Consider the following 243,793-nt stretch of genomic DNA (forward strand, 5'->3'; position numbering starts at 1 on the left):
AGGGAGACTAAAGCTTTGTCTACTTAGATGCTCAGTTTGTCTGATGTGAATGTTTTCCAGCCATCCAGTGTCTCACTGTTCACAAAAAAAAGAAAAGATTATGTCCCATTACTCTGGCATCTTTAGATGTTTTAGAGAGGAAAAAGCTTTGTTGCTATAGGACGAATCGCCTTGTTGTTTACAACTACTTCCGGGTAGAAAACCAGCATTCGAACAATAGTGACGGACGAGAGTTTCACTACGGTATATATCTACCTTTTCATGTCACTATATCGCCGTTTAGACTAATCTGATGTTTGTAAAGTCTGTAAAACCAATGATTGGACAAACATTACTATTTACGTGTGCACATTTTTGTAATTAGTCATGGTTATCAGAGATTAGCTGGGCTAACGGTTAGCTACCTGTTTAACTTTAATAACTCAGTGACTCAAACGGTCCATGATAAAATATTTTCTCCAGCGGATATATTAGTTACAACATGATTGAGCTAACTGGAGTAGTTTCATGTCGTCGTGTCCGACAACGGGAGGGTTTTAACAGCTGACGTACTGGTGTTAGCTTTTAACAGCTGACGTACTGGTGTTAGCTTAGCTACCGCCGTTAGCTTAGCTACCGTCAGCTGTCCCTGTCAGCTGCAGCCACTGATGCTTTCTAGACACCGTGATTCCCCCAAACTGAATAAATACAACACATAGCAACACAAAACACACACAGAGAAATAGTAATGTTTCTTCAATCATTTCAGATTTGTCTAAACGGTGATATGGCATGAAAAATATGATATATATAGCTAAACTCTCGTTCGTTACTATTGATCTCATTCAAATTACGTGCTGGTTTTCTACCCGGAAGTAGAATGTAAACAACAAGGCGATTCAGTCTATTAACTTCTGCGTGTCTGTGTCCCTGGGTCAGATCTGTGTCGATGGACTGGAGTCTGATTTTTAAGATTCTTTACATGTTGGTTTTTACTGCTGTCAGGCATAGTGTATTAAAATGAAAACATCGGCAAAGTAATCAAATCTTTCCATTTTTAAGTTTAAATGTTCCTAAATCTAAGCGACCAGCCGACTTTGTGATACAAAATTGGGAAAGTATGATGTCAGCGACTATTACAGGGTTCTTACGGATCCTTAAAAAGTTGGTAAAATTGGTAAAATTCCGACGTAGAGAAGTTAGTGGCGGCCGTCACCGCTAAATTTCTCACCGCCACCAGCTCCCGTGTCAGTTTTTTTTTTCTGGACTTTTTATGCATTTATTTTGAAAGGACAGCTGCGGAAAACTCGCGCGAGTTTGTAGTTTTCACTAAAGTCCGTACTTTTAATGGAAACACACAGAACTCAAATTTCTTTTAATGCGCATTTCCCAGTTATTTGAATCACTTTGGATGGAAACAAACAGTAGGCTACTGACGAGCAAACGTTTCCTTTTTAGTTTATCATCTCCTCTCCACAACTATACAGCTGTTAAATGATGTCACTCACTCACAGCCCCCCCTCCCCCGAATCATTCATGTAGCAGTCACTTTACCTTGGACCACATAGAAAAGTGGGTAAAATTGTCCCTAACCCTATGTAATATATGTGGTGACGTTTTTTTTTTTTTTTTTTTTTTGCATTTGTGCTTATTGTGAAGTCTGTCTTAAATGTCATTTCAAGTGGCATTAAAAACGTCTTAAAAAGTCTTAAATTTAACTTGTCTTAAGCTGTAGGAACCCTGTATTAGTGACTTGTGACAAATGGACCATCTCTCTTTATGTTTAAACCAATTAACAGTTAAACTTTCAGAAATTTGCTTTAAAGGGACAACGAGGAGTTTGTATTTGGTTATAAAAAAGTCTCACATTAATGTGGATGAATCTACGCTACCCACACTTGTTAATGGCTCCATTTTCGATCAATATATAATTTTGTCTCTATTGTTATTTTGTTATTTTAATTAATGGCGGAAATGCTGGGCGAGCCGACCAGCGTTTCCTTACTTTCGGTTTCGCGGACGCTGCCTGGCGGGTCATGGGAATAACGCCTCCGAATCGTTGTTTATGGTCGGAACTACGACGGTATCTGATCGTCTTCGAACCTCTGACTTTCATTCTTGATGAATGAAAACATTCTTGGCAAGACGTCCGTCTTGCGCCGGTTCAAGAATTTCACCGTGCGCGCGGAGGCTCATGGGAAATGTAGTATGAGAACACTTTGCTTTCCAAAACTCCTCGTTGTCCCTTTAAATTCCACATTCCAATCTGAATATTCTTTCAGATACAGTACAGCCTAAAGCCTACACAAAAACTCATGAGAGAAATACACTATCAATGATGATAGGAAAAAAAGCGCAATGATTAAAGAGAAAAAAGTTTTGCATATCCTGCGTAACCATTTCTGTGATCAGCAAAGTGATAGGGGTATGCACTTACAAGCTGAATAGCTTCAGCCTGCACCTTTTCGATCTTTGCAATATTAATGAATTAAGTTGAAAATAATGGATGTATTATTGAATGTTGATGGATTGTTGATTGATGCCTGACTGTAACAATTTGTGCACAAGATTGAATAAACTAAAACTAATTTAAACTTAATAAAGGTTAAAATCTCAGTTACAGATTGCAATGTCCGTTAAATGGAACAGTCACACCCCTGGTGAATATCTCATTAAAGAATCAGTAAACAAATCAATTATATCATCTCACATTCCCATGCCATGCATTTGGCTGTTCTTTGTTTGAATGACACACTTTGGGTTCTTATTGAAAAAGTTTTCATGTGCACACAAGTGCAGAAAAACAGATGCTACTCTGCATAGCGCTCTCACTCACATCCCCTGGCTCAGTGTCCCTGAGTGAGTAAATCACCACAAAAAGCAACTTGCCGGTTATGGCCGCACTTCCTTCGTGCCATGGCAACAAGAAAGATGCAGCAGGATGGACGCAGCCTGAATGTACAGCCCAGCCCAGTCGTAATTTTCTATCCAAGGACACTGGCAATTTAGTAGTGCCTGTCCCTGACACTGAGCCAAGCCATGCTCCTCTTTGTTGTCCTATTTTTCATAATACCACTTTCTTCCAGGGCTAAACAATAACAGAAGGGTGGGACTTTAATAAGCCGCCATCTCAGCCCTGTGCAGCTCAGGGGCTTGTGGCAACAGTAACTGTGTGTATTTATTATTGATGGCTAGCACCTTGGCCCTGTGTTTGCAGTGGAGGAAGGAACAGGAGAGAAACCAGGTCATATACTGCACAATGGAGAAAGTGCCGCAGGCCCAGCTGACTCACCCAACCAGCATTATTGCATTATTATTGCATTTCTTTCATTACTGCTATCGCCTTCCTTTTCAATACCTCTGGCTTGGAGTCACAGTTCCCATAGAGTTTACCTTATGGGCTTATAGAGAGCCACCTCTCACCACTACATCTACTCGATTACACACACATACACTTACACATACACACTCAATCCATGCCATACTGTTTCTCTCCTCTCAATCTTAATAACCCCTCCTTCCCTTCTGTCTTTTTTTCTTTTCTCACTTCTCCAGAGTTATTTTCACTCTCTTTGAAGAACAGCGATAACGATTTGCCTTGGAAACACACTACTTCTATTCACTTCTGTTAAGTAGCTTCAAGGTATAATTTGCTGTATCAAAAAAGGATGTTTTGCTACAAACGTTTACTCAGTGTTTTACTCCGGGGTAATATTGTTGCCTAGTGGATGATTATTTTCTGTTAAGCAGCCTGATTTTCCACATGGGTCTTTGCTGTGGGTGCAATTAGAATGGACAGAACGCTGTTGCTGAAAATGTTGTTTTGAGGTCAAATACACAGTAAACACCTCAGATAGAGCACTTTTGACCCCCTGTGTGTTTATTTATGATTTAGAGGTAAACATTAACTTGTGTTGCTGAAATTATAAAGCGTTCTGTGTTAACACCCACACATTTAAGGTGGAACAATTATAATTTGCGGGTTGAGGAGAATGGTCACGGAGTTTGTAAACATTGAGGCAGAACATTTTTATCCCAGTCATATTGCTCTTTCTGTCTCACAGAAAGCAGTCGTGGGTGTTTGATTTCATTAATGTGCCGATTAAGTGTTCATTGTCTCGTATTTCTCAACTAGAAAAGATTTTACTCTTTTTATGTGCCTGTGAAATGTAAATGTAATGAGACCAAATTATACTATCACGTCCAGCGATAGCCATTGCTGTTTCAGGGTTATTGTGTTTCCCAGAATTAGCAGTAGGTCAAACATAGTGATCATGGAGATGAATTATGCACTGAAAGGTTTCCTTTTCAAATGTATAAAATAGACTCTTGAAACTGTGTAATTTCTGCACTAAAGCGTCCATCTATGTTTCCATTCATTGTCAATTTGATTTCATTTGTCTGAACACGAACCCTATAGACCTTGAGTATACAGTGGAGAAAATAAGTATTTGATCCCCCTCAAAGAAATGGATGGTCTGGGGCGGTGCGTGGCACAGTGGTTAAGGCGGCCGCCCCATGTAGAGGCTACAGTCCTCAGCGCAGGCGTCCCCGGTTCGAATCCCGCGTCAGGCAGACATTTCCTGCATGTCATTCCCCCTCTCTCTGGTTACAGTTTTTTATGGTAAATTTATTTTCACAGAAAGAGACAGAATATCAACAAAACATCCAGAAATAAAACCATCATATAAAGGTTATTTACATTTGATCAAGTGAAATAAGGACAAAAATCAGCAGGGGATCAAATACTTATTTTCCCCACTGTATAGTACATAGCTCATGTTGGTGGTACTATTACAGTAGATTGTACTTAATGCAGAGGGTTGTGTTAGTGACTACAGAAGTCTTGCAGAGACCTACGGCACAGGTTTTGATTTATAATACAGCATTGGACCACCTCCATTGGATTCCAACACCAAATGGATGTATTGTGCTTTATTTGGTGGTGTTGTAGTTTAATTATATTCCCTGCTGTTAGTGTTTTCAGTCTCTCATTCACTTTGCGTTACGGACGATATAAAACGTTTTCCTCATCTTTCCACTGAAAAGGAGACTATTGCTGTGTGATCAATAACAGAAATAATCATGTTGATGCTCCGTCACTCACTGCGAGGGAGTGGGAACATCGATCAGAGGCTTGGGAATGAGAATAGCTTTGCCAGATGTTTCTTAATGGAAAGGAGAAGATTACTGAGACTTTCTCTAACTGTCTTGTCTTCACTCTCGACAGTATCAATCAGACCCAGAAAACATTGTAACATACAGTCACAGTCTCCAAAGGGTTTATTATAGTATTTCCATACTTGCCATAGCTCTATGTGTTTTGAGGCGGTTCAATCACAGTAAAGTCTGTTCAGCTTCAGACATAGTGTACTGAGCTACACCACAAACTCTGACGCCCAACTGTTGGCTCACCTTAATTGTTCCATAGTTTATTAGTTTGTTCTGACCAGACAAAATTGGTCAATTTTCTTGTAAGCATATGAATGTTTTACTTTGAATCACGTCTAGATCATGCCATCACACAAGTTTAAAAAAAAAAAATAAAGGCAGTTGAAATATTCTATTCCTTATCTCACTTAAATAGACTCAATCATAAAATCTTATTTTCCTAACTATGAAAATCAAATGAAATGAAATGACAATGAAAATAATTGTCAATATATACAAGGCTATTGTACACTAGCCCGTCTGTCCGTGCTCGTGCTGTGGTGACCCTTTCGTTTATTTATTTTGTACTGTATGTGACTGTGTGTCTATGCTCTATGCACATACACTTTTCCAACCTGGCTTTATTTAATGATTGGGGCAGGACCACCAGAGGTCACTCAGGACCAGAGGTGACCAGCGACCACACGCTCCTTGGTTCAGTCTTAATTAGCCAGTGTGCAGCCTAGGGCCTCCATAAAAATGACATGGGTCATCTCAGTCTCTGGTCGTCTTGGTCACGCTTTTTTTTTTTTTTTTTTTTCCCTGCGCTGGTTTTAAATGTGTTCAGCGACCCCCAGCAAAGTGCTTCCATAAAACACCATGCAGTGTCCCTGGGCAGTCAGAGTCAGTCATGTTGTGTTTTTTCCTCTATGAATATTTCCAAAACTACTGATGCATGAAGCTGCATGGAGGCGTTGACATAATGTTGTGTCTGCACTGCTCTCCTTTAAATCTCATGGACTCTTTCTCAGTGTGGACCATCAATGCACAGTCATGTCCCCCTCATTGCACAAGTATAATGTGTTTCATCATTATTCGTAACCCACATACCTAACCAGTAATGATTGTGTCAAAGTAGGCTTCTATCAGCGGAATAGCAAATGAGGGTTATACAACCAAAACACTCTCTGACACCTTTTATGGTTCATGAGTTTAACTTTGATCCATTGGTTAAGTGGTGGGGAGAGATGTCTTGTTGTGCATTTGTGATCATTAAGGCTATAATAAGCTCTACACAAAAGCTAGGGCGGAGTATCCTTTAATTGCAATATAGCTCTAATTTACAGCCGTCAAACTGGAGGATTATGGGCTCGGCACAATAAACTGGCCAGACAAATAGCGGCAAAGAGGAATATACGGGGAGTAATTATGAGTTTTCCATATGAAAAAAAGAGGTCAAAATAAATCTCAGTGTCAGTGGATCAGGACTGCATTATGGCGAGCTATTTAACCTTCTGTTAACACCCTCAGAAAACATTAACAGTGACAAATATGGTCGTCATTTTGAAAAGCATACATATTTGACAGAGCCACAGTTGATTTTGTCCCCAAGAACATCCTCTTCAAATATTCAGCTTCTCTTTTGTCTACTAACTTGGTCCCCGCATGTCGCTTTGAACTTGTCTTGCTAAGCTCATCATTTATCTTCAGACTCCCATAATATTCAGACAGTGATGTCTTTTATGGCTATTATTAGAATTGGTGTCTGTCTTCAGAAGCTGGCACAAAAGTGTGAGTGGTCCCTTGGGCACAGTTTTATATCAAGGTTAACTTGTAGTGATTAGGATAAGGAGGCAAGTAGTTGCCATGGGGATGAAGGAAACGGCAGTAGAGCGGACGATAAGCCTGGAGTGACAGAAGTCTGATGATTGTGTTGCACTATATACAACAAAGCTGCTCTAAATACACTTATGTATTATTCCTGTCAGAAGGTTCCTCGCAGCATTAGTCATCATATGATGCCATAAGCAAATGCATCTCTCTTACGCAATGTTTAGTAAGAGTTTAACATGTACACTGATGCTTACAGTAATGCATTAATGTTGATGAATGTGCATTGTCCCAACTCAATAAATACATAAATGAAATTAATAACTGTAAAATAAAAGTGTTTTGAAATGCTTAAATACATTTTTTTCAGTAGTAATTCACTCATTCTTAGAAATACTGTGATAATTTCCATTATTCAAAATTTAACAGCACCCTGACAGATTGTTCTGAACCAATCAAGCCTCTTAATATTTTCCATTCACTGATGAGTTTTGGTCGGCCAACTGATCTATTGCTTTGGGAATTTTGCCATCTGTCATTGAAAAATATGTCGTCTGGACTACGGGACAATAGATTTGGGACAACATTAATGACATTTAAACACTACATTTAACAAATGTAACAACCCTGCGATATGTCTTGAAGAGTACCGAATGCACTGTGCTGTAAACATAGAAAGGACCAATAATCCAGAGCTTGTGTTGGATGAAAACTCTGAGAAGTGTGATTCTTTGGCTCATTTTAGGGACTATTATAAAGCCTTTCCAGTAAATCCCCTTTGAGTCATAATCCCAAATTATGTAAAGAGCCTAATCTCAATCTCTTACTCTCAATTGGGTTATCTTCATTCATTAGACAAATGTGTATTTAGCCAATAGATAGCCTGAAATGACAATGTGTATAGTTTCACGGCAGATATTAAACTCAGTTTTCATTTTGACCACTTTTGTGATTTGAATTCTATAGGTTGAGTAGACTCTTTCATGGCACCTACTCCTTCTATGGCGCCGATCCAAAATCCTCTTCAGCGTACTTTTCCCTTGGCAGTGCCTTGAACACTGCATGGATAATCCTTGGAGGAGAGGGCTAATGCCCCCAGATCTCCCCCATGAGGGGCACTATCCGTGCAGCCCAACTGCCGAGCGCTCTCCTCTCCCTGGTGCCATCCCCGGCAACACAATAATTAATGAGCTCAACCAGCCTATCACTGCAGAAACCTCCCTCCCCATTCTCCATTATCCACATCATGCAATGATAATTTTACTTACGTAGGTGCTAATTTCTTATAAGTTAAAAGGCAATTAGGAAAATGTGTCTTTTTGACGGGCAGAAGGATTAAGGCTAAGCTGTGATGCCACCAGTCTTCAGAGGGTGCAGGCTTATACTGGGTATGAAGGCCCGTGGTTGGTAACAACCATTATCGGTCATCACATTAATAACCTCATATTTCACATCTTCATTTGATGTGCTACATTTAATTAAAGTGCGAGGTTGTGTGACGAATTAATGCCTAATTGGAAAGCACCTTTTGAACATTCCCTTTGCCCTCCACCAGATGTAGTTAGTTACGAGGCAAGGGAAGTTTTAGTCTTATTATTTTTTCTTGAGCCAAAATTCAACCTTGTATTGTTAATGTTCCCATGCTGCCTAAACGGACACATTGAATATGTAGTAAACACTTCCTCCAGCTGGTGCATGCACTACAGTATGTACTGTATAGTATACATATTCCTCTTGATTTCTCTCCCAGTTCAGAAACAAAGGATGCCCTAATTAATATTGCGCTTTGATATAGCACTGTGTTTGTGCTAAGTTTAGAGTGCATGTTGCATAGGAGAATACCAAATACACCTTGTTTACTGGGAGTAAAGTTAGAAGCCCTGTCTGCATTGATATTACACATTATTTAAAATGTGGACAACTGGCCTCAATCTCCTGTTTTGAATCTTAGACATCTGCTATTCCAGATTAGTTTAAAGCTCATAAAAATGTAAATCTGCCATACAGGGGTGGAGTGTGTGTAGAAAATGATTTATAAATACCTTTAGACAAACTGTGTGTATTTCTCATGCATTTATTTCTCCCTTTGAAGGCTGGTGGCTGAGAACTGGAGCTAATCTGACATTTCATACATCTCAGACTATTTTAGGAGATATTTGATGATAGAGGTGTTATTTCCACTTCCTACCTCAGCATTCCCAAAGCGGTGGGAGGATGATTATTATGGATCTGCAGAGAAGTGGTGTTAACGAGTTTACTCAGACTGTTAAGAGGCTAAAAAGCAATTTTAACCTTAGCAATAACCATGCAGGATATTGAAATATGATGTATGCTTAGTAGTAGTGTTCCTCAATGTCTCTCTATTCCTTTTCCACTATTGTTTCACCTGCTGTTCTGTTTAGATCCAGCCTCTCCTGCCCGGACTGTTTGTCTTGTGTGTGTTCTGCTCTGAGGGAGACATAACAGATTAAATTTGTTTAAGAGTGGCAGGCAAATGAAGTCCCCATACAAACAAGTTAGTCCCATTTACTCTCTTACCTTGTGCCAAATTAAAGCTTTGATTCAAAGTTACACATAGAGTTAGCGTTATTTTATCCTGTTGCACGACAGCCAGGTTTTTTCCCGGCAGTGCTTCCCAGCCCACATCATGCTCTCACGTCCGCATTTTTTCATCATTTGTACCTCACACTGTGTAGTAATGACTCCCTGGAACTTGATTAATGCAACTATCGATTTCATTGTTAAATGTGAGATTAGATGCATGGACTCTTGTGCTATCCATCAAAATGCACTGGCATATAACTAAATTGTCTGTTTATATTTTATGACTGTACGCATTTATTAAATATTAAACTCCTGTTAGTATTATTTCACCCATGGGACAGTAATATAAGGTATATGTCTGTGGTGGTAGAGCTTAATCCAGAAAAACAACATTAGCACAAACTGTCATTTTAGATGCCCGATACTACAGGCTGAATTTATTGCATGTGAGGGTCTAAATGGCAAAATATCTTTTTATTATTCAGATGCACAAAGTGTCAACAGCTGCAACATTTTAGCATTTTATTGTAGAGGACTGAATGGCAACATACAGTATATAACAGTTAATTCTCACCAATTTGATTGTACGAGAGGCATTTCATGAGTGCTGATATACAGTAGCCTGGCACTGGGACTTTTAACTACGGTAGGCTACATGTGTTAGTCTGAATGATACATGAATATGCAGAAATAATGTCTGAATGAGATGATGTCTGAGGAAGATGAAGGGAGGGAAAGAAGCCAGGATACTTCAGTGCACACCTGACGAAACATGTAGACAAAGTAGCAATCTAGTGTGAGGGTCTGAAAATGTTTAAGTGTTGCTTAGCAACAGTCCAGTGCCAGACCAGCTGCAGAACTATTTGTCTTGGCCTAGCCAAACAGATGACGAAATAAACAAACAAATCATAACCTGATGTTGCTTATTAGGCTACTGTTAACTGATGCAACATCACAGTGGAGGTTGTGATGACTCCATTGTTTTCTATTGTATTTGGTGGGTGTATTGTTTCTATTTTATTTTATCTGAGCGTTGCTATATTATCCATATCACACAGATATACCTATATTCATGGGTTTTAAACTTTATTAAATTCTTGTGTATGTTCTGGGTCATGTGACCAGAAGGTAGTCTATATGAACACACCCTGCAACGCCAGAGGCGAACCTGACGACGCAACAAGCGAAACGTGTTGTTCACAATAAATTGTATCAGCACAGAGTCTCATCAGTGTGCGGTGGTCGTTCTTCACAATAACTTAAATGTTTTGAAGAAACTCGGAGGTCACTAAGTGTTCAACTGAAGTCTAATGTGATATTTTGCTTTTGTCTTTTGAACGAATATGGTACTTTAAGGACATCATTTCTAAGAACATTATAAAAGAATCCCAGTTGAATTATACAGCAAATGCTAATTACAGGAACTGCCTTGTTTTAAGAGTGTGCCATCTTTTTAACTATGAGTGAGTCACCTGATCCGCTTTCTCATTCCTGATAACATCATCCACTCTTGGTACTTTCGCCCTTGCCCGTCATCCCTGCTATAGCTATAAAAAACCTTGCACACATCCCCCCCCCCCACTTACCTACCCACCCCATTTCTGGGTACTGGGATTATGGACCGTGTCCCAGTGCATCTATATTTCAGAGTTGTATCTCTTGTGTCACTCTACATCTTGTCTGCGGAAGCAACATGGAGGATCCAGCTCGTGTTTAAGCATGTTTATGTTGCTGACCCAGTTACTGGATTCTCACAGTGTTGGATACATGGCCGGGGAGGGGCAGCAGCCTAGACGTCATTTATTTCAATTTAGCTTTGCATTGCAATGTGTGCATACACGTATAATGCTATATGTGACTACACATACATAACATATGTGTAATCACAAGCTGACACGCATTCCTCTACTCAACTGTACATGTGACACTTTACAACTTGACCAAGCCTTCATTTGTGTGTGGATTTAGCCTTATATTAAGCATTACTTAATACTACACACCAGGTAAACACACCTATGGCTTCTGTAGATGCTGTAGAGTAGCTACAGGATTATAATACCAGTAAGCTCATGACTGATGGATAATTGAAGACCTTAACTGTGCGGAGGAAGCCTTTGGATAGCCAGGGGAAGATAGAACCATGAGGAATGCTTTAGTGTTTCACTTAAAATCCAAGGTATTCAATAATGTAGAGAGCCCTTTGAAAGCTCAGTCAAGTATTCAAGCTCAGAGGTTGTCAACAATGTTGGGAAACTTAAAGGCACAGCTTGTTCCAAGCACTGTTTGTGGTGGGTTTGGAAGCCTGTGCGGTGCATATCTGTGTGTGTGTGAGAGAGAGAGGAAGATGCAGACACAGAGATGTGTGCGTAAGATAGTAAACTAATGTTATTGTGGGATAGTGAAATCACATAAAAACAACAGCATCGGGCGTCTCCTTATGTTTAAGATATCTGCATTTCTGCCAGCCATGAGGGTTTTATGCTAAAAAGACATAACACATTAACTTAAACATACCAACTATTGCAACAATGAAGGCAAACAACAAACATTCCTGTGATTTTATGTTTCCCAGTCAGAACTGCTGCTCCATCCACAAACATGTAGCCTTCAGTGATTTGAACTATCAAATGATGGAGTCACACAGCTGATTCAGTCACCGTCAGCGTTCAGGATGTTGTTTCACTACAGTCTACGCACTACATGTTTTGAAACCATTGTCTATATAACAAATACATTTCCTCTAGTCCTTGCTGTTGTGTTTCTAAGGTATTGTTACCTTTGTTTGAAGATAGATACGTGCAAGAAGTGTCCCTGTTGACATTGTGGTTAAATAAAAGCTCAATCAGACGTTTGTTCAGCTCTTCGTCATTAAACTGACACTTTTGTGCTAATGTTCTTGCTCCGGTCACAACATCTTCAATACTCTCATCTGATTCTTGTCTGTATTGCATTAAATGCAGTCTATGGATTCTGAAGTTCACGTTTAGCTTTAACTCACCTTCAAAATAATTCCATAGGTTGCCAGGTACTTTCTTCTCATCCTCACTGAGACCACTGACGTTTGGACTTTTCAGCCCTTCATCTCCGATGCGACGCCATATTTTCCATGCTTGTTTAGCTGCATCTGTTATTTCTTCATCCTCTGTATAGAGGGACATCTTTTGTTTAAACAATGAAATTGCCTCACTCGGATCCTGGTCGGACCAGTTCATCATTGGTAGATGCGATGCCATGGCGTCTTTGGTTCCTCTCCACACAATGGCGGCTGCCGTCGGTTAGCTTACGTTAGCCCTGTTAGCGCAGCTGCGGCTTGCATCTACTCGTGTGATTATCCTCGGACAATCTTCTTCGTCTCTCGTCGCGTTTGTTGGCTGTCCATTATCACTGCCAGCATGAAGTATTGGTCAGTAAGGCACAAGAATAACACCGTAGCTCAGAGGGTAACCGTTGTTTACTGGAGATCTCGTTCAAGCCTACACAGGTACAGCGTGTCACATTAATACCCATCTGGGTTGCTCACTGCGCTATTTATCAGTTCCCACTCATACTACTGCATATCACAACAATAGTCTTAAATATTAGGCTACCCAAGTGTCCATGCTGTTGTTTGTATTATTTGTTGTATTAATGCACAAAATCATCCCGATGTACCATTATTGCCTGCACAAGTAAGAAACCTAATTGTTTCTGACTGCAGCAGTGTTTAATAGACAAGAGAAGAGCCATGTCACTATTAACAGGAGGAACACTGGTGGTTGACAATAGAACAATTTGATATTTACCCACCCTTGCATTGAAAAACAGATTGGTGAGTGCTAATGACTTGGCAGGACGATTATCTGTGGAAACTGGTGGATCGGGGACTGATCAGACATCGATTGTATGAAGTCAACCTCTACAGACTGCTGAAGAAGAAAATCATTGCTCACAAAATGGCACAAAACTGCAAGATTAAACTTTGCCAAAGAACATGAAAAGTGGCCTGTTGAATATTGGCAGCTGATTCTTTGGTTGGATGAAACCAAATTGAACGTGTTTGGATCAGATGGAAGCCAACATGTTTGGCGCAGACCTAGCTACAACCATGACAGTGTCAGCATTGCGCCAATCATGAATCATGGAGGTGGGGAAGTGATGACCTGGGGCTGCTTGAGTGTAGAGGAGATGGCATTTAAAGATGGCACTATGAATGCAAATTCTGAGTGAAAAGATGAAAAAAAGTTTTGGCAGGAGAGGAATTTTCCAATATGACAATGATCCCAAATACAGTTTGTAGAGAAGAAAAGCATGAAAACTATCACTGCATAGTTTTCTTGACATGAACAGAACACCATTGGCGTATTTGAAACGGTAAGGAAAACCAACGAAGCCCTTAGAAATTAAGACAGGAAAAAGATAAGAATATAAAAAAAATGGAATCTCTTTAATGACGGTTTGTTGCAGTTGGTTCTTGAAGGGACCTTCATAAGTATAATTATTAATTGTATGTTTCTATTTTTTGACTGATGACTAAATAATGAGAATTTCTACTCAGAGTAATTATCCATACTTATGTAAAATGCTGGTTAGCAAGACGTCACATAGCTGCCCACCATTAGCCACTCTCCTTGTGTTCATGCCTGGATGAGCAAGGTGAAAGTATGACACCTAGAAAAACTCTGGTTTGGCAGTATTTTGCTCTCAATTGTGAAAATAAGGTTGTTTTGTTCATTTCTACAAACCAATATGACACTGTTCACCCAGAGACACTGTGATCCCAATTAAATAAGGCTGACTTTTTACTGTGTTCTGATTATTTTCTTGCTCTTAGTCTAAAGTCAGTCTAAATTTAAATAAGACAAAAAAAAAACATTTGAATATATTTGTTATCATATTACAAAACACTTTTATCCAAATTAATAACTCCATGAAATAGTATTCAAAAGCTAATAAATTAACTTTTGGATTGGACCCAACTAATAAATTAGTTTTTGATGTTTGTGTGAGTGAAGTCTTGTGTCTGATGTAATGCATAACAGTTCAATTTGATTATTTTTTTCATCGTTTGCCCGTGTTCTTAGTGTCCTAGTGTAATCAGAGTTTCATAAGCTCCTATACTCCAAGCTGCAGTAGCTGGGTGAGTCGTGTCTCCAACCTTTTTTAATTTAACTGTGGCAGCTTTCTCATGTGAAGTGGCCCACTGAGTGTCTGGACCCATCATAGACTGCTGGACCCCCCCGCCCCCCCAATAATGAGCCGTGTCATCACATATGAAGAGGCTGTTGTCGTTTCCCTTTAGAGATGATCTGTTGCATTGAAACCTGCACACACACACACACACAGCTCATTTGCGACTGTTGATAATTGCTGTTTTTCTTGTGGGTCTTTACAGAGACATTTCTTTTCTATTCGTATCAACAACAGGTGTACTTGTCTCATGTGGAACCACTGTATCTTTTATAGTCTGTTTAGCAGCTTTAAGATGGGTTTTCAGCGTAATTGCATTCGTACAAGTCTTTGCAGGTAATTATTGAACGATACGAGCTGCATCGTTTATCCTTGATCTCACTGCCAACACGTCCATCTGTCAGTCCTCCTTCATAACTCCGCTGTCACTGAACGTCTGACACCGCCGGTCCTTGTTGCGAAGCTTGTTGCTCAGATAGTATTGTGAGATTGATGTATTCACAAACCTTTACTGATGTTTCCCCCCCATGTGTCCGTCCTGCTGTGGCGGAGGGCTCAATCTGTAGGAGTTACAAATATTTAGAATAGTACTGTCATCACTGGTGCCTGTGTTCAGGTTCCTGTGTTGGTCTCTGAGGTAATCGTCATGATGTTCTCACTCTAAAACTAAGCCAGACAGCTGACATCATTGACCGGCTCCCTTCTCTCTCCTCTGCTGTCAGGATGACACCATCCGTCCTCCCGCTCCCAGCTCAGCAGACAACAGGGAGAGTTAGCTGGTCTTGGTGGTGCTGGCTTGCGGAAGTAATTAGGATACACACTTCTTAGGTCCTTACATAGATATGCTAATCCACTTCATTAATCTTGTCCCCCTGCATGTAAACGTGGGAGCCAGATGCTGCACCAGTTGCTCCTCACAATCTAAACTCAAACGCTTTGCTGTTATGCTGGGAGAGAGCAATCTGCTGGAAAATAGTCAAGGCCGCCTGGCCAGGACATCGCTATGGCAACTCCCCATGACCCCCCACTGTGTGGGATCAGAGTTATCTGTAGATTAATTAGGCTGGCTGCTCTGAGTCCCCATCCCATAACCCTCCATCAGTGGGCTCCCCTCCGGCCCTTGGTTATACAGTGACCCATTGATTGTTTTCCTCCTTCTTCTGTAGCCACAGAACAATTCACAAATCAGTTGTTTCATTTGTGCAACACTCCAAAAATAAATGAGTCAAATTAGTCTGTCAAAAGACTGAAATTGAGTTTTCAAACCACATCTGGGGTCCGGATGGTTTCTGTGCTGTTCAGAGTGAGCACATGTGATCGTGTGAATAGGTTGGTAGCTTTTAAGAAACTGTGCTGGGGGTGGTGTTTAGCTCAGTTGGTAGAGCGCCCTCCCCATGTGTTGAGGCTATCAGTCCTCACTGCAGGCGACCCCGGTTCGAATCCCACGCCGAGCGGCCCTATCCTGCGTGTCATTCCTCCCCTTTCTGCCTCCTGTTTCCTGTCTCTCTCTTGACTTTCCTGTCACATAAAGGCAAAAAAGTCCAAAAATATTTAAAAAATAAAAAATAAATTGTCCTGAATTGACCCAATTGTCATTTGAACGTATAACAGAGCATCATTATCAAATTAGATCATGTTGCAGACTCAAACTTATGAAGCTCTGTCTTTGCAATTATTATCAGTGGAGAAATTAGAGGCTGAGCAGAAAAATCGTAAAAAGCTGCTAATCCGTCGGACAAATTACACCATTCCCCCCCTGTAGTTCATGTCGTCTCTTCATACATACAGTACAGTATGTTTGTACCTGCCATCATTACTTTATAGGCCTGTGATTTAAAAATGCTAAGACAATAATTAATTTGTCCCTCATAATTACATTGATAACCCTTTATATTCAGATTATTTTTAATACAATATTACTATAATTATATATTAGTTCACCCTAATTAAAAAAAGTACACCTCAATTAATTAAGATGTCCATCGTAATTAATTTATAGATGTCATGTCATGTGCTCAGACTTCTTCTAGCCTATTATGCACCTAATTGCATGTCTTTTATAAAAACCTTATTTATTGAGATAAGAAATTCTAAAAGTATTTGAGCCCGTACAGTTCTAAACAGCGAGTCACCTTATATTTATGACAGATGAAAATATTATATTCTTGTTCTCTAAATATGTTTTTTGAAGAAATAGTCTTTTCATTGACAAAGGCACAATATAATCAAAAATATAGCTGAATGAAAGTTGCTACTTCTGAAGCTAAATCATGGGAGTTAATGCATAGAAAACTCCACACCATACATCAGAGGGTTTACTCGGGTAATTAAAAACTGCTCAGCACACAGCACACATGGCCCAACTGTTTAACCACTGTGTAAATTCATGTCACCAGTTGTTGTATAATTTTTTTTGCCAGTAGTGTTCTGTGGACATGGACATACTCCAGTAGGTCCACATCCCCTCTCTGCAGGGCTGTAGCTACATACTCTGGACCACTGACCATCACTTGCAACTGATCAGCTGCTTTATCAGCTCTATCAGGTGTTGTGCTGTTTCACGGGGAGGGGGCTTGTTGGGGGCGGTTGGGGGTGACGGGGGGATGGGGGAGTTTGTTTTCTTTTTTCACTTCATGCTTTGGTACCCACGGCTTTGTTGACCAGGGTCTGTCTGCATGTGTGCTTTGGGCTTGACAGGAGGACGGTGCAGGATCAGTGGCGGAATCAGTGGTACAAAACTTGACAAGAGAACATGAAGGTTCCCATGGGAGGAGGTTATAGAGAAAAAGATGTTGTCAGGGGGAGATACATTTCATTCAGCATCCCTCAAAACTAAAAGTCACTATGATACAATAGATTTCAACCTCACCCCCTTGAATTTTGACACCGTTCTTAATATATGAGTTTTTTCTTTTGCCCCAGATCCAAAGCCTCAGGAAGAACAAGGGATGGCCGTGGACATCAGTATTTGGTACTTTGTTCTCTTAATATGTAAATGTGTTTTGTATGTAATATTGCACTTAAAGGGGAACTGTCACAGTCAATTCACCAGTCGCCTGTCACAGTGCTACACTGTAAATACAGTCTTTTATGTTATGTGAGGAGTGATGTTTTTTAGCACTATAAAAATGGATAGTGAGGTTGCAGTGCATTATGGAACAACAGCCAGAGATAGTACCATGCTGCTCTGGTTTTGTCCACTGAATTTTTAATCTCTCTCTTGTGAGTCCCACAAAAAGACTAAGTTGAGGGAACACTGCTTGAACTAATCACTTAAAAGGTTTTGGCCTAACTGAACTGATATCTGTCTTAGTTTTTTTTGGATGTGTCAAAAATATCAAGAATTGAGCAAGTAAAATCCTTTATGCATCAGTTTTGTTGTGGTTCAGTTCGTTTGGCCAAATAACAGCAGCGTGTTTTAGGAGAAGATGAAGAAGAACCATTTCACAACTCGGCAGCACTAAGCTTGCTTCAGTGGAGAGAGAGTGTGCAAAAGGACATAAACGACAGAGTGGGTTTGAAATTAGATCACAGACGGGTGGAGAGCAGAGAATTCATTTTTGCCATTAAAGGAACATGTTTGTTTTGACACTATGTCTTCAGCGGCTGGATCCCGTAAAGCTTTTCTATAGGATGCTGACTGAATATATAATTACTGTAGTGAAGCATCATCTCCTTTTTAGTCATCAGTGTTTTTCCAAGACACTAAAAGTTAATCTCTGAACATATGAAGAGATATTTCCTCTTAAGGCTTAAATAAATGAATAAACACAAGTGAATTGTTGATGTATTAATCTGGTTGGCACAATGTTGATACAAGTCTCGACACTGAGGAAACATTGCCTAATGCTGATAAAACTGGCCAGTCCTAGTTTGGGTGTATTTTCGCATTTTACTATAAATAGTAGCATGGCCAGTTTGTGCTTATTAAGGGGTTTTATAATATCTGGGTGGGACTACCTCTGTCTAGTAGAACAGGATTATTACTAGTTTCATATTCAAATGATGATTACCTTTTGAAAGTTTACCGACGTGCTCTGACTACAGAAACACTGTGAACATTGATGTGTGTGTAAACATAATCTGCTCTGCAAACCCAGATTTGTCACTTGGCTACGGGATCCTCTGCATGGCTGGCAGTGTCACTGTGTGAGATGGCTGCTGTTGTGATGGGTAGTTGATTATGGCTCATCTGCCTGCCAGCACCCTCAATCAACATCCACAACTAAAGGGATGAGAAAGAGGGATGTTTATTTGGGCCTGGATTCTGTAAATGTCAGTGTGGAGACATAAGCCCCGTGCCTTATTTCTAAGCTCAACTTTCCTCTGCTTTCTCTCTCTCTCTATCACGAACTCCCTCTCTTTCACGCTCCCTTCTCATTCTCTTGCTGTCAGCTTTCTACTCTGCTTCCCCCTTCCTCAGTCCCTCCGCTACAATCAGAGAGAAATGTTTATGAGCCAAGCTTGAAATCATGACCCAAGCCACCCTGCCCCACGTCTCCGTCACCTGATGTGTTTTTCTCCAACCTCCTGTCTCTGTGCCAGAGTCAAATTGGCCAACCCTTAACATTTCCTGCAGCCCCACCAGACCCCCCCCCCCCTCCCCCCGCCTGGCTCAACCCAGTCTGCCAGTCTGCTGTGCTGCTCTGTGCTCTACACGCTCCAGTGCGCTGTCGGCTGGTGACAGGCTATTTGGGATTTACCCACTGCTGCTGTGCCTGTCTCTTCATCTGCAGCCTTTCATGGCAGTAAAAAGCAGTCTCTCCTCCCCCTTATCATTTTCCTCCCTTCTATCCCCTCCACCCCTCACCCCTTAGCTCAACTCATTCCACCATCCTCCCACTGCCCCCTTCCCTCCCCTCCCGCCATTTCTACTCCTAATCCCATCCTCCTAAAGACTGTAATTGAGAAGCGCAGCGTGCTGGGATTAGGTCTGTTATTGGGGGTATTATCATTGCAGGAGAAATTTGGGTGAAAGTATAGGCAACTGGAATCTACTGACACTCCGATGCGACCAGATGGTTGGGTAATGTGTGGCGTAGCGAGAAAGGGAGGGGGGAGGCGACTGTTCAGCTGCGGTGTCGACCGAGGGAACTGCCGTCACTGGACCTCTGTTCTGACAAGGTCGATCTTCAGGTCACTGCTGATATCCAACAAACTGACAGAAAATCTATAAAACCATAACGCTTAAACAATAAAACATCGGCTCCTACAGCCCAGTATGACATCAGATCACTGAACAATGATGGACATATAGTATTCTCCATATAGTATCCAACATTTGGAATTACATCTCACCAGAACTATTGGGATCATTTGAGTGATTGATGGCTTTAATAGCAATCATTATGAATCCATGGCATGTGAGCTGATCTGTTATGTGCTGAGAGAAACTTATGTCCTGGCACGACGGGGCCCGAGGTGGAGATTTACTGGCTGGCGAGCAGCAATGCTGGTTGTTTAGATGTGTTTGCCAATTCCTATTGATCAGGCCTTTGGCCCTTGATCCTGTATCGCAGGGCAACCCTCTTTTTTTTCTTCCATCAGGAGATAAGATAAAAGAGACTACACGGAATGACTGATATGGAGTTGATTTTCCTCTCGCTCCCCCAGTTAATTGAGGGATTTGCCATGACCCAGATTAATATTGATTCCTAATGGAAACTAGACTTCAATTGGCACGTAGGTGAAGCAGGCCGCTGTCAATGGAAAAAAAAGAGAACATCTTTAGTAACTTATGTGAGGGGGAACTGTACATTTGTATTTAAGTGCGCAGGGTTTTTGATCGGCAAAGTTGTTATGTGGCCAGCATGAGGTGGGATGTGTATTTAAACTCTTTAGGATTTAAAAAGTCTTGCAAACTGCTGTGGAATCATCAAGTTTATTTCCCTGTACTTTGTAAGCTGCTTAAGTCCTGTGCCAGCTTAGCATTGCCATATTAACATCACCCAGTGAGACAGCTCTGACAAGCTCCCTTCCTCCATAGTTGCCTCCTGCTCCGACTGCCTGACTGGCACAGTAGAAGGAAAAAAATAAAACGCCTTATGAACTGACACACACAGCCACAAGAATACACACAAACGCACACACACTTTAATACATATTAATCAGATGGGGTTTTACGCACTTTACATCAAGCGTCGCATTTTGATATCAAACAACACTTACACCAGCTCTGTCATTAGCCAAAAGGTTTTTTTTTCTTACCAAAATGACACAAAAATGTCGCTGAGGTACGTAAATGCGATGATTGACAAAGCTTAATGTCACGTTACCAGCTGATCAATGCCATTTGCTTTACCCTCCTGTTCCTGGCTGGATTTCCTGTTTTCCTGGTGCTGAGTTTGTAATTCTGTGCCAGGGATGTGCAGACTGAGGATTATAAAGTCACCGTTAAGCAAACATACCGGTATGAACACAACACAGTATAATGCATTAGGCGATTAATTAATGACATGCCGTGTAAGTGATCTGCATTACATCACCTTCTATCATGAAACCAGCTGCCCTATGACTGTGATGAAATATGCGTGTTAAGTTTGGTTAGCTGTTGGAAAGTCACTTTATTAGCTGGAGTCTGTGCCTGTGTGTCGTTTGGCGGCATGAGACGGTTTCACTTCTTAAATACTATCGTGCCTATTTCTTTTTACTGTCTACCAGAAGTGTTGTATCAATGGTGGTTGCCATTTACGTAAGAGAGTCAACTTGAGAGTCTGACACCTGAGACTACGGCGCGCAGCTCTCACCAGATCTGTCTGTCGCCTTCAGCAAAGTAAAACCGACACAATATGTCATGTACTCTGGAAGGTGTAAGACACTGTTACTTAGATGTTCAGGCTAAATTAAACTGTGAGTAAGCGAGTGCAATTATAGCGCTTGTCGAGCGTGTCAGGGTGTGGGGGATCATGCTGGAGACTTTTACAAAATGGTATCAGCTTTCGTTCAAATGAAGTAAAAAATTGCTGATGGCTTCGTTGTTTCAGTCGGCAGCACTTTGTCACATAGTTTGGATCTTATGCACATGCAATTTGACCAGTTTAAGGACGAAAGTTAAAGGAATAAAATGAATAAAGAACTATTTGTTCTTTCATATAAAGGCACAATTTCTCTCCTCATCTGAGTAATTCCTCTCTTCCGAGACATAATGTGAACGCGGGATGAGGCTCAGCTTATGACAGGTCCAGCCTTTTGTCTCGCATCCTGTCAGTGACTAAATTTAACATGCATAAGCCTCTTACCAACACAGAGGCAAACAAGACGGACTTTTATTGGTTCTTACAAAACAAAGGTATCATTATTATTGCTTGAAGGAATGCGCCTGCAAAATTATGTTTGCCTGTCAAACTGATTTCTGAGGCAGTGCAAAGCAATACATTTGGAAAGTGAAAATGTAATTCTATTCTTGACGTTCCATATTCCCTCAATATTGTAACATTTATATTATGTGCCAGGCTGGTTTTCCTCTGGAGGCTCTCTTGTCAAAGCTCATAGCTTTTTGTTTTCGTAATGAAGACCTTATAATGGTACAAAGAGTACTCTACATTCTCACATTGCCATTGTACCAACAATTTGCTACTTTTAAGTTATTCCTATTGCAACCATTTCAACATAAAAACCAAATATTTACTACAGACCCCATCTTTTCTCAACAAATGATGGTTGGGAGAATGGAGCCCAGGGCTCGTGTGTAATTTATAATATGCACTGTATGATTTGTCTGGGTAATGAGAACAGAGCTCTTTTCTAAGCTGTTCCACCCACCGTATGCCCTGATTGATTGGGGCTGGGTGAAACAAACTCAGTGGATTCATGCTTGCCTTAATGCTCTGGACTCCAAGCTGGAATATTAACCTAGATGTATTGCAATAAAATATTCACCTTCTTGGGCCTTATAAATCACAAAGTGGGCAGAGATTACGGTGAATGTGGCACTCGTGTGATCAGGGTCAGCCCATTTTCTCCTTTCTCCCTGCTTCTTTTCCATCTCTGTGGCTCCATATCTGCCACGACAGTGAGAGCATGTCAAAGACAGACCACAGGGTGGGGTAGGAGGACACATAACCAGCCATATGTCTTCACTCTGCAGCACAGTAGCCATGGGGGAGATGGAAATCCTGTCTAATGCATCACACAGATTGTGTACACATGGATGCAAGGATCTCGTTTATTCACCGTTGTTTCCAGAGTGGGTCGTTCATATGTCATTTCTGCCTTAATTAAGAGTTAATGATATTACTACTAATGGGATCATGGTTAGTAACTGTTTTTAAAAGTAAAGTTTCACTGTCCTTTGGTTATTTTTTTTTTTACAACAGAAACATTAAGATATGTAACATTAATGACATGTAACCCCAGACACATACATTAGCACTAATGTAGCACAATAGGTTTTGATCACCATATGCATTCCTTTTCTTCTATGGTACGTATATACCATCCATCCCATGTGGGCGCTATATCTGCCCTAAGGCAGTATTGTAGGTGAGTAATGGGGGTGCAAATGTAAACACTGTGTTTGGGAAGCAGTTCAATCATGGGCTCATGCTGAGACCTTTAATATTCAAATGGGAATTTCATTTTTGACAAGAGAGACGTATTAGCCACAAACAAACAAAAGGGGCTGAACAATGCCCAAACACACACACATCTCTCTCTCTCTCTCTCTCTCTCTCTCTCTCTCTCTCTCTCTCTCTCTCTCTCTCTCTCTCTCTCTCTCTCTCTCTCTCTCTCTCTCTCTCTCTCTCTCTCTCTCTCTCTCTCTCTCTCTCTCTCTCTCAATTCAGTTCAATTCAAATTTGCTTTATTGGCATGAACGTCGCGAGAACTATGTTGCCAAAGCATCAAGAATCAATGAAACAAAACAAATACAACTCACAGAATCAAATATACAAATAAAATAAAAATTAAAAAGTATACATTTATACTGTATACCCATATGCATGTGTGTGTGCTGATGAAGTGTTGTCTCTCTCTTATACACAGACTGAGTGTCATTAGGTAAGTTGTATAAATATATATACAGTTCATATTAAATGATGATGATGATAATAATAATAATAATAATACATAGAATAAAGAAATAACAACAACAACGATATTATATCACATCAATAATGGTTGTGATCAGCATCCTTGTGTTTCTCTAGTCTCATGGCAGAGTTTTACATATTTTACTTTACTCTCACTCTCTCTCTCTCACACACACGCACACAGACACACAGATAAATACACACCCACACAAGACAGGAAGACAAACAGTTTCCCCGATCAGTGTGCCACATTAATGCAATTTAGAGATGAGTAACAGCGAGAAACAGACAGCATATTATCAACTAATGGCTTTGGTTTTGCAATCCATCTTACAGCAAATGTGCATGCTGATATAAATAACATTACCAACTGTGTTTGGGGGGGGGGGCATGTATCCACTGCAAATAAATGATTGAACATGATGAACATTGAAAGGAAAGAACAGTTCTTTTGAGAAATAAATGAAAAAGTTTAGGTTCTGTTTTAATATCTGAATTGGTCGTAGACAAATTGTAGATGTGGACCATTGACAGCTTGTGTTTAAGCCATGGACGGTATATAAAAGCCCACCGTGGCTTTAAAGTATTCGCCAGGTGTGTGTGACGTGACATAGACAGCTGACATCAAAACAAGAGGTGGAGTAAGGTTGTTGTATATCTGAGTGTGTGTGTGTGTGTGTGTGTGTCTGTGTGTTGACAGCAGTCAAATTTATCAATCAACAATAAAGATCCCTTGAGTTTTCCTGAGTGACATGTTTTATTGGTTTCTTCCTTACTCCTTTTTTTTCCCAGGGATCCTCCTGTGCTCTGGTCTACCGGTGTCAAACAGGTTCGGGTCCGATGAGATCCGTGATTAGATGTGACAGGATGAAGGAAATTACAGCTTGCACATCATGTGCAGAATTTCAGTCTATGTCAAGTTCTATATATGTGTATTTAATCGCTGCTCCTCAAATCGCTTCAGGATTTTATGTTGGCAGACTAGAGTCAAATGCTTCTTGCTACCTTTGTTGAAATTGCTAGTACAGGAAAAGTTGGAAAGACGGCTTTAAGTTTCCCGAGGGCCGTATTGTAACATAAAAAAGTTGTTTGACTATAGGCAGGACTGTAGATTCCTGACAGCAATATGAAATTCTGCAATATGCATTCAGGTTTTCTCTCACTCAAGAATCCAGCAATCAGCAGTATCCGAAGTACTGTGCCAGACTACCATTAAATTGATAGAAATACTGAGTTGCATATTAACAAGGAGGAATGAAATGTAAGATTCACAGGCTGACTTTAAGCCTGCAGCGGTGAGCATACCTGAGAATGAGTGCTTGAGTGTCTCTGGGTTATTACTGTGCCCGTCCTCCCAGGATGGGAGCTGGTGGCAGGAGCTGCTCAGGGGTATGGGGAAACTAACAGGATTATCAACTCCATCCCCCACTCATCCACTTTGGCCCTCACATGTGCATATAAGAGGCCATTTCTATGGTAATGTGCTGTTTACATGAATGGAAAAAACTATTATTTGCCATTTTAGCCATAAAAACAATGACAAATTGTGTATTTTTCCATCTTTACCAGATTCCTATCAGCTATGTTCCTATTTTTAGTTTTCCAATGGAAAACAAATTGATGTCCATGCTCTTGATAAAACATACCCCCAGGATAGTAAATAACTGGAGTGCAATCTCACTCCCATCTCAGGAAGCTCTCCCCTCCATAGCGCTGGCTCATTTACAATATCTTTGTATTCATTCATATTTCCAAAATAAAACTTTCCCTGTCTTCCCCCGTGTATCCGTTGAGCGTTATTTTTGTAACTGGTTTTGAGGCATGTTTAGAACATGATACAGCTATACACATGTAATGCGCTGAAAACATAAAAAAAAAAACATTATACCCTGGTGAGATGGGGCATCACAAGGAAAACATACCAGCAGGGTGCAGACCCTGTGGTCTCTGGTGTGTAAACATATTTTTAGATTGTCACTGAGCCAGCTGTCTTGTGTTTTTGTTGTGCAGTTATGTCCAAAGCCTCGTCTATCAGAGAAGCATACAAGGTTTTATGAGTTAAACTGTTTTCACAGACATACGTATAATGCACATTGAAGGTCTTTTGTGACTTTTGGCAGAACCCGTCTCTGTGTGCCTGTGTGTGTGTGTGTGTGTGTGTGTGTGTGTGTGTGTGTGTGTGTGTGTGTGTGTGTGTGTGTGTGTGTGTGTGTGTGTGTGTGTGTGTGTGTGTGTGTGTGTGTGTGTGTGTGTGTGTGTGTGTGTGTGTGTGTGTGTGTGTGTGTGTGTGTGTGTGTGTGTGTGTGTGTGTGTGTGTGTGTGTGTGTGCATGTTTGCATGTGCTTGTGTGTGTGTTTGTTCAATAAAAAGGTGGGATGTGCAGGTTCAAATACAAAAAGAGATGATCAGATTGCACATGCTCCATGAGTCCAACCTCCTCTGTGTCGCTCCATCCACTTGAGTGCAAACAGGTTCCTTTCCTTGACGCATAACATTTCACAACAGGTGTTGGCACAAAACCATAACCTGTATTAAACACAGTTGGATAATGTTAACACCAGCTCTGCACCACTATATACCAGCATTAACCCCCCAGCCATTAAGCCCTGTTCTAAAATTAAATACATTTTTCTTTAGTGCCATAGAAAATACAACAGTTGTAATGGGCAGTTGATTTTAATATAAATCACAAAATATAAATAATAATATGCATATTTATAATTGTGCCCTCAGGCTTCAAGGGAATTATGATTGGTTGTCATCCAGCGTATCACAAAACAAAATAAAAATCTTTATCATTTTTGACTGAGTACGGTTTGCATTGATTACCAATTTAGATTTTTACTGTGAATGAGTGCCTCGGTTACTGTTTCGCCTTCCTGTTTGTGTGTGTTGGTTAAACAGCCCTGAGGGTTTAACTGGCTGGCATCGCTCCACATGGAGGAGAGACTTGTGACTTGGATGCTGTCATGTTTGCTAATAAAGACATTACATCCAATGGGCACGCATGCTCACGTCCTTGGTTGGCATGACAAATAATACCATTAACCCTACCTCCCGAAACAGCCATTTTGATTGATGGGTGAGCAAAAGTGAGCGTGTGTGTATGTATTTATGTGTGTGTGTGTATGAGTGTTTAAACCAACTGTGGTCTACATTGCTGTGACCTTTCTACTCTGCATTCAGCTGGATGGTTTTGCAGTAAAATGTAGAAATGTTTCTTGAAGCTTGGATCAGGTCTTTGTATGAGGCCTCCACAGATTTACAGCTCAGTTTCACTGCACGCACATGGGGTACCTGTGATATATCACCAGGTGGCAGTATTTATGTACAGAATAAGCAGGAGCCGCAGCGGATCTGAATTCCTGCACTCGGCCCTATAGACCCATAGATCTTGGCAAAGACACGGTATAGAATTTTGCACATTTCATCTTTGAAATTAAAAATCTAATTTCTGAGGACAAAATACCCCTGTGCCTCATAATTAAAAAATGGAAGACATTTAATGTGGATAAAAATTTAATGGCTCATTCATAATTTACAACAACAGATGGACATTCTGGCACATGGGATTGGATGCATGAGAAATGCTGTCACTTTTCAGAGGTTGTTGTGTGCTCTGTGTGATCATAAAGCAGTGCGGTCATTTTGTTTTGTTTACCCTGAAAGCGATCTACTGCCTCAGTTAAACAGAAGGTGATTGATTGTGGAAAGTCACATTTGCTGAAGGTCAGTCGTCAATTAAGAATTTCTGAAATAAATGGACAGTCACACATAATGGTTATATTAATACAGCAGTCGGGCTTTTCTTGCCGGGTACCAGCAAGCTGTCCAGCGAGCGCCCTCAGCTTCTTCTTGTGGATCTTTTCTTTCTCACTCATTAATTTGACGAGGAGAGCACTCGCCAATAGCATTAATGATTTAAAGAGTGAGTGCGCTGCCAGATAGTTTGATTCTTGTTGTTAGATCATGTGTAACTGCATCTCCAATTCCAAACTGACAGATGCTCACACACGTTTATTGTCTTTTTCACCAGTTGAACGAGGGCTGTGTGAGCTGTGTGCGTCACCATTAAAACTGTCATTACACATGTGCCAAATACACATTTCCTTCCATTTGCCCCTGTTGGTTCCAGCCCCCCCTCCCTTCAGATTGCCCTTCAGTCAGTAAGTGCTGTGCGACCCAGAGGCTTTGAACAGGACTCTGTATCTGACTGTTTTAATAAAGGAAATTGCAGTCAGAACACTCTGGACCCAAATCAGATTTGAGTGATGATGATTTGACTTACGGCAAGACACGCTGAGAAGTCTTTGTGTCCTGTGCAGCGGGTATGCGCGTGCGGTACGTGCTCACACACATACACACATACGTATGTGTGATTTGTGTGGCTGATTGCATTAGGTGCTAGGAGTTAGTCCCTGTGGAGGAGCCACATGCTCATTGTACCCCAGCTGTAGCTGAGATCTAATATTCCTCCACCAGCACCATTACGTCCTTGATGGGCCAAACCCAATCTTCTGCTTCTTTGTGTCTGCCTGGCAGGGTGGAGAACAGAACAAAACATTGTACGAGGAAGCACATCACATGCAATATTCATTTCTTACGAAGCAGACTTACAATACTGCCTGTAAGGCAACTTCACTTCAAGATATTTTCTATCTACTTTTTCCATCCGGCATGTGGGTTTCTTAGAGGGAAGCGAGGTCAAACACAAGTCTGAAGAGAGACACTTTAAAAGGTGACTGAACCACAATGTTCGTATTAATCATAGCCCTTTATAATGCACTCATACTTTTTTTTAGTTTCACCTTTTGTGTTGCATCTTGTCTAGCGAGGTAGGTGGCTAACCTCTCGGTCACCGCTTTGTTAATTTTCTCATTTCAGAGGTTAGGGTTGTATCCATCTCTGCTTGTAGTTCATGTGTGGTTGATGTTCTTGCCCGGGGCTTTTTGCAGAAGTAGTTGCAGAGGCAGGGTGTAGTGTGGGTGGGCCAGACACAGGGCACTATGGTTACTTCTCAGAAACTGGCCACAGTAAAAAGCCTCCATTAGTCAGCATTCAGGTTGCGCTCAGTATCTCCATCCAGCCAAACAGCGAACAGAGAAGACTCGCTCTGTGCACATCAGCTTCAGTCAGCCAATTCAGTCTTCATTTTAATATGCTCCACCATGCCAGATGGTCTAAGTGCAAGCTATATTCCCCATTTAGGATTAATTGTACAGCTGTTGCATTTGTTTAGCATATAATGAAAAGGTCCTGTCTATTTTAAGAGAGACAGTCCTTTCTGATGTCTCTGTATGCTGCTGTTATAGAGGAGAAATTGGCCTTTTCAGCATGTAATCTCACTCCATTGTCCCTGCTGATTCCCATTATTGTCATCAATTCAGAAGCAGTTAGGATGGTGCCATGTTAGACTGACAGAAGCAAGTTGAGAAGCAATTAACACCAACAGCTGGTTAGAGAAAGAGACAGAAACTGTGTCATCCATGAGGGACAAAAAAACAAACACTCTCAGTCTAAGTACCGCTCCATGTTGGGACAGCTAATACAAGCTGATAGAAGCATATTTTAGCACAGAATGTGTTTCAGTGTGTACAGAATTACGGAAAATTGTTGTATAGTTTAACATCTGCATTCCTTTATTCATACTGTCACTGAACCGACGGTGTGTCAGACGCAGATTAGGTTTTCAGCAGCTAGGTTTGCAACTTGCAGCTGGATATGTCAAAAGGATTTTGTCAGTTTTTATTCATTGTCCTGTGGAAGGAAGGGAAACGCTGTGTGTTTAGCAAGTAAACATAAATTATGTGTGTTCGGTGTTTCGGACAGAACCTGCAAACACCGCAGAGAAAGTGGGTTTTACTTATTAGACGCGAGTATAGTTGACTACAGCTTCATGGATGTCATGTTTCATGTGTTTTTGAAGGATTTACAACGTGTTTGCCAAAAAAATCATCACACTCGCCCAATTTTAAATGCATGATAGTACCATGTTTTTTTTTTTTTTTTTGCTTTGATTTTCTATTTCATTTTTTCTTTTCCTCATATATTTTTTAAATAGGCTTTTTCCTTTCCAAATGACACAGGCCATTATTCTCTCTGGAACAGTTATTGGCAGTATAGCGCAGGATAAAATATTTGGTTATTTGAATGATTGGAGAGTTCAACTGTTTCCCTAATACAAACTTTGTTGCTATGGTAACACTTCATTTACTTCATTTTGGCAGTACAGTGAAGGCTATTGAGGATGAATTGCCCATTTGCCACATGTTGGGTTTTGTTGCCATATGTGCTAATTTCTGACACCAGATTTATGTGCCCATTTGAGCAGAAGTTAAGATACAATTTCTTTATACTGAGGTGTAGGTTCATTTCATATATGACCTGCTTGTTTACCAACATCTGCTTAATTAACCCCCTGCCTTGGCTGTGGAAGAGCTGCCCTGACTGTCTAGCAAGTGCATTCCCCTGGCCCAGGACAGCTGCCAATGGGCCGGCAGGTGATCACAGAAACCACTGGACCCAGGACAAGATTGATAACTCCAGTAACACCTCAGGATTCAAATGTGTGAGATGATTGCTATAGTGATTGGATGCCCATAATAAACAGAAGGCTATGTTTGGGAGGGCATCTCCCACTGGGTCATTTAGAGTCCACTGGGTCCAACCACAGCCAGATGTTTGATAACTGACCCTCCTCCAGTGCCAGGTTTATGATCTTCAATAGCTTTGGAATTATTGTTTAAGTCCAGATATTAATGTTTTTTTTTATGGTATTTCTATTACTCGAAGGCTTTTTCAGACCTATAAAAATATACTGTATAATTCCACTCCACAGTGGCTGTGTATTTATTGTATATGTGATATTCTAAATGGATTTTGGACAACCTCAGTTTACTTGTGAGTTTTTGATTATCTGTTATGATATTACAGCAGCTTCTCAAAAAGGGAGTGTAGCTGGGAAAGGAACACAAGCGATCGAAGAAATGAAAAGGTTTGCAGAAAACCCTCATCTCTCTCAGTGCTCCGTATTTGTTTGGATGAGGAAAACATGAAGATACAGTCAATGCTCTAGTTTCATGTTGAACCTTCTGTTGATTTTGCTAACTTCCAATCTTCAACTTAAACCTCCTTCAGTTGTGTGTGGAAAGTCATGTCTCCAAAAGAATTCACTTCAGCAAGTAATTCATCTGAAGTGAAGTGAAGCTTTTCTTCTAACCTGTGGATTGACCATGACGACAGACAGTGATGAGATCTCAGCACTTTGGAAGGAATAAAGCATCTGACAATTTGATGTCACCGTCAGTGTTTTGAAATGTCAGGTTGAGCATTTCGTTATCTTTCTAATATGTTTATCAGTTCAATTTTACCCCAAGACCTTATTTGATTTGCATTGATTGGTTTGCTGGTTGATTGGAAGATTGAATTGCCTGTTGGTGATGACAAATCACAGCCAGAGATCCAGACATTGTCAAGTTCAGTGCTGTTTGCGTCTTTTGCTATTATCTGCTGTTTGTGTTGTCTCATTTGGCCTCATCAGGCAAGTTTTACCGTTTTAATGGAACATGGTTTTTAGATCACTGGTGGAGAGAGAAGTTGCTGCCACAAGGAATCAGGTTTGGCTGGATGAAAAGGAAGCAATAAACCTGATTTGTGATACTTTGAATTTGAGGCTGTTTTTCTGATGTTGATGATTATGCACCTTTTTGTTTCAGCACACGTGTTTCATTAATTTCTTTTTTTAGTCTTGCTATATTTCAACGCTAATGTCATAACTAGTCCCAGAGACCAGCCGTCTAGCCACGAAATAATAAGGCATTAGATGGTATGACAAATCTCTTATGGCTTCTAATCGTGAAATATTAAAAACAGGAAAGTGATTATTGAGATATTATACCATTCTCAATATTCACGTCATGTGCTGGAATTATATAAAAATCTTTTATTGAAGTAATTTAAGCCTCTCTCCATTTTTTCTAGCATGGCTTTAGGACATAGATGAACTTGTACTGATTGCGAGAGAAAAGGCAATAAGAACAAAGAAGTGGGGAGTAACCTTTGAAGATGATCTTCTTTGTCACCTCTCTTTGCCACCGGCAATGTTTCTAGTGAGGCAAAAGCTAATTTCATTAAGACATGGGGGATGGGTTGTGCTTGCCTCTGAGTTGAGCCTACATTATATCATTATAGACTTCTCCAGTGCTTCAGAGGGAGGAAATGGTTGATCAATACATAGTTCTGCAGGCGCTCATACCAAAACAGGGTACCTGGCTGAGTGAAATCAAATTGTGCGTGTACGATTCAACCGCTGAAATCACAGGGGGGTGGGAACCTCAGCAGTTCAAGGTGTTCATGTGGCCGGTAATGGGAATGAGAGCCTCTGCTTTCTTTAATCTACCTTCTGGCTCTCTGGCTTCTATCATTGTCCTCCCAGCATTCGGGTGAGCGGTGCAAGGTAGACTGGAAGGGTGAGGCACTCAGAACACGACTTTATCTCTTTTCACCAGCTGCTCTCTGCTCCCATCTATAGAGGGAGCACGGGAGGAGATTGAAATGCAGCGCTGCGGTGCTGGTGCAGGGCTAACGCTGGAAAAAAAAGGCCTTAAAAAACGAGTCATAGTGACAGTAAGTCCCGTAGCAATAGAAACCACGGGGGGAGGGAGGTGTTTACTACAAACCAATAATCATGGCTAACCTCTGCTGTACGCACCAATACGGCTGAGTGTGCAGCGGTGTAACCTCGGTGTCACAGCTTCTCTCCACTCCACTGGGTTTTTTTTTCCTCCTCTGCTCCTATACACCACGGTACATACTGTATACGTATAACGGTCACCATTGATAATTTCCTGTCATGAAAGTGTGGAGCTGCTGCATGGAGTTGGAAGTGTGATGTGTTATATTCGTATCTGCTCTGAGACAACTATTGCTCTTGAATGCCATCTGGTCTACTTTAAATTGAATTTAAAATCTGTGATTGAACTGATTTATTTTTATATATTAATTAAAACTTGACTACGTAACTGATGTGCATAATGTGTGTGTATGTGTGTGTGTGTGTGTGTGTGTGTGTGTGTGTGTGCCCAACCAGGGGGAGGGGAGTAATAGTGCCCTCTGCTATTCCTAGTCAACATGTTAATTAAAGAATTATTAGTGCTGTTCCACATGTAGTCAGACGCTGGTGATTAAAATGAAAAACTATGTTCAGCTTTTCTTTTCTTTTTTTTAATCTATGAAGTCGGGCCTCTGATATATAATTACAGCTGTGGTATCATTTAGATTAGAATTTGCTGACATTAAAACATCCACTTTAAACAGTGCCACTGTCAGATCCAAGTTAAGTTTAGTGAAAACTATCTTTGAGCTGACTTATTATTCTGCCAATCACTGTGCATGTAGACAGCTGATAACCTCTGACCTGAACATCTGAAACCTTATCTCCTATAACATTCACATCACACTGTGTAGATAAAGTGTCCAGCCCTGTGAAATAGAAAAAAAACAGATTCTTGTCATATTGTTTGACTTTTTGAAAAACCTTTCTTTTCAGATGATTTTAGGATTCTAAACAGGCAGAAACAAAAACTAACAAAAACAAAATTGAACCTCAGACACTGTATACATTAGGTGAGGTACTGTAGGTAGTTATTTTTACACTTAAAAGGCACAACAGCCAAATGACTTAAGTCAACTGGCTGTTGATCCAGACTTTTGGATCCTTTCTTTCTCAGCAGGGTGAGGGGGACATGGACTCAGCAGAAATAGGATCATTGAGTGTTATTAATGCTTTAAGACCACAGGATTTGCTACTTAGAGGAAATTCTGGATTAGTGCAGGGAAAATGCCAGTAGCTTGCTAAAAATTTCCAGGAATGCAAACATGTGTGGGTTTTCGTTGTGTGCCAGCTGATATGCAAGCGCATCCGTTTTGTAAATGTTTTTATGAATGTGTGTGTTTGTGTGCATGGATACATATGTGTATGAATGCATGTGGCCTTGTGCCTCCACTATGCGGAGTCAGGGGCAGCCTTGTCGCCTTGTTTGCCTGGCCATGGCCGAGCAACAGCCGCTGCTTGGCTCACACACCAGCTGCTGTCACATTTCAGGACACACTCTGACTCACTCAGTTTATACCCTTCACTGGCCATACACCCCCTCGGGCTTTTCACCTTTCCAAGGAGTTACCAAACTGACATCACTGAATATGAGAAGTATAAAAGCTTGCAGTATCAGGGTTTCATTTTTTCCACAGAAATGAAACCAAATTAGTCCCAAATTGCACTTTTCCAAAATACGTTTCTACAGTTGGATTGCTCTGTGGTGTATGACTTATTTAGGGGCAGCAGAGCAAACTGTAAACCTATAATGGCATTACCACCTTATTAAGTTGTGTTGCCCAAACAATTTGTCCATCTATCATCCAGCTGCCACTGTACAATATAAGGGCTTGTTTGGAGCTGTTTGTGGCAATACATTTGAGTCCAGTACATATTGGCTCATATTGGCTCGATTCCTGGCTCCTCCAGTCAAATGTCAAAGTGTCCTTGGGCAAGACACTGAACCTGCAAATGCCCTCCGATGTATCATCGGATGTATGAATGTGTGTGAATGATTAGCCCTCAAAAGCCTGCAAACAGAGCTGTATGAATGTGTGTGTGTGAAAGAGTGAATGTGACGAAACAGTGTAAAGCGCTTTGAGTGGATGGAGTGACTAGAAAAGTGCTATGTAGGTGCAAGTCCATTTACCATTTAATGCTTTGATTTTCCACAAACTGTTTTAGAAAAAACATATTTGCTATGATGTTTGTGTTCACCAGCTAGTCCCTAATGTTGTCCAGTTGTTTGTTGTGTTGAGTATAATGTATTGTTTGGTGTTGGGCAGGTAGTGCTGAGTTATCAGCTGTCCGGTGCTGCTGGCAACAGTGTTGTTAAGGGGAGAGTTCTGGGCTAGAAAACCAAAACAATCAGTAGACTAAAAGGTTCAGGCAGGTATATGAACCTAGTGTCACTCTCTCTCACATTACACTAACTCTATTCTTTTTCTCCATCACTGATATATTAATTAGCAAAGCTGTTGCTGTAGGTTTATGTCTCTGGCTAAAATTGTCTGGAGCAACGAAGGCTTTTCAAAATGCATTTTATCCTGTCAAATTTTTCAAAAAAACACACAAAGAAATGAACACATATTGTTATCAGACTGTGTCATGACGCTTCTTTTGAGCCTCGGTGATAATAAAGGGGGCATAGGTTAAGTCCATAATAATAATGCCTCAATTACACAAGATGCCCCTGGCAAGATATGAGGTTTCATCTCATGAAACCCCAGCTCAAAATACAATTTTGTTTTTTTGTGCTTATTGCTGTTAATGAAGCTGAGGGGATTTGGTGACAATAAGCAGGCTTTATTGGTATACTAGTCTGGGTCTGGAGAGCTAGAGGTTGTTTCAACAAACCCCCTAAAACCAAACATAGAGCGCTGCTTTGGTTTACCAGCATTAAAGCTCAGTTATTTAGAGCCACAGGCCTATAGGGAACAAGGTTCATCTATAGGGTGAATATTCATTTAGGACTGACACCTGAGACTCACAAGCTCCATACCAAGCACATCATCATTCTTCATTAGACATGAATTGGAGGCAGAGTATTGACGGCATTGTTTCTGCGAAATATCACAGATAACATATTCATTTCAGAGTTCGTTCCACATTTTTGTCTGAATAGCTGTGTTGAAATGTGCCTTGTCATTTAAAAAAAAAAGTTTGTAAAAGAGCGATGGTAGTGCAAAAATATCACAATGTGGTAGTTAGATATTTGAAAACAGTAATACTCACGAGGTCATGAGTAAAGGATTAAACACAAAAGTCTGTGTGTTTTAACAATGTGCTAAATTACAACATGTAGATGTGTAGTTTAATTTCCTGTGGTGTTAGTGGAGTGGGAAGTATAGTATTGTAGCACCCATGCCTTTACCCTCCCCAGGCTCTCCATTGTGTGGAATATAATAAAGGCATTGAGTGCTTTATGAAATCCATTTCCCTCTAGATCAATCTGCTCTAATGTCATCTGTCTCATTCACATCTAACTGCCTAGGACTGTATTAATAATTGCATCGGCTGTATTGATTTCTATTGACCGTCAGAGCGGCCTGTGTGAAACACTGTAGTCTTACAGCGGGCTGACCCTAAATCAAGTGACATCTCATTAGAAGAGACACTGGCTCTTAAACAGATCTTTTCCGGCTATAAAAATGGAAATGGGAAAATGGTCACTAACATAAAAGAGGATTGTTTCTTCATTCTTTGCTCATATGTCATTCCCTAAAAAAGTCAATATGTCCCCCTTGAGGATGACAAAAAGTGTCTTGTTCATCTTTTAGGTATCAATTGACCTGATGACAAAATATTTTTAATTTTACGCATTCCCTTGTTTGGGGGACAGCCACCCTCTTCTGCATTCAGACAAGCTTTAATTGTTCAAGAACTGGTTTTCAAAAACATGCATGCATTTATGATTTGTGACTGTCATTCTGTCTGTTCTGGAGAGTATGGATTTCGTCTATCATGTGCTGACTGGTTGAACCCTTGCAGATCTAAAGTAGCAATGACATAACTTACCCAGTGGCAGGCAGTGATGCATTAAGCTGTGTTTAGTCCACCAGAAAGAGGAAGAAGTAAACCACTTTTATGCCGCCTGTTCAATGGAGGTATGTTCTGCTGTGCGAACAAGGTATCTATTGTAAGTCATACTCAGGACAGTATTGTATAGAATCAATTTAGTTTAGTAAATATTCAAGATAATCTGAGGTTTTCTCAACAGCAGTGTAGCCAGGATGTTGATTCGCAACTGAAGATTCACTGGAGGCTTTGTTGTCATCGGTTTTTACCAGCAAATCGTCCAGAAAACACGAGAGCTTGTGATTTGGTTGAAAACAAAGAAATGTCCTCAAATGCTGTACACAAAAAAACCCAATAACAACAGCGCTGCTTCCATAATGTGGACATGGAGCAGAATAAAAGCCTGACAGTGAGCAGAAAATGATAATCTGCATCTTGGACGACAGCAGTCGCAGTGGTTTTGAGAGAAACATGTATTCCATGATGTATACTGTTACGGTCCATAATGTGTGTACTTGGCCGTACAAGGCAGCTCTACATGCAAACCACTGGAGTAAAATTAAATTGCTGTCATTTTCCTAGAGCTATGCACAGTCGTTAGTTTGAACACATCTCCTCTGGTGTTTCATATTGACATGTTGTTTGTTCCCACACTGTAGCCCCTGAACGCATATTTTCCTTGATTTATTGCACCATTCTCTGTGAAGCACAGATGGTGTAATGCATGGAAATCTTGAGAGGTTGTTTGAGATGTAGAGACGCCTACTGTAGATCTGGAAACAACAATCAGACTGTGTCACATAGATCACAGCTCGTCACCTTTCACCCCGATACTTTATTTACTGAGCGTTTTGTCTGAATACATCACACTGTGTATTGAATGGATTTCACGACTGGTATATTTAAACCAAATGTTGCCAATGTTGACATTTCAGGAAATGTGAAATCCAGTAAACATATCCTGGGGCAAATTGTGCAAGCTTCCTAAAGCTTTGCCAATATTCCTCAATGTTATCTAAATTATTTCAGATATTTGTCTCAGAAAGTACACACAGGAAGTACTCTCCTGGATTAGTAACCGTGCAGACATCTACTACTGACATGCGCTGAGTCTGACTGTATAAACTCGCTGCCTATTCATGACTGTTTCTTTGAATCTGTGAGTGTGTGGGTTGCTGTGTGTGCTGGAAATGTAGAAGCAACAAGATAATGTTACTGTCTCATAAATGTGCCTTTAACACCTCTATCATCTAGCTATCTGCTTGAATGTACTGGTCAATCACATTTAACCTAATAGCTAACCTTCATTTCTCTTTCTTTTGTTCTTTTGCCTCCGGATGACTTGTGTGCCGGACCTTATCCCAACCAGGTAAGTTCACAAATACATTTGTAACATCCTGCTCTGTTGATGTGACAAATATTAATAGGCATAATAAACTAAAGGAAACAATAGACTTCACTTTCAATTGATGAAATATCCCAGTGGGAAGAGGGCAAGACCTGTGGTTATGAGGACTGCTTTCTTTGTCAATTTAATGAGGTGCTGGAGAATGGCTACTACTATAGGTTAAAGCAGAAGTGAGTGATATATTTGTGTTAATATAAGTCTTAAATAGTTATATCTTCCGACAGCAATCACTTACATAGAGTGTTTGGACTGAAACACGGGTCTCTCAGTCCCTCTGCTCTGCTCTGAGCCGAAGAGAAAACATTTATCGTATCCTACAGTTTTTATCCAATGAGGAGAGAGAACGGCATGCAGGGCTGTGTGTGCAGCCAAGGAACGCCGTGAATGTGGTGACGTAGCGACGAGGACTGTTATGGTGCGTTCAAGGAAACTCGTATTTTTCCGACCGTGAAGTGGTACCAGTTCGATCTGGTACGAGTTCACCGGTCGGAAGTTACGAGTGGCCGTTATAGTGACTTTCACCGGTAAAACAGGTCGGAAAAACACGAGTGGGTTGCCTGAAACGCTACAAAGTCGTAAGTTGTGACTTGAAGCTGTAATTTACGATTTCAAAAGCCTGCCTGGAACGCAGCATTAGCGAAAACGACCGGACCACTCACTTCTGCTTTAATATCCTACTTTGGTCTTCTTTTCCTGTGCACTGTAAAAATGAATCCTAACACTTTTCAGTGTGACTGGTTCATTTATTTTTCCTACAAAGATTATACCCTCACATAGTCAGAATACATCCCTAACACTTTCAGTGACATAAATGACTCATCAACAATGCCCGAGTAAATTGTCAACTTTGGAATTTTAGGCTTGTTTATTTGAAAATAGTTGCACGTAAAGAAAATTGGTATTCTAATTAGGGTCTGGCCAGTTTATGAGATAATCAAAGAAATTTTGGAGTAATGAAGAATGTTTTTATAAATACATTTTGCTAATATATCCTTAGGTCAAGGTTTCCTGTTTTTTTGATACTTTTGGACACATTTTTATGCCTTAGCAGTTGGAACAAATGACCAATTCTTTTTTACAGTGACGTCCAGGCCAACATAGAGGAGTCGGTGCCTGGATGTGGTGCTAAATGAGCGCTTTATGATTCAGTGCTGCTCTCTCATGGCTGAGCTCGATTCAGTAATGAGTTAGTAATAAAATTTGGGTCGGTGGGTGCTGGCTAATGTGGCTAAGCAATGCGCCAGGGGTCCATGGTGTATGCTCACTTGGTTGTTGGAACCTAGACTCTGCTGAAACCCCCACAGGTTTTAATAATGGAGCAGAGGCTAGCATCGGGGGAGATTGTCTAACACGGCCTTATTGCCTCCTGATAAGAGAATATTGACAGAGGACGGATGATTTCCACATCTCAGCCAGGTTGCACATATAGAATGATTAATGATTAATGGGACAAATAATGTCTCCATAATAATTCTCTCTAATTTAACAATATGGCCATTTGGTCTCCTTGCTCTCTCCCTCCCTTTTACATTCCAGTCTTTCCATCAGACCGTTCTGCTGAAAGCAGCAAAATGGGATCACTCGTTTTCAAGTTTAATAGTCGTTAGACTTGTAACAGAGTGACAGCTTCATGAATCCAGAAAACTACTTTATTGTGTTAATATGCTCAACCTTGTAAATTCCTTTGTGACCCTTTGTAAATTTAAGACATCAGTGACAGTGTGTAGTGACGGTGTGTGATAAATCTGCGTGGTGAGAGCGGCGCTGTATGTTCAGACAGACAGTGTCGTTTCATCCTGAACCAGCCATGCATTTGAAAGAAAACATCGCCATGTTGTCAATATGTAAATTCATTTGTATTCGTCTCAGTCTTTTCATGATTGATTGACTATAAAATGTAAATGTTTACCCCCACACTGTTCATCCACAATTTAAAAGGCACATTTATACACAGAACAGTCTCAACCCTGACATTATAGCGCATACATGTGTGTACAAAAGAGTTTTGATACACCCGACGGCCCTTTGATGTCACATAAAATGAACGTGTTGCCTCGTTGCGGTTTCAATTTGTTGCAGTGTTGTGCGTTCTGATGCTTTTGCGGTTGTTTGTGTCAAAAATCCAGACAACGTTGCTCCCATTACCACCACAATCCTGCACTGAAATAGAAGACACTCTCCTGCACTGCCCTAGTCAAGCCCACCTAATCTGCCGCGGTCTGCCTTCTTCCCTACTCTGCTGCAGCAGTGGTGGTGGTGAGACTGGACATGTAGCACTCAGCCACATAAAGGCTCCCTCCACCTACGGGGAAGAGGAACCTCTGTAATGACTAGTTGAGAGAGCTGGATGAAAGGAGCAGAGCAGAGAATAGAGACCAGGGAGCGGAGCTTAACTGACCCAAGGATCATGCTCTGGTTTGGCCTCTTGGGGTTTAGATCACAACCAATTGTAGCAGTCCCACTGTGCTGCCCTCACACACACAGTTGTTCTGAGCAGGACTGTTCACAGCCATAGGCACCAAGATTGCAGGTCTTCAGGGATAAGGTATTATGGTAAAAGTAGATCCTAACTCTGTTTAGCATGCGGCAGGTGGTATTGGTATTAAAAAGTGCCCTTTCGATTTGTCACACCTTTAGAGCCCTACCATATTTTTTACTTTACTGTGTTTCAAAGGGAATTTCTTCTCCCTACCTTTGTTAATATCCAGTACACTGTCAAAGCACAAGCAACTCTAGCCCCCAACAGTGTTCTGTCAACCTCATTTAAATGGAAATTGTACAATTATAACCCCTGTGAGACTCCACAACTGTGATGAGAGAATTGAGACTTTTTAATGTCAAACATGCATTTTTGGTAATGCAATTACTGATGATGAGTTTCTTCTCTCTTTTTCCATTAGGAAGGGAGACTGCTTAAGGTGTGTTTTGCCTCTAAATGCACTACAGAAAAGATAATGGCAGCTATCAAGCTTCTTTTTCCCCCACAAGGCTCACACGCTGGGAACCCATGAGACACAGTTGCAGTAGTAATCTCCTTTCCTGCATGGCTCCCTACCTTTAACTGGGCTAGGCAAGGCCTGCTGCTGGCACAATAGCCTCACCACTTATCATAACCACCTGCCATTTACCCACAAACACAACCCCATTCTCTGACTAGGTAATTACTGTGTTTGCTTACATTGTTGCTTCTCCACCATGCTGATAGTGATGTCCGGAGATGACAGCTACTGCTGGTTCTCCAAAGGCTCTATCAACAACTATGTGTCGTATGTGGCTCTCCAATATTGTTTATCTTATTGTTGAACCCACTGCACCCTGATGAGACAAACATACAACATCTCATTCCATAGCCAGGCAAAGCCTTTACACCCTTCCCTTATGTTTTTATCTACCTCTTTATATATTTATTTATTTTGGAAATAGAATCACTGAAGTGTTCTTCAAATGTTCTTCCACTCCACTCTTCAGGTACAGTCAAAAGCATTACGATGGGCTTCTTGACCTGTCTTTTTCCCAGCATGGCTACAGCTGCAAAATGTTTACTTCAGGTCTTTCCATAAATACAAGGCTTCTCAACTGGCCGGGATTAGCACTGTGGGGAAGGGAGGTTCTACAGAAGGGGATGGGAGTGGAATGTGGTTTTTGGGGGTAAAAAAGCAGCTGTTTGAAGACTGTAAAAGCCTCCACGATGTAGGTCCTGTGTACTTGATAATGATGACCCTGGATCCCATTACTCCAGAATCAGGCAGTCAACATCCATGCCCTACAATTTAGAAGCAGGATTCCAGTCTGTAATGAGAGGCCCCTGGTCTGGACTGCATAGGCCAACCACATGATATAGGAAGTTACCCCGGCTCCAGGTTACACAACAAACACACTGACCTCAGCATGACGGCTACATACAGTAGCTACTGTCCGTCTGTGGTTGTAGAAAGTGACCTAGTTTTTGGTGATATATTACAAACCTTAATGCATTGCTCAGCGTGATATTTAGTGTATATGTCAATGGTCGTCACTATGTGTTGAACTGTTGTGGTGTAGAGAAGGTCATTCTGAATTACCAACTCTTCTTCTAGACCTGACAATGTATTTATAATACTGGATTGAACTAGAAACTAGTTGTACCTAGTTTCTAGACCAAAATAGTGGTTTTAACATTCCATGGTCATTACCGTAATGACAGTCATTTAGTTGAATTTCAACACAAACACGTCATATTTTGGTGCTACTGTATGTCTTCATATTTGTTAAATTGTAGCTACTCATCAAATAATTCAGAATTACCCACTGATGTAGGGGCATTTTATTGACTGCGTTTGTGTTGCATTATTAATGAATACATATTTTAAGACAATATTAAAATGAGTTTTAAAAAATGAAGAAATAAGTTTAAATGGGATTAGAATAAGACATTTACCTTATTTCATTATTTGTAGTCAGATAAATCAATTCAAGCATATCGTTTCATATTTGTATTTATTGAGCTATTCATTCATTTGTGGACTACTTTACATAAATCAGTGGATTATATAATTGTCATTACAATTTTAAACAGACAATCCATTGGAGAACCAAATCATTGTGCTTGATTTGTCAAGAGGACAGCCAGTATTACTTATCTCAGGGGTGTTGACGCAAATAAAATAATTTCAAAGAAGGACAATTAGTCTCCACTGAATTTTAAAACTCATTTACCGTCTTTTGCCAATTTTTGACAGATGGGGAAAGGGGCAATTCTCTTTAGCTCCCAGAAGACTAAACAAATGAAATACAGTGGGGTCGCTGACAAGCTCCTGTGAGTGAATTAACGTCACCCTTCGCGTAATTGTTCCAGAATATCTGCTGCAGGTTTCAGCTCCATACACCCCGCCATCTTGCACACATAGATTTAGCCAGACCCTGACTCCCCCACAGCTGTGATTCACATCAGGATTAGATTTCCCTTCATGCTTCCTCCATATTTTACCCATTTTATATGAAACTCCATCTAGGTTTGGGCAGCATCCTCACTCAGTTGATAATACAGTTTATTAAAACCCACCATAGTGGGTCTGGTGGAATGGAGGTCATATAGGACACTCTAACCTGTGTCATCTATAATTCATTGTCAGAATATGCTCTTCTTAGTGGGATTAAACTTTAATAACTTGACAGGCTCTGTAACTCCCCTTTGTGCAGCGCTAGTGTCTTGCCTTGTGAAGGGACAGGTGCAGAGGCTAGATCTTGTGCTGAGTAGGGGGCAGGGAGAGATGGGGGAGTGTCTGCTGGGGGGGTGGGGGTGGGGGGTGCAGTAAGTCCAGGTTAAGCCCTGAGAGCCCACCGTCAGCAGGCCAGTCTCCTGCACGAGGACAAGCCCCAGCTGAAATGTGTTTCCCTGCAGATAAGGTCCAGTCCAGAATGGGGGCATGGATGAGATGTGGCCCCTATCTGTTATGGTTCTTATTGTGTGGGCGAGCGATTAGGTTTGGGGAAATGTAATACCTCTGTGGAGGAGTTTTGCTATGTATGTACCCACTGTAGTAACCTGGGGTGAGGTTAGACTGGGTTGAGGACATACTGTATGTGTGTCTACAGGAGTCGCAGAGTTGTGGTTTTACAGTCTAATCATCGCTGTGATATATTAAACCAAACTGCATATTTACCTGGCGCGTGTCTTTGTAGCACGCCCGAAGATAAGTACATGCTTTTATATGTTTTATTGTAGCTGTTTTAGATTTTACAGTCTCAAAGGAGTCTGGCTCTGTGGAAAGATGCCTGACTGTCTTTGGCTGGGCCTGTCATCATTATTGGGTCTGTCTTGTTTATAGCTGTATTTAGCCAGTGAACTAGGTGGGGTCACTGAAAGGAAACAACCTCTATTTGGCCATCACTCAGTGATTGTTGAAAATTACAGCCATGCTGCAACACTGATCTGCAGTGTTCCTAGACCTAGAGTATGTACTGCTCTGGTATCGGGGTAACTGAGTTATCAGTAACTTATCTGTGATGTGATTGGACATCATAGCCGCACTACAGTGCAGTGACCTTTCGACTTTATCCTTTTCCAGTTAAGAAGACCATCTTTTTGATCAGACTTGTCGAAACTTGCCAGTGTGTGATTGCTAAGCGGCAGTGGTCTGACATTCCTAGAAATCAGTTGAAGTATGCCTTACAGCCCCAACTCGGTTTCAGCTTTCGTTGAATCTTTCTTTGGCACCAGACCAACCAATTAACCTCCCTAAATAGCAGTCTGGATTGTTTGAAATCCTTTTCGTCACATTTAGACCCCTTGTGGTTTCTATCAGGGAACAGCGGATAAGGGGTGATGCATGGTGTGGGGGTGTGCCAGTGCTTGCATAGGTGTGTATGTGTGTGTGCATGCAGGGTGCACTGTATAAGCAGAGAGTTTTAAGGTGTAGCCTCATAGCTATGGCCTTGTAATTTCATTTTCTCTTTAGTATAGCGCTTGAGCTCCCTTTAAAGCTTTGGACATGTAAATGTCTTTCTGCCATTTTCCCCCTCGGTGGCTCCTCTCTCTGAGGTTTATGGAGCACATTATGATCTAATTGCTTTGATTTGGATCCTGCTTGTAAAAACCAAACCTGTGGTGGTGCTCTTCAGACCATCTCCTCCTTAAAAGAAGAACCACCCATCCCTCCCAACCCCTTATTTACAGCATGTTGCTAGGTGAGCAGGGAGGAGTGCTTCTCGTCAGACCCATCTCAACTGATGTCGGCACTAGATTGCAATTATTCTTGATGGATGGGTCAGAAAAGCCTTCTTTTCTGTACCAAACTTAATTCACCTCTATCCTATTGTGAATTTATGTGTTCTCCTAAGCGCGCACGTGTGTGCCTGCCTGTGGTAGCCTTGTGATTTCACCACATAAAACAACTTGTATTCTGGGTCTCTTGGGAGCTGATCCTTTGACATAGAATAGATTAAACACTGGAAGAGATGGCTTTGCACACTGCATTGAGCAAGTGGGCAAATGGTACAACAGCCAGGTAATGCTAGTGTAATGCGTTCCCACCACGCCTCTGTTGCAGCTCTGACTACATGGCCAGCAGCTATTCCTCTGTGCTGAATGAGTGTTGCCTTGTAATTTGTTACAAGCGTTGTGTTACGGTTCAGTGTGGCTTCAAGTGTGGTAAATTCACACAGTCCAGAACAGAGCACTCAAGGAGAAGTGACACTCAAAATATCTAAACAAAGGTTTTAACCTTATTGGCTGTACAAAAACTATTTGTTAACTGTTTCTTCTAGAGTAGGTTTCCTCCACCCTGCAGAAACATACAGGTGTCCATTGCTCCAAAGTCTTTAGATTTAAAACAGATGCTACATATTTGATCTATATGGCCTTTTCTGTGAAATTATCATCAAATCTAATAACAGCTGTTTTCATCAGTTTTAACATTAGTAATTTTACTTGACACAAAACAATGTTAAACTCAAAGCAGCAATGTGTGTGTGTGTGTGTGTGTGTGTGTGTGTTTTAATTTTTTTTTAAATGAACTGTAATAGACTTGAAACATACAAAGTAAAATAAATACAGTGCATACAAGAAACATAAGTTGAAAATCCAGTGCATTCCCTGGGTCATTGATTTAGTCTGATTTATTGATGGGCTCTTTATTCTTGGCCTCTGTACACAGAGATGTTGGCCTTTCCTCTTGGCAGGATGCAAGTCTTCTCTTTGTTCTTGTGGCTGATCAAGTGGGATTGTTTTGTCAGAAATTATGGCTGGTCATTTATCTTCATTCATCTTCAGAGAACAATTGCAGTGCGACCAGGAGACGTCCTGTGTCTATTGTTTTCCTCAGTTGTGTTTTCTCACGAATGGCCACTGTCTTCTCATAGAACATATTTTGTGCAGTTGTACAAATCAAAAATGGCCTAACCCTGACTACCTTAGTATATGCTCACACAAAAAGAATTAACATAAAGGCAAGGTTGTATAGTCATCCGTGGTGTTAAGATGTAGTCCACTCTGCAACACCCTTTGTGAACATTTCTGTCACAATCCAGCAGAGGGCATATTTTGCAAGCTGGTTTTTGTCTTTCATATCACTTTGTCTCTCCTTACTCTGCTGGGACTGAGCCTATTATAAGAATGAGAAATTGAATTCACGTAGCAGACATGACTGGGCAAAATCATTGTAAAACATTCAAACCTTCCAACATTTCTTTTCTCATTCTGTACATCTGATTGATTTTTCAGCTGCATTTTTGTTGTTTTTTCAGTTTTTCTCTCTGAGATCAAAGCTATGATTTGAGCTGAAAGGAGCCAAAAGCACATTTGGCCATTTGGTGAGTGAGTTAAGAGAGGAGAAAGAATAAAGAAAAGTAAAAACTTGCTCTAACAGGTTGACTTACACCATGTTCTTAAACTTAGAGCTTTTCCTGAGATGACATTTTAATGGTCAGATTGTAAATCATTTATGGTGTACCTGTATTTATGTTAAAATATGAGAAGCATAGCGACAGCCTTGGCCACCTCTCTGTTGAACACACACCCAATTTATGACCACCATCATGGCACTCCAGGGAGAAAAGCTCAACATTGTGGCTACACGGAAAAGAGAAAATGCATAGCACTCCAAGTCACAAGGGCCTAAGAGTTGAATACTAAGAGAGATATTTTAAGCGCTGAACTTTAAAATCCCCCAGAATATATGTTTAATAATCGGAAATAAGCTTTAAGTAACATTTCTCTACTGCGCAAATCATGGCACTCCGAGTTCATGACACCCATTAGAGGTGATTTGCTAGCCTTTTAGAGACATATTTGTGTGGGCTGCAGCTTCCTAAAATTGCATCATCTTGCAAGGACAGGTGTATTAAATACCAGTCTGTGTTCGGTTTGTAAAATGAACATGTGATACTTAATATGCACATGAATATGTGCATTTATGGCAAATTAGGAATATCAAACCACAGACTGGGTCACTCAGAGCAGCACCCTATCTTGAGGGCTGACTGCTATTTTAGCTTTTGTAAAGGATAGTATTCTTTTTATAGAAAATTGTCAGTAAGTAAACCTCTGACACAATATTGCTTTCATTACCTGTATTACTGTGTGTCATGAACAAAATGATTTCCACTCTAAATGTTCCTGTTTATGGACATTTCAGTTAATAAATACCAAGAGCAGCTGCAGAAAGCATATCGTGCAGATTTCCTTTCTCGTTTTCTTAAAACAAAGAGAGATTTTCTTGATTTTTAAAAAATTAAATCAAGAAAGGAAAAAAAAAATACTTGCACAAGACATGCATTATGAAAAAAGAGAGTGCTTTTATGACTTGAATTTAGGTGGTGACATGACTGTGAAGCATTGAAGTGCCTGTGGTCTTGTCATAGCTCCCTAGAGCCTGTGACATGTAGCACATGCAAAACAACCTGCTGTTAGGAATAGATGGTGCAGCAGATACAAGTACACATCAATACAAAAAGCAATGGAAGTGTTGCCAAGAACAACAACTTGACTGGGATGGATTTTGTAACATGGAAGATGTCCAAAATTGATGTTTTTCTCTAAATGAAGAATATAGTCTGGATTTGAACCCAGTCGCTGTATTCTGAGTCTTGGAGGGAACAAATATTAGGTGTAGTCTGGCACGTGTTTGAGTTTGCTTTTCTCTTTTGATATGTCTAAACACTGGTGTCAACACTTTGTTCTCTTATACAGTAGAAGTGTGATGAGTCTCAACGGAACTGACTAATTTCAATTGTAGCATTTCAAGTGAGTCAAAAATACAAATGCAAATTCTCATGTCCCACTTTTCTTTTGTATAAGTTTACTGATGTTTGTCTCAAGACGACATTTTGAATTTGTTTATTTGAATTAGGTCACAGCCACAAACGTGCGCATGTGAATATCTGCATGAGAAGCTGTGTCCTAATTTCAAGCTCTTCCATATACAGTACAGTTAACTTAAACACTGGGCTTGTTCATACTGTGAAACCCACGTATGATGATGCGGGGCACTGATGAGGCAGTTTTTACCGGAGGAGTCTGGTTATACAGAAATGTTGGGTACGCTGTAGCCAAAAGAGGCGAGAATTCATCCAAGCCACAAATTTCTTTTATGCCTTCTGTGCTCATTTCTGAGGTGTCACAGTCAGTCTCTCAGGGATAACAACAGCAGAATTTACAGCCCTTCCAGGCCCTAAATGACTTCTATGTATCTATCATCTCCTCCATCCACTTAATTTCTATAATTTTCTCTGCTTTTCAGTGATAACAGGCTTATTTTTAGTCTTTAACAACCAAACAAAAGCTTCGGTCATTCTTACTGATTTATGTCTTTTAATTTCAGGAGGCATTTTTTTCATCCTTGTAATGGCTTGTAAGTGCTTCTTTGCAGGGGGTGCAGTCTACTTTTTCAAGTCTGAGCCTCCACTGCCTCTGTGTGACCTGCATCATGACCTGTTATCAGCGTCTCCAAAAAAACATGCATCACATCATAATAGTACACCCTCCCTGCTCACATTACAGCGGCAGTAATGCCACTTCTTAGTGCTTGATTATATCCTTAGGACAGATCAGACAGTGACCACCTTCCTTCTGCAAACTAATCAGCTCCAAAAAATTACTTATTGATCCCAGGCCAGAGGAGGGAGGGGGATATAGTGGTGGGGTCAGTGGGAGGGCCGTGGTGCCTGATTGCAAGCCAGCATTTCTGAATCAAGAAAAACGCACACTCACACTCGCTCATAAATACATACACATCACATTCATTCACATATTGTGTGGATTGATTTTATTTTTCTCCCAAAAATGAATCAATTACAGCCCAAACGTGTATTCATAATGTGATTTTATTTCACATAAAACCCATGATAGATTTGATGGTAACTGGATCTGGTTTCAAAGTGGAACTCTCCCCAGGCACAACATCTCTTCCCCTTAAAATACATGAATTGGAAATGGATTTTTTTTATATATATATATATGTACTGTGCATGACATTTAGCTCAGAAAAGTAATATGATGGGGCTGGGATTGAAAAATCATCTCCAGTAGGAATGCTCACTCTATGATCCTATTGAGTTTTGTAATAGCTCACTGTGGGGCGTCAGACACTCAGTGAAGCGCTGAATGGTTTTAAGACAGTTTTCTTGAAACATGCATCTCAGTGTTACAAATTATTGATGTCGCATAGTCAAGTAAATGTGTCGGTATTTGCAGCTGCAGCTCACCAACATTTATAGTTGTGTTTTTATCAACAATGTAATAATCAGTCCAGTTACAGGATTGCAGACAAATGTTTGACCAAAGCACGGTTTTTCCCGTTCTGTTCCCATGGCACAGCAGCGTTAATTTCAGACGGCATTGATCGGATCTTTTTAGAGATGAATGGATTAATTACAGGCAGTGAGAGGAGACGAAATACAGTCTGGCATGGGGACGGATGGAATTGAGGGCTGGGATTGAGAAAGCCATTAAGGCAAATTGAGGGCATTAATGACTGTAGCACTGCCAGGGGGCCCCAGTGGCCCACCCTTTTCCCTGGCACTGTGGCTGTGTAATGGCTTCCTCAGCTGCTCTTTTCAGATATTAGCTGAACAGTGGCTCTGTGGCAGTTAGGCCGACATGATGTTCTTTTTTCACACCTCTGAGACTTTACGAGGTCTCAAACAGCCTGCTGTCAGAAACCACAAGAACCACAGCACCACACCGCGTATAGACGTGATGGCAGAGATACAACGGGCTGTTAATACTCATTAGATACAGTATATTTGACCAGCGACACTGGGGTTGAGGAGTATACACATACAGTACACTGCACCATACTGTAGTTTATGAGAAGCACTGCTGTGTGGCTTATTTATTTCTTTTTAATAGAGAAAAGTGGGCAAAGAGGTGCGCCTAAAGAAATACAGCCAGCTCCACGAATCATTAAGCCCTCGCCTCGCAGCAGTGTGCTGACACACGAGAAAACAAGAGTTCAATAAATAATAGATTGCAAAAGCAAATATGGGCCTTGTGTTTATCTAATTAAACAACATCAAATATGAATGACAATCAATTATGGTTTACTTCTAGGCCTTAAACACCACCACTGCAACATGGACACATGTCTCTTTAAAGTCATATAATTTACAATTTGCAATTCACCCGCGCTCATATCACATTTTTAACTACCAGTTGCCACTCATTATGCCACAGTTAAATGTTATGCACATAGGCTCCAGGACTTTATCGATGTGACAATCAATATTAATAATAATGATAACAATAATTGTAGTAACCAGAGACTTTGTCCTGCTCTTTGTTCTTCCCTTGTAAGTTTGTTTTACGCCTTCTCAATGTCTAGGTTGTTTAAATCTAATCTAGCTGAACACATTACTTCGCTCACATGGCCCCCAGCTGAATGTAGCAACTCATAAAAGACCAATGTTTCAGCCATATTGATTCCTCTGGTAAAATTGGTTTGAGCAATGAATGCGCTGCAGCAGTATACACTGAAATGTTTTGCAGCCGTGGGGGAAAAGAGCGAGGGTGACCTTGAATGTTTTTCCCCTCTTACTTTCATATCAGTTTTTTTCTTTCTTTTTTCCATTCTGCCTTTGAGCACTGCTTCATGGTTTTTCCGAGTGCAGATCCTGAGTGACCTTTGGCCCTGTATTCACATTATCTTAACCTGAATTACGCTTTCTATTCATTGCCTCCTCAAAAGAGAAAAATATTTGGATTTGTTCCTAACTTTGATTGAGGAAATGACATGAACCAGATCTTGTTTGATCTCAGGTTCAGATCATTTGTTTGACGGTTTCTCTGCTTCCTTTCATCTTTTTCGCTCTTTCAGCAAGAGTTCACTCAGATGGAAAGTACGTTATGTGCTTGTATGTTAACCCTGACCAGGATTTCAATAGTGTGCTACCGCATTTCTCCCACAGCACAATGACTATACACTACGCTTTGGTGATAGGGAATGTAGCATGCCGAGACAGCTAAATATGAGCCTTATGTTGCGTTACATGTATGGAACAAACCCATATGTCGAAACCTCCATGCAACACTTAACAACTACATGTGCACAAATTCTATTTTAAATGATTAAAAATGTCAAATCCCGGATGTAATTTCCTCCCCTCTTTACTTACTACTGCAGCTGGTGTTATTTTTATTTTTTTTATTTTTTTCAGAAATCCATTCACAACTGTGGTTTACAGTGCAAATATGGTGACTAGGGATGAGCATAGTTTGGTTTATATATTATATACATAACAGCATCAATATCAATTTAAATCATTTAAGTAGATATTTATTCAGAAATTGGTAATGTATCAGATAATGAAAATAGGAAAGAGTTAGAAAAATATATGTCATGCAGAGTTATATTTCATATTGACCGCAGGGAGATCATCACACCACCACCAGAAACTTTTATCTCACCTGGTGCTGTTAGTAATAATAATGATAATGCCTTATTGTGCGTTCACACCAAAAGCGTTGAGAGCCTCACGGTGGCCGGAAGCCATTCATTTTCAATGGAGACTGGCGTCAACAGGCCGTTGTGAGCGCCGAGAGCGTCGAGAATGTCTGCTGATGCCACTGACGCTTTCGGCGTGAACGCACAGTTAGATAGTGCTTTTCTAGGCACTCAAAGCGCTTTACAGTAACCAGTATTCATTCATACCACATTCACACCAGTGGTGGTAAGCTACGACAATAACCACAGCTGCCCTGGAGCAGACTGATGGAAGCGTTGCTACCAATGTGCGCCAAACGGCCCCTCTGACCACCACCACACATTCATATGCATTCACACGAGGCAAGGAAACTACAACAGTAACTGGGATGGAGCTGGATTCGAACTGCCAACCAAGTAACAGAGGAGTGTCACCTTGAGTTGTCATTTTGTCATTTTTAATAGTATAGACACTTGCGATGAAGTCTCACTACACAAAGCAATGCGTCATCATTTGCAAACATATTAGGAAAAGTAACTGTGGGCGAACAGTAACGCAAACCAACTTTATCGCTCCGGCCAATTAGGATCGATTCTGATTGGTTGTGAGTACTCATCCTATATGTCATGCAGGGAATGTGCATCTCCAGGCATGCTTGTGGGGGGGACTTGTGTATGAGCGACATGTGCATATAGCTCCATCATTTCTGTGTCACATTCTCACCACAGTGAAGATGGCTGTGTCACTATCTCTGCATTTTTTTTTATCCAGTCAACCAGTCGGTGTGTTTCAGCTGCAGAGCTCCACTTGGTTTGACAGTGAGAGGCAGTGAGAGGAAATGACGAGCAGCACAGTGTTCCTCCAAGTTTGTTCTGGACACTGTAATGCTTGAATGTGAGTTTTTGTTTTTTGTTTTTTCCTAAGAAAATAGTCGTATTGGTGCGTTTTGCGCTGCAGTTGGGTCAGAGTTAGGGGTCTAATGCTGAACTACAATAAGGCAAACTCAGCTGAGGCTGAAAGAAAGAAGCAGGAAATTGTGTGTCGGGATCTACAGCAGCAGGTCCATTGTGGTGAAATCCTACAGTTCCAGAAAAAAGTTCCACCTGATGGAAATAAATTGGCTGGGGGAGGCGGTACTGTGCCAGAGTCTCTAAAGGCAGACCCAGCTTCTAAATGGCTCAATTTAGCTTTTGTAGGAGCCAGAAACCAGAGCAGGTGACTGCCCGACAACCTGCCACAGTGAAAATCAATAGGTAGTTTCGGAACAAGGGGCCTTATTAAAACAGGTCCTCTTCCTGTGAGGTGTGTGGATGACACTGCCTCACAGAAATCATTAAGCTCAGCTCAAACAGCTCACCGTGTTTAAATTGTTACAATCCCTTTTGACCCACACATCGTCTCCGTTTTTTTTTCCTAATATCCACTTTTTGATCCTGAAGATAACAGGACACAATCACGACACCAGAGACTGTATAGACATTAGTTTTCCAGTTTATCATTAGAACACAGGAGGTAGCACAAAACAATTTCTATGAGCTGTCCTACAAATACAGGTGGAAATAAATATCAACAAAAAGAAGAGGATAAAGCGATCACAATATCACAGATAATGCTCCTAAGAATGTTTTTAATGCTCTTTGCCTTGCACCTTGCACATCCATTTGTTTTTTTTAAAGGCGACACATATAGATGTTTTCCATCACCTCCTCTTTCACTCTTCTATCTTTGTCTCTCTTTCTGTTGTAAAGGTAACAACCTCATGCTTTTAGAGCAGAGATGACCTTTTCGATTTTATGTGTTAGACCTTAATGGCTCACAGTAAAGTCTCAAGGCCAGCAGCGCTGCACAGCAGGGCCGGCGTAATAAAATCCAAATAATGCTGTTGAGCCAAGGCCGCGTGCCCACACACTCATTCTGTTTGCATCGTAGAAAGCTGTAACAGCGACCGCAGCAACAGAGGCAACATCCTGAAACATGGGGAGTCACGAGTCTTCAAGCAGTTAATTTTCTTCCTGATCATTTCTGAAAGTGGGTTATTTGAATCACAGCCTCACTGCAGAATTTACTCGCTCCCTTATGACAGCATGGTAGTTTTGTTTGGTTGTGCTTCCATTCTGAATTTATAATCTGCTCCTGTAGGGAATGAATTTATAATTTATTGTTGTGTACTGTAACTGTGTTCCTCTGTTTTCTTTTGTGTCAACTGTAAATCAAAACAAGGGAGGAGATGCGCCAGACTGCCAAACTAGTGTAGTACTATAACTCACACAAATATATGCACTGACGGATATGGATATGAACAGATCCTATACACTTATATAGTACATCTACATTCATCTGTCTGATAAACCATCAACATGCTTCTCAGCAGTTGCCTAAACACATATTTCCATCCAAAATGTTCACCACCCCAAAAGTCAGTGAAATTAAATGCTAAATCTCACTATAAATACAAGTATTGCTAAATTACTGTTAATTTATACTTGTTTAACCCCCTAACCATGTTTAAACGATCATGTGACCGCCGCTCACAGCCCGTCATGTGACAGCATGGGTCCCTATTGGACAGCCGCTTGACTGCTCGGTGTCCGGAGCCACAGACACACGGACACACACAGATGGGATCGTTGTAAAGGCTGAAGTGTCCCGCTTTCATTAAAAAAAAAAATTAAAATCGCTCTCATTGTCCATTCCGGAAAATAGACCCGAAAGAGTATAGCTACAACAATACTGATCTCTTTCTGAGTTTTCTGACCGGAGGGTCAAGATTCTGAAAAATCTTTATGTGTGTGGTGAGCTGTGTTTGGAATATCGCAGGACACCACACACAATACGATCAAAACTGTTCAATCACAGATTTTTTATCTTCATGTGTGGGGTCTCTCACAGATAAAAAATCGGTTGAGATTTATAAAATCTTTATGTGTGTGGCAGGCTTTAAGCAAACCAAGGCTTTTCATAGCTTTCCCCATCAAAGATAGATTTTTAAACTGATTTCTATAGTCTGTCCACACTTTTTTAATCTGCCATTGTTTTCATCCTATATTTGTTGGGCTTCACAGTGGAGTGGAAAGCATGTTACAGTCGGTGGCAGAGTACAATAAGCAAAAGTAGGCCTCCCGCAGTATCACTGTTTGTTTGTAGAACCGTCTCTATCTCCCTTTGTCTTTATTCATACGCCAACCCTTCCATATCAGTGTCAAACCTTTTGATGTGTACCAACATGGTTGTCAGGATGTAACAGCCACCGTCATCTCAAACCTAAAACTAATAATTTGTTATGTAACTGTGATGGTGCAGGAATGTATGTATTACCTGTAATTGATACAGACTTGCTCAGTGTACAAATATACTCTCCTTCTGATGATACTGTAGGGCCATCTGGGGTTTCACAGATACACTTTTTGGCTTTATATTAAAGTTGTTTTTCTCTGTTAAGTTGTAAATGAAGTCTACCTGATCCACAAGTTCTGGAAGAAAAGTAAATCCACTGCTCTGTGGGAAACCGGACAGGAAATCTGAAAGGGGGGGGTGGTTCTAGGTGGCGAAAGAGAGGAGTCCCTTGAAGCTGCTGCTGCTAATCAGTTACCAGCCATTTAAATAAAGTCACATTGGAATCATTCAACATTCATGATGCATGTCTCTTCATGTCCAAAAATCATCAGGCAGCTCAGAACTGTTTGAAAATTAGCAGCCAAGACCAGCTATGGGTTAACACTATGAAGGGAAAGAGTTGTAACAGAGACATGATGCCAGAACCCAAATGGTGCTGAGTCGGGTTTATGTTGTAACAACAGAGAGTTCTCTGAAGGAATCAGCATCTAATTTTATTAGACCAGATGTGACCATCTTGTACTTCTGCGGTAACACCAGATGTCTGTTTTCCCCTCCTCCTCGTCGAGAAATGTCCTTTGCTTGCACAATCTAACCATCTACCCATTTCATTCGAGACCTACAAACCTAATTCATTAATTGATAATGGAAATCAAATTGCTATGCTGCTCTATCTTTGCTGAACACCATAATTTGACGTGTGAAAAATTAGCTCAGTTTTTGCACGTGAAGGAAATATGTCTGTGAAGGTTACTAGTAAAATGTTGATCCAGACAGCACAGTAGGTTGAACAAATATCTGTGAGAAAACAACTACTGTCTGCTGTAACATGGAGGAAGAGACAGTATGATACAGTGTGGGTTGAAAGTAAACCAGATTAGACAACAAAGGCAACTCGAAGCTGTAATTTAGTGCTGCATTAAAGCAGATTACGGAATGTGCAAAAATGTTTCTTGCACTTTGATGTGTAGCAGCTTCAGTTAATATACAAACATGTATCTGTGAAAAATAACATCTTTGATGGACGTCAGATTTAAGTAGAAATGCCGTCTCACTAAGCTTCTCTTTGTTTGACCTCATTCTATCACCTTTTTACTGTGCTGCTATTCTGCTACACAAATAAATTAGACGGAATTGCAGCATTCCCTTTCTCTGTGCCACTTAACTATGCAAATAAGTAGTTTGACTAATATGCTGTGTTTCCTTTTCTAATTAGGCATCCTGTTTGCCGCATAGAACGCCCACAGTTCTGTGATAGCAGTGAGCACACGTTGTATAACATGTTTAGTGTTGTTTACAACATTTAAAACAGACTAAAACACCATAATAAAATGTAATTATGATTAACATGCTATGTGACCGTAAAGCATTTTATGTACCGCTGCTGCATTTCCGTATTGATGACATCATGGATTTATTGGCTGCTATTTGAGCAGCCTTTGTGTATTCATAGCTTTCAGGTCTGTTTGCCTTAATGTCCCAGTGCTGCCGGCAGTATTTGTGGCACGGTGCAAAGTCTGACTTCTTCAGTGCTCAGACTAGGCCTGTAATGGCTCTGTTGGGACAGCATGAAAGTGCTTCTTCAGCGCTCATTAATGGAGCAAATTGAACAGGTCTCCCAGCCTAGCTCTATAATGAGGGCCTCCCTCTTCTCTGCCCCCCCACTTCCACCATCATCCTGCAGTCTATTGTTCACCTACAGTTAGGGTCAGAGCTGCCGAGCAGTAATTGTATCACTCTGACCCTCTTTTGGTTTTTATTTTGTCACAGAGACCTGCTCTTTATTGGGTGCAGGCCATCCCTCAGGTTGTAAAAGCCACGGTGCCCCTCCTCCCGTACCTAGGGACAGGGGTGCTGCCTGCCTGCCTGCCAGCGATCAATATGCCACTGTCGTTAACTGGATTTGTTGCCGTGGTGCTTGCTTATGGGGCAGCAATTAGAGTGTGAAGTGGCAAGGCCAGGGTACGAGGCTGCGGCCGTTTGAGACACGGCCCTGGGGGATGGAAATGTCAGGGGCACAAGCCCAGTTTCATTAGGGCCTGAAGAGACTATGACGATCCATACTGTCTGTGCAATTCGTTCAGCCGAAGGGGGTTAGAATTATTTGTGGGAGACAGTTAGCAGACACAGAAAGAGGTCGCAGGTTAGGAGTATCTGTGGACACTTGCTTGCTGTGAAATCCACTTACACCCTGTGGAATCCACTTACATGCCTTCAGTGTTTTATGACCAGATCTGTGTTGTGAGGGGACCTTAGCCTGGATGATGCAAGCTGAGCTGCTGCCTCTTGTCATGTACCCACTCACATGTCTTTTACAAAGGGGAATCACCATCCCATCATTCAGCAAGGTGCTTCAGCACGCGGTTCAATCTGAACGTTTTTGTAGGGTGGCTTTTGCTGGACCCCATCACCTGCTGCTTCTAGGCATTCATTGTGTTTCTGAGTTCATGCCTAAAAATGATTATAGGCCAGCATGGCCATGTCCAGTGTCGTCTGTGTCGGACCATCACTCAGCTCGGATTGGTGACATTGAGGCATTTATGGCACTATAGGGGTGCCCGGGGGCCCCTCGTGTCTGGATACCCCCCCCCCCCCCCCCCCTCCCCTTCCAAAAGGGGTCATAGTGTCTGTGGTTGAGCACGGGGAAGGGGTGCCCTAATGTGTCATTTGGGATTGACTTTGACCCAGGGCTCTAAATCACTTTCCATTGTGGGGGGACAATTACGTTTGAACCTCTGATATGCAAAGACCTCAATTGATTCTGTCGATAGCACTCAGCATACAGGGGCGTGGCTGTCTGTTTAAGTGGAATACCCCTCAATTTCAGAGCCAATGTGTTTTATGCAATCCACTGCCTTCGGACAATCGGAAGGTATTGATGAATGAGAGCCAACTGCAACAGAAACTGCTTTAGAGACGAGGCTTTTAATATCCTGATGTGCCATTTCATAGCAACATGTAGCTCAAAGCTGTTGCTCACGTCTAAATGTCCCAGGGATCTTGCTATTGTAATATCACTGTCGGTTCATTCACAACCTGGGTAGTGTCAAGTTGCTCCATGGAGCTGTACCTTAACATCACAGTCTATAGAGTGTAGCAAATATTTGTTTCTGGCATTAGGGGACAACAGATGTTCAAACCGTCCCGGGCCACGGAGCTACCAAATCCAAATATTGAGATTAATCTCTTCCCCTGCCATGCCTGATGGAAGATGAGCAGAAAGCAGAAGATTTAAAGGACGTGAGGGGGTAATACTGTTTTTATAGTCATGATTACAGCCAGTTTACAGTGTACAGAGGGGACAGGGCGATTGGAGAGGTCTGAGCAGAGACAAGAGAGAAGCGGTGAGACGTTTTAACTCTGGGCTGTGTTCCAAAAGTGAGTGCATAGAGAGAGTCTAATAGCATACATAGTGTATTTTCAATGAAATCTTGACAGTCTGCAAAAAAGAGACCGCCTGTTGGCAGAGCTGAGTTTAATGTGGAACTGTTTATACGCATTCATATTCCCTGAGAATGGGCTTTTGCTACACGAGGTACATTATAATGTTCAATATTAAAGTTTAGACTTCTGCACACTGCAGGGGTGGGTGCTTAAATAAATCAAACATAACACAAGAAAAGTATATTTGCAAGGCACATGCTGTATACACATACATGCAAACTATGAACACATTTGAAATAAAAGCGTAAAATATGATGTCAGAGTGCTGTGAGAAGTCAGAGCGTAACATGAGAGTAACTTAAGGAGGCATGATAAATGGAGTGACAGGAGGAGAATTGGAAAACTTTTGTGTGTCATATTTTTCCCAGATGAATACTTGAATAGTTTTAAGACTGCAACCCCAAATCTTCTCATCATCCCCACCCTCTATCACAGACGTCAGAGTCGTCAGCTGTCTAGTAAAACAGTTACAGAGGAATTTACTCGTCATGTGTGACCTTTCCACAACTGGATGAGCGGATGTTTTGTAAACCATAAGTTATTTTCCATTCCATTCTCGATCTGAAAGGGGCTAAACACAGCGAACACCTGTATGATATCATGCCACCCAAGATGTCATGCAGTCCAACAGGGCAAACACTTCCTTTAATAGACAGAGACTACCTTTTGCTAAACTTAGAGTATAATGTTATTTCCACTCTCCATTTGCTGCCTCTTAACACAGAAAATGAATTGCATGTCTTCCAACAATTGGATGTGTAGCAATCCTTACAGTAAATACAATTTATTGATCACATGACACCACTGGAAAGGAGGTTTAATTAAACTCTTAGTTCATGCTCTGCTTCCTCTAACAAAGAAGAAATATTTACAGTGCCTAATACGAGGAGCAGGAAAAGCTGGTACATGAACTAAAAATGAAACAATGTGGGAGTGGACAAATTCATATTTACACTATATGAAAGTGCTCAGGAACAATAATGCAAATGCAAATAGATGTATTAAGGTAACACAACCAATTACAGACATGACACAAAATGTTCACGGGGTATATGCTGCACATATGTGCTATGCCACCAGCTGAAAGATTAATCTTATTCTCCTTTTATTAAAAACACATTTATTTAGTGAATTTCCCACCAAAACAAACTCTATAACAGGGAGACAGCACAAATGTTATGTTTTATGAGGGTTAAATCATGGGAGAAAGTCAAATGGTATTTATGGTTACACAGTACATCTCCAATATTTAAATATGCGGTGCTTCCTGTCTTGTAAAGTTTATTCTCCCCAACGTGACTTGTAAATTCTCGCGCCCTGAATGATGCTGCCGATGCCAAGTCTCTGGGAAACTTGGCAATTCTTTGCAATAATGTTTTTAATGAGAGGGAAGGATGTGACAACAATTAAATGATGTTGATAGCTTAAATAAATGCATTTATTTGCATTTCTTGGGTGTTTATAAGACCAACTGCAACTTTTCCAGAATTTGCCGCAGGGGCGTAATGAAAAAGAAGAAAAAAAAAAAACTAATCTTAACAGAGACAGCTGCATATGAGGCTGACACAGTGGGTTTCCCTCCATGACAAACATAAAAACCAGTCTTATCAGTTTTTATAGTCTGGTCAGTTGGGCAGGGCCAAAGGATTTGCAAACCAGAGGAAACAGATCCGGCCCAGAGCCTGGCTAATGATGTCTGTAGCTGCTGGTCTGAGGAGGCAGACTGCAGAGAGGAAGGACAATGTCCTCACTGATAAGGAGGTTGGAGAGATACTTGAGAAACTCTTGTCCTCCCTTCCTCTCATTCCCTCCCTTCTGACTCGTCAGGGCTAAAGCATTCACTTCTCACTCATTAGCGGCTGCTGCCCATCGCTCACTGGACCAAACTGTTTACCCTGTCCTGTCATGACAGTGACTAGCACCCTGTTATCAAGGTCTGTCTTAGGTGGGGGATGACACTTGTGATGAGTTTCCTCAGAGGCAGATTAAGCAGCTATGTTCAAGGAAAAAAGTAGGCCAGCTAATTAGCAGCAGCTCTCAGGACCCTGAGTGTAGGCTGTTTTTCACCTAGACAGGGAAATTCCGTAAATGACAGGAATGTGGTTGGAGAAGAGGGCTAGGAATATCTAATACGAGTGGGAGGAAAAGAGAGGTTGACATAAAATAGAAAAAAAAAATAGGGGAAGGAGACAGATCATCTTATAAAGTTTATTTTGGATTCCCCTGCAACTGAACTTATCTCACAGTGCACTTTATCAACTCTCTTTTGACAGTTGTGAGTTTGTTTTAAGAGTGTTACCACCTGGACTAAATATAAAAGCTCATCCTCTACTGTATGAGTGTTTTGGTTCAGTCATTGCCGCTGCACTGATTTGCACATACATATATGCACATGTATATAAGCTATAAATATGATATGTCTATTTATTAATTTATTTTGAGTTTCCTTACTTTTCTCACTCATTTAGACTGGGCAGGACTTGGCTGGAAAAAGGTGATGTCATAATACGTCTGGGCACCAATAAGCATTGAGCAACATTTGAACAAAAGTGTGTTGAGCTGTGGGGTTGGTTGCTCATGTCGTCAGGCCACTGCCAACCAACCAACCATGTTGGAACCACACCCCACAGCGTCCCTATGAATAAGACAGGCTGAGGGTGTGTTTGTTTTGAACCTTGATTTTGATTGCTTCTCATTTAGCCATGAATATTTAATAGAAAAATACTGAGGATGTGAAACCCATGCTTCGAGGGGCTCTAAGGTTTCTCCTCCTGGACTTGCAAACTGCCTCACAGTTGCCGCATGTTCACATTGATATACCGGCAGCTGTAGTTTATTCTCTTATTCACTCGACATGAAAGCAAGGGAGAAGAACAGGAAACGACGGAGCTGAACTCGGTGTAAAAAGCAAGAATTCCTGCCCTGTAATCCCCTGTATGCAACATTCGATAGTGTACCCCTATCTCATTTCCTGTCCCTTTCAGTGAATGCAGAGGAAGACGGGCTGATGCATTACATACAGAGTTTATGTCCTGCTGATAGAAGCTTCTCTCCACACCAAGCTCAGGTGTCTTGTCCCCCCCCCCCCCCCATACTTTCTCCGTCTGTCCGGGGCCGACTCCTTTAAGTCCCTCCGAGGGAGTATCAGCGAGTACAAAATCTAACATGTGTCCCACTGACTTCCATTAAATGTTTTATTGCCCCGAATAAACCCAGATCTGCTGTTTTATGCCTGCAAAAACTTGGGTTCTTATAAATGTCTCCCTGTTCCATGTATCATGTTGAAGCCACAAGCCTAAATAGCAAAAGCAGTCCTAGCCGGTGTCACCCCGCCAACAGTGGGAGTGTATTCGTGTTCGTCCTGCCATGTTCTGGATAGAGATTTAACTGAATCTCCACGCAAGTAGCCAGTTCACCTTTTTTTTTTTTTTTGTAACCACATAGATCTTTTTCACCGCTGAGGAGACTGATGTGCATTGTTGGACGATGCATCACTGTGAGAGCTTTGTCACTTTTTCAGCATAATGTGATATTGGGTTGTGTGAATTAAAGAGTCAAAGGAGAGAGGGGAGAAACAGAGATATCCACTAGATCTATGGACTCTTTGTCATGTTGAAACGGAATCTGTAAAACTTGCTAAATAAGAAAGCAATATTTCAGCGAATGTTAATGTGCATGTGGGGATGTGTTTATGACTTATGAATGTACTGTGCTGTGGTGTGTGTGTGTGTGTGTGGATGTGTGTGCGCTCGTGTCTGTCACAGTATTGTATTGAAAGACGGCGTCAAGTGTGTGTGTGTGCCTATGTGGGTGTTATTGCCGAGGATAGTGTGGAGCAGAGCACAGCTTAATATCTATGTTTGACATAGAGGCCCATTAATAAGGCCCTGATCCCGGCCCAGTGACAGGACTGCTGACAGAGGAGGATCATGGGGAAGAATCATGTCCTGCTGAGGGAGCCTGGGCTGCAGGTAGGCCCATTCTGCCCTCCCCAGGTGTCATTACGGATGCCGGGGAGGAAGCAGAAGAGGGAGGGCCACCACTGACATCTACATTAATCACCCCTCCACACATCACTCCCCCCTCCCTCCACCTCCACGCACCGCCCTCCCCCCCACCTCCAGCTCCTAATCATCCCCACACAGAGACCCAAACCCAGTAAGGGGATACTCAGCCATGAAAGATATCCAGCTAAGAGCTCCCCAAATACCACTCTGATCTGATCATGAGTGATGTTGCTACGTGAACCTCTGACCTGGCACACAATTAAAAACACTTTCCTCTTTTCTGCCAGAGACACGCAGGAGATACAGCTTCCCCGAAAGTACACATTTTGTCACTGTCTGGGTGTGATTCATTGTTTGCATTTGAATTGCACCTTAGTTACCAGCAATTAAAATGCAGAAAATGTCTCTGCTGGAATGCGCGGTTTCCAATCCCCCATGGTTTATGCTCCTGTTGTACACACTCCTGATTGTCTTGTTGATATCACCCTATCCACTTGTGGACCCCCTATTGATCCACAGCTGTGCTTTTATCTGCGTAAAAAACAACAACACTTTATGTTCACGTTGCGTTTGAATCAAACCGTCAGATATAAGGGGATCCTGTAATTAAAGGACACAACAGTTCATACACAGTGATCACATGGACTGCTTAAAATTGTCTCTATCTTTTATTACCTGCTGTTTTGTTTCTTACTATAGTAAAAGAAGAAATAATTCAATGTAATTGTACCAAAAAAAAAAATCAATGGACTTTGAAAATCAACTTGACCGACTGAAGACGTGTCACTCGGGAAAGTGGAGGAGGATGGATGTGAGTCAACTCAAACAGCTTACCTAATGAAAGGCTCCACCCCAGGATCCATCAATGAGCAGATGTTCTGAGAACAATAACGGTCCGATTATCTGATTGATTATTAGTTCTGATTCAATTTAAGACACATAATTGCACAAAAATGTGACTGTAATTGTGGCATGATTAGTTTAGGTTAAAACAAATGATCCATTTCAGCATCTGGTGGCAAACTCAGATCAGTCTTTGCTGGGGATGCAGGGAAATAATATGAGACGGTCTTCTCCTTCATGTTTTTAATATCTGTGGTTTCATTTATGTTGTTGACGCAGCTGGTTCCAAACCACCACTCACGCGTTTGCTCTCCCCTCAGTGATGTCGCACTCATTTGTGTGTGGTTACACCTCATCTGCATGCTGTCTGTTTTTCTAATGAAAGAAATAATCAACCCAGAAAAGCCCCTGTTTGTCAGTAATATTATGACTGCCACACTAATAAAAGATCTTTGACGTTCTTCCAACAGTGGAATGAAGCATTAAGCTCATATAATGGTGTCCATGGCTCAGCCCCACCATCTCATTTATGTAACATGCCTTGCCCTGAGTAAACACAGCCTCCAGTTTAATTAAAATAAATCCACTTTCAGCTGATATTTAGAAACCCATTGAATATCACTGCCTCCGCTATAGATACAGTGATTGAAAGTGGGGAATAAAGGGCTTGGCTTGGAGGAGAATTACACACTACTTACTTTTCCATCAATGAAGCCATACACTCAGTTGTTTATGTTTGTAGTTGGCTTTTCTTCTTAGTAAATGACCTTTCTCCAATTCTCTTTTTTCCTCTCTTTTATTTCCCTCAAACCTTCAGCAACACTGATGACACAATAAATTTCTGTGTGTGTGTGTGTGTGTGTGTGTGTGTGTGTGTGGTTACACACATCTGGTAGAATCTAGGACACTATGGAGGCACTGGGAAGACGGCATTTGCATGCAGCTCACAAACATATTAGAATATGAAGACAAATCACTGTGTCTGGCCAGCTGACAGCGCTGCCTGCAATGGGAGCAGGCTAGCAAACTTGCAGCATGTTGCAGTTCCCAGTAAGGCCTTTATAGGGCAAGCTTGAACATGCAGCTTGACAAACAAGCCATGAGCAGTCAAAGCTATTATTAAAGGCAATAGAAGTGGTTCCCTTTGCCAGAGCTGTTCTGTCATGGCGTTAGCCTCCTATGTTTTATTGGGAGAGTATGGTTTTCACAGACACCTCCAGGGCATGCACTGTGTGTTTTGAGGGCTTTGTTCTCCTGGCTGACTTTGATGTAAATCATAAAATGGGAAATTTAAGCCTTTATGTTGTACTACTGCTGCTTTTGTATTTGTTCAGTCAACTTGTAGACTGTACTTTATGTCCTTTGTTATGTCGGTGTGGGCATATATCTCTATAAAAATATGAGTTCAATATTGCAAACAGCCACAGTATATGTATGATGTACTTTACCCTGAAAGCAATATTCACATTGTGTGAGGGAAAAGGAGTTGAGTATAGTTTTTGTCAGATTGCCAATCATAAACTGCTCGGAGTGATACGGTAAATAAGCCTTGTGTAGTTAATGCATATAATAGTGATTTAATTTTACTGTATATTACCATGTGTTGAAAGAGCTCCTGGTGTGGCATTCATCAGAGCTGCTTGATTCTGCTGCTGAAATTAACCCAGAGATTTATGCGATGGTGCAGTAATATGATATCAATCACGTTGCTTTGGGAAAATATTGCTGCCGGTGGCTGCATATGCTGGCTCCTCTTTTTTCTTTTTTCTTTTTCATTAATACCACTCCAGAGTGCTGTGTGAAAACGGCCTTGTTACAAGGATTGTAGAAGACACCAGTAGGGGGAGCTCACAGCTCATAGCTCGACCCCTAATAAACTGGTGAGACCATTTGAACAGAGTTGCTGGGCAGTGGTGCAGACCCCATGGACACCCCCCCCCCCCCCCCCCCCCCCCCCCTTATCTCTGCACATCTACATAGACGGGATCCGGACTGTTGTGTCCAATTATATTACTTGAAATCATCCATAATTAATTATTGAATTTCTGTGATTTTTTTTTCTGTGCTGACTGTGTTCTGCCTGTGTCACTCTTCACACTTAAACAGAAAAAAAAAAACATGTGCAAAAGTGTGATGCAGGGAAGCTCTCTCCTCACCTTGGTTCAGGGGCTCGGTCAATCAGTCATTGATTTCTGGCTGAGATCATATTTACAATTCAGCCCCAGTATCTATATACAGGAACATACTTGTTATGTCTCTGCATCTTTAATATGTCATACAAATTGTTAAGTGATGACACATTTTTCAGAAATAGTCACTCATTTGAATCACTCTATGCACTTCTTTTTAACTCGGTTCTTTTACATGCTTCTGCCTGTTGGCTGTCTTATTTTTCCCCCCAGTGGCCCATCTATGGCTGCACACATCTAATTATTGCACCCAGTCATATTGTTGTGAATAAGATGCTTAAACGATTTGGATATTTTCAGATTAAACTTGTTGACTAGTGTAGCTTCCCTGTGGTGAACAGTGATCTTTCTTTGCTGTTACTGTTATTTTTTATGAAAGGCTGTAAATGATGTGTGCTTAAGTTAAAATCCAAGTGCTTGTAAGAAAGACTTGATGTGTGTTTACCACCCTCTTCCCTTCAGTGGATTTCTCTTTTTTCCCCTTGTAGAAAACGCAGTAACATGGTTTTTAGCTTGGTTTGCTTTTATAACTTTAGTCAGATTTGGACTAAGATCCAAGCTCTCCCTCGACTTCCCCTTCCCCTCTTCCTCTCTCCCTCTCTCCACACACTGTCTGCTCCCCTGCTCTCCTCTCCTCTCCTCTTCTCTCCTCTCCTCCCGTTGCCGACCCGTGTTGTGTGCAAGTGTGTCAAGCTTCAGTGTGATGGGCTGCGGGCTGTGCCGGGTGCGCATAGACCGTGCGCTCCTAGCGGCAGCGCTGTTGAAACCTGAAGGCAGAAAGAAGAGTGGGGATGTTGAACTGACTTTGTAGTATGACTGTACATTTACAGCGCTATATTGCAGGCTAGGCAAAGCACATGGGTCTTTTTGGGAGCCGGTTCCCTTTGTAAAAAAAAAAAAAAGAAATAATAAAAAACAACTTTTGGGGAATGCGTTAGAGTTGACGGCCGTGCGTGCAGTTAGGAGTATCATCAGTCGAGCCATGTGTTGAACTGTGGAGACGTCGCTGAAGATTTGAAGAGGTGCCACAGACGCGTCTCAAGGAAACCGAGGACCTGCGGAGAAGTGCATAGCCTACATACGTTTGTTTTCCCCAGACTGTGGACTTCACTTCCTCCTCTGTCTGCCTCCGTGGGCTTCGTCCTCTACAGTAGTGTCGTGTTTGTGGAGAACAGCAGTGAATGCGGATGAACTCCGGGGGCAAGCGGGGATAATACCCGAGGAACCGGGAGTTCGGTCGGTCAGGTTTGCTGGATGTTTACACCCCGAGTAGCTCCGGGTGACCTGTAACTGTTAAATGGATCCTCTGTGTTTGTGGACATTGAAACTGGCTCTGGTCAGTGAGTAGGACCTCTCCGCAAACTCGCAGACACACGGAATAGACTTGGCTGTCATTTTGGACATATTTTGATTTTTTTTGCAGTGAATTCGAGGATTTGCGCGCCCGCCGTGGATGTTTAATATGCTAGTATGGGTCCGCTAGCGTTCATCCTTGTTGGTGGATTACTGTATTTTCAAGCTGATGGTAAGTTGCCGAACGGACTGATGAGTTAAACTTCTTAATGTATTTAAAACAAACAAACAAAAAATATCTCAGACTTTGCCACTGGTTTCCCTCCTCCTATGTTGGTTTGCAACCAGTTTCCTAAATGTTTGTTGTCAAAGAAATGATAAATTCACTGAGTTAAAAAAAAAAAATCTTTTAAATAGAATTATTTAAGTTGCAATGATTAAGTTGTTTTCAGGGGTTACTGTTAATAACTAGACCGATTTGATGAAAGTATGATTTACAATTGGGCATAAATGCACAATTTCGGGGGTTTTCTCGGAGTTTATTGAATGAAAAATTATAAGTAATGTATGGAAAAGCAATTGAATTCAACTCTTCCATCCACTGCAGCTTTCGCCTCTCAGGAGGTTAAAAATGGGGCAGAGATGAGTCGTTTTTTCTCTCTCTCTCTCTATGCAACAGATAGAAGCAGCGTCATACAGCTCCTGTGGTTATATTGGCCTACATATGTATGTATTATATCCATGAGTCATACGCATACCATGACATTGGAAGGACCAATATGAAAATATTTTTGCCCTCCGTTACTCTGTGACACTACAGTAAGTGCAAAGCCAAGATCTCTGGGTGTGATTCTCAGGTTCTGTTGCACTGGCTACAGGTCACCTCTCCCCCAGAGGAGGAGGATGGCGTCTTGTTACAGGGTTTTTGGATAAATGGCAAACAAATCCCAAACATTTTAGTGTTTTAAGGCGACATGGGTGAAAGACAAAGTAAGGTAGCACAAAAGAAAGTATAGCTCATACCTGTGGACAGGAGGTTCACTGGCTTGGGGGTGGTGTTTATCAGATGTGATACTACTGTGATACTCCCTGTCTCTGCACTGTATGGTGGATAGAACCACTGTGGTCATTTTGCTTTAGTGCTACAACTGGGCGTTGTGCTGTAAGCCGGCTTAAACCCAGGCCGGGGCAGTGCCCCAGTTTATTACTCCCATTTGTTTGATTAAACTTTAATAATGGTGATCTTGGTGATTGCAAATGAAAATGATTCTGTTTCATTCCTGCAGCCAAAAGCGTCAGCTCTTTATGTCCAGTCTGCCACTCGACTGCTAAATCAGCATTTTTTTTATGATTTTACAAGGCTTTGGCCTACAAGAGACGTGCTTTAATGGGGAATTAAAACAGCCTCAACTGCTGAGTTAATGTGATGACTTGCATCAATCACTAAAATAGGAGGGCTTAGGTGACAGAAATCGTGATTGGGATTGGTTCCAACCTGTGACTGCTGGAATGATGGGAGGGATAAAGATCTAGTACCTGTTTAAAATGCGTCTGATTTCATTTTTAGTGCTGCTTTTGATTTGGACACAACTTTTCATCGACACACAAGCCTGCACAGGGACTCATACTCCTGACCTGTCACACACTGGGACATTATATCAGCAGTTGCGAGGGATGATTCACATTTATGTTTGCTTTGTATTGTTTGTACAAGTTAGCAGTATGTAGTGCTGGGGTTTTGTTGCGACTGAATGCAAGAGCCTGCAAGGCCTCATTTTTTTCTTTTCTTTCACCTGTCAACTCTGGTTTTTGTTCTTCACAGCTGCAAGTTTTTGGTTCTGAGCCTTTCTAGTTCAAACCTCATGTCTTCTGTAGTTAGCAAATCAAGTCCCCTGTCTGTGGGATTTGAATATTTTTCTTTTCTCCTTTCTTTTACCTTTTTTTGTGTCTTTCACTCTGCTCAGCCAAACCCACTGGTTGCTAAGCAGTGGCTGAAGGCATTGCTAGCTGCCCAGAGGGAGAGGGTGCACATCTCCCCAGGAGCAGTGAATCTTCCCAATCATTTTGCCTGTCACCCTTTTTTCCTTGCTCCCCCCACCCCCTCCACCCATGGCAGAACTCACCCATCACCCAGCCCCTTTCAGAGGTAATCTGAGGGTCCTTAGAGAGGGAGGAGCTTACTCTAAGAGTCCACTTAGGCAGACAAAAAGGTCTGGAGTTGTATTCACTGGGCAGCATAGCCAACAAAGCCAAGCCTTTTGAATGGCGTCAGTCACTGTTTAGTGTGCTGTGATTAATACTGCTTGTGTGTAGGGCAAGGAGAGAAAAGGTGAGATGGAGACAAAATAGAGGAAGAGAAAGACTATGTGTTGGGTGTTGCCAGGGCTGGGAGAGAGTTTTTGGGATCTGAATTTAGGTTACCTAGACTTTTTTTTTTTTTTTTGACAATCAAGTTGATTGCAGCAGGAGATATTTCCAAGAACACAACGGTCAGCAGCTGTCTGGTTATCTCTGCAGCGCTGCTTTTGAAGCTGGATTAGAAGATGCTTTGCATAGTGGACGTGTACTCCTGACCCCGTGCTATTCTGAGATCTCCTGCATGCTTGTGTCTGATGTAGGAGCTGGTGACATCACGTCCATCCCGGGTGACACCCTGAGAGGTGCTGAAATATGGCCCAACTTAAATCCTTCTAAGAAGCTATGGAGAAGGCAAAGCCAGGTCTTTGATGCCCTCTACACTGCACACTTCTCCATCTGCCAGCAGGCCTGTGGTGTCACAGATGCTGAGTCAAGAGAAACTCAAACCTAGAGTGTGTCTGTGTATATATGTGTGTGTGGGTGTGTGTTGAAGGCAATGGAAGAGGGACAGGGAAGATGGAATGAATGTAATCAAAAATATAGAAATTGAACAACAAGTCTTTTAAGGGGAAATAGCGAGGACGAGGCTTTATTACCAAAGCACCCTGGAGACTAACAGCTCTGTTGATGGTCATGATTGAATGGGAGAGGTCTAGTATTGCCCTATAATGGGAAGTAAGCCCAGATTAAAATAGTCTAAGTGAATGATGACTCAGGCAGAAGTCATTGTGTAAGAGCCGTGGCGATGTCTCGTCCCAAATGTGATTGTTCTGCTTGAGTTGGCTGCGTTTAGGCGGTCTTATTGTAATTGCGGTTCATTTGCTGGAATGGGGCTGCTGTAATGATGAACCTTCATCTGAGATCTACAGGAAACTCTGCTCCACTGTCTCCCACGATCGCATCACTGTCACGGAAGCCGCTTCCCTCAACATCAAAGGGGCACTACTGTTTATTCTCTGATTAACATCAAAAATGAGTGGAGAGTAAAAAGACAAGAGGACTCGAGGGTGGTGATCGCGACTTAAGAGGAAGTGAATTACAAAAGAAACAAAGTAGTAGGGAGAATTGAGCACGTGTTCAATGGAAACCAGCTCATGCGGGCCGGCGTGTGTTTGTGTGTGTGCCTCTGCGTGTGCAAGCGTGATAAGTGTTACTTGACCAGTGACGTGGGCCTGTCAACTCCCATGATATTTTAACAGCCAAGTCCGGGCTACTCTGTGGATCGCGTTTCAGCGGCCATCACTCCACACGTTTAGGACAGAGCAGATTAGATTTTGAACTCTGCGTATTGCAAACTCTACTCCCCTCGAAGTCTGAAAATTCTGCTCTCTGATCACTCAGTAACAACCGGATTTCGCAACTGTTTCTATTCTCGGGTCATGCTGGTTAATTTTCCTTTACTTTTTTTCACAGTGCAGAAATGGGAGAGAAAATGTCAGAGTCAGACAATGCACATGGTTGGTTTTTGCTGTAAGGCCAGCAGAATGCAAGGGGGAGGTAATACCACTTCTCCCTGTTTTACCTCTGCTTTATTAAGCATCAGCCAAGCATACCGCTGACATTTACAGAGCAGAAAAAAGGGCCTAATGCCTTGATGCGTTTGCCTAGGGAGAAGAAGACAAAGGGGGATGAGAAATTAAAAGAATAGATGGAGGTTTTAATGCCAACAGGTAGCAACAGAGGATGTAACCTATATATTCCCTTATATGATTTATGTTTCCAAACTTCCTTGGTCTTATCCTACACACACATCTTTGCACACCTATCTGTCGTTGGCAGAGTCCATAAGGGTGGAATTCAAACACAGAGGGACGGTTGTACACCTGCTGTGGCAGTACAGTGGGATTGTGTGTGTGTGGAGGCCGGGATGCGGGGGTGGGGCGGGGGTGATGTGATGAATTGAACCGATGATTTCGAGGTAAAGCAAGCAGTCAGGGCCTTCACCTGTCAAACACACCTGTACTTACAGAATACACACCTGTGCTTACCCCTCTGGGCCCCAAGACAGATATAATCCTGGCTCTATTCTCTCGCTGCCCGTGTTTCCCAAACAGCCGATTAGGAGTTTGAGGCAGGACGACAGACAGAAAAAAAACATTGATCTCATACTCTTATATAATCCCTGATGATTAGATGATAGTGAATGAACCCTCATTGATCAATAGCAAATATCCAGCAAGTGGCTGTAACCCAAAGTGCCTCTGTGTAGGGCAGATTACTCGGTTTCAGTGCGGAATGCGACGAGCAATATCATCTCCGGCAGAACTTTGATTATTTTTTAAGAGCATGCCAAAATGCAGACAGGAAGTCAGGAGAGAGCACAACACAAGCCTGTGCTGGTTCACCTTATCAGTGTTTTCATGTTGCACGCTGTTCTGAAACGTTGTGTTTTGGGAAGCATCTAATTACTCTGCATCCCATTGCCCTCACTTTTTCCCCCTGGTTGGCTGTCTACCAGCAACCTCTAGGTGGAAGGGGGGGAAGTCAAGGTTGAATTACTCACAGACGTACATACAGCTACATAACTATACATGCTCATGGGCATAACCCACACACACACACACATTGAGAACACACGGAAAAACATAATAATACATACTGGCATGCATGCAAACATGTAGGAACTAGTACTTTTTTTCCAACAGGAACAAGTAGCCTACATAAAAGCACATGAGCTTCGGAAACATCTGGCACAGACATATGCTGTATGCATCCACATCCCTGTTTATAATTAGGATTACCTGTTTATAGCACACTAGCATTTCTAGTCAATTTCCAGCCACATTTCCTTCCTCCCTGTTTTCTCTCTCTCTCCCCGTGCTTTCAGTCAGTAACACACCTTCTTGATTCTTCACTGTCAAAGAGTTTGTGTGACAGTTGTACCTGAGCTGAGTGTCTCACCAGTGTCTGGAGAGATGAGGTCAGACCCGGTGATAAAAATGCATGAGCTGTCTCTCAGTGTGAGATGTGTGAAGATGGACAGCCAGAGCGCGACACTCAAGCACACATCCGTCACACGCAGCAGCAGTCCAACCGCTGCTGTATTGCCACTCAGAGCCGTAGAGCCACTGAATAAGTGTCTTGTTCCACCATCTCCATCCCCTGCGTGGTCTGTGGATCATCCAGCCATGACAGCTTGCTACCTTTATTTCTCTGTAACTTACCGGGAATGTGGGAGAATACAGACTCCCAAAGTTTGCACGCAAACACTCACTAAACCTGTTTGAGAGTGGAAACTATTAACCTGGTGGTCTTCAGGCTCTATCCTCCCCTTCCCCTTACAAACATCTGGCTGCCACCCTGGTCCAATATGAGCCATGCAATGCTGATATTGTTGAACCTTTTTATGAATTGGAAATATTACGTATAACAGCTGCTATTTTGCCAGAGTGTATACACATACCAAGAATAATGACAGCACATCACATTCATTATGTATATATATATATAATGAATGTGATGTGCTGTCATTATTCTTGGCATCTTCTAAGCAGTGATTCTATGTGCTAATATATTCTGCAGTATGCTAAATTATGGTTACTAACATTTCATTTGCTAAGAGTCAGTCCAGGCAGCCTGGTTTAATTGCATTCTCATCAAGACATTTTGAATGTAGTAGCACAAGAATTAGATCAGTAATAAGGCCTGTGCGTCAGAGCAGTGGGAATCTGCTCTTGTCGTCTTCCTGCTGTAAAAAAAAAAAACTGGCACCACACTGCTTTGTAAACCGAGCCACCGTGACCAGGGGTGAGTTGATTTACTGTATATAATAGCTCCTGGCTGCACGGTTGAAGTCTCAGTGTGGAACGTGGCGCAAGCCTAGTGTCACAACCATTGTGGTGGACAGAGAAAGAAAAAAAAAAAAGCCTTAATCGCATCCTTGAACCTTTGAACTCCCCAGTTCCACTGCCCGGATGGTGATGATTTTTTCTCAAGATCTGCTCACAGGCATTTGTCATTGAGAGGCCCAGTAACACCCAGGCAGTGGTAGAATTATGAAACGTATTGAGTGAGTGTGTGTGTGGATGTGTTTGTGAGCACTATTCATAACCATCACAGCCTATTGTTTTTTTTGCGTTAGCATGGGTATATGGGCCAGAGTAAATTGAACGAGTCCTTCATCCACTTATTGCTGGCACCTCTGACCCTGTAGCCCTAAGCCAGACCGGATGAAGTGTCCCGCAGAATCTAAATTTAATAAATCTCATCTTGACTCGCCATGCTTCACCTTTACAAAACACAAACAGAGAGCCATGAGGACCATTATATTACCTCGCACTGCTCTCCGAGTCCATCACTCAGCTCTTATTCCTCACATTCACATGCGGGGCTAACGGCTACCGGACCGGCCGGAGGTGGTGACTGTACCCTCATTGACATGCAGAGACACCGCAGTGTGTTCAGTACAGGTCATAAACCCACCGCACACCTCCAATTATCCACTCATCTCTCAACACAGTGCATCACAGACAACCTGAAGGGCTTCTCCCACACCCTCCCCTCCTCTTTTTGCCTTCATTTCCAAAGCAATAAAGGACTTATTTATTTCTCCCTCTTCAATCTGCAGGGGCAGCTCGGCAATGCAGGTAAAGAGATTACAATGCTTGAGGGAGAATCAATTGATGCCATTCATTTCATTGCTCTCCCCTCAGTCGGAACTGTTTAGAGTCGCCCACGGTTGAAAGTAGGGAATCGGTGAGGTGATGCTTGAGCCCGGTTGTGTCGACCTTCACACACACACACACACACACACGCATACATCAACACAAACACCACTGCTTGCTTGTCAGATTAGAAAGCACATTTACAGAGATTAAAATGGGTCCACCATCAGAGTTTTCCCGCTGATGACCACTGTGTGACGGGAGCAAGTGGACATTAAGGAAACTCAACGGCTCCTCTTGAGAGTGGGGAGAGTACAATACTAATCATTCAAGTCATCACTTTAATTTTCATCCGAAACGTTCACTTAACATGTACAAGCGCAACATCTTTAAAAAAAAATCAAGGCTGCAGCCACAGTGCAAAGCAGAGGCAGGAGAGCAAATGGCCGAGCACATCCTGATCAGAGGGATTCTGCCGGGAAAGAGAGAGAGGGATAAAGAAAGGTGCGGCGAGCTACATGCATGAGTGGCCGTGGCATCGGAAATCATTTCATCTGCATCACACAGTTTAGTGTCCCCACCAGTGGCCTGACAGTCTCACAGAGCTAGTGCGGTACTACTTATACTCTTCAGCTATTTATAGAGAGAACCCCCCCCCCCCCCCCCCCCCCCCCGCCTTATCAACACATAACACTTCATCATCAACAGGCCTAAACTGTTCTTATGTCCTCCCTCCTTTCCCCCCCTTTTGTCTTGTGTTTCAAGTCAGCAATTTGTGCTCTTCTGAGGCGGACCATCTGCTGAAAAAGAGATAACATCAGCCGCTCTGTTCATTGCAACTGATAGTAGCATGAAGAGTGAGAATGAGTTTAGTCTGCATAAAAAAAAAACAAGGTGGAAACAAGGCTGAAATGAAAGCTACGTGAATCAGCCCTTTTTCCAGCAAAATCAGATATTCTGTTTCCCACAGTTATCTATTTATATATTCCAAGTACATGGGGGGAGAGAGGGCAAATACACAGATGCAGAGTCAATACGACCCCATCACGGCAGTGCCTAAAATACACCCAGGGTGGAATTCTATCTGATATTTGTTGGAGGCAAGCATGGATGCAGGCAGCGAGAGGTTGAAAGCAGCTCCTAGAATTACCCTTGTGTTTGCTTTCAGAGTATAGATCTTAGCAAGAGAAGGGAGGGAGCGGAGGGGGACGGAGGGGTGGGGGGGCAGTATGCAGAGCACTGAAACGGAACAGAGCCTATCATGTGAGTCTGCTAGTTAGCTAGCTCAAACTCCCTCCCTCCCTCCCTCCCTCCCTCGCACCAGAAGATGAAGCGGAAGAATCTGCTCTGCACCTGTGAGCACCCTTCATTTCACTTTGCGCGTCTCCACCGTGAGGATTTTTTTTTTTTGCCGCGTATTCCAGGCCGTATCCAGTGGCTGGCTTTGTGAAGTGGGCTGGGATAGACTCCAGCAGAGTACAGCAGCAGGCTGTCTTTACTGACACCTCACCGAGATGAGCCATGCGTCTGGTATCGGGGGGTCTGCTGACAGCTCGCCGTAAAGAAGATGAATCTCGGGTGCAGAGCGGGGCTGCTTGCGAGTGTCATGGCAGGCCAGTGCAGAGGCGCGGACGACCAGTAACATCATTCCACCGCTACCCCCAGTTTCCCCCTGCTGCTCTCTCACATTTCCCCTCTGATGACATGATGGATATGACTCCGTCACCCTCGCAGCGAGGGTAGGATGTAACAGGACAGGGAGCAAGTGAAGTAGACAGAGAGATATCGGGAAGGAGAGGTAGAGATATATAGAAAGAAGGAGACAGAGTGGGAGGTTGATGAGAAGTGGGAGGCAGGGAGAGAATATATTTAAGAATGGACAACATAGATCTTATGCATAATTCATTCCCTCTGAAATTTCTTTGAAGTTTTCTTTTTTTTTTGTACAACTTTACATTCACTCAGCTTGGTGTGTTTCAGCACTTTCTGCTTGAAATGCCTCCACCATTACAGACTCCACATAACAGTGTTACTTGGCCTGAACCGCATTTTTTTTTCATGTTTGATGTTTTGCGGAGCCTCACTGGCTAGAACTTTTTTGCCTTCATCCGAGGTTGCCGTTGGTTACCTGCGTTCAGCGCACATGTCTGTTGGCCGAATAACTAATGTCTCTTTGGGGAGCCTTTCCTTTTATGCTGCTGTGAGGCTGTGCTGGGACTGGTGTGGTATTGATTCGGTTGGTGGGCTAGAATTTCTCTGGGGAGCTAATAAAAATAATTACAATAAGATCATCAAAGGCCTGACCTTCTGTTGCACACATGAATAAATATGTGACAAAGATAATAGAAAAGACCTCTTCTATGTGTGTGGTCAGTGTCAGTGGCGCATGAGGGAGAATGAATACCGACCGGATGGTGATTTTATCCTGGTTTTAACCAACATGTTTAAGTATGTTAAACAATTTATACACCTTCAGTTTCATTCCATTGGTAAATGTGAAATGAAATGTATTGTTCAGAATATGGGATAAAAACAAAAAAACAAAAGAGGGAGAAAGCATGCTCTAAACTGCACATTTCTTGGATTGCAAAATTGTATCCGATTGCAGTGAAGCTGACATAAGTAGCCTGGAAGAAAAGGCAGAAGAGATTCTGCTTCTGCTTCACTGATCCCTCTCTGATTTCATTCTCTGTCTGTGCGCTTGTTTGTTTGTTCTCTGGTTGCTGCTTTCCTCCAGGAGTGGATGACTGCACAGCAGTGGTGAAAAAGTAATGGTGGTGTTATTGCAGACGGGGGGGAAACACAGGATTTTTGATTGGAGCGTGTGCCCTGAGACCCAGTGAAGTGCACTCGCCTCAGCTCAGAGAGCACTTGATTGCACAGCACCAATGATCGCATTAAAAGGGCAACAGAAAGCCCATTTACCGTAAAGAGAGTGAGAAAGGGGGCCCAATAGGAAGCTGCAAATTGACTTTCACTTCTGTGAGAAGCTTAGTCTGATGGCCGGGTGGTGGACATGTACATGAAATTTTTTTTATTTGGTGGACACAACCACAGTTTGGGCTCCCGGGCTGAATGGGACCCACATAAAAAAGATACACACATGGAAGTTGAAACATTTCAGTTTTTGAAAGTGAAACAATTGGCTGTACATGCTGATATTATCCTGTCTCAAGATTGATGGACCTCTTTTAAAACCTATGGCATGGCATATAAGGATGTGTCTTTTAACCTTTGCTACCTTTACACCTGACTACCTTCACTCAGGAAGGACACTGACCAGTCACATCTGGCCCTCTGTGCACCCAGCTCGACTTTTCCTGGCAGTGAAAGGCCAATTGTAGAGGCATCTGCTGCGTTCATTTCCACAGGAAAGAGGAGAGCAGATGGAGACTCAAGGTTTAAGTGATTAGAAGGCAGTAGATTGGAATACAAATTGGATTTAAAGAAATTAGACTGATAAAAATCGAATGGAGTCACCGCAGTTCGGTTGTTGTGCATGCGCACTGGCCTTAGTGGAAATCCACTGCAGGGCCTGTGGATTATGGGGGGAAACAGATGCTCCAGGGAGATAAGAATAAATGTGCATTTGACACTCCATCCGAGGGAGATGGGGGTCTTCATGTCTGTCCTTTATCTTGCCCTCCATTTATCAATGTCACGGTGTTAATTACTGCTTCATTTATTAAGCCACTAACTGCCAGAATACAAACTTGTCTCTCTGCCCCTGCTCTGACAGGGAAAATGGCTCCCAGCTAGGTTACGGTTACCTACCAGTGGTGACAGAGATAGGGCGGAAACAAGCCAGTGGCAACCTGGCTTGTTGTTGCACCATCTTCAGTTTTCCACATAATGCCAATGAGGTTAGATCATGCGCTGTAGGAGCACGATATCTGCCCCCACCCCCCACTACAACCCACTCACTGTGGCCCCCACTAAGAGCAAGACACTAGTCCTGATGAGTAATCAATGAGAGGGAAATGGAGGGAATTAGCCCAAATTAGGAAGAAGAGAGAACAGACTACCTCCTGTTCAGGGGTCAATATGCCACTGTCTGATGTCTGATCCCTGTTAAGGCAAATAGTGGACTAGTGCACATTAACACAGTAAATGCATGTGTTTGCATGAAGCTGTGTGTGTGTGTGAGAGAGAGAGAGACCTTGTGGACACACATTCACTTCCCTCAGAGTCTTTGAAGTGTATTTTGTGCTGATCAGTGTTTTTCTACCTAGGCCTGTCCTTTTGCCCGCAGACTTTTGGACAGAAAAGATCGGGTGCAGCTTGTCCCAGTTCCCCCCTCGGGAGACTCAGATATGAGGACTGGTGGAACATGTGCAAACCCAGTCAAACAAAGAACTGGAACCACCACTATTTTGCCTTCACTCCATGTTGAAATTAGCCCTTACATAAGCACAAAAGGCCTACGTGGTACACTGCTCCTCTGTACACCAGACATCGTTGCTATTACCCCACCGCACTGCCCCGGGGAAGGGCACAGTCATCAACTCAGCTCAATCACATACACACCTGCAGCAGCTAATTTTAAGACAAAGAGCTCGACTTCATACAACACTGACTGGTTAACAACTGAATCAGAGTTATTGATGCATATTGAACATGGTTCAAATGAAAAAAGGAGTATAAAGAGACGGCTGTTGGAAAAGAAAAGTTTGCCGTATTTTCCATTCCCTTTATTGTGTCTTTGATTGGCAGATGCTGGATCAAACTCTTTGATTGCAGCATGGTTTCCCATGGCCTCTGTGATGTAAATGTGTGTGTGGCTTACAGCATCTTATCTGCATGGTTAAGACTTGGTCACAGACACACAGAGCAAGCACTCTGACTTGGGGAGCATTATCTTAGCTGCCAGACCCCCAGAGCTCACCCACTGCAAGCCCTAATGAAAAGAAGCGGGCCAGGGTTTTCAGCCACGGGGGGATTAGCATTTGACATGAGTCTGGACCCCGGCATTCATATTCACATCACACTACTACTGCTACAACAGTAGGCCCCGTAGTTTTTATGTGTTTGCACCCCAATGAAAGTCAAATATATGATTTGGGTGTGCGTGTGTATACTTCACATGTACACCGACTGTATGCCTCCATTCACTGTTCACCCATGGGTCCAATTACCCACAAGCCCTTGTATATAGGGTTGAGAGGAGCAGATGGCTGCTTTTTGACTAGCCTGATATGGTGATTAAAGGACTCAATATATGTCCTTTACATGCTTCTAACCCAAGACAACCATTAGTTTGAGTGTTCAATCCATCTTCCAACGGGTGCAGGTTGTGGAGACAGAGAAAAAAACCTAACTGTCTTTGTCCTCAGCACCTGTTTTTGAATGGACGTTAGTTGTAGTCTGCAGGTGAAAACTTTGAAGTTAATCAAATTTGATTCGGTTTGCTGGTTCTTTGTAGTGGTTTATTCCAGCTGTTTTGGTTGCTGCATTTTCCATTGCCTCATTTCCATAGGCACCGCTACTGTATTAATGCAGACCATTAAGATGATATTTTCTTCCTTCAAAGAACACAATGTTAGCTTTACCGACATACTCGTACACAAAGACGCTGCTCAGTGGTTTGTGGCTGTGTTTGTAAATCAGGTCAAATATGCACAGAGAGCAGATAATCAACATATATTTTGGACAGCAGTTTTCCTCGGAGGCATGCACATCGTTAGACAAGAGGAGACTTTGAAGTGAAGAAGTCGTAGTTAATTTTTCTCCTTGGCCTGTTTTTTTTTTTTTTTTTTAAACATTGAAGTCAAGTCAAATGTATTATATTTTTAAAGCTCAGTGTCACAAATTTGCCTGAAGGGGCTTAAGAATCTGCACAAATATGAGTCTATTCCTTACCAATGGTTACTATTTATTTCATTTTTTAATAAGTTATTCCATACTGAATTTTTATACAACTGTGTCTGGGCCAAATCCTGTAGCTCCCTCTGTGGGATCTTGATGTCCTTCCAAGCTAAGTGGTTTATTTAATCTGTGGCTATTAGTTGTGTTTATTTATTTAACCACTAGCTTCCAATTTTCCTGTTGGAAGTCGTGTTCATGGAAGAGGCTTTTGAAAGCATGTTTGATGAAAACATCCAAGAGAAACCAGCCCGCGAGTCTCAGTGCTGTTCTTCTACTGTATGATTAATTGCATCTCTTCTTTTTCCCTCCAGGATCCCGTCTGCGCCAGGAGGACTCCCCACCCCGGATTGTGGAGCACCCCTCTGACCTGATAGTATCCAAAGGGGAGCCTGGCACTCTCAACTGTAAAGCAGAGGGACGGCCAACCCCGACAGTGGAGTGGTACAAGGATGGAGAGCGGGTGGAAACCGACAAAGATGACCCACGTTCTCACCGCATGCTGCTGCCCACCGGCTCGCTTTTCTTCCTGCGCGTCGTTCATGGACGACGGAGCAAGCCAGATGAGGGAGCCTATGTCTGCGTTGCCCGGAACTACCTGGGAGAAGCTGTCAGCCGCAACGCATCTTTGGAAGTAGCATGTGAGTCAGGACTTTGTCCCCTCTTTCTTCTTCCTCATTTACCTCCAGATGTTAAAATATAGAGTCAATACAATCTGATCAATACAACAAAGTGGAGAAATGAAGAAGACTGGATTTACATTGATGTTTTATGTATGCAAAGACTATGTATAATCAATGTTTCCCTCAGTACATAATGGTAAATGTTGTGGAGGAAATAACACACACAAATCAACATTTGATTTGAGGTGGTGATGATAACACTATTCTTAGACTTTCAATTTACTCTCGGTGTGCTATGGACAGTGGACTGCCATCTTGATGTGTGTGTAAATTAAGGTTTTATTGTATTTGTCGCTACACCTCTGAGTTGGATGCGAAGCTACCATGAGACTGTATGAGAGGGGCATGATGGCGTGGCAGATGGGTCTCCCACAGGTGGGTGGGGGTGGGACGACAGGCACAGATCAAAGTCCTGATGGACATTTGACACAGGCCTCCTGGACAGTGTTGGTGAGCTATGACGGGCAGAACCTGAGCTGTGGGTCGAATTACCTTTGAAGATGAGACTTCCCCCGGGGGGGGGGCTCAGGCTGGTCTTCCCACAGAGCGGCTCCCAGACCTCAAACTGCCCATGAGGTGGAGTGGAAAGTCTTCATGTCCTTCTGTTGTTTTAACTGGCGCTACTTGTAGTTGTATAGCCATGTGTTTCAGACGAAGTATAACATGGTTTTTAGTGGTGTGCACTTAACTTTGGATGATCCACTTGGTCTGTGTGATTTGAGCACTGAAGACCAAAGTGTATGAATATAATGAATATGATGTGCTATTGTGTTGCTCAGATGACTACAGTGGTAGTAGGATGGGTCTTGTGATTGGGAAATGGGCCGTGTGTGTTGGTGGAGGAGGAGGAGGAGGAGGAGGAGGAGGAGGGGCTTGGTCTCTGCATCCGATCCAGTCCCCTGCCCTCCCGAGGGCCTTCCAGCTGCCCCCAGGTGCTAACTGCGTGACAGCAGCTTGATCTATCGATCGCTGTAAGAGGGCTCCCCCAGCCTAAATGAAAATTCATGAAAAATTGATGAAGTCTCACGATTATTTTATTTTTCCCCTCTCACACCGTTTCTTAGCCTTTCTTTTTTGTGTTTCTCTCTCTCGTGTAATTCAGGTTGCGCAGCAGAGGGGTTTGAATACAGAGGTATTGACTATAGAGTGGCTTAAAGGTAATAGGTGAGAGGTCAGGAGGCCGGGAGTCGAGGGGATAAGGAAGAGCCAGCAAGGTGAAGAAATAAGAACACACATATGATGGATATTACCAGTGATGCTGGGTTTGAGATAGAGGGAATAGAGTTTAAAGCCTTGGGCCACAAACAATAACACAAAGCTGTACATTTTTATCAGTTGAGCTGCAAAATAGGCCCACCCCACCCTCGGCTTCCACTTAGGCAAAAAGATTTGATTCAGGTTTAGTGATGATGACACATCACTATCACTGTACTGGCCAAGTAAATACACAAACACCCAAATCTTGCTGTGAGCAAATATCTTAAAATGTGTACCTTAGCATTTTTTCTCACTTGTAAGTTTTTTTTTCTTAAAGGAGAGGAAACGGCTTTTTGACATCTTGGCATTTAACTTCTTCTACACCAGCACAGAATAACACAGCCAACCACTCCCAACGTAACCCTTAACCAAGACCAGCTCCACATTTCCATTTAACTGTCCATCTAATGATGTCACATCATGCACTTCTATAGGTAAACCAGTATTGGCACCACACCATCTCACACAGTTTTTCTCATATTGACCTGACCTGACCTGAGCAAGGACACTTGATTGAGATGAAGTGTAGGCGTAGTGCCGGAGGATCAAGTGCAGTTCAGCAGAAACAGTTACTATGTCGCTTTAGTATGAAGTGCAATGGAGTTTCATTAAAGTGCCATCACTTTTGATATCCACTATTCTAGCATGAGCATATCGAAGCCGATAGAAGCGTTTTACAGTGAATGGAAAAAATGAGCAGAAGATGGAAACATGAATAAGATATGATGAAAGGCACCAAAAATGGACACAATCAGTGCAGCACTTGTGTAACTTAGCTCAGTTGTTTTGCCCTAGCGCTCCCTCTCTCTAACTGTCTTATATAAACAGTAGTATTAGACTTGTTAGTCTTGTAAATGTGCAGTGGTAACAGTTTAAAAAATCAAGCTTCCTTTATTTGTAAAATACAAAAACAGTGTGCTCTCTTTGTTTATTTTTGTTTTCATTGAAATTAGCCAATAACAGACCCCAAACAGCAGAGAGAGGGCAGCGCTCCATGCCTGGATTGTTGGGCCCTGGGTTTTCTCAGCTTTCTCTTTCAGCCAGGTCTTCAGGGGGGCTTTGGGGGCAGAAAGAGGTGGGGTGCTAAATCCTGCTGCATTGGCTTACCGTAGTGATTAGCTTTATCAGGGCCTGACATCCGTCTGGTGATTGTAATACCAAAGCTAATCGCACAAGAAGAAGAAGCATTTAAATCTATATCCCTGTTAGACTGGGTTTGTGTTTATGATATGTCTCAACCCCCCCCCCCCCCCCCCCCCCCCCCCCCCCACACACACACACACACACGCAGACTCGTCTTCTACCTCCCTCTCTCCCTCCCTCGTATTGAACACACCTTTGCCTCCTTCCGTTCACGAGTGGTTGAGCAGGACCCTGGTGGGATAATTGAATTGCGGCTCTGAAACAGATTGAACTCAGTGTCCACAGAGCAGAGTGGCGCTGCTGCATGCAGGACGTCCAGCTGGGCAGCTCTCACCACTGTCTCTGCGGGAGGAGGAAAGGTGGAGTGCAGAGGAAGAGGGGGAAGAGGCCTCTTTTAGAGGTGCCTCTGCATTATTAATGTGGGCCAGATTTTTTTTGGGGGGGGGACTTCTACAGACTGCCTCTGCTACGGTCAGTGCTCCAACCATGTCTCCTTTAAGTATTAGCTGCTGAACACGCATGTGGATGGACAAGAGCATGAACTGCCTTACATTGTTTAAGTCATGCCTGTGCAGAGTGTGAGGATAATGCCCCCGACTTCACTTTGCTGCATTTGGAAGATATTTAATCCGAGCTTTTGTTGTTCACTGTCCCTTTTTCTTCAGGAGACACAAAACTTGTAAACAAACTGCCTAGAGGGTATCTGAGCCGCCTTCCTTGTAATCTTATTCCTCCTCCCAGTGCACTCCAAAACTGACTGCGGGGCCAGTTATGGGATGGATGTGCTGCATATAAGAGGGGATGTGCCCCCTTTTCTCTTTTCAGAATAAACTAGGTCAATGAGCAGGTTCATAAATCATTGTGAAGCCTGTGTCAGAGAAGCTAGCTGCAGCCACCGCTGCCGAATAAATTGCTAGCACTGCGGATATCTATGTATATGTAAGTGTGACAAGGCACACCTGGGGCGATAGGCTCCTCAGGAAAATGTTAATTAGCCCATCTTTTCAGGTGGATGGGTAGCATGCGTACGCAGTGCTCCAGATACCAACGTGCGGGGTGGACAGTTGCACTTTAAATCGCGTGTCAAATGCGATGCAGGCCATCTGACATGTATGTGTGTTACATGTGTGCGCATGGCAGAGGAACGAAGACACCTGAAGAACCTTGAGGTTTATATCTGTATCCTTTACTCCTTCGTTTGTAACCTTTAAAAATGCAAATGACGGAGAAATTAAACAGATGTCTTGGGTTGGTACTAAATGCCACTTGGAATGGGATTGGATGACTGTTAAAAAGGTCCTTTGATATCATCTAATGTACCGCTTCTGCAATTAAGTGAATCGTTAGGTAGCATTTGGTGCTCGTACAACAAGGTAATTAGCAGGAAAATAGAGTTGGGAGAGGTGTGAGTGCTGAAGAGAGGAGGAGGGTACCAAGCTGTTCGTGTTGTGTCCAGCATGAGGGGAAGCTAATAAAGGGACTGGCCAGGAGGAGCAGGCCAGGTGGGGAGTCGGGCTGAGCTGTGCTGCCGAGCCTTTCACAAGCTCATCTGGACTCATTATTCCATTTCAGAGATGAGAAAATGGAGTGACGAGTGCACACAAACAACACACCGGCGGCGCACACGTAGGCTACACAAACACCTGCCCTCGCGCTCCTATAAACCCCGGTAGGCCGTGGTCTAATCTGCGCAGAAGTCCTTGAGAAATAATGAAGGGTAATGAAGGAAGCAGCAACAATGTAGCCATTACAGCGTATTAGTGATGCATGCTGCACTCCAAGGGAAAACACCAAAACTTAGCAGTCTCTAATTTGTATTTACCGTAAATATGTTTTACTGTCCCGGAACATCTTGATGTGTCTGTTTCTTTATGTGATGGGATGCATAGGACAAAGACCTGAGGAACAGTCTGAAACAACTACATTTTTTGTTGTTGTTTTGTAGCAATTGGGTAAAAAAAAAAAAATGTTCAAGACATTTGATTGGCTCATGGGGCGCACATATAAAATACATATAAATCTTTAAAGAAATTAATGACATTTTGATTGTTATTCTGCAGTTTAATTGATATTTCTCACTGGAGGTGAGCAAGAGCAGAAAAAAAGCAGTGATGTGACAGATGAAAAGCAAAAAGCACAGATGCAGAAAAGGCGGGAATGTTACTCTGTGATAAGAAAGACGGTGAGAGCAGGCAGGGGTGTGAGAAATATCTTCCCCCGATAAACTGTGAAAGTAAAAATCCCTGATTAAATGTGTCAGCTCTGTGTCTGTGGAGCTGGAGTTTGCTGACCTCTGTAAAGAGGTGTTGTTATCTATTGGGATTTACTCACACAGTGTTCCGCTCACACACACACACACGCGCGCACACACACAGAGGTCTCTCCAGCCTCATGCAGCACCATGCAGATTGCTTTTATATCATTTATCAGCCGCAGACGGTGACTGTAAATGAGAAGTTCCCACCACAACCTGACTCCTGGGCGATACATGAAAGAGACTGACCTGCAGAAATGAAACACGAATTTGGAAAATAAACTCTCCCAGGAAGATAAATCATAGGAACATGCAGTAGTCAACACCAGCACTCTGACCTTTCACTGTCACACACACACACACAGGCATGCAATTCGTCCTGAGACTGCACTTTTTACTACCCTCAGTGGGCCTTATGTCCCAGCTCTGACCTCCCCAACTCCACCATGGGAAATAGACTGTCTGCATTGCCTTCTTACCTTCAGGGGAAAGTGAGGGAAATGCTGAAGATGGGAAATATAGCGCACCTGGACTGTGTGCTGAAGAATGACAGCGGTAATGGGGTAGTGCAGCCGGCGCTGAGGACAGAGATGGAGAGTGTGGTGAGGAGGTACAGGGAGAGATGGGCCACTTAATGAGATCCACGTTTGTGAGGACGTTTGACCATCTCTCTCAGCCTCTGATATACACACACACACACACACACACACTCCTCACCTCTCTACTTCCACCACCGTGGCACCTTCGAGTGTATAAACTGGATTAAACAAGTGTGTGGCGCTCCGTCATGGATGCCACGGCCCCCGTCAGAAGAGGAGTGAGCCGTCAAGCAAAGAACGCTGAGGCAGCCGCTTCTCACGCCCATTAGTGCCCGGCAAGATTAAGCACCCGTCGCACTGGGTTTTGTTGTGTTTCTTTTATACACCCTACTGTCGCTCCTTCACACTCTCGCTCTTTCTCTCTTTATAGTGACACTGTTATTGATGGGCCTCTCCACTCTGACAATGCAGGTCTATTGCTTTGTCTCTCCTGCCTGCCTGTGTTTTTTCGCCACCTCTCTCCTCATTCTCCTTGCACCCCCCTGTACCCCAAGCGTCTCATCACACACCGCGTTCGAAACTGCTGGGTGCTCGTTCTGCACTGACTGAAGCAAACGCCTGTGAATCAGCATTGCGCTTGTAAATTGTACAAACTCGGCAGCAGCTTTTATACAGACTGAACACCTCCAGACAAGAAGCTGGTATAAAACAAATCGTGCCCTGCCTTGATGCTTCTTTTCCTCTCATCTGACACTTTGGAAGAGAGACTAAGTAGTAAATTATTGAAATCCGTCTGCAGGCTGATTATTGATCAGCTCTAAAACACAGACGGGGTTAGATGCTCCGGCTTTCATGGGTAGATCGTGCTTTGATTTCTGTTTTCATATTGACTCATGGTTGCAATTTATTCAGGCCCTGTGTAGTTTTCAGATGATCATCAAAATATAGTTTTTCAGCCTGTGTGAAGATAACCTTAACACATGGGGTGTACGACTCTAATCCTCTGTGAAACGGTTGCACAGGTGTGCCGTTAGCCAGCATTTAGATGACTGTGTCTGATACCACTCTATTTGCTGACAAGTGGGTGAAGGGGACAAGTGAGTGATAATAATATTAATGGAAAAATGTGACCCTGAGTGAAATCCCTGTAGACGGCTGCTTTCTGAGGGTGGCTTGCCATTGAGTCCAGCCGGGATTGGATCCTCTGACCCTTGGAGAACTCTTTGCCCTCTTCTATCCACCCTAGATCTCTGTCAAACCATAATTCCTTAACCCAGCACTCCCGTCCGATGAATGTGTCCCTGTTGTGACTGACCTCCCCCACCCACCCACCTTCCTCTCTCTCTCTCTCTCTCTCTCTCTCTCTCTGCCAGACTGCCAGAGATGGTAATCCATCATATGGAGGTGGGGAGGAGGTGACAGGGTGGAGGGCTGAAGTTCAGGCGCTAGTTGATATGGGTTAGAATCGAATGTCGCTGAAATTGATTCACCCTCTGGTGTGTGGAATGGTGTGTTATTTCTCTGCCGATGTTCAATGTTCCCGGGTTCCAATGCCCACTGTTTCCTTGGTGACGTTCTCACGCCCGTGAACACCACATTCATTCACACGCGTATGTGCCTTTTTGCGCAACACCAGGGTGCACATTGCTGCTTGTGGGGATTGATCTTATGAAAGGGTCATGTCTCAGCCAGGCCCACGATTCAGGCTGTTTATTTTGGGTTAGGACTGTCACACTGTACACCGGCACTCTGATGGATATGTCTTGTCGGAGGATGTCGAGCACACTTGCACACAAGTACGCGTCCGCGGTTACACAAGCACAAAAATGCACACAAATGCACACAAAAAAAATGTTTAAGGTAAATGGCTTTTCTGGCTGTTTTTCTAGTTGTGCAAACACAGAGGACGGTTCCTCCTGAAAGCAGGCCTGCGGGAGCAGAGGAGACATGGCATTTCAGCTTCATTAGATCAGGAACTGAGCTGTGCGAATAGAGTGCAGGAAACCGGGGGAAGAGGGGAATACATGGGACACATATTGCAAACTGACCTTAGGAAGTTGAGGCTTTGCTGCTCAACATTGTGGGTTTAGACGAAAAAGATTTTTTTTCTGTTCATTTATCTTTCTTTTTGCAGTTGCTAAAAACTCGTTACCAGGCTCCACAGAAGCTCTGAGCCACTGCAGAGTTATCATGGGTCCGGATGTGTTATGACTTGGTGATCTCTTGATGGCGTAGACAGATATTGTGTTTGGCTTGGATTACATTTGCTGTAAGGGACACCTATCAGCCACCAGAACCCTCAACAGCTGCAGACCCAGTGTTGAAACCTGATCGCCCAGTCTCTGCTGTCTCCTCTCTCTCTCTCTCCTTCCCTCTTCCTCTCTGTCTCTCTCTCTTGCTCTCTTTTCCTCTTTACCCTTTTCCACTCCCTCGCTCTCTCATTTCCTTTCCCGGGGTTTGAAAGTGATACTCAAAGCATTTGATCACTTTCAAAAGTGAAGGGAGACAAGATCAAATGTTTAGAAGAGTGGTTTCTGAGACAGCCGTGGTTCCATTTCGTTTTACAGCCTGACCTTTACATGACTGCACCGCTGCTGCATCCATTGGGCATATCAGCAGAGGAAGTTGGGCGGCTGCTGTGTCTGAGTTGAAGGTGACCTTGCATGTTGCAGAGTTAATGGCTTCCCATTTCGATGTGGAGTGTGTCCTAACTGCTTGCCTCTGCCTGTTAGACTGCTCTGGGATCAGTCCCAGGCTTGGCCGAGGTGAAGAAGGGGACAAGGAAATTTGATGTTCTTCATTTTTTTCTGCAGCCACCGGTTCACTGCGGGGAGCCGCTGCATCCGCTCTGCCCAAGAAGAATAAACGTCAAAGTCCCTCAGCTCCGGGACGGGGCAAAGGCGTGATCTCATAGAGAGAAGCTGGCTACCTCAGTTATGTGTAATGCGTTGCGACCAGGTGCAGTGAGATGACATCACATGGTGAATGAGACTGGGAGCTGTGGTATGTGTGGCCACCTGCTTCTACAGCTGGGAGGATGATTAGCAGCTAGCCAGGCTGATTATTAACCAGCCAGACACTCATCCAGCCAAAGGGACAGACAGACAGACTGGGATACTGACAGACATTGCACATTGCCAGATAGGAGCCTGCGCATTGGTTGGCACAGTAGAGACCAGACAGACTCACCCAGACCACTTAAGCACTAGCATGGCCAAAGGCCAACTGAATAGAAATCAGAGCACCCTATTCAAATGCTAAGCAGAATCTTATCTCAGTGCCTCTTGCTGCTGCCCCTCATGCTCTACACTGTCCAGGGCAAAGCTATTAACAAACATGGAGGTGCCTCTTGTGTTTGTCTATGTGTTACCATGAGTGTGTGCGCGTGCTTAGTTGAGTTTATATTCATTAGTTTGTATGTTTCTCTTTCCTTGCTGGGTTGAAAAGAAACTTAGAATGAGTAGTATTTTGGAAGATATTGAGCTAAATCCTAAGGAACACATTACATTGTTTGTGTGTTTCCACTGATTTCTCTTGATGCACCAGTTGAAACTCAATAATGTCATACACAACAGTCCCCGCCACCCAGTGAGACAGAAATGAAGGCAGTGAATCATCTTAAGCGTGGCTATAATTGCAGGGATTTGTCTTGGATCCACCGAGATCGTCTTATTCTGCAGGAAATGAAATCTAACGACACTGAGTGATCACCAAGGGGGTGTGTGGCTAACTGATGAGCGCGCTCATTTGACTCCACCGATCTTTAAAAGCCATTAACGCTCTCCTGTTTCATGCACAAATTAGGCTTCCCCACACAAAGGCACACAGGCACAGCGGCACATAGATGTTTGGAAGTCATACACAAGACTGGGTTTGTAAAGGCACATATGCATATGCACACCCATGCATGTACACACAGACACACACACTGTAACAGCCTCCAATATCCCTTTTTGTCATCCAATTGGCACAGTGAGCGTTTGCCCGTTTGAGGCCTAAATGGCACAGTAAGGAAAAAATGAACCCCAAGACACCACGTTGTAATGGAGCTGAAAAGAACAGCTTAATTGGGCAACATAAGCCATGCCCAGGCATTAACTGTGAAATTTACATGTTAGCTTTTTTCTTGTCTTTCTTTTAAAGGTCCCTGTGGTATTCATGTGGAACAGACGCATGAATTACAACTCTGACACTTCATGAATATCGATTTGGCTGCTGCTGCTGCGCAGGAGGTTATGGAAAATGATATTATTCAAAACATGTTGAGTGGGGAACATCTGCAATTAGTCGGTTGTTAGTTTATGCAACTAATGTGTTATTGGTTTAATTGCCTGTTTTTGGTAATTCACTTATCCTCTCTCACTCACAACCTTATTCTGAGAAAAACCTCCTCAACGTTCGAAATGAGGTATAATTCAGGAATATTGCAGAAATCTTAATTGGTTTCATGATCCCTAGACGACCATGTGACTCTGAAATGTTAAATTTGATATGGTAAATTGCTCCTCTTATCATATTCTGCAACCCCAAGCAGAAGGGAGTTGTCCGTATGATTTAGCTCCATTCACAACAGTTCAGAGGGCTGATGGGCTGGTTGTACCTCTGGGTCCAGATAGGCTGACCTTTGGCCGGCTCTGGATTTGACCTATGACTGACCATCGATTGACCATCATCTGACCCCTGAAAACAGAGCTGCATACGGGTCCATTTGGCAGTCTGGAGAGCATCTCCAGCATATACTGCTAATACAGTTATGCTAGTGTTATTGGGAGATGTATGAAAGGAGAAATACCCGGGGAAGGCAGGGTTATTCCTGTGTCAGAGGAAGAAGAGCACAGGTAATTCGATTACAGGCTAAAGGATATGAGCATCTGTCAGCTTATTCATTCTTATAGTGCTCAACTTCTGTTGTTAGTGCAATAACCTGAAAACGAGATTGCAGCCGGATTCAACTCGTTACCTGCTTCATGACAAATGGAGGCCAGATTGTTATTCTGACATACGCGAACCCTTTACCCTCCTTAATTCAGCACATAGTTTATCATTTTACGCTACAATAGGCTGTTTCTGCTTTGTAAGACGTTTTGTGAAACCAAACCTCGCACAAACCTCCTACATTTGCTGAGTGCTAGACCAGATTGTGTTATCTCCCCTCAGCATCTCCACCCCCCCACATCCCTCCTTCATTTCTCCCTCATCCCCTAAACTGCTGTTCCCTAACTGGCTGTAGATGATAACAGTTTCAGCCCAACAGCCAAAAACGCCCATCCCCAACCCCCATTCCCCGCTATGAAAAATCAAATAGCAACCCAGTGACTGACTGCTAATAAAATTAGGAGAATTTCTCATAAACCGCAATAAGTAACTTGACTCGATAACAGATGCTGATGAGGGCGGGAGACAGCAATGTGATTGGGAAGAAGAAAAAAGAGGGGGTATATCATTCATCTCAAAATCACTCAAACGGTGCCAACTGGGGTGTTGATTGTCATAAATATTCCTGGACCTTCAATTTTCACCCACACGCCCCACCCCCCACTTCACCCCCACAAGAGCATCTCACCTCTTCTAACTGCATCCATGTGCCAGCGACACCGCTCTCAGTCCTCTCTCCCTGTCTGTCTCTTTTCTCACACACAGCGAGGGGGATGGTTGGCCCAAGAACGTGGCATCATTAACTTTCTTGACTGGCAGACGTTAGACGTGCAGAGGGCTGTCCTGTCCCACCCCCTGCTGGGTGTCCCTCAACCCCCATCACTCCTCCCTGTCATCCTCCACCCCCCACGACCAAAAACGTCCATCCACAGATTTCATACACTTGATGCTCAGTCAAGGGTGAATGAGAGTATGCATGATAAAAAAAAAAAAACGCATCTCCAATTTGAGTGTCATGACTGTGCTATATGTGATTGCTGACATGACATGTGCGCATGTGTATTTGTAGTCCTGGGTTTTATCGGCCACATCAGTGTCAAACTGTATTGGAGTGTTTGCAGGCTTTTTAAAAGTGTGGACAGTCCACTACCTCGCAGTGTCAGGAGTTTTTTTGTTGTTACCACCAGTGTGACACGTGCTGCTGAGCTTCCTGTGGCGCAACGCCCTGTCTCATTAATCACAAGCCCCGTGCTGGAGCCCTGACAACCCACAACCTGGTGGCGTCCCACCGCCCCTCCCGTATACTGGGAAAGGCTTTGCACCGTTCGTTATCTGCTCGCAGGAAGAAGTCAACACAGCGATGACAGCTGCCAGTGGTCATTTGAAGCAACCCCCCTCCCCCCACCCCCCCCCTTTCCCCTTTTTTTCAATTGGAATTCCTCACTTCATCGTCCCCGTCCAAGCTTTTTGGCTTTCTCTCGTCTCGGGTTCACAAGTTTTGAACCTCCAGGGCAAAGGTCATAGGATTTGCCAGATCATCGTGGCAACTCTCCGACAACCTCAGATGTCAGTAGAGTTGGCCGAGCGTGACGAAGGCAGGCGAAGACTCTGCATGGCCGGCCCGCTTCCTTCTTGAGAGCAGAGGAAGCAGGACAGAAAAGGAGAGAGAAGTGTTTTCTATTGTGCGTGCTCTCTCCTCGGCTTCAGCCTGTGTCTGGGGGTTGTAGGGGTTGTGGTCGCGGGGCATTTAGATGTTCATGGGGGGAGTGTTAAGGGCTTGTTGGGGTCCAAGTCAGACTTGTACCGTGGGGTGCTGGGGCTCAGAGCGCTGCAGTGGTCTAGTTGTGTCATAAGCGTGTAGCTGAGCTGTCACTTGTCTCTAATTGGCTTAGATCAGCCCACGAGAGGCTCAAAGCTCACTGACCCACCCTCTCTCTCCCTGTCTCTTCCCCTACCCCTCTCTCATTAGCTTTTTTTTCTCCTCTCTGCCAAGCTGAGACAGTGGTCTCCACATGGCCCTTTCCATTGGCCTGTTTGATTCAAAATCCCTCTCCTATTCCAGTACGGCCTCTCACTTTCTCTGTCAGTATCTGTGTGGCTTTTTGGCTCAACCCCTTGCAAGGGGCAGGCAACTGGAATGATGAGCGAGGACGCAGACGGCGGCTTGATCTAATCCTGATTGGAGACCTGATTGATCTGGGCCCTGGGGTCGTCACAGGGTCAATACATGAACTGATGATAACATGGTTCATCTTTAGGGAATAAACCTATCACAGCACTCTTGCATGCCTTTACACCTCATATCAAACCAGACTACTCCTATCAGTTGCCGCCACCATTGCAGTTAGGGTTGAACCCTAGCACCTGATTTACTAATTTCTGTAATCAGCCAGCCCTTCTGAATCCTGCCAGAGTGGGTGTTCCTTCTCGGCCAGTGTAGGATTTATGATGTGCTACAAGGGTTCAGGGAATGACCCTCTAGTGTGCATCTCTGATGATGTTCTAATTGGATGGGGTGACCTTTCTTCACTGTAATTTTGAAGCGTCCTTGGTCAGTGGGGGTGGGGAGCAGATTAAAAAGCAGCAGGGTGGGCTGATTGATGTGTGCTGTGGTTGCTGTGGCTGTGGATGGACAGTGACAGGTAGAGGGACAGTAACATATGAGTCCACAGCTGTTGAATGGGAAGGGATATACAGACTGATATGTGGGAGGTTGCTACATCCAGGCTGACTGATTGCTACCTTCTGGTACATTATCCCTTGTAATGGCTACGTCTATGACTGAGTGGTGGGGGAGGTCTTTTGGTTTGTGTATGCATCGGGGAATGTGCCAAATAACACAACTCATGACAGTATCAATAATGTGATCAAATGTGTCACATCATAATAAACACTGACTGATACATTATTTACACTATGGTCACATACAGTAGCACCACAAACAGCAAAGTGAAGGTTTCTATTGTCGTTAGTGTCGTGATGAATCGGTTACCTCCAAAAAAGGGGAGCGCCTCCTGTTCTGTGGAGGACGTTTGACACACAGCACATAACAAAAGGCCACATATATGGTTGATAACAAAATTGATTTTGAGACGATGCGCATCAGGATCCGTCTCGTTGAACGCAATGGCTGATTGATCAAATTGCATGTTTTGCTTCAAATTGATCAGAGAACCATAATGCAATGTCGAAAGAAAAAACAAACTAGAGGTGAATGGGACACAATTTGCCACACACAGATGTATTATAATACAGTTTATATAAATATATTTCTAATAATTTCTCCCATATTAAAATAATGCCTTGCAATATCATTATTTTCATAGATAAATGCAGTGTAGATAAATATTAGTGGTATAAATATAGAATGTGTATACAAGTGTTTGTGAAAGCTGCTGTTTATCCCTGCTTTTGGCTGCTATTTTGCTTTGCATTCATGTATAGCACTGTCACCGTGCTCACAAAGCTCCTGGCATATATTTATTTATTGTGTCAATATGAAATTTGCTGTGCTTTTCTTTGTAGCCAGAATGAGTTGAAGTGTGGTGAATGGGCTTGTTTTGGTGCATTGACTGGTGGATCCTATTTTGACGGCGTATGAAGCTGGAACTAATTCCCGCATATTTATTTGGCTTGGTCTAAGCAAGCTAAGCACTAACCCTACTTAATATTCCAGTACATGCTGACAGGAAAACCCTATTGGTGATAGGAAAAAAGAGGCTGAAACAGCTTTTGGAAGATTGTGAGTGGAAAAACTCAAAAGCTTCAGAATGTCAAAACAATTTACTCCCTTGTAAATAAAAATGATGCATGCGTCAATCTAAGGTGCCTGAATTTCTTTTGTTATTTTATGTCATTTAGTCCCGAGCAAATATCTGAAAGCCGTGGTAAAGTGCTGAGAGGAAATAATCCACCCAATAACAGATTCTGCCAAAACCTCCTCATGGCTGTTAACTGGATTCATCAGCTTGTGCTCTTGCATTGCTTATTATAAATGGCTATTTGTACTCTAAAGAAGTTGTTGGATCTGACTGGCATAGGTTTAATATGCACAGTCTGTGCATGCACTTCTCGCGTGATCCTTCCTCTGTTGTGCTCAGATTGATCTCGTCACCCAAACACCAGCGTTCGTTTAAACCCTTCATCATTATTTTCCCCCTGCATCTCATTCGATGTGGACCGAAAAAGGGTAGAAAGATAAAAGACCACGAGGAGGAAAGAGAGGCTCATCCCTTTTCCCCAGCCATCTCCACCAGGCTTGAGACACTTTTTTTGTGTGTACTGCATGTGAAAAGATCAGCTTTAACAACCTAAGCAAATATCCATGAAAAGGCTTGTGAAAGGACAAGGCCTTGAACCTTCTGTAGAACAGGTGTGTTTTATAAAACTGCATTTCTCCTTTGGTCTTTAATGCTCTACAGTCCCACACATTTTGTGTAAGTGTGTATTTTCTTAGTGGCTGAAGCTCCACTGTAGCAGTCAGCCAGCCCCAGCAGGAGACCCACAGTCAAACCCTGTGCCATGTGAGAGCTGCGGGGAGCGGGCTAACGAGGTGTCCAGGCAGCTGACGGCTTTGTCCCGCCGCCTGTGAGTGGCGATGGCACAAAGAGTGTCCTGCAGAGAGTCCTGTCTGTTCTTTGTGTCTGCCTCTCTCCTCTGCCCAGCACTTTGGGCTACAAAAGGAAGCCGTGCGAGGCGGCATTATGGCATCAGGTGGATGAGGCCCTGCGCCCGTCCTCTCCCCATCCGTCTCCTCTCTAGACCACAAAAAGAGGATATACTTTAGCCTGGGATGGCTTTGAATGTGTGTCCTGTTCTATTTTCCCCGAAGCGCTGGCAAATAACGATCATAGCTTTCCCGTCCTCTTTTTGTTCCATCTTGCCTTTCTTTCCTGCCCTTTTCTGTCACACTGTGCTGAAGTGAGTGATGATCCAGAGGGTAGATGGTTTTCTGTCATGTGTTTGCTGCTTGTATTTGCTCAGTCTCCCATCTTCCTCTCTTTGCTCTCCTCTCTAATTTATGAACTGCTACACTTGAGTGGGCCTAGTGCCTATTAAAACCAGCACAGTGCCTGTGTTTGTCCTGGCCTTTCCTGCTCCGCGGGAAGCTCATCTAAAGCCCCCACTAGTTAATGCCACTGTAGGGGGTGAGCGAGAAACATGGACACTTTTGTGGATCCTCTGCCCACTGGAGGGAGAGGTTTGACGCTTCCTTTAAAAGGCCAAAGTCATTTGTCTTTGTTGTTTTCTGTCTCCCAGGAATTGTTTAGAGACAGAAAGACAGCGAGGGAGATAAAGAGTGAAAGGGAGTGAGAGCAAGCAAGAAAACATGCCCGTCTTTGTAGATGGTGTGAATGTTTCTCATCTGGGCCATTGTACAGAGTGCTGTGGTTTCCAAAACTTTGGGGGGGGGGTCTGATTAAAGTTGTGTGCATTAAATTAATCTTTAAAACATCAACATTCTTGAAAAACTAAGTACAAATATCCGAACGTATTCCGCAGTGACACATTTAATCTTTCCAGATCACATTTACCTTAGTGCGATGAATCAAACTTAGCCTGCGCCATATGTGTGTACAGCCGTATAAGTCTCATCAATATTTAATCATTTGGACAGCAGGTGTGAGTAATGGTTACAGGCTTTATGGTACCTCAGAGTCAAGACTCTGAGCTTTGATCCTTTAACCTGTGTTACAGTCTTCTCTAATGGTCAGAGGAGCTGTTACTGCTCCAGTGAGTCAACAGCATGAGCTGAATATCCATATGGAAGCCGGACATGGTCCAGTTATGAAGAAGCAGACACCGGCTCCAACAAAGAATCAACACCATCAGCATCAAACGGTGTAACCACGCTGACAGCACGGCATCACTGCAATGTTTTATATGTGGATACCACTTGCTGAGGCGAACCGCAGTGTTTCTATATTGTCAGTAATCGGATTTAAAACAGAGGAACACCGGGGCAGACAACCAAGAGAGAACCACAAAAATCACAGAAAGGTTAGGAAGGAATCCCAAAGGACTACAAATCCCCTCTCTGAAATCTTATTGTTTGGAAACCATGAAACCGGATTCCTGTAACAAGTCTCTGATCAGTGGAGCCTCGGCCCAAAGGACTCAATTAGACCAGAACGGCCCTTCCTGACCAGGCCTTTATTTTGCCTCCTTGCCTCTCCCAGCATGCTGCTACCACTGCAGTGGAGCTGGTTAATGCCCCAGATTGGGAGCACGGCTATACAGCACACTGAACAATCACATCACTCAGCCCTCTGCCCGTCTCATTACACACCAACGGCACAAGTCCACACCGGTGATGTGTGTCTGTGTGCAGGTGTGTGTTGCTAAACAGTAAACCTATGGCACTCCCCGTGACTTAGTGTTTTAATTGGTGGTAGTACCGTAAACATATATTAAAAGGACTGACAGAAAATAGCAGTTACTGAAACATCGCTGCAGTGGGAGGCAGTAATCCAGAATTAAATTTTTAGTCATTTTGCCCTCCTTCACTTATGATTAGAGTGAATTATGATAATTTCTTGATTATGGTTTGGCCTCTGCCTGTGCGCCTGAGGACACTCCTTGTCTGAGCTCAACAGAAGATGTTACTAGGGAGAATGTGCAACCTACTGGATTTCCAGTGCCAAACAACTTCCTTGGAAATGCCATAAGCACGAGCTCTTCTTGCTGTACAAGCTGCCCCTGCAGTTATTGTAGCACATCATAGCACCATGTGACTTGTTCCTATTTCTTTTTCATTCTGATCACAATTGTAGAAAATATTTAACCCTCCTTCATCTGTTGTTCAACATCATAAGTGTGTAGGTCACCTGTAGATATAATCTGCAAAGTGTGTGATGAAAGAGAGACGGCACAAACCGTGAAATAGTTTATTTGATGTTAAGGGTGCTTGAATTAATGTATGTATGATAATGAGGGAAGCATCAGCAGGCGGGCCAGTGAGCTCCGTAACTTGGCTGCCATTGTGTCGAAACCCAATACCACGCCACTGATTCACATTCAATCAGCGATTCAGTCAGTGATTCAGATAATACAAACTGGATCAGCCACATTGCTTTCTTCACACGAAAGTCAATTAGACCTTCATTTAAAAAGCAAAATTAGTTGTTATAGATTTAATAAGTGACCTGGGCTGCGGCGGACTGGGCAGAGCCTGGATGGAGGTCCATGGGGAAATGAGGGCCTCCTCCACCAAAGCCCACTCATAATGACTTCTGTTTAGTCTTGATAATGTCTCCTAATTAGTTAATCAAAGACAATGGCCCTCTACATATACCTCCCACCTTAGCAGCTTCTGTCTGCTTCATTGAACAACGGCTCAGAGTGTAAAGCCTTGAAATCCCCATTCAGTCTCATCACTGGCAGACACACCTGGTTGGGTTTGGTGTATGCCTGCAGCAAGATGTACAACACATTCATTTGCTGAATTAATGTGAATGAACAAAAAAAAAAAAAAAAGCAACGTTCTGTGTTATAAAACATGTAAGAGGATAATGAAATATTATAAAAGTAAAACACTTTGTCTCATGCGAGGTGTCCACGCTGGTCAGAGGGTCAATATAAAGACCCTCTGGGCTGGACGTGGTGGAAAAACAGAGCATTGACAAAGTGTCTCAGCACCCCTTGGAGCTGCCATCATTGGGTGAGTAATACTCTGTTTTCTCCATAATCAATTAGTAAGCCTTCATTAGCCAGGCCATTCATTATGTTGGCGTGTCAGGGACGGGACATGGTGCAGTGGTCGCCCCTGGAACGGGCACGTCAGTGGGTGCTGATACATGACGAGGCTCTCACGATCGCTCTTGCATCTAAAGAGGACGCCGTCATTACTTTGTTGCACAGTCAAGCAAGCATTACTCGACGTGGCCAAATCAACATCACTTTGTTGTTACACAGCCAGCCAAGTAAGCATTATTCATTTCACTCACACAGTTAAGTAAATACTACAGTACTTACCGCTCTTACACAACTAAATATTCATTAAGACTATATTGTTAAAACCATTTGAGTGAATTTGTTTTTCAACCAGGGAGCTGTGTCTTTTCTCAACACGGTCAACAGCGCGTATTGGAGGGGTTCTTGAGATGAGAAAGTGCAAGCAACGCTGCCTTTGGCTTCTAGCTTGAACTACAGTAAGACATCCTAAACATATCCCAATTACTCTGGTTTCTCGCAGCACTTGTGAATATTGCAGTAGCTTGTGAGCTGTGCTAAGAATCATTAATGTAAAACAGATGTTAGAAGCATTCCCCCGGTGCATCAGCTCTCATCGCTGGAGTCTGTACCACTGCGGCATCAACTGCTCCGCTTGTTTGGATGCATATTTAATAAACAGAATTGATTCCACTGTATGTATGTGTGTGTGTTGGTTTGTCAGCTTTTGTGTGTGGGCAGTGTTAAAGATGCCCACAGCAGAGTGTGAGTCCTCTCGCCGTGTGTAATGGCCTGTGCTATAGAATTATGATGAGGGGCAGGCAGAGATTAAAAGAGTAAGATATTGAATGACCCTATGATGGATGAGAGCTGTTTGGGGATCAATTAAACACTAAGAAATTAATTCTGCCAGCGACATGCTCATTAGGGACTTGGTGAAAGGCAAGGGGGAGAGAGAAATGTGTCACTGCTATGTTCTATAAATTTTATCCTTACAATTTCTGTATTATCTCTTAAATTTTAACCATGGCATTATTCTAATACATAAAAAAAAAAAAAACATTTCATAGTAGCTCTGAATGCAATCACTCACAATATGTCACTAAGTGTTTTCAAAGACATATGCTCTTTGCCACTCTCTCACTTTACCAGATTGCTGACCTTGTTAAAGGCCACAGCTATGAGCTTCTCAATGCCCCTCTGTGAAAAGAAGCTGCTCCTCAGCCTTGGACTCCGCAGCTCGCTCTTTGTGTTTGCTCGGTGCTGTTAGGTTTGGCCGAGCAGAGAAACGGAGAAAAAAGTCAACTAATTACGGGAGCAGCTCGTATCAAAGGGGCCGCTGAGCGCTGCAGATACGGGAGCCAACAGATGTGAGTAACAGCTGCCATGTTGAGTGTCAACCTTCTCGGTGCTGTCAGTCTCCATTTGCCCTGTGCACGGGTAAATAATGTGTTGTCTTAATTCATTTGCCTCCACTTGCAACAGCCGGAGTGTAATGGATTCTAATATTAAACATGATCCTGTTCCAGTGTGCAATTAGTGTGTAGCTCCACCTATTAACACTTACATATTAATGAAGGTCTCCCAGGGTTTGCCGAATGGTGGTTGTGGGCCTAGTTGTTGTAGGGAGTGGGACACACCAATTGGCAGGCGCCAGCGGTTGGGGACCTATCAGTCTGTCTGCCAGTGAAGGCACCATGGAACTTCTATGGTGCCATGGCAGAGCCAACGCATCCCCTCCTCCCCTCCCCCTCTATGGGGAAGGAGATCCTGATGCGCTGGCTCAGGGGTGAGCACACAGACGGACAGGCGGGGCCGCTTGCCAAACTGGGCCAGACCCACTCTGTGCACCGACTGTTTGTCCGTGTGTGTGCGCGCGCGCAAATGTCTGCTTGGGGGATTTCAATGTGGATGGACTGCTAAGTGGAAGTTGAGAGGATGCTGAAGGGGTGTGGCTGCTAAGTGAGGGTGCACTCTGCAGATGGAGGGGGGTGGAAGGTTTGCTTGCCGAGCAGATGTTTTAGGGGGTGTATGTTTTTCTTGGGGGGGTGTGACATGGTCAGTGAAGGGCAGTCAGGGGACTGTGGAGAGGACATTTGTTTTGTGTTGAGCCTGCTGTTCTTCTGAGGCCACTCATGCAAAAAAAAATGTGAAAGGTGAAGCTGGATGATTTGACATCTGGGAGTGAGCTCTGTCCCCTACCAGTGGTCTGATCAGCTGCCTCAATTATACTCGCCTTTGGACGCACACACAGACAGCTGCAGATAGCTGCAGACACCACAGATGCGTATAGCTCTGCTTCTTCCACTTCTTTCTAATCTGCTTGAAGCCTGTGCCCTAGTATCAGCTCAGCAACCCCACAACAAATTTGAGGGTACACAGACATCTGCACAGTCTCATAGGCATCCTATTCAGAAGGTATAACACTAGCTTCAGAGCTAAATCTTACCCTCTGTTCCTGATTTTAACAATGTGCCTAATTGAAGCAGTGTTCTGAAGATGTTGATGTAGCCTTTGGATCAACAGGCACTTTCTGTCTCTCTCTCTCTCTCTCTCTCTCTCTCTCTCTCTGTTTTTAATTTTTTTTTTTTTTTTTTACTTCTGCCGAGTAGTGAGATGCATTGATTATATATAATCATCATAGCACTCCTTTCATCCCCAGGCTGTCTGTTTGTCTGCTGCGTTGTGCTTCTCTCCGCTGCACAGCAAAAACAGATTGGAGTTTTCATTAAGGCAGAAAAACTGTCAGATTCGTGACAGCTTTTGATCTGGACATATGCTCTGATACAGCGGAAGCAAACCCAGAACAAGCCCAGAAAATCTCTCCCTCTCATCTCTATCACTCGTCTTCCATCACCCTGCTGCACTATAATTCTGTCTAGATTCATACTTCACCTGCAGCTGAGGAGAAGTGCTCTGGTGCCTTGCTTGGAGCTGTTTTTCATATTTGGTGGAGCTTTTTCATAATTGGTGGACAGAGACGGGTCTTTGAGTATGGATCATGGCTCTGTAATGAGTCTCTCAGTGTGTATGGGAGTGAGTGTAGGGTGTAGGGACTAGCGCTGAATGGGAATGAGATGAATGCTGGGTGGAAATGAATTTCTAAAGGCCATGGTGCTTCATCACAGGCCCAGCACTGCCCATCCCACTCCTGCCTGAATAACACCAGAATTATCACTCAGAGGGAGGAGAGAGAGAGCGATGAATACCTTCAGCTACTACACCCTGGGGACTGTGGTACCCCAAGCTCCCCCCCTCCCTCTGGTCACTTTGTCTGCGGCACACACACATGTGATTGTAGTGCACATTCACACAGGTAGAGATAGGGAGGGGGCAACATTATGTACTAATGGTGTGCTCCATTAATCATACAATGATGAAGGCCATTTCCTTTATTTAATTGGCTGCCAGTATCTCAGTGTCTTTGTTGCGTGCCATTTCAGACTCTCGTTGGCAGTGTGCTTGTGTGTGCTCCACTCTTTTAGCTAGCAGAGTTCTGCATGTGGGCATGGGTAAGAGCTCTTCACACACATCAAACAAGTGTTTTTTTGTGTCTGCGCATAGAATAACACTAATAGACTGGACATTTTGTTTAAAAAAAAAAAAAAAAAAAAACTTGGATTTTGATCATGCAACAGGATTCATTTGGTTTCAAGATGTTTAATTCATTTAAATATGTAGTGTACATTTAACACAGCCTCCAGATCTAGGAATCATGAAGTGGATACTGTCATTGAATGCTAACAAAATAATCATTGTTTAAATGTATTAAAGCAATGATGCTTTCAAACTTCACTTCTTGAAGTAGACAATTTATCCAGTCTGCCACTTGCTTTTTCCACTTTAGCATATCATATAAGCTGTGTGTTGTAGCAGTTGTTCATTCTTATTAATAAACAAAGGAAGGCTTATTAAAAAGAGAAAAGTACAGTTTGTTTCCACTCCTGAGCGTGCGTGACTGTTAGACTAAATATGTAAGTGCTATAAAGAAAGAGTTATGCTTAACTCCAAAAATCTGAATGGGATACTCAGGAAATAAAGAAGCTGCTGTTTTGCATGAATACAGATTGACTGTGCACTTTAGGCTTCATCCATAGGAAATAGAAACAGTTGTGCGCCACCAACCAGAATTTACTTGTTCTTAGGAGCCATTTGTTACCACTGGTGAGTGTCAACCCTCTCTATAGACAGTATCACTGTCAGAGCTGCATGTATATGAAAGTGGTCTTGCTGGGGGTATGACCAATGACAATGTGTCTTCATTTCAAAAGGCACATGTATCTGTGTTTCATGTATATTTGTGTGTAGTATTGTGTTTTCGTCTGCTTCACATGAACATTACTCACTGAGGACATGCAAGCTGATTACCCCACAGTAGTGTTGATCTGAACATGGATGCTTTTATTTTAAATATGAATAGCTAGTCAATTCTATAGTAATATGTGTCTTTAGTACACATCCAACACATTAGGAGGAAAAAAACACAACAAAAGCAGTTTTGAAGGATATTACTATAACTATTTAGTCACAATATTTCAATGCACAGAAAGCTTAGGATGACAATAACCAGAAATGGTACAGTAACCATCATGAATTATATCACATCAAAGGACAAGTTTGTTAATTGACCATAATGCGTAGTCGAAAAGTTCTTCAAAATAATATTTATTGTTTTTCTGTTTGTAATAATTTCTACAACATGTTTTCTGCACAGTCTTTTGTGCCGCCCCTAATTAGACAAGACAGTTCTCACATTGTGACAATAAGGGAAGCACAAAAAGAGGGTACGCAATTATGTACTACTTACAAAGGCCTTTTTGATTCACCAAACACTGGCTAGCAGATTTGGATGGGCTTGTCTATTATCGTAATGCATACTGCCTGTTCACAGTGTGGCAGGGAGAGCAAGACAGGCAGAATGCTGCGGTTGGCTTGTTCTGCTCTTTGAAGGCTGAAGGAGGGCATGGCAATATTTACTGAGAGAGTGCTCCCCCACTGCCCCCACTCACCCCCACTCCCGCCCCCCCTCGGTCCCACCCTACTAGGCTGGCGTTTGAGCTTCACAGCCGGGGGATGTGTTTTGCGCCAGTACATCTCTCCTCCCTCCCTCCCTCCCTCCCTCCCTCCCTCCCTCCCTCCCTCCCTCCCTACCACCTCCCCCCTCCCCTCCCTGCAAGCCCTCTATGGACACACTGCACAGGGACACCCACTTCCTCATTAAAAAACCAACAGCCATTAATGTTAGATGAGGGCAAGAGGAGCTGGAGGAGGGAGAGCGGTGGAGAAAGAGGGAGGTGTTTTCCCCTTGATCGACTCCTAAGGATGCATGATGAATCCTCACAGACACACAGGCCGACATGCTGAGAAAGGGGAGGAGATGAGAGGCTACAGACATTTTTTTTTTCCTCTCAAAGACAGACAGACTGACAGACATAATTGAGGTCTTATAAAATGGCCGCGGCATCTCGTAGAGACACACCATTTCACATACTGATAAATGGATCAGAGATTGAAACAGAATAATTGAGAAGTGCAGGGATTTGCATGACTGCAGGAAACATTGTTAATGATAGATTTGTTTAAAAAACACGTCTCCCTCCCGTTCTGCCTCTTGCACATTCACGCACACACACAATGAATATGGAAGTAGCTAGTAGCCTGTATAGATGGACTGTAAATACCCAATATGCCCCCACTGTGAAGTCTTAAATTGGTGGGCTCCCTGGAGTGGAAAGAAAAGTGACAGGGGGAGCAGGGGGTAACACTGAGGGGTCAGAGTGACTTGGCTTTGGGTTATTTATAATTAGATATAAACAAACATGCACAGACACACCCAAATACAAAAAAGAAAAAAGACTTCACAAATCCCGGCCATTGCCCCGCGTTGTTTCATTATAAATGTGCTGATGGCAGATTGGTCAATTCCCTCTGGTCACTGACCAATCTGCTGAGACCCTCCACTCGATTCCACTTCTACCTTTCCAATTGTGATAGACAGTTTGGTGCAGGGAATCAATCCTATCAATTTTAGGATTGACCCTAACTGCGCAGTCTGTAAACTCCTGAGCACACAGGCTCAGATCTTAAAATCCAGGGCTTATTTAGATATTTACACGCCAGTATTTGGAGCTTTTCCTTTTGCTGTAGGATCCCCATTGTGCGGCTCCATGTGTGTTGATGTGTGTGGGAGGAAATTGGGGTCATTGTTATTCTCCTGTTTTTTTTTTTTTTTTTACAGAGAACCTCCAGGAAGAAGCAAAGATTACAGCTCAAAGCAACGTGGGTGGATGTTTCGGAGGGCGTGTGTGTGTGTGTCTGTGTGGTTGTTTTGTATTTCCGTATCTGCTGCACATGTGTGAATGCTTGCTTGTGTGTATGTGTGTGCGTGCACGCTCATCTTTTCTTTTCACATATTCATCCAATATCATTTGGCTTGTATGGAGTTCCAGAGCCCTGATGAGGAGGGGGGGCTGTGGCTACAGAGCTGTAGCCCTATAGCAGTGGCTGGTCTGTGGGGAGCTTACTGTGTGTGCACGTGTCTGGAGGCTCTGTCTGTGTGCATAGAGCTGGGGGAGACAGAGGCGGAGAGAGCAGGCAACCAGAGCTAGCTTGCTGGGTAATGAATTTACTCCTGCAGCACTCTTTAAAGCATAATTACACTCATCAAAGCCAGGAAGGCCCGTCTCGCCCACTGACTCTTAGCTAAAACAAAGGCATAGCTAAAACACTACGACGTGATTCTCTTTCCATATTACCTTACCACAGTCACCACGACAAACCACAGTATCATTTTTATGTCTTTGTCTGTCTTTTGCCAGAACGCAGACTGTAAGTCAGATTTCTCCGTGTAGATTTGACCATAAATTGTTATGACCAATGGCCATAAGAGTTTGTGGTCAGAGAGCATAAATACTGTAGAGTTCAGTTTAACCACTTTGAACAGCACAGGAAAAAGTCATTTTGTCATTTCATCGTTTCATTTCATCCTTAGTCTTTATGTATCCGCCCGCTCAGCGTCACCATCAATCATCCCAGCTCTGTATAGGACACCTGGTTACCTGTTTGATTCTGAAATTCAACTCCACATCCCCCCTTCTCATGGATTCACCTACTATTTCTGTGGGAAGGTCAAAGTTTTGCACGAGCACATGGATGTGTGTCCGAGCACATGGGGGGGGGGGGGAGCGTGTGTTTAGCATACAAAGAGAAACCCTGCAGGGAGTGTGTAAGCCCAGCTACACCTGTTCTGGCTCTGGTGACGAGAGGAGGCCAGAGACAAGGGAGCTTAGTGCACCACCCAGCTCTAAGACTGGGATACAGAGGATCAGACACTGCTGGGTGAAAATGAATTCACACAGAGACACACACATGTGCACACACACACACACACTTTCACATGAACATATGTGCAGTGTGCAGACTCTCATTCATCTTTTTTTTTCTTAGAACTCAAATTATTCATTTACTGTAGTAACAAAGCCTTTTGTTTGTATACATGGTGTCATTGAAACACACATTAGCAGCCCTTTTACAATAATAACTACCAGCCCCACTATAGATCAGCCCATAAAAAGCAGTCAGAGAACAGATGTGGCTGACGACTGAGGGCATATTACACTCCTCCAGAGAGAGGTGTCTAAGGAGTCACACTTGTGTAGAAAACAGAGCAAACAACAACCAACGCTTTGAACAATTATGATTCAAAATCATGAAACATGACACCTACAGTAAAGAGTGAGAAATTAATTAGGAACCAAGTCCCTTTTCAACCTACGCAGGTGTGAGAGAAAATGTTGCGTCTTGAAGAATCTAGAAGAAACTGAATAATGTTCTACAGTATATAAACACAGCTCAGCCTATAAAAAAGGTGTAAAGGCAAACACTTTGTGGGTCAGGGTTATGGTTACTGAGTGTTGGTGTTTGTGGTCAGGGTAAGGGGCTAGGGAATGCATTACGGCCATGATGGGACCCCACAAATGTTGTTAAACAAGGATTTGTGTGCGCCCGTCTCTGTGTGTGTGTGTGCAAGGTGTTTGTGCAGGCTGTGTTTAGTCTAATTACTGCAGGCCTCTGCTTGGTGAGGTGATTTACACAATTTACACATTGTTTTTCTTCACCAATTTCTTTTTTTCTTTTTGGTTAATTTGAGATAAGCTCTCTCTCCCTCTCTCTTTCTCCGTCTCCTTCTCTCTCTCCCCAACCCCTCCTCTTGCCTTCTGTCTCTGTCAGTCTTGCCTCCAACTCAACATAATACACAGTTTCAGTGTTTTGTTTTCATTTGCGCGGCCTTTGTGCCTCTGGAGGATTTATCATCTGCCTACAGTGTTTTAAGGGTCTTAATCTCCCACCATTTGATTACTACCAGCTAATTAAACAGAGTGGATGCCAGGCAGGTGACAGAGGGATGGAGCAGTGAACTGTGGCATCAGCCCCAGCCTTGGAGCCAGGGCTTGTTTCTTATGCTACGCTCTGCTGGCCACAGTCTGCACAAATAGTCTAAGTATGTGTTATTTGTGTGTTATTATACAAATTTTTGTTTGTACAGTGAAGTACAGTATATGTTCAGATCTGTTCCAAGAGCCAAGTTGTTTTTCTTCTTGGTTAAATAGACCTAGTTTTTATTTTTTATTTTTTTTATTATTATCTTGCTTCGCTCTCTCTGCTGGACTGCCGGAGGCCAGCGAGAGGGAGGAGTGCTGGGTTTCAAGGCTCTGCGGCTGGGAATAAGGAACTGCTGACATCAGCATCCAAAAGGCATATTAGTGCGAAGGGAAGGAGTGCAGTGGGAGGAAGAAAAAAAGCTCACAGATTTATTTCTGTAAAAATTTAAATTGGCTGCTATCTTTTTTTTTTTTTTTTCAACCTCACAAAGTTCAATGTCCTTTATGAATTTTTAGCAGCAGGTACAAATCTTTAGCTGTGCATCCATTTGCCGTGACACCTTGCCACCCATGAGGCTGCTTAAAAGGAGGAGTGTAATGGTGGCACACAGATACGAAGGGGACAATGATAAATGTCACAGATGACAATGGGTTTGTCAAAGCCGAGTGATGCCCTTTTCCCTGGTCCCTCAGCAGAGATGCTCTCTTCACAGGTCTCAATCCCTTGTCAAGTGGTTGAACCTGCACATCCATATGCATGCTGCTACACATGAAACAGCATGCATCTGCTTGTCGGGCTCCGCGGCCGCCCTCGTAGACAGGCGGACAGGATGTCCTTAGCCCCAAGGCCAGTGAGGCAACGTAGGATCTGCTGACCGGGAGAAAGGGGCCACCGAGATCCTTGGGGCAATCCGATGCGCTGCTGTGACTGCGGATGAACTACTGTATCCAGTTGACAAAGTATATTCTGTCAGCAGATCAGCAGAGCAATATTCACAGTGACCTCTTTACTCTCTCATGGGAATGAATGTGCATTCGTCGTGGGGTACGGATGTCAGCGGTGAGCATTCTGAAAGACCTCGAAAATATTTTCTAATGATATTCTTTTAGAAGGCAGAGGGACTCTCCTCATACTTTAATTATTGTTAATCAAACATAACATTTTGAACTTAAAGAGCTACTCCGCTATTGCTATCAATTTTTAATCATCATTAGAACTTAATGCGTTTACTTTTATTCTTTGTATATTTCTCTCCATTTTAATCCTCCATAGCATATTCGTCCGCCACTATTTTCCTTTTGTTCAATCATAACTATAACCATCTATCACAGCTAGGACCAGTAACCATTAACCATAGAAGAAAATGGGATATCTTTTTCATAGGTACCTATCTTGGAAAGGCTGATTTATTGACTAATGGTGTAATCTTTTTCATATTATCAAGTTTTGTAAATAAATTATTTTTAAATGATGTGTCTGTATGGCTCTGCACATTAGCAATAATAAAACCCAGTATCTCAAATATGAAGTGCCACCAGCAACACTTAATTAATCTTAATTGCTTTGAAACAAGCCAGCCTGCAGAATAGCCTTCTTTTTTTCTAAACGACTCTTCCCTCCACAATATTGCATACAACCATTTTTCCCCCTGTCTCTCCTGGCGTGATGAAATGCTCTTTCCGTTGCTATCTATTCCTTATCCTCTCTGTTCTGCCACACACTCCTCTCTGTGGCTGAGGAAAAGCTTTCAGAGGCTGCCAGAGCAGACCCGTCATCTGTTGGCAGTCTATTTGCTGTTGGAGGTGGGGGGAATGAGTAATGGCAGCACCACTGTCCTTATCACCAGTCCACACACCTGCACTCCTCCCTGTGCCATACACTTAATTGCCCCCCTGTACCCCCGCCCTTGCTTTGGGTCCTGATATCTGCTTATGCTCCACATTCCTGGATAGAGGCCTTATGTCCATTAGTGCTGTGACTGTATGCGATTTATAGCTTTGCTATGGCCAGAAAGGCGGAATCAACATTTTTGGCTTGGTGGGGCAGGAGATGCTGTTGTCATGGTAAACTGGTGAGGAGGGTCTTGTTTTTCTTTGAGCACGGCAAGGGGGCAGTGTTATCCTCCTCCGCTGTGAATGCGCTGTAGAAAAGGAATGGTGACATTTGCGTATGATTTTCTGGACAGACTGATCCCCTGTGCTGAGGGTCAAAGCTGGCATACCACTGAGGAAAACAATGAGGCGGGGAAAGCATAAAACAAATAACAACAGAAGGCGGCATGGAGCAATGTTGAAGGGACGTCCACACAGAGCCAGACAGACAGTCCCAGAGTGAGGGTCACAACAAGGTAGATGCAAATAGAACAATGGGCCCTTATGCACATGCCATAAACATTCACAAGGGATTGGATTGTGCTTTCTGCTCACTCTGCATGGCATTTATTTGCTCTCATGAACACATTATTTTTTTTATTTTGATGATGCTAAGGACAGGCAAGTCGATTTAAATAACTTTAAATGTACTACAGTGCAGTAACCTTTGAAAGGTCATTTTCAAACAGAATGATGCTCAATCACCTTTTCATTTTGTTATAAAGTCAATCCAGATTTGGGCTTTGGAAGGACTCTGTAGTATAAATGAATGCCTATCAGTTAATGTTGTCGTCAATGATTGAAATGTTTTTTGTAGTAATACTGCGAACGGACTCAGAGACTGCCTGTTCTCTGTGGCTCCTCGTCTCCAAACCGTTGCACCGAGTTCCTCAGTGTTCATTTCAAAGGAAGATGTTCAGATGGTGAGATGCTGAATTTGATCTCGTCACACATATCACCTGATGGAACATTGGATTGATGTGCACCAGACTGGCACACACTCGCAGTCTCATTTCATCCAGAGATGATAAAGAGTCACTGGTGCACCAACAGGGGGATACAACAGTAGATGTTGTGTCTCTCTTCAGGATGTGAAAGACCAACAAGCAAGAACAGCCTGCAAGCTTCTGCCGAGCTCTGTCCTTCCAAGGCAACATTACTGTGGGCTGTTGAAAGGTAATTGGAGAACAATTTGAAGTACTGTGGTTGTAGAATCCTCAGACCCACTCCTCATTTGACAGGCCTGTAATAGCCTTGTCTCTCAGTCACCAGGAGACCAGTAGACTAGGCCCAATCCATCCTTATGGCCCTGTGAAAGACCCCTCTCAGGAGACCATGATTGTACCTGAAGAGGTTGTGTCTGATAATGGAGAGCCAGGATGGGGTTATTGGTTTGGATGGGCATTTGTCTTCCCTAATAAATGCACTTGAATGCATGCATTGTCTGTCTTGTCTCTCAAGCTTCAAATGTTACAGTTGGGGCCAAAGGAATATCTCTGTGCTCTCTTCTGTTTTTCTCTTCTTCACTAAGGTTCACTACAAGAAGGACGGTGGTGTGGAAACCTGAGACATGCAAATCCTTCTTGTGTGTGAGACTGACTGCGGATAGTTCATTGAAACAATTTTCATTCTCAAATAGAAACAGTGTCGGCCGTGGCTGCAGCTCCGGCCTATAAAAAGCAACAGCAACAGCTCTAGTATCCATTTAAGAGTATTCATCCTCCTCTGGGCGAAAGCCCCAGAGAGCCCCTCCATTAAGGCTCCAGCTGGAGACAGTACAGCATCCACAGTTACACTCTGGTCCTGCCACCAGCTCCCAGGTCAGGAGGGTGCTAAGAGGCTCCTATTGGCAACACACCCCCCCTCCCCAGTGATAAATATCCAGGAGCTCACGGGATGACACCAAATTTTTCATCATTAATCCAAGCCATTATGAGGCTGTTTCCCCAGCATTGATCCCCCAGTCCAGTGCAGCTGACGCAGCCCCTCCAGGGTGGATGTGTGTGTGTGTATGTGTGAGTGTCGAATCAGTGTGTGTATTGCAAGGAGGGTCACAGGGGGAATTGGGACTGCCAGTCTGCCCAGTCAAGTGCAGGGTGGGAAAGCGAGGATAAGCACAGATGTGATGTGTTGCTTGTGCATACAAATTACCGGTACTCCGTGCTTTACAGTATCTTTAAACATATAAACACAGTTGAATACAGTCACACACACATGAATATAAACACAAGATGCTGTGCTCAAAGAAATGGGACTCTGTGAGGAATTGGATGTTGTGAATCAGGGCCAGATGTCCAGGTGTTTGCAGATAGTAAAGCCTTAATTATATTCACATGGGCTGCAGAGAGAGCATTGCCTTCCATTACGTTTTACACACCACACACACACACGTACTGTACATACACGCACCAGTGAGCCTAAGGGGACAGATGCACAGCTATTGTCTTAATTTCATTCCCCACTTTTCCTCGATTTGCTCCTCTTTCCCCCTCCTGGCTGGCCCAATTGAGATCAGCCTGCTGTTGTGCTCTCCCAGTATTCCAGAAAATGAGACGAACAGAATGCATTATATCCCACTGGGGAGAGACGTAGAGCAGAGAGATTTACCTTCTTTTTTACAAATGATATCAAATCAGGGAAAGGAAAGTCTGTCAGCTGTGAAATTACTGATCATCCGGGTCTTTCTTGTTTTTCTGCTCACCGAGAGAGAAGGAGAGCTACAGTAGACTATACTGAGGCTGCTGGTGGAGGAGGAGAGCATGGGAATGTATTCACGCTCAGCGTGCGCTTCCACTTTCAGCATCTTCATCCTTCCCTGTCATCAGTTGTTGAGGACAATCTTGCCAAGGCTGATTGTGTGTCCACCTCCTTTGATGAAGGCAGGCAGGCACAGAGATTGTCACAGTGTCACATGGAGGCAGTGAACTCTACCTCCAGGGCCATTCTACTTCTAAATGTCTCCCTTTCCTTTTGTTGCACAGACGTTTCATGAACTTGTGAGTGAGTATTGTTTACCAGCCGCTGCCTTTATGATTAAAACATGTAGATGTTAAGGGGGAGGGGTTTTAATAGAGCTGTATGTAACCCCATAGTCCATATAGTGCCCTTTCAGACCGGTCCTCATTGGTATTGTGACAGCCAGCTTGGTCATAGTGATGGTAGAGGTGGTGGTGGAGTCTAAAGGAGAGAGGGGGTCAGATGGACGAGGTAATTACCCGGATCACTGAGCATGAAGGTGGGGCCATGGACCGCTGTCATCACCAGGCTAACAGCTGGAGGCTAAAGCTCCTTCAACAGCTGGTTGATTACACACACACACAGTCACTCACACACACACACACATGTGCACAGTCCACAAGAATTATCTTCACCTGTGCTGAAAAGAGACAAGTGGCCAGTGCTGTGATAATCAATGGCGCCGTCAGCCAATCACTTCATACTCTGCCTTCACAGTGCTGCGCTCTCTGAAGGAAAACAATGAACATGAGAGATCCTCTCTGTCTCATACTGTTCATACAATCATTAAGACTGTATGAGAATGTGACCTCCTCCATCTCCCCTCATCTTCCTGTGTGTTTTTGAGCTGTTGACATCCCTTTCTTGCTCCTTTATCCTCTCACGTGAGGAGAATGGAGACATTAATGGAGCCGGCAGCCCTACTGTGTGAGTTATTACTCTGCTCTTTCCCTAATGGAGAAAAATTTAATTATCGGCTAATTTGCTGTGTTGTCTCTGGTGACATGAAGTTCCCCATAGTGTCGGCTTCCATTAAATGCTCTGCTTTGACTCCTTTATTCAGACACAAGGAGTAAAGTAGCCCAGGTAGGCACGATGAAATGCTGAGCGTGTTTGCCTCTTATAGCACATATTGCACGGACCATATGCTTGTCTATTGGCAATCTTAGAGGACAAAACAGCTTTTTAATTGCACAGTTATGAAACCCAACCCCAGTCTCAACAGCTAATCATGCTCAGATCTGATCGGAGGTGACATGAAATCACCTAATGGAAGAGGTTTTTATTTTGTTCGTCTTTTCTCTCTTTATACTACGGTGAGTTTTTTTCATCCGTGTGGCCAGGGTTTAACATGCATTGCGCTTTTCGTATTTTTCCACTCAAAATAAATTGGACTGACTTCATGATAAGACAAGATAAAATAGGAACAACACTGGATCCGTGAAATAAATAATTCAGTCCCCTCTGACCATTCACAATAGACCTCTTTGTAAAAGTCGGGGGCCTGCATTAAAGCTTCACATAGTCTATCTGATTGTTATCCACTAAGTGTGTTCCATAGTGTTCTGCATTTATCTGTCAGTCCCTGCTTGTAACCACTGGGTATAATAATAGTCAGCAGTGGAGCCGTCTTCCTTCCACATAAAATGTGGATGTCATCCAGTGGGACCATTAAAACAATGTGTTATGATTGGGCGTCTTGAGCAGTGAAAGGGATTGATTTCCATTTACCCCCCATTAAATCTTCAGACATCTGGCATGCCTCTGCCAGCGCGTTTCCAAGTCCTTTTTGTTTTCTGTTGAAATATTCAGGAGCACCTCTTGCTTCTGTGCTCTCACTACCTCCCTGTCACAATACACTCAACCTATTTTCTTTTAATTTCAATTTAAGATGTGTGTGTATACACTATGCAATCGTTGTGCATAGTCCTTTGACAGCTGAATCCAAATAAAGTGATATTATCTGACGTGACTTCATGATTGTCTTCCCCCTTTCTCTGTTTGTGAGTGTTGCAAAGACCTGTGTGTGTGTGTGTGTGTGTGAGACTACGCCCGTGCTGTAGTGAGGCTCTGTGGTTGCTAATGTTGTGTTGTTGTATGTTAGACCTGCAGGCCAAGCGTAAAGACGGAGGGGACACATGAAAAATACATAATAATCATCCCGCCACAGTGCACACAAAAGCCTAATTGGAGAGAGGACCCCTCTTTATTTGTTCACAGAGGGGCACAGACAGAAGTGGCATAGTCAGTTCATTAAACCTTTGTTTTATCTTTACCCTCAGATACTTGGCTTGGCTGTTGTTGAGCTACAGAGCCAAATGATACTACTTAGCATTCAACACAATAGTTTCACTTCAAAGCAGTATCCATTTATTCTGGATTTTATGCTTTTGTGTTGTATTTTCAAGAAGCGTTTTTTTTATGTCATTGATTTTTTCCTTATCCTGTTTTATTTTCATTTTCCCATTTTTCTTAATCATTTTCCTGAGGACTGTGCTTCACTTTCAGCATCTTCAGTCTAAATAATGCAGCGTTTGTTATTGAATTCGGCCTGATGCTCTGTCAAAAGGGGGCATAAATATGTGGGTCAGGAGTAAGATGTGTTTGGCCACCCCCCACCCTGTCTCTGCTCTCTCAGCCATTAGGACAAACACCACACAGCTGCTTATCCATGCATACCTCGCCTGCAACACAATATCTTATCAGCTGAGAATCCACACTGGCCAAATCAATTAGAGCCTGTGAATATCTATGGATCTGCAGTGTGAACGCGTCAACATCCCCCCAGCTCCTCCTGAGAACAGCTAAATTAATAACTCTAAGTGGATAATGCCCTTGCTCCGATCAACATCAAAATTGAATTCTTGCAAACAGCTGAAATATAGCCAGGGCATGTGGCACTGTGGTAGTCAGCATTACAGGCTTTTGCTTTGATAGCTGGGTATCCTAGGGTCCTGCTCCGCACATTGAAATTCAAAATGCAAATTCTTAACAGTGTCTAATTGGCAGGGGGTGTTTTAATACCAAAGTGTTCCTGGAGCCATTTATTTCCAGACACACTGTGTTCAGCATTGATTCTCCACCGAGTGGCTCTGTCGAACAAAGAGAAGGTGAGCGGGGATCTGCAGTATGGATAAAAAGTCGTGTCGAGCAGAAATGGGTCAAACAGAAGTCAGGTCCACTGGCAAGCTGTGAAACCGGGGACTCTCCGGGAGGGGAGGGGAACCAGAATTACTTGCAAAATAAGTGAAAAGGACCGATAAGTGCTTTTACATAATACAACAGCATGAGAGCCACCGCAGCTCCCCACCCGCTACTTTTTTTTACCAACTGTTGAGGTTTGATTGGGATCTCTAATTTGTGCTGCTTTAACCATTGTTGGCCCTCTATAGTTCCAATAGCACCACAACACACTCATTCAGAGAGTCCTTATGTTGGCACCACTTACACCATTCACATTCACATGGGCTCTGATGGCATGGTTAGGAAGGATGTGTTTGAATAGTCAGGCAGTTGAGGCCATTTTACCCTGTATCATCAGCAGCACTTGAAGCAGCAGTACATCAGTGTAAACTCTCAGTTGTTTGTCCCTGGAGTTTGTTAAAGTTAATCTGGCTCTGATTAGTTATTTTAATAAGATAAAGTGTCTTCTCTCTGGAGTGGTTTATTCTTCCCAGGGAACAGACATCGACGCGGTTTCCATGTTGTACTTTCCAAGGACTTTGTCATGTTTTACACCCTATCATAAATTCAACTGAACAATGACCCTGATTCACACACAACCCCTTCCTTACCCCATTCAGTCTGTTTTTGCTTAATGAAGTTTCACTCATTTCAAGGTCACAGGCTTCCTGATTACTTTTTCCAACCCTTCGCTTTCTCCTTTTTCCCCCCCCACCCAGTCCTGCTTTCTTTCTAACACTTGATGTCCCCTTTGTCCTTCATTTGCTTTATCATTTCACTCTTCTCCATCATGAGTGGATAGTCAGACTAAGTAGTTCTTGTCTTTCCAGTCTTGTGTCTCCAGTACGTCATCCACGATGGCCCTTGAAGCTACCAAGAAAAATAGAGATTTTTTTCCCCCCAACTCTCAAAAGCTGCAACTTGGATAAAGAGGACACTGCCCTCTCTCTTCCAATGTCAAAAGAGAAGTAGTGGCAAATAAGTGGCAAATAACTGCAGTGCCAAGAAATAAATGGCAGCAAAATAAGATGATTTGAACCAAAACCAAAATAGGTGCCTCTTCATTTGTACTTCATTCAGTTTCATTCGCCCATGCAACACAGGTTGTTGTAAATAAATATCAAAGATGGTAAACGCATTGTACCTCAAAGTCTTAGCCTAGTGGTCATAAATCATTTTTTTAGTTGTACTGATTTTGTTGGTCACAAATTCAGCAGTGTTTAAAAGTGCTCAATGAGGCAGACGATGGGTAAAGAAAGCTGCTTTCAATCCTCCCCTTTGTCCTCCTCTCACAACACCGGTACATGAAGTTATTGGGGTCCGGCGTGATCTGATAGAAGGGGGAGATGGGGTCAGGTAATCCACTGGCCTGCCTGCAAATACGCTTTCATGCTAGACTGCCTTTCAATAAATAAGAAATGTTGTCTCCCTCACCAATACAATATTAACTTGATCTCCCCCATGGAGAGTACAGAGGGGTACCTCCTTGGTTAGGGGCGGTAGAAAAGGCCTCCAGGCCACACTGCTAATGGATACACACGTACACAGTGTTTGAGGATTAGACGAAAGCCCATCTAGAGGGAATATAGCCCGGCAAAGCGGGGGGGGGGGGGGGGGGGGTGGTTGTAGAAAGTAAAGGCATCTCATTGTGCTCATTTCACCGTCAAGTCACCGCCACTTCTTCGGCTGGTGGTCATAGAGTTCACAATGCATAATCAAGACAAATGTGATGCACATACATATAAAAGCGATGTTTTTCTAACTGAAACACTCAGAGAGAATGGGGCTGATTAAAATCACATGTCTGTGTATCTGAGAATGAACAGTGAGTGAGTGAGCTGGAGTGGAGGGACATGGAAGTGGCTCGATGCTGAGTTTACCTTTAAATCCCACTCACTTTTTTTTTTTTTTCATCGTAAATTCACTTTTCGGTGGCAGACAATCTATTGGTCACAGTCTGGGAGCGCAGGAGCAAGTCTGGGGCTGCAGAGCTACTACTGGAATCACTCCAATTCGAAATCAGTGACGAATACCAACACTCCCATTCAGCTGATTCAAATCATTTTGAGGATTATACAAGATAAAACATTATGCTGGAGACACAAAGAATAATTGCTAATGGTGGTTTTTGAATAGCCTCATTCTGGAAATGAGAGCGAGGGTGACAGAGAATATTTCAAGTCTTTATCTTGAGCTTTCATTAATGCAAGTTTAATGGAAAGGATGCTGAGAGAGGAATGTTAATTATCACCATTCATTTTTCACCAAGCAGCAAGTCAAGGATGGTTCCACAGCAACAACGATGATTCAGACTTGTTGTTCTCATAACCTGTGCTTGTGCGCTGACAGTCAATCTGTCTCCTTGCATGTTATTGTCGCCCACAATTGGCAGCTCATAATAACCCACATTAATGCATCCAGTTCTTATTTTAAAGTGCAAAATACAGAGATAGAAAGCTTTTTATGCCTGTAGTCAAATCAATAGTCATGTGGAATATTGATCTGCTATGAGCAAAGAGAGTACAACACCTTAACCATGTATCTTTTATTTATATCTCCGCTGGGTTCTGATATATAGGAAAAATCGTCCGAAAGGTTGAGTTTGTGTCTTGTGGCTGTGGAGGAATGCAGATGTGGCGCTGAATGCAGAGTGGATGCACCATTGTTCACTGTGTGGGACTCGTCAATAATTTACAGGGTCTCCACCCCTCTCCGTCACTAATGGATGGGGGTGTCTGCTTGAAGACCGAGGGGGGGCGTTGAGATAGGCTGGAGGATTGCCTCTTGAAGACCCAACCCCCCCCCCCCCCCCCCCCCCCCCCCCGCCACAGCAGCAGATAAAGAAAAAAAAAACAGCCCACTTCAATTTGGTGCACGTCTAGTCCATGCAACGGGTTACCCAAGATACCGAGACAAATCTTGAATACGCTCGCTAAGGTTTTGAGGTGGGACATATTTGAGAAAGGAGTGATGGGGATATCGAGAAGAGTGTGGGGGGGGGGATACATTGTAGAGTGTACACAGATCATTACCATCCCCTATAGCTCCAGGGCTCGTCATGCTGAAGGCAGGCAGATTGAAAGGGCTAATGGGAGCCAGGGTGATGCTGTGTGGAGTAATTTAGTGCAGGAGGCGTGGTGGTTGAGAGAAAGGCGGAGGGAGGGGGACCCCTTAATCCTCACCATAAAAAAAGAGATATACCGTTTCACCTTAGAGTGGGGGGAGCACCTTTGATACATTGAGGACAGGTGCTCAGCCGAGAGAATGACGGGGGTCACCGCGGCCCCTGGGCTATATTGAAATGACTGTAAGCCCGAAAGCTGCTCTCTCTCTCTCTCTCTCTCTCTCTCTCTCTCTCTCTCTCTCTCTCTCTCTCTCTCTCTCTCTCTCTCCTCTCTCTCTATTTCTCTCTGTGTGTAGTGTCAGCTCAAAAGAGAACAGCCTTTGTTGTTGGCCTGTACTGAGCCTTGACACCAGATGTGAGTGTCAGCCACAGGATGAAGAACAGCTGCTGTGGGGTTGCAATGGTATGGCCCATGGGTAAAAAATACTCTGCATGTTTTGCTTGTGAAGTTCAGTGGCCATGGTGACAGCATGTAGTAGCTGGGTTGGGCCGGAGTCAGGCTCCGGTTTGGGCCGAGTTAGGTTTATCAGATGTCAGATGCAGGTACAGTAACACCACATCCATCTGAAGCACTCCATCACACAGCAGCCTAAGTGTTATAATATAGACTCTTGTTGAGTGACATTTATTTTCCTCTTTATTATTCATTTATTTGCTTTGCTCTCAGATGGACTCACCTCACTCTTCACTTATTTATACAGAGAGACAGAGACATTTCTCTCCTGCTGACAGAGGAAGGATCAAGAAACAGGGGTTCCATCCAGATAGCTTTAGGCAGAGCCGTGTGATGAGAGCCTGATGAAATCATTGTTTGAATCTGAAGGACACAGAGGAAGCTGTCTGAGACAGTTAGAATCAATTTAATTTGAGCTTTGGGATCAAAGGCAGGCCTCTGGGCTGCTCAGTATTTTTAGTGCTGCCTTTAAAGCCATCAGTCATTTTCAATCCCGATTAATTTATGGAAATCACAAGCTATTTTTGAGGTGTTAATTCTCATTAGATGACTGATGGGTAGACAATGACTGATGTATAAGCACAAAGATGCTGACGGAAATTCAGTTTTAAATATTTATATACGTATTTGCACTGGCACAATACATGCTGTTTGTTTTGCATTCACTCAGGTGTTACAACCAGGTGAACTTTACATACACTGCACCAGTGCCTGTGTGGAAAGGGCGTCACAACAGTTGCTTAGTGACTCATAACATATCTCCAGTATGGCATACCCCCTCATACATAACACTTTGTGAAAGCATTCCTGTTTTATACATATTGTTCTTGGTTATTGTATTTAGTGTTTCTAAAAGGTCAGATCTTGTGTCTGACCTATTAAGAGCTGGCCTGAGGACACTCTAGCTGGGGACCGACTGCACCGCTGTGGACAAAGGCCACTGATAGCATCTACGCCTCCTTTGAGTATCCAGCGGTGTCACTGAATGCGTACATGAACCCCGCAAGACATAGTAGTATATTAGTATTTATAAAAGCAACACACTCCAGTGCACCGGGATTAGCTTGTGTGGCCTGGCGGGCAACCTGCTGTTTTCTGCATCATTTCCAACCTGAGAGTTTTCAGAGGAAGATTAGGACAAGGCCAGATTGTTGAGTAATTGGTGGAGAGAGGCCACGGCTACCTATGATCCCATCACACCCTTCACACCTCACTGGTGTTCCCCTGAGACCAGATACAGATAGGAGTGAGAGCTATACGTCTAAGAGGATAGGATACAGAGCAAGGTGGCAGGGACACCGACACTATACACGCAGATTTAGAAATAGTGCTTTGATTATAATTCCTGTCTTTAAATAATTGATTTGTCTGTCTGTGATGTAGGTTTGCGTGAGTGGAAGCTGTCTAGTGTCCGTGCTGGCAGTCTGTTGACCTGTGTGCCTGTCCCGGGGTTCACGCCTGGATATCCAATCTTTCCTTAGCTATAGCCCACACTGGCTCACCCCACCCTCCCTTTTGATCTCAGACGGATAAATTCTGCCTGGCTGCAGCTCTGTGAGAGAGAGAGAGAGAAAAAAAACCCCAGAGGTGGGTAAGGCAAGGTCGCATGGAGAGATGGACACAGCGAGGGGAAGAGACGGGGATAGAGAGCAAAGAGAGAAGAGAAAAAGCCCACGACATGACGTTTCACCTGTCATTTTAACATGTTGCATCAGCAGCGTAGACTGGTTTCATCAGAGATCAAGCTGTTGACGTCTTACTCGCATGTTTGGCCTATTCTAACAGGTTAGACCCCTCTTTAAACAAATGCGTTATCTTCTATACACCACTGCTGATAAGCACCTAAAACATTTTAATGTAAAGACTTTTTTTTCTTTTTTTCTGTTTTTACAAACAACAAGGGAGCCCAAATACCTTGTTAAAGCTAGAGATTACAGAGATTAGGGCTAATGCCAGTAATAGGCAAAGGCACAGTTTACACAAATACCATCTACTTCACTTCCCTTATCAGGACTTTTCTTTTTCTAACATGCCAGCCCACATTGCCTGCCCTTATGTATATTTGCTTAGTGGTTAAAAAGATACTGAGGTCTCTGTCATGTTATCATCCAGGAGGGCTCTTTATTTATCTACATCTATCCTTTCTGATTGTGCTCATGACTTCTTCTCCTGTCCCTGAATCTATTTCCTTTGAAGGAGGTTAAATAACAGTGGAGAAAAGGTCATTCCCTCTGACCTGCTCTCTAATGATTCTCCATTTCACTCTCTATCCAAGCCAATTTGGACTGCAGGTATACGGTATGTTGCTGTGGTAGTTGGACTAATGGGGAGACTGAGGGGGAAATATTATTGGAGAGTAACGCTAATATGCAGATAATGCAGTTAGTATTGTGCAGTAGTCACCGGTGGTGAATGAGTGACTGTCGGGAATCCTCTGCTCTGACAGGCCTGCTGACAGACTCTGTCCACATGTGTGTATGTGTGTGTGTGTGTGTGTGTCGCATGTGTTTTGAGCGAGGAGGCAGCTCAACTTTGTCACTCTCTCAGCACCCCGGCTTTATAGATTGGACACATGGCCACATGCCTGCAATTAGCAGCATGTAGACACACCAGAGTATTTTTGTCCTGTGTGCGTGTGTGTTCACAGACTTGTTACAGGCACGCAGACCATTTGTGTGAATACACAAAAGGCACACCCGGGCCTTTGTGTGGTTGTAATCAGACATAAATATACAAAGCGGTCATCCATCAGACCAAAACTGATGAATTCTTATAAAACGACAGCTCTCTCTCTCCTTTAAGGTGCCTCGGTCGAGTAGATGTTTTTTTCACCAAACAACTTTCCTTTGAAGATTTTGTTATTTTGTTGTTGCTTTCTTCTGGACTCCTTTGTGGAAACAAGTCGAGTGCTAGCAAAGTGGAGGAAAAAAAAGATGCAGACACAGATGCCCCATTTTTTTTTTTTTTTTGTCCGCTATTTACACAAGTGGTCTTCCTGCACAGCTACAGGCGTGCAGGAAGACTCCGTAGGTGCGAGGTTGGAGGTTTGACCCAACCACCACCAGCTCCACGCTCCCCCCCCTCCCCATTAGTCCTCCTTCGTCTTGACTGACATCTCTCTATGGGCCTGTACCCCCAGCAGCGATGGTCAATAAATCCCTGCCTGATCCAGCACTTCAAAAACAAACCAGCCCCAGTCCCTGCTCAAGCCAACAGCATCATGAATAACAATTAACACCCTCCAAAAACAGCCGTAACCTCCGATAACTCCAGTCTCTCTGGCCTTTGGGATGTATTTGCATTAATGATTTCTCTTCCTTCCTCATTCTCTCGCTCCGCCGCTGTTGCTTTGTCCCTTTGCTCCTGTCTGTCTGTCCTTTTTTTTTTTTTTTTGGTCCAGATGCGCTCCATGTCTTGGCCGATCTGTGCTCTTGTTTAAAAGTGCATCCGACAGTTACAGCTGTACAATGACGATGGCGATGCCACTGCAAAATGTCTAATGAAAGTTTTTATTAGGAAGATTTTTGTTACTTCCCCCCCCCGACTCTTGTTCTCTGTCAGGAATGTCTGCTAGTAAACTATATTAGGTATTTTAGATCACGTGTAAATCCAGTCTGTTTCACTGTGGTGGTTAAGAGACAGCATGCGTTTTAGAGACAGTATAAAATGCTCACTCACATCTTTTTCATATTTATGAACCCTAGTGCTCTGTCTAATGTTTCCCTCTTGTCTCCTCTCTTGTCTCTTCCCTGCATCCCTCTGCCTGATGATGATGTCTCTTCCCCCAATCTGAACATTCAGGTGAGTCATTTTTACTCTTATTAGTCATTTCATCTTTATTTTAGACGATAAAAGCTTTTACAACTGATTGTGTTTAAAGTTTTCATTCCCCCTGTACTGTGGTGACACATCGCTGAGTAAGTTCGCCTTTCTCCTGTGCTCATTATAAATCATTTTAATCAGGATGCATTTCCTTCACTACCACTCTCAGGAAAACACACACACACACACACACACACACACACACACAACACATACGGTATGTGAACAAGGAGACATGCACACTTCAGTCGCACCTACACCATTAACTGCTGTCTGAATAAGCTGATGGGTACTGGAATTGTCCCGAGGGATCTGGCTGAAATAACTGTGATATTTTTTTGAAGGCCCCTTTAGAGCACAAAGCAATGAACACTTACAGCATGGAGCCTACATTTTGTGCCTTGAAACTGTCATGCGGCGAAATGAACGAGGCGGGATTCTAACGCGCTTTTTGGGGAGCAACCACCACCACACATAGTACATACACACACCACATCTGCTTGACTTTCCTGTTTCACCAACTTTGCTCATCTACCTCTGGTTCCTCTCCTCCTGCCCGTAGCATCCTGTTTCTCCTTCTTGTCCTTGTTTCCATATTTCTCCCCTCATATACCTCCCTTGCCCCCTTCGTTCTCCTCCTCTCCTCCCCCCATCCTTGCCTCCATATGCTGTGTCTGGGCTCGTTTACATGGCTGGAGGAAAAGGAGAGGAGAGGGCTAGTCTGAATTATACATGCATGCAGCCAGCAGCAGCAGCAGTAGCGAACCAATCCAGTCGAGACCCACCAGATGCTTGCCCTCCAGATTCACTGCTTTTGTCTCGGTTGCCTCTCCGTACATGCGCTCGTTGTGTCGACTCGTTTGCTTTATTGTCTTGGTGAGTTTTCATGTGTGTGGCCTTACTGAATAATTTTAAAACGGTCACTGTATTTTCAGAAGAAAATGTATGTCTGCTTTGCAGTGAACAGCACTGCCCCTGCATGCATTAAGCAGGGATGTCATTGTATTTCCTGTTACAATACATCCCTCGCTCATATTATTAATATGCATGAACCCAACTTTTCTACCGGGTCCTCGGGTTAGTGGCTCCTATTTTTCAGGTGAACATTACAGGAACCCCCCTTCTATCAAATGTGTGTGTGTCTCCAGCATATGTGTGTATGTGCGTGTGACAGGGAGATTTACATGCTCTAATGATGAGGGATCAGGGTGAGGACAGGGCCTGTCAGCGCCCCTAATGAGAGAGGGCCTGTAGCCCGGGGGCCAGGGTAAAGAATTAGAGAAGAAAATGGGTGAGGGCTGGGGGTCGCGCTCAAGTAGTGGGGTGTCTAAGGCGACGGAGGCTGGCATCTGTCTTGGGTGACACTGGCCTCATCACTAATTCACTGCACCTGTCCTGAATTCCTCTGTACAGAAATGATGTGGATACAAGAGAGAGGTGGCTGTGGCTCCATTGAAGAAGGCTACTGATTAGGGCTGTGTTAGGACTAAAGCCCTTTCACAGTGTCATCCTGCTGTTTCAGCTCTGCTAAATTATGCTGCTTATTGATTTAGAATTCAGCTGTAACAACCCCATGCTGGATAACTGGCTCTAGATTGGAGGAAAAAAATATATAAAAATGAATCAAATCAAGCATCTGGAGTGACTTTTAATGTTTAAAATGTATTGGCACTTGCCAATTGTTTATTGATTTCAAACAGATGCAGACAATCAACAGTTTTGTGTCAAGGTTTTTTTTTTGTTAATGTTTTCGCCGAACAAGGCAGAATCCCAGGGATTAGGTGAGTCTTATACTAAGCTTCTAAAGATGCCCTGTAGACCTGAGTGGTTTCTCTCCACTCGCCTCTACCTGAGGGACTTTCTTTTCAGCTCTGCGTTAGTGTGAGCTGCTGGTGTAACTTCACACCTATTTCTCTACCTCGTGCACTCAAGCCAAAATGTGTTCAAAGCAGAAAAAGGCAAGACTGACCTCCCCACTGGCTCCTGTGCACCCCAATGGACTCAGTTGGATTCCACTGCACACATGCAATAAACACAGCATACATACATGCATGAATCAGTTTTTTATTAGCATATGATCATTAGTCGTATCAGACTGACATATCCCGCATTTTGTTTCTTTTTCTTTTGTTGTTGGGGGATAATCTCTGTGGGGGCCGTCAAAATCTCCCTATGCCTTTAATGATATAGTTGACAACACACAGTGCATTAAAGGGCGGCCATTGACTTGACCTCTGACATCAGGAACATCCTCGGGGCATGCCCTGACTGTCGGGAGATCTCCCATGATACACCGAGGCCACTCTGTGTCCACACATGTTGCAGTATAGCTTTGCTGAAGGCCATTGATAATTCAGCTAATGAGTGTGAGGGGATGACCAGGATTAACCCTCTTTAGCATCCCACTGTCTATCTGCCTGTCTGGCTCTGCCTCACTGAGCCACAGCAAAAAAGACAATCAATAGCACAGGATATTTCACACAGAGCTACCGATCCCATCTGCCGTAAAACGTATTTTGAGCAAGTGTTTCGCCAACGAATAATAACAGCTATTTGGACAATGCCGGTGTCATGCAGCATTTACAGTACTCTGTAGCGGCCCCCGTGGTGGTCCCAGTTGGAGAGAACACAGAGAGGATAAGCATTAGGGAGCCTTTTGCAGAGGGCAGCCCAGTGTTGCCACATGCAGCAGGCAGGGCCCTGTTCAGACTTCACCACATCAGTAGAGGAAGGCCTCATCCAGCAGCCCTGTCTCCGAGCTCCTCTCCACCTCCTAACCAAGAGGCTGAGCCCAGGCCCTGCCTCCACCGCTCTAATTATAATAGGAGCTCCACAATCTGTAATTTATAAGTCTAAAAGACTGTAATTAACTACAGCTTTTATAGGGAGTCATAAATAATGCCAGGCCCTTTTTATAAAGCTGACTTCCCTGCTCTGCTCTCTGCCTGCTTGCTCTGCGTTCGTTTTTTTTGGGGGGGGGGTAACATGGGGAGACTTGGGATTATTATTCAAGCCACCCACCTCATTTAACCTCATAACATCCCTCACATGCAGACAACCTCAGAGCTTTTGTAGTTTTTCAGTCTGGTGTGGGGGATTTTGTGGGGTAACCCAACAAGATTACGTCAGAGCGTCGAGTCGCTGCCAGTTTTGAGATGTTTGACTCAGGAGTTTGGGGAGGCTCGAAGGACGTTGAACTAATTTGTCTTTGGTGTTCCTGGAAATGTTTCTAAATGCGGTGAGGGATCCCTCTGAATGATCCTGATATACTTGTCTTTAGAATAGTGATGTAATTAATGACTCTAACAGAGCAAGACAGAGAACCGCAGAAGGCCAGGAAAATGTTACCATATGGCTGAAGTAAAGACAGATTTCTCTATAATGCCCCGAGAAAAATATAGGACACAGTGACGACATACACACACAGTTTTCAGGTTAACAGTTAAAAGGAGGCTATATTTTATGTAGCTGCACTATAGTCTGGGCTCTGTGTGGTTTAAAAAAAAATCCCCCTCTGTCTCTCCCTGCCTTTTTATAGATGGCCCAGCCATGCTGTTGCAGATTTTTTTCCCCCCCCCAAGGTAGCTGTGATAGTCAGATATGCAAGGGGGATGATGGTGCATATGGATGATGGTTCCTGCTCTAATCAGCTGCATTGTCTGATGGATGTTTTCCTCCCTGCCTGTTTGGGTGGCTGGTGATTTATGTGGTGGTCTTTACATTCAGTCCTTAGGGAGGGGACAACCACCAAACAGGCTGGAACAACTCGACTCAGCGTTCTTCTCCTGTCACAACCAGTTTTCCAACTTGTCTTCCAGACATCACAAAACAACCCGTACAGAGAGAAATGACGCCCTCCCTCCATTAAAAGGAAAAAAAAAGAAGAAAAAACCCAATCTGTTTTGTATGAGAAAGGGTTAACAAAAGTGAGATACATAGTGAAGCACAAAACAACAGCAAACAAAACAGAGTGTAACAAAGCCTGAGGCTGAGGGGGAGACAGAGAGGTGAAGTATGGGATAAAGAATGGGCCACCCTGGGCACAAGGAAGGCTCTCAGCACCCACTCCCCAGGACTCAACAGACAATAGTCCATCTGCTAGAGACACACAGGCGCTTTCAGGCTGCAGTAAAGCCCCCTCGTTTGGATTCAGCCCCCCAGTATCTTTCTCTCTCCTCCCTTTCGACCACCCAGACACTGCCACTGCCCCATCTCCCCACTCTTGCACATCACACATATGCAGGAGATGATTATAGTCCTCCCTGTCTTACGGCCCTGCCTCCAGTTTTTTTAGTATCCACTGGAGACAGATCCTACTGATAGTTCAAGGCAGACAGAGGCTCTGTTCTATTGCTGCTTAAACCCTTCTCTTTAGCGGACTATTCAGCTTGGAATCAATTAATCTCAAGCCTGCCTGGTAAAAAAAAAAAAAAAAGCCTGCAGGAGGGATTTTAGTTGAAAAACCAGCATTTTGGGTTTTTTCCAAGAAAGTGCACGGCAGAGAATTCAGTTTTAGGTGTTATGAAGAGCTAAATAGAATACTGATCCATTCCACAGTCTGTCTCGAGAGATAAAAAGGAACACTTTAAACACTCCTTTTACTTTTGAAGATGCATATAATGAATGTGCGCGCATATGTCCGCCTGCTTGGCGGCAGCCTGTGTCTCTGTGCCTGTTTGTTTGTGCCTTTGTGTGAGCAGTGCTGCGGCTGGGACTGAGTGCGGCCCTCGGCGGAGCAGTTTGGCCTCCTGAGATGTGGCTCTGGAGTTTCCTGTGCTCCCTTGCTATGCCATGGTCTTTAATGACAATATGGTGGCCCAGGCAGTGGCAGTTCCTCTGAGAGAGGCAGAGCGAGGGGCAGGGGGCGGGGGTTAGTTGAGCAGGGGCTGATTAGCGAAGAAGCCGAAAATGTTTACCAGGCTTTAGCGCTCACTGTTTTAACCCCCATCAGGCACTCCGTAGAGATTAGGCTTTATTCTGACGTGATCTTAGCTTAGCTTTCATCACCTTCACTGATTCTGCTCTGCTGTTCCTGTTAATTTGTTGTTGAAGTTATTCATTTAACAAATCCTCAACCCAAATTCGGCAACAAAAATAAAAGTCGTCTTTGCAAATTAAAAGTGGTCATAGAGTCAGTGTTACTACTACTAACCTCATCTGAACTTGATATTATCCACCAGGCTCCTAAGGAATCCTGGGATGTTGTGGCCTGGATTCTGAATGTTTTTAGTAGGTTTTACGAAATGGGATTTAGTCTTAATATGGTTGGCAGTCTGCCATTGGGCCTGCACAGATTCTGTTGAGGATAACTAAAGTAATGTGTGTGTGTGTGTGTGCATATGTGCATATGTGTGAGCGCTGTGATGTTCTTGTGGATGTTACAACCAGAAAGCTCTTGACGTGAAGTAGATGTTAATCCTCCCTCTAACTAAGCTGCCAGCTCTTGGGTGTAATTTCAACCCATCCAATCTAAATCTCAGTGTGCCTCTTCACTAAGTGGTAGGTTGTGGACTGCAGTTTCCGTCCGTGCGTGGCAGCTTTTCTCTGATGACATAATGTGTTGACCCTCCTTCTTGTGCTCCATGCGTCTGGGCCGCTGGTTGTACAGTCGCATAATCCGGAAATGAGTAAGTGGAGAGAGGGGATGTTCTCTTTAAAGCTTAGTTTTTTTTTCTGCCCAGTAGTGATGAGAGGGTTCAGTGTTGGGATGAGAGAAGCTCGGCACATCACTGTGGTCTTACTCGCCGCCACAGACACTTTTCAGGGACAGACAGAATTGATGCTGGCAGATGAGGACAAGCCGCCTCCTGTCCCCGCTTCACACTAGCTCACCACAAATGACTCTCTATGGCAACGCACACCTGTGGGAGTGATAGCAGCTGCCTGTGTGACTACTGTTATTGTGTTTACCAGAGAGCAAGACAAGCTACTTATCACTTATTGTATACTTATATCTCTGATATAAATTCTAATATACATTATATTTATGCAGTTTAATGTATTCTTGGCTCTTTTCAGTATTAAACACCAGCCAAACCGCACAGCGCTCTGAATGCAACATCTACCTTGGGAGATTTGTGTACCATGCGGCGTGATGCTGCAGAGTGGTTCCATCTATAATAACCATAATCAAATCAGAGCCTGTAAATATGTCTCTTGAGCTGAGCAAGCTTGGCATTAATGACAGAGGTGTTGAGATGTAGCAGTATGCTGTAGAAAGGGAGTAGGTGATTTATTTGCTGAGGAAATCGCTGTCACAGCATCCGTGCTCTCAGCCCTTTTTCCCAGTGCCCAGTGGGCCAATTAGACCAGCCTCTAATCCAAGGTACAACACCTAACTATGCCACCAGAGAGTAGAAGCATACCCAACACAAACTGGCTGCTGTCATACACATTTCAGTCACAGAACCCCCCCCCCCCCCTGCTTTTCCATTTTGCATTCTTATCAACCTCTCCACCACTCCGGTTTTTGCTTCTCCATCCCCTGTGGTACCTGCTGCACTGTGGGCCAGTCAGGCAGTATGGCTGCACGGCCGTTGCCGTATGGTCGCTGCCATGCTCAGGTGATTAGGCCTCATTATGAAGACATTTGTGCTACACTAATTAACGAGCCTGTTGTGTTGCCTCTCAACCTCCTCTCTCCTTCCCTCTCATGTCCCTGCTTAAGTTCAGGCTGTGGTCTCTCACCTGCTCCGGAGCCTGACGTTTGCCCTTGCACCGCAGCGGCAACCAGATTGTGGACTTCACACTGTGGCTGTGCTCCCCTTACCAAATGTTGACAGTTAATTTGACTTCACCTTCATCAAGAGCAACAATAAATCAGAAATGCTGTGACACTCAATCAGCGTGGCAGAGTGTCAAACATGGCTGAGTGGATGTTTGATGCTGTTTTGATCAGCTCTTCCTATGCACGCTTTCATCCAGCTCTGATTATACAGGTCCGTGACCAGTGCACATGCACGTTGTTTCCAACTAGACAGTCAAACAGACAGTCAGTCATAGTCCCTGTCAACAGTCATGTCTGTCAGCTGCTGGGAAAAGGGACAGCCCTCTAATCACTGCACTGTTATGTGCACAGAAAAAAAAGCCTCATCTTGTCCACTCAGGCCATAAAGTATGTGAATATCCAAAAAGACATTCAACAGAAGGGTCTCTGCTCCTGTTGTTGCCACTGGCCTTCCTTTGACAGCGGCGCCATTAGCAACCAGTGTCAGGGCAAGGGCGAATCAGGGCGGGAACGGGCGGTCTCCAGGGGGAAAGCGGGAGGTGGCTGAGGACAAGGAGGGGGGGATGGGTGTCATATTGCAAATCATCAAACAAAGCAAAGAGATTACCGCCAGTAACCAGTTTTAATATCGGAGCACGGATATTGCCAGAATCTCCACTGTGCCAACTTAAAAATGTCAAACATGATTTAAAAGGTTATTACACTGCCTTGTGGGGAAGAGGAGATATTCTCCCATTCTCTCTTACAGTCTTGTTTTGTCAGCTGTTTGATTTTTAGAATAAATCAGTCTATATTCTCTCCCATACAGCCATCCTTCCCGGTCTGACAAAGAGACTGACAATATTGTTTCTGAAAGGAATGACCCGTTAGCCATATAACATACACAAAAATATCACACACTTTAATAACTTGGCAAACATGCCACACTTAATCAGTGTGGCATGTTTGTCGACTCATGTTGGATCTTGTCATGGCAGGTGTAAACAGGTCTGTTGAAAGACTTTTAATTAGTCTTGTCTTAGCTGTACATTATGCATAATTGGGTATGAAAGTTAATGAAATTATATGGTCTGACACAGAATCAACCGTTTATATTGAATTCTTGATATGGTTTCTTTCCCTATCTATAGTTGTAGTCATAAAAAAAAAAATCACTGAACCCCTTCCCCCTCCCCCCTCATGGGAAGTTGGCTTTGGACTGACAGGTTCCCAATTGTACTCTCAAGGGCTTCTGGAGGTAACCACCACTGAGATGGAGTGGTTTAAAAACAGCCATCTTCACTGTATAAATCAAGGATTAAGGGGAAAAATGTGCACCCTGCCTCCCGAACATTCACCATTAAAGGACAGAAGATTCATGATGGTGCAGAAATTGTACCCTGGTCGTGCAATTGACATAATGCCCCCACAATGACACATATTAAATCGTAACAAGCCCCATCTTTGCCCCTGACAAACCCCCACCTCTTTCCAGAGCTCAGAGGTTTTGTCAGAGCCTATTGTGTTCTCAGTGTGATTGCACTATGATCTAAACACACGGGGAGCCCCCCAACCCTTTTGGCTTCCCATGTTGTTGACGGGGGGGCCCTGTGTTGAAGCAAGCCTTTCCAGGGGCAAGGCTTTGATAGTTGCAGGAACCATTAGATGTCTTGTTCAAGCACATTAGTTCCAGTGTTGACTAGGGACGACTCAGGAGGACCGGGGTGGCCTGTACCTTGATGTCGGTCTCAGGAAAACCTTAGTTGAGCTAGAAAGCAAGGCAGGCTGGATTTGCAAAACCTAAACTGGGCTGAAAAAGGTTACAATATGACTTGACTCCAATCCCCCTACTGCTTCCTGTCCCAATTGAGCACTATTTTTCCTCAAGCTACATCTTGCTATACAGTGTAAGTCTGGGTATCATGCATATGCAGTGATTTCTGTATTCCCATGCACCTGCGCTCTTCTCCCCACTGCTTCCTCATATCTAGGCCCCCCGGGGGGAAGAACAGAACTGATATTCTTGCCACTCACCCCACTCTCACTCTCACCCTCCCACCCATCACCATCACCCACCAGTCAATCTTCTGCTCCTCACTCATTCCCCTCCTGCTGGAATGCCAGTGTGATAATGCGTTTGACAAAATACAAGAAATGAAAGAAAATAGATGCATAATAATACAACCTGCTGAACTGTGATGATATGCGTCAGACATTATGCTTTCGGTTAATCACCTTCCTCTCATTCTTCCCGTGATATACAGTAATAATTATGTGAATCACTTTAAATAATTTCTGTTTTTTATTAACACCTGTATTCACTGGCACCTGTGCCAGACTGCTGTGATGGAGTCCTTTGTCTCAAGCTTGAATTAACTTCATCCTCTTAATGGAGAATTGCATGGCACATAGACGCTTTGGACCCCCAGAGAGAGAAGAGTATGTGTCTGCGAGTTGAGCCAGCAGGCTGTGTGCTGCACGTTTTGCTGTTTTTTTTGTCTCTCATCAGCAGGTTTGTGGTGTGGCATGTTGACGCGGTGCATGTCTCATTTAGAAATTTGTTTGCTTCATAAATCATTGGCTTTCTGCATAGTAGATGCAGCAGGGGAAACTGGCAGGGAGTGAAAAAGTACTCTTTAAGCACCCCCAGCTGCTCAGCTGTCCCACACTTGGGATCTTCCTCATATACCAGTGAAGACTGAGGCAGTGCAAATTGAACCAATCCATCAAACGTGGTACAATTTGTTTAACCTCACCCTGTCAGATATTTAATGGCTCTGTTATTACATGTAGGGAAATACCGCATGTACTGTTCTGTCGACTGAAGTAGTTATAGATATGAGTGCTGGGAGGAAGATGCACGTTTTGTACAAATGCACAGACTCAGTGACTAATAGAGTAGCGTTTGTTGTGGGTGGTGTGTTGAGGAGAGTAGACGAGCGCCGCCGCAAAGAGTGCTCGACAAGAAGCAAAGAGAAAGCGGGAGGAAGCGAGTATGCAGAGAAATGGAAGAAAGTGTAGGAATAATAAAACAGTCTCTCTGGCAAGCAGCCAGGCAGAGTGTAAGGGCAGGGTTCAGATAAAAAGAAGAATAGGAGACTTGGAAGTCAGCCAGTCAGATTTCACAGTTTTTTTCCCCCTCCCTCTTCTCTCCCCCCACCCCGTTTATTGTCAGTGCCAAGATCTTTTGCCAGAAAGTAATGGAAACTCCCTTGTAGCTAGCGTTCCAGTAGTGTAGGATAGCAGGTCTGTTGAAAGGCCACTCTTGATGGCTCTTGTCTCACATATTCAGTATGCATGGTTGGATGGAGTCTTTAAAGTTCTCCTGTCTGTCTGACACCCCTTTGAAAAGTCTTATTGGTGTATTAATGTATCAGCTGCACTGTAGCTGCCCACTGTCCACTGTCCACTGTCCACCACACCACTGACCCCATCTCAACCTAATGCATCTCAAATTCGGCAGAAACCCTGATATGGCAGCTATCCTGCATGTAGTCATCAAAAATCTGTGGAAAGCCAAAAAGAGCGCCCATGGGAAGTTTAGTTTTGGAGAGTGGAAGATTCCCCAATTTGACTATCAAGTGTTTCTGGAAGTAAAGCTGGAGAAAGAGAATGAGAAATGAGATGAGGAGGGTTTAACTCCCAACTGTGGAGTTTCTCAGTGGCAAAGTGTTGTAGACTGGGCAGCTTCCATGTGTAAATGTGATCGCGTGACTGCAAAGCAGAGCGGTAGTAGAAAAAAAAAGCTTACTCAGGTGATCTTCTTCGCATAAATAAGTTATTTGGAGGGGGAAAAAAATATGCAGCAAACCTTCCAAGCATTAACTAGTAAAGGAAGGAAGATGCATGGTGCAGAAAACTCAAGTCTGCTCATGCACTTGACACAATGCCCCACGATGACACTTATTAAATCGTAACAAGCCTGCCCCTGGCACCCCATCTTTGCCCCCCAACGGCCCCCCGCCTCCTTGCAGAGCCCTGAGGTTTGTCAGAGCACCGGGAGGAAAATGCTGACATTGTGAGCTGCTGCTGTTCCTTGTTATTGCAGCCCACATCTCAGAGCTGTCAGGAGCTAGCTGCTGGTGACGTGGGGGGAAATTGGACTGACTGCTTTCTGGAGGGTGCTCACCCCCCCCCCCTCCCATGCTGTGCCCTGACCTGAAATATGAGAGAAGGGCCACTAGTCACTGGACCATCACCTGCTGTAGTACTTCGGGAAACAATGGCAATTGTACCGTAACTAGCCGCAGCAGTAGCCAGTGTTTGTATTTCAAAGTTTATTTGGGAAAGGAAGCACGCGTCTTAGCTTTTTTTTTTTTTTTTTTTTACTCTTTCCCCTCTTTCACTTGAGGCTGAAGTGAGTCTTAAGAGAGAGGGATCTTGTGCAGGACTCACCAGTGGAAAGAATTTATCAGCGATTAGTAGCAGATTGGATAAACTAATCCTTGGGAGCTACTTCAAGGCTCCTCAGTCCCTTCTCCTGGGGGATAGAGGCCTGTGTGTGTGTGTCACACTAATATCCACACGCACAGACACACACACATGCACATGCTCTCACACAAACACAAACTAGAATAAACAAACACAAAATAAAAGGTTGAGTCATTAAACAGACCTTTGCGATAATGCAAATTTATTCAGATAAACTTATTCACACACATGCACACACTGGAAACGCGCACGCTCATGCACCACCCCGCAAAATCCCTTCTCCACCACCTGCTAACCCACATCCATAATGTTTTTCCTCTCCCCTGCAGCTCATTAGGGATTAGGGAAATTGCCTGGAATGAAAGAAATATGTTCTTTGATGGCCCATTTTCATGCATATGGTGGCACAAGACGCAGCTGGAGGTTCTTTCTGGAGTCAAGGAAAAGGGTTCAGCTGTAGCTAACACAGTGAACGATGGGGCGTTGTGTCCTGTTTTCTCACCGTTTCAAGATGGATGTTTCTAGGTTGCGTTCCTCGTAGCACTCATTAGCACTTAAGTATTTTGTGTTCTGTAGACTTTGCCAGTGTCAATGTCAGGCAGCCATCGGAAAGTTTATCATGTACAGTTTCGTATTCTCTCAGCAGATGTTAAGTGAATTGAGACATCCTGTATCCACAGTTTTGCCCTCCTCTAATCTAATTGGCTCTCCAGCCTGCAGAACTGCTGGAACTTTTTTTTTTTTTTTTTTTGCTGTGGTGTTACATGATGCTGCTTTCCTTTCACAAAGTCCACATGGCTTCTCCCTGCAAATGCACCACCACATGTAGACACCGCAGCTTATACTGCACGGGCCCAACTGGATGCCAGCAGCCTGATGGTGAGGGTAGAGGTAATGACCCCCTGTGCATGTGTGGGTGGGGCTGAGAGGGCAGACAAGCGGGTAGTGGTCTATAATTGTACCCAGCGTGACTGCATGTTGAGGGTTTAAATCGGCCCATCTCTACTTGATGGTCTGCAAAAGCTGTTGCATCCTGTTGGGGCGTTGGGGGCCAGGGAGGTAATTGAAGAGGCTTTTTTTTTTTGCAGGGAGTGCCACTGTAGTACCACACAATAAGTTCAGGTTTATCACAACACAGATAATCCTTTCAGTATGAGAGGTATATGAGTCACCAAACTGCACAGAAAGAAAAATTATGCAAGAATATTTCTCTATATTGGCAATGTAAGGTCAAACGTACCGTAATGTGTGTTGGATGACACTTTTCCTCTATGGCCAGTTCCACTATATTACATCGAGACAGTTAAAAATGAGAAGGTGCCAAGATGTAATCAGTTTAATTGTCAAGGAGAGATATATGCAGCCATGGGTCATTTTAATGCCCCCACTCTTCATTTGGCTGCCTCTTCACCAGTCAGCAGCAGTCTTCACGTACATCGATCTATGAACAATGTGTATATATTGACTAGCTGTGCGGTAATGTATATTCCTGCTGTTATTAGGGGCCTGCTCTCATCCTTATGCATTTCCTCACCTATGACCTTTACACAGCCGCAGGCATTTAGGCTGAGCTATTATGATAAATACACGCTGCTGTTGTGAGAGGAGACAGAGAAGGAAGGGCATGCTGACTGCCCATACACAGGCCATCGTACAATCCTCTAAAAACTGATTTATTACCAAGTGAAATAACCATTTGTGAGTATGAGTTAATAATAAATGCCCCTCAGATTATTACCATTGATATCTGCTTGGCTCTACATATGAGCACCACTGTGCAAATATGGCTTTATTTTTGGTTTTTATTAGTAATCAAAAGGTTGTTTTTTTTTCATTCTGGCTTTTCTTCTTTTCTTTCTCTGTTTGCCTCTCTCGCTGTGTGTCTTTCACTTGAGGATAAACATCCCATTTTTGTGTCTTTCCGTGGGCTCTGCTTGGATGTTGGCTTTGTTTTAACCACAGCAGAGAGGCTTTGATCATTTAGAGATGGACTCATGGCTCATTTTAGGACATGTACATATTTCAAGTGCGTGTTAATGATCGGCACAGACGCAGATGTGCACAGCAGACCCATTATATGCAGCACGAAGTAGGTAAAAAAGAGCCAGATGGATGACTATACAGTATGTGTGTGTATACGTTCTGTGCTTGTTGGACTGTTTATTCGTCGTGATAATTATAGTGTTAGTTTGAGAGTACAATGTGGCCGACTCTCCACCATCCCGGCGCAAAGGAAATAGGAGAGAATGTTTCTCCATCCCGCAGTTTTGTTGCCCCAGTGAAATGAAGGGTGGAAAGAAGGGAAGCAAGGCTGGATTTGAAGTGGACTCCACGCCTGAGACCCAGGGCTTGGTCCAAGAACCACAACCAGACCAGAGTTACTCCTCTGTGGTCACCCGGGCCTTGTAGCGTCCTGGCACAGGCCAGTGGCACAGAAATAACAGCAAAGAAAAAAACGGGGAAGTCATTATGGGGCTGGGTTCGTGCTCACATTGAATTATTATGATGGCGTCCAAAATATACATGCGCACCACAGTTTGTTGGTTTATGAGAAAGGGGGAAAAATAATCAAGATTGAAAAATAAATGTAATTATGAAAAAAAGTGGCATCGTGTTTCCTTTGAAGCCTGCTATTTTCTAATTTCGTTCTCATCCTGCTCCTACAGCCAAGAGAGTTGGCAGCAGGACCCTAAAATACTTGATAATGTGTTGGAGTGTTGAACATAGAAAAGAAAAGCATGGAGTAGATCTATCTAAGGACATTACCAAATGGATTTGCAAGGACAGAAATGTGTGTACAGGTTGACAGTGTTAGCTCAAGAAAGACACTTGGCTCTGTTGTTATCTCTTAATATTCTGAACCCCACTCCCTAAATTGTGATGGGCAGACACACAGGTGCACACAGCACATTAGTAACAGAGACTCTAAATCCTCATCTTCCCCTACTGTGCTAATGGAAGGGCTCATATCATCTCAGTCCCACAGGAAACTTGTGCTCTATACCTTCCCATTGTGAGGCTAATCTCCAGTTTATGGGCCAGAGAATCTCTGTCCAACCACAACAACTACCCCCTTAAAAACTCTTCCCACAAACCACACAGGGTCATATCTCAAGCAATTAACTGAGCTCAGCGCAACGCATAAGCCGCCTCGCTCCCGGGCGATGGGAGGCTGAAAGACATCACTTGCATTGGGGTCCTAGGATGGCGACTGCCCTGGGGGCTATTGGAATTGATTGGATATCCTTACTTAGGAATGACTGAGCTACTCTAAGCGCTTAGCATGCTGACCTAAGAAAGATGAGGCTAGTGTCCTCCTGGCAATTTCCACACAAATCCACTCCACTTCTACTCCTCCGGAGCCCCCCGACTTCAGTCCGCAGCTTCTGTTCACCTTGCGCTCCAACAGAGAGGAGATGCGTGAAATGACACCGGGGCAGTGCCACTCCCTCTTTTCCCTTTCTTATCCCTCCTTTCTGTTGAGGAGCGGCATAATGGTCACGGCATAAGGGGCCGCAGCGTGAAGGTAAAGAGCCGCGGAGGGTAATGAAGTAGATGAATAATAAATGTGGGAGTGTGCCATGTGGTGCCAGGATCCTGGGGCGAGCAGCAACAGTGGGGTGCACGAGGGGCCTCCCTGCCCTGGGGTCAGAGTCCACAGTGTTGGACGGGTGCCAGCGCAGCCAGATCACAACAGATCAACAACAGAAGGATCCTGATGTTCCTCTGATCAGGTCAGATTAGGCCTGAGTGAGGGTGTGTGAGTCGTCTGCTCGAGGGGGTAGATGATTTGGCTGATGCTGGATAGAGTTTTTAACCAACTGGGCGTGTCAGTGCTAATCTCATGTAATGTATGTAATATGTTGAAATTGGTGACTTGGTTGAGCTGTTATTTAAAATTGCCTAGAACACTCTGACATGGCCGTCAAACAGGGCAGCTGGCTGTCATTATTGAAGGTCTTTATCAGGAATTTGACTTCTTAATTTGACTTCTTATTTACCTCAAGCAAACCTTGTTTCTAAGTCACAATTATACTGATCTTAATTGTTTTTTTTTAAACTGATGTTGTTTGTAGCTAAATTACTACTAGTTTTTGTCACAACATAATTTACCCTCATCATTTCCAGCCACTGTGGACACAAAGTGCCATTTCAATCCCAGTGCAGTAGCTGTGCAAGCGTGACTTGATGTCTGTCCCTCATGTCTTCAGTATGGAGAACTACCACTGACTGTGTTGTCATTATTTTACAGGAGCTGCTTTTGTTAGTTAATAGATCAAGAAAGCAATGCAGAGAATTAAGTATAACAGGTTATCAGTGCTGCTGCTGCAATTTTGTCTTGGGGATGCAGGTGTAATGGTTTCACTTGAGAAATACCTCTCAGTGATTACTTGTGACATATGTAGGCTTTCTTATTTTTACATTTAAAAAAGCTTAATGCAAATCTCTCTTGCCCTTTTCCTTCTCTCTCTCCATCTGGGTTTTGTAATGTGTACACAACTTCACACCCAAGAAGAGATAAAATCCTCAGTCTGAAATGTTGGAGATAATGTTGTAAAAAAAGAAAAAGAAAGGAAAATACACATGCTGATCCTCCAGTGAGTGGAAAATGCCAAATATCCAGCCATTTTGCTCTGAACAGGTGTCTCAACAAATTTTACACCCCCAGCCTGGCCAGAGCTAACACGCTGCATAAGAATCATATTATTCATATGAAAATCCCCACTGTCTGTAGGTATTCAGTAGAATGTAATTGCCACAAATGTATGCTGGAGGTGTGAAAGATGTCTTTGACAGCCATGAAATATGGAATAAATAGGCATTTTCTGGCAGGCTAAAGGCACTATACATAGCTTATTACTGTGTTTGGTAAAAAAAAAAATCACACAGCCAGACTATCGCACCACAGACACACGGCACCTTCCAGCCCCGCATCCCGCTGTATACCACCGTTGGCTTTAGCCTGGAAGTGGATGTCAGTTCACGGGAATTTAAATTGTTTTTCTTGGCCTCAGACAATGGAATGATAATGGATAATGGTGATCCGCCAGGCATAAAGAGGGAAAAGAGAAAGAAAATCGTCAAGGTTGAGAGAGTAAATTTCCTGGGGTCAGAGGTCTAGGGATTAGCAGATGTCAGAAGGAAAACTGGGAGGATGGGGTGATGCAGGGGTGGTGGGAGAGAGGTAGAGGGCATGTAGGAGTGGGGTAGGGAATATGATAAAGGTCTCAGACTGGGGTCTAACAGTAACCCCGGGTCATGTTGGTGCCTCTTAGACCCATATGAAATGCAAGGTTTCCATTCTTTGCTTTCGTTGTGTAGCTTGTTGTTGCTTTGTGTTGACTTGAAACTAACCAATTCTTTTTCTTCTCCCTTTTCTTCTTCTCTCCCATGCCTGCTCCCGATAATCCTTTTCTCTTCTTCCAAATCCTACTCAACACCGATTTCGGCTTCCAGGTAAGTGACATATTGTTTTGCAGAACACAGATGAACACATTTATTCACATAGCGGAAGTTAAACGGAGGAATGTTTTCGCTTTGCACATTTAACTATAAAAACAGAGCCTAAACTCAAAAAGAAAACTTGCTGATAGAGATACAGAAACGTGACAGATAGTGAAAGACGAAGAGCAATCGCTAGTTTTAGAAATAATGCCTTTAACAGGATTTTCAACATATGTTCTCATGCGCCCCAAATTACACACTTAAACAAGGATCCTACCCAATCCTCCAAGGCTGAGCAGTTAATATTTGTTCTGAGGAGCCGTCTGTGTGTGTTTAAGCCCAGCTGGGATCCTGGTGAGTGCAGGAGGGAGTGAGAGCAGGACGCTGAAGAGAAAATAAAATCTAGAAAATCAGCTTAATTGGCTTAAATTAAACCGGCACAGGAGAAACTGGCGGTGTGAGGTTATCTGGAACGGTGCACTTGCTCAAGCGCTTGTGCAGAAAGGGGGCAAACGCAGCAAGTTGTGAGTGTTGCCTCAGTGCCATCCTGCGGGTTGCTTGGCACCAGATGGACCCCCATGAGTGAGGAGCAGCTGAGGAGTTTGATGAGCCCCAGCGAGGCCCTGCACAGAGATGTGAAAGAGGCCCCACCCTCCCAACATGTAGCTCCACCGGGGTGGGGGGGGGGTGAACGGGGGGGTTGGAGCTATACAACCCTTGGGAGGGCTGTTAAACTTTCATCTGCAGTTGTCCTCCCACCCTCCACAGCTGGTTCAGCCCATATCCTCGGCCCCAAAGAGGCCAAGGGCAGTGTCACCAACCCCTCTATATAACCATAAAACATGCATCACTCCCAGAGAGGAGGACATTTCCTCTGCTCCTTTTTCTCATCTGCCATTATTCTTGACACCTTCCCCATGTGATTATTTGGAGTTTGGGCAACATCTTTGTTTTTTATTTTGCTTTTTTGTTTGGCTCTCTTCCACCTGCTGTTCACTTGTACTATCATTTTACTCCCTTTTTTTGTAGGGAGGCAAATATAGGTCTTCTCTGTCTGCTCCACATGTTGCATATCGCACTCCTCACTGCCTCCGTGTCTCCGTTTCCTATACCAGCAAACAACATTCCTCCTCGCGCCGTGTTATCTCCCCAGGGTCACTTTCAGGGGCAAAGGGAGGTGATCCAGACAGACTCCATCTTGTTGGACCGCAGTCAGATAGCAGCAAGTGAGGGCCTCCTTTGTTCCGATGACCTTCTGTATCAAGAGAGCGAGACCCGGAGAGCAGACAAGAAAAATAATGACCGAGTAGAGCAGAGCTGTGACGTGTATATCCCAGTAGACTGCTGCAGGAGGAAAGATGTTCAGACATGCAGCTCCATATGGAGAGCTCTCCGCGTCTGTCACAATCCTGCTGATTCACTGATTTCTTGTCTTGCATGCTTTTGATATTGTTTCCAAAAACTTCAACTAGACAGCTTTTTTCCAGAGCAGGTGTTTTAGTCACTTACTTGGCAGCAGTGGAGCATGCCGGAAATGTTTCAATCCAGCACAGATTGTAGTGTGCTGGCAGTTTACTGATAAGGGCACAGTGGCATGGTGGTGGAGTTGATGATTCAGGAAACATTTCTACTTCAGCAAAGTTCAAGTTCAAACCTTGGTGACAGCCCAGCTTAGGTGTGTTTGAACAAGACACTGAATCGCTGTAGGTTTCAGGAATGCTGACTAAACCTTACATTTCAGAAGCGGAGACAGTTGAAAACATCAAAAAATGAACGGGTAACAAAAAAAAGAGAGAAAAAGAAAAAATATTAATATTAATTAAAAAAAACAGCTAATCAGGGAATCGTATCTGTCTGTAGCAGGGCACAGGGGAGAATGTGCTGTAAGTAGTCTGTGTCTGTGCATCTGCTTGGGTTATTGTGAGTGTGTGTATTAAAACCGCACTCATATATGGATTTTAAATTTTGGGGCAACAGCAAAGTGTCTCTGCGTCAGTCCCAGGTCTGAGCTGTGTGGTGTGTGAATGGATTTTGAACAGAAACCTTGGACAGTCTGGAGTCATGCTGTAATGAAGCTGACTAAACAACAACTATCACACTCTAAACATCTGTTTACACATCCAGTTTCGTCTGGTAGCCATTCACACTCTTAAATTAGTACTAAATTACACTGCTGCTGACTTGATTTGCGAGTGTGATACAGTGCACGAGGAAGTAAAGGAAAGGTAATGAATGTTCCACCAAGCAGAACTATCCATTTAAGCATTTACTGCAACTTCTATTGTTAGCAATGTGTTATTAACGTGTCTGTTAATTTATTTGCAAGTTCTCCATTAAAATAAGGTCATGTTAAGGCCTCTGGAAAAGTAATCATTGCCATATTCATGTATATTGTAAATATACATTTGCAAATGAATACATCAGTCTGAGCTTAATGTGCTCCAGTGTGGACATCTGTGTGTTTATAATCATAGGTTAGGTTGTATGCAGCACACAGGAGAAGGCAGGAGAGAGACTGCATGAGGCTTCACGGTGGCCTTCTCATCCTCTTTTTCATTTTTGTCTTCATGCTACACGACCCCACTCCTTAATGCTTGACAAGTTTTCTTCTCAGATGACAGACTGCAGCTCAACCACGTACTTGTTTGTCATCTCTGCCAATCCGCGCCAGCTTTTTGCTGTCAGAATAAAACCGTAAAACTTTCAAAAAGTAGTTTTGAGTTCCCAGACTAAAATTGCCTGTGTTTCCTCCAGCTTTGACTCCTCATCCCTCTCTGACTGGATGAATGCAGAGGGCAGGCGAGGGTATGAGATTTAGACAGGTTTTATCTCCCTAACCAAGCTGCAGTGGAACTCTGAACTGCCTGCTCGCTAACGCTGTCAGGACCAGACAGAGGACTCCGGTGGAATCAGACCCCAGGATGACTTGTGTGTCACTCTTGGCTTATATCCTCACCTTTCACTGCTTGAAAGCCAGCGGCTTAGTGAGGAGGCAAGCTGAAACACACAGTGTGGTGAGCAACATTCCTGACATTGTTGCCAGAGCCAGTCAGAGATAATTGTTTATTTGAATATTCCAGTACAAGACAGCTTCCCCATGTCGATTGCTCTGAAAACAAATTACGACGAGCAGCGCCGTTGAGAGAAATCGGGTGATGAATGGAGCTGAAAGTCCCTGTTTGCGAAGTTGGCAGGAAATCCTGCAGTTCAAACAACATACTTGTTCACACTGCCCGATTTTTCTCTCTCTTACCTGTAGGGAAGTACAGTCACACCCTGACCCCAGGATTTAACCTGTTGTTCTTAGTGACTCTGCACAAAGTTTAATCTGCAGGGGAAATAGAACACACACAAAAGGGATTGAGCAAAGTGGCGCAGATAAACACAGCAGACCTTGAATTGCCACATTTCAGTAATAGTTAACTATACTAGAAGTTCTCCCATGGACTTGTCTTTGCCCCAATGGTTATGTCCACACAGGACGTCAATGTCTGGCAGCGTGCACATCAAAGACTGTTTACCCATCAAACAGTCAGTGCAGAGTGGGAGATGTTTATTTGGCCCTGGGCTCTCATTCAACTAATAGGCAGGGCTTCACTCTTGATGAATTGTCAAAAAGAAAGTGCCACATTCCTCCTCTGATGGCACTTTGAGAGTGTTATTGCTTTTTTATTGCTTTCCTCCCCTAATGAGTGGAAGGGAGCCCAATTACCAGCAGAGGCCATCAGGTTTCATCTCCGTAACACATTTCAGCCGGCGAGTATTATTATTGTTCATTAGGTTAGGGCCAGAATCTGCGTAGCTAATGAGAAAGCTCAGCAGCCAAAAACCCTCACGTACCAACAAGACCACAATTCAATTAGTTATACATATTGCCTAATAATGCCTTGAGAGAGAGGGGCAATCATCAGTTCTTATTTCCTTTTTTTTCTTTTTCCTTCTCCCTTTAAAGAAACATCACAGTACACTGAATTGTGGGGAGTGTTTGTTTTAACAGCGACTCTCAGAAGGAGTTGAGTTTGGTAGGGGACTGTTGAAAGAGAGCTCTATGTGTTTGTTGGCAATGAGAGGAGATTGGGAGTGGAGGAGTCCTGCCAACCCTGCTGTTTAAGTACACACAGCATTATTGGGTTACTCCAGCAGGGGTGGGAGTAGACTCGGTGGGCTCAGATTAGTATGGGGGCAGAGAGCGGACAGCTGGGTGGTTCTGGTGGCACAGGATGGGGCCAGGCATGTGTTTATGTGGAAGAAAGGAAGAAAGAAAGAAAAGAGAGAAAGGAAGGAAGGAAAAAAGAGAGAAAGAAAGAAAGAAAGCATGCTTTGCCACTGCTGAACCATTTTCCCCGCCACATTTCCTCCTTGTCCTTTCGGGGCCATTTGTAGTTTACAGTCTGCGGTGTAAACAGGGAACTACTTCCTTCGGCATGAGAGGGCTTCAGGTGAAAAACAGAGGCTATCACCTCCATCTTCATCCCCGGTGACTCACCTCATCTTCCAGTCTACCAGCTCAGAGCTCGCCAAGGTCTAATTAGCTCACCGACACAGAACGCAGCCGGAGTAATTGCGCTGAGTGTGGAGACTTAGCCCGTAGCAACCTGGCTTGTGTGTACACACCAGGCTGCTCAAATAACGTGCTGCTGTGGCAGGCGGCCACCACAATCTTCTCTCCTTTATTTATTCACTTACTCATCCATTGAGTCACTTAGCCTTGCTTGCCATCCTTGCTCTGACGCTTAATCAGATTTACCACGCAGTTAGGACTGTTTCAGTCTTTATTTTGTTCTCTGTGGCTTCACTGCTTTTTTTATTTGGAACTGTCAGTCATTCCTGCTTTCATTTTTCTTTCTTTCTTTCTTTTTTTCCTTCCTGCAGTTCTGCTCCTTGTGTCTCTGTGACCAAAACAGTGTAATTTGGGTCATGAATTCAGTCGTCTTTGATGCATTAGTTGCTTGAGGAATCATTCTCAGTTAATTACTGTATATTTTTCTGGAAAAACAAGAGGTTGACTGAATAAACACTGACCCCGGGGGCGTTCAGTTCCTTATAAAGACACTGAAATCCTCTTTCTGACTGGCATTAGTTCACACAAATAGTAGCAGATATTTACAAATCTATGCCAATATTATCGCATGACTTTTAAGGAGTTACTCTGAGGGCAACTACAGTGTACTTTGGAAATTATAGTGTGGCTTTGAATGTACTGGACAGGCTCCAGGGTTAGACACATATCAGGCAAAATACCACAAACTATTTCCATTAGAAAAAAATAAGTTTCTGATGTTGCAAATACAGAACAAGACACGAACACTTGGGCAGTTTGCACACTGAATGAGCAAAACAAGGGTAAATCTTTTCCACAATAAATGGAGAGATTATCCACTCCCCTTGAGACAGAAGCATTTAGTAATGTCACCTAGGGCAGGCAGGGAGGGGGTCAGAAATCAGAGGGGTGAAAATGGACCCATCTAACCTTCACCATCGTTCATCCTGATGGCTGGTTTAAGGGTGGAAGGAGTAAAAAAGAAAGCTGGATCGGAGAGGAAGAGAGACCAGGCCTCTCGCTATGATGGATAGAGGATGTTTAAAAAGAAAAGAGCAGTTGATGCTCATGTAACTGCAGAGCCAGAGAATAAAAGAAGCCTGAATGAAATGATTTATCACAAAGGAAAAGGTATTAGTCTGATTGAAAGACTAGTAAAGAGAGTAAAAGAGAAGGAGGGGTAGATCGGCAGGGGTAGGTGGAGGCGGGTGACATAATCTCAGAGGTGTAAAGGTGAAGATTTGGTAAAAGAAGGAATTAATGCCGGCAAGCAGATGGAGCCCATTCCATGAAATGTTAAATAATCACGCTGAGTCTGGAGAGAGTGGGAAAAATGGGCTTGTATTGTCTTATCCCGCGCCTCCAAAGTGCCATTTTTCCCCTGCTGTCTGTCTAGTGATGGGTCGTGGGTGTTACGGGGATTATGAGTTTTGCCAGGCGGACCAGGGTTAAGATGAATGGTTGTCCTTTTGGATTCAAGATGGTCATTATCATTCCCACATGGTGCCACCAGATAAAGCCCCCAAATCCTTTTTGATTCACATGGGTTTGTTGTCCGTCTCATTTTTCTTGCGCTTCTTTGTTTTCTCAGTAAATGCGGTAGTACTTTATACCTCCTCCTGGAGCGGAGTGAAGCCTGCCACAGCCCTGGTTGTTACTTCTGCATAAATTTGGTTGGACCCAGTCAGTTACAATAACAAGAAATGAGACAATAGCAGCTTCCGTCCCATGGAACTGCATGGAAATAATTTTGATCTGAAAATGAATTCTAAAAGAATGAATCAAGTAGTTGCAAACACAAAATTAATTTTAATTTTGACATAGGCTTAATTGTTCAATACAGATGCATTTGTCATTTATCAAATGAAAATAATCTTTTGTGTTTTCAGTGTTACAGAATCTAATATTTGTTTACCTCTGTCTGTTTAATCAATGACTCGTTAGACTAAGTGAGCACTTGTACATTATATTGGGGAATGGGGAGTGACTAAATACAAAGGAATGTGTCAACGGTTGGAAAACAGATTAAATAATTGTCTCCTCTGACCCTTTTTACTCTTACACTGTTTTGATAAAAGCACAGTTGTTGCATTCATTGGCTTTATTGTGTTGCATATGAGTGTTCTCTGATGCATTGACATAGAGCTTGCCCTTGTCCAACCATTATTTTTTTTATAGTGCAACACAATATTTACATTCACAATATATATATTTTTCTCCATCTGTTGCCTTGGTAGCAAATAACAGGGCTTATAACCATCTCTCACATGGATTCCCTTAATGGCTGTCTCATTCTTCTCCAATCAGAGGCCTGTGTGATTAGCCATGTCAGTCACTGGTGAAAGCCCCTCATGCACAGTGGCACCGCAGTTTTCTGTCTGAATAGACTCGGGGCGGAAGCTCTCCAGTGGCAGCCTGGACACTGGAGCCATTCATATTCACATCCACTTTTGTTGTGTCACTTCACTGTTGCAGTATGGGGGAAACATGTTGACATTCCTCTCCACGGGATTATTGTCAGTCTTTGTGTTGTCCATTAACGCCGGGCTGCACATTTATTCTCAGCTAAATAATAACACATGCAGGCTTCGCTACATGATTCTCTTGGATGGAAATGGGCTTTAAGTGACAAGAAGATGAAATGCAGCACGCCCGCAAATGTAGCAAGTTCAGTTGAGCCCCAGTCTTGATGGTTGTTATGTACCATTTATGTGTGTGGTGTTGACAGCTCGTCATGTTGGTGTTAGGAGTATGTATTTGTTCAGGCATGCTGCTACATGTCTTTGTTCAGACTTATAGTTACAGTAAGAGACACACAGTTCACTCTATAATGCGCTTTGCCTCAGCCTTTTGCTACCATTTTCCTTTGTGCCATGATGGGTCAGCAGTGGACAACAGGCCTCAGCTAAGAGCATGTTGGATGCTGTGATTAAGTATTAATTCAGGCATGTGATCGATTTCCCTCCAGCAGCTCTGAAAGAACTGAGCACAGTGGGTAATGCTCAAACCTTGACTCTGAGTACTGTTAAACAAGAGATCTTTTTTTCTCTTTTACTCTGGGCGCCGTGTTCAATATTCAGTGCTGAGCTGACCAGACACGCCACACACAAAGAAAGAATTGTCCTCTCTTATATCATCATTATTTCGTTCTATTTGTTTTCCCATCTACAAACGCCAGGCCTCAAGCACTTGAAGGAAGTGTGAGGGAGTGTAATTTCCCCACCACGATTTCTTTGTGCCCTCCTTCATCAAAGGGGCCGCTGTAGTGCTTCATTTTACCATAGGATGAGCCATTATCTTTCAGTCTTTCTGAGAGCGTCAAACAGGTCATGTCTCAGAGATGCATCCCTGTCCCTTCACCTCTCCTCCTGCAGATCACTTGATCTCTGACCCCAGCTCAGGATAGATTGACACTCATGCCACTCAGTCAGTGTAGAGGCCTCCCCACCCCACCTCTAACCCTGCAGGTCACCAATTAGGCTGTATGTCCGTCATCCAACCAGCCATCTCAACCCCCCACCCCCCTCCTCCTTTTTTCCTGTAGATGATGCCCCGCCACAGGGAGGCCATATTGCTCCTGTCCATTTGTCTTCATCAGGACCTATCACAGTGGAGGCCTTTGTAGCCCCAAAGGGGCCCCCCATCTCTGGTCATGTCTCACTCACTGCCTCTAACTTTCCATGAAAGGTCCATGCATATTCTCATCACCCCATACCACCAGAAGCACCTGATGGCAGGTAGAATGGCAACCTATTACGTCAAGGCAGTTTTGTTTTCAGCATGATAATGAGGAGGGGGAATCGGGTGCAAGCAGAGGACAGCGTTTCTGGATAACGATGGCTTCGGAGCGGCCGGGGGGGGTGCACTGGAGCGTACAGTAGGGCATCGTGGGCCAGTATATTTCCCTGGAATTGGAGGGTGTGAAACAAGACTGAAATGGCAGGCCAAGGTCAGTTAATGGGCCTGTCAACACGGCCAACGTTGCTTTGAGTTTACTGTTTTAGCATCATTTTCTGCGTGTGCATGTGTACGTCTGGCCACATGAGCATACGTGTGTGTGCGTACGGGCGCACGAGGGCCTGCTCCCTCATCACTCAAGTTGAATGGACGTCAGCCAGCAGTGAAATTAGACTGTCTCTCCCTCAGTGGTCGACTGTCACTGCTGAGATGGAAGGAGGGTGAGCGGTCTGGTCCCAAGGCACTTTTAGTGGAGGCCCATTTTGAAGCGTTTAATGTTTGACACACACTGACACACTGTCAAAAGCACAATGACCTACAAAACAGCCATACTCTCCATCAAAAAGGTATCACCAAGCAACAGTATATAGGACCACATACTCAAAGTCATATACCCATTAAATCAGGCGAGCAGTAGCTCTCTGTTTTATCTAAACACCTTTTTTGGCACCAACTCAGGAACTAGCTGCTCGAATTCCAGTAAGCCAATCCATTTGATTGCCCGACACAGTGGGGACAATACCTTTTGTTACTCACTTGCATTGATTTTTGGAGTGAGGTTGGAGTTGTATCCCGGAGCCAGGGGCAGACTCTTTGAGAATGCTAGATTAAATAGGCAAACCAATACTCAAAAAAGAGAACTCTCTGAGTGGTTGTAGAGAGATCTTTGGATAAATATTTGCTTACAAGACTTTATATGGCTACATCCTGTTTTCAGAAGCGTGGTTTACGGGGGTTATTCATACATGTGCATGTGTGGGCACATGCATTTCAAGGTTAATCTTAAAAACCTCCTCTCTTTTCACGAGCTCTTGATTATAAGGTTTGGTAATTACTGTGGAGATAATCTTCATACTGAAGTATTTCTGTCATGTTGGTATTCCCCGTCACTCTTTATGTTCTAGACATTTTAATATACAACCCGCTTTTATATTCATTTTCCTCTGCCACACACACACACACACACATACCAAACAGCTATTTCTGTAAACATTCTTAGTGAGAGTTTCTTTTTTTTCTTTTTCTTTTACACAAACATTTCATTTCAATGTGCAGACAAGCAGACAAGCGGCTTAGACACAGCATGTTGTGACTTTTATGGCGATATTGCTCATGCACTCCCTAAAGCATCTCTTTGTCTGACGGCTAAGTGGAGTGAGGTTATAGTCTCTTATTTTATCAGGCTTTTACCACTCCTCCGCTTCCCCCTCTCTCCCATTACAGGTCATCCTCCGGCATCTCCCGCCGCTGCGCTTAAATGTTTAAAAGCCTTTTCCCTTCAGGTTTACTGTTTGTTTACCTATTTATTATTTTACCATGCCTCTCATTTATAATATTACTCCCTCTCTTTCTCTTTTTTCTCTTTTTATTTCAGGGTTTTGTTTTTGTTTTTCTTCTAATGTACTGTTAAGAATAAGTGCATAGCCAGGTACTTGGCCTGGCATGTAGACGACCCTACCATGGAGACTACCAGTTAGACCAGACCGAATATATCCATTGAGAACTAGAGGAAGCCGCTTTTCCTTTTATTCTCTCTCTCTTTTTTCCTCTGTTAATTTATACAGTTATTGGATTCCTCAGGTCCCATTCTCGGACAACCCTGTGATCTTCTCGTTTATACAAGGTCTGGTAGTCCTTGCAGATTTAGCCACTTTAATTTGCAGTTGCTCATGAACGCTGTGTTGATTCACGGCTGGTAATTTAGCGCGTGGCCACAAGGGGAGTGGACAGGCCCTGGTTCCTGCTCATTAATAGAGGGGCTGCAACGGAGAGAGAGAGAGAGAGAGAGTGGAAAGTCCTCCAGGCTCCATTGATTCACCGTCGGCACACTGCATACTGATGCAAGCAGCTCTGCCTGATGCCCTAGTTCAACAACCTTACTCAGTACAGGGAGTGTTAGGAAGAGAGACACACACACACACACAAAGAAAATGCCTTGGCCTGACACAGATTACTGTCCACTGAGTAGGATCGCCACTTCCCACTCCAGTCACACCACCACTCTTCAGGGAGGTGACTGCACCAGGTCCATGCTATGGTCTCTTAAGTTTCCACCAGCTGTCAGTGGCTTTTAGTCATCTCGGACGTATTTGTTTAGACACACCACTGAAAACAAAGAGGTGTGTGTAGCAGGTGTCTCCAGTATGTAGCATAATACCTCCAGTCCAGTTTGCAAAGTGTTGGTGGTTACGTTTGTGGAGCTGCAGTCCTGATGAAGACTAATGGCTCATTAGCTTCCACTAAATCACTTTTGATGTTCAGTGAAAACAATCATGACCCTGATGGCCTCCTCCAGATGCCCAGGGGTTCAGGCAACTGAACCCTACGGGGTTAAAGGTTGACTGAAATAGTTAACAGAGCAAGAGTCACACCTGACCCGACCCGGCCGTGACCTGAGAGGCAAAACATTGGCCGCCACTTAGAATCACCGCTAATCTGTCATTGCAGACGCCCCTCAGTTTTAGCACAGCACACACACATGGAAGGTCAGGAGCAGTGGAGGAGACTATATTTAATTTGTGAAAGCCGGGTGTGTTTTGACTGACATGGAAGGGGAGAGAAAGACTTGTCATCTCACTGACCCTCTGGAGTGTGGAGGTTATCAGAATCCTTCTTCACTGTGAAAGCAGCACCATATAACTAAAAGACCCCCCCAAAGGACAAACCATGTATTGTAAAGATAATTTCTGGTATAGAATGTCTCAGTTTTTTTGTGTTTTAAAATCCTTAAAACTTTGAGCAGCGAGCTCAGACACATTATCAGATTGATTGGGGCATATGGTTATTTCAAGACCCCTTTCTTCTCCAACAAAGAGCCCAGTGCTGCCAGCCTTGTTGCGCCCTTGTGCCCCGGTGTGGTGGATGTGTCTGTGTGTCTGGTTAGTGGCTGTGTCAGAGCTGCTGAGGCCCTGTCTCCTCTCCAGGGAGTCTCCTTCCACTCGCTCACTTCATACTCCTGCTGTTGCTGCCCTGTGGGACACCGAGGCACACAGAGCCCCAGATTAAGCCACTCTGACTTGGCCCTACTCCATTCCTCCGACGACGCTAATTACATCTCAAATGGTAATAGATGAGGCCTCGTTAGCGCCTCTCCCTCCGTTGAAAGATTCACAAACATACATCAGAGGGGCCACTGATCGGTCTGAGCTCTCTCTCCTTCAAAGGCCGGACTTCACAGGGAGCTGGGGGCCCAATTCGCTAATTACTCCAGCAGTTCCACACTGCTGCCCTGCACGCCGCCTGCACCGAGCAGACAGCTTTTCTCGCATCACCAGTGCTTCTCTTAGACAGGCCCTACTCCTCAAACCCTGGCCAAACTACACAGGCGTGTTAAATCTATAATTCAATGATTAAATTAGCTCTCTATCTATTTTTGTCTCTGTAAACCAGCTGCTAATGCTGTGTCATTGCAGAAATCCGTTATCTCATAGTCACAGACAGTTTTAACCTCAGTTTCGAAAAACTCCTGAGTGTGAAAGAGAAAGACAAAGAAATGTGATGTCATTATAGTTCTTGGGAAAAATGCTGACATCTGTGCATTAAGTATGTCATTAGAGCTTCCCTTAACAAAATTAGCCTAATTAAGGCTAGAGTTCATTATTAAATTATCTCACCACAAAGCGTGTGTGCTCAATATTGCATTCAGTAATTTTATTCTGCAGAGATCCACTTAATGGGATGAAAATACTAGATCTAAAATTTCAACTGTGTTCACTCAAGTGTATCACTTACTCTAATGTGGAGACGTATCATGTGTGTGTGTGTGTGTGTGCACATGCTGCGTTTAGCAAAATTAGAGTGTTATTTTCTTATTATTTCATTACGTCTTGTGGTTGTTTGTGCAGGGTGTCTTTCACACTCATCTGATAAAGGCTATAAAAGTTTCATCACCATGACGAGAAGATTCTGGCTCGTTAAACCTATGTGCATATAAGATATTGACTGGTATATATACATCTATCGCGATCTTTATTGGTTCAGAACTGTGGCCGAGCTCTCTTCATTGTTTAACTGATTTAATTCCACAGAATCCCATTAGATTTCATTATCATTTGTGTTTTATTCGCTGGCTGTTGTGAAGGAGATGGAGTCAACAAGAAGATTAGACCCTGCTCTAATTGTGGTGTGGTTTACAGTGGGCCTGTTTGCCCGCATCGATCGGCTGTGAGAAATAATAATAAAATGGAAGTAAAGCGATGCAGGGAAGGAAGAGGCGGCAAGTGAGCAGGGCCTCGTTACTGAAGGAATGATGTATTGATCGCGTACGACAGGGTGCTGCGGGCCGATCAATCCTGATGGGCAAGAGGAGCCTGTTAGGAGATTCTCCTGGGTCGTCAGGGTCACGCAGACAACGGCCAATGGGAGAGAAATTAACTCATCAAGGAAAAAAGGGGTAGATGGAAAGATGGATGGCTGCATGAATAAACAAGAGGCAAACATGTGAGGATTATGTAGAAAATGATTTAGTATGGTATCATAAGGTGAGAGGGGTGTTTGAGTATGATTCAGCGATGACACCCATACAAATGAACCTCCGACTCGTGACCCTTTTCATAATGGTGTGGGAAAACAAACACTCATATGAATGAGAGGAGCCATGCAGCATGTGGTCATTCCACCCTGCAGATTGTATCAGTCCAGGCTAAGCATCAGCACTGCTGTTTGGTTCTCCTCTAGGTGATTAACAGTAAACTAGCCTGATTGAAAGAGGAATGCATTTTGTCCAAATGAAGGCACATTACTCAAGCAAAGAGGAAAATCACTGTAGCAGGACAGGTGAAATAGTTTTTAGATAATGAGGGAGAAATAAAACAAAGGAGGGGAATAGGAAAAAAGGTGCAAGGATAGAGACAGAGTATCATCTGTCTTCGCTTGTCCAGCATCCATCCAGGAAGCCTTCCTTCTTTCCCCTTGAGTACACTCCGCCAGGCCTTGGCCGAGCTAATTGATAGCCTGTACGTTAATTTAAGTCAGACATGAGTGGCTGCTATTAATGAAGGTGAAATTTGCTGGCCTGACAGCGAAGTGAGGGTTCACGGGAGAGTGATCTACAGCCTGAGGCGCGGTCTGGAGGCAGATGCTGGAGTGGTGTGGAGAAGGGCGGCCATCACATTTCAAGAAAGCATCCACTGTGAACTCCACATGAATCCATTCTCACAGTAAAATTACCTCTATAAATTGGTCTAGGACCCATTTTCAGTGTGTGTAGAGTAGAAACGCAAGCAGAGATTTTTCTCCCTCAATTGCTTGGACAAAACTCATAGACGATAATGATGAAGTGAGCAGGAGGGTTCACTCTACAATGGCAAACTGAAAGATTGGATCTGTTTGTGCTTTATCTGCTTCAGATCGATGGGTGCATCCACGCCGGCAAGCCTATTTGCATTTAGCCTCCATAATTGCTGGCATTAATAGCGCACACATTTACAAAGTATTGTCAGCCATGAAGTGATTATGGTAATCAGTGGATGATTTGGAAAAGGCAATTTTAAACTGCTATTTTTTTTTTCTCAAATTAGTTGATCGACTTCAATCATCTGAGTACTCTAGGGAAGAGTGGCCACGAATTATCTGCGTTAATGACAGGTTTTTAGCTGGGAAAGGGTATTACTGTGATGTGACAAAGCAGATACGCAAGTGTTATTTGTTTGAGCATGTTTGTCGGTAGCGCGGTGCCATGGGTCATGTTGATGTAAACCACGCAACAATTACCTGGTGAGATCAGAGTCCTGTGGAGAATGCTAAGTGTTGGTTGTCACCGTGGCACGCTGAGGTCAGAGGTCACTTTCCTCAGCAGAGTGCTCACATGTCACCTTTCTGCTATACAGAGGCTCTTTGCCCCATCCAGTCTTATCTCCGTCCTTCCTTCACCCCCTCCCGTTTCTCCGCCTCTCCCCTCCTCCTGCCCTCATATTTAATTCAGTAGCAGTCCAGGGAGCAGGAGCATCGTGTGTGGGTGACTTCTCAAAGGCTAGACTGACCATTTTGGCTCCTTCCTTCCATCGTCGCTATAGAAGCGATGACTCTCCCAATGACCAAACGATCTTGGCTCATTAATTTTCGACACATCGCAGTAGACACTTGAAGTATCTTTTTTTCCCCCCTCATTCATACAGTCTAGGGGCGGGGTGCAGAGGGCCGTGTTGAAATGGACGCAGGAGACGCAGTCATGCATGAGTGCAGCTCCCATCTCTTCATTTAAAGACCTCTTTTAGAGGATGCTTTCTCGTAGCTTGTTATGCCCCACCCACCCCACACACCACCCCGCCCAACACACACACACACACACACACATATATGAAACTACCTCCATCCCCACTATCATGGATTCTGTTATTCAGTTATTCATGGCTTGAGGCTGAATAATGAAAGACAGTGAAAAAACACTTCACTTTGTTTCTCTCCCTCTGTCTCATTCTCTGTCTCTTGACTGGATTGCTACTTAGTTCTTGACTCCTATTGAGCAAGGGGGGGGCGCTGGCATCAGTGAAGTCAATAATATTGGTGGAAAAGTCATTAAAATGACATTTTATATTCAATAATGCTAATGCAAATTGAAAATGATTTGCTGATCTATACTAATCAAATTGTCTAAATCAGTGTCACACGCTCTTACAAACAGACACATGCGTACAAGGCTCACATGCACACAAACTTTCTTTTTATGCATTCCCACAGATTTTTTTTTTTTTTACACTATACAGCCATACAGTGTGTTTGGTAAGAGGCTCTGCATCTTGACAGTGATCTGTGCCATCAAAGAGCCCAGAGTGATGCGGCACATGAATACACAAGTAGCTCATTTGACGGCTGCGGTGGAGCAGAGGGTTGCACAGCACGGCGGCTGTGATTGCCACCTCTCTGTTCTGCTCTTTTTTATGTGGCTGTGGGAGATGGAGGTGTTTGAAGACAAAGATGAGGCTGGTGTTGTGACGCTGTCAGCCACCGCTTCATTCTGCAGCTACAGTTCATTTGAAGGCAAGAAATCCAGCTCTGAGACGTGCTGAGCAGAGATGGGGAAACAGCCATGATCCTTATTTAATTACATGTGCTACAGACAGAGGCGATGTTCTTACATTACCTGAGATCTCACAGCATGATGATGTTTGTTGAGAGTTACACTCATACAACACACGGTTCTTGATGTGCAGTGGGCAGTCGGTTATACCTATAGTTTTAATGTATAGCCATATAAATTAGACTTTGTCAAAACAAATTCTCATTTACTCTCATTTATCATAATGAAGTGTCCCATGGAGAACACATTAACACAGAATACCTCATCACTGTAATTTATCCTCTCACACTCCACATGTATCTGCTTGGCTGTGTGTGTCCAGCAGGGGGCAGGCCACCAGACAGGCAAATCACCATCTTGTGGAAGCTGTTATCTGTATGTGTAGCTCTAACTGAGAGAACTGATAAAACCACACACACTAATTGGGTTTTACAGCAACCACGGTCTCACAGTGCTCCTTCATTACCCAGGGGACAGTGCGTCTGGTTGTTTCTGTGTTCAGACATACGTGAGGGTGGGGGGTTTGCAGCATCGGTGTGTGCGTGTGAGAGAGTTAGTGTTTACACGTGTGTGCCTGTATCATAGATATGTGTGTCAACCACCCCCACTGATCTGAGAGTGCAGTGTCTGTGTGCAATCAGTGATTCCAGCAGAGACTAGAAACGGCTCAAGTGGTGTCTGCAGCCGCACTAAACATCCCCACCCCAACTACAGAAGTCGTCCCTAATGGCTCCCCAACGTCCTGCTTTCTGGGGTTAGACATGACGATTTCAAATGTCACCGTATCACAGTGACCTTTCAAGGACCTGTAATTAATCAAAGGAGAAAAAAAAGTGCCTTCTGTCTTAAATGGCAAAAATTGACGCATTTAATCCAGTCATAAGGTTCAAACATTTTTAGCATGTCTACATTTACTGTAAAAGGTCTGTGTCATGAAATAAGTTGTGTTTGTGATTTTCTTTTTTTTTTTGTACTTAGAATAAGACATTTTGATGAAGAATCATCTCTTTAATTAATAACATGTCTTTAATTTCCAAATGATTGCTAAGGAAGAATGACTTAATGTTTTAGTAATTACAGAAACACTTGCGATCTCCATTTAAACTCTTAAGGCTAATATTATTATTATTGGAAAGTCAATATATGTTGAATGATATAATTGCCTGCGGATAAATTTAGTAATTTTTAATCTTCAACTGTCCAAATGTCACCCCAGATATTCCGTGCAATCAATTGGAATTAGTAAATTGGATGAGTGCAAATTGTATCTAGGCCTATTTTCTTTAGACACCAAGTACATTTTTAGAAATTATAAAGAATAAGGGCTTAGTTCTTAATTCTGAAAAACGATGGACCTGTATTGACGTAGAAAGCTGACTCCAATAGATTTTCATCAGACTTCAAATCCCAATCATGGTATAGCAGTAGAGCCATGTTGCCTATTATGAGAAAGTGTCCCTTAATATCCTCAGTGTTCTCTGGGTGAAACGCACTAGAGAATAACAGCTGATTTTATCTCCCCACTCTTACAAGACACATGCACAGAGCTTTAGTGTCTCATGAGCGTCATCGACACCCCCATTCCCGCCTTCTATCTTTAGCAGTTCTGGCTCAGTAGTTCTAGCTCATTGAATTATTAGCTAATTGCCAGGTGAAATCAGTATTGATTGTGTATTGCACAGCGGCTCGTGGCAGCAGTGGTATATAGCAGGTCGCAAACTGGACTCTCCAGCTGCGTGTTATGAAAACCCGGGACTGTAAAGATAAAAGAGTCTGTGTGGGTGGAAGTGAAAATGCTTCCCCACGCGCACATACACACACACGCATTCAGTGTCTTTTTTAGTGTTGCGTCTTTGCTGCAGAATCTGTGCCCTCGAGAGCTATGGGATCACTGTGCTGTGCTGCTGTTGAGCCACTGTCTTGTCCTTGCTATGTAGGTCACCAGTGCCCTCCAACGATATCTTATCCCATCTGCAGTGCAGTCAATACTGTTGACAGAACTCCAAATAGCTTCGGATTAGAAGTTGCCTCATTAACTTTGTTCCTTTGCCTAAATGATTAACCTCACATCTCCAACCTACTGATATCAATTGGACAAGTTTGTAGCGCAAACGTAGTATGAAACTTTACTGTTTAATCTGCCTTTTTTTGATGTAGGGGGGTGGGATAAACCAAGAGGAAAGAAATGGAGAGTTTTTTTTTAAAGAGGCAGGGTGCTGAGGGACAAAACAGGAATGGTTTAGACACAGCGCTCTGCACTGATCCTGAGCATGGCAGCCAGTGGTGTGTTTCAGATTGTTTCCATTTGCATGATAATATGAGCATGGATTGACTCTTACACACACACACACACACACACACACACACACACACACACACACGGGCTATTACATACAGACAGGCGCTTCCAGCAGGCCAGATTACCTGGGTGAGTATTCTGGGTTTTACTCAATGCCCCGAAATGAATGAAATTCCCCCCATTAGCACACAGGTTACATAAGCCTGGTGTACAGGTATATCCAGCTGCACTGAGGCAGTAAGCTGATTACAGATGGAACTAACACAATTACTCCTCTGTAATGTAATTAACATGAATTGGATTGTGAAATAAGCAACCGGACTGTCGGGCGGATCCTCTGAAGATGCAGAGCTCTTCACCAGAATGACGCCAGAGAGAGGCTATGGCTTCAATGAATCATGTAAATGCTCTGCAAGGCTAGTTAATGTCAAAGCACGTCAGCACACACCCTGAAGTCTTTTGCATCAGATGTAAATATGAAAACATGTGAATCATCTGTACAGTAAATCTTCGGTGTGTGCATTGCAGCTTTGTTTGTTTTGTTGTTGTTTTTTTTATCGGGGAAATGTAATGGACTGCTTATGGGTGTAACTGCTGTTTCACTACAGTATGGAGTGATCAGTTTGCTATTAGTGCTGTTGGTGCATCGCTCTGCCGTGTGAAGGGCAACTGCTTTCCATACAAACTGACAGACTCTGCAGCACAAACACTTGAAATTGTAATTTGTATGTGTACGAGTGTGCGATACTTAGGTGAGCCTAATGTACCAGTGATTTGCTGAGCAGGCAGCATCACTGCAACAATTTATTCCAAGTATTTAGATATTACAGTATGTGCCGCATTCAATCATGTTTCCGCAAGACACGCATAAAGTGTATAACACATCTCCGGGACGATAGCAGTGCTGGTAGTACTGAGAGGAATTTCCGGATGCACATTCTGACTAAATGGTGAATGGCTCCCTCCTCCTCAGTCATAAACAGCTACACATATATATACACCCTGGGACATGGAGATGGATAAAAAAAATAGAAAAAAAATCTCTCTCCATGGGTGGGGCTGTTGTAAAGGTCATCTTCGCATCCAGTTTAATTTTTGCTCTTCCTCAAGAGTTAAGATCTATAAAGTGATCAATAAATCTCTTTAAATGTCTCTGCAGCTGGGCTGCATGTGATTTAACACCTGCCTTATCAGTTTCTTTCTTTCCGTTCACCACACTGACAGACCTCAGCCATCCTCTGCTCGCAAATCTAACTGTATCAGCCCCTGCCCGAGCCTCCCACATAGACCTTTATATTTGATGGATATCAGAACTGGTTCAAAGTCCTCTATAAGGTTCTGGTCCAGAGCCACTGGATGATTCCTGGTATGGAAAATGTGTCACCTGTGATCTACAGTGGGGAACAGAGTGTCCTTAGGTGTGGGATTCTTCCTTTCAGGCAGTATTGATTGAAGGAAAGATGATCTGAGGAGGCCATTAGGAGGAATAGGGAGGGGGTGCAGGCAAGGAAGGGCTGTGATGAACACCTCTCTAATCATTATGCCACGTACAGCACTGCCTACAGCATCAGCCTCACATGCAAATTCAGACACACACACACACAAACACATTATTATACACACAGGCAGCCGGACAGTAAAGCAGGATTAAAATTTACAGCAGCAGTGTGTGTGAGATTGCTCCGCTCCTGCGTTTGTTTAGATGTTTGTGTGTGTGTGCCCATTTGCTGCTGCCATGTTGTGGGGCTGGCTCTGCATCTGCACCAACACATGCATAACTGCACACCACTGATGGGTGGGGCTCTGTCACAATGAGCACAAGGAGACACAGTAATGGGACACACACACACAAACACGCACGAACACACTGAATTTTTATGATGTCTCCCAGTATCTTTGTGGTCCAGGCATGTAGATAGGTGTCTTGGGAAGATAGCTGAATCCAGTAAAGTGGGCTATTCTGCAGCTGTTGTGAACACCTCCTTTTTCCTCCTCCTGCTTGTCCTGCAGTACGGTGTGGAGCACACTTGCACTCGGGGCTCATCAGACTAAGCTAGATAAAAGCTGCTCAACTCCAGCCGAGAGCTTAATTAAAACGGGGCTGCCATTGCAGAGTGACACCTTTTACAAGCTCCTAACGGCTCTCTGCCCGCGGTTACTGCCAATCCAATTATAGACCAAAACAATAAAATAGACACGGGAGGAGCTGAAGCAAATAGGCTGGTGTTAAAAAAAAAGAGAGAGAGGGAGAGGTAGAGGGGGGAAAAGGTGGGGGCTATTAAAGATTATATGAAGATATGCACAGTGGACTGTAGAACAAGGCCACATGGGTTTCATTTTCACCAGGGATGCCTTAGTAAGTGTGCCACACTGGATAAACGACTCAGTGTCTGTGTGTACCTTTGCTCGTGTGTGTGTGTGTGTGTGTGTGTGTGTGTGTGTGTGTGTGTGTGTGTGTGTGTGTGTGTGTGTGTGTGTGTGCAGTTTCTGAGAGATCCAGCCCTTTCCTCTCAGCCTGGACACAGTTCAGCAGCATCCAAGGGATTATCTTTCCCTGTGGAAGGTCACTACCTCAATGTCATTAGGCCGGAGCCCACACAAATATATTAAAGACACACACACACACACACACACACACACACACACACACACACACACACACACACACACACACACACACACACACACACACACACACACACACTTGTACAAACACTTCAGACATGTAAGATATTTCTATCCTATTGGCTTTTAACATTGTCTAAAATTCCCTCTCTGGTTTGAATCTGCCACAGCTGGATATTTGGGATCTTAACACCTACATAGCCCCATTATAAAATTGTAAAGTGCTACATAGGGCTCATATATTATAATATTATTATAATATTATATATATTATTATAATATAAGGCACAAATATAGATAATAACTTTGCAGACGAGAGAAAGAGATGACAAGGATGACATTTTAGGAGATATTAAAGACGTTAAGGTGTTGCAGGACTAGAGGAGAATGAGATGGAAGATGTGTTTACTCATGAGGGGAAGGCTCAGTTTCCATTCAAAGACCTGTGGGTTCTCCCAGGCATAATGAATATGAGGTTGCGGGCTGTATTAGAGTCCAGTTGTTTGGTAACTCATTACCAAAAAAAGTCAGAGTTAATGAGAGAAATGTGGCTCTAACACAGTCCTGATGCAAAGCGACGTGTTTCTGCCCGAGTCTCCTCACACATGTGAAACCACTAGAGTTTAAAATTATATCTTGGTTAAATAGGAAAACCACAGCCATGACCAACCTGCTTTACAGAACTCTGTTTTTGATGAAAATCAATATCTCTAGTCATAACAAGATAACATGACTGCTTTTCCCAAATGTTCAAAATACAGCACTGTGCCTGCTCAGCCATTCTGTAGCGCAGCAGCACTATTACTCTCAATGATAAACCTCCAGTATCTGCTCCACAGTACGATCTATCACATTCAGATAGGACTGATGCAATAGCAGACTAATTTCCCAGAGAGAGAGGGCATTAGCAGGAGGCTAGTCTGCCAGTCTGCCCTCCACCACCTCCTCCTCCTCCTCCTCCACCACCACCTCCTCCTCCTCTCTCTCCTTCCTCTCACTCTCCCTCCTCTGCCCTCTTCTGTCACCCAGCACAGGAAGCAGCCCCACCTGCTCTATCATGATACCCACCTCTGTCTGAGCCGCTCCTCCCGCCTGCCTCTCCTTCCCTCAACGTCTTACTCCCCCTTCCGGCTGTGAAGTGTCCATTCTGGACTGAGCACAAGCATCAGCACAACGTCGTGGCTTATCTGAGCAGGCACAAAGACCCATGGGCACATTGTTTGTCAGTATCAGCCAGCTCCAGTTTCAGCGCACTGTACGTGTCTGCCAAGCCCCCCTGATGCATTCATGACCGTAAACAAGACAACAGAACGAAAGCTGGAAACGCCACCAAAATCATTTCGGGGCAAAATGCATCTTTAATTGTAGTGCCTGTTAATTACTGAGTGCTATGAGAATGGGAAAAGATAGAAGGAGGATACAGCACATCGCTATTTATTATGCAAATGTATTCCATTTTAGAAACAATTAAGTGATTAGAAAGCTGTCGCTCTCTGCCGTCTTTCTTCTCCTTGTCCTTACTTGTCTTTTTCTTTGCTTTTCAGCATATTACTGTAATGAAGCCATTACTTCTTCAAGTGAATTTTAATGAGTTTTTAACCAACATTTTAATGAGCTATACATTACCATAAAGCATGGATTAGGCTAAATTGAATTGTGTGTGTATGTGCACGTGTGTGTCTCTACAGTGGGGTCCTAAAGTCTCAAGACCACTTTCTCATTCACTTGAATGGGAATCTGGTCTACTGCGTGTACATGTGTCTTTGGCATTGTTAAAGAGTAGAAAGGAAACAGGTTCATTAAGAGTTAATTACACCGTCTCTCAGGAGCAGAGCCACACATTTTTCCTGGATCGGGCAGCAGAATCGCCCACTGTGGTCTCACTGTCATTACTGTGCTGCCCAGGGGCTTGTTAGGCCAAATTAGGGGTGTTGTTTGAAAAATGAGCTTTGAATGGGGCTGCTGTTTAAATAAGGATGTTTGTTTAGGCTTATCTACTGAATGAGAGGTAGATGCACAGTGTGCGGCATGAGTTTGATGGAATGCACCCCATTCATTTACAGTCAGCCCCATCTATTCAGCACCTTTGTACTGCTCACCACCTCTACAGTTTGACCTTGATCAGCCACCCTCTCGTCATTTCCCCCCGTTGTGTTGGGTTATGTCTTTCCTCTTTTCTCTCAGCATTCTCACAAGAGCGCACATGCTCTGTTTCTTTCATCCCCTCCAAGGCTCTATTAAGGATGCACATTTCATATGGTATCACCACCTGTGATTTCCCCCCGCTATGATATCACTGTCGGCCATATGATTCTCTTTACCTTCACTCTTTTCCATATTTGCTGCATCTTATCTGCGAAAGTGACAGTGTTATTTACAATCCCGTAGCCCAGGATTTGCAGATAGGGAGAGTGCTGGAGGAGATCATATCAGGCTCGGCCATGGTCTATGGAGAATGATTGGGTGTGCATGTATATGGCCTCATCTGCAGAACCTAATCTGCAGTCGGTAAAGAGAGAGAGAGAGAGAGAGAGATCACTGACAAGCCCGTAAAAGAAAAGTGGAGGAAGCAAGACATTGGACAACACTATGGGATTTCACAAAAAAGGGAGAGAAAAAATCAACTTAGAAGATAGGAGATAAAGAAAGAGAGAATGACCCCTGATGGTGGTCGGAGAGAATGAGACAGACAGAGAGAGATGGTGATGAGTTGTGCTAATGATGAGAGGCTCTGCTCGGTTCTCAGAGGGGGTACAGCCTTAGGCACCGCCAGACGGCCATATTTTTGCAGCTGTTTCTCTGGTTTGACCCGCAACCCCTCAGTGGAGGAATATAGAGGGATATGTGCGGACCTGCTGCTTGCCTGCCTGCTGAGGGGGTAATTTCTGTATCTGGATGCGGGGGCAAAGGTTACCTCTGGCCGGTGGGAGGGCAAATGAGCGAGTCAGAGCTGAAGAAAGAAAAAAGCTTGCATCCAGACAAATGGGGCGCATCTCCCTTAGCTGTGTAATATTATATATCAAGGCGTTATCCGTCTTCTGCCCTCAGCATCAACAGTAATACAAAACACCAATGACAGCACATAGACTAGGTTTGGTATGTTTTGTCAAGTGACATATATATTGTCTCTCTTCTCTAAGGGCGGAATTGAAAATGGCAGTATTGTAATAGCACTCTGCCGGATGAAGCGCAAAAAAAAGCACTCGAATGAAATGATATTATAGCTGGGAGCTACCTCTCTACAGCTCTCCCTGTTTATATGTGTGCGTGTGTGTGTGCATGAGTGTGTGTGCATGGTTTATTTTCTAATCAGAGTGTGGGTAGAAGGTGGTGGTTCTGGGTGCTGGGGTATGGCCCCGGGCTTCTAGCTGTTGTAATCTCTCTCTGTGTTTCTTAGCCTCTGACTCAGGAGACTATGAAAGCACGGAGGGCCTTTTCTCTGCAGTAAATAGAGAGGGAGAAATAATAACAACCACCAACATACGCAAACATCCACATTTTTAAGTATTACAAAAAAGATACCGAGCCCTGCAGCTTTTAACAATGCCTCGTAGTTCGTCGGGTTTGCGTGTATAGGTTTGTCTTTCTCTGTGTGTGTGTTAGCGCGCTGAATGTCTATCAAAGTGATGTGAATGTCAGAGCAGGGGCGGAAAAAAAAAAAATTAGATTTTTAGACATCAGTCTGTGGTGTTGTGGCAGCAAGTGCAACCTTTGTGAACCAGAGCTAGGTACGCTCCTGTAGGTGAATGTGTTTGTCAGCACTTATCTCAGTATGCTGGCTGGAAGCTTCAGTCAAGGCTCCCCACTAATCTTACCGACAAGCAGTGTCATCCTCCAGTGAGTAATATCTTGGGCGGGAGAAGAGGGCGCACTGTACAAAATATCTCCTCTCATCCTGTCCTTGCTCTGCCACCCCCGCCGCTATGATGCCAGCTGTTTGTGCTGTCACGTATCTGCGTCCGGCTGTTTCTTTTCTCTTTTTTTTTCATTTGTTGTTGTTAGTCTTTCTCAGATTTGAACGCACACATGTAGACTTGCTAATGGTTGCTGGCATAGCCCCCCCCCCCCCCCCCCCCCTCTGTCAATGTACGACAATCTGCTTTACAAAGTAACTGTGTGGGTGTCTCTTTTTTGTTTTTTATTTTGGCAAAGACTTCCGATCTCAACCCTTTTGGCTGTTTAACGGTGCAAGTTGCAACCTGAATCCCCTTCCCTTTAAGTTCCAAGGTGTTGAATCGGTGCCAGCTGAAGGAGCTGCGAAATTTGCCATGCTTTGCCCCCTGCCTGCTGCTCCTTCATTCAAATCAACCCACTCCTCTGATATTTGGGGAACCAGATAAATAAATAAATAAATAAATAAAAGACGAGAGGCAAATGCAGATGAATTTTTTTTTTTTTTCCAGATATGAGGTTCTTTCTAGCCTCCAGCCGGATTGACAGATGTAGTACTTGCCAACAGAGAGGTGTAAATGTAAAAAATATATAAATATTAATAAGCGAGCGAGCAAAACGGCAGAGTTTGGGGCCTGCTGCAACTCCGCGGGAGGTGAGATGTTTTCAGTGGAAGATGAGTTGAGTGTTTCAGGGGGATTGAAAGGCAATTACCTCGCGTCTGTCGACTGATTCGGGCCCGAGTGCCTACAGGCTCTCGGAGGTGGAGAGTTCAGGTTCAGCAAATGCACAGACCCACTTAATGATACACTCATATCAAATGCGCCTCACATAGATTAACAGAGAAAAACGGTTACGTTGTGGTTCTAAAAAAAAAATGTTTAAAAAGCTTGCTCTTGGCTTATGATCGCTGACATAGTGTAGTGTAGCTCATGGAGATGCCTGCAGGCGACCAGTAGATAACATGCTCATACGATAATGGAGCTATAGGCAAACCCTCCACTGAGGGGATGGATATTTGAGTGGAGTGTCTGCTTTAACCACGGGAGGTTGACCTTGATGCTAGTGGCCTTGTAGATAGGATTAGATAGTGTACTAAAGTCTATTTGAATTTGGCCCTCCACTCATTTACTTAGTAAATGTATCTGCTCAGAGTCTTAGTATTAGCAAGCCCTGAACCAACACACGGGGCATAATCCTTTGACCAGTGTTGTATCCTCTGTTTGTTTGCTTGTAGCTGTTTGTAACCCAGTGTTTGTCCTGTCCTCAACAAGTGTGTGTGCATGTTGTCTTTTATTTGCCACAGTGTGTGCAGCTTCTCAGTTTTTGTCATTTTGGTGTATTCTACTCTGCTTGTATTTATTTACTGTAGATTGCAGCGTAGGGATGCATTTACTGTGACGCGCGGTGTAGTATTGTATTAGATTAGACAGCACGGTGCAAGCACAGTAATGATGCACCTAACCAGTGTTTCTTTTGTCACTGTTCTGTTTCAGAGAAAATTGATTCTGACAAAATCCCATGGGTGCTATCAGCACTGAATGGAAAGGAGCAATTAAATCCAATGTGATCTTGAAAACAACAGGCAGTATATGGTCTAAACCAGGCTATGATTTTAAACAGCGGGGCTGCTATTTGTAATGCAAATACACAGAGCTTAGTGGTGGCGGCTGTTATGCCCACTCTGGCCAGGCCAGGGGGTCTGCCACTCCGAAGCTGGCTAATTAGCTTAGCTCTTTAGATTAAAGGGCAGCCCGGCATGAGAGAGAGAGAGAAAACCTTTACTTCTACCTATTCTATATTCTCTCCTAACACCCCTGTGTAAAGGTTTCATTTGAATTCAAGTCACACCGAAGTCCCACTCTGTACCCCTGTGCATCCCCAAGATAATTGGGTTGAAAGCTTCCTCCATTCCACCGCCTGGCTCTCCCTCGTCTAAAAAAATAAATAAGAAGACATCGGCTGCGCGGCTTTCTGTAGAGAGGGTTAGAAGAGTGAATGAAGAGATGAGAGAAGCCTGGAGCGCAGGGACGAGTTATCCCCTCTTATAATCCCGGCCATCCCTGCCATTGTCCCCTGTGCCATGTGGAATTTACATAAGGACCTGTGGTGCTGCCCTTAATTTAGCCCTCCTCAAGCATCTTCAAACATCATCCAACAAACTCAGTCCTTTTTATCCAGCGGGGGAATCACGTGTCCCTCGTCTCTGCACAGATGGACACACCGCTGAAGCTCAAATTCCTAAAGTGCTGCTCCACGGATTAGATTTGTACTGTAGATCAAAAGGTGAAAGATCTGTTTGAGTACACACAGCGGGAGAGCCAGCGTGACCCCCAGTTTGTACTTTTAAACCGCTTTTTTAATTGCATTAGGAATTTTTGTATGTTCACTCATTAGTATGGAAGTTGTATCATGCCCTGAGTACACCTCTTAACGGAGGATTTAATTTCTCAGAGATAGTTTTCAATGTTGGTGTTAGCGCCCTTGTATTTCTGTGCTTGCTTGCGTGTGTGTGTTTGTGTGTGACATCATTTTCCGTCGTTTGATAATGAGCTGGTTTTGTGTGTCGCTGAGCACTAGGCAGGCTGAGAGGCTATCTGTGTGATGAAAGGCCTACCTGGGGGTGATAAGATACAAGGCCACAGTTGTTCATCAGACCACCCACTGTTTTTTGTGTGTGTGTGTTTTAGCACATATCTGCTTGTGTGTAAGTCTGAGAGTGTGTACATGCCAGCGGAGTGAAGCGGTGTTGCACCCCCGTGAGCCCTCACATGTGAATGACACGAGGCTTCAGGGCATTATGTCTCTGTTTATTCTGCTCCCTCCACAGGGACCTCCATTAGCTCCAATTAGCTTTCACTTGTGCTTGCCTAGCCGGATGAAGCTTCGCATCCCATTTAAATAGCCACAATGAATGTTACATGAAGTCACACTGCATTGGATCCGCACAACATACTAGACGTTTGAATAATAGTGGACTTAACCATATATGCATTTCAATTGAAAAAACATTAACCTTCGCCTTCTTTTCTCTCCTTAGTGCTGCGAGATGACTTCAGACAAAACCCCACAGATGTGGTCGTGGCAGCAGGAGAGCCAGCAATCCTTGAGTGTGTACCTCCCAGAGGCCATCCTGAACCCACCATCTACTGGAAGAAGGACACAGTGCGAATCGATGACAAGGATGACAGGATCACTGTGAGTATCATTACCATCTGGTATTATAACCCAACCGAATAGGAAGCACATTTGTCAATGTCTGCCGTGTATACAATGGAAAATGTTTTTTGTTTTTTTTTCTTTAGATTCGGGGAGGGAAGCTAATGATCTCCAACACAAGAAAGAGTGACGCTGGCATGTACATCTGCGTGGGCACCAACATGGTTGGAGAGAGGGAGAGCGAGACGGCACAAGTCACAGTGTTTGGTAAGTTTTGTTCCCTCCAGTTCTCCTGAAATGTTTGTTTCTCTTGACTGATGTAACAGCCATTTCAATACATGTTACCGCATATTCTCAGGCACTGAGTAATTGCAACGTGCCTCAAATGTACTGTATGTTGTGCTCAAATGTGGGAATAGGTTGAGGGAAAGTGTTCTTCTTCTTCTTGTGGAATTCTTGATAGTGATGATTTTCAACGAGTTACATACAATCTGGACCATGTGCACTATTCAGCACTAGGTTGTCAAGAAGTTACAAAGAGTGAGAATGAAATATAACTAATAAAAAGTTTGTTAAAGAGGTCTCAGTTCTTGTGTTGGTTCACTTCTGTGAACATGTTAATGATCACGAAAGAACAAGAATCAAGTTAGTTATTTAATATTATTGTAATATTACAATAGAGAGGATCATTCTGTAGGAAGTGGCCACTGTATGGAATGATACATATATGATATAGACATACAGTACCGTACACTGACACCATCAAATTATCTATTTCTGTTCTCTGTGCCCTTCCTGCAGAACGACCAACTTTCCTTCGGAGGCCCATCAACCAGGTGGTCCTGGAAGAGGAGACAGTGGAGTTTCACTGCCAGGTACAAGGAGACCCCCAACCCAATGTACGCTGGAGAAAGGATGATAGTGATGTCCCCCGTGGGAGGTAAGCAATATTTTCCGGGAGAAAAAAAAGGCTCTATTTCAGGGGAATAAGACAGTGCTAATATTATTTCCTCTCAGTCAGTTTTGAGTATCTGTTTCCCTGTGCATACCTGTGAGTGAGTGAGTGAGTGAGTGAGTGAGTGAGTGTGTGTGTGTGTGTGTGTGTGTGTGTAGTATTGATGTGACAGGCTGCACTTAATGCAAAGGAGCTGATGTCAGTGTGAGTGACTGTCTCAAACTAATGATAACTCACACTGCCAGCTCTCACCTGGCTTGGCTGCCAGGGGGCAATAAATAGCCCCATTAGGCTGTACACAGTGCACATTACGCATTCTGGATAAAATGACTGCAGCGCCGGCCGGGTGCCCCAGAAACCAGCTGCCACAGCCATAACTAGGGTAGACAGTGTCTCATGTCAAGGAAGGGCTCGACATCAAGACAAACAGATATTGAGCTAGACAATTAAAACTGAGTGACAGGTAAGTGGGCAGGCAGGTTGAAAAGTAGACATTAAGAGGAGTTGTAAAAAAAAAAAAAAAAAAAAAAGAGAGACAAGAGACAGACAGAATGACAGGAGATACGAAGAGACAGAGTAGAGCAACTGACATGACCCTCAAGTGTCTGTTTACAGGTGCAGCTGTTCAGGTGAAGTCTTGGCACAGACACCTCTGAAACCAGGAGATAATCACTCCCACCTTCACACATTTAACCCCGCTCAGACTGCGAGCCCCTCACTAACACAACACAAGCACACACTCATATTTGCAAAAAAAAAATAAAAATAGAGACTGGTGTAAGAAAAAGCAGTATAGTCTATAATTTACAGACTTCAAGCTGTAGGCTCCTGCACCGTGCTGTAAAAAGCCACTGATTACATAGTGATACTGTTTCTTGTTAGGTCCTGTGTGTGTGTGTCAGCCTGTTGCTTCACCGTGAGTCACCGGACTCGCAGTCAACAGTGTCATTGTCAGGGAGTGGACTTCAAAGAGACCAGCGTTCTGTCCCCAGCCAGCAGTTCAGTCGCACACGGCTTGGATCACGTCATAAAGCATACACTCAGAGGACCTGACATCTCTCAAGGCTAGCTACAGAGCCCAGCGTGGGCGGGTTGTTTGCGCCTGATAAGGATTTGGTTCACTGGGCAGTGGGACATGAGCGCTGTGCCAAAGCAAACACATAAAAGTGTTTCACTCATGTCTTTGATAGGGAGTTGGCTCTGGAAATGAGTTCATTTTGTACACTAATTAACAGATTTATAATGGAGTAGGATGAGTGTCATGTGCCCGCGTCTTTGCTCACTGTATCATTCCTTTGAAGTTCAGCCTTATTTGGATGTGGAAAAAGAAAAACTGAGCACATGAAAAAGATACTGCCAGCATTAAGAACCGATAAATATCGCAGAGGTTCTAATCACATTGGGAAAACTTTTGTTTTCCTCGCTATATTTAATTCACCAGTTTCGCTTTGAAGCAGGCAGCAACGAGGACTGAGATATTCTAATCCTGACATTTTCTGCCGCCTTTGTTGCGTGCCAAAAAGAAGACTCCTCATATTGTTAAGTGACGATCTGTTCCTGCTCTGTCTACTCCTTATCCTCGCTTAATAAACATCAAACATGGCTCCTCTCTAACTGACAGAGGAATTGTTTAAAATCCCACGCAAGAATACAGTAGCTTCCAGTTTGATAACTGGCAAGTGCTCTGAAAAGGGAAGAAATAAACACAACCATTGTAGCACAGCCATTGTGTCACCACAGTCTGGGCCTGTGTAGCTGGATCAGTAGTGGTCTTCTCCATATAGGAATGAAAGACGACTAAAGATCAAGCACTTCTATATGCAGTGGGGGGTGCTCTTTGTTTGCTCCTTACCCGAAAAGGTTACACTGTCCTTATTATTATGATAAGCTGTAGAAAGAAAGACACTTAGTGAGGCCATTCGCTCTTTGCCATGGAATTGTTTCAACTTGTCTTTGCTGGTCCCTTTACACACTTCACATACGCCTGTGTCTTTTCTGTGGGTGTTTGTGTGTGTGTAACTTTTTATACCAGGGAGAAGGGAAATGGAGCCTCAGCTGAGTAAACAGGTCTTTAATATGCTCAGTGGCTCCAGCAGCCTCCCAGGCAAACACACACACACACACACACACTGGCACATAGACATGAAGCACGCCAGGATGGCACTGGCTTCAGTCTCTGTGGGAGGGAACAGGAGATAGAGACAGCTCAAGAACGATTTCACGTAGAGGACAAAGACAACAAAACTGCCTATCTTACCTCACTGTAGGTATTTTACCCTTTTCTTTTTGTAAAAATCTAGCTTATCAACCCCAGGACACTCGTCAACAGGCTTTGGTGCTGCAGAGTAGTAAAGTAGGCCAGTTTCTTTTTCTTTTCTTTTACTATATGTTATGAGGAGAAATCCCTGAAGATATCCCTGTGGAACCATTAAAATTAGAGTCTGACACATGTCAAAGTGTCTACTGTGTCTATTTAAATTAAAATGTCAAGGAGCTACAGGTGCATTAATTATGATTGGGAATTTAGATATTTCTATGTGAGTTAAGGAAATACTTACTCAGGTTAATTTATTCATCAGACTTACTTACAGCACTGTTATTCATATTTTGTTTCATTTTAATAGCCATTTTTTCAACTAATGCTAAATTACAGAGCCTGTTTCTTTAAGAGACAAAGATCTCAAGGTGAAATTGAATTCCTCCCAGTAAGGAAAAGATGGGAGTGTGTGAGGTGCCGGTGTTAAATACATGTAGTCAACTACGACATGTGAAATTAGTTATAGGTAGGCCGACTGGCCAAGACAAAATAATTACCTGTAGCTGAAATTAGATCAGCCAATTTTATGAGCTTGCAGGTTCTTGATCTTGTAATGGCTTTTTCCTTTTTTCTTTATCTTTAATACCTCAGATAAAACTGCATGTTTCTATTAGGTCACAAAGGCTTTTTCAACTTCTTTCATTGTCATGCGCAGAATTCCTGAAATAAAAATGCAAAGTGTCTCGAAGGACAGGACCTAAATTATGAACGGACCGATGAGTGTGCTGAACAACAGTTGGTAATTGGGGCTTTAATTATTGCCATGGTAGGAGGAGAAAAATCACATGTATCCGCTCCGGGCGGGATTAAAATCACTGACCAGCACATGTAATATTTAAATCACCCAACCCCCCCCTCCCCTTAGAGAAATAAATCCAGCACAAAAAGGCTTCATTCTTTTTACCAATATACATACGATTAGACTCAGATGTGGAGTTGTGTGTCTTCCCTGGGGAAAACCTCTGGCATGTGTCTCCGCTCAGCTGGAGAGCAGCGAGGACTCGAGACAGACTTAGAGCAGATATTGTATCTACCAAGTCTTTCCATAATGTGGCTAACAATCAAGTCCTCCATATGTAGTTGTGATTACTCGGTTCTTACCAAATTATCAAAGTGTCACATCATTATCAGTGTCAGATTAAAATCCGTCTGTTAAGCATTTCTTCAGAGTCTTGGGGAAGTGACACAATAGCTGTTCCCACATCAGAGAGAAAGAGAGGCTCGTCTCTGAATAGAAGAAGGTTCTGCCACAGTCTATACAGAGAAAAGACTGTAGGCAATGTGTGTGATTTCCTATTGCCTATACCAAGTGTGTTGTAGCCCAAGTCTTTCTTTCCTTTGCCTTCCCTCTCCCTCCTCATTTGCTCTGGACCCTTGTGCCCTCTCCTGTGCTTATCAGAGCCCCTTTGGTCTTGCAGACCATCTGTATTCTGCCCCCCCACCCCCTTTTCCCCTCGTCCCTGTTGACCTCCACAGCACAGCCCCTGCAACATTCAGCAGAAAAGCTTCTCTTTCTCACTCAATCCCTTTGTGGCGTGCGTATATGTGTGTGTGTGTGTAAGTGTGTTTGTGTGTGATAGAGGTGTGTGGGTCATTCTATTTGAGAGAGCTGTTAAAGCTAGTGTGACAGCAGCGCCTTTGTTATGCTGACCATCCAGTTTCAGTGATTTCTCACCTCCGCAACTCAGCAGAATGAAAAGACGGCAGGCTACGGTTCCTGTCTCCATTACTTCCCTTGATATATAAGTGGATACATCTGGTATTTATGAGAGCGCATGTGAAAGGTGGCTGCCTAGAGGAGCGGCTGCTGCTGATGATTAGGCGTATATTTTATCTTTAGGGTTTATTGACATTGGGGGTATCAATAACGGTACAATATTGTACTGTACAGAGATATGGAAAATACGATTCAGCATTAATTAGAGATGTGCAATCAATAATTTATTATGTATCAGAGCTTTTCATTCACCTTCATGGAATAATATAGAAATGGTCTTCTCCTTGCCTCACTGCAGAGAAAGCTCCATTGCAAACTTGTACACTATAGTTCTGACTTTCTCAGTGCTTTTTGTGTTTGTGCATCCTTTGTTCTTCTAACACACATACACACAAACGCACTGAGAGAGAAACTATGCTTCCAGGAATCAGTCAGTGAGCCATGCTTTGCCTTGTCTTTTTTTTTTTTTTTTTCCCGCTCAATCTGCAGCATTTTCCAGCGCAACGGTTCCATCTGCTCCAAACCACTTTGACTAAGTAAAGACTGCGCTGCTGCCACTGTTGCTGTGGTGATGAGTAAGGAGACAAGACAAATTTAGGATCAATCTGCTGCCCGCAACCCCCCTCCCCTTTCCCCAGCCACAGCCACAGGGTTGAAAATCTCGCCACACTGATCTTTGATTAATGTTGGATAAGGTGACGAATGTCAGTCAGACTGTTTGGACGGCCCCTGACCCTGCTGAGGCCCCGAGGTGTGCCAAGAAGGAGTGGAGCTCTGGCTAAGGGCCTTACAGAAGGAAGATGAGAAGCAATAGCGGTTAATTGATTCCCTCTCATGGGTGACAAGGCCCCGGACAGGTAGACTCCAGCTCCTTTGATCAGGTTGAGGTAAAGTAGCAGTCAGATGGTGTAAAACTGGATCAGACTGTCAGAAATAAATGGAGCAGAGAGAGGGACTTTGTGTCAGAGCAGTCAGCCTTCGAGACCAGACCGGTATTAGTCCTTTACTGTATCTCCAGTTGAGACTCACAAGTTGGTGCACACACCCATTCAGGCTCCTGCCAGTCCCATTCACATGTACACAGAGGAGAGGCAGATAAGATCCTCTCAGGTTTAGTCATTTTGTGGATAAGTGTACGCACTCACACACACACACACACACACACACACACACACACACACACAACCAAGAGATAAGATTCTCTTATGGTGAGTACATTGGCACAAGTCTGAAGGTGGAACACGGGTGACTGTGTTCCTGATGGACAGTTTAAAGGCAAATCCTTTAAGATGATCTGTGAGATGTAATGCTTTTAAAGTGTGTCCAATAAAGTTTTCATCTCACTTACAGCCTGCTACGTGTAGCGAACGCATCAAGTTGACAAGCCAAAAAAAAAAAAAAAAAGCTCTTTTGTCTTGGCATTTGCTTACATTCCCATCACTCCTCATCTCCCTGCTTTAGTGAATGACTCTGCACATGTGTGGATGTGTTGGATGATTGTATACTTTGTTCTTTGTGCGAGCATGTGCGTCTGTGTGTACAGTGTGCCTTTTCTGTTTGAAAAGGAGGGAGAGTCCGGCAGGGTGAACTTGGCTCTTCTATCCTTTCCACAGCCCTTCTACATGTGCAATTACATTCCTCCTCTAATAGAGAACAGAGCTCTGCCCCAATCCAGTCGCAATAAAGAGCTACTGTTCCCTTGCTGTGTGTACTTCCATGTGTGTGTGGCCACAACTACTTCTTATCCCTGAGTATTTCCACTCATCTTGTCATCCAGGCTGATTCCATATAGGAAGTTGATTACAGATTGACTGGGCTCATGTTTCCCTCTAATAAGTCATGGACCAGCCTGAGGTTCTGTTTTGAGAGATTGATGGAGACGGGGCCAAGAACAATAAGCATGTTGTCCAGTATGTGTGTATTATGTGGGTTCTCCGCGGTGCAGGCGCTCGATCAGGCTGTGGGAACCTCTAGGAGCTGTCGAACTGTTCACGTTTCAATAAGTGATGACAATATCTGCCGCTCTCATGCCTGTTCTTGACATAAAGTGAAGGATCAATCTGCCACCCTCCACCCCCTGGGAATTGTAAAGCTTTGATTATCAGCCCAGAGGATGAATCCCGGATTACAATGAATTTGTGTATATACAGTCATTTCACAGAGAGAATGAATCGTAATGATCTCGGTAAACCCTGGAAAAGTCATTCTCATTAAAACTAATGACATTCCCATCAGCCCTAGGAATACTTTGTCTTTAATGCTAATCAGCAAATGTCAACACTCTAATACACGGAACTAATATGGAAAACCCTATATGTCCCTAACATCAGCATGTTAGCATTTAGTTCAAAGCATTGTTGTACACAGGCACAACTTCACAGAGCTGTTAGAATAGCAGTGGGTCTTTTTTTAATACAATATTTAAAAGTGGAGACTGCTGTAGATTCTCTGTGCTGCTTTTGTACTACATGAAAATTAATCTCTTGATTCTTGAGAATGGAGTGAAAACGCAGGAAGGAAACATTACCATCCTTCTTTAGCAGGTTAGCGTGGGTTGATTGAGAGTACTGGGAACAATTTACATATTCACTCGCTCTCATCATGGTTTGTTATGGAGTCCTGGTGCTTTCCCTAAGCCCCGACTTGTTCCTGTCACTCTTTTGCTCATCATCTCTCACTCCTCTCAGGAGTTCATGTTGTGCCACCCAACCTAGCCAGAGGGCATGGCGTATGAGGATGCTCTATCTATTAGCTTGTTTGTCTTTCATCTGACAGCGGGCTTGTCCCAAAAGGTGCTGCTTCATTCCTCTGGATGCTACTCACTCAAAGTCAACAATAAATGCTTTATTCACGTCCCCTACCATTACCTGAACTGTACATCCCCTCTCTCTAGAACAAAGCATTCAGTCATGACTCAGTCAAATAATCATTATGGCTCCTTAAGTACATGTGTGGAGAGGTGGAACTGGCAGTCAGAGTTGAGGAATGTGCTTCAATAAAGCTGCCTTTGAATGCTTGCTCAGGAAATGTCATAACAGCAGACAAAAAAAATAAGACATGGATAGACAGGACAGATTAATTTTTGCAGCTGCCCGTGGCAAGCAGCCATCAATACACCTGATGGTCAGGCAGAGGGGTCTTTCTGAGGGAAATGGACCATAGCACACTGTTACTCTAAAGTCACTTCAGAAAGTATTGCTGTAAACCATAGTTTATTGCCACATCTGTCTAATGTATAATTCAGACTAAACACTACAGAAATCCTAAGAATAATACATATTATTATGAATCCTTATGTTTTTCTAAATATCTTAGTTGCAAAAACATGCAGCATTTAAAGCATGCTCCTCTATTGTCCTCCAGAAGCTACTAAAAACACATACTGTTGTGCTGAGCCGCTAAATTACAATGAACACGGCCAGTGTACAGTAGTTTGCTCTGAAACCAGCCTGTGACTGTGTTTTCCATCTCATGAGGGGATTAGCTCTGTGTTGGGCAGACATCACTGCCCAACTGGTTCTTTGATATGTTTTTAATAGTTGTTTTAAGATTGTTTTGGAGGCAGCATAGAGTACAATAAAAAAAGATGAAGCCCTTGTGTGATTTTTTTTTTTTACATGGGCGATTCAGTTGGTACAATCCAAAATAACACTGCGTCAGACTGCAGTCCGTATATACAGTATATTGAAAGGCCAAAAGCCACAGAGACTGCACCAGTTTTACCAATATTGTTTTTTTCCCCCCCCTACAAACTAATAATTTAACATGTTCCATAAACTCATGAAAAATTTACAGTGAGGATTTAAAGGGCCAGCAGAGTGTCAAGCTGAAATGCAGTGGCCCTTTTATCTGCTTATCTCAGCTCTGTTCTCCGTGTCTGTGAGTGACAGACGGTGGACAGCAGACAGGTTGTCAGGCTGACAGACCACCGTCACACAGCCCCGCCACCCCTGCCACTGCACTGCTTATACACTGCCAGGACAGCACCCTGTTCAATTACAGACTGGAACAACAAACCAGAGCAACACACACACACACACACACACACACACACACACACACACACACACACACACACACACACACACACACACACACACACACACACACACACACACACACACACACACACACACAGTCAACTACCATGCAATTCATACAGGTCCACACAAACACACAGAACCAACTGCAAACACACAGAAGCACAAACATTTCGCCTCTACAGCAGAACAGAATCAGAGACAACTTTGCCTCAGTATAGATGCTGTATTGATTCAGTCAGTTAAAAATGCCTCGTGATAACAAGGCGTAGGTCTGTATAGACTCATTGCAAGCGTACATTTGTGCGCATATTGTAGCTGCACAAAGGCGGCAGTTTTGCACATGCTCACACAAGCAAACCTCTGAATATGGTTTAAACAAATATATATACACAGAGAGAGGGGGGGAGAGAAACATCTCATGAATATTGAACGAGTTTTGTGGGTTCCAACTGGATGCACACCTCTCTGTGTGCTGTGTCTCATTGTTGAATAATTGATCCTCCTCGTTGCAATCTCCATTTGTCAGAATGAGCGGTTGTACTTCTGTCTACCTCTCCAAGAAGAAATACACTTTTCACGGCTACTGCCAGACAATTCAGCGGGTTCACGGCTGAAATACTGAAGCACATCTTATTTGTTCGTAGGATTAATGTTTTGTTTTTTTTATCTGAATTTGTTATATTTTGCATTTGAAGCTGAATGGGGCAACTTGAGTCTCATGATATTTTGTCTTTGTTTACAGGTTCGAGATCAAGTATGACAAGGACGACTACATGCTGAGAGTGAAGAAGGCGTCCGTAAACGACGAGGGCGTGTTCACCTGTGTGGCGGAGAACCGCGTGGGAAAGCTGGAGGCCTCCGCCACGCTCACAGTCAGAGGTACACAACACCTGTGCTTGTTTGTTATTTTTCCTCCCATTAGCTCGCACATAACAACACTTAGAGAAGCCACGGACCATTGAGGTTATTATGGTCATAAACCCATATGAAATTTAGATTGGCAATGTACTCCATAGGGTCTCCTTTACACAAATGGAAATCCAGAGTGCTGACTCCCACAGCCAAGAGAGATGTAGCCAGTCTATGAATCTGCTTAATTATTTACATTTCCAAGTGCAGCATCGACACACTCTGCGCGCCCCCCCCCCCCCCCCCCCCCTGCGTCGAGGTGGTCTGCTAGCCACGCTAACCCTCCACGCTGTAACCACAAAGTCAGCAAAGCCATTTCACAGATTACTGGTGCACACTGCCAGTCCAACACCTGGGGTTTGCAAGGTTAATAAAAACATCATAGCCATAATTCCCCCTCTTCCCTCTCACCACTCTTCTTCCCATTAAACCCAAGTGTTTCAGGTCCCAGTGGAACGCTTTGGAGCGACACAAGGGGCCACAAGGAGATAAAACAAAGTCTGGCTTGATTTCCCTTATACCACCTTTTGGAAGCTGTTTTTTTAAAGTAGCATTCTTGTGTTTTTTTTTACTTGACAGTGAAGACACGTACAGTAACAAAGTAACTCTTGCAGTCCATTGTGTTTTGAAGAACCCCTACCTGCATCAGCCCCTCTGGACAGAGTGTGGGGGTTTCAGAAGCTCCAGTCTGTGGATGTTACCCCCATGCTGTCTTCACACAGGCTTTGAAATCTTTTTTGCTTCCTTTTTTACTCTTGCTCTCCTGCTCTATCCATCAATACTACTTATAAACACGTCCTCGCTTTGCTATTACAAACACACGCCACCTGTAGAATTGCAGATTTCATTAATGCGAGCAGCGAAGATCCAGTAGTTTATATGTTTCTGCGGAGCTGAAGTGTCTGCCTCCCACAGAGAATTGAATGCAATTGAACACTGGTGACCACCAGTGGACGCACATTCCTGAATGCCTTAATCATTCAGGTCCGAGAGAGAGACTTTGAGTGTGTCAAAAAAAGTTTTAAAAATCACTTTCCAGTGGACAAAAGCTACTGGATCCTCTCTGTCATGTTTCCCTGTTCCAGAAATGTGTTGGCCCCAACACAACATATCATTCGTTCTGACTTTGATTTCTTTTTGTCTTATTTTATTTATGTTTGTTCTGTTCTTCTTCTCCCATTTTGTGTGTTTGTGTGTCTGTGTCCTTATTTGTTTCTTTTGTGTATCCACTCTTCCATTATTGTGTCTCCAGCTCGCCCTGTCGGTAAGTACCCATCCCTCTGATTTGATCCCATCCTGCATGCCCTCTCCATACACACAACTGCACCCGACTGCTTGACAATCAATTACCATTGCTTTAAATGACTGTATTTTATTAACACAGGTGTAACATCACATTGTCTTCCCTTTAGAACTACTGTTTGCAAATTGTGTGTATAGTTTTTTTAGAGATTCATATTTCTACCTGGATCACTAACACAGTAAAACACTATTACACAAGGTCTGTCTGTTGATTCGTGCTCAGTATTCATGTTATATAGAAATTAAACCCGACACTGCTTTAATTGTTGTAACTATGATCAGTCTTAACGCAATTTAATCATGTCAAAGCTTCTTATTTTTTCATTTAAAAGAGAATCAGTTTACATATCTTTGAATATCACAATATAAACAGAAGGCACAAAATCTGGCAATTCTTTTGTAGGTTTGTATTTTCATTATGTATTCTTTATCAGCAGCTGATGGAACTGGTGCATTCAACATGTTATAGCACAGATTTATCAAGTGAAGTGACGCAGACTGCAGGCTCTTTAGACTCTAAACCATGTCCTTTATAATGAGTGAGTAGGCTGGCAGTCTGATAGTCTCAGACATTGTCATCTCATATGGTCTGGGACGTGTTTAACTTGCAAGTCTTGAGGCCATCTGTCGATTTTTGGAAGACAAAACTGAGATCTGTTTGTTTTGGAGAAGCTTCTATCTCTCTGAGCCCCTCAACACTGAGCGGGCAATCTGATTTTATTTCCCTATAGATAGAGAAAAGGTCAAGGCAAACCCCTCATTTGATACACTTAAGATAATATACTGTCAGAGGAGGTGAGTGACAGTGGGTATGAGGAGAGAACGGTGTGATTTTTAAGAGGAGAACCAAAGTGAATGTGCAACAATAAACATAAGGCAAGACAAAGAAGGGAGAAGCAAAGAATGGCAGAGGAGTGTGTCAAGACAGGCTTGACTGGCAGAAAAACCCAGACACTGCCTCAGTGGCAGGACTTTGGTTGCCAAAACAGCAGTGGCTGTTCTCTGATTGTCAAACTGTCAGCTTCCGAGAAGATGGAGGAAATTACACATTCAACCCTGCCTGTGGGAAGAGACAGTAATTGCTGTCGACTTCTGAATAAAATATGATTGAACGTGTGAGGAAGGAATACTTCTGAGTTTGTGTGTCTGGGTGCACTGAATGGACGTCTTTCTCTATGTCCATTTGTTCTTTTCACCCTGGCTGCTGTTTAATGCTGAGCCCTCTCCAACCCAGGCAGATGTGACTTGTCATGAATTAAATATGGGCGCCTCATCACGTGTTTCCTTAGCAAGGGACAGGAAGGAGCCTCTCACTTGTCATTAAAGGTCTCTGAATCAAAACAGGACCAGTGTGAGTTTGCCCTGAGCCAAGCTGTGAAACTGTCGCACGCTGGCTTCCTCTTGATTTGTTTGAGTTTTTGATCTATGCTTCTCTGTGAGCCTCCCTCTCCTTTTTGTAGGTCCATCCCCTTCATACGGCATTTCCCGAGAGTGTTTTATTCATTTTTAAATGTAATTTAAAAGATAGAAAGGAAGATTAAAGGTACCGTAGTGCCATGAGTAGAGAATCAGCCCAAGATTAATCTCAGGCCACCGGGAAAAGATCACCATGCGTAAACAGAAAGTTAGATAAAGGAATAAAAGAGATATATTGCAGTATTAACCACATGACCACATCACATACTTAAGCATCACCACTGATTGATTGATTTGACCCTTTAATCCAGGGATCAAACAGTCCAGTACAATAGACACATCTTTAGTTCATTACTAAAAAAAAAAAAGACCATCTCCAACAAAAAGAACAAGTTACTTGCTACAATGAAGATGATTCATAAATAATGTTCTTTCTTTTATTAGATTTGGTTAAATCTAGCAGAACAACACTTTGTCTTGTTTGTTTTGACATCCAGCCACAAACAATCACCCATACAAGCAAAGACCAATAACCTCAGAAAACCTCAGGAACATTCACATGACATTGTTATGTCTGACAGTACAGACAGAGTACCATAAATACTGAAGTATGAGAATACAAGAAAAATACTGATGAAGAGAGTGTGAGAAAGGACAGTGCTGAGCAGCATGCACTGAAAGAAGGGGTGCACTCTGTTAGGTGTTGGACCATATTTTTGGTCAGTAGTTAGTAGTGCCATGTGTGGGATGAAACAGAGCAGAGGAAGAGAAGGGAGGGAACAGAGACCTTGCCAGAACATGATTTAGGAGCTCTGTATCAGGCCCAGCATTGTGAGAGCCACAAGATATCCAAGCTGCAGAAGGCCAAACGGGAAGGCAGTAAATCTGTAGCCATCTGTACCATTCCCAACTGTGTGTATCTTTGACAAATACACACCCCCGAAAAGGGATTACATGGAGAGACCGGCCAAATGGGAAGAGTTTGGCCTTACTAGAACCAGCTGGCTTGTCAGTGGAAGGACTTACAAAGAAGTCTAAATAAACAGAAAGAGTGCAAGATGCAGCGTTGCAACAATTCAGATTTTTATTTTTATTTTTTTGTCGTAAAATTTTTACAACAATCTGAAGAAATTAAAATAGCTTCAACCACCCATAATCTGCACCTACTTATGGTTATGGTGGCAGCTTTTTCTTTTTTTGTCAGGAAATGACCTCAGGTCAAAGTTCAGACTTGTTCAGAGGTTTAGGTCTGCAGCTGCAAATGTAGTAAAACCCTGTAGTTCCACTTACAATTTGGACATGGCTAATTATAGGTACACAGATTAATGCTTCACCATCTATATAAAACATTGTACTTTGTGTTGATTTCGTATGAGAGTTTGCTACGGGTAATGAAACATCCTGTCTTCCATTATTATCCCAACTATGAAACTCTGATTCATCATCATGATAAATGAACAAGTGGCGATGTGAGGACAGTGTGCTGTGAAGTCACGCCCCCCTCCCACCTAACTCACCACCAGGGATTGGTCAGGGACAGAAGAGAGGCGACAGCGTACACCAAAAGCGCTTGTATCTAATCTCCACACGCCTCTCTCCTTTTTATTGAACTGCATCTGTCAAGTTGTCAGTCAGAAATGTCTCACTCTCTCCAGACTGCGAGTGTGTGACAACTGGTCTCTCTCCTGATGGAGTCGTGAATATTGACTGAGAAAGCTTCACACCATGATTTCAAAGTTTGATAGCTTTTCAAGGCTCCACTCTTTGTGATGGGAAGGTGTTGGCTTGAAGTGTAGCAAACACAGAAGCAGTCATTTCTGTCTCACGCTCCCTTTTGATACAGCTTTGATCAGACGTGCCGAACCGCTACAGCTCTCAGCTTTTCTCTGAGATGCAATATGATGCAGACTAAATCTCACATATGGAAAGTCCGACATGATTAATCCTGTATGTCTCTACCTGTTCGTAGTGTTGGATGTTTTTCCGGGGCATGGGTGTTGTCTCCGATCTTAATGCCATTGTGACCGAGGCGCTACCTCGTGTGAATGCCTATGTGGCTGTCATTCATTCAGCCTCAGCCTCACCTGGATGAATGGCCAACCTGGTTACCATGGAAATGATGGTCATTGGTGTTCTCCCCTCTGTTCAGAGCCATTAGAGAGCAAAAGACGGATATGACGCTGCATGGAAGCTCTGTACAGCACTCCCATTTTGATTTGACCATGTGGTATATTGCTTGTTTTTTGCTTGAAATCCCCAAGCCCTGATAATCTCCAGCCCTGATGTTTGGCCTCACTGTGTACCACTGCACTACTAACATCAAGTGTTTTTGCCCCTTAACTTTAGCTGCACCCCAGTTTGTCATCCGTCCAAGGGACCAAATTGTGGCTCAGGGCCGCACTGCCACCTTCCCGTGCGAAACCAAAGGAAACCCTCAGCCTGCAGTCTTCTGGCAGAAGGAGGGAAGTCAGGTAAGAAAACCTGACGAACAGTGAAAAGTTTCTTTTTCTTTTTTTTTTCATGCTTTCACATTATTTCATACACATGAAAACATATTGCTCTCCTAGCTGGGAGGTTTCATCATTTGTTGTTGCTTCTAGTGTTATCAACACTCTGCACTTTGTCTGGATTCCTTTGACTGTGTGTACAATGGCTTCAGTGCTCATGATTCTATTGCCCCTGTGCATGGACACACTCACACACACATTCACACAGCACTTCAAACTACACTCTCTGTCATCAGTATACTTACTACACACACACAGATACACCTTTGTTCCTAGGGCCCGCCAAACGACAGTGTGTCTGGCAAAGTGCTAATCGGTTTCCCGTGACCCTGCACTGATAAGAACGATCCTATCCCTCACTCATGCAGATAACCCATTCAAATACATGGGTGTCCTCACAACACTCGACAGCAGTGCCAATTAGGAGCCTGTTGGAGCTTGTAGATGGGCCAGAGATATGATTCAGCTCTGGCTAAGGTTCAAACACACACACACACACACACACACACACACACACACAGCCTGCAGGCTAACAATTGCAGCAAAGTTCTCTGGAAAGACTGAACACTAGTTTGACATATGCTTACATGTTCACACAAACAATCGGAGTAATACTCATTCACTTATCAATGCGTGACCCAGAGCGTATGACTCAGTAATAGTGAGTAATGTTGTGAACCTGCTCAGATTTATATCCAGTGTGTTGTCTCACATTATCCTTTTGAAACAAATGCACTACAAACACTTCTGTACAAGCAGCTACACGCCCTCTTCATCTCTGCACTTGTTCCTGTCCTTGTGTTTATTGATGCCCTCTCCACCTCACCCGCACTGACGTATACAAAGTGTGAAGGCATTTGTTGAAAGAACAAATTAAAGCTAATTAAGTACAGTAATTAAATGACAGAACAGGCTTTTTCTCACTCTTGAGTATAATGGACTGTGCATCTCTAATGTGCTGGATATGCGTAGAGCCTAATTTATTTTTTTTAAAAACAACATAATTTGTCGAATTAAAGTGATTAGGTGTAATTAAATCCAGCTAATGTGTTTGCTGGTTACCTTTGGGAGGATCATAAGGAAAAAGCAATGCAAAGAAGAAAAGCCCCTGGATTAGTTGACAGAATAGTTAAACACAAAGAGGTAGAGGTGATGTTTTCTCAGTGTCATCAGTCCTCTGATCCTGCGTATTTACTGCAGCTGATAATCCTTCGTTCTTTAGGGAGGGCAAGTGTATTTATATAGTAGATTTCAAACATAAAGGCTATTCACACTGCTTAATATAATGTGTTGAGGCGTTAGAAAAAGAAAGAAATGCAGCATAAAAACTTTAAAGGCAAAATAGACTAGGGACAGTTCTGGAGAAATGGTTTAGCAAACTGTAGATATTCTAAAGATAAACTGTATGATATTCAGTACAAGTTCAACTTGTGTGTGGTGGTCTCTGTGGGTAAATGAGCAGCTCAAAACCACTGGAACTGAGGCAGAAAGGAAAGTAGTCATGAAGCCAACAAGAGCAAAACTAGCCTTCATAAGACAGTGGAGCCTCTGGCTTGGCCCGAGAGTCAGTATGAAACCAAATCATCCAACTGTGTGCATGTTGTGCTGGTTGTGATGTTGGTTAACGAAGTGATGGATGAAATTGTTCATACTTTAGCTGTGATAGTCTGATCTGTGTGAGTGTCAGTTTTTTTGTTGTTGTGTTTGTGTGTGTAACAGCGTTTTGTCATTTTTCCAGGTTGTCCTGGTTCCATGGTCTCACTAATTAGCTGTTTGTTCCTCTTCTTGCAGAATTTGCTCTTTCCCAACCAACCCCAGCAGCCCAACAGTCGCTTCTCGGTGTCGCCCAGCGGAGACCTCACCATCTCATCTGTGCAGCGGGCAGATGCTGGTTACTATATCTGCCAGGCGCTGACCGTTGCAGGCAGTATCCTCGCCAAGGCTCAACTGGAGGTCACAGATGGTGAGGGAAAACTGACGCGTAACTTCTTCCATGCCAGCACACTACAGCACATGAACATGAACGCCACTGCAAATGTGATGGAGTTGGTGAAAAATGTACATTAAACACAGCTGTATATTCAGTATGCACATTTGATTCTCTCCCACCATCAATTTAGACATTTACCCCTCAACAAATAAATTATTTTATACTGACTTTGAAGCCATCTGATTCTAGTTTATCTAGTTTAACTTCAACATCTCTCTTGTTGAATTTAAATGGGCGATTGGCCTTCAGCACTGTTGAAAGTATTCAGTATAAGTAATGATTTTTATTTTTTAATTCCATGTGAAGGAACAAATTCAGCTTTGGCTTGAGAAATACAAGTATGCCCATGACCTTCAGTTGCTGTGTTCCTGCTCTATGGGCTTTGTTTCTTTTCTTTTCTTTTTTTTACCTGACAGTATTTAATTAGAATTTTCTATTTTTTTTTCTCCATTGGAAAGGAAATAAAGCATTGCCCTTGAGTTCCTTCAAGTTTAATGATCAGTTTGGATGAGTGGGCGAGGTGCAAGCATGTGCAGGAGAGAGGCAGCAATAGAGAGAGAGAGACACGTAAAAGAGCAGGTTGGGGGGGGGGGTGACATGATTGAGTGAGTGACAGTGGTTTTCAGTGGAATGAATTATGTGGTCCTGCGAGGTGTTGGAGCATCTGATCTGCTCAGCTGCTGTGATGGCAAGATCGACGGCCATCCATATGTCTACTGAAGTACCTGCTAGCAGAGAGATTAAAGGCGCCTCGGGAGCACTTTTTTCAATGTTTTGTCAGATACAGGAACAAAATTGGTATGTCCTTCAAATGCCTGGAATAATGCAACAACACATTTTACAACCATATAATCAACATTTAACCCTTTTATTCCAGTGTATGTTTTTTTGCATTTAAATCTGTGTGTTTTTTTTTTCTGGTAAAAAAAAAAAGTGTAACAAAAGACATGATAGCGAAATGGGTGTTGGGCACGTCCAAGAGAAAAATAGGGAGAGGAGAAAAGAGTACAGGAGGGCCAGGGAGAGGTCATGGCCACACCTGCTGCAGTCTTTATGTGATTTACTGCCCCGAGCCCTGACAACAGTCTGTGGAGTTCAAGGAGATCTGTAATGAGAAATTCCTGATCCAGAGACCTAAGGCTTCAGTAGAGCCTCGCCTCCTCCCTCTGTCACTCCCACGTGCCTCCACTACATACATCAGATACATCCACACCAAGTCCCAGGACCAGGCAGTGGGTTCTGTTTGTGCTCTTACATCTGTCAAAGCTGGAATACGGTCTTCACTTAAGAAGAAAGGCATCACAATTATTACTTAAACAGTCCATTAACAAGCATAGATTCACATTGTGACTGAGGCCATTTTTATCAGAGAAACAAAAGCCTTTGTTCCAGCTTATAATGTTAAATCTTTAAGTAAAAACGGAGGCAGAGAGAAAATTTCCGGGTGTGATTACGAGATAAGATAACCTCCAGTGCAGTGAGTTCCTGGCTGGTAGCCGGTGCTTTAAATCCTGTCTTGGCTTAGTTTGTGATTTACATGATCTCTTTATATAAACAGAACAGAAGACTCAAAATATTAAGTGAAATACCGGCATTGAAAATGATGTGCTACATTTGGCGAGTAGTTGGTGATATATCAGGTTTCTGCATAGTTTGTCTCTTTCTTTCTTAGCTGACCCAAAGGTAGGTCTGACCATAACACAGCATAAGTGCATTTCTGGAAATCAATTCCTTTTGTCAGATGGAGCTGCGAGAGAGAAAATAGGGGTGGAATCGGGGGTGTGATAATGTGTTGAAAGGTTACGGAGGTAGACTTGGTAATTAGCCCCTGCAGGTCTGACATCATTAATCCATAACTTCTAATTAATGTGGTTTCTGTGATGCCAGGGGGACTCCACATTATTCAACTCTAAATATATAAACTGCCTGTGTTAGAGTACCAGCTCTCTCTGAGATCACCTCTGACATACCCACTATTTCATAGAGGGAACCCACAGGCTCTCTGTTTTTTTTGGCACTTTATAACAAATGAATTTGCTCGTGTAAATGGAATTTGCCACAGCGTTTGCACGAATATAGAACAAAATATCACAGGGTTGTCCTCTCTGATTATTTGATGTTAAGATTTAGATACTGTTCACTCTTCCCGCTGTTTACACCTCAGTTGCTCATAGGATTTGAGTTTCACCTTTTATTGTGCCCCACGCTGCACATAATGAAGTATTTATCTAGACCACACTGAGTCAATAGGCAAGAGTCTCACCGCCAAACTGTACCACAGAGTCTAGAGTAGTGTATAAAAATAAGGCTACCCGGGCAGTAACTGGAAACTGCTTAGCATCCCTCTGCCACATCAAGGAAACAAGAAAACACTACTCAGCTGTTCCTTCCCAGCTTCCTGGAAATACAGGATATGCTCATTGTTCTGTGGTGCAATTACAAGACCTGAAGAGAAAATAGTCCACTTTATGATAGATACCCACATCCACCCCCAGTACATTTTATGATCATTGCTTTAAAACTCAGTTTACTTTATAGTCGGACGATTAATGTGAACACCATCATCCATCTGAACTCCAGAGTGACACTGGTGCGATCATGATTTTGTCTTTGTTCCCCAGTGCTCACAGACAGACCGCCGCCTATTATTCGCCAAGGCCCGTCCAATCAGACGCTCGGGGCGGACAGTGTGGCTCTGTTGAAGTGCCAGGCATCAGGAGACCCCATCCCCTCCATCAGCTGGTTGAAGGATGGGGTCAGTCTGCTCGGAAAGGACCCCCGCATGTCTCTGCAGGAGCTGGGCAGCCTGCAGATCAAAAGCATTAGGGTAAAGTATTGCATTGGTCTCTAGGTCATTTTTTTCCCCTTTTGCCTCAATTGTTAATTACTGCAGGTTTTTTTTTTTCAAAGTTGTCACTGGCCAGTATGTATCTTAATTTAAGATGCATATCATTTATCAGGCTGTAAATAGATGAATTGGCATTGATTTTTTTTTTTCTTTCAATGATTTAATTGTTTGATAGTATCACTTAGTGGTGCGGCAGCCTCAACTGGGCGCAGCTGTTCAGAGCTGGATGGACTCCAGCTGTTGAAGAGAAACATGCATGCACTTAGAGATCTATACACATGTGTGTGCACACGCACACATTTAGACTAGATTAAATTTAAAAGGCTCACATCTTCTTTTCCGCACTCCGAAAGCCTCAGTGGAATATCTATTACGCTTGACAAAGCTGCCGACCACTGACATGTTATTTAATAAATGGAAGGAAGGCTCGGGGACAAAAACCAACAAACAACCAAAGTTCCTAAGAGGGATGGAGAGTCAAGCCAGCTGTCATCGGTCCAGGGGGTTCCAGCAGACCACCCTAAATTAATTAGCCTGGCTTTGTTGTGGTCGGCAGGACAGTGGAGAAATAAGGAGGAGGGGGTAGAGGAGTGATGGAAGGGTGGCGAGTAGAAAATGGAATTCATTAGGAAATTAGTGTCAGCACTTTGAGGCACTCACATATGACACACAATTTAGCCAGCGCAAGGCCGGCTCGTGATGTCGCCCCATCACTTTTAAGTGTTTCAGCAATAGAAAGATTACATGTATTCAGTCACTGCTCCTGCTCTTAGAATGTGTGAAATCAAACGGTCCTTTCACTAAGTATTTGGGTTGACAGTGGAGTCATTAAGCTGTTTGTGTGTCAGCGCTTCTTTTGATCTATGTATGCATGTGTGTTCTCCTATCAGCTCTCAGACTCTGGGATCTACACATGCGTGGCTACCAGCTCCAGCGGTGAAACATCATGGAGTGCTTTCTTGGAAGTCAAAGGTACAAAATGGTGAAATTCGTCCACGGATGTTATGTAGAACAAAAACATGCTTTTAAACTTGTCAGCTATATCATTTTTTTCCCCGTCCCCTTCTTTCCATCCATTCAGAATCCGGTGCAGTGATTGTACCGAAGAGCCATGATGAGAATGAGCTTCCAGGCCCACCATCTAAACCTCAGGTCACCGATGTCACCAAGAACAGTGTGTCCTTGTCCTGGCAGCCTGGGATGGCTGGAGCATCACCTGTCTCCTCCTTTGTCATTGAAGCTTTTAGGTTTGTCATAGCAGGGACTCCCACGTCTGGCTCACTGCAGTCATATGCTTAGGATATAATCAATCTATCTTATCTTCTTAACATTCATTTTTAAGTCATTTAACATTGACTATATGTTGCCACTTAAATGCCATTGAAAAATAGTGTGCAATAGCCTTCCTCTCTTTGATTACAGTCAATCAGTGAGCAACAGCTGGCAGACGGTAGCAGATCACGTCAAAACCACCCAGTTTACTGTCAAAGGTCTCCGCCCCAACACCATCTACCTGTTCATGGTCCGAGCAGTCAACAGCCAGGGCCTGAGTGACCCCAGCCCCATGTCAGAACCCGTCAGAACACAAGGTAATGTGTGTTAACATGAATAATACATTTTATAATAATAATAATAATACATTTTATTTACTGTATAACACGCTTTTACAAGTGCTCAAAGATGCTTAATGAATGATGATGTAAAGAATGTCATTACATTGACAGTGTTTATTGAATTCATGCATGGTTATTTCAGAACCTGCCATAATCATTTTCACTGTTGATATTTGGTTTTCTTTCATGCTGGGTATAATTTCAGTTGCGACTGACAGGCTAAGGTCACTGTGCACCTCTTCAAAGTGTGATACTTATCCTCTCAGCAATCTGCAGAGAATAGCTGTACTGAAACACTGCAGAATTTTCCAGAGGTCAAATTCTCCATCTCAGGCCAACTCATTAAGGCTACACTTAAGCAATTATGTAAAATAACCATGTCTACTTTTGGAGGGCCTAACTGAGTTAGTGCTATCCCTGCTATGTTAATGATCATAACAGGAGAAAATGACTGCCTCCAAACCCAAAGATGATTTGATTAAGGTAGCGGACAGACCACAGTCTCCGGATCACACTGATATGATAAGTCCCAAGCAAAAGCAACTGTCAAATGCGAGCCAGGAGCGTGTTAAAAAAAATAAATATAGAGTCAGTTTGGACTGCAGCCTCTCCCTCTCATACTGAGGTACAGTAACGGTGCTGAGATGATATCTAAATGCATTTATTGACAGTGACATGCATTGATGATGAATTGATTTTTCACTTCTTCCTAACTGTGTTTGGCCTGTCTCGCCCCATTAGTGTGGCCTGTGATTCATGACCGCTGGGTTGTCTCAATGATGTCTTTTCTTAAAATATAATTTCCTCATACTCATTTTTTTTTATTCCTATAGTAAATAACTCAAACTGTGGCTTGCGTCAACCACTCTGAGTATCTCGTATTGTTGGAACTTGAAATAAAATTTATGTGCAAAAACAGGAAATGAGCTGGAAAATTGTGTCATAATGTCCATCTCCCATCCAATACATCTGGGAGTTGTGCTTTCAGTTCATTTGTTGATGTGCTTGTTCAGTCGGGTTCAAGTAAGCACAGGCATAACAAAAAAAAAACAGACAAGACAAGTGAGCTGATACAAAACGGAAAGAGGTCATTTTGATGCAGATGATGTTGCTTCTTTTCAAATGAACTGAGTGAACTCTGAGAACCAAGCAGAAGAGCATGGAAAACATTTCATTTTCTCTCAGGCTGTCTCTCTCATCTTTCTCTTTCTTTCCTTTTTCTTCATATCTCTTTGATTCTGCTTCTTATTAGACATAAGTCCTCCTGCTCAGGGTGTTGACCATAGGCACGTACAGAAGGAACTTGGTGAGGTCATTGTTCGGCTGCACAACCCAGTTGTCCTGAGTCCCACAACCATTCAGGTCACATGGACGGTAAGTGCGGTACAGAATAACACTATGTAACTCATGCTTTACAGTATTATAAGGAAGTCAATCATTTTTATTTGTTCGTCACTACACTAGAATTGCTTACAGTACATGTGGTTTTCCTCTTATCTATCTGCATTCTTTTACATGTTTGATTCTGCAAAGTTAAGTCATAAAGTTAAAATGGTTGATGTTAACAGAAGATCCCTCTTTGAAGCCAAGAAGGTTTTCCTTGAGGCCACCATTTGTTTTTATGTCAGGAAATTTTAGTTACTTCATTCCCTGAAGCTTTGAAATATTGTAATTGGTGACTTAAAAGTAAGTGAACATCAAATAACTGAAAATGGTTTCTTTTAACCACAGTGAACTTAAAAAGAGATGCCAGAGACATCTGGTTGTTCATCAGTCTTCCATATGATTCTCGGCTTCCTGCCTTCTTGAAACAGACGTTGCATGGATAAAATTAGATTGAAATTAATGTTTGTAGTTGAACTACATTTTCAGATTCAGTATCCCTGTTTCCTACCAGCTTGAGATTTACACTGCACTGCATTACACTGATGCAAACCAGACAAAACGCATCTGCCCTTCCACTGCTCGGTACATGTGCACACTGTGGCGCTTGCCACTTCTCAAGAGTCAGCAATGTTGGCCAGTTCTTTTAAATGTGAAAAATGTACAGCTGCAACCTTGACTAAAATCTTTCTTTGTTAATTTAATTGTATGCTAATGAGGACAAAACGGCCATTTATATTCTTAAAATGTGAGGTTTCCACACAGAATTTGAGCTGCTTTATTCTGAATGTGTTGCTATAAATCACTCAGGTGCTGGTATTTACAGTATACACCCTTCACTTAGTGGCATGAGGTGCCTGTTTCCATTTTCAAATGAACCACATTAGCAGTTTTCCTGGAGACATGTTTATTGACCCCTATAATAAGTCTCACCCCGAGACTTGGTGGCTAATGTAATGCTAAAGCATTGCTCTATGATTGTAATGTACAATCAACACAAAACATGGTTACCTAATCAATCAGGGGCCCTTTCAGTAAACAGAGGGGCCACTCTCAGAGAGCTTTTATATTCCCAAATCATCCCATTAATAAAAGTCACGCACCACGCAAGGAATCCATTTTGCTGATTTACTTGTGCTACACTGGCGAAAAACAGCTGCTTAATATCCCACTTGAAAGCCCTGCTCACTTCTTCTACTGTTAACAAGCCATTACAATGAGTTATGCTCCCACTCCTCCTCCGCATAAATTCAGCCTTTTCTGTCCAGCTAAATAGTTTTAAGGGAGGGGTCCTTTGTGGTTTGCAGGGGGCTATCACACTTCCAGTCTCTCTGTCTTTTCTATGGGACAGGTCCTCCGTTATCACCTCTGCTGTGTAGTCTCCTCATCTCCCCAGGGTGTCTGTATTTGCTGCTGCAGAACAATCTCATACTCGCAAAACCCCACAGCAAATGCGCCAGAACCTGCTTCCCAGTGTCAGCAGCTAGTATTTACAGTATAATCCATGTGAGACATGCATATGTCCTTTAAGGTGGCATTACAGAAAGTCTCTTTAATGGAAAGGAGGAACACTTTGGGCTGGCAGCTGTGTGTATGAGGTAATGTCAGGGTGTTAATTGAGCTAAATGTGTCATAGCTGGTGATAAAAGGGCCATTACACAAGTAACAGCCGCTTAAGTGTCACACATGCAATCCTGGTAGAAAAAAGTGCATTGCAGAAAAACATCCTTCTGTATTATCTAGTAGTTGGCCCAGATAATACCTACAGTACCAACTCCCCCTGTATAGTTCTTTTTGCACTGAAACACAGCAGTGATCGCCTTTGTTCACTTTCTCAGGTGGATCGTCAGTCCCAGTTCATCCAGGGTTACAGAGTTCTGTACAGGCAGACATCAGGGCTGCCTTCACCAGGACCTTGGCAGACCCAGGATGTGAAGGTTTCCTCTGAGCGCAGTGTCATCCTCTCTGCACTCAAGAAGGGAATTGTGTATGAGATCAAAGTCCGACCTTATTTCAACGAGTTTCAAGGCATGGACAGCGAATCCAGGACGGCGCGGACTACTGAGGAAGGTACGGAGACGGAGAATTTTTGCTGAGTATTTGTAGATTACAACGGGAGCAGGGCGACACAGTGAGTCAAACTGCAGAGTGTCCACACAAATGTGGCATGATGGGTGACACATGACCAAGTAGGCTGCTTTCATCTTGGGATTTTGTCATAATATCACAGGCACTACTGCCCCTCTCTTTGATACCGAGAACTAAAGGGATGTGTGTGTGTGTGTGTGTTTGTGCTTGTCTGACTGACCTTCCTGCTGTGCTTTTTTTGTTTATGATTGGTGGTGTTAGTGCCAACCTTCCTCTAATCCATCACCCAGCAGCCACAGGCCTGAGCTGTGATTGGACACAACACACACTTCCTCCTGCAAAGAGGATCTGTCGCCCAAAGCTTGATTCATACAGGCTCTGACAAGGCCACAGAGCAGTGAGGCACATTATCACACACAGACACACACACGTACACAGGTCTGTGTTTGGATGAATTTACTGTTTTGACCCATGCCAAAACAGAAATGCATGCAATAGCACTGCGCCAGCCTTGCTTCAACCTTTCAGGCCTTATAACTGAAATGAAATAATGATGTGATCTGAAGTAAAGACACCCAGAGCCACTATAGCATAGACAGACAAACACAGACTCTTTAGAGACAAAAGCCCATCATGCTGCTACAACATATTCAGGCTTGCATGTATAGGAGACAGTTCACATGCTGTCGGGGTGACAGACCCATTTATTTTCCCCTTCTCAAATGTAGCGTATCTCTGGTGGCCAGCCAGTGTACTGACTGCCATAGCAGGACTTGCCATCACAGCTGTCCCCAACACACACTAGCACATATACATACAGTAAACCCATACATGCTAGCACATCTCCTCTCCCTAAGGCATCCAGGACCTGCATGTCACAGCTATTACCAATTCTGATAACACTCCCTGCTTCTGCTCTATCTGCATCCCAGTCCCTCCGAGAGCTCGGCCACTTTCCATTTCTGTCAAAATAGCTGATACACCGTCAAACACATGGCTGTGGGCTCCTCGGAGACCTTGGGACTACTGAGAAGGGCAGCTAGATGGATATAGAAGTCTAGTTCAGAGGCTTGATTAAACTCAGGTTCCTCTATTAGCAAAACACAATTAAAGAATCCCCAGAACAGGCCCAGACGGATGCAGTGTGTTACAGTGCTCTCAGCACTCAAAATGCAGTTTCCATCTTTGTCATCTCCCTCGTCTTTTTTTCTCTTTCTCTCACTCTCCATCTGGACAGTCCTGTCATGACTGATAAATGAACTCTAGTTCCCATCTGATTTCCTGCTGAATGATTGTCTAAGAAGCCACTAAGGGAGGGCATTATTTATGCAAAATAATGCTTATTTAGTTGGAAGGGAAATCAGTAATGTTTGTAGGAATGTTCATTTGTTGTGGACTAATCTTCATTCATATTAATGGGTACCTCCTTGGAAGGTCAGCAGCCTTCCTCCCACACCACTGATTTTGACAGTTTTTTTGGGGGGAATGGATATGTGATGTTTGTATTCCTTCATCATGCAACACAGCGGTGTGTGTGCGTGAGAGACAGGGGGTCACATTCCTGCCTGCCATACATCACTCCACTAATGGCTCTATTAGCGCAGCCTCCGAGGACCCTAATGAAAAATGTGTATTGTTTAGCACAAATATGCATGATAATAAGCTGCTAAATCATTCATAACATTAACTTTGAACGACATTGTCTGTGATGGCTGCCACGCAACCGATCCACCACTTTGTCACCTGGATGTAATTCAGTGTTGGAAGAGCCCCTGAGCATGATGGCTGATCAGATCCTCCCTTGGTAGATTGTTTCTAATCTGGCCAAGGTGTTGGGTTCATCATTGGACACATTTATCTTCCACCATGCCAGGGCCTTCCGGCTCTCTGGGGGCCTGTGTGGCCAATCGCGCTGAGGGATGAGCACAGATTTACAGGGTGACACGTGCCATTTTGGATGGAGGCAAGGTGAGGGAGAGGCAGCTCAGGAGTAATTGACCTGTCAGTATTCTGCTGTGGTGCCGCTCCCCTGCCAGCCACTGCGGAAATGAGAAAACATTATTTTTAAAACGTTATTTCCAGTTGGACCAACTGTTATTTATTTTTCCTCTGTTACCCCTTGTGGGGTCAGAAGATTGTCGCCATCAGAATAACAACAGAGTCAGGTTTATGAAAGCCTGGACCTGTCTTGTTTTTATCCCCCTCTCTGTCTGCCTGTGGATGGAACCAGTTCATTTAGATGTAGCATGCTTTGCAGCTTTGCTCTGATCCTTACCTAGTGGCTTTAGTTTCATCTGACTGATCGATAGAACCAGTCAATATGTTTGCTGATACCTTGTTTCCTTCACCTATAATGTTTTTATATATATATATATATATTATATCAGTCATGTCTACGCTTCATCCTATAAGCTTGTCGACCCACATGCCACCTTGGCTTGGTCAAAGCTGGAGTCTTGAGTGCTGTCTCACTGTGCCAAGACGTCATTTAACAAATCAATACCAGTATTCTCAGTGCAAATCCACCGGGACTGAGACGAGATATTAAATCACAGTGAAATGTTAAAGTTAGGCTATAGCCATGTCGGGCCCCGCGCTGGTCCTCATGTAAATCCCCCTCTAATGAGACATCTTGACAGCCTTCAGCCACCTGTGCCATCCCCGAAGAATAACATTCCTTGGAAAAAGTGTGTGTATGTGTGTGTGTGCCTGTGTGTGTCAGATTCTCGGTATGTGCATATTTCCGAGCTGCTGTTGAGAAATTCAGTAACAATCATTCTCTGCATCCCTGCACTATTTCTTTTTTTTCTTCTAAGGATTAAATACTCCGCTGCCTTAACTGCAAAATAGCCAATTTGATTGTTGAACTGGTTATTTTTTGCTTCCTCCTTCAGCTCCCAGCGCCCCTCCTCAGCAGGTAACAGTCCTGACCGTGGGAAACCAGAACAGCACTTCCATAAGCATCTCCTGGGACCCTCCTCCATCAGACCACCAGAACGGCATCATTCAGGAGTACAAGGTTTGTCCCGGCAAGTCAGCAGGAATTCTAATTTAACTCGTACAAAAGCCAAATGGAATCAACCGCCTCTCTGTTTCTCCCTCCACCTCTCTCTGCTTCAGATCTGGTGTCTTGGGAACGAGACACGTTTCCATGTAAATAAGACAGTGGATGCAGCCATACGCTCTGTGGTGGTGGGCGGGCTGCAGGTAGGAGTGGTGTATCGAGTGGAAGTGGCTGCCAGCACAAGTGCAGGGGTTGGAGTCAAGAGTGAACCTCAATCTATTGTCATTGGTAAGATTCACTGATTAAAACCCATGAACTTTTTCAGTATTTGTTAGTTTATCTTATATATAATTATATCTTATATTCCACTTATATCACACTGTTGCCCATAAAGTTGGATTTTATTTTTTTTACCTCTACTCATGAAATGATTGTGGCAATGTGATTTATTCCTGATAGATAAAGTGAATATCTTCTCAAAACTGGTAACTGGGACACCTGATCAAAGGTGATTACTGATGTGTATAAATAGGAATGAAAAGAGGACTGTGTCTGAAAAAAAAATATTCTAACTCGTGTATTATTTAAAAAAAAAAAAAACAACAACATCCCTGATATTAGCAGAGGAGCAAAGACTGAATATTTTCTTAAAACAGTAGGAATAGCAGATAACAGGTAATATTGTTAACATACTACCAATTTGAAATGTGGCCTGGCCACGTATGATTTATGTGGAGCTGAGGCAGATTGTGCCTGATTTGACCCATAACTGATGGCTTGGCCTGTAGCATGTTCTTATTTCCCCAGTGTCACTCACATAATCCATCTCCCAGAGCAGAGCCCAAAGCTTGCCTTGCAGTTATAATATGTTGCGTGTTTGCAAGTCTACGGATGTGCCAATGGGTGTGTGTGTGCTCATGTGGTTACACAGTAATATGAAGATGAAGAGCTTCTGTGCAGCTATGCATGCACGTACATGTAACGCCTAAGTTTTTTCTCTTTATGAGAGCCGTACTTGTTCCTGCGTGAAGTGTGGGAAGATTTGTTTGTGCTCTGCGTCGTATCATGCTCCAAGAGATGGTGTCAAGCAGACTGAGCTGCGATTGGAGATCAATACAGACCAGGATCCTCTCCTCTTATTTCACATGGTGTGTTTTACCAGCAACGGAGTGAATTAGGGGCTGAGCTAAGCAAACAACCTGCTCACCTGGGGTTTTGTTATAAGCTTTTAGGCTTTGTCTTTTTCAGTCTGCACATTATATTTCACTGCACATCCTTTAGATCTATGTCCTGCTTCCGTGGTCAATATCTCTGCTGGAATTCATCAGACCTACTTTCTTTGAGCTTAATCTAGCCTTAACCCCAGCTTGATGTATCTATAGATGTTTCTTTCTTTCTTTTACAGAGTGAAAAAGTGGAACATTCTCAGGTCCTTCAGTATTACATGGCCAATTGTGTTAACTTTTTACCTTGAAGCAGCAAATCATGCTCATCATAGTATTTATATTACAGTCACTCCAGTAACTGCCCACCTGCCACCACATTAATGTTGCCTGTTTTCCCCTGTGTCCTCAGGTAAGGAGTTCCGGGATGTAATCATACATGGAAACCGGAACAACAGCATCACAGAGCAGATCACTGACGTAGTGAAGCAGCCTGCTTTTATCGCCGGTATTGGCGGTGCCTGCTGGGTCATCCTCATGGGCTTCAGCATCTGGCTCTACTGGAGGAGAAAGAAGAGAAAGGGCCTGAGCAACTACGCAGGTTAGACTGTTCATAGATACCCAATGCAAATGAATACTGACACTCTGCTCTCGCACCATAGAAAACAATGGATTATCTTTCCTACCACTCAACAAACAATCGCTTTTCTCTCTATCAAAGCAAGACCTTTTTTTTTCCCCACCACATGATCATCTGACAGTCCCAATCAGTCCAGTTTTGATGAAACACTGCAGATGCTTCTACCAGTGAGGTTCAGATGGCTACCGTGTTTAAAAGCTCAAGAGGGAGACAGATGTCAGCATGAATCATATCCAGAGGGCTAGAGTTTTTTGACAAATCCACCCACGGTGTTGGTTAATAGCCCAGGGTGGTCGAGCTGAGTGGGCAGACCGGACTCTCTGTTGGTCACTGAAGCTGGAGTCGGTCCAGCTCCCCTCCCACACACTGACCCTGACATCTTACTGAGCGACCCCCAGTCAATACCAGCAAACCACCAAGTCCGCATGCACTGCCAAGGGTACAAGATTTAATTAGAGAGTGGAAAATGGTAATGAAGTGTTGTTGTCTGTGCAGCACAATATTCTAACATTAGTTTGTTTCTTATTAACATGCAGAAATCCAAGAGAAGCACATTTTTTTATGTAGCCAATTTCTAAATTGCCTTCAGCAGGTCAAACGCAGTAAGTGCAGTGGCAGCTGCTGTAATCAGGCTCGGTTAATTTGGTTGTCATTTCTGTTTGTTACGTGTGTTTGTGTGTTTTCTTTGGTTTGTGCCACCGTCTCTACACCTCTGTGGCCTCTGAGCCGGCTGCTTTCCTGGCTGAAGCTCTGCACATTAGGCGACAACGTGGTTCTCACATTCTCTGAAGCCCCCTCGGCGCTGCTCCGCCCGCGACCCCGTCCCCAGTGTGCAGATACCCCCCCCTCAAGCACCGCTTATCTCTGCAGGCTTTTAACGCACAACTTCTCTGTCTTCTTGTTTTGCAGTTCAGTCCTTCACCTTCACCCCTGCAGGTACTGTTCATTTGTCCCGTCTTTTCACCCCACCTCAACGCAGCGTCATCTCCTGCCCGCTTAATCGTATATATGCTTGGATTGTCAGACTGATGGTCATGGCTAATGCAAATTCAAAATGCACACTGATGTAGCAGTCAGGCCACCAGCAGAGAAACAAATTTACAAGTCAAGAGATATCCACATTTGTAATTTGCCATGACCAGGGCCCTGCAAACTGAAACTCTTCCCCCTGCCCAACCTGCAGACTTTGTGTTGTATTTGTGTTTATGTCCGTTTTTTGAATGAAGTTTCATCCTGTCTCGTGTATCTTTCCTCGTGACAGTCTTGTGCTACAGGAATGAGACTGCCCATTTTCCCTCCTCCTCAAATAATCATTTTCCTTTTTGTTTTCTTCTCAAGGCTCAAATCATGTTGCATTTTACATATGTGTTCTTTATAGGTGTCAGATAGGCAGCTGGATGGTGTTTTTTATTTTCTTCCTTCCCTCATATTTACATAACCTTTGTGTTCTTGTGAGGATCCCCCCCACTACTGTGACTGTATGTCATTGGCTTTCTTGGCTGAATTCTGTGTTAATTTTGTTTACAGCTGTTTTGATGGGTGTAGCATATGTCTCCTCTTGTCCTTTAAGAGTAACCGTTCAAAACTACAGAGGTGATGGGTGTAAAGAGAAAGTCAAAAAAGCAAAGAGATTAAATGAAAATGATGCCCAGAGGCCTCTTGGCTGCATGTGCAGTAGATGTAACCGAGTTACGGCTCAGCATGGTGCCCCTTCCCCTTTTTTCTGGGTTCAGTGATCATTTTTTAGGATGTTTAGTAAATACACATACTGTCGCTTTGCGGTTCCTGTGCAACCTAAAGCCAGAAACTCAGTTTACTGTTTGTGAAGCTTGTCTGATCATAAATAGGAAACACATCTCAGAGAAGCCAGCCTCAGAGAGGAATCAAGTTAATCGCCTAAAATATTTTCAAGTGGCACGCAGCACACAACAAGGTCAGGTGCAGCAGAGGGTGCAGAGTTGGGGAGGTCACACTCAGAACATGAGCCAGAGTGTGGCTGAAGAGTCTCACAGTGCTGCTCTTCTCTGTATTGACAATTAGTTGATGTATCGAGAGTGTCCTGTCTCAGCCTCCTAAAGCTGTCAGTACAAGAGGGGTAAATCACTACACTGTTGAGGCGCACAGCCAGCAGGAAAGAGATTTGATGGAATTTTTATACGCTGATTATGTCCACCCCCCTTAATGCTTATTAAAGGGGATTAATCTGTATTCATATTGGAGAAAGTGCTTATCTGGAAGACAGAGGCGAGAAGCACAGCTATACCGCCATGTCACTCTGGCTAACATAAAAGTATTCCACAGCAGCCTAGAAATGTGCCTGAGCACAGATAGGGACTTCAGAGGCTTTTCCCGCTGCACAGTCTCCCCTCGCCTCCACCTCCCTCTCCTGTCAGTCCTCTCTCAACCGACTGAGAATACTCTAATGCAAGTTTTCTGGTGGTGGAACAAAGAGAAATGGCTTTCTCTTTGACTGAATAAAGAATGCCAAGTCTGTCTCAAGCTGTCAAAGCTATATTTTACTCAGACAGACCTGCAGTGTTTGTTTTATCTGTGTAACACCATTGTTAGCAGTGAGTATTTTAATTCCACCTGCTGCTATTCAGTTGCTTAAACCCAAATGCAGTAAATAAACTCTAAAGTGTTCTGATGCTCCTGCTCGACACATTTTAAATTGTGTTTCTCTTGTTTAAAAACTAAAACTCAGTTCAGGAGAGAGGAAATTGGATTAAGTAGGCTTAGGTTATGTTGAAGACACATTAAAATGTCCTGTAAGCAGCCTCTGTAATCTATTGTGGGAGTTTCCTCGCCCTGTCATCTGCGTTACGACGTCACCCACAGAAAAGCCCCCTCTCCCTCGCCCATGCCTGGGCCTGTTGTGGAATCAACCTGAATGAAACAGAAAAGAGAGGAGGAATGTTCTGCCTCCTTCTCTCTTTAATCTCCATCTGTGGAACAAATGAGCCAAATTACTAACAGCTCTCCTTCTCTCTCTCTCTTGAGTAAACCGGCCCTCTTTTTTCCCCATCCTCTCTGTTTTTTCCTCATTGGTATGAGGTGATTTCCAAAACTCTCGCTGCTTTTCCTGTGTTTCCTGTGATCCACTGAAGTTCTTACATGCTTGGAACTTTTTGATGCTGCTTTGTCATCATGGTGGTTGAGCAGAGATGAAATAGATCCTTTTCAGCCGTCTCTCACTTTGAGCCGTGGAGTTTTACCAACCACTGACAAAGAGCGGCCCTTGTTATCTATAGATCACCGTAATGGAACGGGCCACATGCACGGCTTCTGGGGAGCCCTGCTAGCCGAGGGATCAGTAACTCAGCCTCTGCGCTTGTAGATAGAAAAATTCAACGTGATTAACGAGCCCTCTGCCTTTTCTAATCATTTTTTTGGTTGAGATTTAATCACAAATCTGATAATAGCTCAGCAGCAAAATAAGAAAGATGAAATGAGTTTTCCCTCTCATCAGGCATCTTGTCCTTGAGGAACACATGACGTCTCCACTTATGCAAAGCAAAGCAATATGCAATCCTCATCATTGCACTTTTTTTTTAATTTTCATGAAAGGCAATGGACGCAGAGGGACATCTGCATCCCTTAGTGAAGCCATCAACTATCTAGCTGTGTAAGAAAAAGTGCACAGATGAACATATAACTGCTGAAGTTTGAAGGGCAAACTGGATAATACTGAAAATAAAATGTGGTATTTTTATTATGGAATTAAATCCTGGTTGTTTGCTATGTGTGCCAGAAAAACTTAATATCTGCTATTGTCTTTTTTTTCTCCCCTCTTTGTTTCTTCTCTGAATCTAGTGACATTCCAGAGAGTTGATGGCGGTCTGATGAGCAATGGAAGGTGAGTTACAATACTGCATCACTATTGTAGTGAGATAAAACAGGCAAATAAACATCTTCTTGTTATCATTGTCTTTACATGTCTTCATATGTTTCCTCCTCAGTCATGCATCAAGTCCACAGAAAGCAAGACTTGATTTTAACACTGATAAATGACTGATATATTGATAGATAACCGATACCTGTTTGTGTGCCTACCATGCAAACCGGCGTCCAAATATACATTTCTACCACATCTCCATTCATGCATCGATAGATGAACTCATAAATCTCCTCAACAGAATTAACAGAAACAATTTAAGCAGAGAGTGCTTTTATTTTGTCATTTATCTTCCGCTGCCAGCTACAGGCAACCCAGAAGCCCTCTGGAGTGATAAATTTGCCTGTCACCTTGCGTGGGCGGCTGGGATCTGAGCACATGTAATAATGTAAAAATAATTACCCAGGGGAGAGGTGTGTGGAGGTACCCCATTGCACCCCCATATAGCCTGCTCCATCTCAGTGTGTGTTAGTGAAAGAGAGAGGGGCTTCAGAGAGCAGGGCACATCTCAATGACACCAGTTACGGAGCCTTTGTGGGTATTCAAGATACTCCCTTGAGAATCCCTGGCTTCTGTCTATCTACTACTTATCACACCTGACTAGGTAAAACCTCCAGATCTCAAACACTCAGCTAGAGACTGCCAACTAAATCTGACCCTGAGTGTCTCTGGGCTTTGGGGAATGTGTGTGCTCCACAGCCTGCTTGCAGTATTTTTATATTTATGTTTTTTTTATTTTTTTATTTATTTATTCATTTTTTCCCCCCTTACCGCGTGCATATGACTGGATGCCACAATGGACAATTTTGCCTATATTGTTCTGTGAGCTGCCAGCAAGCTCTCAATGAATTAGCCACGCCACTTGTCGTGCCTTTTCTCATCTACTTTCTGCTGCACTGTTTTTCCTTCAATTTTCCACATAAGTGGCTCTGATTCTCAGTCCAGCGAATGAGATTTGAAATGTCTGTATTTGTGGTGTTTTCTTTTTTGTCATATCTTTAGTCAGGAGCAGCGAATTTTCACAACAGCGGAATAGGATGCAGTCTGGGGCTCTTATTCTAATGCGAGCCTCTGATCCGTTAGTCACTCTAGTGCCATCAAATCCCAGATGTTGCAACTTCCCCATCTGCCCTGAGAGTGAAAATGTGTAACAGAGTATCAGAGGAAAATGTGTTCATTTGTTACATGCAATGTTTATTGCATTAATTAGACAATAGCAAATGAAGCCATGTCTGATTCCAGTTTCTCATTGGCTCCTGCCAAATTGCCCTGACTGAACAATTACATTTAATCGATCACAAAATAAATGATTCATGGAAGATGAATAGGCTGCAGATTGGTAGACCTGGACGATTTGACTTTGGCTGCTCAATTGAAATTGATAAAAGCTGATAAGGGCTCATTCCTTATCCCCCTGCCAATAGGGAGATGGTAATTAGGAGGTAGTAATAACTTCCTATCTGGGCACTGATCAATATTTTAGCAAAGCAGATTCACTCCTATAGGCAGAGAGAATGGGTTGAGCGTTGCAGTGAAGAGGTTTCACTAACACTGTTGCTATGGAGATTTCTTTATATCCCATGATCTGAATGCTAAATGACAGCGTATTTCCCTGAGAGTTTATCCAGAAAGTATTAGTACGTAATCTGGGTTTCTCATTGCTCTGTTAGCTAATGTCTAGACTTTTAATCCAAGTTCCATTCACTAGTCGTTGGGACCATAAACAGCTGATTTATGAAGTTGCTTTGGAATTAATTTCTCTCACTTGGCTTATTTATGGGAAGCTCAGTGTCAGGCGTCTCAGCTTGTATTTATGGTTTCCTACCCATCACAAGTAACTGAAATGTCCAACAGGAAGAGGAAACGCTCCAAATCAAATTTTATCTTCCAAGGTTGCTATCCATCCAAGTTAGGTGTCAACTTTTCATTAGACATATGACCCAGTGCCCACCCCCCACCTGCTCCCCATTACCCCACTGTCACACACACACACATGCACACTCACATATATAACAAATATCCCCAGTAGAAATCAGTCTTATTCTAATTATCCTCAGCAGGAGTACTGCTGTGTGATGAACACAAGGACGATGCAGCCATTTCCACTGTCAGCGTCTTGTCTTTCAAATGGTCTTTCTCTAGTGGGCTGGGGGAGGGCTCGCTGGAGCACACGGGGCGAGAGAGAGCGGTGGTGAGACAAAGGCATCCTCTCTTACTTTGGACGGTGCACATTTGTAGTGCAATCTTCTACAACGGGGAACAAAGTCCCCTCTTTTTCAGCTGCTTTTAATCTGACAGATGTGAAGCGCACAAGGGGAGATACAGTACAAAAACGAGGCAGAGGTATATAAGGGAAAAAATAAAAGGGGGGGAAAGGGGTTAGAGAAAGGTGGTATAGTGAGAGAGAATGATGGCAGTTGGGGAACATGGCAGCCAGAAACAGAGGTAGAAGGATGGGGAGAGATGTATTACCCTATAAAAGTGCATGTGTCTGATGCACAGCCATCAATTTGAATGACTTGTCTCCCCCGAGGGCCTGTTTTGGCATTCAGGAACCACAACAAGGGCTCTTAGCTTGCCAGGGCTGCAGTACATTTGGACTCCCCCCTTCCGTGGAACAGCTTTTCTCATTTAGAACCTGTGGCTGAGGGAGAGACCATTACCTGCCCTTGTCCTCAGGGCCCGACTCTCTCCCAGTCCCTCAGAGCCAACACATCACCCTACTGGAGCTGAGACAAAAAGCCCCATCAGACAGCCCAGCCTGCTAACTACTGTGTTATGCAGCTTCTCGGAGTGCACATGTGTATCTGTAGTCTGCTACACACTAGCACTGCCGGGCACTGACAATGAAGGCGATGCTCTTCTCTTCATCACATGTGGTGCTTGTCAGACCAGTGCAGGGTGTGATTTCCCAGGGAATATGAGCAACACTTTTACTGGGTCTTTTGTTTTCATACAATATTAAGTATTTTTTTTTTATCCTTCTTCTATTTGATTATACATTATTTCGTTTTTGGTAGTATTTTAATCCATTTCAATGGCAGATCGTTAGAAACAAGTGGAGTGTAATTCATCAGTGAACTGACACATCAACAAAGGCATTTAACTCCATCTCTCACTCTCATTTAACTCCATCTGTGTTACCCATGGTAACGAGCCTCCGACGTGATTGTACAGTAAAGTGGCCCTAATGGCCTCCCAGCAGTCACCCATGACAGGTTAAAGTCTTAATGGCTGCTTTTTATGGTTCTCACCCCCTCAGGAGGGACACAACACCTGTTAAATGGAGCTGCCCTTTCTTATAAGCAGGCATCCCACAAGTGGGTTGGGGGTATCATGTTGCGGCTGTGGCCAAGGATTGACGTTTCATCAAATAAGATTCAGACTGTCTGGACATCACCACAAGGGGTTGATGGGAAAATGCAGCAGATTGATTGTACACCATATTAATGAATAAGGAAACATATACACGTGGGTGTCGACATGCACTGCTGCACGTGCGCAGAGAGCCCAAGCATGCGTTAGTGTCTCCACAGTGTGCTTTTGCATTAATAACTCCGAGAATGTGACAAAGACACAGCAGGAGAAACAGAGAGATAAAGGGCTATGTTTGCCTGAAGGAATTCTAACTTTGTGGGTGAAGAAATGTATTTGCACTGTATTTCCTTCTATCTCAGAAGTGTTTCATTAGCTTCAGAGGCTTACGGCAAGCTTATCTCACACAAACACACATTCTTGTGCACAAACCAACATTTAAACATATGTTTGATTTTTTTCCCTTTTTTGTCTAGCTGCTGATTGCTGTCATGTTTTTTTGTTCATTATTTCTAAATCCAGAAACATAATGCAGCATTAGACCATGCATAATAAGGAATTGGGGATATTCTTTGTACAAAAAACTCTGCTAGTAATGTAATTTCACAGCCTGTGCTTTATCCAGCTTTTCATCCTCTTATTTCTGCGCAGCCGGCCAGGATTGCTGAATGCGGGTGACCCAGCATACCCCTGGTTAGCGGACTCTTGGCCAGCCACCAGCCTGCCTGTCAACAGCAGCTCCGGGGGACCCAACGACCTGAGTAACTTTGGCCGAGGAGGTGAGTGCCAGGGCGCTTTAAGATAGAGACTGTAAAAGATGAAAGATGATGACCTGCCTTCCTGTCTGTTCCACCAGGGCTTCTGTTGTTCGTTATGTTCATTCTGTATATGCATGCAAGATGTATACATATGTGCATACTGTGCGTGTGTTTGGATATACATTAATATATCACATCAGAGGAAAGCCAGAGCATTAACAACAGGGCCCCCGCTGTCGCCTGGCTGAGTAATGGCAGATAGTCCAGCTTTGTGTCATAGCCAATACCTCAGAGCAAGAGAATGTGAGAGGAGAGACCGTCGGAGGAGGCAGAGGAGCAGGGGTGGATGGGTGTTTGAAAGGATGGTCCTGAGCAGCCAGTCGTGAAGGACAGGCGCAGCTTGACTGGCGCAGATGCGGACACTTCCGCCATGGCTCTACATCATCTCCCCTTCACTGGGCATGCAAACCATGCACTACGGAGAGAGTCTGCTTGCTCTTTTTCTCCCTTCCTCTGCTACCACACACACACATACACACATACATACATAAACATACTCAGACACACCCATATGCAGAGCAGTGGCTTCACCCCTCGTGTACTGTATATGAACAGAGAATGGAGGGAGAGTGAGATATCCTCACATGTGGAGGAGAACAGGGCACCTCAGCTTGGAATACATGAATAACTGGGCTGAATTTGTTCTGTCAGATTAACCTGTTAACTGCTGTTTCTTAAAATGTGAACTGACCTGAAAGCACCAAGAACCAGGCTATAATTTCATACAAATAAGGGGCTGATTGTACTATTTAGGATGAAATTGCAAGACATATAGCTGAATAGTCCTGTTCCCTTTATCTTGCTTAAAAACGGGCATTTCCATTTAAATACCAAAGGGTTACAGGTGAGGTTAACTTATACAGTTTTTCTATATTCTCTTCCCTTCCACTTTCCCAGATCTCCCCAGTGGCCAAGGGGACAAGACAGGCACCATGCTCTCTGATGGAGCCATCTACAGCAGCATAGACTTCACCACCAAAGCCAACTACAACAGCCCGGGCCAAACATCCCAGGCCACTCCCTATGCTACCACTCAGATCCTCCACTCCAGCAGCATCCATGAGCTGGCTGTGGATCTGCCCGAGGCCCAGTGGAAAGCCTCTCTCCAGGCCAAGCAAGAGATGGCCAACCTGGGCTACTCCCTGCCCGACAAGAACTCCTGCAACAACAGTAAGTTACACTGAGAAAGTGAGTGCTCCAGTAGCAGTTTCAGGGGGCATGTTGTTGCCCCCTTGCAAGTTGTATGTAGCGAAATGAGAGTGGGTTAGCTGGAGCCATCTTGTAACATCAGAAGCAAATTCAATTAACCAAAATCAGGTTTACAGTTGTAACAAGCCATTTAAACTTCCCTGAAGCCCTCTTAACCCCTTAGCGGTGAGGGGAGTTTGTCTTTAAAAAAATGAGCCATTTTTCTCCCAGCAGACATCATCTTGGTTACTCTCCAAGGTTGAATAAACATCTCTTGAAGGAGTAGTGCGGTTAAGTCATTCATCCATTTTCTTGCTGGGTTTTCATGATGGTACCACTCCTCCTTCAGTTTCAGAGTAATTGCCAATCCATTTTAGCTTGACTAATGTTTAAGAAAATAATCCACATGAATTACTGTGGATTTGATATGGGATTTTTTTTTAAAGCAAGTGGAGTTTCATATTTAAGGTGTAATGAGCGTTCATCGGCTGTATTCTAATACATATTTATGATCTTATTTTCTCAACAGTCTAAAACTGATTAATTATAGTTTTTACATGGTCCACCTAATGCGATGAATCTCTAAAAACTCCTTTCCTAATTCTCCCTGGCATCATTTTAAGAGGTATAATCACAAATTATTATGCATGATTATATCTCCTGAAGGAGGACAAATATTGAATTAAATTCTCTACTGTTGACTCATTTGTTTCATTTTGTGAATTGAAAGGATAAACACTAGGTTTTTTTTGGATCAATAGCAAACATAATTAGTCCAGCACATGAATTGTCGGTTGCTTACAAGCCCCAAAGTGAACAAAAAAAGATGAATAAGCACAGCCTGTTGAATGTATGAATCCTGAATATATCCTGCTTGCTCGATGCTCTAACTGCATGTTTGCATGTGCTTGTGCTAACTGCCAATCACCTGATGCCACTGTGGTTTTTGCCCTTTAACCCCCACTTTAGCCCTCCTTTTCATTCCTGACTACCGATTGGCCGAAGGATTGTCAAATAGAATACCACACAACCAATCACAAGATTTCAGCACCACCAGCTCTCACAACAGCTCAGAGCGAAGCGGCAGTCTCTCAGGTTGGTTTACGCAGCAGAGAATTTTATTAAGTGAACTGGAAAACTCTCTGGGGCTCTGCCGCTTGACTATATGATTGACAGATGTCTTAATTGCCTCATTGATCTGTTATTTGCATGAACAAACCTGACATCAAAGAAATGTTTTTATTAACGTAGTCCCTCTCCCTCACCAGAAATGCTTTGCTCACGCAACCTCCCCTGCTTACAGTTCATTATATGTGAACACTCACGTCAGATTATAATGGCCACTACTGTATGCAGCCATGTTGTGATAAAGGATAAGAGTTGGACAAGAGTTATTGGAGCATAAAGATGCAGGGCATTCAAGTCAGAGAGAAAGAATAGTTAGATGATCTCTTGACAGAATATAGCTGTAAGTGCTAATGCTGGGTTTCTGCCATCACTGCTGCTTCTTATAAAGGCTTTGTCTCTCACCCTGTGACTGAGAAGATGGGAATAGGGGCAGAGGGAGTCTTTCAGACAGAGTGGACTATACACACACATGCACACATACACACACACACCATTAGAGATGCTTGGCTGGTTAAAGTGGCAAAAATACCTCCCTTTTTCCCTCTTCCCCTAATGGTTGCAGACTACACTAAAACCCATGTTCAGAGAATTACAATGTCATTTATAGGACACCAAGGCAGCCCTCTGCCTGCCTCCCCTTCACTCTCCTCTTTTATCTAGTTACAAGCCACTGCCTTAACTGGTCTCTAATTCAGTGCTCGGCCACACAGTGGGCTGGAGAGAAGGATGTGAAGTGGCCATGCCTGACAGGCAGATTCCTCCCATAGACATGCAGGTTACTGAAGGCTCTTACTGGGCTTGGTACATGCTGAATTATGACTTGAGGAGATGTATAGAAAAGGATATACGTCCTGCTTAATAGTAAATGTCCAGTGTAAATGCAGTATTGGCTTTAAAAGAGTAGTACATCATCTTGGGGAACCATGTATGCTTATTACATTTTGAGTTTGAGTTCAATGAGAAGATCAATACAAGTCTCATATGTTGAATATTAAGCCACAGTCACCACGAGGTTTGTCTAGTATCAAGACTAGAAGCAGAGAAATGCAGCCGGTCTGGCACTGTGCAAAGATAATTAAATTCACCTTCAAGCATATTAACCCCCTTAAACCACAATGTATTATTTTTCCTTTGGCTTTAAACAATGGAAATGAAAACCTGTTAATAAGTGAACTCTAGAGTTGCTCATACTGTAGGCATCTCTTTTGGCTTTTGACAGTCTATTCATGAGATATGTGAACTGTTTCATGTCTGAATCTTAAAGTGGGAAGATATGATAGGAGCATCAGCTCTGCAAGAAAGCAAATGTTCCCCCAAAATGTTGAACTTTTTCTATTAAGTGCTATCTGATTAGGAAGAAGAAAGAATGAAAAAGCTCAAAGGAAGTGAATGTTGTGAGGGAGATTGATTGATTACATTCTTGTTCTTAAAGAAACTGAACCCGATAGATTGGGCTGGGTGTAGCACCGATGCTTGAGTCAGGTTCAGTCATGTCAGCCTTTTGATGGTCATTTACAAGGTGCCTGTACGTGTGTAAGCCTGGTACAGGGGGTGGCCGTAGTAACAACAACAAAGGCGTGACTAGATAACATAGACTAATTACTTCTGCACCAACTGCACCAACTGTGTCAGGATGAATACCTTTTGGGTTTGGTTTGGGCTCAGTTACTGCTCTCAGGCTGGGTTCAGACATAAATGTGTAGCCCAGTGCATTTGAATATTTTCACATACTGTAACAGAAATTATCACATTATATCACTATACAGTATAATGTACAGATTAGCGCTGCTCATGCCTATATTAGGAATTAGTAAAACCAGCATTTCAACTGCAAAGGAAAGTGTATATATCTTACTAAGACTGAAATAGAATATGTATTAATAACAATATAAAAAACACTGAGAAAAGCTATGATATTCCTTAGCCTCATTGCTATAGTGAATAAAAGATGAGCACCAAACTGAGTTTCTGACTGTACAATACACTGCATGTTATACTCCATATAGTGCAATGTACCGCAGTGATGGAAATTTTAATCAGCACGAGCTTAGCTATGATTCAGACTTCAACCAAAGTAAGCTCAGCATTTGAAGGGGGGGGGGGGGGGGGGGGGTGAGTTGAAGCTACAGTGCCGTGCTCTCCCTCAAAGGAGAGAGAAAGAATAATGAATGTCAGGTCTGAAGGAGGAGAGCAGGATGAAAAGGAACAGAAATAGAGCAGCATTTATGGCAGCATGGATCTCCACTGGGGGCAAGAAGCTGCTCATTAAAACATTTCACAGCATAGGGGAGAAGAGGTAGCTGGTGTTTTCTATGTTTTCTGTAGCCTATGGAGACCCTTGAGACTCCCTGTTCCCCCCATACACACCAGCCTCTCTGTAAGGCTACGAAGCCCATGATCATGTCAAGTCCTTGGTTGTGTGTGACCTGTTGTGCTCCTGCCCTCTCTGTACTGTATGTGTTGCATCTTACTTCATTATGTAACATGTTTTTGGTTGTTTCTTTTAAATAAGCTCAAAACGATGACCTGTGACTTTCAGTTAATTTGATGTCCCTTTTGAAATTATTCTCCCTCCCATAAGTTATATGTGGCTGCATAGTCTCTCTAGAGTCTCTGCTCTGTGGTTTCCCCCCTCAGCACTGACGCACCCAGTGAAAACAAAGCAAGCTCAAGGCTATGCAGCCCTACAGTTATATGCTGGGACCGCCCAAACCTTGGGTAAAAATACCCAAAGCTGAATCTATATTTAGTATGAGTTCCCCTTTGAAGAGAGGCCCAGTTTTGTCAGAGGAGATGGGTTCGCTGTGTAATTCCTGTATAGCTCCTAGCCACAGACTCTCTCTGTATTTTTCATATTTGGGGTGAACTGTTATAATTCCATTGCCAGTCCATCCCTCATTTACAATATTGATGGCTGGTCTTGTGTGCAAGGACTAAGGAATGATTGAACAATCGCATCAACTCACCATTTATTGGTAAAAGTCAAGCGTCGCCCAGAGGTATGATTAGGAAACCCAATTACTTTCAGACTATACTTACACTGTGCTGCCGCCTGCCTTGGGCTTACAGTTGTTTCTTTTATTACTTCCATTCTTTATTAATCTTATTTTGACACCTCTTCTATCTTCTCATGCCTGATATTTCTTCTCCTTCCCCAGTATTTCCCCCCAATGCTCATCTTTGAACTGCTTTTGTTTTTCTTGCTGGAAAGAGATATTAATTGTAATGTAATCAGATATTTTAGGACTTGGAACATATTATACAGAATTTCTGATTCCTCTACCATCTGGCTTCTATGAAAATCAATAGTAATGCACCTCATTGCTTCTGTAAGTTTCCTTTCATGACAGAGATCTACTCCGTTTATTAAATTGGATGCATGATGTTATGTTGCACAAGATGCAATATTGGCAGCTTTTTTTCTGTGGCTCAGGGAAAAGTGATTACAGGCCTTTGGCAGGGAGGGCTAACCAACAGATGACAGATACAAATGTGTTCAGCAGAGTTTCCCAAAGATGGCTTTCATGAGTCTGGTGAGGCTGGTGATGTCGGTCAGGGCTATTTTCTGGACTGAGATGTAAGGGTCATTACTGACAGAGGTACTTCAATCTGCCGCAAATGAATTCATGTATGCAAATACAGTATCTCTTCTCTTCCATGGGCACAAGAGAGGAAACATGTTACCTACTTATTAAACAGCCTAATAAACACTCAGCGCTCAAAACTAATTGTGCATTGCAAGGTAGCGCAACTTGGGGATCATTTTTTGTTATTACAGTGAATATATACTGACCAGGAAAAACACATAAGTGAAGCACCGATCTGATATTAAGAACAGATACCGGCCCAGATATTGACAGAATATCTAGATCGGGTATCAGATAATGGGGCTGGTCCATGACGCCGATGTATTCACTCATTCTATGTTTGTGACATGCTGCATCACGTCAGCAGCACGCGCAGCATGTCAGTAGACAACAAGCTGAGAGCAACAACGTTTACAAAGTTATGTTTAAGCCAAGCCTGATACTTTCACTCTCTTCCACATGGCAATGTATACAGTTTATTAATTCAATAGTGTTATCAGATTGATATCAAGGATCAGCTGATACGCTAAGCCCAAGTATCAGTATCCACATTGAGACTGAAAAAGCTGGATCGGTGCATCCCTAATTTTACAGTTTTTCTCATAGACTAACAAACTTAATATTTAATTTATCAAAATAATAGCTTTTACACTCTGTCGACATTGTCCTCAAACAGATGTAACTTGTCTTAATTTTCTAGATAAGTGAATTTTATGTGATGTTGGCATCCTTTCTCAAGCAATTAGTTTATTCAAGAATAAGCAAAATATGTTTCAGTGTTTGTTGAAACTGTTAATGGGTGGACTAAACATTTCCTTGAGTTGTAGCCACCAAAACAATCCTACGGTTAAATTACTTCTCAGCTATTTGTTTCTTATAAACCTGCAGCCGAGTGTTTAGAGCAATAATGTTCATCATATACTGCATAGTGCATCCGTACTACAGAATTTACCATTTGTCAGATACTTATATTTTTATTGGTAGATCTACTGTATAGCACGGAGATGAGCAGGAAGCATATGTTTTGATAATAAATTAGTGTTGGCAGTAGGTTTTTTTTCCTCTTCTTCCAGCTTCTCAATTGTGATTGTGCGATAGCTTTCTTTCTCTTTTGTGATGCTAAACTAGATATCCTTGGTTCTTGGACTGTTAGCTGAGATTTAAAGTTTTCACCTTGAGCGTTTGGAAGTTGTGAGAGCTGTTAAAATGAATATAAAAGGACAGATCTCTTTCTTTGTGGAAGTTGCTGTAATATATTTCCACATATACCACTGAGTAAAGATTTAAAGGAGGTAGTAACAAATATTTTTTTAATGATTGATGAATTACCAGTTGATGAGAGCTGCTCTAAGTAACAGTTTCTGAGCTTCAGAGGATATGTATACAGTCTACACTTCAACTTTAAAGCAGATTTTGACTTGAAGGCAAATGTGTTTTAAAGTAAAAAGAAATAAACAGGTTTCTTCCACAGTGACCAAATCATATAAAACCCAGTATTGACCTGGCTGGCAGATTTATAAAGATGGATAGGACAGAGGAGAATCTGGTGTTGGAGGGATATGAGTGGAAATGGATGGGGTTAGCAGCACTCTGGTGTAATAAAAGAAATGAAAGTAGTAATAGACTCTCAGTGAATTCCATTAGGGACACACTGACACTACACAAGCCATTCATTATGATGATGCTGTGAAGTGAGATATTTCATTGTGGAAGCCAAAGCCTGGTGTGAAAGGGGACACTGAGGGATGGGTGGAGCACAAAGGTCTGCCTCAGCCTCGTTTACTGCCGTTCTCTCCTGTTTCTATGGAGATGCGAGGCTTTTCAGCCAATCAATCAATGGAGGCATGCTTTTCATCGGAAAACCTTGAGATTTTCTATGTAAGCACTGACAGACAGGAGCCCATTAAAATCGTGTGTTTGAAAATGTGTATGACTTCCCAAGGGTATGTTGAAACTGAGTTCAAATGGATCTGTAATCTAAGTAACATGTTTGTACTAAATTGAGTTTCTTTTCACATTTGTTACATGACAAAAGCAGCTACTGTAATTTGTAATGCTACCCCCTTGTAAATTAGCTTTTAATTGATTTTCTTTTACAATCTAATTTTCAACGACTGTACTGTATCTCTCACAAACATGTTTTCTTTCTATAGGTGGAAAGGGAGGAAAGAAGAAGAAGACCAAGGCTGGCTCCAAACCCACTAAAGCCAATGGGTCCAACTGGGCCAATGTTCCCCTTCCCCCTCCCCCTATTCACCCTCTCCCCGGAACTGAGATGGACCATTATCCCAATGAGCACCATGAAGGAGGAGGGTATGTCAGACACTTAAGTGAACAGATAGTGTGTGTGAAATGTAAAATGTAAATGCTTTTGCACTAAGACTGACATTTGATTGAAGATGCACACATTTATTTTCACTTCATGATCACATAACATGAAAGCACTTGAATGAAACTCTAAAGCAAAATGAAAGTAGACAAAACCGAAGAGCCTTGGTTAGGGATCGCTTCAAAAATGCATGTATTTGTCAGTATCTAAACTTTAGAGTCTTTTTTGTAATTGAGAGCCTGGGAAAATATAAAAACATGTTTTTGATATTTGATTGATTGGTTGAAATATTATTGTATGAATACTGTTTTGTGTAATTTGTTTGCAACTGAATTAAACACAAGTTGAAATGATATTTGAAAACAACTCAAAACATAAAATGAAGCAGTGTTGAGGATTTCTAACAACATGCCCCTCCCACGTTGAATATAAGTTACTTTACTCTTAATGCTATTGTTGTACGTTTCCTCTACTGCATAACTAAGGTGAAGAGAATTGAGTGTTTTGCTTGCTGTAACAAACAAGACAGCGCTTTGCGATGCAAGCAACACTACACTTAGCAGTGTGTAATAACAGGGTTTAGCTCTGTTTTCTCTGCAGCTAATTACTGTACGACTGTACATCTGGAGAAAAGTGAAGGATCAATCTGTGTGTACTCTCCGCGTGCCGACAGATTCGCACACATCCTCACTTACACAGACCTGCAGAAAAAACTCATATACAGATGGCTGCAGATCAAACTCTCTGCTGATCCCGTCTTCAATCTATGAGATGACTTCATGACAGGAAAATAAATGGGGAAAAAAGCACATTGGAGGAGTCTCCTGCTGCTAGCAGTGCACTAGTGTAGACACACAGATGGTTTCAGATTATTCTATTTGCTGAATTTCACAGTGGAAAAAAAATCATGATTGCATTGTTTCATAAAGAGAGGCACGGCCAGACACAGAGGGGGATTTATACCAGCAGTGTTTTCCAGAGACTCAAGTAGACCAAAAAATATGTCATACATGTATATACACACACACATACAAATTATGTGGCTTTTTAAAAAAAAAAATCAGATGACACATTCTAACACTTCATTTAGTGTAGTAAATTTACCAGAAGCATATATATTACATTTACAAAGTAGCATAGGCTATTTAAGTGTTCGTGTGTGTGTATGTGTGTGTCTCTTTGGTCCAGCAGGTACTATGTCCTCTCACTCCCATTTCCAATCTGGGAGAGTCATCTGCTTTAATAGGCTATCTGGCAAATGAAAAGTCGTGTGCACTGTAAATCTGATGCTGCTCTTAATGGCAGCAGATTAAAACAGTTATGTCCTGTGGAGTGTGCACTGACAAATTTCTTTAATGAACATTTTCTTTATGGCCAGTATTATTTCAGCATGTATAAGCATGTCTATGAGGAAGTGAAGCCTGACTACCTCTGTAATTCCACTCAAGACTGTCGGTTAACAAATTCTCACAAAAGTTGGACAAGGTCACAACACTCTGATAGTATATAGGAATGTGTATATAAGTTTTTCTTAAGATATCGTTGTGCTTTTCCACACCTCCATCAGTAACCTTGTAACCTTTGGAGACATATCATGTTATGTTTCGGTCCAGATGCGTTATCCATTTTCCTCTCTCACTCAATTGCCTTAAAATCGATGAGCTGTGTTAAATACATGATACGTTTATTAGTTTTGCTGGCGGTAGCTTAGGTACTACCAATATAGATGATCTGACCAGAGCTGGACCAAACAACTTGAGCCACTTATCAGTCTATTGACAGAAAATGATTGAGGAGGCATTTTCATTATCAATAACCATGTTTTTAGGCAAATATCAGAAGTCAGAAGCTGAACCTAGATGCTGTTTTGAGCTTTGAGTCATTATAATGGGCACTCTCTTCTTACCTCAGATATGAGAGTGATGGCTGGGGCCCCCCCATGCCGGTGCAGACCTATCTTCACCAAGGCATGGAGGATGAGCTGGAGGAAGAGGAGGAGAGGGTTCCCACCCCACCTATCCGAGGAGTTGCCTCTTCTCCGGCTGCTGTGTCCTTTGGACAGCAGTCCACAGCCACACTCACCCCTTCTCCTCGGGATGAGATGCAGCCCATGCTCCAGGCTCATTTGGATGAACTGACGAGAGTATACCAACTGGACATGGCAAAACAAACATGGTATCTATCTATCTATCTATCTATCTATCTATCTATCTATCTATCTATCTATCTATCTATCTATCTATCTATCTATCTATCTATCTATCTATCTATCTATCTATCTATCTATCTATCTATCTATCTATCTATTTTGCCCTTCATATCAACTGCGTGTGCAGTGGAGATAAACCCATTTATCATTCCACTTTAATGGGCTCATGCTACCACTTAGGCGACTACTGTATTTTGCTCACTCTGAGAGAAACATTTTTTTTTTTTACCCTGTTGTTTTCTCCTCCCACACCTATGCAGCACATCCCATTGTTGTTGTGCTCATGCAAGTCAGATGAAGGCCATGCTTCATTCTGCCGGCAACGCGGATAGAGCGAGAGACTGGCATTCATTCATAACAGTGAAGTGTGTGGAGGGGGTGGATGTCAGGAAGGAGATGTCATGTTACTCAGTAATGACTATGTTGGTTAGAGAGCATCTCTGACAACACCAGAGGGCCAGTAATTACAACCAATTCCCACTGCAAACCGCGTCAAAGACATTGCAGTTCTCAAACAAACGTGGCTGTCAGCGGAGCGGGTTGCCGCCGAGGTGACAGCCATGTGTCGACAGGCCTGGAGAGTGTGCCTTTGTACCATCTACGGCGGCAATTAGCGGGTCATTGTGTTTGCATGCAGAATTAGTGGAATTGTCCAGATTTATTCAGCACTCAACGCATGAAAGAAGCTCTCTAAAATTAGCCCACATACATTCCTATTTTTCCATCATGCTGCGGCACAGTAACTACAGAATATTTCCTGTATTCTCTACACTAATCACCTCTCCATGCTCCTTGATGTATACTGTATGTGCATTCCAGTGGGATGATCCGCTGCCTCTGTCTTTTCCCAGGCACATGCAGGGAGGCTCTCTCCCTCCGCAGGCTCCAGCTCCTCCTGTGGGCTACGTGTCGAGCACAATGATTTCTGACCAGGAGACTGACCTGGCCGATGAGGAGGAAGAGGACGATGACGACGAGGAAGAGGATGAAGGCTACGGAGCCAGGCATCCCCGCGGTATAGAGCACACACCAGGGTCTAGCATGGACAACCTGGACAGCTCTTTAACAGGTAGGCTGATTGGACTGAGTTCCTGTTGACATTTATGTTATTATCATTGAATTCATGTTTCTGAAAAACACACCAGCATTTTTGTGTGGTGCGTATGTATATATTTATTCAAATGAGCAGTGTTATCATTACTTTTTAATCAGTGTTAGATAAAATATAAATGAAAAAGTGTTCCTAATCACTGAGGGGGTCAAATTTATTCAGCTTCCATTGTTCTTTCATGTTGTTGATACAGTAAACGGATGGTTGTTCATGACATGTTCTTCGTGAGTCTGCTACGCGTTGATTTTTATGCAAACATGCTTACTGAGTGTCCCTCAATCAAGTTTTGAAAGCATTTGTGGTAGACTCTGGGGAATTATAATTATCATTTCCAAAAAAAGAGATAAGAAAGTCCATGAATTTTAAAGAGGATAGTGAGAGGGAAATTAAGAGGAGGGAGAAGTAAGGCGAGCAGGGGAGAGTGACTGTGATTTAATTCGCGCACAGCACTGGAGCCGGCGCCACCCATATCTTCCCGAGGAGATTTGAAATAAATTTCACGTGCGGCATATTCCATTCCAGACCAGAGGCACCATTTCCATTTTTACAACTCACTGAAAACTTTTACAGCCGTCTGTCACAGGGACATATGAAGGGCATGACATTGCAGCGGCAGAGCTGGGTTCTGGACTGCTGCTCTCATACTGACCAGGCCACACTATCCATCTGTAAACTGGAGGGTAACACTGCAGGGATGTTTATCATGATGCACTATAGGGACAGGTTGTGATACAAAATGCAGGTGCAGTGTGCCCCCGTGATGTTATGTATTTATCAGGCCTTTTGCTACAAAGTCTGTGAATACTAAAAAAGTAAAAAAAAAACCATATTGGGAAATTCATGAGTGCAGCAGAAAATATACTGCATCTGAAAGTAGAAGAAGCTGAGCCAGTTGAGAGAGAGAGCATGAGAATAAGAGGGTTGACAGTGCTGCATGTTGGTCTATCCTGTCAGTGGCAGCCCTAAAGAGTAGTTTTCCGTGGGATGATGGAACAGTGGTTTTGGTAGCGCTGACACATACTACTGCTGATGTATTTAGAGGAATATAAAGCAGCAACTGGGCCTTAATCTACTACATCTCTCCTCCACTGTATTACTCTGAAGACAGCACTATTTCTTCTTATCTCTCTGCAAGTCTGCCTTGCACCCCATCGTTTGACAAAACAGACATGGTCCCTGCTCCAGGGTTAGCGTGAGGAACAGAGGGAGGAGAGAGACAGGGGGAAAGCGCTGAGATTTATTACGGCCACCATTTTGAGGCTATACAAATAGGAAGAGGGAATGTGTGAGGTTCCTGTCGAGCCTCTCTTGATAAATTTGTCATTGTTTTAATAATATGGAAATAGGTCTGTTTTCATAATGCTACACCAAAGGCCAGTAAATCAAAACATTTTCACTGCTGCCCCCCAAAAAACAACCAGCCTTGTCCTCTGGGGCCATTTTTCATCAGCAGATTGTCTGCACAGGCTTTTCACACTGTGTTATTCTATGCTCTGATATAATACAACACATTTTTATAGCAGATAAATGTAAATCCCTGTGTTGTGGTGGGTGCTTATGTCCTGGTTGAGTCACAGAGATGAAGTGAATACACAGGTATTACCTGGCTTTGTGTGTAGGTGGTACAGGTCATGTAAAGCTGAGATGTGGCAGCGTTGAGACCTGTACGCCTACAGTTGAAAGCCGGGCTGTTCTGGGCGATTACTCTCCCATAAAGCCCGGCCAGGTTTGTGAGGAGCAGGGTCACGTCTCCTGACGACAGGTAGAGACGCCTGCTCGTCAAGGGGAATGATTTTCCCGCTTAACGACATGCAGATTAGAGTTCGCGTCAGTATAAATCAGTTTTACTGGCAGGAGGGACCTGAGCTCGATTTTACTGCCCCCCACCCCCCCACCCCTCCGAAGTATCTCCCATTTACTGGCCCTGCTCTATCAGTGCATGGAGCCGGGGGAGGTGTCAGCCTGTGGATTTTAGAGAACATGGTTTGGCCCATTGCTCTGGTTCAAGACATGATAAAATGACAGACCTGTAGTGCAAACCTTGGTCTGGAGCTGTGAGGGAGGAAAAAAATCACATTTCTAGTACAAAAAGAAAACTAGATTGAATTTTTATCAAATTATGATACAATGATCACAGTTTGATTGGACTACTATTTCTGAGAATAGAAGTGCTCCAGAGGTTCAGCAGTAGAAAGTGGCAGTTAGTACAACTGAGAAGTCATTCTGTGATGTGATTTGCTGAGGCAGTGTTCCTTCGCTGAGCCGGAGGAGTTGGAAGCCTCAGTGCTTTGGCTGGCACTGCCTATACTTCATTATCTGCTCTATTCTTTGTGGGAGGATTGGACCCAGTGGAATTGCTGTCTTTCTTTCTTAGAGAAAAAAAAAACTCTTAGAAAAGAATTTCAAAAAAAATAGCAAGGGAAGATGGAGGGCTCGAAGTAGTTACAGCCTTGGATTGCAGTCCTTATGCAAGCTTATATTTTATAGAAGTTTTCAATAATCAGAGGGAATTTTACTGCATTAGGAGCGAGAATCTGTTGCAACTTTCACTGTTGAAGATGCAATTTCTTGAAGTCACATCCAGTGGCAGAGAAACCACCTCTGTGAAACATACAGTTAAAGTTGAAGACTCTCACTGATGGCGAAGTTGGAAGACTCTTTGAAGAAGATGCAGCTGTCTATCTGAATAAATAAACCATAGTCATGGCACCAAGTCTGAGGTCAAAATTTGAAATGTATTACGTTTCATTGGAAAAATAAAAAGCGTCTGCGGGACCGTACGCTGCAGCTGATGTATATCGGGTTGTGTTCATGTTAGTCTCTGAAATCAGCCAGCCGCCCTGGATGACACCCTCCTTTGTTTTCGTGACCTGATCCTTTAATGTATCCTGCTGCTAACTTTTTGTCGCCCATTGCTCCCTCAACAACCTTTACACTCACACCTCCCCAGTTCTCTGTTACTCCAGCCTGTTCAATCACATCAGTCTTGTGTTCTGTGTGAGTGAGAGATAGTGTGTGAGCAGAGCACTTGGGTTCGTGCCACTCCAGCAAAGTCTGCCAAAGCAGTCCCACCGAAAGCTGTCACATTAGCCGACTGCTCTCTGTGTTTTTTGCTGCCAAAGTGCCATATTTTTATTGGCAGACTGATACTTTTATATTTGAAGTGCTGGCCGAGCTTTTTATGCGAAGAAAAAAAAAAATCAAAGCAGGAAAGAAGTACTTAGAGTAGCACAAATATATATGCCACAAGTCAAAAATCATTCAATATGTACATATCTGCCTTATGTGTGTGCTTTCAGTCACATCAAATACCTATGTTTGTGTTTATACCAGATGAAGAAGGGAAATGGTTTGATCTTCAATTTTCAATCGTGTTTAGATTAACATGTGAGCAGACATGTGCTAGCTCCTAAACCATAGGAGCTAGCAGTGACATATCTGTGTGAGAGTTTGGACTCTTTGCTTAAATCACAGCACCTTTGAGACAGTGGTGGCTGGGCTTTTTTAAAGAGGGATACAAAATTAAAAAAAAACAGTGTGTGCATACCACCAGGTGTTTGATTCAATACACTGTTTTGTGAGATGCTTCATCTGTGTCACCTGAGGCAGTGCTGTAGCTAACTCTGCTCTGCACAGGTGCGCTCATTGTTCCTCATCAAAAGAAGAGCAAAATCAGTTGATGCCGGTCCTGCTGCTCTGGTGTGTCTGTGCACCTTTGTGTGTGTGTGTGTGTATGCAGTGTATGTTCTGTATGTGTTTGTAATAGATGAAAGGGGGTGGGCCAGAACAGAATGACTATACAGAACCACTCACCTGCATAAACAGGAATGCCCTGCAGCAAATGTGAAATGATTAAAGTGTAGGACATTGGTATTATGTCTCTCAATGAATACATTCATCCATCTAAATTTAGAATCACAACACAGATGTGCATTATGGCAGATTATATATTCATAAAGGTTATGGCCACTGATCTGAAAAGTATGAACATGATGTGGTTGAATATACAGTAAGTGTTTTGAAATTAAAACACATTGCACAAATACAAAAAACTGAAACCTTTGGTGTTCCTCAGGGTCCATGGTGAATGGGTGGGGCTCAGCCTCAGAGGATGACCGTAATTTCTCCAGCCATAGGTCCAGTTTGGGCAGTTCTTCCGATGGCTCCATCTTTACCCATTGCAGCTTTGCGCAGGCCCTGGTGGCCGCTGCTGACAAGGCAGGCTACCGCCTGGAGGGCACTAGCCTCAGCAAGAGAGGTTGGTGTGTGGGGACCAGCTACCCACTGCTGGACTGGAACTTGTACCAGTGGCAGATGATTTGTTCTTTTCTGCTCTAATTGGTCCTCCTGTCATCCATTGGCTGATGTTCCCCTTATAATGTTGGCTTGCGATTTCCTCTCCCTCTACTGCTTTTGGACGCTGAGCCCAGGTTGTGCATGGGGGCTGTTGTATATGGCTCGACTGCCGGTATCTCCCTGTCCTTTACTTTAACCCTGTATAACTCATCTGGCTTTGACTTCGGCTTTCTTGGGTAATCACTGGATGTTGTACTTGCTACCTCTCATAGGCTTCTCCCAGAGCGCTTTCTTTTCTAATGACCTTTACCTTTATTTTCTAATAGGTTTTTGGGTCTTGATTGATAACCTCTACCTTTCTTGATGGCAGCTTCAGCTCCACTGTCTAGGTGTTGGTTCCTTAACGTCTTTATTAACATGTTGGCCTCTGGCCCTTTATCCTTCTTGCAGGTAAAGGCTTGTCCCACAGGCCCAGGCCCAGCAGTCCATTCTCAACAGATGGCAGCACAGTCGGCACACACAGCTTGGGCCACCAGAGGGCCACCAGGCCCACACGCAAACCCCGAAGCCAGGGCACAGCACCCCACCGGAGAGATGCTGGTGCAGACGGTGAGGCAGCGACTGAAAATGCATTTTAAACAGTTTGTGTAGAAAGTTTTTTAAAACATCTGTTGTTGTTTTATAACTGATGACATACATTAATAACAGAATACCTGATGTAATCTGGTGATAAGTGAATATTTTGTTTTAATTTTCCTTCTCTTGACACAGACCTACCTCCTCCCCCTGAGCCTCCACCCTGTCAGGGACAGGGCCGTATCCAGGGGGCCCGCAGTGTAACAAGCATGGTCCCCGCTACAGATAGAAAAGCGTCCTCTCTGGAGCGTCCACCCATGTCAGGGCCTCTGTCTGGGCCAGAGGACATGAAGAGCTCCATTGACAGACAGACACGCACCTCTCTGGATCATCATCGCCAGGCTCAAGAGAGGCTGGGCTCCATGGACCGAGCTGATGATGGGCGCAGGGGACACAAAACAGGTAGAGTCTGTTGCTCTGTAAACAGACAAACGGTCCTGTAAAGCTGCATTTATTACACACCTCATGCTCATCCACATGGTTACGTTAGCATCTGAGCTAAAACAGTTACAGTTTTTTAACTGTTTTTATAAACTACATAGCAATGAGTATTCATGTGTATTTAAAGCTTAACTAATGCTTAATAGTGTGTACTTATTATACTGTATAGTGTTACCGTTTAGGGTTGCACACTCCAGATGTTTTGTAAGCACCTTATTTCTTAAAATGAACGGCCACCAAAATAAAGTTTTGTGTAATATAAAAGCATCACTTCCCAACCAAACAAGATCATTAATTTCACTGAAGAAGACTTGTTTGCCGAAACGCGTCAGTCCCGTTTCAGTAAAGGATTTTTATATTCATTCACATCAGAGTGCCTCGGCTGCCTCCTTGACTGTTTTCCCACCAGTCATCTGTGCTTCTCCCTCATTTATTTCTCTTTCTTGAAACTAATCATTACTAAGGACATAAAACAATAGTGGAATCAAGTGGAAGTGGAAATTTTATTGTTCTTGACTGAAGGATTTATTTTAATGCTTTTTTCGATGCCTTATTGTGTCATTGCAAGAAAATCAGGACACTGGAGTTTTGTTGCTTCTGCGCCTTGGCAGAGATGGATTTTTCTCTAAGTTCTTGTGTTGAAGTTAGCTTTCATGCTGCGCTGAGACTGGGCTCCCATGAACAGATTGCACTGTCTGCCACTTGCTCTGGTTTCCAGAATGCCCCCCCCCCTCCCTCAGTCCTCCCTCAGCCGCCCCCCCAATGCCCTGTAACTGTTGCCAATAATGGTCTGCTCCGCTCCAAGTAAGGCAGGAGGCCCCAGCAACTGAAATGCACACTAATCGCTTCAGCTTCCTTTTTTTCACGCAAACAGCAGCCACTCTACATCCCATCTGTGTGTGCCTGTGTGTATATGCATGTGTGCATGTGTGTTTGTAACCATTAGAGATCTCCATGCTGTGCACCCTGTCCTCTTTGTGCCAGAACTTTCTCAGACAGTTAATCTGAGACTGTGAGACAAAGACAGGTGCCACAATCAGCATCTTTACAAAAAAAACCCCCATAGGTGAATTCCCATATGTGTCAGATTGTTGACTGATTCACAGTAGAATCCACAGAGGTCGGGGCAGGCTCTATTACAGTCATTAGTGGAGCAGCGGGGAGCAGTTTGATGAGATTTCACGCAACGACGGGAACTGCTGTGGGTCAATGTTATGCTGCCCTGCAGCAGGGGGTGCCACAGGAGCCAGGGGTCCCTCTGTTATTGTATTTACCCCCTCATAAGGCTGGTAGCTGCAAGGCCATGTGCGAGGCAGAGCCCTCTCTGCGGCACACCCTGGCAGCGCCTGTTGGCAGTGCAACTCTGCAGATGTCAGGAGGAGAGGAGTTTGCAAAGTGCTCTTTGTTTCCCTGCATCAGACGTTAGATGTGTGTCACTGAGACAATAAAAGTCGCGTGTTATGTCTGTCTTCGGTCTCAAAGTATGCCTTTGGGTCTCTCTGCGTGTGTTTTCAGAGGAAGGGTGCCTGCCATACAGTAAACCATCATTCCCCTCCCCCGGTGGGCACAGCTCCTCTGGTACGGCCTCCTCCAAGGGCTCAACAGGGCCACGCAAGAACGAGGGCCCACGACAGCCACTACAGTGGACCGCCACAGAGCATGCTGATTTCCTGGGGGCCAACGGACAGGAGCAGTACTCGGGGGAGTTATGTGAGTAATCCAGGATTTTGTTGCTGTGCAACAGTGCTTCACCACATACAATATTGCATGTATAGTGAATAAAAATCCAGTATATATTTACTATAATCACAAATTCCAACTCTTCCAATTGAGCTTCAGATGTGTTGATAGGAACATTAGAGACATAAGACTAGCTGTATTCCAGTCTTTTAGTCTTTAGAAAAATCTTTCTTTATCTTTTAGCTGTGTGTGTCTCCCCTGGGCTTTCTTATTATGTTTAGAGATGAGAGATGTGAAAATTGGAATAAAATTTTCTTGTAGCCTATTTGTCACCATGCTTGGCCACTAAACTAAGTGAATGAGAGTGGCATCAACTTCTTATGTTATTTTTCCCAAAAGCTTTTAATATTTCTTGAAATTAAAGTGTAATTTCTCCCATCTGACGCTTTTCTTCTCTCTTGTGTCTCACAGAGTCATCTGCCTGGGACGTGGAGAAAACGCAGTCTGTCAATGAAAGAATGACGCCCTCCTTGTTGGGGCAACGAACTTTGTCCTTACCTGTGTGTTCTCAGAGTGAAGGAGGACACTACAGAGAAAAGCAGTGTCACAGAACTGTAAATGTGATGTATAGACACAGACATACTGTACATCTCACTCTGTTTTCGTCCTCAAGAAAATATTTTCCACCTCCTACCTTACTGTAATTTTCTTTTTGTTAGAAAAAGGCAAGTAAAAAAAAAAAAGAAAACATCTATATGAGAACAAATTTTCTGGTAATTGCCCTTGGGAAAAGGGAATTTTGTTTCCTGTAAATATATTCTTTAACTTGTTGTTGCATTGCTATGCAAGCCTGATTCAGTTTGAGCTTTTTATTTACATATACAGGAACAGTTGATTTTATCTGGTTATTTGTATTATATGTGAATTGATTGGCTGTTGTGCCATAAAATAATTGTTTTATAATCCATTTTTTGTTAATAGTTACCATTAATTATTATCATTATTATTAATAATTATTGTTTTTGCACTGCAATTTTTGGTGATAAGCACAAAAACATAGCTCCTGCTGACATGAAGAACCGGAAGAATATGTGAAGAGGAGTTTCTGTACTGTAAAGTAAAGAGAAGAAAATTATATACTAATGTACAGAGAGATATTAAAGAGTAAGGCTTTGCTCACAGACAGCAACAAATAAGACACCCATTTCCATAGTTGAGACTAATTGGGTGGTTAAACACACAAGGTTCCTGAGGGTCTGAAGAACAGATACAAGGCTGGGAGAACTGTACGCAGAGGATACTGTATTACTGTAGGTGACCGAGTTCATTATTTAAATCCTAATTAGCTGTTCCACAGTAATAGTTTGTTGTCAGAAACATTTAGTGCTCAATGTGTCGGGCAGCTTCAGGCATTGTTTTGTTTTCAGAAAGGGAGTGGGTGTTTTCTTATGTTGTTTTTTTTATCTTAATTTCTAGGCAAGGGTCTCCAAGCATTTCAGTTTTATTTTTCCTTCATGATTTACTGCCTAAATAATTTCACCACGATAAGTTTACGCTCCTCGTTCTGCATTACAACGCACTAACCATAAAACAGTCAAAAGGAGAGAGGAGTCAGTGAAATCTGTCCACATGCTGTAGTTCAGTCAGAGCACTTACAGAGACAGGTTTATGATTCTTTTAAGGCCTTAATAGCTAAGCAAACATCAAACACAGAGGAGTATTTATTGTAATCAGTGGCAATTATACTCCAAAACCTACCTAGAATATCAGTGGAGCAATTTAATTTGTTTACATCTTTTTATGTTTTATTTTTGTCTTGTATTTCCATCTGTTTTAATATTGTTTGCTTTTTAGAGCACTTATTGTTTTATGTTTTATTATATTATACTGTATATGGTACAGTGTCATCCAAGGAAACAACACATTGACCTGCTTGGTCCAGCTAAAGTGCTGTTAAATTAAGGTGACGGATTAATAAAGCAGTTGTTCCTCAAATGCTTGGTGCCTCAGTTACAGTGCACTATGACCAGCACAGTCTGGTGTCTGTAACTTAGAGAAGAAATGCTGTGTGCACGGTTTACGATGTAGCTTTGAGTCAGTGTTTGTTCCCAAACAGTTGAATGGTGACGGAGAAAAGCCTTGTATATTAACTAGCAGGTCCTACTGCTTCGTGTCCACAGCCACAGTGTGGATCAGAACACTTTCTATCTGCCTGACCGCCACAAAACACACACACACAAATACACACACACACTTATCATCTGCCGCTTTCGACTTTTCAGCCTCTGATTCTCGATTTTCGTCTTTCCAGACAATGTTTTTATTGGTTGTCCTTTTTTATTGAAAAGGTTGTTTCTTTGTATGCCTTTTATGGACTCCAAAAACGCTGATTACAACAATGTTTTCAATATTAATGTTCAGGATTTTTGTGGTTCAATGACTGTTTGTTTTGTCTTCTTTTGTACTGCTAATGTTGATAAAAAGGGGGTGGAAACTAAAGGCCGTCAGACGCTGTTGTACTGTTGTTGTCACGTCATCGTCATTTTCTATCATCCACCCAGTGGCCAGTGTTCTGGAAATGAGGTGCAAAGAGTATCTCAGGTTATTTTACATTCTGGTGGTGTTTATGTATGTGTATATATGTGTATATATCCATATACATCTCCACTTGATTATGCCATTCCATTTTCATTAACAAAAATATCCCTCTCATGTCCTATTCTTTCGTCCCCACTTTTTTTTTCTGCTGTGGATTTTGATTCTGAGTATAATGTGCTGGTTCATCCACCTAAAGACAAGATGTCAGTAAAAGAACATACCAAATTAAGATTGATATTTCTAATGTCTAATGCGTTTTAGTGTCTCTTTAATACTCATTGTTTTCTTTTAAATCACAGTGTCGTTTTGTATTTATTAAAATGATAATAAAAGTATATTGTGAAATATGCATAAAGATTTGTGAGATATACAATGTGTTTTTTTGTTCCTTGTAAAGTTTGCTGTCAGAGCCGAGCAGCGAGGCCATAAGGAGATGATAGGCACACTGTGCTCAGAGCGTGGTGAAGTGCCGGGTCAGTAGTTGTCTGAGTCACTCTTCGTCCTGCATGTTCACCGCAGTGCTCCTCTCATGTCAAAACTAAAGAAACTTCAAACCTTTTTGGACACAAGGGGCAAAAATGCTCACAATTTGCTTGTCAAGACAATAGAGAAAACGTCTTTTTGGAAGGATGAAAGTACTTTGGCTTTCCCTCTCTTTTGTTCATTTTCTCAATATTGTTGGTTCTTTGTAGCCTATCTGTGTGTTGCCTTTTTGCTATAAAAGAAGATTAAAAATGACAAAAAGAGAAAGTTGTTGGGTGAAGTCTTTCTGTACAGTACGGGCCGAGGTGACACCTCAACCCGATGCCATTTCTACAGTACAGTTCATTCTGCCTTTTTTTTTTCTTTCTGTAAACCACCTTCTTTATTCACTTGCATGTCCTTGTCCAAGAAGAGAGTGGAAGAAAATAAACTTTTACAGTCTCATTCCCATTTCCTGTAAGATAAATCCATGTTCTTTTATTTCCTTGTACCTGGATCAATATCAAATAAAAATATTTTTGAAAAATGAAAAATGCCTTAAATGATTTGTCTGTGGGAGAACTACTGCACTGCAGGGGCACTGACTGGATCAAATTGGGTGTAAAACAGTGAATAATGGGGGGAAATGTGACTTGAATGCTGCAGTCCTCCACTTTTTGTTGACTGCTTTCTGATACTGCAGTTACAACTATATAAAAAATGGCAGGTTCGCCTGTTTCTCCAAAACATGCCCCCTCTAATATCTTAATAGTGTTTGACTCAGCAACAATGTGTGTGTAGTTATTTTGTGTGTGTGTGTGTGTGTGTGTGTGTGTGTGTGTGTGTGTGTGTGTGTGTGTGTGTGTGTGTGTGTGTGTGTGTGTGTGTGTGTGTGTGTGTGTGTGTGTGTGTGTGTGTAATAAAGATGTGCAGCCCACTGTGTGTGTTTGTGAGAGAGCTCCTGACTCAGCTGTGCTTTTTATGTCAAAGCAATCCCTACCTTTATCCTTCTGGAGGAGCAGCTTCAAACACAAATCCAAATCTGCTAAATCACTGAGATTGGCAGTTTGCATTCAAGATCCCTTACACCAGGCTGCAGGTAAAATAACTTGTCAGAGAAATCTGCATTATGTGCAAATGTAATTTACCATCTCTCCTGTAATTTAGCATCTATTCCAAACTCTTTATGGAATCAGTCTTTCCATATTCCATATGTATGAGGAACGGCCCCATGGGAGCTGTTGACATATGGACAGTATACACCACCTGCAGCATATTATTCACCATCATAATGATCACACTTGTGAGTTGCTCTGATCTGGCCAGCAGTTGTTGTAAATGTTTGTTGAGTGATACACTCTGGTGTCTTCTGCCAAAGTGAGAAAAACATGAATAACTGCTCTTTGTGTGTAGCTACTTCTTGTACCTCTCTCTCTCTTCCTCTTTCTTCCTCTCAACCCAACCAGCTGAGATGGCCACCTATACCCTGAGTCTGGTTCTGCTTATGGTTTCTGCCACATACAAGGAGGTTTTTATTTGCCATTGTTGCCAGGTGTGCATGGCTTTGGTGGGATACTACTATGAGTGCCTTGAGATAAGATTTGACTTAACTTAGCTTCCAGGAGCAGTGTTGTTTCATTCATGCAGGGGTAGTGGTAGACAAGAGGCTGGAGATCTGCCTGGTTTGTGATTTGGTCCAATCTGGTGGTCGACATCATTAAAGGTCCTAGTTAACTTTTCTGTGTGAATTTGCACACTCAGCAAATACAGCTGGTTGCTGTGCTTGAAAACAGACCATCGCCACACTGCAGCTCCTTTTCATCTTTGTCTGTATATAGAATGTACTCAAAATATACATTGGAATCACAATGTTATATTTCCTATTTTGGACCCCAGGTCAAAACCCCAAGGTGCAGACTTATCCAAGATAGGCAGCTAAGAAGTTCTGTAATAGTTGGTGTTAAAGTTATTATCAGACAAATTCAATTCCTGCAGCAAGTTTTCCTAAAACACGCTGAAGGTGATTTATCAACCTAGAACTGCCAATCTTCTGTCCCTGGGTTAATGTACAGTATGCGCAAATGAGGCCACATTTTTGGCACTGTAGTTTACCTCGTGATCACAATACCCAGTGATATTTGTTGTGTATTGAACTTTCTGTGCTCCAAAAGTTGTTGTTTACAGATTTTGTCATTTCCACTATACATAGGAAGTGGAGAATAGAAGAAAAGGAGGAGAATAAAACAGAGGGTCTACCTTTGAGTCTGTGAAGTGTGGAAAGATATTTATGACCTTCTAAAAAATTTTTTTTAAAATAAACACGCCCAGTCAGTGTAAAATATATGCTAATCAGTCTGCAGACAATAATAATAAAAATCACCCCACCCGGGCCAGCACAAGTCACCTGTTTTAAGGTAGGACAGTGCACTCTGTTACTGTGTGTTTGCTAATGGCAGCTTTGATGAGAAGAGTCATATTGTGTTGAGAGGTGCTGATGAAAATCCATAGCTTAGTGAGCGCGCTCTGATAAATAGCTGCTGTATTGACAGTTTAGTGCGGCCGAGGGTGAAATATTGCCTGTATAAATGGCAGGGATGTAACATCATGGCTGTTTGGAGGAGACAGTGTGGATGAATGGTCTGTGTGTTAACCTGTTCTGGGCCAAAGGAAACACTGCTGCTGTTTTCCAGTTTGGTTCCTGGATATTAGCTGGAATTAAATATGTTGTGAAAAACCACTGAGCCAGCTGTCTGTTTCCATATGAAGACACATTATGAGAAAGACCGTGTTTTTTTTAAAAACTTTTTGTAAACATGGTCAGTTCTCATGTTCCTCATTTTTGTGTTGGACCTTTATGATATGTAAAATATGTATTTAGTTAATGTCATTTCTCTCTGTGATAACTGATCAGGAGCGTAAAGGTTAGCCATTCTTTTAATATCCATTAAACAACACAATCTTTTGGCATAAATGAATAATGACGTGCAAACCAGCTCAGTTTTAACTTTCTTAGCCTGTTCATCGTAAATGTCAACAATTACTCATTGGAGTTTTCTGTTTTTTCAGCTCAGCTGTACTCTCCGGTGCCCTACCATCTGAAAAACACATTTTCACAAAAAGAAAACCTCTCAGCAATTTCTTCCAAACCCCTGTCCTCATTTTGAAACCAGGCTGGTGTTTTGTATTGGGCTGATGGTGCCGTGGGAGAGAATGCTCAGCAGTCTCCACAGTTGTTCCTAATGTCATGATCTAAAAAAAAAAAGGCCTTCTGTTCAGACCACCTTATTTACACTTGTTTACTTCTGCAGTTTTTTTTATACTTTATTTCAGATGCAGTTCATTGTTTCAGATCCAAGGTTGCACTTTTCTTACCTTCCTTTGTGCTGCTATCACAATGATTAATCCGCTTGAAGTGTGTGTCTATTCACACATTTAAAGCCCTTTTAGCCCTTTCTCTTAACCCTCTACAGCAGTTAGAAAGATTTTATTGTATGACATTTAGGAAATCAGATTACTGCAAAACTGAGATACTTTTTCTTTTTGAATTGTAGGGCCATTAATGCATATAATTTAAAACAAGCCCACAGAGAGGCAGAGAATAATGTTGTGTGAATAACTTATTTCCATGATATGTCTTTGGAATGGTTGAGAGGTTCTTTCATTCATATTTATGGTAAAGGTTCACCGATCTATCTTGACCCCTTAAACAAACCCATCAGTTGGGTGTGCAGGATCTACTCCCATTTCACACCTCTTCCTCTGTCTGTGCCGGGGGGGTTGGGGGCAGGACGAGTAATGACTGCTCTGCTCCTTGCCAACAAAGCAACTTTCCCTCTCCGCTCCCATCTTTTATTTCCTACTGTTTACCAGTGTGCACTCTTCCACCTCTTCCTCATTTTTCACCTGCTTCCGAATGCGAAGCAAATATGCACCTGTTTCTCTGCACACTCCCAGAAGTCTGTGCTTTCATACGGCTGTGTAATTGTTGCATCAGGCCTTGGTGGAGATGGTCTGTGGAGTGAGCGAAAACTGGTTAGCCAGGCGGAGGGAGGAAATAAGCTTTGCTCAGCAAATACACACTACAGTAAGATACAAGTTATCAGGGTGTGAGTGAGTGTGCATTTGAATTTGTGTGTGTGTTCTTTGATGTCTGCACCAGTGTGTTTGCACTGGGTGAAGGGAACTACTGTGTATGTGCTTGCATACATATATCTGTGTGTGTGTGCGTGTGTGTGCGCATGTGTGTGTGTGTGTGTATTGATGAAAGGAAGCATCTACCACTTGCACTGCATTTTTTTTTTTACACTCTTGGTTTTCTCCTCCCCTTTGTCTCTGGACTGGTGACAGGGATTGGAGGTGAGAGGGCAGCAGTACCAATGCAACACCATTCATCACACATGTCAAACAGCTAGACCAGCTGCTGGGGACAAGCGGCAATAATTTGCATTTCATCCCTCTCTCTCTCTCTCCCTCTCTCCCTCCCTCTCCTCTCTCTGTCTCAGCCTTATATTTCCATCATAGCTCCACATTTGATAAATGACTCCAGAAGTCACACGATTTTCCACCTGTTTGGATGAAAACATTGCATTATTGACGAACACTTTACATATATTGAGCTTTATGTCATACTTGTCTGGCCGGTTGGATGTAGTTCTTCTGTTTTAGGACTACACTGCCCATGCTGCTGATGCTGCCTCTGACGACTGGTGGTCCTTAAGGATGGTGTGTTGAAATGATAGAGACCATGTTACTGGTTAATGAGAAGAAGGAGACCCTAGGCCATGATTGACAGCATGTGTCTTTATTGTCAACTACAACAACAGTTGTTTTTCTGATGAAACATTTAGGTTATAGGGTTAGGGTTTAGGAGAAACATCGTGAGTTCAGCATCAAAATTCAGTCTGTTACTCACCAACAGTTGTGTCCATCTATTTTCTACAACTGAAGTTAGCATGCTAACAAGCCAGCCCCAGCCCAATGCTTCACTTTCAATGGGCCCTGCCCCTCTGTGGCCTCCAATCCACCCCTAAGATGCTGCTCGGAGGCTGTATTATAACCTCTTGTAATATAAAGACAACAATGGCTCAAGCTACTGTCAAGTCTCTAGCAACCACCTGCTCCTGGCAACAACAAAAAAAACATATTCGGTGGCAGAGAAAAAAGCTGCTTCACCAATATTTGGTTGAGTACAGAAACAGATATTGTCTGTTTTATGTTTTCCATGTGAAACCCCCATTATAATAAATAATATCCAAAAAGAAAATTAAAGGAACAAGAAAAAAAAACTGTTGGTTACTAATCTCTTATTAAAAGCAGGTGGTGGAGTGGTGTCATGTCCATCTTGTTACAGAGCATTTACTGTACATAGAAGACGAAAGTTTATATATAGCATCTTTAGTAGACGGTCAGTCACAAGGTGCTGTACAAAGTGCATGCGCAGTCAAAATTTAAGAACACAATGACAGACACAAAACAACAACCAAAAGAGTAAACAGGTGTGTTTTTAGCTGCTTTTTAAAATGACATGACGGAGGAAGCAGCTCTCAGTTCAGGAGGCCAGGCATTCTAAAGCCTCGGTGCCACGGATTCAAAAGCCCTGTTGCCCTTTGTAATAAGTCTAGTGCGGGGGTCATGGAGTATAGGCCTTGGTTTGAGGATCGCATTACATACAAAGACAGAGAGACAGAACCCCACAATCTGGAAATATTAAGGAAATGTAATATTTTCATTTGACTGAGCATATCTGAAGACACATTATACTCTCAAAATCCAAGAGTGTGAACTGTGTCCATCATATCATATCCCGGCTGCTTAATATCAGCTTGTGACTTGCGTCCTTTCATCTGTGTAGCGTGTCTGTGTTTGGCATATGTCATCATGATCTTTAAGACCGTTGCTCTTGATGCATTAAGCCTTGAGATAATTTTGCACCTGCAGTTTAGGCACAGATGATTGAACCTCTTTAGAGGCTTCACATTTTTTTTATGTTGATTTCATAACCTCTGTGTTAGAAAGCAGGTTACTAAACCCCTTTTACTGTAATTGTTGCTAAGGGAATAAGCCTGATGTGAAATCTATAGGAGTGTTTGTTATTCTGTTCCAAATACTTTTTTTGTGTTTAAGGTGTTTGGGTTTGTCTTTTTCCATGACATGCCGATATCATTCTTCCCTCGCCCGATAGATGCGTATGTCCTTATTGTTTTTGTGAAATGCTAAACATAAGGTTATCATTATATACTGCTCTTCTGGCTCATTTCCCCTCCCATTCTCTTCTTTCCATATTCACAAACATCCTCGCCTGCCTATACTTTTCCTTTCTCTCCACTTATCTGTTCTCCTTGAGATTTGCAGTTCAGTTGTGTTCGGGGTAGAGTAGGAGGGAGGCGTTACATTTCACCTTGCAGTCTTTTCAATAGGGACTATTCATACAAGCTGAGAGCAGGGATGTTCATGAAAGCTGAGAGATTTTATTCGAGAGAAAAGAAAACTCTCTTGGCAGAAATAAACAGTAATTGATTGTCATGTATTATAATGGCATTCGGGGAAGGTGAAAGCTGGAGAAAAAAGAAGCAAGTGTATGCATGATTTTACTTTTCTGATAGGTGTGTATATGTTTGTGTGTGTGTGTGTGTGTGTGTGTGTGTGTGTGTGTGTGTGTGTGTGTGTGTGTGTGTGTGTGTGTGTGTGTGTGTGTGTGTGTGTGTGTGTGTGTGTGTGTGTGTGTGTGTGTGTGTGTGTGTGTGTGTGTGTGTGTGTGTGTTGCCACTAGATGTTTGAAACTAAGTACACTTGTCGTACACTGACAGTATACCAGTGTTTCTGAGTTTACGGAGCTTTATGTGGCATCTTTTTCCTGTGAGCTTTTAATGTGCTACTGGCTCCTGGTGGGATGGCTTGATGAACAATCTCTTAATCAAAGCTTAATTGTTTAGCATGATCCTGAGTGACCTACTTAATGGAAACCCCCTCTTGATTAATGATGTGTGTTACTGAACACAGTGGGAGACACCCCAAAACCTTGTCCAACTCTGGTTAATTAAAGCCTGGGTCCAACAGTATCTGAGACTGGATTATAATGTCATGTAAATAGAACCACAAAACCCCATGTGAACTAATGCTTATCATCTTACTGTGTGACACTGCTGTTTTGTTTGTTTTCCTCACAGTATATGTGAGTCTGATTTCTATTGAGATTTTTGGATGTTCCATCAATCAGCATGAACAAAATCTCTTCTTTTATAGTTCATATGATTATACTTTATGTTCCATGTTCTGTATCTAAGCAAATGGAAAACATACAGTAAAAAGATGCATCCAGGCATGTTTTTTAAAATTAAACTGTCCATCTTACCTTTGAAAAAGAGACATTTCTAAGCCCACGATCTGCCTCCTGTTTGAAAACCACACCAAAGAAAAAAAAAAGAAGAAAAAAAAGGAAGCCGCTTTGCCAAGGCCAGCTTTTGTCTCTTGGTTCAAAACTATCCTTTCCTGCCTTTCACACACACAGATACACAGATGCCCACACAGATAAAACATAATACCAGGAGTTTTTTTTTTTTTTAACCATTATGGGCGCTAGCTCATGTTTTTCATGGAGTAACAGTTCAACATGTGTGATGGGCTGAGTGTTGCAGAAAGAAGTATTTGCCAAGGACTCGCAGTGAAAATGTGCCCTTGTCTTTGAATGTTACAAGGCTGTGGCACTGTTTTCATCGACACTGACGGATAATAACTGCAGTTTTATAAAACAAACTTTAAACTTCGAAATAAAAAAAGAAAACTTGTTCAGTGTAATCAGAGCTCTCGAGTGTGCAGCACATTTCTTAAATAGCTGAATAGATGTTGTTTTTATGTGACTCTAACTCTAGCTTTCTGCAGCATTTAAAACACAGCTCATTGTGAATAAAGGCAAAGCATCACTGATAATGGTTCCTCTTCTCCACTTGCTGCATGAAGTAAAGTGTCCAGCAAGGAGGACAAGCATGAATGTCACCACTCATTCAGGCATAAGCAGTTAATCACTCCCAGACGGGCGAGGTCATCGTAGACACACTCTGCCCCATCATTTATCTTCTCCAGCTCGGGCCACACAGGAGACTGGAGATGTGCTGGAAATGAAGAGGAGGACGAGGAGGAGGAAGGGATAATGCAGCAAATTAAGTGAAAAGGATATTCCACAATATCATCCTGCATCAATAACCTGTTTTGCTTTGCTTAATTGCTCAAAAAAGAGTCACATCAGACATATTACTGTATACAGGCTTCAAATCTTCATCGTGGTTTGACATATCTTTGCTGTGGCAGCTCTGCAGGTGTCTGAGAGTTTTTGATGAGGCTGAGTGAGGAATCTGCACACCGCCACCTTCTTCTTCTACTCCTTTTTCCACTCATTACTTTGGTCATGGACCATAGCAGATGGTGCATCTGGTGCTTTAATTGTCTTTATTACCGAGGCATCTGCTTTCTGCTTTTTTAATCCAGAACAGTGTGGCATCACCGAGCCAGTCGAGGCCATGCTTGTGAAATCAGAAAATAAACACACACAAAGAAACAAATATAATTTTTTACCGTATCAGACTGTAGGAACACCAAGGTATGTGCATTTATGTTGAGGGAAGAATGTAGTGGTAAATGGTGCTGCAACCTCGGCTTTCTCCAATGTACTGTATATATAAAACAACTAAAATAATATTAAACCTGATTATTGTTTGGAGTTGTTTTCATCTGGCTGTGTACCTTGCATGTTTAGCGTACACCTGAAAGTCTGTAAATGAGAAAGAATCCCTGTGGCTGTGTTCAGTTATTTTCTTAGCTGCTGGGATGTGTTGTAGTGAGCTGAGGCTGAGGGAGGAAAGGCAGATGTTAGGCACTGACAATCCCTCCCGCCTTAGATCTGCAACAACAAAGCAGCTGAGGGAAAATGTCATCCGCGCATCATCCCAGACGGCCCCGCGTGAATGAATAATTACTCTACTTTGACTCCGGTCAGGAGGAGGAAGGTAAAGAAACCTACTCTAACCCTCTTACCTTGGAAACCTTTCAAATGGAAAGCCCTGCATCATGACATGTGATAGGAGGGTTGACACTGAGGAGGCTGTGACATGCCGAGATGCCTCCAGAAATAAAAAGATTTTTCTTGTGGCAAAACGCTCAGGGAAATGAAATGATTCATCCCAGCAGCTCAGTACGTGCTCTTCTTCAAAAACAGGATGAGATGGGGACATGGGGTTCATCTGTGAGGGGGAGGGAGGGCGATGGAGAATGTCGGAGGATTGGTTGACTGTGTTGAGCTAACCGCAGTCATGTCAGGAAGGAAGCAGGGCTTTAGAAATGCATCATTGTCACCATTATGCTTAATAATTTGAATGACATCTCAGTGCATGACTCAAAGGCACTTGTATGGGGGCTGGCGGGGTTATTAGAAATGACTCCCCCAATGATGCGTGTCACTGAAGCAGCAAATTAACATGAGGAGATGGAGGCACGTTAAAAGCAGCGAGAGAAAGGGAGGGAAACGCTGAGATGGGCGGAAGAGGGAGAGATGTGAAGGAGAACAGGGAGAGATGCGGAGAAAGATGTTGCTATTTTCACACTATTTGTTAGCTGAGATGCTCTGGTTGTGGTGTATACCAGCTCTTGCTCTGTTAAGGCTTTTTTTATTTCCTGAACACCAGGTGCTCCTATTGTGATAAATGATTCTCAACTGTGTTGAACAATGGGAGAGGCACCCAGACATATCCCTCATCAAATAGTTCCACAGCTCCTCTGCCACAAACTACACAATAAACACACTGTATTGTGCCGCTGGTTGTTTGTCTTGCCACCACACAAGACTGAAGGCTATTTTTGCTTCCTGTTTACCATGTTAGTCTTATGGGAGCTGACAGTCCCCTGGAAGACACTACTGGAGGATTGTTCTGGCTGTTTACTGGACGGTTTCTTGTCCGCAGCCCCTCTCTATCTATATTTCCATTTCTTCTCTTCCTCTGCCACTCATTTTACATCCTGCTTCCTTCTTCCCTCTCTTCACTCAGCTCCTGTGCCTTCCTTTGTTTCCCTGTCTCCTGTCTCTGACAGCAGACAAGGCTTGATACATGTACAGTGCCTTCACCTTTTTCCACCCGGTAATTTATGCTGTCAGGGGTTTTCCTCTGTTTGGATGGCCAGGCTTTCATATGTGTGCACAGTAGTATCTTGGGGTGTTGACACGTTCCTTCGTGTTCAGCATGAAACAGACTGTAGCAGGTAATTGATGGGGGTTTACTGCCACAGGCACGCAGTGCAAACTGGGAGGGAACCCACCAGTTTTTAACCCCACCAATTAGATTAGCAAAAGGTGGGAAGAGAAGAGAAGTGAGCTCAGCAAAGTGCCGATAATAAACAATTCCAAGTGAAGCCGAACCAAAACATCAGCATGGATGACGCTGTCTTTGAAGATACTGTGCATTAAGTTGTGAATTTATGAGGCCCACTGAGTTAAATCTAACAAATCCTCCCTTCACAAAGGGAAAAATCCTCAATTTGTTTATCATCCCCCCCATTTATATCACTGAGACTAAGAATTTATGTCCATGTTTGTGTAGCTACAAGCTCAGGTTCAGTCCCCTTAGAGAAATGGACTAAAGTAAAAAAAAAAAAAAAAAAAGGCAACTTGTAGCAGCTATTGCACATTGTATTGTGCCACAGGGTAAGGAAGTCAGATGATGTATAAAGAGCGATAAAGTCTGTGTGAGGAGGAGATTGGGGTAGATGGAGAAGAAACAACAGAGACTGTTCCACAGGCTTTACTCCAAAATTATTACAGTAACCATGACAACAGAGAAGCCTGTATTTTAATCCAAACCAATGTTTCTTTTTTTCTTAAACTAAACAAAATGAATGTTCCACAACCAAACCGTTTATTGTTGTAACCATGACGACGACGAGGTCCTGTGAAAGCGCTATTCCAGGATAATGGTTGGTATCAGTGGGCAGGGATAAACACCACGCTGCATATGTTTAGGTTGTATTGATTGGCGTCTAATTCCAAACAATTCTGACGTGATGAGTCAATAAATAATTTAGTCTGTTTGAGAAAATGTATTTCAAACTATTTAAATAATTGATTAATCAATTAAGCTGTTAATTAAGCAAAATGCCAAATATTTTCTGCTCCCGGCTGCTCAGTTGTGAAGGGTTGCTGATTTATTCCTTTTTTTATATATATGTATATAATTGTAATTAACGGTGTTTGGATGTTTTACTGCTCAGACAAAATAAACAATTTAAAGACATCACCTACATCACCTTAGGCCTTGGGAAGATGCTAAATGATTGATCGTAATCACTGGTAATAATAATAAAAATAATTGCGGGATACAGCTGATTTCATGCTCCCTGGAACTTTTAACTCTCCGAGGTGTGTTCCTGAGGCTCCTGTGCTTCTGTATCTAGGAGCTCATATCCATTTTTATGTTGGCAGAACATCTATTATGCTTCAAATGACATCCGTTCTCCCACACCTCCTTGTCCTTAGAGTAGAACCTCTTCCCATCCGTCCTTCCTCCCCAGCCACACAATAGCTCCGTTCAGTATTCAGTCGGGCACATTGGCCAGGATTCTGCCAAAGTGATAAAACCCCATTTATCAGCAGGGAAGCGTCCGCTGACTGCAGATATATCCAATCTCGATGCCTTTGATGCCAGTGTCACACCAGTATGATTTTGGCTGGCTTACTAAGCCCCCAGTGGTTACCCACTCAAGCTCAAGATCTCATTACCAAGTGGTGTTACTTGCTAATGAATTTGTGTCTAATCATGTTATTTGTAAATGACTCACACAACTTAGGGTAAAACATGCTACAGTTGTCCCAACAGGAATAGATATAAGTGCCCCGCTGTGGGATCCCCCACCCCCCCAACTCCCCATTCCATATTTTTGCTTGACAGTTTATTTCAGTTGATTGATAAAAACCATTTGAATTTAATTTTCAATATTTATTTATTTTTATCATTTAAAGCCATGTTTGTAAACTGATGGTCTTTCTTTCTTTGCATTTGACGCTGAGCTTCACATACTAGCTCCCACCATCAGGTTAATTACTGGACCTGTTAACATTCGATCATAAATGTTACACGTGTGTAATAAAGCTTTTTTGAAAAGGTGCAGCCGCAGCATTGTTGTAATCGCTTTGCAAATATTGCCTCAGAGGAATAAAAATCGCATCACGCTTAGATCCAATTTGTGCTACATTCACCAATTACTTTCACGGTCCACTTCCCGTCTAATACAGAAAGGCCAGATTATCCGCTGGATGTCTGGGTGCTGCACACCCTAATTACAAACACAAATTGGAAAAAACGCAACTTGTGACAAAAAAAAAAAAAAATGTAGCATGTGATTTGTCCTCTTTCCAAGAAAAAAATGTTTGTACTAATTTATTTTGTCTGTGTGTCCTCAGTGAGATAGCTAGTCTCTGAGAAATGGAGGGCCTACTTATGTAAAATGAGGGGAGTTTTTGATCTTTCTATTGGCCTTGTGATCAGATAAAGCTGTAGCATGGATGTACTGTGTCTAATTAGGTTGATGTATAATTAATCTAAACAGTAGTACCAGTGTAGTTCATTACATGACTGATTAAGAGGATATACAGAAGAAGAGACAGAATATTAGGTTATCAAATACAGCATAGTGCTTTGAAGAGCTGTATAAATCTACAAAGACTGAAAGCTGGGGAACTAGTTTGAGTAGACTTTTTATGAGGCACCATAACCCAGAGTAAACTGACTGCTGCACTGCTTGTAAACGCTCACTGCAGTTTGGCTCTTTCTGCTTCGACCTGGGCCCGCACAGCGCTCCGGTAGTGAGGACGTCAGGGCTGCTCTTGGTGGGACTTAGGAGAGTAGCAGCAATGAGTAAAACATTAATGCATGTGAACTTGGAGTCACATCAAATGGGGGCTTCTTACTTAACGCTGAGTGTCGCTGAGGGACAGCTCCCTACAGAAGCTGAAAGTGTGACACAGGAGACATGATGGGAGGTATAGTGGGTCAAAGATGAACTAGTTTGATCAGCACATCAAAAGTTTTCAGGTAGATCTGGCTGTCTTTGTAAATCAAACAAAGGGCTTTGGCTGCTGCAACTAACACCTTTTCAGTTCACTATTTGAGCATTTTGTTCAGAATGTCATTATACTTTACAGAGCCAATGAGATGTCTTGGAGTTGCATATTGCATCCACCCAACAGTTCAATCCTGAAACAGAAAAGCAAGAAATCCTCGCACTGTCGAAGCTGGAGAGAATGCTTGACTTGAAATGAATTAATTAACAAGTTGTCAGTTTGATGACCTAATTATTTGGCCGGTTGTTTCCAAACTATGCATATTTTTCTTAGAATAAACTTTTCTCCTAATTCCATTCATTCCATTTTAATTGCTCCCGTCTCTGATTAAAACCCACATGATGTTCATTAACAGTGGAACTGACCTGTAGTATGTTTGAGCTCCTCATTTAGCCTTGGCTGAGCTCAGTCCTTCTCCTGCCTGGAACAACACGGCTCTGCATCATGTCTGTTTGTGTCGCCTTCATGCAAATTTCCCATGTGCATCTGTGCTGTGTGTGTAAGAATGCAAAATGTTCACCAAATGGTGAATGATATTGCTGTAAATAGTGTGATTTGCTACACATGGGAAACAAAGATTTTTCTATTGTAACCCCATTGCACAGTCCTGTCTTTTATTTTACACAAATGAGTTCACACCTGCAAAGCTCCAAGCAAAGTTACAATGAGGCAAAAAAATGTTGAGATGAAGTCACATAGAGCCCAGGGCTGCAGGTGCTCGCTCAGAGTCAGGGAGCTGCTAGAGACAGAGAGGCACTCCTCAGCCTTTCAGGAGATAGATGTGTCCTGCCACTGTATAAATTGGCTGTCGGAAACATTGTGCGAGGAAGAGCAGCAATTGCTGGGAAGTTAGAGGTGGAGAGACAATGATGGAGAGATGAAAAAAGGGGAGGATGGGGCCAGGGTCAAAAGGGAGGGAGGGAGGGAGGTGAAAATTGGTGGAGGGCCAAGGTCAGTGTTGAATGAGATCGGGAGACAACTGTTTCAGAATAAAAGAGCTGCAGAAATGGGACAGTAAATGAAGATAAAGATGTGTTTGGATTCTATTATAGACAAAGAAAGCACATAGCGGGGTTATTGGATTTCTGTTACGGAATAAATCTACTGTACAGTCAACACTAAACGGTCACTTATAATGATATTGTTATTGTTTTTAGTGCCTACATGCTTTACTTTTACAGCAAATCCTCTGTGACCTACATCATAGACACTTCAACAACTTGAGGCGAACACAGGGTTGAACAGTGTGAGTGCTGTGCTCACATTTGTAACTTCAAATGATGTGTGCAAACTCTCAAACAAACTAAAAGTCTAGCTCATGCAGCCTCTATTTCTTTCTCTAATTAAAAGGACAATGATGATGATGATGTGGTAACAGTAAAAATCCACTGGAAAAAACATGCAGTGAGCTAGACAGATAAGTAAAATTAGCCAAACTAGCAATAGAAAGTAAAGTACAAAGCCTGTTTTGAATGACACAGGAGATTGACAAGGAAGGTGATGAAGTTACCTGAAGCACCCGGAGGCAATACCATCTCATTTTTCACCACTGACAGCAAATAGAGTTTTAACCTCAGTGCCTCATTTTGCTGATTATAGCATCTATTTATTTGATCTAGTTTGATATCTATAATTACACAAGTTAAATACATACAGTTTGAATCAGAAATTGTACTTTTTGTTTTGTTTTTCCTTGTCAATCTCATATTGCCCCCTTTGACTGTGAAAAAAACTTTCCCATTGAAACAATAACGTTTCTGTGCCACTCAACTTAGCATTGCAGGCGCTATGGGACAGTGATTTGCTGAAATTGAGAATAATAAAGGGAAGAGCCACACTGTAGAATAGCAATTATTCAAAGGATGTGGCAGGTCAGATAAAGTGGATGAAACCTTATGACTTGGCACACTAGCTTCATGGTTAATGCAGGACTTCCTGGACGGAGGGAGAAGTTATTGGAGGCCTGTCCCCCCTGTGGGATAGTGGTAGTGATTTGGCCACTCTCTGCACAGTGCTGCCCTGTTGAGGAGGAGAGATAGTAGCTGTCTGCTGCAGGATGGATGAAAAGATGAAATGAGATACAGAGCAGGGATTGGCCCATGACTAGGATGGCAATGACAGTATCAAAGGAACAACGGCAAGAAGACCAAAGGTACAATGGTCTCCATTCCTGTTCTAGTTGCTTCCAGAGGATCACCTAGTATAGACAGAAGATAAATTGGCACCCCTGTAATTGCCTGAACCTTTAACCTGCAGGCAGGAAGTGATCACATGACCCTAGGAGGGCTAACGTTTGGCCTCTATCATACAACAGCATCAGCTATTGACACACTGCAGTAATGGGCTACCTTAGGGCTGGTGGCTTCACACAGAGTAATGATGACCCATGCTCGCCTCCAAGCCACTGCTTTTCTTCTCATCGATGCAATTACTGCACTGAGGTATGACTGGCCCAAAGCCCCCACAGTGAGGAGGAAGATCATAATTCCCCACTGTTCCACATACCACCAGTCTCGATGCAGAAAACACCACTATCACCAACAGTGATGCCGTGTACAGCCATGACGCTAATTGGTTAATCTGTAACATTATGAAATGGATACAGGGGACGTTGAGCGCACAGGTTGCTGTGATGCATTAATGATTGTTGACGCTCACGCGCATGTTTAGTTACCCACCGGTGAAAAATGAGATGACAAAAGAAGTAATTTCCTCTTTCTCTCAAGATGGTGTGTAATTGTGTGAGCTACAGTGGGGAGGAGGGGTGGTTTGGAGACTGGCAGGGGAGGTACTGTGAGAGGCTTCTCCCTCCCCATTCCTTCTGACAAAGACTTTAATTCACCATAATTATACAGATGGATAGAAATATACAGCAAGACAGGGAATCACTCCAATTATGCAGAGTTGATTAAAACTTGGACCCCATGCCAGGGTGCTGGAGAAGCATGGGAGGAGTCAAGATCTGCACCACAGTAACACTGAACACATTAGACCGGTTAACATCTGCACCACCAAACACCAAAACAGTCTCACTATAGGTCCAAGCTGAGAAAGTAGCAATGCACCATTTGATGGTCTGGTGCAAAAGGAAGAGTTTTGTGCTCCTGACAGAAGGTAAAGTGATTGTGTCGAAATCGCAGCGCCTCCTAATGAAGATGGATCAATGCTATTCATTTACTGACAACCACACACAGCGTACAGCAGAGCCCATCTCCCGCATTGCCGTCGCATATAGCTGCAGCGTTTATGCACAGTGGTGAGGATAAGTCCTTGGCATCTGGAGACCATGGTCAGTGGAGGAGAACGAGGGAAGAGACAAAGGGAGGGAGGAAGAGAAACGGGAGATGGAGAGTTAAAGAGAAACAGACACAGAGACAAAGAGAATGAGAGGGAGAGAGAAAAAGATCACATATAGGGAGGAACAGAGTGAAAAGGGCAAGACATTTGTCACCCTCTCATACAGGACCATAGAAAGAAAGAACAATATCATTAATCTCCTGACATTTCAATATTGTATTAACCTTTCTAGTGGAAATCTCTGGGCTCATTAGTCTTTTTTGAGAGGGAGAAAAATAATAATCGATAGAACAAGCTCTGGACACAATCTAGAAATATACTGCAGTCAAATAACATACAACCTCAAGCCAGTCATACGAAGCTGCCCTGTCGTTAGCAATCACCGCCTTTATCTGCTTTAAATTAATCAGTTAAAACACAAATATATCACATGGTAAGATGAATGGTGGTGAAAGGGTGTAGCTGTTGCTCTCGAGTAGGTCACTGTCATAAAAGAGAAAAATGGTCAGGCTGTAAAACAACAGCTTTAGATGGCAACACAAGCACATCAGCCATCTTATGTGAAGGGGGGGGAGAAAAAAAAAAAGGCCCAAGGCCACACAAAGCGTGATGAACCCATGTCTCGTCTCCTCCACTCAGTCAGTCAGCAGCCTGTCAGCAGCACAGGGATAGAAAGAAAAGTGAAGAGAAGAGAGAGGGAGAGAGAGACTGGATGAACCCAAAGGTGCCCACACCCTTTAAACTCCACCGCCATGATCCTCCCTTCCCTGTAACACCGCCGCAGCCCGTTCACCCTTGTCATCACCCTCCATCTATCAATGCCTGAAGAGCACCCGCCATTCAAATCATCAGCACTCCCCGGGTCATTTGACTAAGAAAACACCCTAATTTATCCCTATTATGCTCCTTCGCTGAACATCAAGCACCGCCGGGCCTTTTGTCCGTCGCCATTTGCATGTAGCCTCCGTGATTGTTGGTGTCAGGCTTTTCCTGAGCGTGTTCACTGACGTTGTTATGAAAACATGTCGCTTTTGAATGGTGTGATTGTATGTTTGCATTGGGCATTCCTGACCTTGGGTTGGAGTCACATGGTGTCAAGGGTTATTTCAATACTGTCATTAGAGGTATTCCCAACACCTTGCCTATATGACGAGAACCTTGTGATGGGGTTCTTTGAATTCCCGGGGAAGCGAGTGGGTGGTAGATTCACACGCCCACGCTATGTTTTTCTCTGCGTGATGAGGGCGTTTAATTAGTGTTCTGTTTAGTAATTTAGTAGAAATCAATCATATTTGTAATAGGAGGAATATTGTATTGGACAGAAGCCTGATTAAGAATCCACTGGGTGTTGACAAAATAATGTACACTATGTGACTAGAGCCTGGTGATACATTACAAGGTACTGTAGTAGAGGTTGATAATTCTTGCCCATCAGTGCTGACATATGTATCCTTTTATATCTGTGGCCAATTTCACAAATCAGCAAACAGTGATCTTTATTATTACTATTTTAGTAATACTGCATTACATTAAAGATTACATTACACACTGCATTACATTAATGAAAAAAAGTATTTACTGTATTATATTATTATAAAAGTTATTATTTTTTCCAATACATTATGCAATATACAGTATAGTTGATCCATATTCCCCATATCTATGAAAGACCAAAATCACTATCACAAATTTGTCTTCAAAAACCACATTATGCAAGATGGCAGCGAACAGTCTCATGATAAATACTGTATATTCATTAGTGCAGTTTGTCTATGGCTTGTTTTTCATGTGGATTCAGGAAACTTGTATAATTTTGGTCTTTTTAACTGATGCACCTGCAGTCTGGTCTTTAGATTCTGCTCAATGTCTCCTACTGTTGTTATTTTATAAAAACTGGCATATTAAAGTGCCGATTACCAGACTTCTTTTACAGCAGACAAATGCTGCCAGCTGCCATTCAGTCTCATGTAACCATATTCATGCCGGTGTTTTGTTTCTGATTGACTTTACTGTTCAAAGTCTTTTGCATGATTTCAGCTCACCACATACACCACTAACCAAAGGCCTTATAACGGTATTAATAATTACCATAAGTGCTTTGATAAAGACTATGACTCATTGGTAATATTCAGTGCTAGATGGTGAATGTTATGATGGTGAGAGGACAGCCGAGGAAAAGAAAAGCTGAGGCAGGGAAGACTCCAGGAGACGGCGTGAGGAGGCTATATTCCTCTGGGTTAATTGTGCGGACCCCATCGGCACTAAATAAGGATGGTTAGAATGACTGGCTAAGTGACAAATGGATGTACAAATCACCCAGATTACTTCCCAGTTATTAAAAAAACTTGGATTTGGCTGGCTTCCACTCTGCCTCTCTCATTACATCTGGCAGTCTCGCCACTGACGCCTATCTTTTACAATAACTCATCCCGCTTCAATTTTCACAAGTTGAAACAAGCTTAAGTGTTTAACGTTGATTAAAAATAACTTTTTGTAATGATGTGAAATTGTGATGAGTTGGTTGGTGAGATCATTAAACGTAAATGAGTTTTGATTGATCGTCTGAAGAGGTGGCGTTTGACCTGCAGCTGTAGTGTAAATGGCTGTGGAGAGGTGCTGGTAAGCTGTCTAAACACTGTGCACCTGTGATGACGGGTTCCTCGCTGGCGTTTCGCAAAAGGGTAGCGACACTAGGA

At 43.1% G+C, this 243,793-nt stretch overlaps 1 protein-coding gene across 1 annotated transcript; it reads left to right on the top strand.

Moving 5' to 3' along the window:
- Positions 1 to 66,401: 66,401 nt before the first annotated feature.
- robo2 (roundabout, axon guidance receptor, homolog 2) lies at positions 66,402 to 223,293 on the top strand (the record flags this gene model as incomplete). Its single annotated transcript, XM_083984825.1, has 31 exons — positions 66,402 to 66,456; positions 79,363 to 79,689; positions 164,995 to 165,152; positions 165,260 to 165,380; positions 165,915 to 166,053; positions 174,888 to 175,024; positions 176,307 to 176,318; positions 180,119 to 180,243; positions 182,071 to 182,242; positions 184,891 to 185,096; positions 186,008 to 186,089; positions 186,199 to 186,364; positions 186,540 to 186,706; positions 187,983 to 188,104; positions 189,952 to 190,183; positions 193,096 to 193,220; positions 193,322 to 193,493; positions 194,781 to 194,969; positions 195,918 to 195,944; positions 198,822 to 198,864; positions 202,870 to 202,997; positions 203,934 to 204,206; positions 205,194 to 205,319; positions 211,093 to 211,252; positions 213,180 to 213,443; positions 214,329 to 214,546; positions 218,664 to 218,846; positions 219,335 to 219,493; positions 219,656 to 219,922; positions 221,477 to 221,671; positions 222,113 to 223,293. Coding segments are annotated over 31 exons (4,752 nt in total). The 3' UTR covers positions 222,115 to 223,293.
- Positions 223,294 to 243,793: the final 20,500 nt, after the last annotated feature.

Source organism: Trachurus trachurus (assembly GCF_905171665.1).
Source record: "Trachurus trachurus genome assembly, chromosome: 13".
NCBI classification, from domain to species: Eukaryota; Metazoa; Chordata; class Actinopteri; order Carangiformes; family Carangidae; genus Trachurus; species Trachurus trachurus.